General features: G+C 42.0%; 9 protein-coding genes and 2 long non-coding RNA genes across 14 annotated transcripts; 5 read left to right on the top strand and 6 right to left on the bottom strand.

The window, feature by feature from the left end:
• Window positions 1–2,637: 2,637 nt before the first annotated feature.
• LOC110148815 (transcription factor BTF3) lies at window positions 2,638–3,499 on the bottom strand. The gene is given in 3 exon segments (XM_020911024.2): window positions 2,638–3,130; window positions 3,133–3,274; window positions 3,276–3,499. Coding segments are annotated over 3 exon segments (516 nt in total). The 5' UTR covers window positions 3,399–3,499; the 3' UTR covers window positions 2,638–2,879.
• A 2,935-nt stretch (window positions 3,500–6,434) lies between these two features.
• On the top strand, window positions 6,435–7,379 carry LOC110148811 (olfactory receptor 9A4-like). The gene has a single exon (XM_020911019.2). The coding sequence runs from the start codon at window positions 6,435–6,437 to the stop codon at window positions 7,377–7,379; it is 945 nt and encodes a 314-aa protein (XP_020766678.2).
• Window positions 7,380–18,566: 11,187 nt separating this feature from the next.
• Window positions 18,567–19,511, top strand: LOC110148816 (olfactory receptor 9A4-like). Its single transcript, XM_020911025.2, has one exon. The coding sequence runs from the start codon at window positions 18,567–18,569 to the stop codon at window positions 19,509–19,511; it is 945 nt and encodes a 314-aa protein (XP_020766684.2).
• A 10,747-nt stretch (window positions 19,512–30,258) lies between these two features.
• LOC110148814 (olfactory receptor 9A1-like) lies at window positions 30,259–31,203 on the top strand. Its single transcript, XM_070467603.1, has one exon. It carries the CDS (start codon window positions 30,259–30,261, stop codon window positions 31,201–31,203), a length of 945 nt encoding a protein of 314 aa, XP_070323704.1.
• A 6,156-nt stretch (window positions 31,204–37,359) lies between these two features.
• Window positions 37,360–50,106, bottom strand: CLEC5A (C-type lectin domain containing 5A). Of its 2 annotated transcripts, XM_020911021.2 has the most exons (7): window positions 49,935–50,106; window positions 49,344–49,442; window positions 48,282–48,341; window positions 45,994–46,053; window positions 45,544–45,680; window positions 40,822–40,928; window positions 37,360–39,231 (listed from the first exon to the last, which is right to left on the bottom strand). In XM_020911021.2, the coding sequence occupies exons 2-7, from the start codon at window positions 49,420–49,422 to the stop codon at window positions 39,117–39,119; spliced, it is 558 nt and encodes a 185-aa protein (XP_020766680.2). In that variant the 5' UTR covers window positions 49,423–49,442; window positions 49,935–50,106; the 3' UTR covers window positions 37,360–39,116. The 2 variants fall into 2 exon arrangements, with proteins under 2 accessions (XP_020766680.2, XP_070320350.1); XM_070464249.1 differs by lacking the exon at window positions 48,282–48,341.
• Window positions 50,107–64,220: 14,114 nt separating this feature from the next.
• Window positions 64,221–65,228, bottom strand: TAS2R38 (taste 2 receptor member 38). Its single transcript, XM_020911020.2, has one exon. It carries the CDS (start codon window positions 65,226–65,228, stop codon window positions 64,221–64,223), a length of 1,008 nt encoding a protein of 335 aa, XP_020766679.2.
• A 9,390-nt stretch (window positions 65,229–74,618) lies between these two features.
• Window positions 74,619–168,377, top strand: MGAM (maltase-glucoamylase). 2 transcript variants are annotated; one of them, XM_020911014.2, is made up of 48 exons: window positions 74,619–74,887; window positions 86,829–86,955; window positions 89,182–89,300; window positions 100,253–100,373; window positions 101,455–101,564; window positions 102,437–102,588; window positions 103,451–103,622; window positions 106,865–106,964; window positions 111,277–111,389; window positions 111,695–111,820; window positions 112,721–112,852; window positions 113,003–113,119; window positions 114,170–114,283; window positions 115,779–115,863; window positions 117,205–117,322; window positions 118,448–118,619; window positions 119,913–120,029; window positions 121,704–121,858; window positions 124,187–124,271; window positions 125,028–125,084; window positions 125,608–125,732; window positions 128,822–128,910; window positions 130,090–130,139; window positions 130,578–130,745; window positions 133,423–133,575; window positions 134,753–134,953; window positions 137,718–137,872; window positions 138,939–139,107; window positions 139,390–139,486; window positions 141,059–141,171; window positions 142,947–143,072; window positions 144,532–144,660; window positions 144,920–145,030; window positions 145,560–145,622; window positions 150,554–150,688; window positions 151,153–151,240; window positions 152,075–152,213; window positions 153,356–153,489; window positions 153,605–153,639; window positions 153,965–154,081; window positions 155,702–155,850; window positions 156,420–156,504; window positions 157,410–157,466; window positions 161,346–161,470; window positions 162,960–163,048; window positions 164,331–164,380; window positions 165,359–165,529; window positions 167,368–168,377. In XM_020911014.2, the coding sequence occupies exons 2-48, from the start codon at window positions 86,829–86,831 to the stop codon at window positions 167,449–167,451; spliced, it is 5,499 nt and encodes a 1,832-aa protein (XP_020766673.2). In that variant the 5' UTR covers window positions 74,619–74,887; the 3' UTR covers window positions 167,452–168,377. The 2 variants fall into 2 exon arrangements, with proteins under 2 accessions (XP_020766673.2, XP_070320281.1); XM_070464180.1 differs by lacking the exon at window positions 74,619–74,887 and adding an exon at window positions 82,526–82,623.
• LOC139035147 (uncharacterized) lies at window positions 75,643–76,980 on the bottom strand. Of its 2 annotated transcripts, none has more exons than XR_011487712.1 (3): window positions 76,858–76,980; window positions 76,193–76,394; window positions 75,643–75,857 (listed from the first exon to the last, which is right to left on the bottom strand). It is a non-coding gene; the product is annotated as an uncharacterized lncRNA (long non-coding RNA). The 2 variants fall into 2 exon arrangements; XR_011487707.1 differs by having other exon boundaries at window positions 76,193–76,376; window positions 76,858–76,978.
• Window positions 168,378–174,545: 6,168 nt separating the features above from the next.
• Window positions 174,546–268,998, top strand: MGAM2 (maltase-glucoamylase 2 (putative)). Its single transcript, XM_070461295.1, has 49 exons — window positions 174,546–174,584; window positions 174,754–174,867; window positions 178,627–178,732; window positions 181,208–181,287; window positions 191,760–191,883; window positions 191,989–192,098; window positions 192,405–192,559; window positions 193,389–193,560; window positions 196,314–196,413; window positions 197,982–198,094; window positions 199,518–199,643; window positions 200,375–200,506; window positions 200,595–200,693; window positions 202,214–202,327; window positions 202,910–202,994; window positions 206,224–206,341; window positions 210,315–210,486; window positions 211,288–211,404; window positions 215,148–215,305; window positions 215,451–215,535; window positions 216,442–216,498; window positions 216,964–217,088; window positions 217,906–217,994; window positions 219,666–219,715; window positions 224,416–224,583; window positions 225,933–226,088; window positions 227,403–227,684; window positions 230,241–230,395; window positions 231,511–231,679; window positions 232,228–232,324; window positions 232,782–232,894; window positions 233,354–233,479; window positions 235,333–235,461; window positions 237,114–237,221; window positions 241,492–241,554; window positions 242,373–242,507; window positions 244,278–244,362; window positions 245,762–245,900; window positions 247,169–247,302; window positions 247,576–247,610; window positions 247,715–247,831; window positions 248,975–249,123; window positions 249,233–249,317; window positions 250,048–250,104; window positions 250,510–250,634; window positions 251,678–251,766; window positions 260,170–260,219; window positions 264,711–264,884; window positions 265,439–268,998. The coding sequence occupies exons 1-49, from the start codon at window positions 174,546–174,548 to the stop codon at window positions 267,683–267,685; spliced, it is 7,827 nt and encodes a 2,608-aa protein (XP_070317396.1). The 3' UTR covers window positions 267,686–268,998.
• Window positions 268,999–275,188: 6,190 nt separating this feature from the next.
• On the bottom strand, window positions 275,189–283,471 carry LOC110140366 (putative DBH-like monooxygenase protein 2). Its single transcript, XM_070467481.1, has 13 exons — window positions 283,184–283,471; window positions 282,158–282,304; window positions 280,569–280,730; window positions 280,242–280,325; window positions 279,242–279,409; window positions 278,943–279,045; window positions 278,597–278,763; window positions 278,178–278,269; window positions 277,831–277,927; window positions 277,637–277,696; window positions 277,263–277,393; window positions 276,236–276,350; window positions 275,189–275,945 (listed from the first exon to the last, which is right to left on the bottom strand). The coding sequence occupies exons 1-13, from the start codon at window positions 283,469–283,471 to the stop codon at window positions 275,703–275,705; spliced, it is 1,857 nt and encodes a 618-aa protein (XP_070323582.1). The 3' UTR covers window positions 275,189–275,702.
• Window positions 283,472–284,480: 1,009 nt separating this feature from the next.
• LOC110140358 (uncharacterized) lies at window positions 284,481–286,829 on the bottom strand. The gene is made up of 4 exons (XR_002314719.2): window positions 286,526–286,829; window positions 285,830–285,969; window positions 285,217–285,290; window positions 284,481–284,868 (listed from the first exon to the last, which is right to left on the bottom strand). It is a non-coding gene; the product is annotated as an uncharacterized lncRNA (long non-coding RNA).
• Window positions 286,830–288,358: the final 1,529 nt, after the last annotated feature.

Raw genomic sequence — 288,358 nt, 5'->3', positions numbered from 1 at the left:
GTATTCTCTCTCTCTTGCTATCCCACAGTTTAAGTTGCTATCTCACTCTGGCTCCCCCCAACTGCCCTCAGGGCATTCAGGCCCGTTCATTACCCTAAGCAATGCCGCCCGCTCCTCTCCATTCAGCCGCCACTTGCTGCTGGCGGATGCAAGCGTTGGGGTTACTTTTCTGCTGGGAGTTGTTTTAAGGCATGTAATCTGTGGGTTTTATTTATTTTCCCTCCCAGTTAGATTGCCCTCCGAGGTTCGAAAACTTCCCCAGACCCGCCAGTGAGAGGGTTTCCTGGTGTTTGGAAACTTCCTCTATTAAGACTCCCTCCCCGGAACGGATCTCCATCCCTAACTCTATTGTCTCTCTTGTTATCTTTTATATTTTGTCCTACCTCCTTTCAAAGACAATGGGCTGCTTTTCTGGGTGTCTGATGTCCTCTGCTAGCGATCAGAAGTTGTTTTGTGGAGTTTGCTCAGCGTTCAAGTGATTTTTCAATGAGTTTGTGGAGGGAGAAAGTGGTCTCCCCATCCTATTCCTCCGCCATCATAGTTCCCTCCTGCTGGTTACCTATTTTAAATATAACAGTGTGTACCTATCCATCCCCAACTCCCTTACTATCCCTTCCCACATCCTTCCCCCCCGCCCACAGAAATCATAAGTTCATTCTCTTAAGTCAGTGAGTCTCCTTCTGTTTTGTAAGTTAAGTTCATTCATATAATAATTTCTTTTTAGATTCCACATATAAGGGGTGTCATACAATATTTCTCCTTCTCTAACTTTCCTCACTTAGTATGACATTTCCAGGTCCGTACCTGTTGCTACAAATTTCATTCTTTTTAATGGCTGAGCAATATACTAATGTACTGTACCACATATACCATTGTATATACGTAGCACATTTTTTTTTGTAAGCATTCTTCTGTTGATGGGCATGTAGGTTACTTCCATGTCTTGGCTATTGTAAACAGTGCTGTAATGAACGCTGGGGTGCATGTATCCTATTGGATCATGTTTTTCTCTGGATATATGCCCAGAACTGGGATTGCAGGGTGATATGGTAGCTCTGTTTTTAACTTTTTAAGGCACATCCATACTGTTCTTCATAGTGGCTGTATCAATTTACATTCCTACCATAAGTGTAGGAGGATTCCTTTTCGCCACACCCTCACTAGCATTTATTTTTTGTGGATTTTTTGATGATGGCCTTTCTGACTGGTGTGAGGTGATATCTCACTGTAGTTTTAATTCACATTTCTCTGATAATTAATGATTTTAAACATCTTTTCATATGCCTCTTGGCCATCTAAATGTCTTTGGAGATATGTCTCTTTAGATCTTTTGCCCATTAGTTAGTTGGGTTGTTTTTTTTGATGGTACTAAGTACCATGAGCTGTTCTTAAATTTTGGAGACTAATCCCTTGTCAGTCACATAATTTGCAAATATTCTCTCCCAATCTGTGGATTGACTTTTCATTTTATTTATTGTTTCCTTTGCTGTGCAAAAGCCATTGAGTTTAAGTAGGGTCCATGCGTTTGTTTGTTTTCATTTCCATTATTCTGGGAGATTGACCTATATTTCTCTTTTTGTGCCCATATAATACTGTTTTGATCATAGCTGTGTAGCATAGGCTGAAGTCAGGGAACTTAGTTCCTCCAGCTCTTTTTTTGTCTCTCAAGATTGCTTTGGTTATTCAGTGTCTTTTGTGTCTTCATACAAATTTTAAGATTTTTTTTTTGTTCTAGTTCTGTGAAAAAATGCAATTGGTAATTTGATAGGAATTGGATTGACTCTGTGGATTGACTCTGTATATTGACTTGGGTAGTATAGTGATTTTGACAATATTGATTCTTCCAATCCACAAGCATGGTATATATTTCCACTTGTTTATGTCTCTTTGATTTCTTTCGTCAGCATCTTAAAGTTTTCAGAGTGCAAGTCTTTTGTCTCCTTAGTTAGAATTATTCCTTTTCTGCCGTAAATATTTTATTCTTTTCAATGTGATGGAAAATGTAATTGTCTTGAATTTCTCTTTCTGATCTTTCATTTGTAGTGTATAGAAATGCAACAAATTTCTGAGTATTAATTTTCTAACCTGCAACATTACCAAATTCATTGATGAGTCCTATTAGTTTTCTGGTAGAATCTTTAGGATCTGCTATGTGTAGTATCATGTCATCTGCAAACAGTGAAAGTTTAGCTTTTCTTTTCCAATTTATATTCCCTTTACTTCTTTTAACTTCTCTGATTGCTATAACTAGGACTTCCAAACTGTGTTGAATACAAGTTATCAGGAGTAGTTTTAAATGAAAGCTGTTGTTAAGAAGGTAAATATAAATATTTTAAATGTGATTTTGCTGTTTTATTTAGCATCCCAGACATCACCTTTACATACTATTTTTGGGGGGTCAGTTCTGTATGTTGCTTCTTCATCCTTTACCTCTCAGTTAAGACAGGTCAGGAAGGTGTCCTGGTAGCATTTCAGTTCAGTTCAGTTGCTCAGTCGTGTCTGGCTCTTTGCGACCCCGTGGACTGCAGCACACCAGGCCTGCCTTAGTACCTAGGGTAACATATAGCTGAACAGCATAGTTGGAATGCATGCAGGTTAGAGAGACTGGAACCAGCTGTGGCATTCACAGGTTATAGGTTTTGTTTTTTTTTTTTTTTACTAGGCAAAGAACTTCATTTATCTTTGTCTCAAACTTTATTCTTAGGCTTCTTCAGCTTCATTAGCTGCAAAGAATAAATTGTATATAAGCAAAAACTGAAAAGAGCTGCAGTGTCCAGGGGCTTAGGCTTAAAAATATTAGAGATCTAGATTTTATCAGATCCATAAACAAAATTTTAAAAAGCAGTCATAATATAAAATAGCAGCTCCCAGTAACTTCCTCAAGATTCATCTTCTTCGGAAGTTAACTCAGATCCGTGTGCTTCGTTCTTGGGAGCCTCGTCAACATTCTCCACGAGATCGGGAACTTCATCCTCCTCCTCTCCAGTGGCACGTGGGGCTTTTCCATCCACGGACTGTTTGGGCAGAGCTTCAGCCAGTCTCCTTAAACTGGTCAGGCTGTCGGCACCAAGCTGGTTTAAGATGCTGGGGAGCATTTCTGTCAGTTGCTTTGTCTCAGCGTGGCCGTACTGGTGAAAGTGTTTGCTGCCAGAGATGCCTGAACTTTAGGGTTGTTAAAGTGGATCACTGTTCCTTGATTTGTGAACATATTCACCTCTTCAATACCAGAGATATTGTTTACCCCTAACTTCTTTAAAGAGAACTGAAGTTTTTTTGTCATCTGCTGTGGCTGTTCTATGAACCACCTTCTTCTTTCTGCGAGCAGTTCCTTTCCCACCAATGCGCACTTGTGCCTGCAGTTTGGCGAGTTTCTCCTGGTTCATGATAGTTTCTTTCATCTTGTTGGAGCAGAAATGGGGCCGTGCGGGGGACTAGGGTTGGCGCTCAGGTGGTCTTGGGCAGACCAGCTGAGGTTAGGCGCACACACGCGGGGACGCAAGATGGCCCACAGGTTATAGGTTTGTGTGCCTGGAGGTTTCTCCCTTGTCTTTCTCTCTTCCCAGGTTCCCATAACTGTGGTCAGAGAATATGTGGTAGGTGGAGTGCAGAGATCATCTGGAAAAGAAGGGATTCCTGGGGATTGGGATGAAGGAAAACTTTTGACAGAGGCTCGTTGGTGGCTGTTGGGTTTTCATATGTTTTAGAGCCATATGAGGTGTCTTCTGTTTGTGGGTCTCTAGGCTCTGCAGGGCTGAATGGAATCAGGGAGACACAGTAGAGAGCAGGGTTTGGCTATTTTCTGACCGTTTTGATGACAACCAGGACTTGGGGTCTGAGGGAAGGCCAGCTGGGTGCTGAGAAACACCTTACCCCAGCAATTTCAAGTTTGCTCATTTAGAACTGTTCCATGTTCTAAACTTGATTAGCCTCGAGAGGAACAGGGAAAAGTTTCTTTGACTCTCCTTTCACTGCTTCTCTAGGGATTCTCTGAAATTGGGTGGTTTATTCCCTCGGTGAATAAGTCTCCTTGGGGACAGAGAGATGAAGGAAAGAAGAGGGGAGAGAGAGACAGAGACACATGTTGGGGCTCTCATAGCACCTTGATCATTGGACTTTTCTTTAAGCTGTTTGTGTGAGGTGTTCCTCTTTCACTGAGAGTGAAGACAGCAGTTGCTTTCTCTGGCTCACAGACCGTGCTCAGCACTCATCAGGTAGGGGGTACCCAGGGCGGATCCCGGAGCCATAGAACTTTGCAGTCCAGTTCCCTTCTCTGGAGGTGAGTAAATGCCATGGGTTCCCCTCTGGGAAAGAGTGAGTGAGAGAAGATGAGGATTAGAAGTTCTAGGCTTTGCTACCATGTAGAAGAAAGACATGTGGGATGCAAAGAGTAGACTCAGGGAGCTGCATGGTGAACCAACTCTACATGCACTGTTTCCTCTAGAGCAAGGAGCACATGCTGCTGTTCTCAGTGCTGGTGACAGACAGCTCTGCCATTACCAAAGACCCTGCTGTCTGACTTCTCTGCTCTCTCTCTCACTTCTCCCCACTTCTTCCTTTTCTATACTTGCCATTCTGCAGGGGATCACCAGGGAGAGACCCCACAGACTGACCAGAATAGTCCTCACTAAAGAGTGAAAGAGAGCCTTATGGTATATAGTAAGAGGGAAAGTAGGTCAGTATGGACATCCTTTTCTATTCATTGACCTGTTAGTGATTCATTCATTGATGTATTTACTACATAAAACTTAGAAGAGTACTTGTTCACTCTGTGTCAGACTGTGTTTTTAGCACTGGAGTTGTGGTGATGAACAAGAAAGACAGACTCCGTCGAGGTCTTTCCCAGCTAATGATGTGAGCTCATAAGAGAAAGATACAGTCTAAAGACAGGACAGAGTTTGAAGAAGCACATGTATTTCTTGAGAGATTCAGTAAGTGCCCCCAGGGTTAGACACATTTGAGAACTGAGCTGCATGTGATGAGGGAAGGAATCCAGTTATCTTAAGGAACTCAGGGTGATCCATTTTGGTGTTTTCTGACACATTTCCTTACTTGTAGGAATCAGGAGATAATGGAGGACATAGATGAGCCAATATTCTCCGGACTTTTCCACACTTCCTATGGTCCTCAGGCCATAGCTGGTTGGAAATAAGGACACACTACACATTTGGAAGTCTCTTCTTCCTAGAACTAGAAATTTGAGACACCAGAATGCCGATGGATGCTACCTTAAGTCACAATTCTAGTTCCTGGTTCCAGATTATGCAGGATAGATGGGAGTGATGAAGTTGGCAAGAAAAGTCCCAGTGTCTTCATTCTTCTTGTTCCCCTACACTCTTACGACAAGAGAAATCGGCATCTCAGAGCTGGAGATCACAAACTGGGAGCTGCTGAGGCTTTTCCTGCTTGCAGGAGACACATTCACTGAAATGAGAGGTAGAAATTGACTTCTCCCATAAGAATAAGGAAAAAGAAGTGGATGGCTCACTCCAGGGAGCCTGCTGCCCAGAAGTCAGGAAAAGACTCAATAGTTTGTCTCAAAATAGCTCTTATCTTAATGACATTGTCCTGAGTGGACACCAGCTCCGTGCCTGTCATCATCCCAAGAGGCAGAAATGATGATACAGATAACTGAATAAAAAACATTAAAGGGAAGATAAGACAAATGAATCTGTGTTCAAAGGAAAGAAGGAGAAGGAACCATGTCCAAGTGAGATTGACTAGGAATACTTTCTTGGAACTGTTGAGATGCAACAGTTATTTCAGGGCGTGGATGTAACAGGTCCAGAAGACAGATTAGGACACTCAGGATGGAAGGGGTCATGCTCTAAATGAGTATGTTGTGGCCATGGAAGTAGACAGGGTGGTCAGGAATGGTGGCAGAGTTGGAGGCAGATTGTCCAGTGAATTGAGAGACAAAGGTGATTCCTCTGGTTGGTGTGTTCTTATGCATAGAGTGATATTGGTGATGATTTCTTATCTTACTGGAGATACACACTTATACTGATATAGTACACATACTTGTTATTGTTATTTAGTCACTAAGTTGTGTCCGACTCTTCATGACCCCACGGACTGTAGCCCACCAGGCTCCTCTGTCTGTGGGAATTCCCAAACAAGAAGACTAGAGTGAGTTTCCATTTTCTTCTCCAGGACATCTTCCTGGATCCACTAACTAACCCATGTCTCCTACAATGGCAATCATATTCTTTACCACTGGACCACCAGGGAAGCCCACATATTGTTTATAAAACATTTAACATCAATTTTGTACAGAGAATAGTGAAATATGAACCAGCCTGGTCATTCTGTGCAGCCTGAAAGAGCAAGAGACGATATCTTGTCAACCTGTGAATGTCTTTAGTGCTTTGAAATTAGCAGCATGTTATCTCTCCTTTGCCCTCTAGATTTCAAAAAGAGCAGAAGCACTCAGCTAAATGTTGAAAAATTACTCTAGTGCCACGGAATTTTATTTCCTTGGCTTCCCTGGCTCTAAAGAACTACACAATATTCTCTTTGCCACCTTCTTTTTCTTCTACTCTGTGTCATTAATTGCAAACATGGTCATCATCTTTATGGTTTGTATTGATAATCGTCTTCAGTCCCCCATGTATTTCTTCCTGGGTCACCTCTCTGTCCTAGAGATGCTGACCACAACTGTGACTGTCCCCTTGATGCTCTGGGGTCTGCTACTTCCTGGGATGCTGGTAGTATCTTTGACTGCATGCTGTACACAACTGTATTTGTACCTGTCTTTGGGAACATCGGAGTTGTTATTATTCGCTGCCATGGCTGTGGACCGTTACGTGGCTGTTTGTAATCCTCTGCGGTACACCATCATTATGAACAGCCACACCTGTCTCTGGGTGGTAATTGCATCCTGGGTATTTGGCTTCCTGTTTCAAATTTGGCCAGTCTATGCCACGTTTCATCTTAGTTTCTGCAAATCAAATGTGCTAGACCATTTTTACTGTGACGGAGGACAGTTGTTCAAACTATCATGTGATAAAGGCCGTTTCACAGAGCTTATGCTGTTTTTAATGTCTATTTTTGTTCTTTTTGGTTCTTTGATGCCTACAATTATCTCCTACACCTACATCATCTCCACCATCCTCAAGATCCCTTCAGGATCTGGCCGGTGGAAAGCCTTCTCTACCTGTGCCTCCCATTTCACCTGTGTCGTGATCGGCTACAGCAGCTCTTTGTTTCTCTATGTGAAACTCAACCACACACAGGCAGCTGAGTACAACAGAGTGGCATCACTGATGGTTTTAGTGGTGAACCCTTTTCTGAACCCTTTTATCTTTACCCTCCGGAATGACAAATTCACAGAGGTGTTTCGAGACGTCATGAGAAGCTGCTACCAACTCCTCAAGGATTAGCTATGTCTTAAGGACCAGCATGGACTCATCATCTTGGGGCTGAATAAGCTGAGAGCTCTGATTAATCATTTTCATCATCAAGTAGTTTATGATCTACAATGTGACTTTTAGCTTTTAACAGTCACCTCCTTATTTTTCAGTGGATATATTCATTTATACACATTATTCTAGTTAAAATACATCTCACAAAATACATTTAATGCAACTTCCCTGGTATTCCAGTGGTAAAGAATCCACTTGCCAATGCAGGGAAATAGGTTTGATCACTTGTCCGGAAGATCCAACATGCCACAGGCAACTAAGCTTGTGTACCACAACTACTGAAGCCCATGTACCCTAGAGCCTGTGCTCTGCAAAAGAGAAGCCATCACAATAAGAAGCCTGAGCCCCAACGAGAGGGTAGCCCTGACTCATCCCAACAGGCAAAAGCCCTCATGCAGCAAAAAGACCCAGCATGGCCAAAAATATAATAATAAATAAAAATAAAACAAATATATAAAATTAAAAAAAAATTTAACAACGAAAAGTATAAAAGGTGTTCATGATTATTAAAAACAACACTGAGATATTTGAGTGGGAAATGTACAGAGAAGAATCATTCATTCTCTGACAACTGACCTAGATATTTGAATCTAGGTGCTGGGTCATCTTCACCTATCTTGTCCTGTGTTTCCCTGGTTTTCTCAAAGTCTCAGCTTCCCAAGTGATTTCCATGAGTGATGCCAAGTCCAACTCCAGGATTTAACATTTTCTTGAGGCTTCTGGTCCAAGGTGCAACAGTGATGATGCCTTTTTGGAGATTTTCTCAACCAGCAGTTGTAAGAGGAATTCACTCCTTAACAACATCAATGTTGAATGTGTTAATACAGACAAGTCTCTGTTTATTATGCTAGAAGTTTGTGATAATATTTAGTTCTAGGAAATGGATCAGAAGACTCAAGCAGATGGAGAGAGGCACATTGACGTTGCATCATTCCAGTTGATTTTTAACTATGACTTGTGCTCATTTTATGAAAAATGGCAATTGTTTTTGGAAATGTAATAATAAATATTTCAGATGTGATTTTGCAATTTTCCTCAGCATCTCAGCCATTCTCATTGATATGTAGCGCTTTTGGGATTAATTTTGAATATTTTTAAACTTTTACCCCTCAATCCAAGCAGCTGAGTGTGTGAGCAGGGCTATGAAACCCAATCGCATTTGAAGATCTAGAGGGAAATGTATGACTGAACAACCCCACTTGGAATGCACGAATGTTGGAGAGATGGCAATGGGCCATGACATTAACACATTGGTGGTAGAGTAGGTGGCAGATCCTCTCTGTGGATCTCTGACCAGGATCCATAACTATGATCAGAGGATGTGGGGTACAGAGAGGGCAGAGATCATCTGGGAAAGACGGGCTTCTCATAACCCTGGAGATGAAGAGAGGATTTGGACAGAAGTCCATTTGGCCACCAGGTTTTTGACAAGTCTTGAATCCACTTGTGGGGTCACAGCTTGGGGGTGGCTTCGGCTCTGTACGGGTCCATGTAATCAGGGAGAAGCATGTAGCAGCTGCATTGGCTGATTTTGACATCTGGGATTGTATGGTAGTGGGCAAGGAAGGTCCAGGGAGTAAGGCAGCCTGGGTTTTGAGAAGCTGCTGACTGGGAGCTTTCAATTTCGCCCACTGCACAGAACACCATGGTGTCCAACTTTATTAGCCTCAGGTGGGAAGAGTGGAAGTGTCTTCAGTCTTTCCTTGACTGGTGTGTCTCTGAACCTGTGCAAATTTTTCCTTCAGTGAATAACCATCCTTGAGGGTAGACAAGGGAGAGGAGGAAAGAGGCAGAGAGAATGAGAGAGAGAATGAGAGAGAGTGGGACAGCCAGATTCCTCTTAGCACCATTATTTCTGTACTTCTTTCAGTTTCTGCACTTGGCTAGTTATTCCTCGTTATGAGTGAAGACAACACAATCAGGCTGCCCCCCAAGCATTGCCTGGTATCAGCCATCTGGGGGTGGTGGTTGATGCCTGAAGGACAGGAGACCTTTTGATCCTTCCCCTTCTCTTGAGATGAATGTCTTCCAAGCGATTCTCCTCTGTGAAGGAGAGAAGAGAAAAGCATCTCTTTGGGAAGGCTGAGCTGGGCTGGCTTCTCAAAGAAGGAGTAAAGGGAGGCAGCTGCAGAGTAGATCAGCTGTCCTTCAGATCATCCCTCCATAGCAAAGAGCAGGGTGAGGATGCGCAGTGCTGGGTTAGGCACAGCCCTCTGCCTGAGAGACCCACCACCCTGCTCCCTCTTCATCTCTTCCTTTATCACTTCTCATTTTGTAAAGGATCTGCAGAGAGAGATTACAAGTTGACTGGAAAATGCTTTAGGAAAGAATGAGTGGAGGGAAAGCTAGTCAGGTTGGACATTCTTTCTCTATTGTTTTGTTCTTTAATCTACTAATTAGTTATTCACTGAATAATATTTATAGAGTACACACTTTGTCAGGCTCTCTTCTTATCACTGGTTGTGATCCTAGAATGCCAAAGAAAGTGCCTTCTAGGTGCTTAATTCCAATGTGGGATTTTGATGTTAAAATGATAAGTACAAATGTAATATGATTTGAGATGGTGATGGAAGCCAACAGAAAGAGAAATACAGCCTAAAGTGTTTAGAGAGTGATCTGTGTTTGTGTTGTTATACAGGCAATGAGTGTAAAAGAGGTCAGTTGTGCAAAGGTATGCATCTAGTGAGCGAGGAGCCTGGCAACTAAGGAACATAGTACCATCTGATTTGGTATCTTCTAACATTTTCCTTGCTCTTGGGCTCTTGACAAAACAGAAAATTCAGAGACAAGCAGATATGTTTGGGGGACTTTACAAGTTGCTCTATGAAGCTGAGATGATGGCAGTTTGGTCTGAGGGACAGACTGTCTATTTGAAGGTCTATCTCCTTGCTGCAGTTAGATCTCCGGAACTTCAGAATATAGAGGATGTTGCCTCTAAATTACAACTGCTTTTTTTGTGTCCTGGTCCTCAGATGGAGACTGTGTCAGACAGATGGGATATAGGGATGAAAGTCCCGAGCCTCTTCATTCCTTGGGACCTCTCCTCCCTCTTGGCATGTGATCATAAGAGGAAATATAATGTCAGAGCTTGAGGTCATCAGGTTGGAGCTGGACAGGTTCTTCCTGCTTAGAGGAGACACATTCATTGAAAGCACAGATGGAAGATATCTTTTTATAACAAGAAAAAAGTTGAAGAAGTGGATAATCCATACTAGGGAGCTGAAACTATTTACCTCAGATTGATTCTTGAACTCATGTGCTAGGACTCAAACCCAGTCAAAACCTTGGTACCTGGTTTCAGGACCTAATGGAGCTCAGGTTCTTGATGTCTCATCTCAGAAAGAATTCAGTGAGAGACAAAGTGATAACTAAGGAGTGGATTTCTTTAGAATAGAGAGAAGCACACTGCACAGACTGTGGGCCGTCTCAGAGGGCAAGTCTGGCTGCCTTGAAATGTGGCGTGGTTAGCATTTATGGGCTTTGTAATTTCATAGGCTAATGAGTGGGAGGATTATTCCAATGATTTTGAAGGAAGTGGTAGAGAGTTCTAGGATTTGTGCCACCACCCACTTTTTGGTCTTTTGATGGTGACTTGAAAGCATCACAGCACCTCTGGGTGTGTCATATAGCTTTCTGATTGAGGATCAGTTCAGTTCAGCCATTTGTCGTGCTCAACTCTTTATGTCCACATGGACTGCAGCACACCAGGCTTCCCTGTCCATCACCAACTCCTGGAGCTTCCTCAAACTCATGTCCATCAAGTCGGTGATGCCATCCAACCATCTCATTCTCTGTTGTCCCCTTCTCCTCCTGCCTTCAATCTTGCCCAGTGTCAGTGTCAATCTTCCAGTGAGTCAGTTCTTCACATCAGGTGGCGAAAGTATTGGAGCTTCAGGTTCAGCATCAGTCCTTCCAATGAGTATTCAGGACTGATTTCCTTTAGAATTGACTAATTTGATCTCCTTGTTGTCCAAGGGACTCTCAATAGTCTTCTCTAACACCACAGTTCAAAAGCATCGATTCTTCAGTGCTCAGCCTTTTTTATGGTCCAACTTTCACATCCGTACATGAGTACTGGAAAAACCATAGCGTGTTTTCAAGGTCTAGTCAAAGTCGACTTGTCTTCCACCTTGGACCCATTTGATTCTAATCTGTTTATATTATGTCCTTAAGCTATGTCATTGTATGTCGTTCGTTCTTTCAAAAGTTGTGCCCTATCCCTTTTCCTCCTGTTAACACTCTCAGCAGGGCAAACTCAGAGTCCTAACCCGTGGGCCACAGGGAATCACAGGGATACTTTCTTCAATCTCTTCACATAGAGCAGTTTTTTCAGGATGTGGACAAAACAGTCACAGAACACAATTTACACGTAAATCCATGGCTAATTCATTTCAATGTATGACAAAAACCACTGCAATGTTGTAAAGTAATTAGCCTCCAACTAATAAAAATAAATGGAAAAAAAAAAAAAAAAGAAGAACACAATTTACAATTGATTGTGGTTGTTTCCCTGATGGTTTCCATTGTTATTGTTTCCCTAATGGTTTAAGTAGTGATTTCTTTCCTCAGTCCTTCACCCCATGAAGTGGCAAAGTCATTGGAGCACTTTGCGATGGAATGAAATGATGTTGTCATCTCCATTCAGGGAGGTATTTGCAAGATAATGGTCTTTACTTCCTCAACTCCTCCCCCTCTCTGTCCTATAAAATAACCAGGCATGCACAACCCCCATAATATTGGTCTGAGATATTAGTCTGCCATCATCTTGGTCAATCGGCTTTCCAAATAAAGTATTCCTTGCCTCAACACGTTGTCTCTTGGTTTCTTGGTCTGTCCTGTGGTGAGCAGACTGATGTTGGACTCGATAACAAATTCTAGGTTTGACTCTTTGCCAGCTCACCAAATTTGTACTTACTGATTTAGTTTTCCTTTCATCAGCAAATCAGTATATAACCTCGTTTTATGTTTGGTTCTGCTGAACAACATGTTGCTTAATATGTATTACTGATTCACTAATATTGACACACAGCCCAGAGACTGTAACTCATGCCTGAAAGAAGTTTATCAAACAGGTATTTTAGATGATGATGCTTGTTTAATACTTACCTAGGCTTCCCTGGTAGCTCAGCTGGTAAAGAATCCACCTGCAGTCAGGAGACCCTGGTTCAATTTCTGGGTCAGCAAGATCCCCTGGAGAAGGCATAGGCTGCCCACTCCAGTATTCTTGGGCTTCCCTGGTGACTCAGATGGTAAAGAATCTGCCTGCAATGTGGGCCACCTGGGTTCAATCGCTGAGTTGGGAAGATCCCCTGGAGGAGGGAATGGCTACCCACTCCAGTATTCTCACCTGGAGAATCCTCACAGAGAGAGGAGCCTGGTGGGCTGCAATCCATGGGGTTGCAACGAGTCGGACACGACTGAGTGACTAAGCACAGCACAAGCTTATTTTCCCTACGAGGCACCTAACAGTGTTCTTGCACTTAGCACCGGGAGATCAGCATTTCAGCATTATGTTTGAGAGCCATCTTAAGCAGCAAAATCACCAACAAAATGCAAAGAAATGCCAAAAACATGTTGCTAAATAAATAGCACAAAATATATTTACTTATGGTATAGGAGCTGCAACAAGATGGCAGGGTTGTTGCCTTCTTTAACCTCCGTTGAGAACATGTGCTCCAGGTGACTCCAATTTTTTTACTATGAGTGTACATGCCCATGTTGATTAACGAACTTCAATGTGTTTGGAAATATTGATTTTGGAGCTACACATAAGTTTTTGTGAGTTGATGAATGTGTGAATAATGAGTGTGTGAATAATGAGGATTGACTGTACCATTCTCTTGGTGGGTCTATTTGTTTTGTGTCACTTGAGGTAATGAATTAAACTACTATGAACATTAAATCAGATCTTTGTGAGGATGTGTTTTCAGTTCTTAGGTAAATACCTGGGAGCAGAATTGCCGTGTCAAGGGGGTAGGTATATCCTTAGCTTGAAGAAACTGACACAAGTTTTCCTCTTGGGGTTTGCTAGCATACACTGCTTCCTACTTCTGAAGTGTCTGTTTGGCTCCTGTGGCCTTCACCAACAGTGGAGGGGCCTCTAGGGTCAATGAACCATGGCCTGAATTAGAGAAGCTGCCTGTGCAATAGAGGTTCTGAGAGAAAGTACCTACCTACCTCTGATTTCCTCATGTGCCAGCAGCCTCAGTTCACATTCAATGAACAGTCATGATAGGAACTGACGTTTGGAACTCAGAGGCTAACAAGCAGTACTGGGACAGTGGTGGACTGGGCAGCTGGTAGCACTGTTCCCATGGAGATGAACACCTCTGGGATGTGTCTTTCTTTCACGATGTAATTACTGACTCCTCATATGTTAGTATCATACTGGGAACTCACATGGTGAACACGGATATAAAAATTCCCTGCAACTTTCTGTGGAAATCTGTCAGGGTGGCCCCAACAGAATCTCATTTCAATAGATTATAGATAGATACCATTTTTTGGAAGCTGATTGTATATCAGTTAATATATGTAATATGATTTAGGAAGCTATTACTGTGCAAATGTACATGTTACAAGTGAAGGTATTTATTGCAGCATCATTATACTTGTGAAAAACTGGAAAAGATGTAATGTTTTTGAGCAAGGTACTCAATAATTAAATGGTGTTCATTTTCATAAGGTGAATATTTATTTAGTAAACACTACTCTTGAGAAACCTATATGCAGGTCAGGAAGCAACAGTTAGAACTGGACATGGAACAACAGACTGGTTCCAAATAGGGAAAGGATTAGGTCAAGGCTGTATATTGTCACTCTGCTTATTTAACTTATATGCAGAGTACATCATGAGAAACGCTGGGCTGGAAGAAGCACAAGCTGGAATCAAGATTGCCAGGAGAAATATCAATAACCTCAGATATGCAGATGACACCACCCTTATGGCAGAAAGTGAAGAAGAACTAAAAAGCCTCTTGATGAAAGTGAAAGAGGAGAGTGAAAAAGTTGGCTTAAAGCTCAACATTCAGAAAACTAAGATCATGGCATCTGGTCTCATCACTTCATTGGAAATAGATGGGGAAACAGTGGACACAGTTTCACACTTAATTTTTCTGGGTTCTAAAATCACTACAGATGGTGATGGCAGCTATGAAATTAAAAGACGCTTACTCCTTGGAGGGAAAGTTATGACCAACCTAGATAGTATATTAAAAAGCAGAGATATTACTTTACCAACAAAGGTCCATCTGGTCAAGGCTATGGTTTTTCCAGTGGTCATGTATGGATGTGAGAGTTGGACTGTGAAGAAAGCTGAGTGCCGAGAAATTGATGCTTTTGAACTGTGGTGTTGGAGAAGACTTTTGAGAGTCCCTTGGACTGCAAGGTGATCCAACCAGTCCATCCTAAAGGAGATCAGTCCTGGATGTTCATTGGAAAGACTGACGCTGAAGCTGAAACTCCAATACTCTAGCCACCTCATGTGGAGTTGACTCATTGGAAAAGACCCTGATGCTGGGAGGGATTGGGGGCAGGAGGAGAAGGGGATGACAGAGGATGAGATGGCTGGATGGCATCACTGACTTGATGGACATGAGTTTGAGTAAACACTGGGAGTTGATGATAGACAGGGAGGCCTGGTGTGCTGCGTGCGATTCATGGGGTCGCAAAGAGTCGGACATGACTGAGCAACTGAACTGAACTGAACTGAACGGAACTGAAATGTGAGAGAGTCCTAATATAGAATGATTTCATATGCAAACAAACACACACATAAATATATAAGAAAGGGAAAGTAGCAAGGCATTATGGTGACTAAACTAGCAAGTAAAGTCCATATAGAAATATGCATGTGTATTATAGAAAATTTTGTGTGGACATAATAGAGATTAATCATAGTATTTAGGTGTACAAGATGAATAGGAGACTCCTACATTAGTGAGGGAGAATTTGTTTTCTATTCCTCTATAAAATTTTATTTTCTTACCAGGAGTGGTTTTAAATTGAAATTGTTTTAAGAAGGTAAATATAAATACTTGAAATGTAATTTTACTATCTTATTCAGCATCCCAGCTGTCCTCACTTTTATGTACTGTTAATATTTGGGGGAGTCAGTCCTATACATTTCTTCTTCCACCTTTACCTCTCACTTCAGGCAGCTCAGGGAAGTACCCTGATTACATTTGGCACCTAAGGGACATGTTCCAGCACAGTTGGAATATATGCAGGATGGAGAGCCTGGAAGGGTCTGTGGCATTCACAGGCTGTGAGTTTAGGGTGCCTGGGAGGCCCTCCCTCTTCTTTCTCTCTTCCCAGGTTCCCATAACTGTGGTCAGAGAGTATCTGGTAGGTGGAGTGCAGAGGTCATCGGGAAAAGATGGGATTCCTGGGGATGGGGATGAAGGGAAACTTTTGACAGAGGCTCTTTGGTGGCTGTTGAGTTTTGATGTTTTAGAGGCAGTTGAGGTGTGTTCTGTTTGTGGGTCACTAGGCTCTGCAGGGCTGAATGGAATCAGGGAGACACAGTAGAGCAGGGTCTGGCTATTTTTTGGCTGTTTGGATAACATCCAGGACCTGGGGTCTGAGGGAAGGCCAGCTGCGTGTTGAGAAACTCCTTGCCTCAGGGATTTCAAGTTTGCCCATTTAGAACTTTTCCATGTTCTAAACTTGATTAGCCTCGAGAGGAACAGGGAAAAGTTTCTCTGACTCTCTTTTGACTACTTCTCTAGGGATTCTCTGAACTTAACAGATTTAGTTAATCAGTGAATCAGTCTCTCTGGGGACAGAGAGGTGAAGGAAAAATGGAGAGAGAGATACAGAGAACCATGGTCAGGTTCTCACAGCACTTTTATCACTATAATTTCCCCTAATATGCTGGTGTGAGGTGTTCCCTCTTTCACTGAGAGTGGAGAGAGCAGTAGTTTGCTGTGACCCACAGACCATGCCCAGCACTCCTCATCAAGCAGGGGGCACCCAGTGCTGATCCCAGAGCCATAGAACTTTGCAGGCCTGTCCCTTCTCTGGAGGTGAGTGTCTGCCAGTGGTTCCTCTCTGAAGGAGCTAGCAGGAGAGGATTAGGATAGGATGTTCTGGGCTTTGCTACCATGTAGAGGAAAGACACCTGGAATATGAAGAATGGATGAAGGGAGCTGCATGGTGAACCCGTGTTTCCTTCAGAGCAGAAAACACATTTTGCTGTTTTGAGTGCTGGTGACAGACACAGCTCTCTGTCATTACCTGAGACCCTGCTCTGTCATATCTCCCTATTTCTTTCTTTTGTATGCTTCCTATTCTGTAGGGGATCCCCATGAAGAGAAGGCACAGATTGACCAGACAAGTCCTCTGTAAAGAGTGAGAGTCCTATCCTGTCAGCAGAAGGAAAAGCAGGTCACGATGAGTACTCTTTGTTCATTCATTGACCTGTTTGTGATTCATTCACTGATTTATTTACTGAATAAATATTAAAATGGTACTTGTTCACACTCTGTCAGGCTCCGTTCTTGATACTGGAGGTGTAACGGTGAACAAGGAAGAAAAACTCCTTGAGGTACTTCAGTTTCAGCTTCTGATGAGAACTAATAAGAGGAAAATACAGCTTAAAAAGAGAACAAAGTGTGAAGAGGCACATATGTAGCTTTAGAAAGTCTGGAAGGGCCACAGGATTTGAGACATTTGAGACATCAGCTGCAGGTGGTGAGGGCCTTCGCTTATCCATTTATCCAGTGGAGCTCAGGGTGATCCTTTTTGATGTTTTCTGACAGTTTTCCTTATTTGTAGAACTCAGGGGACAATGGAGGACTTAGATGGGCAAATGTTTTCTGGGGATGTTTCCACACTTCCTATAGTACTCAGATAATAATGGGTTGAAATAGGGATGTACTGCACCGGGATGTTTCTTTTTCCTAGAGCTAGAAGACTGAAGCTCCAGAAGGCCAACAGATGCTACCATTAAATCATAGCCCCTTTCTAGTTTCTGCTCCTAGATTATGCAGTAGGGATGGGAGTGATGGAAGTTGGCAAAGACAGTCCCAGCCTCTTCACTCTTCCTGTTCCCCTACACTCTGCAGGCCCCTGGTCACAACAGGAATCATCAATCTGAGCTGGAAATCACTAACTAGGTTCTGCTGAGGCTCTTCCTGTTAGGAGGAGACATGCTGAGTGAAAGGAGAGGCAGAAAGGGCCTTTTTTCATAAGAATAAGGAGGAAGAAGTGGAGAGCTCCCTGCAGGGAGCCTGCTGCCCAGAAGTCAGGAAAAGACTCAATAGTTTGTCTCAAAACAGCTCTTATCTTAGGACATCAACCTGTCTCCCAGCCTGTCATCCTTCCCAAGAGGCAGAAATGATACAGATAACTGAATTGAAATCTTTAAAGGGAAGATAAGGTGAACGAATCTGTGTTCAAAGGAAGGAAGGAGAAGGAACCATGTCTCAGTGAGACTGACTAGGAATACTTTCTTTTAGCTGTTGAGATGCAGGGTTATTTCAGGGCGTGGATGTAAGAAGGCAGATTAGGACACTCAGGATGGCAGGGGTCGGGCTGTAAATGAGTATGTTGTGGCCTCGGAAATAGACAAGGTGATCAGGGATGGTGGCAGAGTTGGAGTCCAAATGTCCAGTGAAATGAGAGACAAAAGTGATTCCTTGGTTTGGTGTGTTCTTATGCATAGAGCGATATTGGTGACTATTTCTTATCTTACTGGAGATCCACACTTATCTTCACATATCATACACTTGTTCTTGTTGTTCAATCACTACGTCGTGTCCGACTCTTCGTGACCCCATGGACTGTTGCCCACCCTACTCCTCTGTCTGTGGGAATTCCCAGACAAGATACTGGAGTGAGTTGCCATTTTCTTCTCCAGGGCATCTTCCTGGATCCAGTATCTAACCCGTGTCTCACACAATGGCAGGCATATTCTTTACCACCGAACCACCAGGGAAGCCCACATATTGTTTATAAAACATTTAACATCAACTATGTACATAGAACAGTGAAATATGAACCCACCTGGTCATTCTGTGGAGCCTGAAAGAGTAAGAGATAATATCTTGTCAATCTGTGAATGTCTTTAGTGCTTTGAAATTAGCAGCATGTTGTCTCTCCTTTGCCCTCCAGATTTCAAAAAGAACAGAAGCACCCAGCTAAATGTTGAAAAATTACTCTAGTGCCATTGAATTTTATCTCCTTGGCTTCCCTGGCTCTAAAGAACTACACAATATTCTCTTTGCCACCTTCTTTTTCTTCTACTCTGTGTCATTAATTGCAAACATGGTCATCATCTTTATGGTCTGTGTTGATAAACGTCTGCAGACTCCCATGTATTTCTTCCTGGGTCACCTCTCTGTCCTAGAGATGCTGACCACAACTGTGATTGTCCCCTTGATGCTCTGGGGTCTGCTCCTTCCGGGGATGCAGGCAATATCCTTGACTGCCTGTTGTGTACAACTGTATTTGTACCTGTCTTTGGGAACGTCAGAGTTCATATTATTTGCTGCGATGGCTGTGGACCGTTATGTGGCTGTCTGTAACCCTCTGCGGTACAACATCGTTATGAACAGCCACACCTGTCTCTGGGTGGTAATTGTGTCCTGGGTATTTGGCTTCCTGTTTGAAATCTGGCCAGTCTATGCCACGTCTCATCTTACTTTCTGCAAATCAAATGTGCTAAACCATTTTTACTGTGACCGAGGACAGCTGTTCAAACTATCGTGTGATAATAGCCTTTTCACTGAATTTATTCTTTTTTTAATGGCTGCTTTTGTACTTTTTGGTTCTTTGAGCCCTACAATCGTCTCCTACCTCTACATCATCTCCACCATCCTCAAGATCCCTTCAGGATCTGGCCGGTGGAAAGCCTTCTCTACCTGTGCTTCCCACTTCACCTGTGTTGTGATCGGCTACAGCAGCTGTTTGTTCCTCTTTGTGAAACCCAAGCAAACGCAGGCCGCTGAGTACAACAGGGTAGCATCACTGATGGTTTTAGTGGTGACCCCATTTCTGAATCCTTTTATCTTCACCCTCCGGAATGACAAATTCATGGAGGTGTTTCGAGATGCCGCAAAAAGCTGCTATGGACTCCTCAAGGCTTAGCTGTTGTAAGGACCACCATGGACTCATCATCTTGGGCCTGAGTAATGAGAGCTCTGATTCAAATCAGAAATAATCATTTTCATCATCAACTAGTTTATGGTCCAATGTAACTTTTAGCTTTTAATAATCACTTTCTTTTTTTAAGTGGGTATATTTATATATATTATTGTAGTTACATGAATATATTCATTTATACACATTATTCTAGTTAAAATACATCTCACAAAAGAAATTTAATAGTACTTACCAGATGGTCCAGTGGTAAAGAATCCACCAGTCAATGCAGGAGACATGGTTTCAATACCTAGCCCAGAAGATCCAACGTGCCATGGGCAACTAAGCTTATGTACCACAAATACTGAAGCCTGTGTACCCTAAAGCCTGTGCTCTGCAAAAGAGAAGCCATCACAATAAGAAGCCTGAGCCTCAACTAGAGAATAGCTCTTCCTCACCCCAACTAGCATAAGTCTGCATGCAGCAAAAAGACCCAGTATGGTCAAAAAAGTAATAATAAATAAAAATAAAACAAATACATATAATTAAAAAAATAAGTTTAACAACAAAAAATGTACAAGATGTTCATGGTTATCAAAAACAATGCTGAGATATTTGAATGTGAAATGTGTAGAAAAGAATCATTCATTCTCTGACAACTGACCAAGATGTTTGAATCTAGGTGCTGGGTCATCTTCACCTATATTGTCCTGTGTTTCCCTGGTTTTCTCAAAGCCTCAGTTTCCCATATGATTTCCATGAGTGGTGCCAAGTCCAACTCCAGGATTTAACCTTTTCTTGAGGCTTCTGGTCCAAGGTGCAACAGTGATGGTGCCTTCTTGGAGATTTTCTCAACCAGCAGTTGTAAGAGGAATTCACTCCTTAATAACATCAAGATTGAATGTGTTAATACAGACAAGTCTCTATCTATTATGCTAGAAATTTGTGATAATATTTAGCTCTGGGAAATGGATCAGAAGACTCAAGCAGATGGGGAGAGGGACATTGATGTTCCATCATTCCATTTGATTTTTAACTATGACTTGTACTCATTTTATGTAAAATGGCAATTGTTTATGCCAATGTAATAATAAATATTTCAGATGTGATTTTGCAATTTTCCTCAGCATCTCAGCCATTCTCATTTTTATGTAGCACTTTTGGGATTAATTTTGAATATTTTTTAAACCTTTATCCCTCATCCAAGCAGCTGAGGTTTTTGAACAGGGCTATGAAACCCAATCGCATTTGAAGACCTAGAGGGAAATGTATGACTGAACAACCCCACTTGGAATGCACGCATGTTGGAGAGATGGGAATGGGCCATGACATTAACACATTGGCGGTAGAGTAGGTGGCAGATCCTCTCTGTGGATCTCTGACCAGGATCCATAACTATGATCAGAGGATGTGGGGTACAGAGAGGGCAGAGATCATCTGGGAAAGACGGGCTTCTCATAACCCTGGAGATGAAGAGAGGATTTGGATAGAAGTCCATTTGGCCACCAGGTTTGTGACAAGTCTTGAATCCACTTGTGGGGTCACAGCTTGGGGGTGGCTTAGGCTCTGGAGGAGTCCATGTAGTCAGGAAGAAGCATGTAGCAGCTGCGTTGGCAATTTTGACAGCTGGGAATGTGTGTTAGTGGGTAAGGAAGGGCCTGGGAAGGAGGCAGCCTGGGTTTTGAGAAGCTCCTGACTGGGATCTTTCAATTTTGCCCACTGCAGAAAACATCCATGGTCTCCAACTTGATTAGCCTCAGGTGGGAAGTGTCTTCAGCTTTTCCTTAACCACATTGCTGGTGTGTCTGAACCTGTGCCAATTTTTTCTTCAGTGAATAACCATCCTTGGGGGTAGACAAGGGAGAGGAGGAAAGAGGCAGAGAGAATGAGAGACAGGGGGACAGCCAGATTCCTCTTAGCACCATTATTTCTGTACTTTAAGTTTCTGTGCTTGGCTATTTATTCCTCATTATGAGTGAAGAGGACAGAATCAGGCTGCCTCCCAAGCATTTCCTGGTATCAGTCATGTGGGGGTGGTGGTTGATGCCTGAAGGACAGGAGACCTTTTGATCCTTCCCCTTCTCTTGAGATGAATGTCTTCCAAGCGATTCTCCTCTGTGAAGGAGAGAAGAGAAAAGCATCTCTTTGGGAAGGCTGAGCTGGGCTGGCTTCTCAAAGAAGGAGTAAAGGGAGGCAGCTGCAGAGCAGATCAGCTGTCCTTCAGATCATCCCTCCATAGCGAAGAGCAGGGTGAGGATGCGCAGTGCTGGGTTAGGCACGGCCCTCTGCCTGAGAGACCCACCACCCTGCTCCCTCTTCATCTCTTCCTTGTATCACTTCTCATTTTGTAAAGGATCTGCAGAGAGAGATTAGAAGTTGACTGGAAAATGCTTTAGGAAAGAATGAGTGGAGGGAAAGCTAGTCATGTTGGACATTCTTTCTCTATTGTTTTGTTCTTTAATCTACTAATTAGTATATTCACTGAATAATATTTATAGAGTACACACTTTGTTAGGCTCTCTTCTTATCACTGGTTGTGATACTAGAATGCCAAAGAAGGTGCCTTCTAGGTGCTTAATTCCAATGTGGGATTTTGATGTTAAAATGATAAGTACAAATGTAATATGATTTGAGATATTGATGAAAGCTTATAGAAAGATAAATGCAGCTTAGAGAGTTTAGAGGACGAGATTTTGTATAATGAAATTGTTATACAAGCAATGAGTGTGAACGGGGTGAATTGAGCAAAGGTATGCATCTAGTGCGTGAGGAGCCTGGCAACTAAGGAACATAGTACCATCTGGTTGGGCATTTTCTAGCATTTTTCTTAGCCTAGGCCTCTAGACAAAATAGAAAAGTCATAGACAAGCAGATATGTTTTTGGGGCCTTTACAAATTGCTCTATGAAGCTGAGATGATGGCAGTTTTGTCCGAGGGACAGAATGTTTATTTGAATGTCTGGCTCCTTGCTGCAAATAGGGATTTGGGACCTCGGAATACAGAGAATCTTGTCTCTAACTTTCAGCTGCTTTTTTTGTTTTGTGATACCCAGATGGAGACTGGGGATAGATGTGTAGGATAGATGGGACATAGGGATGAAAGTCTTGAGCCTCTATTTCTTGGGACCTCTCCTCTCTCATGGCATGGGATCACAAGTGGAAATATAATGTCAGGACTTAAGGTCATCAGCTTGGAGCTGGCCGGTTCCTTTGTGCTTAGAGGAGACATTCACTAAAACCACAGATAGAGGAAGACTTTTATCACAAGAATAAAGTTGAAGATAGTGAATAATCCACACTAGGAAGTCAGCTCCCCAGAAATAAGGGAATGATTCAATACTCTGTCAGATTGTTTTATGACAATGTCCTTTATAGGCACAAATTCTCAACAGCACACCTAAAGTGATACATAAAACAAACAACTTTAAAATGCATCTAATCCAAATGCAGCCTGTGTTCAGTGGATACAAAAAAAGAAGTAGCCATGTCTGGGTGGGATTGGCAACAAAAACTTTCTCTCATTTTGTATGCATCATGGGGCTTGCAGGATCTTAGTTCCCTAACTGGGGATTGACCTGGAAACCCTGGCAGCGAAAGCTTTGAGTCCTAACCAGTGGACCAACAGAGATTCCCAGAAATATTTTCTTAAAACAGTTAATATACAGCAGTTTTTTCAGAATGTGGAGGAAACTGGCACAGAACACAGTTGACATCCAATTACAATACGGTGGTTTCCCTGATGATTTCAGTAGTTATTTCTTTTCCCAATCCATCAACTTCTGAAGTGACAAAGTCATAGGAGCACATCAGGATGGAAGGAAACTATGTTGTAGATGTCCATTTCAGGAGATATTTGCAAGATAATGGTCTTTACTTCCTCATTTCTTCCTCCTCACTGTCCTATAAAAGAACCTGGCATCCACGCCCCTACAAAATGGCTGTTTTGAGACATTAGTCTGCCATCTTCTTGGTCAGCCGGCTTTCCAAATAAAATCGTGTTCCTTGCCTCAGTACCATGTTTCTTGGCTATGTTGACTAAAATGATACACAACATGAGAGTTGCCAGTGGGGGAACTCTGGGGGAGTTTTATTTGGGGGCAAAATGAGGACCGAAGCCTGGGAGTCAGCACTTCAGATAGGTCTGAGAAACTGTTCCGAAGAGGCAGTGGGGGAGGGTCATTATATAAGATTTTGGTGAAGGGGAAGTTTAATGCATCAAATGCTTACTTTACGAAAGGTTTTTTGCTAGTCACGAGGATCTGATATCACCATGAAGGGATTTAGTGCTTTCCTAAATATGAAGAGATGCAAGGATTGGGATCTTGAGATTAGTTCCTGAAAATATCTATCTAATGACTTGTTCCCTTGGCAAAATGCTGTTAGCCTTTGCCCTGCTTCATTTTGTAAAGGCCAAACTTGTCCTTTACTCCAGGTATATCTTGACCCATCAGTCATAAAGTAAATCAACCCTGAATATTCATTGGAAAGGCTGATGCTGAAGCTGAAGCTCCAATATTTTGGCCATCTGATGCGAAGAGCCAACTCATTGGAAAGGACCCTGATGCTGGGAAAGACTGAAGGCAGGAGGAGAAGGAGATGGCAGAGGATGAGATGGTTGGATGGTATAATTGATTCCATGGATGAGTTTCAGCAAACTGTGGGAGATAGTGAAGGACAGGGAAGCCTGGCAGGCTGCAGTCCATGGGGTCACAAAGAGTCAGACATGACTGAGCAACTGAACAACAACAGAAGACCTGTTCCACCAGATTCCTTGGAGCACAGAGTGCCTCACTCTCACGCCGAACTCCCTCAGGGAGTGTTGAAGGCCAACAACTTCAGCAGCACAGGGTTCAATCTTTGCAGAAGCAGATGGCAAATACCCTTGTAATTGACAGTTTACCAAATTTGTTTTTACTGATTAAATCTTCCTTTTGTCAACTAATCAGTATATAACTTTGTTTTCTCTTTGTTTCTATTCAATGCTGCTGCTGCTGCTAAGTCGCTTCAGTCTATTCAATGACACCTTGCTTAATATGTATTATTGATCCATGAAGATTGACACACAGTCAACAGCTTGTAACTCATGTCTGAAGAATTTTACCAAACACGTATTTTAAATAATGAAGCTGTATACTATTTGTCTAAACGTATTTTTCCCATAAGGTACATAACAGCCTTCTTGCACTTAGCACCAAGAGATAAGCATTTCAGCATTATGCTTCAGTTCATTTCAGTCACTCAGTTGTGTCCAACTCCGGGCGGCCCCATGAATTGCAGCACGCCAGGCCTCCCTGTCCATCACCAACTCCCAGAGTTTACTCAAACTCATGTCCATCGAGTCGGTGATGCCATCCAGCCATCTCATCCTCTGTCGTCCCCTTCTCCTCCTGCCTTCAATCTTTCCCAGCGTCAGGGTCCTTTCCAATGAGTCAGTTCTTTGCATTAGGTGGCCAAATTACTGGAGTTTCAGCTTCAGCCTTAGTCCTTCCAATGAATATTCAGGACTGATTTTCTTTAGGATGGACTGGTTTGATCTCTGAAGAGTCTCCTCCAACACTACAGTTCAAAAGCATCAGTTCTTTGGTGCTCAGCTTTCTTTATGGTTCAACTCTCACATCCATACATGCCTACTGGAACAACCATACCTTTGACTAGGCAGACCTTTGTTGACAAAGTAATGTCTCTGCTTTTTGATAGTCTGTCTAGTTTTGTTACAGCTTTTCTTCCAAGGAGCAAGTATATTTTAATTTCATGGCTGTAGTCACCATCTGCAGTGATTTTGGAGTTCGAGAAAATAAAGTCTGTCACTATTTCCATTCTTTACCCATATATTTGCTATGAAGTGATGGGACTGGATGCCATGATCTTCATCTTTTGAATGTTGAGTTTTAAGCCAACTTTTTCACTCTCCTATTTCACTTTCATCAAGAGACTTTTTAGTTCATCTTTGCTTTCTGCCATAAGGGTGGTGTCACTTACATATCTGAGGTTTATTGATATTTCTCCCTGCATCTTGCTTCCAGCTTGTGCTTCATCCAGTTCAGCATTTCGTATGATGTACTCTGCATATAAGTTAAATAAACAGAGCCACAATATACAACCTTGATGTACTTCTTTCCGGATTTGGAACCAGTCCATTGTTCCATGTCCAGTTCTCACTGTTACTTCTTGACTTACATACAGATTTCTCAGGAGGCAGATAAGGTGGTCTGGTATTCCCATATCTTTAAGAATTTTCCACAATTTTCAAAAACATTATGCTCAAGCATTATGCTTAAGAGTCATCAAACTGGACAATCTTAAAGGACATCAACCCTGAATACTCTTTGGAAGGACTGATGCTGAAACTGAAGCTCCAATACTTTGGCCACCTGATGCGAACAGCTGACTCACTGGAAAAACACATGATACTGGGAAAGATTGAAGAATGAAAGAGAAGAAGGTGACAGAGGATGATATGGTTGTATGGCATCACAGATTCAAGGGACATGAATTTGGCGAAACTTCAGGAGATGGTGAGGGACACGGACGTCTGGCATGCTGCAGCTCATGCTGTCGCAAAGGGTCAGACTCGTCTTGGCAACTGAAAAGCAACAATAGCTTAAGCAGCAAAATCACCAACAAAATGCAAACAGATGTCAAAAACATGTTACTAATTGGACAGCACGAAAGACATTTGTTTACAGTATAGAAGCTGCAACAAGAGGGAGGGTTGTGCCTTCAACCTCAGTTGAGAAGGTGTACTCCAGGTGACTCCAGTTTTCTGCTATGAGTATTCATGCCCATGTTGATTAATGATCTTGGACATTGCTTGTAAATACTGATTTTGAGACTACACATAAGTTTTTGTGAGTAGATGAATGCGCAGATACAGAATATGTGAATAATGAAGACTGATACTACCTTTCTTTTGTTGGGGCTATTTGTTTTGTGTCACTTGATGTAATGAATTAAACTGCTAGGAACATCAGAACAGACAACTTTGTCAAGATGTATCTTTTCATTTCTTAGGTAAATTTCTGGAAGCAGAATTGCTGTGTCCTAGTAGCTATATTCTTAGCTTTTAGAAACTGACAAAATTTTTCCGAATGGGTTTTGTTACTGTACATTCCTTCCTACCTTTGAGGTGTCTGTTGAGCTCCCATGGCCATAAACATCACTGTAGGGACATGTGGGGTCAATGAACCATGTTCTGAATTAGGGAAGCTGGCTTTGCAATAAGGGTTCTTAGAGGAAACGTCTACCTACCTTACATCCCTCAGATTTCCTCATGTGCCAGTAGCCTTGTTTCACAAACTACAAACTGTGTGGATAGAAGCTGACACATTCAGAGTTCAGAGGCTGAGAGGCAGTAGCTGAGATACCAGTGTCTTGGGCAGCTGTCATCACAGTTCCCGTGGGGATGAGGAACCCTGGGATGTTTCTCCCCTTCATAATGTAATTACTGTCTCCTTGTATGTTAGTATGATAACTGGGAAGGTCATATGGTGAACACGAGAATAAAAATTTCCTGCAACTTCCTGTAGAAGTCTGTCTGGATGACCCCAATATAATCTCATTTTAAGTTTATAAATTGATACAACTTTTTGGAGGGTGATTGGAAAGCAGCTAAGAAATGTAATATGATTTAGAAGCTGTTACTGTACAAATGTACATGTTACAGGTGAAGGTATTTATAGAGATATGCATGTGTGTGATAGAAAATTCCTGTATGGACATCATAGAAATGAATCATAGTATTTAGATGTATGAGATGATCAGGAGAATTGTACATTGGTGAGTGGGAATTTGTTTTCTATTCCTCTGTAAAACTTCATTTTCTTACCAGGAGTTGTTTTAATAAAGTAATTATAAATATTTTAAATGTTATTTTGCTATGTTATCCAGCAATCCAGCTGTCCTCACTTTTATATACTATTAATGTTTGGGGGAGTCAGTCCTGTTTATTGCTCCGTCTGCCTGTACCTCTCACTTCAGGCGGGTCAGGAAGGTGCCCTGGTATCATTTGGCACCTAGGGGAATGCGTGAATGAGCAGGACAGTTGGAATGTATACAGGGTGGAGAGCCTGGAAGGGTCTGTGGCATTCACAGGCTGTGAGTTTAGGGTGCCTGGCAGATCCCTCCATCCTCTTTCTCTCTTCCCAGGTTCCCATAACTGTGGTCAGAGAGTATCTGGTAGGTGGAGTGCAGAGGTCATCGGGAAAAGATGGGATTCCTGGGGATGGGGATGAAGGGAAACTTTTGACAGAGGCTCTTTGGTGGCTGTTGGGTTTTGATGTTTTAGAGCCAGTTGAGGTGTGTTCTGTTTGTGGGTCACTAGGCTCTGCAGGGCTGAATGGAATCAGGGAGACACAGTAGAGCAGGGTCTGGCTATTTTTTGACGGTTTGGATAACATCCAGGACCTGGGGTCTGAGGGAAGGCCAGCTGGGTGTTGAGAAACTCCTTGCCTCAGGGATTTCAAGTTTGCCCATTTAGAACTTTTCCATGTTCTAAACTTGATTAGCCTCGAGAGGAACAGGGAAAAGTTTCTCTGACTCTCTTTTCACTACTTCTCTAGGGATTCTCTGAACTTAACAGATTTAGTTAATCAGTGAATCAGTCTCTCTGGGGACAGAGAGGTGAAGGAAAATGGAGAGAGAGATACAGAGAACCATGGTCAGGCTCTCACAGCACTTTTATCACTATAATTTCCCCTAATATGCTGGTGTGAGGTGTTCCCTCTTTTACTGAGAGTGGAGAGAGCAGTAGTTTGCTGTGACCCACAGACCATGCCCAGCACTCCTCATCAAGCAGGGGGCACCCAGTGCTGATCCCAGAGCCATAGAACTTTGCAGGCCTGTCCCTTCTCTGGAGGTGAGTGTCTGCCAGTGGTTCCTCTCTGAAGGAGCTAGCAGGAGAGGATTGGTATAGGAAGTTCTGGGCTTTGCTACCTTGTAGAGGAAAGACACCTGGAATATGAAGAATGGATGAAGGGAGCTGCATGGTGAACCTGTGTTTCCTTCAGAGCAGAAAACTCGTTTTTGCTGTTCCGAGTGCTGGTGACAGACACAGCTCTCTGTCATTACCTGAGACCCTGCTCTCTCATCCCTCCCTATTTCTTTCCTTTGTTTGCTTCCTATTCTGTAGGGATCCCCAGGAAGAGAGGCCACAGATTGACCAGACAAGTCCTCTGTAAAGAGTGAGAGTCCTATCCTGTCAGTAGAAGGAAAAGCAGGTCAGGATGGGTACTCTTTGTTCATTCGTTGACCTGTTTGTGATTCATTCACTCATTTATTCACTTAGTAAGCATTAAAAGAGTCCATGCTGCCTCTGTGTCATACTTTGTTCTTGGCACCAGAGGTGTGATGACGAATGAAGAAGACAAGCTTCCTTGAGGTACGTCAATTTCAGTTCCTGATGAGAGCTAATAGGCAGAAAATATAGCCTAAGGAGGGTCCAGAGTGTGAAGAGGCACGTGTGCAGCTTTAGAGATTCTGGAAGCGCACCAGGGTTATAGACATTTGAGCAATGAGCTGCATGGGGTGAGGGAAGGAATCCAGTTAGTCTGACGAGCTCAGAGTGAGCCATTTTGATGTTTTCTGACACTTTTCCTTACTTGTCGGACTCAGGAGACTATTGAGGACATAGATAAGTAAATGTTCTCTGGGGACTTCCCATACTTCTCCATATTTCTAGGTCCATCGCTGGTTGAACACAGGGACACATTTCCCATTTGGAAGTCTCTTCTTCCTAGAGCTAGAACTTTGAAACCCTAGACAAGCAGAGCATGCTACCTTATATCATAGCTACTTCCTAATTCCTGGTTCCAGATTTTGCAGTAGGAATGGGAGTGATGGTAATTTGCAAGGAGAGTCCCAGCGTTTCACTTCTGTTCCCCAACACTCTGCAGTCCCCTGGTGACAAGTGGAATCATCATCTCTGAGCTAGAAGTCACAAACTCAGAGCTAGTGAGGCTTCTCCTATTGAGGGGGCACATTCACTGTAATGAGCAGAAGAAAGTGACTTCTACCATAAGAATAAGGAGGAAAAATTGGACAGTGAGCTCCAGGAAACCGGCTACCAGAAGTCAGGAAAAGACTCAATAGTTTGTCTCAAAATAGCTCATTATCTTAAGACATCATCCTGAGTGGAACCCACCCCCCTGCCTGTCATCCTTCCCAGGAAGAATGATGATACAGGTAACTGAATTGAAAACGTCAAAGTGAAGATGAGGCAAATGAATCTGTGTTCAAAGGAAACAAGGAGAAGGAACCATGCCTAAGTGAGATTGACTAGGAATACTTTCTTGGAACTGTTGAGATGCAGTAGTTATTTCAGGGCATGGATACACAGGTCCAGGAGACAGATTAGGACACTCAGGATGGAAGGGGCCATGCTCTAAATGGATATGTTGTGGCCAGGGAAGTCGATAAGATGGTCAAGGAAGGTGCAGGCTGAATGTCTAGTGAATTGAGAGACAAGGGTGATTCCTGGGGTGGGTGTGATCCAGCGCATAGAGTGGTATTGGTGATTATCTCTTACTTAACTGGACATGTCCACTTATCTTCATATATTATGCATGTTGTTCATAAAACACTTAACATCAACTTTTTACAGGGAACAGTGAAAGGTGGACCCTGCTGCTCATGCTATGGAGCCTGAGAGCAGGAGAGGTATTTGTCAAACTGTGAATGTCTTTAGTGATTTGAAATTAACGGCATGTTGTCTTTCCTTTGCCCTCTAGATTTCAAAAACAGCAAAAGCATACAGCCAAATGTTGGAAAATTACTCTAGTGTCACTGAATTTTATCTCCTTGGCTTCCCTGGCTCTAAAGAACTACACAATATTCTCTTTGCCACCTTCTTTTCCTTCTACTCTGTGACATTAATTGGAAACATGGTCATAATCTTGACAGTCTGTGTTGATAAACGTCTTCAGTCTCCCATGTATTTCTTCCTGGGTCACCTCTCTGTCCTAGAGATCCTGACCACATCTGTGGCCGTCCCTCTGATGCTCTGGGGTCTGCTTCTTCCTGGGATGCAGGCAGTATCTTTGAGTGCCTGTTGTATACAACTGTATTTGTACCTGTCTTTGGGAACGTCGGAGTTGTTATTAATAGGAGCGATGGCTGTGGACCGTTACGTGGCTGTCTGTAACCCTCTGCGGTACACCATCATTATGAACAGCCACACCTGTCTCTGGGTGGTAATTGTGTCCTGGGTATTTGGCTTCCTGTTTGAAATCTGGCCAGTCTATGCCACGTTTCATCTTACTTTCTGCAAATCAAATGTGCTAGACCATTTTTACTGTGACCGAGGGCAACTGCTCAAACTATCCTGTGATAACAGTCTTTTCACAGAGTTTATTCTGTTTTTAATGGCTGTTTTCATTATTGTTGGTTCGATGATCCCTACAATTGTCTCCTACACCTGCATCGTATCCACCGTCCTCAAGATCCCCTCCGGCTCTGGCCGCAGGAAAGCCTTCTCGACCTGTGCCTCCCACTTCACCTTTGTTGTCATCGGCTACGGCAGCTGCTTGTTCCTCTTTGTGAAACCCAAGCAAACGCAGGCTGCTGAGCACAACAGGGTAGCATCACTGATGGTTTTAGTGGTGAACCCTTTTCTGAACCCTTTTATCTTCACCCTCCGGAATGACAAATTCCTAGAGGCCTTTCGAAATGTCATGAAACGCTGCCGTCAACTCCTGAAGGGTTAGCTGTATCCTGAGGATGGACTCATTACCTTGGGCCTGAGTAAGCAGAAAGCACAGATTAAAATCTGAAATAATCATGTTCATCGGCACACTGTTTGTGATCTACAAGGTAACTTTTAAATACTGACTGCTTCAGTTGATAAGTGAGTCATTCCTCTATGGTAGGCTGTTGTTTTTAAGTGCTTATATTCATTAATACATATTACTGTAGTTAAAATGCTTCTCACAAAATAAATTTTAAAACTGTAAATATGCAAGCTATTAAAAAACACTGAGTTGTTTGAAAGGGAAAAGCATTCATAATGTTGTTCATTGTCTTACAACTGACCTAAATGTTTGATTCTAGGTGCTGGGTCATCCTCACCTATATTGTTTTGTGATTTTTCTGGTTTTCTCACTGCTGGAAGTTCCCTATATTACTTCCATGAACAATACCAAGTCCAGCTTCAGGGATCAACATTATTGAGGCTTCTGCTCCAAGGTTCAACAGTGACAGTGGCTTCCTGTAAATTTTCTCGACTGACAATTGTGTTCATCCTCTCCTGGCACTTTCTTTCCTCCTTCCTCTCTGTAGCTCTCTTTCTGTGGTTCCAGGTCTTTAATTCATTTCTGGGTTCTTTTCCTTTCCCCCTCACACACCCCAAGTTTACCACACTATTTTCCAGCTTTCCACAAATTTGTCCTTCTCCCGTCTCTCCAGCATTGCCATTCTCATCACTCCTCTAATCAGCACCCTAGTTCCTAACTGATCCCCTGTTTCTTATGTCATTAGCATTATGACATCAGCATCTTTTTTACAGCATCTTTGTAATAACAAAATATTGATAACTGATATCAATAGTGACTGGTTAAGTAAATTATGTTTCATTTGTATAAAGAAAAGATCAAAGAAGCTCTTTCTTAAGTGATTAGAAACAACCTTTGGTCTATATTGTTAAGTGAGAAAAGTAAAGTACATTGAATTTATTATTCATCCTTTTGTGTTAGGAAGGAATAGAAATGCATATAGATTCATATCTGCTTATATTTTCATATGGGCACCATCAGAAAAATCTAATAGGTGATTTCTGGTGGGATTATAGTAGTGAGAATTGGCAAATAGAATGAGGAGGGGATCAAGACTTTTCACTCTATACCCTTCAATATTCTTGTTATTATTTTTGTAACCCTACATATGTATGCCTATGAAAAAGTTAATAATTGCATTTCTCTTATGTCTTAAGACATGTACTAATTCAATTTCTCACCCTTTTATGGGTGCACATATTTGTGTAAGTATACCCCCCAATTGGAATTGTATATTTAAAATGTGTGAGCTTTATGGTATGTGAGTTAAATCTTTGTAAAGTTGGCAAAAAATTGTATGTTAGATGGTGGAAAAGTACTATGAAGAAAAGTAAAATAGGAATGAAAGGAACTGTTGGGAGAATGCGGAAATTTTAAATAAGGTTGTTAGGAAAAGTTTGAAAGAGGTGAAGTAGTGAGTCATGTAGACATTAGTTAAAGAACATTCCAGGTATGCAAACAATAAGCAGAGAGAACCCAGGGAAGGCATAAGCAACATGCTGAAATGGAATAAGCCAAGATGAGTAAGGGAAAATGAAATCAGAGAGGTAATTGAGATTTAGATCATGTAGAGCTGTGTAAGTCTTTTAAAGACATTTGCTTTTTTTAGGAGTGAGGGGAAAACTATTGCAGGGTATTGAAGAATAGTGACACAATCTGCCTATTATTTTAACAAGATTATTCTGACTCCTGGGCAGGCAATCGATTGAAGGACAGTAAGAAAGAAGGAGGGAGATCCATTAACTTTTGCTGTATAAGTCACGCACACAAATCTCCAGTGATTACAATGATGCTTTTGTTTTCATGCATTAGGGTTTCAGCTTATCAAGGCTCGGCTTAGCTTGTGGCTCTGCTAATCCAGAGGGCTTATCTATGAGTCTAAGAATTGGATGGTAGTCAGGTGGTTTATGGCTGGCTCTCCATTGATGTTGCAACTGGGGTATCTTTCCTCTTTCTGGGGCCAGCAGACTCACCTGGGCATGTTTTTCCTATAATGATGACAGAACACAAGAAAGCCCAGCTGAAAACACTGGCAGCCTCTTAGGACCTGGGCTCAGATCTGGCATATTGAATCTTCAGTCTCATTGTATTGTTCAAAGCTGGTTACATGGAAAAAATTCCAGAATCAAGGGGTGGATAATATACTGCTGGAGGACATGAGGCCAGGCAGAGGTTTACCAAGATGTCCTTAATGTTTCTCTTGGCTTGACTAAACTTAAGCTGGGCTTATTCCTGACTGTAGGCCCCTGGCATTTGCATTAGAACATTTGGAATTGTAAAACCTTTTTCTGTTCCTTTGAGATGTAAACTTTTTAAAAAAACCTGCTGCCAGTTTTATGTCCCAAGGAGGATTTTCTTGGGACTCGGGAGCCATATCTTTGAAACATAATCATCAAGGAAGAAAGTGCCCTTATTCCCAGTCTCTGTGGCAGGGGATGAGCCTGACTTTGATGGATACCAGAGAGCAAGCAGAGCTGGACTCATCACAGAAAAACACCTTTTACAGACTCAGGAAAACTCAGTGTGCTCACCATTTCCTATTGATTAACATCTCCCAGCTAAAGCCCCTCAGTACTTTTCCAGTAGTTCATTTCTATGGTTGAAAACTCTTCTACTCTTTGAGTGAAGAGAAGTGCAGGCATGGGTTCCCTTTCCTGGTGTGATAACCTCGAATAGTCTTCTTTGCCTGTTTAACATTGTCCAGGACAAGTTTTGCTTTGACAGGGATGAAGAGGCTGAATATTTTAAATGATTGTCTAATTAGCCATAGAGACCTTTACAATAACCTAGGCAACAGATGATAATCATTTGGATCAAGGTGATGGCAGTAAAGTCTGTTTCTAAAGAATATATTTTACACATAACTAACCTAATATAGTATCATCTTATTTGCATCAATCTATAGACAACAGCATTTGTTTGGATTTGATATGAAAAAAGAGATGAGTTAGTGACTCTACATTTTTTGGGGGGGTGTCTGAAAAACTAGAAGGATAAAATTGTATTAACTGAGGTGAAATTCTGTTGACTGAGATGGTACCATGGAATGAGTCAGTTTGGGGGGAATATCAAGAGCTCAGTTACAAACAAATCAAGTGTGAGATGTCTAATATTAAATGTCTAAGAGAACATGCTGAGGAGAAAAACGTAAAACCCTGGAGTTCAGGGAACTTCAGGCTGGATACATAAATTTGAGAGTGAATGTTCAGTTCAGTTCAGTTCAGTTGCTTAGTCATGTCTGACTCTTTGCTACCCCATGGACTGCAGCATACCAGGCTTCCCTGTCCATCACCAATTCCGGGAGTTTGCTCAAACTCATGTCCATTGAGTCAGTGATGCCATCCAACCATTTCATTCTCTGTCGTCCCCTTCTCCTGCCTTCAGTGTTGCCCAGTCTTTTCCAATGAATCAGTTCTTCACATCACGTGGCCAAAGTAATGGAATTTCAGTTTCAACATCAGTCCTTCCAATAAATATTCAGGACTGATTTCCTTTAGGATGGACTGGTTTGATCTCCTTGTTGTCCAACGGCCTCTCAAGAGTCTTCTCCAGCACCACAGTTCAAAAGCATCAATTCTTCAGTGAACCCAGGGATTGAACCCAGGTCTCTGCATTGCAGGTGAATTCTTTAAAAGCTGAGCCTCAAGGGAAGTCCAAGAATTCTATAGTGGGTAGCCTGTCCCTTCTCTGGTGGATCTTCCTGATCCAGGAATTGAAGTGGGGTCTCCTGCATTGCAGGTGGATTCTTTACTAACTGAGCTATCAGGGAAGCCCAAGAGTGAGTGTAGGTGGTATTTAAAACTATGAGAATAGCTGATTGACCAAGGGATGAAGCACAGATAAAGAGAATAACAATGCATATGACTGGGCCCTGAGTTTTCAATATTTAAGGACCAACTAATGAATAGGAGTCAGTGAGGGAGACTGGGTAGTGGCCAGCACAATGGGAGGTAAACCAGAAGAGTGATGTCTTGATATACTATGTCATATGGTCGTGAGAGGTCAAGTAAGATGGCCGCTGGATTTCACTATGTGTAGGTTATTATGACTTTGATGACCTCACAACAGAAGTTCTTATAATACTTTCTTGATAGTTCTAAAACTCAGGGAACATCATAAAAATCTTCTGTATCTTCAGCTTCTTCTGTGCTGTACTTGAGATGTACTTCCTCTGAGGACCCTGTGCACCCAGGGGTCCCCTGAAGTCATGTGTACCTAGAAAAAGGCCTTGCATGTGTCAAGGGTGGGAATGCCTTGTAAATGAAGCATTGTGATTGATTCAGTTCTCTGTGCCTGCAGTTGAGAGACATTGACCATGAACTGTAGCTTTAGAGATATTCAAATACCTCTGCAGCCTCAGACTCATGGCTGGTAGTGAAGATGATCTGAAGGAAGCTTGAGGGCCCACTGCAGGAGACTTTGGTGAGTCCTAAATCACCACGTCAGTCAGAGGTGAGGGGAAGGTAGAGGCCAGCTGAGACTTCTACTGCATTGTTACTTGGTCTGTGCTGCGAGAAACTCAGCGGAAGTAGGACTAACCGGAAGACAAAGGCTTCTGGGAGTGGAAGTTGGCAACAGGGACAATGGGCAAAGGCTGCCTATACCTGATGCCTTCAGTCATCCAGCTATCCATGTTGATTTGTCAACATTGAGGATAAGAGGGTCAATGGCTTTAGTCACGGGACCCGTAGGTCACACAGAGAGGAAGAGGAATTTGTGTGTAAGCCAGAGACAAGGAAAGCATGGCACTGATGTCCAGGGGGCCACAGGAATTTTGAGCCACCTCTCCCTGACTTGGGCAGGTTTTTATTTCCATGTTGTAAAGGAGTAAACAGGTTCTGAGAAATGGTGTCTTGCCTACATTCAGCTTCTTGCAAATTAAAGAGCCACTTCTCAGATGAAGATCTCAATTTCAAATCTTCTACAATGTGTATCCCTCATTGTGTATTGCTGTTGAAATACACACACAGTGTGGATATTTTTTCGTATATATCTAAAAGAGTTTTTTGAGCCAGGTATTACTGCTCCATGTTATAGGTAAGGGGACCAAGGCACAGAAAGAGCTCAGTTACGAACAGAAAGAGTAAGAAATCTGTATGGATTCACACATCTTATTGGATGCACAATCAAAACTCTAATCCAATAGTTTATTAAATTTCCATTGCTTAAAAACAAACAAACAAACAATACCACTGCTTCCCAATAGGCTGCAGTTACTTACCCTTCTATGGATTCAGCAACCCTCCCCCCATTCTTCAGTGAAAGTGAAAGTCACTCAATCATGTCTGACTCTTTGGGACCCCATGGACTGTAGCCTGCCAGGCTCCTCTGTCCATGGAATTCTTCAGGCGAGAATACTGGAGTGGGTTGCCATTTCCTTCTTCAGGGAATCTTCCTGACCCAGGGACCGAACCTGGGTCTTATACGTTGCAGGTGGATTCTTTACTGTCTGAGCTGCCAGGGAAGCCCATTCTCTAGTAATGAACTTAAACCAAAGTCCACATATTTGCTCCCAGCTCCCCTCACCAAGAGCCCCACCCCAGCTCCTTGTGGTTAGAACTTGTGCGGAAGTACCGCCTCATCTTGGGGAAAAATTGAGCTGGCCATCAGTGTCTACATTTCCTGACTATAAAAGCCTGCAACTTATTCTGTCATAAAACAGGAAGTGTGGCAACCTTAGTTCTCACTTTGCCAAACAGAAGGGTTGTGGTTTTCCTTTTGCTGTCTGAATCCTGGGCTTACTTTAGCTCAGAATTCTGTTCATTCTTTCCTTCACCACACTTTCAACCTCCCCCTTCCTTCCCTGTAGCACTTGCTTGTCACTGACACCATCAGAGAGCTTGTATCTCCATTGAGTTCTAATATTCCAACATCCACTCCCATCAAGATGCAAATTGTTGGGCTGGCCAAACATTCATTTGGGATAAACCCTGAATGAAAACTTTTTGGCCAGCCCAATGCTTCTAATAACCTCCTTCAAGCAAGTTCTAACACATAATGTGTTAATCTCATTTTTAAACATTGTAAGTGGCCATGCTAATTAACCCCAAATAGGGAAGCCTAGGAATATAGAAACAGAGCTTAGTGTTGTAATAAAATATAAAACTGTCATCAATTTAATTTGACATACAAAAAGTGATGTTCACAATCATTGTAGTACATTTTTATTAGACATAAATGGTGATCTCTTTACTTGGGTGACTATAATTTCTAGTAGTTTTATGCAGACTTCCCTTATCCTTCAGTCAGTCAGTTCAGTCACTCAGTCGTGTCTGACTGTTTGTGACCCTAAGGACTGCAGCATGCCAGGCTCCCCTGTCCATCACCAACTCCCAGAGCTTGCTCAAACTCATGTCTACTGAGTCAGTGATGCGATCTAACCATTTCATCCTCTGTCGTCCCCTTCTCCTCCTGCCTTCAGTCTCCCAGCATCAGGGTCTTTTCCAATGAGTCTGTTCTTATGGCTTAATTCTTGTTAAATTAAAACACAAACAGATTTCTTTTCTCTTTTATACGTACTGAGGAGGGTCTGTAGCTGATGTCTTCCTGCAAGTACAGAGGACAGACTGGATGCCCACAAGACTTATCTACCTTTTCCTGGCCTTTCTTTCAGTATGGCCAAATGAACTCTTTTTCCTCCTGCATATGGTTTTCCTGTGTCCCTGCTGTTCCCTTTCTACCAAATGCCCACAACTTGCCTCCACCCAATGTCTCCTTGAGCGGTCCTCCTCTTTTTCTACTCTGTGGTCAGCTGGACCAGTCCTGGGTCAGGGTGGTACCAACCAGTGCTGGCGTCTTTGGGGTCAGTATATTATTGTACCTGGCAGCATGATCTCTCTAGAACTGCAGGCAGGAATATATTATGACTACTGGGACCCAAGGAACTATACCAAATTCTTAATATATAGTCAACAAACACAGTCAGGTCATCAAAACCCATTAAAATGGAGATTCAGGCCAAGACCAAGGAAATATTTAGCTTATTTCTTTAGGACTTTGCTGAAGAACAGAGATTCAGTTCTCTGAAGTGTGGTCATCTTGGGTGTTAGGTAGTCTTCAGAGAGGTTTCCTAGCAGATTCCGCCCTGCCCAGCCCCCTCTCCATTCCCATGAACAGTGCTGTCTCTGGTCCTAGCTTAGCTCAGAAGCCCATTCCTAGGCCTGGCCTCAAAGCAGACTGAAGAAGGCCTCTGCTGTCCCTCCCCAGGCAGGCTGGAGGGCATGAGAACAGGGGTCTCTTGGGAACAAAAGTGAGCTCCGGAAGCTGAGTTTATCCCTCTTCCACCCTTGCTGCCCTTTAAATAATGTTCACACCTGCTCAGTCTGCAGTTTCTCCCTGGTAGTATGGTCATGTGCTCTGAGGACAGAAAAAGCCTGTTGATCAGTCAGAAATTCTTGGTTCTATCTTTGTACCAACCCAGTTGTCTCCATCAAACAGTCTGTCTCCTGGTGATATTAATAGTATCCAGTCCCCCAAAGTGGAGTGCAGAAGCTGATTTCCTCCAATAGCCTAGGACCTCTACTGGTAGACAGATGGATAAAGAGATCATTTGATCAGTTGACCCGTGTAGATCGAAAGCCACGGGTCTGACTTTCTCAGGAAATAGGGTCTCGGGGAGTTGCTGACTCAGAATGAGGAGTTTGCCTCAGCTGTGTGTCTGCAAGTATGTTTGTGGAGGGCCTGGTGCTTTAGCACTGAGGAGCTATTAGGGGGTTCTCCAGTGACCTGTGGAAGACAGACGTAGGAATCTAATGTTCTGTATCTCCCGGATCAGTCCAAATTGCCAACATGCTCTTTTGCTGTCTCTGTAGTATATTTTTTGTTCTTTTCAGAGGCCACAGAGAGCTGCATCATTGGGCTTTCTTCTCACAGATCCAGCGGTAGGTGATGTTACATGAAACAGCATCATATGTCTTTGTTAGACCTATGGTCACACAGTGGAAATTCTGACCCTGATTGGTAATGCTAGTTGGGAAAAGAAAGCATGGTTAAAGCCTGTCATTTCAGCCCTGCCTTTTCCTGGTTCTGATACCCCCTCAGCATCCCCATGGAGAAGGAAATGGCAACCCACTCCAGTATTCTTGCCTAGAGAATCCCGTGGACAGAGGAGCCTGGTGGGCTGCTGTCCATAGCATTGCACAGAGTCGGATATGACTGAAGTGCCTTAACATGCATGCATGCATTGGAGAAGGAAATGGCAACCCGCTCCAGTGTTCTTGCCTAGAGAATCCCAGGGACCGAGGAGCCTGGTGGGCTGCTGTCCATAGCATTGCACAGAGTCGGATATGACTGAAGTGCCTTAACATGCATGCATGCATTGGAGAAGGAAATGGCAACCCGCTCCAGTGTTCTTGTCTGGAGAATCCCAGGGACCGAGGAGCCTGGTGGGCTGCCGTCTATGGGTTGCACAGAGTTGGACACGACTGAAGCAACTTAGCAGCAGCAGCAGCATCCCCAAATCCAGCTCAAAGACTGATGGTTTCCTGTCAGCTCTCCTGTGAGTTTTTATGGACTTGTTATCTTGGATTAATTCACTCTGTTTGGTTAGAAACACCTCATGGGTTGTTTGTCCCCTTTTCTCCCAGACATAGTGTTTTAGTGCTGGAGGTCCTATGTTTTCAACAGGAGGCCCAAGAGGAGAAGGAGGAAGGAGATTTCTCTTCCTTTCCTGGACACCAGCTGGCTTTGTGAAAAACTTGGTTGGTCTTTTCATACCTCTTTTAACTGTCTTTCAGTCTGACTGGAAAGAGTCTGGCTTCATGGGAAGGACATAAGTTTTGGAGCCAAGTGGATGCAGGGTCAAATTGTAGCTCTACCACACCCTGGCTTTGTGATGTTCAACACATTTCTAAGCCTCAGTTCAGCTGTCTGTTAAATGGGAATCAATAAAGGCTTTTCCTAGTAGCATCATTGTGAATACTACCAGGAATGACGTGTAAAGTGCTTAGCAAGGGCCTTGCATTTAGTAGACATTGAATGAATGTTCACTTACTCCTTTCTGTGAGCAGCTGGTTACAGTCTGGGGAACTGACTTGCTTTCTATCTGACTCACCATTTTCATAGGTCTGCTGGGAATGTCATGTTCCTCACCATGGCTATGGCCATGGAATGATACATAGGACATAGCTCTTGGGAGTTAAAGTTTAATAGCTTTAAGGCATAGACAAATTGTTTATAATAACATTTCTTTAGATAGAGAAACCATCTCTGGGGAACTTGTAAGAACTTAGTTAAAAAAATGTGATCTCTGGGTTAAAAGATACTTATGAGATATATCAAACATAATATGTATGGGGATTTGGTTGGATCTTGATTAAAATAAAATAATTTGTTGAATGAACAGTCCTCTCTACTCAGAAATATTTTATATTTTCCATAATAAAAAATTTACCCCAAAAATGTGTCTCTGGGGATAAGTGGGTTGGAATAAAGGAGAGGGAGAGAACATGCAGCTAAGTCTAAGCCTTTGTGCTGTTCCAGGGCAAACCCACTGAGTCTCTGGTCTAGTCTCTAGAAGCAGCTAAGATCCCAGAAAAATGTGAGATGTTCACATACTTGCCATTAAACGCAGCATTGTTGATCCAGCGCCACATTTTCTCTACAGGCTGGTATAATAAGCCAATAAAATACTTCTCAGCACCAGTTATGTCCTGGAGAAATTTCTAGAAATTAAAGAGATAAAACAATCAGAAAAAAGTTCTTTTCTTCTGCTTCCTTTGTGCCAATGGACTCATGATTATATCTGTCTGGGAACAAGTAAAGGACTCCAAGGCTGGCTATCCCTGGCACTGCCCATCAGCCCTAGAGACGTAATTCTCATTTTACTCAGAGCATCAAAATCATGCGGAAGTCTTGTTAACACATAGACTGCTGAGCTCTGGTTTAGTAAGTCTGGTGGAAGGGACCAAGAATTTGCATTCCTAATAAATTCCCAGGTGATGCTGATGCTTTGAAAATGAAGGAGGAGGGTACTATACCGTCTAAAAAAGGGTAATTTCAAATAAACCTTTCTTTGATCTACTCAGCATAGGATTATTTTCATTGCCAGAAGTTTTACATTCCAAGTAAGACTGGATCATCTTGGAGAAGGAAATGACAACCCACTCCAGTGTTCTTGCCTGGAGAATCCCAGGGATGGAGAAGCCTGGTGGGCTGCCGTCTATGGGGTCGCACAGAGTTGGACACGACTGAAGTGACTTAGCAGCAGCAGCAGCAAGACTGGATCAAGTAAATTCCTTGAACACTCGGCAAGGGAAAACAGGGGGATTTGAAAGTGTGTTGCCAAAGCAGATAATGCCACAAAAAATAATCAGTTGCCAACAAAGGTCTGTTTAGTCAAGGCTATGGTTTTTCCAGTAGTCATGTATGGATGTGAGAGTTGGACTATAAAGAAAGCTGAGCACTGAAGAATTGATGCTTTTGAACTGTAGTGTTGGAGAAGACTTTTGAGAGTCCCTTGGACTGCAAGGAGATCCAACCAGTCCATCCTAAAGAAGATCAGTCCTGAGTGTTCATTGGAAGGACTGATGTTGAAGCTGAAACTCCAATACTTTGGCTACCTGATGCAACTCATTGGAAAAGACCCTGACGTTGGGAAAGATTGAAGGCAGGAAGAGAAGGGGACGACAGAGGATGAGATGGTTGGATGGCATCACTGACTCAATCAATGGACATGAGTTTGGGTAAACTCTGGGAGTTGGTGATGGACAGGGAGGCCTGGCGTGCTTCGGTCCACGAGGTTACAAAGAGTCAGACGTGAATGAACGACTGAACTGAACTGAACTGATTGAGTGCCTGCTAAAATGACACTGACCTTAGACATCTTACTTTCTGCATTAAATTAATGGGTCACAAATCACTCTGGCCAGAAACCTGGGAGTCCCCTGGACTCTCCTGTATTCTTCACGTTCCTCCCATTATCAGTGGCTATTCAAGTCCACTTAAATATTCTCTCCATCCCCATGGTTACTGCCTTTATTCCTCCTTTCCTAATATTTTTCTTCCCTGAAATACTTCATTATTTTTAAAATTTGATTACCAGATTTACTCATTAGTAAACTTTTTTTATTTTTGAGTATGTGTTGTGTGCCAGGCATTGTATTAGGTTGGAGATACAGAAATACATTTGATTCTTTTTTTAAAAGAAATTATGATTTAAAATGGGTTGGCAAAATATGGGCAGTGGGTCAAATTCAGACTGGAGCAAAATTTTATAAACAAGGTTTTAATGGAACAAGCCATGGCAATTTGTTACATATTGTGTATAGCTGCTTTTGAACTATGATAGCACTATTAAGTAGTTGTGACAGCGAACATATGACCTGAAAAGTGTAAAATATATACCATCTATGTTTTTAAAAAATGTCTGCTGACCCATGGTCTGAAACAAGGGTTCTTAACCCTTCTGTCTCTTGCTGGAAGCAGGGATGGTTTCTACAGGGATCTATAAAACCACTGGAATTTTATTCAAAATATTGTGCTTATGTAATGTTTCTGGAAAGAGATGAATAGATTTCACCACCATTTCTAAAACATCAGTTATCCCAACATGTTGAAAATCCACAGATCTAATAAGAGAAGATAGATGAGTTGACCAGCATAGAAGGGTAGCCCAGGTGTAGTGCTTTTAGGAAATATATATTAGATATGGATCAGGAGGGCTTCCGCTGTGGCTCAGAGGTAAAGAATCCACCTGCAATGCAGGAGCCACAGGAGATGGGGGTTGGATACGTGGGTCAGGAAGATCCCCTGGAGGAGGGCATAGCAACCCACTCCAGTATTCTTGCCTAGAGAATCCCATGGACAGAGGAGCCTGTGGGCTACAGTCCATGGGGTTTCATAGAGTCAGATGTGACTGAAGCAACTTAGCACGCATGCATGCCCAGGGAGAAAGGAGGAAGTGAATAATTATGGGATTTCGGAGTCTATATAAAGACTGTATATGAGGCAATATGTGAGATGGATTTGGGGAGATAGCTATGGTAAGGCAAGTGCTAGGAGCAGGGTGTGTGTGTGGCGGGGGGTGGGGGGGGGGGGTGGGGGTAGTGGTCAGGATTGGACTTCCTGGAAAAGGAAGTAATTAGATCACAGGCAGACTGCAGAGTGTGCGTGCATGCTCGGTCACTTCAGTTGTGTCCGACTTTTTGTGACCCCCATGGACCGTAGCCCGTCAGGATCCTCTGTCCATTGGATTCTCCAGGCAAGAATACTGGAGTAGGTTTCCATTTCCTCCTTCAGGGGATCTTACCGACCCAGGGACGAAGCCCGCTCCTCTTAGTTTCCTGCACTGGCAGGCAGGCTCTTTACCACTAGCGCCACAGGCTGGAGCATCTGTGGAACTACAAGATGCTGAATTCGGTTGGTGCAGACACAGGATTGGAGAGAAGGCAGAGGCTGGACCATACAAGGCTTACATGTCATGCTAGGGAAACCGAACTATAACTCACTTCATTTTGGAAAATGACACAGATAGTTTAGAGCCTTAGACCAGTTAGTAGGTCAGATCTGTGGAGAATAGGTAAGAAGTGGCAAAACTAGGGGCAAGGAGAGAAATTAGAAGAATCCCAAAGAAATCCAGGGGAGAGCTGAATGATTTGCTGTGGAGATAGCAGGGAAGGAACTTGGTTAGCAGATAATTTAGGGGGGAAACGAAAAGGCGAAGTTCAAGAAAACTGTCGGTGTTCCATTTCGGTTGACATGATGACTCACCAGTATTTGGGATACAAGAGGAGGAGCAGTTGGGGTAAAACTTGATTTAAGTTTTAAGCATGGTATGTTTGTGGTGGTTTTGAGACATCAAAGTATAATGTGATTCACTGTCTGGTCTAGGAAAGGGAACTGAAGATACGGATATGAGAGTCATCGGCAAGCCATTGGCATGATGACCTTTTTCTGGGGTTAGCATGAGTGTAAGTGGCAGAGAATGCCAAGGATGGCTTTTGAAATATATCAACTCATAAGGGGTTAGTAGAGGAAAAGAGGTTATGGACGTCCTTTCCCATTGCCCTGTTCTTTCCTTTTTCTCTTTTCTGCCCTCTGTCTTGCTCTTGGTTTTCTATCTTCTTCAAGGCATTTTCCCTTCCCACTTGGGTCCATAGACCTAGAAGAGCTGTATCATCATGATCCCTGCTCACTGTTGGGCACCTACTACTGAGATTCACAGAGATGCTCTCATAAACTCTTCACCACCACAGGGCTTTTTAGAAGAAGGGTGAAGGGAAGAGCAGAAAGAAGCTAGAATACTGTGTGCAGCACAATGTCTAGTGCTCAGCAAATCTGTAGGGTTTGAAGGAGAGGCAACTGTAAACTAAAATTATGGCCTAAAATTCAGTTGCTCGATCGTATCCGACTCTTTGCAACTCCCTGGACTGTAGCCCACCAGGCTCCTCTGTCCCTGGGGCTTCTCCAGGCAAGAATACTGGAGTGGGTTGCTATTTCCTCCTCCAGGAGATCTTCTCAACCCAGGGATTGAACCTGCATCTCTTGCGTCTGTCTCCTGCACCAGTAGGCAGACTCTTTACCACTAGCACCACCTGGGAAGCCCTAAAATTGATTAGAGTGTGGGTTTTGGACTTAGAGAGATCTCAATTCAATTCCATGTGCTGTCATTTACTAGGTATATGACCTTGATCAAATTATTTTCCTGTGCCCTAGTTTTTTATATTTTAATTTTATTCTATTTATTTAAGCATGAAAATTCTCTTCTTAAAATCTAATTTTTATTGGAGTATAGGTGCTTTCCTAGTGTTCCCATATATAAAATATAAAGAACTATAACTCCTCAGAATTATTATTATGATAAAAAGAGATAATTAAGCTTTTTACATAGTGTGAGCTATTTTTACTCTCATAATTGCACACTGCAATCCCAATACTATGATCTGATTCTTTGCTTTGCATGTTACTAATTTTGTTATTTAAAAACTTCCTTACTTATTAGGCTGATTGGGATCAAATATTAACAGCTCATGTCTGTGAAGAATTCCGTAGTTTTAAAAGCTTTATACACATTGGCTCATTTAATCATTCCCTGTATTTTAAATGTTCTGGCCCCTCCCCAACACACTGATCATGGGAGAGACCATAGAGTGTGGATTTCATTAGCTCAAATGGGCCTGAGGAACACACCCCACTGCTATTGAGAAGAGCCTCCCACCCCGTCTCCATCCCACCTCCACCCATTCCCTGCTCCACAAATCAAATTGCCCCACCAACTCAACTCCACCCAGTGAGGCTGGTGAAGGGATGCTGCTTTTCTGTACCATTCCATGGGCTCACCAGTTTCTCTGGTGTGTTGACGATGGCCAACGTGGATCCTTTTTCTTTGCAAAAGTTCATGCTCTTGTTCCAAGGCAATTCCGATTTGGACAAGAAAAAACATCTTCCTTGATGAAAATCCCACCCCTTGGGGCAGACTACAGAAATCCAAGAAAAGAGAGGATGAGATTAGTGGGGTTTTGGGTATGCATCTTGGGAGCGAATCATAAGACAGTAGGAAGTGGGTTTCTTTAGAATTATTATATCAATACAATTCTCTTCAATCCAGGAAGAAATTTCATCCACTTTGACCCCAGTTTCCCTGTCTGTAACATGAAGGGAATGATGATAAGGTCACTATGGCCCCATTGGGTCAAACGGTTTCATAAGAAAGGAGACAATGGGAAAAGTCTCTAAGAATTCACTACCTAAGAACCTGGAGGTGGAGAGGGTTATAAGCATGCGCTGTACCTGTTCCATAGCTCTCTGTTGGAGTGAAGCTGACAGTGCCATTCCCCAAAATCTGTGGAACTGAAATGAAAAGAAAACCTGAAGATAGCCGGATGATGGATGCGATACACAAATGTCACAGCAGATGTCCAGAATGGACAGTGGAATTAATAAGGGACTCTTTGCTACTCTGTGTTGGAATTTTTCAGATTTTTTTCTTTGGAACGTGAACTACATCCAACTACTACTATTATTTGACCTGCCTCAGGTCCTATTTTGTGTCTTCTTTTTGGGGTCTCATATGTGCCTTTGATGGGTTTCCCAGGTGGCTCTAGTGGTAAAGAACCCGCCGGATAACGCAGGAGATATAGAGATGCGAGTTCGATCCCTGGATTTGGGAGATGCCCTGGAGGAGGGCACGGCAACCCACTCCAGTATAATTGCCTAGAGAATCCCCATGGACAGAGGAGCCTGGTGGGCTATAATCCAAAGGGTCGGACACGACTGAAGTGACTTAGCACACACACATATACTTTTGACCGTGTGAGATGCCAAGAAAAAGAGCAGGAGAAAGGAAGAGGAATAGATGCATTTAGTACCAGAAAGGAAACCTCCCTGTTCTTTCTCATCTGTACCCTTTACAGTGTTTTCCCCAAAGAGCTGTCTGGAGTGCTGCCTCTCCAGGCTCCACATAGCACCTTTGCTTCTCTCCCCACTGCTGGGGTGTGCCTTAAACCCTATGTGAAAACCCATGGTCCCGATGGGCAGCTCTTGACTCTCTCATCAGCAATTATCAGCTCTAAGGACTGTGCTAACTGGAACAAGATTCAGAACTAGAGGATGTTGCCAGACAAGGAGGCAGATGGACATTCCAGAGGTTTCTCTTTTGATTTTTGGCTATGCCACATGGCATGTAGGATCTTATTTCCTTGACCAGGGGTTGAATCCATGCCCCCCACAGTGGAAGCACAGACTGGACTGCCAGGGGAGTCCCCAGAGATTTCCTGTGGGCAGAGAAGAGCCCATTCATCTCTTTAAACATAAAAGGAGAATCAGTAGGCCTCCAAGAGGCCTCATTATTTTGGGGGAACACTGGCTGTTGGAGTGGGTGGTTATAGTGGCTCCAGAGGTTGATCAGACTTTTCCTGGACCAGTTGTTTGTCCATGGTGGTTGAAGACCAGTTTAGTTTACCCAGGTGCCAATTAGCTACTTAAAATCATATATAAAATGTGCAAGCTAGCATTCACTTTTTATTTTAGTCCCCTATTCAAAGGCTCTTTGTAATATAGCATAACCTGGATTTCATTAGAAACAACTTGGGGATTATAACTGAACAGAACTGTATACATATTTCATGAGCGTTTCCTCCTTTTGGCTCACTGTACTTACTGGGTGCCTCAGTTGCGACAAAGATGAAGAAGAAATTATCTTTCTGATAAAGATGTGGCTAGTAATAAGTTTGTATTAAGAGCAAGTGAGAAGGAAATCCTTGGAAAAGCTTCAAAAGGAGGTGGGGTTCATAAGGAGAGCTGTGCCTGACATGTTTTTATCCGCATAGCTTCTGGCATTGGACTTTGTGCTTTATAGAATGATAGTTGACTAGTTTCTCCTGTTTTCAGTCTCCTTCTGTGTTTGGTCTAGCATACTGCTTAGCACCAAAAAAAGGTACTGAATATAATTTTTGATGATTTTTGTGGAGCATGGGTTTCGTTAAACAATTCTTTAAATGACAGGGTTTATAAAGTACTTTCATATCACATTACACTAGTTATACACAAATCATCCTCATTCCCAAAAGGAAAAGAGGATCTGAAATGTCATCAAGTCTAGTCTTGGTTTCTCATCTCTAAAAGTAAGAAAATTAATTAGAAGATCTTTGTTTTTCTGGGTGTGCTGCATTTATTTTACTTTTCCAGCTTTATTGAGATATCACTGACACATAACATTGTATAAGTTTGAATATACAACATGATGATCTAATACATGTATTATTGCAAAATTATCAACATAGTAAGGTCAGTAACTCCTCCATCACCTAGCAAAATCATCTTTTTTGTATGTGTCGTGAGAACATTGAGCATCTACTCTTCTAGCAACTTCCTTGCATACAATACACTGTTATTACTTACAGTCACTATGTTGTACATAGGAGTTTTGGAACTCATCCATCTTTTTAACAATTAGCAGCTCTTGACAAACTCATTCTACAGAAGAATGTCTAGGGGAAGGAGGCTTTGAGAAAGGTCTTTAAGACTTAAGCACAGAAGAACCTGGAGGGGGGAGAGGAGGTTATTTTCATGTACATTACCTGTTCCAGAGCTCTCTGTGGGAATGAAGATGACATTATGTTCGCCAAAAATCTGTGGGACTGCAAAGAAAATCAGCGGTTGACTCAGCCCCAAAGGTGGCTGTGCAGTGAGTGTTATAGACAGACGTTACTCTGGGGCTGGTGGGACATAACACCTGTCAGTGGGACAGGTTGAGCTCTCTGACTCGGGTCAGCCAAGGTGGGCATGTGTTTCCTGTGGATATATTCACTCATTCTCATCCTCCTCTCTTATGTGGTGGAAACTGCACCTCGAGATTGGGCCATATGGTTGATACCTCTTACCCAACTGTTGCCTCCAAATCACATTTCCTTCCTCATTTATCTTCCCCACAGGCTTCTGAGGCTGGAGAAGATTTTACTTGCTGCAACTGTGGTAAAATCTTTTGATATGAGGCCTCTTTTTCTGAACATTTGGATGAATTAGTCTCTGTGTACATAAAGGAGACTATCTTGCCCGGTAAAACCCCATTAACCTTTAAGTAGCTCCAGGTGGCACTAGTGGCAAAGGACATACCTGCTAATGCAAGAGACTTAAAAGACCTGGGTTCGATTCCTGGGTTGGGAAGATCCCCTGGAGAAGGGCACTGGAGAGGCAACCCACTCCAATATTCTTGCCTGGAGAATCCCCACGGAGAGAGGAGCTTGGCGAGTTACAGTCCATGGGGTCGCAAAGAGTCAGACACAACTGAAGCGACTTAGCACGCCCCACAGCTTATCACTGGGTTGGACTGGAGCTGTATTTTCAAATTAGAAACTATAACACGCACTGCAGAGTATTTCAGTTCAGATTACCCAACGAATACTCTAGTAGCAAAAATTTTGTGTGAGAGTCTAATCATCAGACACTGCTCTGTTTTGTGTCTCCAAGGTAGACCAAGGGACTCTGCCTATTGTGTGTGTGTCTGGGAATGAGAAGGGCAGTCAATTGCCCTCAGCTGGAAAGTCTTGAGCATTTAACCTTTATATTCAACCCTGCATCCTAGGGAAAGGGTCAAGAACAGTACAATCTGAGTTGTGGTAAGAGGTTAATCAGATACTCACAATAAAGCAGAAATAAGGTCATTCCAACAATTTTAAGCACCACTACGATAAGCCCAGAGATTATCATGTGCCAGTTCATGATGCAGGAGATGAGGAGGCCTGTGGGCATGAGAGCACAATATCACCATCGGAATCTAGGACAAGGCTTCTTTCCAGCAGGGAATGTGCCTGACTCTCAGAGCAACCCTTAGGGGTTGGGAAGCCCGGCTTGACATTGATAGACACAAGGAGAAGACCCAGCACATACCCAGAAGACAGGGAGGAGCTTGTGCTCCTGGGGAAGCTTTGAACCTGATGTGCTGCCTCTCCTCTGCCACCCCTAGCTCTCAGCCTCAATCCTGTTCCCATCTGCAGCTCTTAAACTCTGTCTGATGAATAAACCCTCTCCTGGACTTTGAGAACCCTTAACCTTGAAATGATCCTTGCTCCCTGAGCCTTTCACTTGTAGTCTTGGTCATACGGTCTAAGCTCTCAGAAGTTGTCACCTTCAAAAAACTATGCCAGGAGTCCGACAGACAGGACGTGTCCCTGAGGTCCTTTGCATGGGAGCAGAGCCAACAATCTGTATAGAGAGGACAGACAGAGACTCACCTGATGTCTCCCTGGAAGGCTGGGCTGGTCTGCAGGTGGGGATCTTTCCAGTGGCCTTGTGCCTGGTATGGTGGGTGGAGGCCCCTCCAGTGAGAACAGGCTCCTTGTGTGTGAGCAGTGTCCTTCCTTCCTTACATCATCTCTGTCTCACCAGCATCCCTGAGCAAACACTTCTTCCTGTTCAGTGTTCTTGGCAAAGGGAGCGGGAGGGGCTAGGAGGGGAAGGGAGTAACTTCTGAAAGAGGAAGGTCCCCGCCAAAGGGGTTCTCACAGAGGGGAATGATGGTAGGATTATTTAGGAAATGGAACATCTTAACACCGACTTGTTCTCTGTGTCTGAATCTCCTTGAAGTAGAATGGAAAGAAAATGTAGTAAAATGTGGTAGTAAAAACAGATACAAGTCTGGGTGAAGAGTGTGAATTATTTATTTGGACTTTCCTTACAACATGTCTGCAAATCTGAAATTGTCAAAATAAAAAATTTTAAGAAAAGAAATTCATCTGAAGTCACTGCTTTTAATAAGGAGGTCTTCATATGTCCCATTGTTTCCATAACTGCAACCTGGTTCTCTGCTCAGTCCCCTTTATCATGGACTCCTCCTCCCTGGCCTCATGCCTTGAGAAGCTGATGACTATTCAGTATTTACAAGCATGCTCTGCTGGATACATGGGGTCTGGTGAGGGTGAATAATACTGAAGTCTTACTATCAAGGATATATTACATTTGAAGTTTTCCTTTTATTATACTTTTCCTACTGTAAAGGCTATGTGTACTCATTGGGGCTTCCCTGATGGTTCAGATGGTAAGGAATCTGCCTGCAGTGCAGGAGGCCCGGGCTCGATCCCTGGGTTTAGGAATATCCCCTGGAGAAGGGAATGGCAACCCACTCCAGTATTCTTACCTGGAGAATGCCATGGACAGAGGGGCCTAGTGGGCTACAGTCCATGGGATCATAAAGAGTCGGACACGACTGAGTGACAAACACACACTAATTATAAAAAATGGTTAAAGGAACTTTCCTGGTGGCCCAGTGGCTAAGACCCTGTGCTCCCAATGCACAGGGCCCGGGTTCGATCCCTGGTCAGGGAGCTGGATTCTGCATGTTACAACTAAAGAACTCACCTGCCCCAGTGAAGGTCAAAGAACCTGCTTGCCCCAACTAAGACCCGGTGCAGCCAAATAAATAAATAAATATTTTTTAAAAGTGGTTAGAAAATACTGGCAAGGAAACATTGAGAAAATAATGTTCATAAAATTTTACATTTAGCGATAGTTGCTGTTAACATTTCTGGGTGTGTATACTTTATAGATGATCAGGTAGATAAGAAGATAGGTAAGTAGATAGGTAGATAGATACTGGGTCATTTAGAAAACTGGGATCATATTGTATACATTATTTGTAGTCTAGGCACTATAGGTTAAACTCACACTGTATTACAGGTATCCCTTCAAGTCAAAATATAGATTTTTGATGATATATCATTATTATTGCATATACACTTACCTGATTTATTCAACGATTGGACCACTGTAATTCTTCTAGTAAAGTGTATCTTCTGACTAGTTTCACTTTTTGCTGAGATGGTCCACAGATAACCCAGTGTGGACATACCCTTGAGTGTATTATTTACCATCCTCTGCTAAAACAGGGCTTCCCTTGTGGCTCAGCAGTAAAGAATCCACCCACAATGCAGAAGACCTGGGTTCAAGCCCTGGGCTGGGAAGATCCCCTGGAGAGGGAAAAGGCTACCCACTCCAGCAGTCTGGCCTGAAGAATTCCCTGGACTGTATAGTCCACGGGGTCGCAAATAGTTGGACACGACTGAGCGACTTTCACTCACTGCTAAAACATGTTCATTCTCGTAAGTTCCTTATCTCTGGATGGGAAGACCATCCACTCAGTTGCCCATAGCTTTAAATTAGGGTATTATCCTTGGCTTCTCTCTCTCCCCTCCTTCCCATCCAATCAAACACTAAGTCACGATGATTCTCTTGGAGCTTCTCAACCTGTCTTCTCCTCCACTTCCTCAATGCTACCTTGTCCCCGGTCTCCACCTGCTCTCTCCTCGATCTTCTCAGCAATGTCTAAAGAAACCTATGTGCAACATCTTGCTTTAACAATTCTCCACTCTTCAGCAAGAATGATCTTTCTAAAATGCAGACTTGACCCTATCATTCCAGTGATGAAATTTTTTTAATTACTTTCCATTGTTCTTAGGATAATCTGAAGAGTTGGAGCCTGGAGGTGAGGGGTGCCTCTTGAACCAGGAGAGGGGAGGATTTGGAGCCTGTGGAGAGATGGTCAGGTTCCAGAACAGAGATCCCAGGGAGATGCTCACACTTGGCTTTCATGTTATGCAGTGGCTCATTGAATAAATTAGAAGTTCTGCTGCTGAGGACAGTTATCCAATTGGGTAGGGAGGACATGACTTCATTTCTATCAAGCTGTCACAGCATCAGGCAGAAGAAACAGTGTTCAGTCATCAGACTTTCTGCTCAGGTTGTCTGTAGCCTGGCGAAACAGAACCAGAGAAAATAAAATACTTCCCCTATCTTCCTTCATTAGATCTTAAAATATTTAACACTTTCAATATCTATCTAGTTCCATCACACATTTGAATGTTGGGGAAAGCTCCCTAACTTCCTACTTCAAAGTTTAATATGTAGCAAAAAAGTCAATGGATGTGTGAGAATATAATAACTCAAAATAAGGTGAGCATTATGAAAAAAAGATCCAATGACTGTCTGCGAAATAAAGTCGTTACTGTTGCTGTTGTTCAGTCACTAAGTTGTGTCTAGCTCTTCAGACCCCATGGACTAAAGCGCGCCAGGTTTCCCTATCCTCCACTATCTCCCACAGTTCACTCAAGTTTATGTCTATTGAATTGGTGATAGACATAGGAAATGTTGGAAAACATCTCACTTATGTTTTCATTCAGAGTTTAGAGAACACTGAAAAGAAAATCACTTACTATAATGAAATTAATAAACAAGTGCCAAAAGCAGTAAACGTGATTAGAGAAGAAAGAAAGAGAGGTGTGATGTCAGATCTAGCAGATCGGGTACATATGTTGTGGTCTGCAAAGGAGAAAACATGAAAACCGAATAAACAGCAGCAATAATCAAAGAAATTGTGGGAGAAAATATAATCAGAAAAGCTGACAGTTAGGCAAAATCAGTGAATATAGATTCAGACCTGCATAATTCTGGTGATTTCTTTAAATTAAAAAAATAGGTAAAATGTATTCTAGAGGCTTCTAGGTAGGAAAACCTAAGAATGAAGTAAAATACTATTTTTCATATTTTTGTTCAAGAATTCTAGGTTCCAGAAGACCTTAAATCAATATTTAAGGTTCTGAACATTGTGGTTTAGGAACTAATAATTTGTCAAGTGCAATAAAGAATTTAACTTATAGTTACTCATGGGTTCCACCCACCCCCCACTCTCTCCATACCAGGAGCTCTTGGAGCCTCTCTGTGGTCCCCAGACAGAGGCACAACCAATAGGAAGCTTAGTAGCATGGAAGTGTCTACCTGTCTCTATAGTGTGGAAATTCAGCAGCTTTCAGAACTCTGCAGTACTATACTGCGGTGTATACTAGTCCATCATTGCATTCATTTTTTGAAAAAGTTAATTTTTACTGGACTAGTTTTACGATGCTGTGTGTTAATTTCTACAGCAAATTTCTACAGTAATTTCTACAGCAAAGTGAATCAGCGATACATACATGTATATCCCCTACTCAACATTACAACAAAATTCTGAGTTATTCAACCTAAATAGCACCTTCTTAGGAGTTTATCTCAGGGTTCTTTCTCTCAGTTCCTCATTTCTTTTCTGCTCAAACAGAAAAATGCTCTCTCATATCCCATTAAGGAGAGGCTGCAAATTGGTAGCAGAGATTTCAAACGGGGGGCCCACAGATTGCAGCGATATTCTGTTTGATAAGCAGAACGCAATTTGAATGAACATTTTGAAGTTTTAGAGATCTCTATAGCCGCCTAAGCATTGAGAAGATCTGACACTGCTGAGATTATGTTCCCTCGGGGCAGCGCTTGGCTCGGTCGAGGGTGAGGGCTCACTCCGCTGCACTTGGTCTTCATCTCATTGGAAAGAGTCCAGTTACCAGCTGATGTCACGCTCACGTAGCTGTTTGTTTCCCCCCGGAGTAGAGCAGGTGTTGTTTAAAGTCATGCCTCTATTGAAAGAGGGAAAACAAAAGGAAGAATGAAGAGTCTGCATGCTTTCAGAAAAATGGGAGAGAATATGTTTCCTTTTTGTGAAAAGTAAACAATACTTTATGTGTCTTTGCCAAAGAATAAAACTGGAGACAGTTATGAAACCAATTAAGGAACAACTGCTCTATAGAAAAGACATATGATGAAAACTCAATTAACAGGAAGAACTAGAATTTCCACAGTTGATTTCTAAATGCAAACAAAATAGGTTTCCCAAATGGTTTTGTGACAAAGTGGCCATAAAATCCTTTACAGATGACAGATTTCTGAAAGATTGTCTATGGAGTGAAGGCGACATTATGTGGCTTAAACAGAATCAAACATTCATGAATATATTATAGTCAGGAATACTGTCACTTAGAATATTGTCTGAGAATTCACTGGAAAGTGAAAGTCGCTCAGTCGTGCTATACAGTTTATGGAATTCTCCAGGCCAGAATACTGGAGTGGGTAGCCTTTTCCTTCTCCAGGGGATCTTCCCAACCCAGGGATCGAACCCAGGTCTCCCACATTGCAGGTGGATTCTTTACCAGCTGAGCCACAAGGGAAGCCCAAGAATACTAGAGTGGGTAACCTATCCCTTCTCCAGGGGATCTTCCTAACCCAGGAATCAAACTGGGGTCTCCAGAATTGCAGGAGGATCCTTTACCAACTAAGCTAGAACTTCCTGGAAAGGAATTAAATAATCTGTGGTGTGTTATAATTGCCGTGGATGAAGCAAAGGTATAAATAATAATTCCAAGTAGCTAGATATATTTACTTGTGGTATTGATTGAAAACTTCATGCAGCCAATGAATTTATTAAAATGGCACCATTGATGTCTACAACATCAAGAAACGATCTGTGTACTAAGAAAAACTTTGACGTTTTTCTGTAGAAAGGTCCAATTAGTAAGCATGACTAGGGGTATATTCTGTGATGGTATGTGTTAAAGTCAGACTTATTACTTAATTCAAACCACTGTGGCAACATTTCACAATGGCACGGAACTGAAGCCTACTCACCACATCATTTGTCAGGAAACACACTGTGCTAAAATATTCATGGATGTGGTCATTAAAGCTGTGTGCCAGACACTCTAGAAAGGTCTAGAACTACACAAAACCAGGGTTTTGCATGAGTTCAAGCTATTCATAACACAATAGTCCAATGTACTCCATGCATCTACTAAGCACATTGAAAATTAAACAAAGAAACACATACACTGAGATTTAAAAAATACCATATTTCATTGACTCGGAGAAGCATGTTGCTTTCCACAAGACATTTCTGGATTTAAGATGTATTGTGGTCAATGATAAGAAAACATTGCTTAACTGGTAGCTTTGAATTTTTCTTCCTTAATGGTGTGTAAAATAAGGAAGTATCCTAAAACTGATGCCATTTTACACTCTGTGAAATATGATAAGAAAATACCACAAATTTAAGCCATTAAAGTTTTTAACTTTGATAAAATAGATAAATCATGATACAATACATTGAAATTGACTCAAGAGAAGAAAACCTGAAGTGTCTATGCTAACAGATGGTCTTAAGATTTTGGAAAATTGTAAAGCATAAACTGCAAGAAAATGTTTTTTAAATGTGACAATTTCTGTGTTTAGATTGAAATTGAAATCATTTTTGAGAAACACAATTCCTTCACTTTAAAAAGGTTTTGAATTGACCAGGTACACAGTTGTAAAGGTAAGACCTACACATTTTGTGGTTTTAGCTGGTGCAAACAGCGAATTAACTAAATTAGAGGTATACATTAAGCCACAAATTTAATCATTTTGTTGGGTGGTGGATATTGTATGTACTTCTGCTAAAGTCTCAGAGATCTTTCTCCCTCCTTTTGAGTGGAGAAGCGCATCTTTCCTTTACCTATTTTTATAGTGTTGTGGTTTATAAGCAAGCAGTTTACAAACTCAAAAACCTTTAGGTTCTTGACAATGAATATAATGTGTGAAGTTAATCAGGCATGACAAACACTTGCCAGAACTATATGAAACTTTTAATTTTTACTCAGCTGAATACATAACACAAATACATGATACTGGCGATGATATTTTAAATTCATTGAAAAAATACAAATTGAACATTAAAATATTTAATTGCTATATCTTTGGAACTAAAAACATAATACTTTTTCTTTTGTGGATTACGTTTTCAAGTTAACATTGTGCATTGAGATGTAAGGTACAGAATTTATCCTTGAATCCTTTTAACTAGGAGTCATATTTAACTGCATTCTGCTTCATACATGGAAAATAGTTCTTTCGAAGTATAGATTTTTCTAAATATGAATAGAACATTTGTCCAATAATTTTGAAATTGGAGAACATATAATGAAAATTAATTTTTTATAGCCTTAGAAATTTATTTCATGTCATTTGTTTCATTTCTGCTAACTACTTTTGGCAGAGAAAGTGAAACTAGATTATTTAGTGCTAAATGAGTTTTCCCAAATCAGACTTTTTGTAGGACAGAGTAAATCCAATTACAGCGGTGTGTCTCCATGTGAATGCCCCAGCAAATTATTCAGAGTACTTAGATGACATGTAATGTCAAGTCTTTGATGCATTCTTTTAAAAACTATTGTGTTGGCCAAAAAGTTCATTCAGATTTTTGCATAACCTCTTGCAGGAAAACCCAAATGAAATTTTTGACCAACCCAATATATCATGTCATATTTCAGATGCACAAAAAAAAGATAATGAATAATGTATTAAACAGCTATCTCCTAATCCAGGAAATGAAACATTACATTGAATGTTTGAACTCACCAATCACATCCTCCTCTTCCATTGATGGGTTATGTACTACTCATTGTATCATAGGCCTTTTAGTGGCAAGTGAAAGAACTTCAAACTAGTTTAGGCAAAAGGGGTATGTATTGGCTCATGACATATGTCAAAGGATCACACAGTGAAACCAAAGCAAAACAAGGAGATATCTGAACTTCTGGAACATCAAGAATCAGATAAAACTAGGTCTTGCCACATCCATCTCTTGTCTCTACTCACCTTCTCTTGTGATAGGAAATATAGCAGGAATCATAGCCATGAGAAGCTGCTGATTTCATGTCTTACAAATTTTTATTGGATCAAGTTAGAAAAATCCCAAAGGTAGACATTGATGGGCCTGTCAGATGGTGAAGACCCATCAAATAAGGTCAGGGGCAGGATCATGGTAAACAGTCTAACTGGAGCGTGAGGAGCAGTTATCCCAAGATGGAAGTGGTTGTTCTTAGAAGAAGGAAGGTGCTGGGAAGGCACATGCACACACACACATACATGCGCACGTGCACACTGCACACACACACACACACACACACACACACACACACCTGGCCTATTCCAACCATCCTCATTACCTCTTGCCCACTTGCTGCTTCCAGAACTTTATGACTCCCAACCTTGCCAACACTTTCCATCTACATTTATAACCCCATTTAAAATTTATGTTTTTCCAAACTGGCTTCTCCTTGGATGACCATGTGTCTATTTCTAGTTCTGTCCCCTAAGCTGAATTTTAGTTCTTCATTTCCAAGACTCTGCTAGTGTTTCCAAGTAGGTGACATGATGTCAATTCAGTTGCAATAAGTTCCAAACCATATTTACCATTTTCCACAAACTAAATCCAACTTCCTTTATTAACTTCTTTATTTTTGTTAGTCACTATGTCATATTACAACATACTCAGACACTGAAAGCCTCCTTGACGTTTCCTTCTTGGTCAAACACCATATGAAGACCTTAGTTGATGATGTTTTTCAAAAGCTCTGTTACATCTATTTCACCTCTCCATTCCTACCACCCCGATCCTAGTCTAAATCTTCACTGCAGTTGGAGTGCAAAGGGTCTGAAACCTTCACTTTTCTAATCTTCACCCTTCACCCTTCTAATCAATACTAGAAAGTGCTATCAGACAAAACTTTATAAAATCATCATTATGATCATGTCACTTCCCTATTTAAGTTTCCATTATAATCATTAACTGGAGAAGGAAAGGGCAACCCACTCGCGTGTTCTTGCTTGGAGAATTCCATGGATGGAGGAGCCTGGTGGGCTGCAGTCCATGGGGGTCACAAAAAGTCAGATACGAACCAGCAACTAACACATAACCATTAACACTAACAAACCTTAGCTCTTGAGCTTAGCTCTACAACCTGACCTTGACCTACTTGTACACTAATCATTAGGGAAATGCAAGTCAAAACCAAAAGAGATATCACCTCACACATATTAGAATGGCTGTGATTAAAACAATAAGTGATAACAATATCTAATGAAGATGTGAAGGAAAAGATCCTTTGTGCTCTCTTGATGGGAATGCAAATTAGCATAGCCGCTATGGAAAACTGGGAACATTCCTTGAAAAGTTAAAAATAGGACTCTTTCATTGTTGTTGTCATCTAGTCACTTAGTCATGTCCCACTCTTTTGTGACCCCATTGACTATAGCCCACCAGGCTCTATCCATGGGACTTTCCAGGCAAGAATCCTGGAGTGGGTTGCTATTTCCTTTTCCAGAGGATCCTCCTGATCCATGGATAGAGCCTGCCTCTCCTGCATTGACTGGTGGATTCTTCACCACTGAGCTACCTGGGAAGCCCCACAGGACTCTCATATGATCCAGTGATCCTACTTCTGGGTGTATACTGTGAAAGAAGTGAAATTAGTATCTTAGACAGATGTGGGCACTCCTATGCTCATTGCAGCATTATTCATCACAGCCAAAATGTGAAAACAGCCTAAGTGTTCATTGACAAATGAATGCATAAGGAAGATAGGTGTGTGTGTATACACATACATGTGAGTGTGTGTGTGTATGTGTGTGTATATATATATAATATTCAGCGGTGAGAAAGAAGAAAATCTTGCCATCTTGCCATTTGCCATTCATAACAGCATAGATGGACCTGAGGGACATTCAGTTCTGTTTCAGTTCAGTTGCTCAGTCATGTCTGACTCTTTGCGATCCCATGGACCACAGCACGCCAGGACTCCCTGTCCATCACCAACACCCTGAGTTTACTTAAACTTACGTCCATTGTGTTGGTAATGCCATCCAACCATCTCATCCCCTGTCATCCGCTTCTCCTCCTGCCTTCAATCTTTCCCAGCATTAGGGTCTTTTCAAAAGAGTCAGTTCTTCGCATCAGGTGGCCAAAATATTGGAGTTTCAGCTTCAACATCAGTCCTTCCAATGAATATTCAGGACTGATTTCCTTTAGGATGGACTGGTTGGATTTCCTTGCAGTCGAAGGGACTCTCAAGAGTCTTCTCCAACACCACAGTTCAAAAGCATCAATTCATCGGTGCTCAGCTTTCTTTATAGTCTAACTCTCACATCCATACACAACTACTGGAAAAATCACAGCTTTGACCAGACAGACCTTTGTTGGCAAAGTAATGTCTCTGCTTTTTAATAAGCTGTCTAGATTGGTCATAACTTTTCTTCCAAGGAGCAAACGTCCTTTAATTTCATGGCTGCAGTCACCATCTAGAGTGATTTTGGAGCTCCCAAAAATAAAGTCTGCCACTGTTTCCACTGTTTCCCCACCTATTTGCCATGAAATGATGGGACTGGATGCCATGATCTTAGTTTTCTGAATGTTGAGTTTTAAGCCAACTTTTTTGCACTCCTCTTTCACTTTCATCAAGAGGCTCTTTAGTTCTGCTTCACTTTCTGCCATAGGATGGTGTCATCTGCATATCTGAGGTTACTGATATTTCTCCTGGCAATCTTGATTCCAGCTTGTGCTTCATCCAGTCCAGCATTTCTCATGATGTATTCTGCCTATAAGTTAAATAAGCAGGGTGACAATATACAGCCTTGATGTACTCCTTTCCTGATCTGGAACCAGTCTGTTGTTCCACACCGGGTTCTAACTGTTGTTTCTTGACCTGCATACAGATTTCTCAAGAGGCAGGTCAGGTGGTCTGGTATTCCCATCTCTTTAAGAACTTCCCACAGTTTGTTGTGATCCACACAGTCAAAGGCTTTGGCATAGTCAATAATGCAGATGTTTTTCTGGAACTCTCTTGCTTTTTTGATGATACAGCGGATGTTGGCAATTTGATCTCTGGTTCCCCTGCCTTTTCTAAATCCAGCTTGAACATCTGGAAGTTCACAGTTCACGTACTGTTGAAGCCTGGCTTGGAGAATTTTGAGCATTACTTTGCTAATGTGTGATATGAGTGCAATTGTGTGGTAGTTTGAGCATTCTTCAGTATTGCCTTTCTTTGGGATTGGAATGAAAACTGACCCTTTCCAGTCCTGTGGCCACTGCTGAGTTTTCCAAATTTGCTTGCATATTGAGTGTAGCACTTTCAGAACATTACCTTTTAGGATTTGAAATAGCTCAACTGGAATTCTATCACCTCCACTAGCTTTGCTGGTAGTGATGCTTCCTAAGGCCCACTTGACTTCGCATTCCAGGATGTCTGTCTCTAGGTGAGTGATCACACCATCGTGACCATCTTTCTTGAGGATCTTTTTTGTATAGTTCCTCTGTGTATTTTTGCCACCTCTTCTTAATATCTTTTGCTTCTGTTAGGTACACACCATATCTGTCCTTTATTGTACCCATCTTTGGTGTCTCTAATTTTCTTGAAGAGATCTCTAGTCTTTCCCATTCTATTGTTTTCCTCTATTTCTTTGCATTGATTGCTGAGGAAGGCTTTCTTATCTCTCCTTGCTGTTCTTTGGAACTCTGCATTCAAATGGGTATATCTTTCCTTTTCTCCTTTGCCTTTAGCTTCTCTTCTTTTCTCAGCTATTTGTAAGGCCTCCTCAGACAACCATTTTGCCTTTTTGCATTTGTGAAATAAGCCAGAGAAAAGCAAATACTAGTTGTCAGGGAAATGCAAATTAAAACCACAATGAAATACCATTTACCTCCACTAGAATGGCCCAAATTAAAAAAGACCGACAATACCAAATGTTGGTGGAAATGTAGAACAAGTCTCCTGCACCGTTGATGGGAACCTGAAATGCCAGATTCACTCTGGAAAACTCTTTAGCAGTGTCTTGTAAAGATAAATGCACATCAACTTTATGACACAGTAATTCCACTCCTAGGAATTTATCTAAGAGAAATGAAAACTGCGGTCACCAAAAGGTGGATTCAAGAATGTTTATTCATAGTAGTTCCACAGTGTAAACAATGCAAGTGATCATCAGAAGTAGATAAACAATTTATGACTCACGTACTATTAAGGATGAATCTCAAAGGTATTATATGGAGTGAAAGTAGCAAGACAAGAGTCCAAACCACATGATTCCATATAAGAACAGACAAAACTCATCCATGGGAAGAAATAAACTGTGAAGAAATTAGTACAGTGGTTGCCCATGGTGGGTGGAGATTTATTGGGAGAGGAATACTGGAACTTTCTGTTATGATAGAAATATTAGATATTATGTTTGAGGTATTGGTTACATGAATGTATATACACATAGGTACGTACGTATTTATCAAGCCTCACCAAGTTTTACATTTAAAACCTGTGCATATTGCTGTGTATAAATTTTGCCTAAAAATGAAAAAAATTCTGCAAATAGTTACTGAACTCTTGTTATTTTGCTTCTGCAGTGTTATAGGGTAGAAATTCTGAAACCACTTTTTATGTATTCTATATGTACGCAAATGGGCAAATATACTGAACATAAATGGAGGGCATTTCTTATGGCTAAAGGCGTTATGAGTATATAAAAGAGGAAGACTACAGTGAACCCTATATTTTTGGATTGGAATGGTGGGGAGGAGAGGAGAGAGAAATGGGCAAATGAAAGAAATGAGTACATTTGGATAAAGGGTATATGGAAATTCTTGCAACTTTAAGATTATGTCAAAATATAATGCTAAAAAAGCTGTGGAGAGCAGTAAGATGTAATGGAGACCTGTCCAGAGAGAGTTTAGGCAAAACAAGAGGAAGAAAAATAAGAAAGGATGTCCTTTATCGTTCTCTTTCATAGTCCTCCAAGTCCTCCAGGGGAAGGTGGAATTAAAAGGTCCCAGTACAGTTCAGTTGAAGGATCACATCGGACTGCTCAATAATCAGAGCAACTGGAACAGGGGTCTCAACATTGGTTGTACCCTGGTCACCCGGGATCCTTAAAAAAAAGGTTGCCTGGGTTCTACCTCCGGAGATTTGATTTAATCAGCCTAGTGTGTGACCTAGTCATTGAGATTTTGAAAGCTCCCCTAATGTGCAGCCAAGAGTGGGGACCTCTGTCTTTGAGGGAAACCTAGGGCTTCCCTTGTGGCTCAGCTGGTAAAGAATCCGCCTGCAATGCAGGAGACCTGGGTTCGATCTCTGGGTTGGGAAAATCCCCTGGAGAAGGGAAAGGCTACCCACTCCAGTATTCTGGGCTGGAGAATACCATGGACTGTATAGTCCCTGGGGTCATAAAGAGTCGGACACGACTGAGCGACTTTCACACACAGGATAACTTTGGTTATCTATTTTACACACGGTAGTGTATATCAGTCAGTCCTGCTCTCCCTCCCCCACTGTGCCCACACGTTTGTTCTCTACATCTGTGTCTCTATTCCTGCCCTGGAAATAGGTGCATCTGTATCATTTTCTAGAGTCCACACATATACATTATTATTTGGGATTTGTTTTTCTCTTTCTGACTTACTTTACTCTGTACGACAGACTGTAGGTCCACCCACATCTCTGTGAATGACCCAATCTCATTCCTTTTCATGGATGAGTAATAGCCCATGGGACACCTGTGCCACGTCTTCTTCATCTGTTTATCTGTTGTTGGACATTTAGGTTGTCTCCATGCCTTGGTTATTGCGAAAAGCGCTGCAATGAACACTGGGGTACATGTGTCTTTTGAATTGTGATTTTCTCAGGGTATGTGCCAGTAGTGGGATAGTCCAAGACCAAATGGCTTCACAGGCAGATTCTATCAAACCTTTGGAGAAGGGCTGGACTATGCTTTGAAGCCTGTGAAGATCTATACTGGTATACCTGTCTCTCTACTGAGCCATTTAGGATCTGATTCGAGGAAAGACTTCCTGGCTAGGCTTCTGTGCAGGCAGACAGAGAATGCTGGTCTCTGCAAACATGCTTTTCAGGGAGGCTATTTTGGCAGATTCCCCAACTAGACTGACCAGTGCTTGGTACTGACCTCAAGTGGAATAGAGTCAGAAGGCAGAGACAGGCTTTGCATCCAGGGCACCCCACTGAGCAAGTATCTTCCTTTTTGTCTCCCATTATAGAGCAGGTTGAATATACATTTCTGAATCAGTGCACTTTCAGACAAAATGACCCATCCTCTGGTTCCTGTAGGAGCTTTGATGTAGTACCTCTTGAAACTGAAGTGATGACATCACTGTTCTTCCACGGTGTTTGTCTTTTCATATTTTATGTTTCCATGAAAATTGTGGAGTTTGAGGAGGATAATATCATTGCCAAGGTAGTGAAAATGTTCAAATATCATACTTGCATCTATTTGAAGAAATAGCCATTGTGTGAAAAGCCAACCATGCTCCCTTGGAATTTAGATATCATTTCATAAGAGGTGATTTCTCATGGTGTGGGTCATACCAAGCACTAGTAAGCTATAGTGTGCAGAACATTTACGCTGAGTGCTTTGCTTCTCTATTTTGTTCATTTTTAAAGGGTTCCCTGGTGGTTCAGAATGTAAAGAACCTGCCTGCAATGCAGAAGACCTGGGTTTGATCCCTGGGTCAGGAAGATCCCCTGGAGAAGGGAATGGCTACCCGCTCTAGTATTCTTGCCTGGAGAGCTCCATGGACCGAGGAACCTGGCGGGCTACAGTCCATGGGATTGCAAATAGTTGGTCATGACTGAGCGACTAGCACCACTTTCTGTCAAGAGAAACCTAGGCAATCAATGCCATCCTACTTGCCTATGCCATGTGTAGAGCTTTCATTGTTTTATTCTACTGTAGATGGGCCCAATGGATGTAGACAGACTTGGAGTTATATTTTACAGAAGAAATTGGAGTGGGTTTCTGAAGGCTTTGTGAACAATCAGAGGCATGGCCACACAGGGCCAATTTCATGTCTGCTCTCAACATAGACCTGGCATCCTGGGATCTGTCTTGTGGTCCACTCTTACCCTGAGGCTGCTCTGAGCCCAAAGCAGAATGGTGTCCACAGCCCTCCTCAGCTTGGCATTCCCTGAGATCAGGATGACTGCATGTCCCGAGGGACAGGCTGCCATTATCCCTACGCAGACCATCACCCCGGCCTTGCTGCGCCACAGCATCAGCAACGGTATCGAGAATAAGGCGGCGCAGAGTGACAGCACATACAGGCAGAAGAAAGAGACAAGAGACCTGAGCGCCCGGGTATGAGCCTCCAGGCTGGGGTCCCGAGAGCCTCTGGTTTTGGCCCTCATCATCCTCACGTGCCTCCCCAGGGAGAACACCAACACCCCAGAGGAAACCAGGAAGAGCAAGAAAGAAGGGACGGACGCCAGGCAGCAGAAGAGGAAGGAATGAAAGACACTGAGCTTTGCAATGTTCAAATTGAGTTCAGTACTGTTATTCGTGAGCAGCCTAGTTACAGCTGAGAAATGAGATCCACTAAAAAAGTCCCATAAGCAGAGAAGAGTGCAGACACAGGAGAGAACCACAGCACTCAGAAGCATCTGGGGGATCTTTCTGGAGATCCAGCTTGCCGCACGGAGCAGGAAGGCGTGAGAGAAACGGACAATCTTGGAGCAGTAGAGGAGACTAAGGCACGTGGCGAACCAGAGGCTGGCTTGGTTGACAATCATCCAGAATACGATGATGGTCTGGTAGCTGAAGCTCAGCGGATCTCTTAGCCGCTGGAAATGAGTAAGCTGGATGGCCTTCAGAAGGAGCAGCCCGTGCAGGACAAGCTGGGTGAGGCTGAGACTCAACAGGACGAGATCACAGTGGCTCAGGGACTGCCTCCTCACCAGGTCCCGGAAATTCACCAAGAAAATGAAGGCATTGACCAGGATCCCTACTGCAAACTCCAGGACTGAAAAGAACAGAAATGCATTCCTGACTTCAGATGGCACAGATCCGATGTGAGTCAGAGTCACCATGATGCCGCTTCTGACTTGGCTAATCTAAGACTCATGTACCGTCCAGGAGAGAAAGTACATTTGTGTGCTAAGTCAGGACCTTCCTTTACAAGGCATCAGCTCTTGGTCCAGATTTATCCCAAGGTGAGTGCATCAAAAGTTCAGACAGTCAATTTAGAGGGACAGTACTTCTTTAGAATATCCCTTGGATACACACAAATGCTCATGATGAGAGCAGAAGAATGATGGTTTTATCTCTTGGGTGATGCAGAAGCTTTGAATAAACCCAGGTATTCTGTAATAACAGCCTTCCCAGAGAGCCACGGCGTGACCTCAGGGATGCAAACAAGATAGGATCTTGACTTCCCAAACCCAGTTTTGCATGTCCACCTGGGCGCCCATGAGTGGAGAAAAGAGTAGAATTTGTTTATAGGTTTTCAGTAAACTGACAGCAGGCAAAGCATATATTCTCTGTGAACTGAGGTTTGAAACAGTGCCTCTTTCCATTTGCATGCCTTCCATCACCCTTGAGGGTGACTACGTTTTTAATATGGACAAGTGCATGCACGGTTCCTCTGCCATTTGACTAGTATGACTGCTGTCGCCAAAGACTTCATTCAGCCATCATCATTATGCCAGGTACCATGCTTGGCAAGAGGACGGTTAACATGAACAAGGAGGCATCTCACTATGAAGAGAGGGGAAGGGGGCAATATCTGGCCTGGATCATTGCAGTCTTGCAACTGCTCTCTCTGCTTCCCACCCCTACTCCCACACCACACTTTCTACAAAGCGCCAATTGTGATCCTGTTAGCATGTAACTAAGATCACGTCATTGCTCTGTTCAAACCTTTAGGGCCCCCATCTTCCTCATCATATCAGCTGAGTTTTCACAGTGACCTAGCGGTCCTGGGTAGATAATCAGGACCTCCTTCCCTTCTCTGTTGTCCTCATCTGAAGGGTGTTGGGGTTGACAGTGTGGGCTCTGGAACCAAGCTCTTTCAGGTTAAGGCCTGGCTCTGCTTCGTCCTCTCTGTGCAAATGTGGCAAATGACCGAACCCTCTTCATTCATCTCATATGAAACGGAGATGACAATCAAAATAGCACCTATCTCAGAGGGCTTACCTGAACCGATGCATGGAACATGACTGAGATTGTGGTTAATAGCAACCCACTCCAGTGTTCTTGCCTGGAGAATCCCATGGACAGAGGAGCCTGGTGGGCTACAGTCCATGGGGTCGCAAAGAGTCAGACACGACTGAGTGACTAACACTTGGCCCATGAAGTCCAGTCGATCAGTGCTAGTTATAGAACCATCATAGGATCCAGCAATTCCTCTTCTGAGTATATAGCCAAAGGAAATGAGAGAGGATATCAAAAATATATCCATGCTCCCGTGTTCATTGTGGCATTATCCATAAGAGCCAAGATATGGCAGCAACCCAAGTGTCCGTTAATGGATGAATGGATGCAATGGCATCTTACTCAGGTATGAGAAAAGGAAATCCCGTGAGGTGGGACAACATGGATGGACCTTGAGGATGCTGTGCTAAGTGAAATATGCCAGGCGGAGAAGGACAAATAGTGCATGGTATCACTTAGACTGTATATGAGAAAAAGAGTTAAACTAATACAAACAGAAAAAAAGTGATTTCCAGTGGTTGGAGAAATAAGAAGTTGGTGAAAAGGTACAAACTTAAAGCTAATGCAGGCCTGTGTGTGTGTGCGCTATGTCACTTCAGTTGTGCCTGACTCTTCACAACCCCATGGACCATAGCCCACCATGTTCCTCCTGGGATTCTCCAGGCAAAAATACTGGAGTGGGTATTAGGAGGTCCTGTGCCCTCCTCCAGGGGATCTTCTAGACCCAGGGATCCAACCCCCCCACGTCCCTTACATCTCGTGCTTTGGCAGGCAGGTTCTTTACCACTAGTGTCACCTGGGGAGCCCCCCAACTTAAAGCTAGTAGATGAATAAAGTCTGAGAATCTGATGTATGACATATCATATGTAATGCTGAATTGCATAAATAAAATCTGCTTAGAGAGTAAAACTTATATGTTCTCATCAAATACATATTTCACATGTAAGTGAAAACATGTAGCATTTGTCTTTCTCTGACTTGTTTTTGCTAAGTGGAATACCCTCCAGGTCCATCTATACTGTTGCATATGACAAAATTTTCATTCTTTTTTATGGCTGAGTAGTATTTATATATATACCACATCATCTTTATCCACTTATGTGTGATGTGCACTTAAGTTGCTTCTATATCTTGGCTATTGTAAGAAAGTATGTACATTTTTGAGAACAAAGTGAGCTTCCTGTTTGAACATCACTGAGCTGAGGTTTCTCAGTCACTGCAAGCTTCTTCTCCCTCATGTAATTGGTTATCTAGATGCAAAGCAAAGGGGTGAAGGGGGAGACGTGACAGAGAACTAAGTACCATGAGATGCGGGGAAAGTGAGCCGAGGGCAACAGGGACTGTGAGGAAATGGCTGTTTACATGAGCATATCCCTCTGGGAGAAAGAGGATTTTAATTTAGAGAGGAAGCACAGCTAAATGACTTGCATAACAGGGTTAACTGAGAGAAGCAATGTAATGTTAGTGGGACAGACCACTGACAGGAAACAGATGGCTGGGGTGGTGGTGTTCTCAAGCAGGGTCATGGTGATGAAGGAGGACACGGCCACCAGAAAGTGCCCTGGTAGGAAGGAGGCCTGTGCTCTGATGGGTGGGAGGAGGCCAGCGGATGTCCTGTAGCAGGAGGTGAGACTGGAGGGGCTGGGCTCCTCACCAAGACCGGCTTCCTTCTCTTTTGTGTAAATTATAATATAAAGTGATCCATGGATGGCTTCTCATCTGGCACCTGCCCCCATTCCTACCTGGGGACTGGCGAGTTTCTTACCCTGCGGGTAGGCAGTTCCGGAGCGTTGTTTGAGACCAGTGGGGAAGACCAGGTAACTGGCTCTCAGGAAGCATGGTACCTGAGGATGAGTCGATAATTGAACCAGATGACTGTCGTTTTTCCAAGTTCAAGCCAGCTTGGTATCCAGAACCTTCCTGTCATTACTCAACAGCTGCCACTAGGTGGCACTAGACGACTGTGAGGTCTGGAATTCCTGGCCTTGTGATAGCTCAGTTGGTAAAGAACCCCTTTGCGTATATGTACCACAGCTTCCCTATCCATTCGTCTGCTGATGGGCATCTAGGTTGCTTCCATGTCCTGGCTATTATAAACAGTGCTGCGATGAACATTGGGGTACACGTGTCTCTTTCAGTTCTGGTTTCCTCGGTGTGTATGCCCAGGAGTGGGATTGCTGGGTCATATGGCAGTTCTATTTCCAGTTTTTTAAGAAATCTCCACACTGTTCTCCATAGTGGCTGTACTAGTTTGCATTCCCACCAACAGTGTAAGAGGGTTCCCTTTTCTCCACACCCTCTCCAGCATTTATTGTTTGTAGACTTTTGGATAGCAGCCATCCTGACTGGCGTGTAATGGAACCTCATTGTGGTTTTGATTTGCATTTCTCTGATAATGAGTGATGTTGAGCATCTTTTCATGTGTTTGTTAGCCATCTGTATGTCTTCTTTGGAGAAATGTGTGTTTAGATCTTTGGCCAATTTTTTGATTGGGTCATTTATTTTTCTGGAATTGAGCTGCAGGAGTTGCTTGTATATTTTTGAGACTAATCCTTTGTCTGTTGCTTCGTTTGCTATTATTTTCTCCCATTTCTTCTGAAGGCTGTCTTTTCACCTTGCTTATAGTTTCCTTTGTTGTGTAAAAGCTTTTAAGTTTCATTAGGTCCCATTTGTTTATTTTTGCTTTTATTTCCAATATTCTGGGAGCTGGGTCATAGAGGATCCTGCTGTGATTTATGTCGGAGAGTGTTTTGCCTATGTTCTCCTCTAGGAGTTTTATAGTTTCTGGTCTTACATTTAGATCTTTAATCCATTTTGAGTTTATTTTTGTTATGGTGTTAGAAAGTGTTCTAGTTTCATTCTTTTACAAATGGTTGACCAGTTAAGAAAGCTGTGGTACATATACACAATGGAATATTACTCAGCCATTAAAAAGAATTCATTTGAATCAGTTCTAATGAGATGGATGAAACTGGAGCCCATTATACAGAGCGAGGTAAGCCAGAAAGATAAAGACCATTACAGTATACTAACACATATATATGGAATTTAGAAAGATGGTAATGATAACCCTATATGCAAGACAGAAAAAGAGACACAGATGTACAGAACAGACTTTTGGACTCTGTGGGAGAAGGTGAGGGTGGGATGATCTGAGAGAACAGCATCGAAACATGTATATTATCAAGTGTGAAACAGATTGCCAGTCCAGGTTGGATGCATGAGACAAGTGCTCGGGGCTGGTGCACTGGGATGACCCAGAGGAATGGGATGGGGAGAGAGGTGGGAGGGGGTTCAGAATGGGGAACACATGTAAATCCATGGCTGATTCATGTCAATGTGTGGCAAAAACCACAACAATATTGTAAAGTAATTAGCCTCCAACTAATGAAAATAAATGAACAACAACAACAAAAAAGAACCCGTTTGCAATGCTGGAGAACCTGGTTCGATTCCTGGATCAGGAAGATCCACTGGAGAAGGGATAGGCTACCCACTCCAGTAATCTTGGGCCTCCCTTGTGGCTTAGCTGGTAAAGAATCCACCAGCAATTCAGGAGACCTGGGTTTGGAAGATCCCCTGGAGAAGGGCAAGTCTTACCCACTCCAGTATCCTGGCCTGGAGAATTCCATGGACTATACAGTCCATGGGGTCACAAAGAGTCAGACAGAACTGAGCAACTTTCACTTCACTTCCCTTCCCATTGTGCAAGCTCACCCCAGCCATTGATTTAACCTTGCAACCCTGTGACCTCGTATGTTACAGAATTGAAATCTTAAGGCTTCATCATGTATCACTCTGTAGTAGGTTGAATTGTGAAGAGTGTGGTGATACTTCCATTTTATTGATGACAAAGTGGAGTTTCAGAAAGGTTAGTTAAGTAGCTGGGCCAAGGTAACTAAATTACTGAGGAGTTGGGATGCTGATGCTTTAGATGGGATTTATCCAAGAATCCTGGGAATTCCCTATGTCCAGCTCTGGCAATCACTCCAGGACAATTGGGTGTAAGGTGCATTACTTTATTAAAAGCTAGAACTGTGTCTAAGAGCTCCCAAGAAAGAGCTCTGATACTAGTTGGTTTGGAGCATGCAATAGACCTAGGCAGAGTCCGTGAATCTAACTTGCCATTCTGTTCAATAGTGGTTGTTGTTCAGTTGCTAAGTCCTGTCCGACTCTGCAACCCCACAGACTGCAGCACACCAGCCTCCCCTGTCCATCACTATCTCCCAGAGTTTGCTCAAATTCATGCCCGTTGAGTCAATAGTGGTAGTTGTTGCTAACTGCCTGCACACTATTAGTTCTTTCCTTTTCATTGCCGATGTATAATCAAGCATATCAATATTAACTAAAAATAAACTGCGTTTACCATCTTTCTTTCAGGTTAGAGTGTCCAGTGAAACACAGGAAGAAGACATTGGGTGGGGAAATCCCCTAGAAAGCCCTTGTTTCCTTTTCTTCTGTCTGGGCCTGAACTTGGGTGTTATGGTTGGAGCGCCAGCAGGAGGGAAAAGCCAAGAGAATCTCAACCCTGCAGTTTTACAAGTTCTTGAAACCCACCAGCAACTACTCTGCTCCAGAGGGAGCAGAGAAAGTGAGAAAGGTCATTGCTTTCTGTCTTTAAGTCACGATGCTTGGGCCTTTCTGACCGGAAGCCGAATGCAGTGGCTCACCGATGACTTGCCTGTGAGAAGGGCTCTGAGCCCATTTGCCCATCTGAGCACGCAAAGCCAGGAAGTGGACTGCGGGAAGGGCGGCTTGTCTAGCTAGCCTCTAGGTTCACTTATGAAGAGGCAGAAAACAGGAAGCAAGAGAGGAAACGAAACGGAGCCTCTGCTCCCTGCATATAAAGCAGCGGTTCCTAGTATTTTTGGCACCAGGGACTAGTTTCGTGGAAGATGGTTTTTCCATGGATGGGGTGGAGGGACAGTTTCCGGATGATTCAAGTGCATTACATTCACTGTGTTCTTTCATTGTGCTTCTTTCTCAAAGAAGCATTGTCAATCAATGCTGTCATTGATCTGACGGGAGCCAGAGCTCAGGCGGTAATGAGAAGAATGGAGAGCAGCTGGACGTAAAGATGAAGCCTTGCCCGTCCACCTGCCGCTCACCTCCTGCTGGGCAGCCCAGTTCCTAGCGGGCCACTGATCCATGGCCTGGGGGTTAGGGACCCCTGATTCAAAGCATGTTCTGTCCACTTTGAACTGAAAGAGGGAGGAGGGCAGAGAGGTAGCCAGGGAGACGAATTTAAAGATGGTCTCACTCAGCTCTTATTTCTGTTTCTCGATCTTTCAACTTTGCTCCTGCTACTGACTGATCCTGCTATAGATCCTCTGGGTGTTCCATTCAGAACAAGAACGTGCATGGTCTGGTGCTCGCATAGCAGGCGGAGTCTGGAGGTGCCAGTCAGCTGGAGGGCTGGCTCTCCTGGGCTCGTGCCCAGCCCAGGTTCAGGCATCACAGGGACCAGCACAGAACCTGGGGTTATACTTAGGTCACTTTCCCCGGCAGGGACCTCAGGGTAGGGTTCCTCTAGAAGGTGCTCGGACCCCTCCTTGAGCTTTGCCTTGTCCACTAATATGAACGATGCAAAGGAGGTTTTAAGTAAACGCTGGTAGAACTGTGAGACCTTGGCTGGCCATCCGTCCTGTTCTGTTTCGCTCTAGTGGAAATAGGAAGAGAACATGGAGCAGGAGTGTTCGAACAGACATTGTGAGGGTTCACGGTCCAGCACGGACGGGGGGAGATGGTGTGAGCTGGTGATTTCCAGAGAGGGGAACAGAGAGGGAGTTTGTGGGAGAGAGGAGGAGCCAGGGAAGAGGGTACCAGGGACAGGCAGAGCCTGAGCGTGGCTGAGAGACATTGTCGGTGCCTTGAAGACATTCCCTCCGCCATTCTCTTCACAGTTTCTCCTGGGTGGGGACATGGGGGAAGAAGATTTACCAGGGGTTTATCACAGGAAAATTTCTGTAGGCTTAGTATTCAGGGTCGAAAAAAATTCATGCATGTCATTACTTTATATGGCCATATTTTTCATAATTCCCAAATATTGATTCAAATTGCTGATTCTTCTCCAAGGACCTTTTAAAAACTTTTATTCATTTTATTTTTGGCTGTGCTGGGTCTTTGTTGATGGGTGCAGGCTTTCTCTAGTTGCGACATGCAGGGGCTACTTCCTAGTTGTGGCCTGTAGACATCTCATTGTGGTGGCTTCTGTTATGCAGAGCACAGGTTCTAGAGCTCAGAGGCTTCAGTGCTTGCAGCACGTGGGCTCGGTAGTTGCAGCTTGGGGGCTCTAGAGAGCAGGCTCAGTAGTTGGGCACATGGGCTTTGTTGCCCTGAGGCATGTGGAAACTTCCCCAAACAGGAATTAAGCCCATGGCCCCTGCATTGGCAGATGGATTCTTAACTACTGGACCAGCAGGGAAACTCTCCAAGGACTTTTGACTGAAGTCAGTTTTCCGAGGTGTGTACCTCTCAGTGGATCACCACATAGCCCTAGGTTATATGTATCCTGAACTAAAAAAGACACTTCTATGGGGAGGCCAAACAATTCAGAGGCATCTTGTGAGGATTTGAAGGGGACACAATTGCGAGTGGTTGTAGAAGCCAACAAAGTACTGACAATATTCTACTGGTAGATTGAACTGGTGTGGTTAGAGATTTTTGGTGAAGGTGTTTACACTGGACAAAGGGAGACCAGTCTGTAAGAGCAGGGCCAGCAGAACTTGTTGGATTGCTGGGTATAGAAACTCATAGATTGTGGCTTCAGGAAAGGATGATGACGGTGATGGTGGTGGTGATGACGGTGTTGCTGATGATGATGGTGATGATGGTGTTGATGGTGATAATGGTGATGGTGGTGATGACGGTGATGGTGGTGGTAGTGATGGTGTTGATGGTGATGGTGATGGTAGTGATGGTGGTGATGTTGTTAATGGTGATAATGGTGATGGTGATGGTGGTGATGATGGTGTTAATGGTGATGGTGGTGATGATGGTGTTGATGGTGATGATGGTGATGGTGATGATGGTGATGGTGGTGATGATGGTGATGGTGGTGTTGGTGGGGGTATGATGATGGTGGTGGTGATGGCAGTGGTGGTGATGGTGATGATGTTGATGGTGATAATGGTGATGGTGATGGTGGTGATGATGGTGATGGCGGTGGTGATGATGGTGTTGGTGGGGGTATGATGATGGTGGTGGTGGTGATGGAGGTGAGGGGTTAGTAATAGAAGCAGTAGTAATATAGAAGTAGTATTTTGGTGAAGAAGCAGGAGAATCACATGAAATTCTGTTTTGCATTTTTCTTCACAGAATAGGGAAAATACTGGCAGCTTGTCTCTACTTTTTCTTCTTTGGGGTTGAATAATCTCTTACTTCTGCAACTTTCTATGTGTCTATTTTAGTCTCTTTTGGGCAAAACAGGTATTTTCAATAAAACTTTAATTTCTGCCTCTCAGTAACATGTGAGTATGATTCAGACTCTAGGTCTCAAATCCTAATTTCTGGGAGAGAGTGCCCCATCGGAACAGGTTGGATCATCTGTCCAGTGCTGGTCCAGTCAGCCGGGACCAGTGAGTCAGGGCTGTGTTGGGGTCCCTTATAGGAGCTTGTCAGTGTACCTTACGTGTGGGGGAGGAGGGACATGGAGGAAATGGTAGAAATCTCTAGGATAAGATTTGAACTGAAGAGACGTAGCTGTCTATGATGGGAGGATGATAGAATTTGATAACAGAAGGGATCTGAGGTTTCCTCTTTGGGACACGTGGTGGAGAGTGAACTTTGAATTTGTTGAATGAATGAACAAATATTTAATCTGAAAAAGCAATTTCTGGATTTACTGCCTTCAGACTCTGTGAACATTGGATTACTAGATTAAAAGTAAGTTAGCACAGGTTCAACTTGGGCTACTCTTTGAATGACCTTTAGCAAGTCATATTCCTTAATTTGTTTCCTCATTATACATGGGGTTTAAAAATAATCCTGCCTTATCTCTTTGTGGTGATCAGAAAGATAATACAGATTAAAGTGCTCTGAAAGCTGCAAGATGTTATACAAATATAAAGTTTTATTATGAACATGTGAATACTAAGTAATATCCCTAATAACTCTCTCCTTGGACTTATGCTGGTATTTGCACATGTTCCTGTCCATGGAGGTGAGAGGTAGAAAAGGATGAAAGGCCGTGTAAAACTGCTGAATAATAGGTATTTCACAAGAGGAGGAAATGCTGTAATGCCCTTTGCTTTATTCTCACCTTCCTTAGAACATTTCTGGGTGGGCAAATTACTTTTACTCTAAGCAACTTCTTCATTGCCAAATAGCCTCTGATGTGAAGAGCTTATTTTGGGAGCGAAAGAAGGATAACCAAATTGGTTGCAATAAAAAGAGGCATGCAAGAATACTGGAGTGGGTAGCCATTCCCTTCTGCAGGGGATCTTCCCAATCCAGGGATCAAACCCATGTCTCCTGCATTGCAGGTGGATTTTTTTTTTTTTTACCATCTGTGCCACGAGGGAAGCCCTAAAAAGAGGTATGATTTATACAATTTTGCAGGCTATGGAGACTGTGAGAGATGCTTTGTGACATGAAGGTGTGGAGATGGCATGTGCTTGTGTAGGGGGGTGGGGGAGAGATGGGGGGAGAGGGAGCGTTAAGGAGCCACGGAGAACACAGTCATGGGCTCACCGGGTGTCTCTCCCTTAGCCTGTGGTTCAGTGTGGGGGGCACTGATGCTCTGTACTTGTCTGTCAGTGGTCCATGGAGGGAAGAGACCACTTCCTCCAGCCCACACTAGTGAGCTGTTTCTGGGGGTGGATGAACTGAAGGGAGAGTTGTTAACAGAATTTAAGCTAATGGTTCCACTTGCTGGGTTTTCTTTGACTTTAAGAAAAGACAGTTTGGGAGGGACTGGGGAAACCGCGACGCTGGATATCAGGTTACCTACTATCTCAGCTTAGGCTCAAAGTAATATATGTCGTGCCTATTATTACCTCCAATTCACAGAGAGGGCAATTGACCTTCAGAACGTTGGAATGATTGCCCAAGGTCTGTGGCACATAGAAGAGAATCCAATAGTCAAACTGTGGCTTGTTTGATTCCAAACTGCGTGCTCTCTCTATGACACCAGCTGAAGACTTAACATGGAAACAGTGTCCAGAGATGGTTTAACTTGATTTCAGTGTTACATCCGTCTGTTTCAAGTTAATTGGCTTATTTATGGATACTTTCAGGATCATCTAACCCACCCACAGTCCACTGCAGGTAAAATCCAGACAGATGAGTATCTTAGTTTTTATCAGGATTTTATTCTGAGAAGGAAGACTCCTTGTCATGTTCAATGCTTGGAACACACACTGGGTGGTCATCTGTCCCTTCTCTGCTCAGAGGTCAGTCCAGGTTCCTCGCTTGGGTCGGGCTTTGATGGAGACTCTGAGGGACCTCAGCCAGCAGGGACTTGATGGGAGGCCAGCTGGTCTCTGAGCATTTTGGGGTATGCTCACCTATAAAACAGAACACCCGTGTTGAATGTACTGTGACTTTAGCTGTTCAGAAATGGGGAACCACCAATGTTAAACTGAGCATTTAGAGAAAATTTCAGACCAAGTGGATTTTAAGCTTAGCTTTGCAAGAGGAGAGGGGTTTTCGCAGAAGACAGAGGACAAAAGGGTGTAGATCCAGCCCTGGAGGAGGGCTGCCCTCAGGCAATGATGCAGAAGCAGCCATGAGGTAAGTTTAATGGCGCCGAGTGAAAAAATACTGGATTAGTGGAGTCAAAGTGACAAAGAGGGCCTTAAAGAGAGAGAGAAGAGTTTGGGATTCATCCTGAAGAACAGACCATGCCTATTTTGTTTGGACTATGAAGTTTGGAGAAGGTTGCACGGTCTTCCGGCTCAAGATTGACTGTGATCCACCAGCTCTTTGGTCTTCTGGGAATGCCCACGGAGGATCTCACGGTAGCAAAGTTGCATACTTTTGGGCCACTCCAATGGACATGTAGCTTACACAGGTCCCAGCGTTCCCTGTGAACGTGACTTGTTCTGTTTGGAGGTGTGGGAAGAAGCAATATTCTCGGTAAAGACTCACAGAGACAGCTAACCCTGCACATTGAATCCTAGGCAGAGAAATCCTCGGCTCAGAAATCTATTTCATGTTAATGACAGCCTGGGCGGTGTCTTGTCTGCAGGGGGTCCCTGTTGCTGGTGGGAGTCTCCCTGCTAACAGAATCTCCGTGATGCCGTGGCTCTAGTGTACTTTTACAATATCGTCCCTGACTTTCCCACAACTGTCTTCCCCTGTCTTTTTGCTGAAGTTTCTAAAGCAGGTCTCATCCTTGTTGATTCCTTAGCCCCCAGTCTCCTTCCATCTCTCCTTCCCTTCCCACTCCCATCTATCCTGGCCTTTGGTTTCTTTCCTGTCCCTCCCGATTGGGGTTGTTCTTTTCCCAGTGGCATTTTCTCAGTGCCCTCTTGTCTTTTGTAACAGAGCCATTTAACTTCTTACCTGCTCCTGGCTGTGAGGTTATGGAGGCATCGCTCACATTCGTATGCCAGTGCAGGCTTGACGAGACGGCCTTCGTCTGCACGCTGGTTTGACTTCCTGTTGGTTACACAACCTGTGGGCAGCTGCTCTTTGTGCCTCAGGTTTCCCCACTTTAAAACTGGGTAATAGGCCCTTCCTAGGTGGTTCAGTGGTTAAGAGTCTGCGCTTCCACTGCAGGGGGCGTGGGCTTGATTCCTGGTTGGGGAACTAAGATCCTATATACTGTGTGGCTTGGCCAAAAGGAAAAAAAAAGATAAAATAAAACTGGGGTGATGACAGCCACTGCCTCATAGTGAAGTTATGAGGAGAAATTGAAATCTTGCCTGTGAATCATTTAGTGTAATGTATGGGTCATAATAAATGTTCCCAAAATGTTGTTGTCATTACTATTCTGATAGAGCCTCAGTTAAAACACACATATAATAACTATGTGATTGCAGTCATGAAATTAAAAGATGCTTGCTCCTTGGAAGGAAAGCTATGACAAACGTAAACAGTGTATTAAAAGGCAGAGACATCACTGTGTGGACAAAGGTCCATGTAGTCAAACCGTGATTTTTCCAGTAGTCATGTATGGATGTGAGAGTTGGACCATAAAGAAGGCTGAACACTGAAGAATTGATGCCTTCAAATAGAGGTGCTGAAGACTCTTGAGAGTTCCTTAAACAGCAAAGAGATCAAACCAGTCAATCCTAAAGAAAATCAACCCTGAATATTCATTGGAAGGACTGAAGCTGAAGCTCCAATATTTCAGCCACCTGATGCCTAGGTCTGACTCATTGGAAAAGACCTATGCTGGGAAAGATTGAGGGCAGGAGAAGCGGGCAACAGAGGATGAGATGGTTGGATAGAATTACCAACTCAATGAGTATGAGTTTGCACAAATTCTGAGAGACAGTGAAGGATAGGGAAGCCTGGTGTGCTGTAGTCCATGGGGTCACAAAGAGTTGGCCACGACTTAGCAACTGAACAAAAACTTCAGTCAAAATCCTGAAACTGGAGCCTATTATACAGAGTGAAGTAAGTCAGGAAGAAAAACACCAATACAGTATATTAACACATATATATAGAATTTAGAAAGATGGTAACGATGATCCTATATTCGAGGCAGCAAAAGAGACACAGATGTAAAGAACAGACTTTTGGACTCTGTGGGAGAAGGCGAGGGTGGGATGATTTGAGAGACTAGCACTGAAACATGTACATTAGCATATATGAAAGAGATCACCAGTCCAGGTTGATGAATGAGACAGGATGCTCAGGGCCAGTGCACTGGGATGACCCTGCGGGATAGGATGGGGAGGGAGGTGGGAGGGGGGTTCAGGATGGGGGACACATGTACATCCATGGCTGATTCATGTCAATGTATGGCAAAAACCACTACAATATTGTAAAGTAATTAGCCTCCAATTACAATAAATAAAAATAAATAAGAATCCTGATTGAGGAGAGAAGGAGATATTGGCATATTTGAAGGCACATGCAGTTGGGAGTCCAGGTTCTGGGCTCTGGTCACAGCTGTGACAGATGCATAGTAATCATAATAATTGTACCTGACACTGTTGATTGCATAACACCAAGTCTTTTACTTGTGTTATAAGGTTTAATCTTTATAATTTGATTGGGTGTGGGTGTGTGCATGCTCCATGTGTCTGATTCTTTGTGACCCCATGGGCTGTAGCCTGCCAAGCTCCTCTGTCCATGGAATTTTCCAGGCAAGAATGACCAGAGTGGGTTGCCATTTCCTCCTCCAGGGGATCTTCCTGACCCCAGGATCGAACCCTCATCTCTTATGTCTCCTGCATTGGCAGGCGGATTCTTTACCGCTAGTGCCACTTTTATCTTCATTTAGGTTAAGGAAACTGAGGTTTACTTGGCTGTACTTTCCCAGCCAGTAAACAGACCTGGGCTCTGAATTCAGATCAGTCTCCTCACTTGTAAAATGAGGGAGCTCTGTGTGATGACCTCTAACGTTCTTTAGGGTTAATACTAAACAGACCACGTGGGCTCTGATGCAGAGTTGACAAGCATCCAGCTGGCAGTTCAGACCCTTGCTGCTCTTGGGCCTTTGTCAATACTGATGAGATAATGTCAGCAAAAGACCGCAGTACCCAGCAGGCCTCCATGCACCTTAGTTTTACTTTCCTTCCTCTTCTAGTTCTAATTTTTTTAACTGTGTGGTTCCAAACAAACACAGTAGATGGGGGATTTCCAGTATCTGGTCTGCAGGTTTTACTGGTTCCCATCATTTCCACTGGTTGATGAAATGAGAAAAATGACAAGAGAGTAAACTTTTCAAAATAATAAATTCATTCTGTTTTTAATAGTCTGTGTCCACAGTGAAATAATGATAATAGATATTGACTTTTGTCTAGTTTTTCTAGGTGATACACAGTTTATAAATTTAGGTCCCTTGGCCTGAATTTTTCCTGAATTTTCTCTTATCCAGAAAAGCAAATGACCAGGCATTAATCATAGATGAGCTGAGTTTTTAAAATGATCTGTCATTAAAAAAAAAAAAAAGGTTAAAAAATTTTTCCATTAGGTCACAGATTGAGACTTTTATAAATTTGAAATAAAAATAAATGGCTAGGAGAATTAAATTAAAAACCATATATATATATATATATATATACAAACACAAGCTCCATTTTTTATTATTAGGTTTAGGAGACAGAAATTTCTCTGACAAGTGGTAATAAAAGTTCGTAAATACCTATCCTTAGTTTTAACACTTATCTCCCTGGGACTGGCAACAACGGGTTCATGGATCACTGGCATCACTGGGGCTTCTCTGGACACTCAGACAGTAAAGAATCCACCTGAGATACAGGAGATCCGAGGTTGATCCCTGCGCCAAGAAGATCCCCTTTGGCTACCCACTCCAGTATTCTTGCCTGGAAAATTACATGGGCAAAGGAGCCTAGCAGGCTACAGTCCATGGGGTCGCAAAGAGTTGGACACGACTGAGTGACTGATACTTTCACTTCACTTTATTGGAGTAAAGTTGATTTACACGGTTGTGTTCATTTCTGCTGTACAACAAAGTGAGTCAGTTATACACATATCCACTCCTTTTTAGATTCTATTTCCATATAAGTCATTATAAGCTATTGACTAGAGTTCCCTCTGCTATACGGTAAGTTCTTATTAGTTACCAGTTTCACATACGATAGTGTGTATACGTCAACCCCAACCTGCCTATTGATGAGCCTGGTAACAGAGCAAGACTGACTCAAAATGTAGATGACAAAATAATGTAGCTTATCTGTCCTGCTTTGAGGGAGGGTCTGCCTAGCAATAGAGTTCTTAACTTGGGATTCATGCATTTAGTTCAGAAAGTAGGTGAATTGGAAGGGGAAAATACTTTTTTCTTTGCTTGAATGCTGACATTTAATCTGTCAAAGTATAAAGTCAGGCCATGAATCACCGTCGTGTGAGCAGTATCCAAGACTTTGGTTCCAAGAGAGGTCACGGTTACTTTTATATCATATATCGAAGATAATTGCAAAATACTGTCTACACTGTTTTTAAACTGTAGTAGCTGCTAGGTTTGTTAGTTAATATATCCTTAAAGAAGCACTTTGACTGTGTGAATCACAGCAAACTGTGGAAAATTCTTAAAGAGATGGGAATACCAGACCACCCGACCTGTCTCCTGAGAAATCTGTATGCAGGTCAAGAAGCAACAGTTAGAACTGGACATGAAACAACAGACTGGTTACAAATAGGAAAAGGAGTACGTCAAGGCTGTATATTGTCACCCTGCTTATTTAACTTCTATGCAGAGTGCATCACGCGAAATGCCAGGCTGGATGAAGAATCAAGATTGCCGGGAGAAATATCAATAACCTCAGATATGCAGATGACACCACCTTTATGGCAGATAGTGAAGAGGAACTAAAAAGCCTCTTGATGAAAGTGAAAGAGGAGAGTGAAAAAGTTGGCTTAAAACTCAACATTCAGAAAACTAAGATCATGGCATCCAGTCCCATCACTTCATGGCAAATAGATGGGGAAACAATGGAAATAGTGGCAGACTTTATTTTTTTAGGCTACAAAATCACTGCAAATGGTGACTGCAGCCATGAAATTAAAAGACGCTTGCTTCTTGGAAGAAAAGCTATGACCAATCTAGACAGCATATTAAAAAGCAGAGACATTACCAACAAAAGTCTGTCTGGTCAAAGCTATGGTTTTTCTAGCAGTCATGTATGGATGTGAGAGTTGGACTTTAAAGAAAGCTGAGCGCTGAAGAATTGATACTCTTGAACTCTGGTGTTGGAGAAGACACTTGAGAGTCCCTTCGACTGCAAGGAGATCCAACCAGTCCATCCTAAAGGAAATCAGCCCTGAATATTCATTGGAAAGACTGATGTTGAAGCTGAAACTCCAATAATTTGGCCACCTGATGCTGAGAACCAACTCATTGGAAAAGACCCTGATGTTGGGAAAGATTGAAGGCAGGAGAAGGGGACAACAGAGGATGAGATGGTTGAATGGCATCACTGATTCAATGGACATGAATTTGAGCAAGCTCCAGAAGTTGGTGATGGACAGGGAAGCCTGGCATGCTGCAGTCTATGGGGTGGCAAAGAGTCGGACATGACTGAGTGACTGAACTAAAAAAGAACATACATTATTATATTGCAATTTAAGAAGTACTTTAGTAACTGTAACTCAGTGAAGTTGGTTTCTTTTGTATCCTTGTTTTGTACTTCTCTATATTGTCTCATGCATTTAAAAAAATGTAATCCTTGGAGATGGAAATGGCAACCCACTCCAGTATTCCTGCCTGGGAAATCCTATGGACAGAGGAGCCTGGTGGGCTACAGTCCTTGGGGTTGCAAAGAGTCAGACACGACTGAGGGACTAAACAACAACCACCTCAGCCCCTGCATCTGTACAATGAGGACAGCAGTCCTCTCCATCTCGTAAAGATACTGTGTGGATAGTGTGTGAAGAAAAAAACTTGTTACAGAGAACCTACTCTATAGCTTAGGCAACTCCACTCCATGCTCTGTGGTGACCCAGATGGGAAGGAAATCCAAAAAAGAGGGGATATGTGTGTATGTATAGCTGATTCATTTTGCTGTATTACAGAGATCAATACATTGTAAAACAACAACTATACTCCAATCAAAACTGATCAAAAACAAAAAAATAAAAAATGTAATCCTAAGAGCAGTCCAGAGGAAGCATCAGGTGGCCAAAGGGTCTCTTTAGCCCATGTACACATGCGCACACACATACAGCTTTAAAAAGAGGCAGGAAAAGAGAACTATTTTGTAAACATTTTCAGAACCATTTCCTTCGAACACTGATCAGCGAATGAGATTGGGGTCCCTGGGAGCGACGGAGCTCTTCTGGGCTACCCGGGTCGTTTTATTGTTGTTGTTCTTTGCCATCTGCGCTTTGAGTCAGTCTTGCTCTGCTACCAGGCTCGTGGAGCGTCACGGCTGCAGAGACATTCTGTGTCCCTGGGTTCAGGGTGGTCGCTTCTTGCCCCAAGGTCTTAAAGGATGTTCGCCTCAGAGGAAGACCTTGATTACTAATTAACCAGCAAATCTGAGCCTGAGAAAGAGCTGGGCGGTGATTTGCATTTGAACTCCATTAACATCAGCACAGTAAGCGGTTGCCAGGGCTGTGGCTGCTTTCTCTGGACTGTGCTCTGCGTGGATTACCAGCCCATCGTTCAGGGAGAGGACGCAACCTCGGGGTGATGAGGTATGTTCCTAAACCGTGTGCTCACCGATAGCTACAGATGCGCGTGTACAAGTGTGTGTGGGTTTGTGCTCATCTCCTTCAATCAGATGCTCTTGTTAACTGGATAAACACAAAGATAAGCGTCAATAACAAAGCACAAAATTATACAAACACATATTTAACAAAATTCAACTGTTTTTCCTTGAGACGTGTGTGTGTGTCCGTGGTGATGATTGATTTAATATTCGAGGTGAATTCTGATTCTTGAGACGAGATGGGGGAAGTGAGGGGAAGGAGTTAGAATTTGGGAGTTAGATGAGGGCAATTTGGGATGTTCCTTCTAGAAGGGCATGGAGCTGGGATTGAGAAGTGGTGTTTCGAGAATCCGTCACAGTCAGCAACTTGAGAAATCTGTTTCTCTCCCTGTGAGTTTGGTGCCTTTGCTGATCAAATAGATTGTTATGGGGAAGAGTCTAAAGGGGTGTATGTGTGTGAAGTATTGGGGTGTGTACCTGCTTTGGTATGTCATGGGGAGTGTGAGAGATTTCCTGTGGGGTCTGGAAGAAAGAAATGAAGGGAAAGACTCTACGTCTGGACTGACAGTCCCATGTCAAAATGAAACGCATGCCTAGGGGAGTGGAAAGGTGATGGACCGTTGCTCGCCCCTCTCTGACAGAACGAAGTAAGAGAGAGTCCTGTCTTCACTGGTTGTTGAGAGCCTAGCTGGACACAGTGGGCATTTCTTTTCTGATGAGCCATGGAGGTGAGAAGGCAGAGGTGCAACAGGGGAAACGGAAGGGAGACCACGATCAATCCCGTGGGTCTCACTAGAAATGGCTTCCATGGGTTCCCAACAGAGGGTCTGAATGGTGGCTTTCCTCCATGGAAGGGGTGATCCAAACCTCTAAACTGTCTACGGCTCTTTATCACGGTGTGGAGCCACGTGTATGCATGGCGGGCGGGCGGGAGGAAGAGAGAGGGGTCTTTGTTTTGCTGTGCTGGGAAGGACCAAATGATGGGGGGGCCCTTCTGCTCTGTACCCCCAACTGAGCACAGCACGTCACTGTTTCACTCACACTTCCACAGATGCCAATGATTTTCAGCATCAGGCAACCCTTACAAATGAATTTTGATGGGCTAATACCATTACTTTATATGTAAACTGCGCCCTGAGCATGGGACACTAAGGGCCAGATGGCCCTAGAAGAAGAGATTTTCCATCTGAAAATTTCCTAAACTGCCAAATGTGATGGAGAAAATAGGCCTTTGCACGCCCTGCTGCTGGGTGACAGGAGGGTCATAGCTGTCTTCTAGAGATGATCCATTTGGGGTTTGGATGAGGAAAATGCGACCCAGGGGGGTTCAGCAGTTTTTCCAACGTCACACAGCTAAGTTAGGTCAAGCTTTTAGATCTTTGCACTTTGGATGTGACAAGACTTGGGAGAAAAAGACGGTTAGCTCCCTTTTTCCTTCCCATTCTCTAAATATCCAGATGACAATGTATCAAGCCAATGAATTTTGCCCAGGAGTTTCGAGGAATGGCTTTGACTCACTGGGGTCCTCTTTGCAAGTTATCCTCAATCTCTGTAAAACGAATCCTCTCTTTTCCACAAGAGCTCTTGCCTTCTGTTGTCAAAGAATTTTTAAAAGACTTAAATTGCCATATGCCAATAAGCTACCAGCTATACATAAAAAAATGAAGATTAATTACCTAGTTTTTCGAGTGAATTTAGATAGCCATCTCAAGTTTGGGTCCCACCTGACTTATCTATCTACTTTGCCTAAATGATTAGAGCAGTACCAGGAGAATGAGCTGTAGCAATTATTCATATAACCGTCTTAATTCAAGAGGGAAAAAATGACCATGGAGTCCATATGATTTATGTACAGCAATAACTTTCAGCTCTCCCATGAGACTCGCCCTAATTAAAATAGCACCCATCACCCCCATTCTCCCCAGTTCCTCATCCTCCCCTACCCAAGCTTTATTTTTTCTCCAGAGCACTTATCAAAGTCTAACCTACCATACAGTCTCAGCTTAGAGGATAGTTGTGAGGACAAGATGAAATAATGCATACTATGCACTTCACCCCGTGCCACACATGTTCTAAGCACTTGGTTAATGACCCAGATACTATCTGATGAAAGCACAATCTCACCAAAAGCTTTCTCTGGAGCACACCATGGACATTATGGCATGGAATAAGAGAGTAGTGGTTACAGGTTCTGGCTGTGAGGTACAAAGGGCTGGTATTCAAACTGTGACTTTGCCCCTTATCATCTGTGTGAAGTCAGGCAGGCTATACGACCATGCTGAAGCTCTATTTCCTCATCTGAAAGTGAAGATGGTGGCAATAACTCACTGAGGGTTGTTAGGAAGATCACGTGCAACAAATTATGTAATCTTCTTAGCACTTCTTAGCAACATTATGTCAATTGTTGGTAGTGATTTTTATCATTGTAATTGCACAGTTTTTGCTTGTCACATGAAATAGAATATCCAAAGATTGACGACAGTCTGCTAAGTAAGTTTTTTCTTTTAACAATTTTTCTGTTCAAAGCAGTTAAATCTATTTAAATTGCTTCCTTATTCTATTTGCCTCCTGTCATTTTTCTTTTTTAAACTTTTTTAAAAATTTATTTTTAGTTGGAGGATAATTGCTTTACAACTGAGTTGGTTTCTGCTGAACAGCTACGTGGATCAGCCATAAGTATACATGTTCGTCATTTTTCTTGATCTTAATTTTTTCTGAATCGTATTTCCAATTTAGGACATGGTAAGGTTTCACCACTGAGATCCTTATAATTTGGGAAGTAAGGTCAACCAGATGATGCTGATGATAGATTTTTTTTTTCCTTTAAGGCTTAAGGAAATATGTCTCTCCTATAGCTAGAAACTTATTAATCTTTGTTCCATAGAGCAGGTAACCATATTTAAATATATAATGCAAAAGGACTTTTTGATGAGAGGCAAACAGATTTTTTTAAAACATAAATGATATTTTTTCAAAAGTCATATTTACTCATGTATATTAGTTATCTATTGTTGCATAACAAACTGCCCAAAATTTAACAGCTTGAAGCAATAAATATTTATTATCTCACAATTCCTGTGGGTTTGGAATACTGCATCTCCATGCAGCCCAACATGTCTCTCCATCCTTGTATTTCCCGTAAATTATTAGACCTGAAGTTTTGACAGATACAGATTTGTTTTCTGTAGCATGAATGGTGCTTAGATGGGAACAGCATCTTCCAGCAGGACACACATAAAATCTAGCAGATTCTTTTTTTTGCTTTAACTGTTCACAGTCATTGGGGAGCATTTCTTCACTCCGCTATTTCATTAGGAGTTGTGATGCAGTGACACTGTGATTTTATCATTCTTTGCTTACTTAGTAAATGAAATATTCCTATAGAAAGAAATTTCCCCTCATCCATCATTTGGTTTATAAAGGAACAGTTTGTAGAGGAAAGGTAGGATAAACATTTGACTTTTTATATACTGGTTTTCAAACTAAGGAGTTTTTCTCCTAGAATCCTCCAAAGGTGATCAATGAGATTTTTTAGTCCAAAATCTTTATGAACTCATAGATTTAAATACATTTCATCCATATTAGTCCATTGATGGCATTATTATTATTAATGTTCATATTGTCCCACTTTACCCAGTGAGAGTCTCTCCTGGTACTTTTTGGTAGCTCCCTGCTTCCTGGTTTAACATGATAACCTAAGCTCCTTTTGTACATTTCCTGCCCCAGGCTCAAATTAAACATCTCTAAGGAGTCCTTAGAGATGATTCCTTTACATGGGAAATAGCATTCAGAATAGTATTGGACTTCCCCGGTGGCTCAGTGGTAAAGAATCTGCCTGCCAATGCAAGAGACTCGGGTTTGATCCCTGGGTCAGGAAGGTTTCCCTGAAGAATGAAATGGCAACCCACTCCAGTATTCTTGCCTGAAAAATCCCATGGACAGAAGAGCCTGGCAGGCTACAGTCCATGGGGTCGCAAAGAGTCAGACATGACTGGGTGACTAACACTTACTTTAGAGTGAGATTAGCCAATTGATACTTTTTTAATCTATTAATAGTTGATGGGTACCTGGGCCTTTGTTATTTTACTCGTTCCTCTTGTTATATACATTTGAGCTTTTCCATTAAAAAAACTTCACTGCCTATATGTGAAAGAAAACTCAAATCTAAAATTATTTTCTCTTTCTTTGTAGATGGCAAGGAAGAAGCTGAAAAAGTTCACTACTTTGGAGCTTATGCTCAGTGTTCTTCTGCTTGTGGTGTTTATCATCACTATTCCTATCTTCGTGCTTTCAGCCAGAGATTCCCTGGAATCACAAGGTAACAAGGAAGTCTGGAGTTATCCCTCCATATGTTGCTCTTTTCAAAGCAGAAACCTCATAAATGGCAGGGAAATGATGCTTTCATGTTCACTGGTGTGAGCCTGGATTTGTAGTGTATATGTGTGTTGGGGACCATCTGACTCAAACTGTGACAGTGCAGTTCCATTCAGTTCGGTTCAGTCGCTCAGTTGTGTCTGACTCCCTGGGACCCCATGGACTGCAGCATGCCAGGCCTCCCTGTCCATCACCAACTCCCAGAGCCTGCTCAAACTCATGTCCATTGAGTTGGTGATACCATCCAACCATCTCATCCTCTGTTGTCCCCTTTCTTCCTGCCTTCAATCTTTCCCAGCATCAGGGTCTTTTCCAGAGTCAGCTCTTCACATGAGGCGGCCAAATTATTGGAGTTTCAGCTTCAGCATCAGTCCTTCCAATGAACACCCACGACTGATCTCCTTTAGGATGGACTGGTTGGATCTCCTTGCAGTCCAAGGGACTCTCAAGGGTCTTTTCCAACTCCATAGTTCAAAAGCATCAATTCTTCAGCATTCACCTTTCTTTATGGTCCAGCTCTCACATCCATACATGACTATGACTACTGGAAAAACCATAGCCTTGACTAGATGGACCTTTGTTGGCAAAATGATGTGACAGCACAACAGGTATACACTGTAGGCCTAACTCTGACACTTTTATTCCCCAGTTTAGCATAGTACAGGATTCCACAACTGGCACTTGAAATATATTGGCCAAATTTCATTGAATAATTGTATTTTTTCACAATAATAATTAATAATACCCTTATATGAAACTCCAATACTTTGGCCACCTGATGCAAAGAACTGACTCATTGGAAAAGACCCTGAAGCTGGGAAAGATTGAAGGTAGGAGTAGAAGGGGACAACAGAAGATAAGATGGTTGGATGGCATCACCGACTCGATGGAGTTTGAGCAAGCTCCAGGAGCTGGTGATGGACAGGGAAGCCCGGTGTGCTGAAGTCCATGGGGTTGCAAAGAGTCAGACATGACTGAGTGACTGAACTGATGTAAAACATAGTCAAATAAGTATACAATCAAGTAAAGCATATTAGGCCCAAGTTTGTTCTTTAAAAAAATAACAACTAATAGAGTTGTTTTTTAAAAGTTTATTGAACTGTATTATTTTCAAAGCAGGGCTAGATTGTGCTGAGTTATCCGTGATTTTGTATCTGGGCTTCATCTAAGAGCAGCTTCCTAGTTGGGGCAGGCAACGAGGGCCAGTATGTAGCCAGAGGAAAAACTATTCCCTCCTTCCCTTATTCTTAGCCATGCCATTTCTACTTTTGTGGGAAGCTAGATTAAATAATCTCAAAAGCTGTTCAATTCTTAAAATTCTCTGATCCTGAAGATGAAACTAAAGCCTGCAAGCAGAAACTGGCACAAATAAGAAGTTCTTGTAATCCACCAATTTTGGGGTATTTTGTTTGCTTATTTTTTTGAAAGATTTTTGTTTGCTTGTTTGCTTTTGATGTGGGTCATTTTTAGTCTTTATTGAATTTGTTACAATATTGCTTCTGTTTTATGTTTGGTTTTTTACCTTGAGGCATGTGGGTGGGATCTTATCTTAGCTCCTCAATTAGGGATCAAGCCTGTACTCCCTGCATTGGAAAATGAAATCTTTAAACCACTGAACCACCAGGGAAATCCCAATCTACCACTTTGAATTGGAAACCTTAGTGAAAAGAAACATTATTAAATGCCTCATTGTTTTGTCCTAATATTGTTATGAGCTTATTGTAGAGAGCCCTAAAGAAATCTTTGATGAGCTTCCAATCTAATGGTGGAATCCAACTCCTTGCTCTTGTATGCACTCGGGGAAGGCCTTGCTGGTAGAAGATGGTGCAGGTATGCGTACATGCTAAGTTGCTTCAGTTGTGTCCGACTCTTTGCGACCTGCCAGACTTCTGCCTGCCAGGCTTCTCTGTCCATAGGATTTCCCAGGCAAGAATACTGGAGTGGGTTGTCATGCTCTTCTCCAGGTATGGGTATATATAGAGTTAAATGCAGTCAGCAAGAACAAAATGAAGCTTTATAAAGTGAATATGTACATTTCAAAGTCACAGAGTGAAGCCCAGTCAGTAGTGACATCCATATAATTGGAGGTGTTGAGAGCTATGGGGGTATCAAATGCCTGTGATGTTAATTCTGTCTGATGGTCTTATGTTTGTTTTTGGGATAATCCTAGATGCTGGGACGACAGTTAGCCCAGATCCTGGGACAAGTACCAGCCCTGGTTCTGCCGAGTGCCCAGTGGTAAATGACTTGGAACGGATAAACTGCATCCCTGACCAATCACCAACAAAGGTTTGAGTTATGGATCTGGTTTGCATTTAAGTGTTTATGCAATTGGATAAAGTGTTTTTTGTTTGTTTGTAGCCCCTAGAATTGTTTGCATTGCAATTATTGCTGACTCAGAAAAAGTAATCCTGTATTCAGGTTTAAATGACAGTGCAGCTTTAGGAAAAGAACTAGAAAATTCCCTTGGGTTGTTGGATTCAGCACATAAAAGTATAGGCTGCCCAGTCAAGTTTAACTTTAGATAAACAATGAATTTTGTTTTAGTATATGTTTCGAGTAAGACTTGGGACTTACTCATACTAAAAATGTATTTGTCTTTTATCTGGTAACACTGCTTGGTTACTAGTTCTCTCTGACTCTTTCTTCTCTCCTCTGTCTGTCTCTCTTTTTTCCTTACACATTTCCAATAGGTTTTCTAGGATACAATAAAAAGTCAGCCACAGGCACAAAATAGTATTTCAAATAAGGACAAAGTTTCCAGAGCCTTCCTTTGTGGCTCAGCTGGTAAAGAATCCACCTGTGATGTGGGACACCTGGGTTCGATCCCTGGATTGGGAAGATCCCCTGGAGAAGGGAATGGCTACCCACTCCGGTATCCTGGCCTGGAGAATTCCAAGGTCTGTATAGTCCATGAGGTTGCAAAGAGTCGGACACAACTGAGCGACTTTCACTTTCCAGAGCCAAGTTTTGAAGGAAGAGGTAATAAATACCAGATTAAAGATAGTACAGACATCTGGACATTTACTGTAGGGCAATGTTTCTTGATCATCAGCTGAAATCCAGCAGGATATTAGGAGTATAAAGTGCATTGGACACACCATATCAGTCACATTTCACGTTGGGAGTGAATAAACACAAAATGCAGGCTTCTGAGTGAAGTCCACTGACGTGTAATGGCAGGTTTGTACCAGGCACAGAGAGGATGCTTGCTGCCTGTGAGTCTTGGGCATGTGGCACCCTCACATTTACCTCTGTGCTGTCCTACTGTTTGTGGGCTGGAAAAATCTGTGATGTTCTTGAGAGATACTATTTTAGTTTGTCTAAAGGTCCTAATACCAAAGGGCATTGTATTTCTATGTTTTTCTCTCATATGTCTGGAGGCTAGAAGTCCAAAATCAAGATGTTGTTAGGGTTGGTTCCTTTAAAAAAAAGAAATATTTATTTATTTTGGCTGTTCTGGGTCTTTGTTGCCATGCTCGGGCTTTCTCTAGTTGTGGCAGTGGGTGGGGCTACTCTAGTTGCTGCGTGTGGGCTTTTCATTGTGGTGGCTTCTCTTGTGGCAGAGCATGAGCTCTAGGGTGTGGGCTTCACTAGTTGTGGCACACAGGCTTAGTTGCCCTGTGGCATGTGGGCCCTTCCTGGACCTGGGATCGAACCTGTGTCTCCTGCATTGGTAGGCAGATTCTTAACTACTGGACTATCAGGGACGTCTAGGGTTGGTTCCTTTTGAGAGCTCTGAAGAAGAATCTGTTCCATGCATTTGTCCTAACTTCTGGTGATGCCACAATGCTTGGTGTTTGTTGGCTTGAAGCTACCTCACTCCATTCTCTGCCTCTATCTTCACATGACATTCTCCATGTGTCTACGTGTGTCTCTGTTCAAATTACTGTAGTTAGGAGAAGAGTGATTTGACAGAACTAGTCAGGAAGCTCAGAGGCTACGTTGAAGGCAAGAGAGAGCTCCAACATGGTTGTTTTTGTTGTTGAGTTGCTGTCCAACTCTTTGCGATCCCATGGAGTGCAGCACACCAGCCTCCCCCGTCCTTTCCTTCACTATCTCCCGGAGTTTGCTCAAGTTCACGTGCGTTGAGTCAGTGATACCATCCAGCCATCTGGTCCTCTGTTGGCCCTTCTCCTCCTGCCTGCCAAACTCAGAAGAAATCCCAATTAGATCAGTTCATCTCAGCAAGACTCTTGCACCCTTCATCTGTCATCTTATCCTGAGCAACATGAATGTAACTCACTCATGAATTAGTGAAGAGAGATGCCTGCTTGGAGTAGGAAGAAATGAATCTGAGCAAAAAAGGTGGATTCAGATTTTGGAAGACCTTGGATTTGGAGTAGAGAAGTTTGTTTTTTTATGTGGCACATAGCATCTAGGAGAAGCCGCTGAGGGCTGAACGAAATCATCTAATCAGAAGCTAAGAAAAGAGAGAATAAAAGACATAGAAATAAAGGAAAAAGAAGATAGAAGAGAGAAAGAAAAAAAAAAGTCACTTTAGTCTGGGGCCAAATGTCAAAAAGTTTAGTGTTTTAGATGATAGATTCAATAGGTAGAGGAGATAACCGAAGTAAAGAGATAACAAGACTATAAGGCAAAAATTTATAAGTTGTAAATAAAATACTGTGTGGATCACAAATCAGAAGAGATTATTACCAAGGAGAAGGTGGCGGTCTGGAATTAGCAATAAGTAGGATTTTTGACAGAGATGAGAGAAACGGAAAGTGAATTCAGAGAAGAGGAGACAGTGCACACAAGTGATATAAGAGGACGTGTGGGGCCCACATGGGGCATATCAAGTGGTCCCGTACGGCCAAATACAGGATGGGCGCCAGAGAGCAGGCTGTGTTCGGAACTATAAGGCAGATCGGAGCTTGCTGTGGAGGACCGTCCCTGTGCTCCTGTGTCAACAGGAATGGGAAGTTGTGGTCTAGGCAGGTTGTGCTGAAGCAGGATGTTTCCGGAAAGCAGATCCACACCCATTTACCTGCCCCTGTGATAGCGTGCTAGGAAACTACTTGCTCAGAAGCCTGCCTGGAAGACGAATGCATCTTCGGCCTGTTCACCCTCCTGCAACACCCCATCTTGTTGCTGGCCACGTGAACTTCACATGTCAATGCTGCCTCAGGAATCGGTCTTTAGTTTTATTATAAGGCCTTTTAATAAACGCTGTGGTATCAAGATCGTAGTTCAGTAAACAACCTTTGCCTTTCTTCTATGTGTTATACCCAAGCGAGTTAATCTATGACCTTGGCATTCAGTCACTAGCCTGCTCCTCTTCAGCTCAACCAGAGGGAGAGACTCTGGAAAGCACTTTCAGGGATTGGGTTTTTCATAGAAGATATTTCTTAGGTATTTTGTTGTGTGTTTTAAATATCCTGGGTGCTATATGCTGATCCAGGCTGTTGTCGAGAGGCTCTGATTCTGTGGGTAATGATGTGTACATGTGTCTATAGATACAGATATAGATAAATATCTATATAGATGCTTAATGTTAAAGTATCTATAGACATATAGATAAGTGTATTTGTTGAAGGAAAGTATTATGGCTATATGGGGGAGGGAAGTGGGAAGAAATTATGAACATGATGCCAGGCTGGGCACAATGTTTTACTGCTGAGGCCATTGCTGTAAAGTTTTATTATTCCTCTCACCTTCTCTTCTCTGGGGTTGAAGAATTAGCAGTATAAATCTCCCTTCAGATGATTCTTTGTTGTAAACCCCATTTTTTTCTTATCCCAGTAAAGGGAGGGAATCCTGTGTCCAGGACATAATAAAGTCATCTGTCAACCACTCCCCCAGTGCTCTTGGGAGCCTTTTTAGAGAGAATGGGCTCAAAGAGCCCCTTCCATAGGTCTCAGAAAGAAAGATGGCTCAGTTATTAGTAGCTAAACCTCTAGTCCTGATCTATAGTTCTGGATTAGCAGCTGGTTACAGGGCATCTTCACCTGGATGTCTCACAATCATGTCACTGGAACTCACCACCTTCTCATCAAATCTGCTTTCCTGTCTCAACTGCAGATTTGTCTGGGCAGTTCTGTTATGCTTCTAGTCTCTGAGGCTGGAACAGCATAACTTTTGCTTGACTCTTCCCCTCAGTGCTTTTGGTCAGTATTTCATGTATTTTAAAACATTTTTCTTAACAATATTTTCTAGAAAAAGCACTTCGTTCCCATTCTCACTGCTGTCATGCTCAGGTACTGAGTAAGACAGTAACCCAGGCATGAAGTAACACTTACTTCATGCCTGGGTTACTCAGTCGCCTGCGAGTGTTTCTTCTGAATTTCAATTCTGCCCCTCCTGCCTGCTTCATTACATGCATGGTAGAAGCTGCTCTCCTGAACATCCTACTTGCATTCTATTTCTACCTAACTAGAGTACCTATAGCATATATTACGATGCATTAGGTAACATTCAAACACTTCCTTCTGTCATCTAAGACTCTAATTACCCTTTTCTGTGCCTCCGTAGTGTAGTGTAGTGTCACTTAGACCGTCCCACCCATGCAGATTTTAGGGACAGCTGGAGGGCATGGCAACCCACTCCAATATTCTTGCTTGGAGAATCCCATGGACAGAGGAGCCGGGCAGGTTACAGTCCATAGGGTAGCAAAGAGTCGGACAGGACTGAAGCAATTTAGCTCACAGCCTATACTTACCCTGAACCTCTCCATTCTGAAAGAGCGTATCACTTTCCACTTCCCTGATGAAGCCTTTTATCCACCATTCCAGAATTTAGTTGCATGATCCCACGGATGGCAGGGAGCAGAAATATTTAGCATAAATTCCAGATATCCAGCTCGGGAGAGAGATGGTAGGCAATAAATTTCAACTCATTGATTTTCAGGATTGGAATGTATTGTACAAAAAGAGATTTACGTGGTTAAACTAAACCTACAATCCCTGAGTAACCGTGTAGTTAAGCTGAGAACAATTTACAATTATGTGTTTCCTGTGGATAAGATTAATAATAATACTAATGGTAATCTTTCTGATGACATTTGAGTGGTCACCCTATTTCTTATTCAGAAATTTTGTCATATTTGATAACAAACATACCTGGTAATTACTTATTACTTATGTCTTTTTCCAAATTCTAATTTCTTATCAATAAGTGTTTAATGGAGTGGGTTTTACAGCATGTTAGCAAGTAATATCAGATCATTATTAGTCTCCAACCTCAGAATTACTCTGTGTTCACACAACATTAATTAAGAGCCATTGTATTATACTGGGAAGGGCAGTGAGCTGCAAAGGCCTGAATATAGACTTAAGTCGTCTTCTGATAGTGTAGCCGTTGGGCAGCAGCCTGGTAGGGGAGCCAGGGTGTTAACTTCTGGTCTTGGCTGTACTTCTGAAAAACTCTGCCAGTCGGTCACTAAGGCACATGTCCCTTGCACACTGTCAAGTCCTTATCAGTGACATGAGACAATGCAGACACTGAAATTTATTCATTAACAAATGACTACTGAACAAGTGCCAGGAATGCTACTAAACGCTGTAGTTAACAAGATTTTAAAATAGTGCCTCTGAGATCCTGACAGATGTTCTGTGAACTTCACTGTGGTATAATCTGAGGGACTCGAGATTCTAGATCATAAGAATGGCAGACATGGCATGTTCTTTGCTGTCAGACTTCACTATGGGATAGAAAGAAGTGGCCAGGTTAACTTTATAAACCAAACTTAAAGTGCATATTATGAAATTATCTATAAGTAAGGCACTTTAATGAATTGAGATTAATTTCACTCACTTGTCAAACTTACTGAACATAAAAGTGTCCAGGTAATGTTTGACTAAGTAGAAGGTGATTTGGGGAAGTGTTTTGTTAAGTATTTTTCAACTTCTAAAATTGTTGCCAGTATTTGAGAATGGGATACCTTTCCTCACTCTTCTTATTGCCTTTGTATAAAAACTTTCTGCTTCTACATTTATTCACAACGTCAAGTTTTCCTGGCATTTTAGAAAAGTCTTTAGTATCCATAACAACAGAGGGCAGAAGAGATACAGAAACTGGATAGTTAAAAATTTATTTATATTTGGATTTGGGATCAAGTTCATTTGAATGAATGCATCCAGTGTTTTCGGATTCCCTGCAGGTCAGTGATAAAGCCGTTCTGAGAAGAGCTAAGCAGTTCTGCTGCTTCTTACCTGCTCCACATTCCCTCCATGTTGGACCAGAAAAACCAGCCTTAAATTGCTTAGGTACCCTATTTTCTGACAGCATGGTCTCTGTATTTATTCACTCCTGCCAAATGAACTATTCCAAATGTATAACAGCAATCATTTTGCAACATCTCCCGATTTTATGGGTCAGGGATTTGGGGAGGGTTTGGCTGGGTGGTTCTTCTGTTCTATGTGGACTGGGATGGCCACACCAGTGCACTTGCAGGCTGATGGGCTCTGCCTCCAGAGATGGCTTCACTCACATGACTGGCACCTTGGTGAAGATGGTTCTGAGGGTCACCTCACCTGGGCCCCACCCCCTTTCCATGTGATCTCAGAGTCTTTCTTGTGCTCTCAGTAATCTCTCTTGCAGGGTAGTTCAACCTCTTACACAGCAGCTTGGGGCTGCAGGAGATGGAGATGAAGCTGCCAAGCCTCTAAAGGCAAGATGAGACCTGATGCCTATGTAGCATCACTTTTCTTATGCTCTGTTGCTCGAATCAGTCAGAGGCCAGCCCAGATTCAGTGGGAAAGGTGGTAGACCCCATTTCCTGACGGTACATGTGTCAGAGACATGCAGCCATTTTATACATTCTAATTTTGATCAGAATAGGTATTGGTAAACATAAAGCATGTGGAGAGCCACTGGATTGTATAGTAAGAACAGGATGGAGGGATGGAGGGTTAGAGGAACCAGCACCTGATACAGGACGGTTGGCAGGGCTAAATGAACAAGGTCCACTGTGGACCCTTTTCCTCCAGCGGCAGGAGATGGCTAATTCTGACTCACTCAGGCTGACTCTCGTTGCACCTGGGATGCTTCCTTCTCGCCTGTTTGCATTTGTCCTTGCAATCTTGCTTTCCATCTTTTATAAATGCTACAGTTGCTGAGGTCCTGATATTTCAATTTAATCTTAGATCTGCTGCTTCCTAATGACCTAATGATGAACACATTCCAAGGCATATGTAGTCTTATCAGTAAATTATTTGCAACTCATTCTGATTTGTACACATTTCTTCCTTGTCTTATTCTAGATTTTCCTCCTTGTTTTTATTATACATGTTGCAAATGTCTTCTGCTGTTATGAGGTGGTGCTAACCTATTTTATGCTGTCTTAATGAACAGATATTTTATATTTTAGTGTAATCAAGCTCAATCTAAAGGAACAACTGCAGGAACACTAAAAGCGAAAAAAAAAAATTATAACTTTAAAAGAAAACAGAAGATCTAATATAATAATTAACTTATTTAGTATAAATTTATTTCTATAAATGTTCTTGGATTTTAATTATACAATATCATGTCAGAAAATAATGACATCTTAGCTTCATCCTTTTTGTTTTATAATTTTTAAAAAATTAATTAATTTATATTTCTTTTTAAAACATATTTAGTTTTAATTGAAGGATAATTGCTTTACAATATTGTGTTGGTTCCTGCCATACATCAACATGAATCAACCATAGATATAGATATGTCCTCTCCCTTTTGAATCTCCCTCCCACCTCCCACCCCATTCCACCCGTCCCTGTTGTCACAAAGCCCAAGTTTGAGTTCCCTGAGTCATATAGCAAATTTTCTTTATTTTCTTATTAGTTTTGTAGTGTTAGGACCTCCTATACATATTTAATTATAATAAGTCATAGATATGGGTCATCTACCTTTTTTTTCTGATTTTAAAGGGAATGTTTCTAACATTTCACATTTGGTGAGATGCTTATTATAGGTTTTAGGTAGATACCCATTATCCAACTAAGAAACTTACTTTTATTCTCAGTTTGCCAAGAATTTTATCTTGAATAGCTGATCAACTTAAAGGGTTGTACTGTGTACTACTTTTAATAAGTTATGACAAATTATACAGTGGGTTTCCTAGTATTAAACAATTCTTGTGTTTCTGGGAGAAACACCACTCGCTCTTTATTTAATATGCTGCTGGTTTAAAGCTGTGTGCTCTTTTAGGTTTTTACATTCATGGATAAGACTGGATTCTAGATTTCCTTTTTCTTTCAAGTTTGATTATGATACTAAATGCTTGCTTTTTTGTTTCTTTTTCTCTCTCTCTAAACGTTAAGAAGGATTGAGGGTTGGAGGAGAAAGACTCAGGGGGAGCAGAGCTTGACTAGGTCATAAACAGTGTCTTCAGCATCTGGTTTCTCACCATTTCTGAGTTCAAACCAGTGTTTCTCTTTGTGTTAGTGTAGGAGCCTGTATATATCTATTAAGCAAAAAGCAAAGTAGCTTTACTTTTTTGTGTACTTTATCCATCAATTACTGAGGGAGTTCTTTAAAACTATTCCATGATATAATTAATATCTTTTTCAGGTTTATGTTTTGACTCCTTAATTTTTTTTTCTGTAAATACTTTTTTATTATGTTTAATAAAATTTTTAAAAATTATCTTTATTATCTTTATTATCAGGTGTATATCAGGTTTGAGATGTCATATCTTCCTGGTGAGATTTCATCTTCATATAGTGACTCTGTGTCTCCCTAATAATGAATATTTACTTAAAGTCTATTTGTCAGCTATTACTATAGTTGTTCTAGTCTTTGGTTAATATTCTTCTCACATAGCTGTTTCCCCCATTTTCTGTGCTTTTGTAAGCTTAAATTTTGGGTGTGCTGTCTATAAGCAACTTCAACTGAATGTGTTTCTGTAAATGTAATCATATCATCTTTGTTTTCTAAATTAATTAGTTAAGCCATGTAGTAATTGACCTGAAAAACTACAGTCTCATTTCGTGTTTTCCATTTGTTCTTTTTTTCGTGTACTGCTCCCCACTCACCTTCACTACCACATACATGTTTTCTTTTCTTATTTTTTGCATTGAGAAATTTTTCTTCTCTGTACTGTATTGGAAATGATACACCCTATATTATTTTGGCAGTTTATCTTAAATTTTAATTCTCAGGTTTAACTTAAAGGGGTGTTTTGTGTCTTGGGTTTAGGTCTGATTCTTTTTGTGTGCCTTCAATCTTGTTCATGTTGTCTTTTTCATAGCTTTTCTCTGCAACTCATTTCCGACATTTCGCATACTCTTTACTCTCTCGTCTGTGTGCCTGGGCTCTGCTTCATCCCATATTGCTTCTCATCACTGTTTAGCTCAGCTGCAGGGCCTGGGGTTTCCAGGCAGCCAACACTTCTGCTGCCTGGGCCACTCTTTGATCTTTGCCCTTTCCAGTTCAATGAAGAGATTATTAAGCTCCAGGGAGCATCCTGAAACCATTCTACTTAACACTCTTTTCAACACCTTTCTCTTTTCCTGTTATACTGAAGTTTCATCTGAATGGGTTTTGAAAAGAAAAAACAAAACCCGTGGACTAGTTGAGTTCACAATGAAGCCTGATTCCATAGCAATAGAAACCATAGATGGACACCATTTTTTGGTCCTTAATATCAGTTATTAGCATAAAAATTAGCATTTGACAAAATCTAATTGTTCAGGTATCTAAGCAGTTTTTGTGTCTTACTTTTCGTAAAGCATTTCCATATCCCCTGAAAGTATGTTCAGCAGATGCTCAACCCAGACTATAGAAACAAAGAAACAGAGAGCAAGAGAACTAAATTTTGATCCTTGCCTTCTCGATAGCTAACTAAGTGAGCTTTGGCAAATCACGTCACCCCTGTGAACTTTGAATTCTGTGGCCTGAGGTTCTTCATCTGTAAAATAATGTAGCAGGGTGTGTTCTTTATCCGTTGCTGTGGAAGAAATTATCTCCAAAACAGCAGACATTATTTCCTCACAGTTCCTATGGTCAGAAATCTGGCCCTGGTGTATCTGGGTGCTCTTGGCTTACACACTATGGTCGAGGTGTCTGCTGGGATGGAGGGATGATCCTTTTCAAGGGAGTGTGTTGTGATCACTGTAATTATTAGCAGAATCCAGCTGCTCAAGGATGGTTGGGCTGAGGGCCTCAGTTCCTTGCTGGGTGTTGGCCAGAGGCCTCCATCAGGTCCTCACCATGTGGGTCACTCTGCAGTCCAGCACCTCACTTCTCCAGAGTGAGGGCTCCAGCAGAACAAGGGAAAGACAGGGAGTGAGACAGGAGACGTTCTCTCGTCTGATCTTGGGAGCTACAACCTATTATTTTTGCTATAATATTTTATTATCACTCTTCAAGAGGAGCACATCCTTTGCTTTTTGTTGTATTTAATTTGACTGCTTCTTCCAGATTAGTCGATATGAGAAAGAGATTGTATTCATTTTAGTTATCCATGTGCGTGCAGGCTAAGTCACTTCAGTCATGTCCTACTCTTTGTGACTCTATGGACTGTAGTCTGCCAGGCTCCTCTGTTCATGGGATTTTCCAGGCAACAATACTGGAGAGGGTTGCCATTTCCTTCTCCAGGGGATCTTCCCAACTCAGGGATCAAAGTCACATCTCTCATGTTTCTTCCGTTGGCAGGAGGGCTCTTTACCACTAGTGCCACCTGGATAGCCTGTAGTATACATGTGATTGAGTCATTAATTATAGTTAAAGGCAGGTAACTTTTAAAAATAAGAATTAGAATCTATTTGGGTTTCATGGAATAGATGCTTTCAGCCTTGGGATGAATTGAGAGACTATATATAAAAATGTATATATATATTTATGAATATACATAATATATATGCTTATATGTCACATATACTAAATACACAGATATATAATATACACATTTAAAAGTCAAAGCAAATTTACTTTGATTTCAAAACTTCTGAATAAAGTCAATTGCAAGGTCTTTTTTTAAAAAGCCAAAACCAAAATTAATGAAGCTGCATTTGTCATTTTGGCTTACTGGTGATATAACTATATGGTAGTTTAGAATCTTTAAATAAATTTATCCAGTTTTATTTTGATGAGAGGTATAGAATGCACTGCCAGCATATATTGTTATATGATAACAATAACAATGAAGGATGTTAGCCAGAAAAATGAGTTTTGAGGGCAAACATTGCATTGACTGGGCCCCAGCACGATTCCTCTGACTATCAGGTTGTTTATTTGTAAAACAAAGTTTATAAGACCACAAGCTCCAATGATATTTATCAATGAATGGGGTTACTCTGACTGATCTCTTATTTCAGGCTACCTGTGACCAGCGTGGCTGCTGCTGGAGGCCTCAGGGAACCATGAGTATACCCTGGTGCTACTATTCTAAGGGTCATGGCTATCAAGTAGGGGGCGACCTCGTGAACACAAATGCAGGTAAGCCGGGCTGTGTCCTGAAGAAGGAACTCCAGGTCCTCTGGAGTGGCTCTGTATGCAGCAGTAGACAGCTGTAGCAGCAGGCAGGGTGCTGCTCTGTACGGCCACGGTGCCTGTGATAGGATGATGGGCACTGCCCTCAAGCACTGCCTGGAATCTCTTTGGCATCAAGGGAAAAGATCACTCTGTCTTAAGAGTTGGGAGACATGTCCTGTTCCTGGCTTTGTCCTTATGTGTGTGTGAGTATGCTCATTTGGGTCCGACTCTTTGTGACCCCTTGGACTGTAGCCCACCAGGCTCCTCTGTGCATGGGATTTTTCAGGCAAGAATACTGGAGTGGATTTCCATTTCCTCATGTAATGTTGTCATACATCGTGATCTCTTCATTCCCCAACTTTCTAACTTTTAAAGAGAGAGTTTTGGACTTAGTCACTTCTGAGACTACCAACAACTCTAATACAATGCAATCAACATTTTATTAAAGTTAGCTAGTCAGTGTCACTGTTCATGGACTAAACATTCCCCCTTCTTTTCTCCCATCTTAAAATGCAGACATAATAATGAGCATTCTAGGGATAACAGAAGTTGAGCACTTTGGGGAGGCTCTTAGCATAAAGGAAGAGGCATGCTCTCCTCAGGGCCTCTTGGCCCAATGGACTTTTCTAATAAGGCCTGGACTCTCATCTGGTGTGTCGCCTAACTAAGGAGATGGCATTGGTACCTACTATCACCTGTGATGTAGCATAAAGACAACAGAGAGGGAATAATGGATATGAACGCATCGAGGACTGAGAGTGTAAAGGGTATAGGAGTGACTGATGGGGTGATAGAAGGAGAGGGATGTTTCTATTCAGATTTTGGAGAAGAGAGGCATAGCTTTTGAATAAGGTAATAGCTTCCTAGCTTCAGAATCTGGCCCAACATGGTATGTATGTATGATGAGGTCCACATCTGTGTCTCCTCTTCTGATGGGAAGTAAAGGCTTTTTGCCAGCCCCTTTGAACTAAAGCTTACTTGTGTGTGGCTGTTATTTGTGAATCTACACAGCTGGCTCTGAAAACTCTCTTTCTTTTCACATTAGGATTCACAGTCCAGCTGGAAAGGTTGTCTCCTCCATCTCTGTTTGGCAATGATGTCAACAGTGTCCTTCTCACAGCAGAATACCAGACATCTAACCGCTTCCACTTTAAGGTTGTAGTTTGTTTATTTATATTTTTCATATTATTTTCTATTACAGTTTATTACAAGATATTGAATATAGTTCTTTGTGCTCTACAGTAGGACCTTGTTCTTAAATATTTAAGCTATATATTATAGTTTTGTTATGTATTATATATATGTTAATATATTATATTATATTATGTTAATATATTATATTATAGACTTCATTTGCTAATCCCAAATTACTAGTTTATCCCTCCTCAACCCCCTTTCCTGTTTGGTAACCATTAGTTTACTTTCTATGTCTTTGTGTCTTTTTCTTTTGTAAATACATTTGTTTGTGTCATACTTTTAGGTTCCACATATAAGTGGTATCAGATGATACCTGCTTATTTAGAAAAATGTTTAAGAGGTTCTTGTTCCCTTCTTGAAGACTGCAGTTACTACAAAAGAGAAAAATTTGCTAGTACAGTATTTTTCTCTACTATCATTTTCTTACATAGCACCTGTATGTTGAAGGTACCTATTGCCTTCCTTCAGTGTGATAACTTCCCAGACATATATTATAGGGTTCACGGTGAGTTTTGGCTTTCATGCATTTTCCCCTGATGCCATGTGAAATGTGGTAGGGAGGGGAAGAAAAGAATGATCACAGCTTTAAAAATTCTAGAGAAAAGTCATGTCTGCAGACTTACTGTGTCTACCTAAAGACTAACTTATGTCCAAGTGTTAAACATCCGAATTGGGTGATATAATTTCAGATTAGAATGTCATCTGCTGCCCAGATTCCAGTGCCACGAGCATAGGTGTTGAAAAGCATGGTATTGGTAGGCATGCTTCTGTTTTAGAAACAGTAGAGATGTTTTCATTTTGACTTTATTTTTGCTAACCTCTCTGGACAGTTAACTGACCAAAACCAGAACAGATATGAAGTGCCCCATGAACACGTGCAACCCTTCACAGGAAATGCTGCCTCTTCCTTGACGTATAAAGTTGAGGTCTCCAAACAGCCGTTTGGCATCAAAGTGATCAGAACGAGCAACAATCGTGTTCTGTAAGTTTTGGAAACTTACCCAGAGAGCTGAGTCTGAAGGTTATGGAGGAGGGAGGTTTGCAAACCTGAGAAAGAATGCCTTTCTATAATATTCCAGAAGGTTGTAAGCCCACTGATGGTGATCAGACTCTCCGCCTTCAAATGCAGACTTTTCTCTGCCTTTCTGCCCCTTTCTTCCTGCTCCACTCTTTCTCTTTCTCCCCCTCCTTTCTCCTCCTCATCTTTATCCTCCTCCTCCTCTGTTATTAGTAAGCATTTATTATAGGCCAGGCACTGGGCTGTGTCCTTTTTCTTTTTCTTCCTTCCATTAGGTCATTTTTCCTCTTTATTGTCCCTTTTTTTCCTTCCATCTTTCTAACACCTCTGCACCAGTAGCTCTCTGTGGAGCATCTACTATAATGTAAGAATAATCTGGTCACATAATAGAGTGTTAGGGGGACAAATCTAAGAAATGTGCCAAATGGTACCTGATCTCTTTCTTGTTATCCACTGGAAAATATCATAGGAGGGCAAATGGAACTGATTAAACAGGGAGCATTGAGTCTTTGAGGGCTTCCCAGGTGGTGTTAGTGGTAAATAATCCAATGCAGGAGATCCAATACAGTCTCCAATGCAGGAGATCCCTGGGTCCCGTCCCTGGGTTGGGAAGATCTCCTAGAGAAGGAAATGGCAACCCACTCCAGTATTCTTGCCTGGAAAATCCCATGGACAGAGGAGCCCGGTAGATTACAGTCCATGGGGTCACAAAGAGGTGGACTCGGTAGAGCAACTGAACACAGCACAGCACCGTACACCATTCTAAGCAGCTGCATTCTCTCCGCACCACTTGCCTACCTGTCCCATGTTTTCTACCTGTGTCCAGGTTTGACTCCAGCGTCGGGCCCCTGCTGTTTGCTGACCAGTTCCTGCAGCTCTCCATCCAACTGCCTAGTGCTAATGTGTATGGGCTGGGCGAACACGTGCACCAGCAGTACCGGCTTGACATGAACTGGAAGACCTGGCCCATATTTGCCAGGGACACAACCCCCAATGAGGTAAGCTTTCAGATGGGCCCCCCTTCACTGAAGATATAGCCTCTTCATGAGGGTATCTCCTAGCAGTACAGTTCAGTTCAGTCACTCACTTGTGTCCTTCTCTTTGTGACCCCATGGACTGCAGCACACCAGGCTTCCCTGTCCATCACCAACTTCCAGAGCTTGCTCAAACTCATGTTCATTGAGTTCGGTGATGCCATCCAACCATCTCATCCTGTGCTGTCCCCTTCTCTTCCTGCCTTCAATCTTTTCCAGCATCAGGGTCTTTTCAAATGAGTCAGTTCTTCACTTCAGGTTCAGCATTAGTCCTTTCAATGAATATTCAGGTTTGATTTCCTTTAGGGTGGACTGGTTTGATCTTTCAGTCCAAGGGACTCTCAAGAGTCTTCTCCAACACCACAGTTCAAAAGCATCCATTCTTCAGTGCTCAACTTTCTTTATTGTCCAACTCTCACATCCATATGTGACTACTGGAAAAACCATAGCTTTGACTAGATGGACCTTTGTTAGCAAATAATGTCTCTGCTTTTTAATATGCTGTCTAGATTAGTCATGGCTTTTCTCCCAAGAAGCAAGTGTCTTTTAATCTCATGGCTGCAGTCACGATCTGCAGTGATTTTGGAGCCCCCCAAATAAAGTCTGTCACTGTTTCCATTGTTTCCCCATCTACTTGTCATGAAGTGATGTACATGCAGTACAGTATAATGGTTAGGAATAAGCTTCTAGGGTGAGGCTACCAGGTCTGAATTCTGGCACTGCTACTCACCAGTAGCAGAAGAGGGCAACAGAGGATGAGATGGCTGCATGGCATAACTGATTCAATGGACATGAACTTGGGCAAACTCCAGGAGATGGTGAGGGACAGGAGGCCTGATGTGCTGCAGTCCATGGGGTCACAAAGAGTTAGACATGATTTGGTGGCTGGACAATAACAACAGCACTCACCAGTCATGTGGTTCTGGGCAGGTTTCCCCTCTGTGTCTTTAGCCCCCCATTCATAAAATGGGGGTAGTATACTTACTTCATAGGGTCGTGATGGTGATTAAATGAACAGATACATATAGAGTCTCTAGAAGAGTGTCTGCCACACAGAAAGTGCTCAGTAAATACCAACTACTTTTATTTTATTTTCCTTTTGAACTAACTAGTTGTGGAGAAAACTAATATTGATTCTGCACAATATGTTGGTTCTAATCACCACATTTTAGGTTGATCTTTACAAATCACCAACTTACCAGGTTTGTCAGCAAAATAGGATAAAATATCAACTAAAATTCTTTTTTTTATCAATTAAAATTCCGTATTAATCATTCTTTCCTTGAAGAATGTTTGGGGCAGTGAGAGAATAGAAGGAATAAAGTTTCATTGTTGTTATTATTTTATTTTTTTCTCTGTTTTATTTTTATTGCTAAAATTCAAAGTAGAAATATTTTCTAGACTCAGCAATGCTACATTCAGGTTTTGTTCAGCAACTTTCCTGATTAAGCAGAACTAGTGACTGGATGAAAGGAAATTATAGGAATAATTTATTAAATGACTTTAAAAAATATGTTATCTCTATTTACCAAAAGAACTCCGAAAAAATGAGTTTAATTTACTCCATCTAACAGACAAAGAAACAGGTTTAGAAAAGCCAGATAAATAGCACAATGTAAAAAAAGCAAACAAAACCCAAAGAAGAGCTTGCCTAGTAGCTCAGTGGTAAAGAATCTGCCTGCCAATGCAGGAGGTGTGGGTTTGATCCCTGGATCAGGAAGATCCCCTGGAGAAAGAAATGGCTACCCACTCCAGTATTCTTGCCTGGGAAATCCCATGGATAAAGGAACTTGGTGGGCTACAGCCCATGGGGTCGCAAAAGAGTCAGACATGACTTAGCTACTAAACAATAAACACAACAACAAAAAATAGTTTGTAAGGAACAGAGAGAAGATCTAACCCCTGGCCCATGCTCCTTACCATACCACATCCTATCAGAAAAACAGGACAGGTGTTGACTCAGAGCAGGTCATCTGGGATATGGCTGCTGATGCTTGTTTAATAAGGATCCTTAGATCCTTGCTGCTTGAAGTGTGCAGTATAGGAAACACCACATGAGACATTTGGGCACTCAGCTCTCTCTTCTAACTGCTAAATTAGAACCTACACTTAAATTAAGTTCCTTTGTAATTTTTATGCACGCCAAATTTTGAGACATACTGTCCCAGAGCAGTGATTCTCAAACATGATTACACTTTGGAAACACCCTGGGAAATTCAACAAACTATCGCTTCCTGCTTCTGTCTCCAGAGATTCTGTTTTAATTGAGGTGGAATGTGGCTCAGGTTGAGAACTACCGTTCTCAAGTCTAGAAGCCCAGCTCAAGTTCTAATGTTTACTCTTGTAAAGACTAGAAAACCAGATATCTTAAATAGAGCTCCATCTAGTTGCAAATTAAATGGTGCCTGAATTATATACGACAGAGGGTGAGATGGTTGGATGGCATCACTGACTCAATGGACATGAGTTTGGGTAAACTCCAGGAGTTGGTGATGGACAGGAAGGCCTGGCATGCTGCAGTCCATGGGGTCACAAAGAGTTGGACACGACTGAGTGACTGAACTGAATTGATTTATATTAGGACTTGATGGAGTTTTTGCAGGTGGGGTTAGGTCAAACCTCTTTGAGTCAAGGTCAAGCCTGTTTGAGGAGAGAGCTGTTTTTTTTAAAAAAAATTATTGGTGTACAGTTGATTTGCAATGTTGTGTTAGTATCAGGTGTATAGAAAAGTGATTCAATTATGCATATACATATATTCATTCTTTTTTCATATAGATTATCACAAAATATTGAGTAGATTCCCTGTAGATTCTTTTTGGTTATCTATCTTATAGATAGTAATGTGTGTATGTTCATCCCAAGCTCCTGATTTATCCCTCTCCACCCCACCAAGTTTCCCCTTCGGTAACCATAAGCTTGTTTTTGATACCTATAATAGAGAAGAGCTTTTACGAACTACAGTTTCAAAACTCCTGTTCTCCTACATCTTAACACATCATAAGCTCTCACAGCCGACTCACTGTATAAGAAAATAAATTCATTTGATTAACATCAACCAAATATAGACCTTGTATTAGAGATCTGTGTCTTCTTTGACCACAAGTTCTTTGGCCCATTTCTAGAATGATTAATACTGATTTCCTAAGCTATTTCTGGCCACGTGGGGCTTATTTGTAAATTTTTGACTTTAAATTGTCTTTCTGCAGGATGGAACTAACTTGTATGGTGCACAGACGTTCTTCCTATGCCTTGAAGATGCTAGTGGATTGTCCTTTGGAGTGTTTCTACTGAACAGCAATGCCATGGGTAAAAGACTAAAGGAATAGTCATGAAAAAAGTACTCAAGAATGACTTTCAGTCCCTTTCTGACAGCATCATGATACAGAAGTGGTGCCCTTTAGGGTTTCATATGTTCTCTGATTGTATCATCCCTGTTTCATTACTTGTTGACCCATGGTGGGCATGCGTTGAGTGTCCTCTCCTGAGTGGCTCATGATTTTCTTCAGTCTGTTTGCCTCTGTTGGAAAATTTTCTATTTTTGAGCTAAAACAGCTAACCGTTCCTATAATCTATTCTGAGGCAGTTTCTACCAATTTATTTTTCTCCTTCCTCAGACATCCATCCAGTACAGGGGTTAATATCAGCTTTGGTAAAAAACAGGTAATTCTTCTAGTGTGTGCATGCTCTTTGTGTCCGACTCTTTGTGACCCCATAAACTGTAGCCCGCCAGGCTTATTCCTCCATGGGATTTTCCAGGCAAGAATATTGGAGTGGGTTGCCATTACCTACTCCAGGGTATCTTCCCACCTCATGGATCAAACCTGCATGTCTTGCATGTCCTGCATTGGCAGGTGAATTCTTTAACATTGACCCACCTGGGAAGCCCAATTGAGATACAACTGAGCAGTGAATATTGCTTTGAGACACCAAGGGTAGCAAGATAAAGTGGGGTGAGTGTTGAAGGCCATGCGGAATATTTTCAGATTGTTTAAGATCTCATGGTAATATCATAGGATTCCAGAAAGTAGCTCACTCCCTTATCTTTGAAGGTTTTAGACCAGATCAATGATTCTTAACTATTTTTCTGCTTGCACCAGTCAGATAAAATCCCAGGGCAATGATTCAATCACTGTAGGGGAAGAGGAGTTGTGTCAGAATCCCAGAGCTGATAGTCAGCATATGATATTGATCCCAACTGTCTTCTCGACTGAGACTCAGGGGACTAGATCAGAGCCACTCAAAGTGTGGTTCGTGGAAGGTTCACAGACTGTTTCAGGTCTACAGTAAGATAAATACAGAAACTGAAAGTAAACATTGTTGTAGCATCCAAGTGCATGCACGAACCTTTCTTCTAGTGTTTCATTTTTGTGTTATTTTACAAAAATACCAGTTTGCAAAGAACTGGAAATTTGAAAAATTAGGCTCTGATTTTTTTTTTTTACCAGATTGTTTGAGCATAACTCGAGTGATACAAGATGATTCTAAGATACCTAATCGAATCTTAGATGATTCTAAGCTACCTGATAGTCAAAGAATAGAGTGAGGTAATGCAAGTGCAGTTTCAGGTGGCTGGAAGGAACCAGAAAACAAGTTGAGTAGCTTAGAGTATCTAGGATCCTGTGACCTTTCCCTCTAAGCCTGACCAGATTGATTTTTAAAAATTTATTCCTTTTTAATTGGAGGATAATTGATTTACAATGTTGTGTTGGTTTCTCCCATATATCAACAAGAATCAGCCATAGGCGTACATGTCCCCACCTCCTTGAACCTCTTTCCCACCGCCCACTCCATCCCTCTGCTCTAAGCAGTCACAGAGCACCAGGCTGAGCTCCCTGCATCATACAGTAAATTCCCACTAGCTAGCTATTTCACCTGTGGTAACGTATATATTTCAGTGATACTCTATTCCTCCACCTCTCCTCCCACTGGGTCCATGAGTCTGTTCTCTCTGTCTGCATCTCCATTGCTCCGTTGCACACAGGTTCATCAGTACCATCTTTCTAGATTCCATGTATGTGCATTAATATATGATATTTGCTTTTCCTCTTTATGACTTACTTCACTCTGTATAATAGGCTCTAGGTTCACCCCGCTCGTTAGGACTGACTCAAATACATTCCTTTTTATGGCTGGTATTATTCCAGTGGAATATTACTGAGATGGTTGGATGGGACCACTGATTCAATGGACATGAACTTGGGCAAACTCCAGGAGACAGTGAGAGACAGGGAAGCCTGGTATGCTGCCGTCCATGGGGTCATGAAGAGTCAGACATGACTTGGCGACCAAACAACAACAGCAGCAACAACAATATGTACCACAACTTCTTTATCCATTCATCTGTCAATCGACATCCAGGTTGCGTCCATGTTCTAGCTATTGCAAATAGTGCTGCAATGAGCATTGGGGTACACGTGTCTTTTTCAGTTATGGTTTCCTCAGGGCATATGCCCAGTAGTGGGATTGCTGGCTCATATGGTAGTTTTATTCCTAGATTTTTAAGGAACCTCCATACTATTCTCCATAGTGGCTGATGAATTTATATTCCCACCAACAGTGTAGGAGGGTTCCCTTTTCTCTACATCCTCTCCAGCATTTATTGTTTATAGATTTTTTGATGATGGCCATTTTGACCAGTGTGAGGTGACTCCTTATTGTAGTTTTGATTTGCATTTCTCTGATAATGAGTGACATTGAACATCTTTTCTTGTGTTTACTAGCCATCTGTATGTCTTCTTTGCAGGAATGTCTTTTTAGGTCTTCTGCCCACTTCTGCCCAAAAATCCACTGGGATTTTTGTTTTCCTGTTATTGAGCTGCATGAGCTGCTTGTGTGTTTTGGAAATTAATCTTTTGTCAGTTGTTTCATTTGCTATTATTTTCTCCCATTCTGAGGGTTGTCTTTTTACCTTGTTTATAGTTTCCTTTGCTGTGCAAAACTTTAAGTTTAAGTAGGTCTCATTTATTTATTTTTGTGTTTATTTCCACTACCCTAGGACATGGGTCATAGAGGATCTTGTTGTGATTTATGCAAGGGAGTGTACTGCCTATATTTTCTTCTAAGAGCTTTATGGTTTCTGGCCTTACATTTAAGCCTTTAATCCATTTTGAATTTGTTTTTGTGTATGGTGTTATGAGGTATTCTAGTTTCATTATCCCTAATGCAAATCAAGGTGATAGGGAGACTTCATCTTTGACAGTTGCAATGGGGGCTTAGAGAGATTTTGAATTTATAATATCATCTCTGACATTGTTTTAGTTTGGCTCTTGCTTGATATGAGATCTGCTGAGGCTATGACCTCTGTGAGTGTAGCTGGGTTATATTCCTGTAGTTATAATGGGTAATGGGATTGGAAGAGCATATTCTGTAGTTGTGAATGCCTGAGGAGAAAATTTTTTTCTCTGTCCTCTTAAGTTAGGTATTTGGGGGCCTGTGAATCAATCTGACAAAAGACAGGTTAGCAACAGAAAGACCAAGTTTATTTACATATATGGCATACATATGCACAAGAGTGCTCAATAAGTAGCTCAAAGGGGTGGTTAGAATTTGAGTTAGAATTTGGATACCATCCTAATGGGTTTCCCTGTTGGCTCAGATGGTAAAGAATCTGTCTGCAATGCAGGAGACCTGGGTTTGGTCCCTGGGTTGGGAAGATCCCTGGAAAAGGGAATGGCTACCCACTCTAGCATTCTTGCCTGAAGAATTCCATGGACACAGGAGCCTAGCAGCCTACAGTCCATGGGGTCATAATGAGTCAGACATGACTGAGCAACTAACACTACGATCCTAATAAGGTAGAGGAAGACAGTTACTTTGGATGAAACAAATAGCTCCCTGAAAGAGTGAGAGGGCATTTAATGGGACAACAAATGACTTTTTGGAAAGATTAGCATCCTTAGGAGAATAGTGGGAGTCGGATATTCTTGTGGCCATGTCTGTTTGGGTGTGCTGCCAATTTATTGTCTCAGAGAACATTAGTTTTGCTCTAGGGTAGGGGGTTTATGACAACTAAGTTCTTTTCTTGAAAGTTTTTAATTTTAAAGATTTTGCTGATGTGGATGCTTTTTAAAGTCTTTATTGGATTTATCACAAACTGTTTCTGTTTTATGTTTTGGTTTTTTGGCTGTGAGGCACACGGGATCATAGCGTCCTGATCAGGGATCAAACTTACACCCTGTGCAATGGAAGCCAAAGTCTTTTAACTACTGGACCACTATGGAAGTCTGAGAGCAGATATGTGCTTATAAGAGGCTTTGTGTTTAGGTTGATGAGGGATTTCAGAAACTCAAACATCTTCAACTTATAATCATTCTTATGCCACGGTGGCTTACTCTGAACCCCTTCACATAACTGGTTGCTTTTTCATGAAATCCTGATGCAACACTGAAAATACTCCAGTCGCCAGTATGAAAATCTGTTACAGAACAAATGCTTTGACCTCTCTTGTGCTGTGAGAGTGGACTTTGACCATCAGAGTTTGTCCCTTTTTATACAAAAACGAGGTATTAGGATCACTTCACTAGTGTTCAGATGACTGGGGATCTTCTGGTCTAAAACTTTGTAATTATTACTCTAGAACAAATTCTAATGTTTATTTGCTTCATTTTTAATCTTCAAGAGGTTTTCCTCCAGCCCACCCCAGCTGTCACTTACCGCACCATCGGGGGCATTCTAGACTTCTACGTGTTCTTGGGGAATACTCCAGAGCAAGTTGTTCAAGAATATCTAGAGGTAAACTTATGATATCGTGATTATGATTAAGGAAATCCTAAGTAGAACAAAGAAAATGAAATTTAATATGTGTGACTTATAAACATATGCTGTTAATATTATAAGTAGCTGCTACAAATGTGCTACTACAATTTGACCCTACTGTCCATGATTTATAAAGGGGCTGGAAAAATAGACTAGCATCTAACATTAAGGAAATAGAGTGTTGGGAAGTGAGTATATTTTGTGCCCCCAAACTAATGCTCAGAATAAATTTTTTTAAAAGCAGAGTATTTCCTAACATTCATTTTACATCATTGTTTCAGCTCGTTGGACGGCCAGCCCTACCCTCATACTGGGCACTTGGATTTCATCTCAGTCGTTATGACTATGGAACTCTAGATAACATGAAAGAAGTCGTGGAGAGAAACCGCGCCGCACAGCTGCCTTACGTAAGTAAGATTTCAAAAAATGCTCCAAAAAGAAAAGAATTGGGGAATAAAAACATCCGTTTATACTTTCTCCTCCTGAGTTTTTTTTTTTTTTAATATATAGCAAAAATATTTTTACATATTCAGAATGCCAGACTTTTTGTCAGGCCAACCATTCCTTTAAAGCAACTGGTTCTTTATAGCAGGAAACAATACTGAGAGACCACAAATACGGGGTTGGGAGACAGTCTGCTTCTTTCTCTATTTTTCTTGCCACATGTTTTAATAGTAAAATTTTCTTATGCTTACTGTATTGATTACATTTCACATAATGCATTTTTTATTTGACTTCTCAAGACATTTATTTTCCTAGTTTACGTGAGCAAAAGGATATAGTACATGAATGTAATAACATATTTTTATGTTTTAAATGACTGCACTTGAATGTGTCTATTATATAATGAGTAGTGAGGTTTTGCAAGAGATGCAAAGGGAAAAGCCCAAAGTTCTCTGGAATAATCCTCATCTCTCCACTACCCCATGCCCTTGGAGGCAGACATTTAGGTCCTAGAGCAAGAGTCAATTTCATCCTGGGCTCCGCTGTTTTTGTAAGAGCAAGAGTAGGAAAGAATAAATGTCAAAGAAGGCTCAGTAGAAGAGAAGCAACAAGACAAAATGTGGGACAGTCAAATGAGGGAGAGGAGGTGGGAGACACAGCCCCTTCCCTTCTTTATTGTGGATGACATAGCATTTAGGTAATGGATGTGTTTCGACAGCCTTAGTGATTTTTTTTGTGATTGTCGTGGTTTGTTTGTTAGATTGTCTTTTAATGCCAGAGGGCCAGGCAACAAGGTAGAGTGATGCAGCTAATCTGATTCCAGGGATGGGCCCATAAATTGTGGACCTTGTGTATTCTTTCAGGATGTTCAGCATGCTGATATTGATTACATGGACGCAAGAAAGGACTTCACTTATGATCCAGTAGCTTTCAAGGGCTTCCCTGAGTTTGTTAAAGAATTACACAATAACGGACAGAAACTGGTCATCATTGTGGTATGGGCAGTCCTCTTATACCCACACATCAGGTCCTCGCTCTTCTTTGTCATTGAAGCCTCCTCTCCCCACCTCTTCCTCAATTTCCAATTTCTTTTCAGTGCCTCTGGCTTAAAGCTAGGTTCCTCATTGTATTTTTCTCCTTCTTAGGATCCTGCCATCTCCAACAACTCTTCCCTGAGTAATCCCTACGGCCCGTATGACAGGGGTTCAGATATGAAGATATGGGTGAATACTTCAGATGGAGTGACTCCACTCATTGGGGAGGTAACTTAATGGGGAAGCTAGGAGCTGGTAGAGGGGCTGTGGCTGTGTTATATGTGTGTGAGTGTGTGTGTATATAATTGTTTTGTTTTACATTTTCAGTTATCATATTTGCTGGGGTGCTTTCATCTCCAAATACCTACCAGCCATCTGAGCTCTTACATTCCCTTCATAGCAAAGTCCCTTTGAACAATAGACATAGATACTGAATATTTCCCTCCTCACACCCCATTTGCTTTTTAGCTGACCGCAGTATGCTTTTTTCCCCCATCCCTCCAACGACAAATGGCACCAGTTATTTTCAAATTGGTAAACCCAGTGGAAATATTTAATTCCTTTTCTTACTCAATTTTTCTGTTATCTGACAAGTTTGACTAGTTCTTTCTCAAATTTCTATTTGTCCTTGTCTTCCATCAAAGTATTATCTGCTGCTTCACTTCTAATATCTCTGCCGACCTGAGTGCATAGTGTCTGACAGGAAGTGGACAGGAAGACAATAGAAAGAATGATTGATGGTTGGAACATACAACTTGTGATGCATCAGTTGAAATTACACAGTACTCTTCCTCATTTGCTTCCCCTGTGCTCAGTCAGTAAAGAATCCACCTGCAATGTAGGAGGCCAAGATTTGATCCCTGGGTCAGGAAGACCCCCTGGAGAAGGAACTGGCAATCCGTTCCAGTATTCTTGTCTGGTAAATCCCATGCAGAGAGGAGCCTGGTGGGCTACAGTCGATGGGATCGCAAGGGTCGGACCAGACTTAGTGACTAAACCACAACCATTCCCTCATTTATCATTCCCGGGATTGGGAGTTGAACATTAACAATGATTTAATCATTTTAAAAAAATAACTTCTTTTCTTTAAGTGTTAGTTGACAACTGCTATTTATTCTAAGTACTTGAAGTGCTTCACATCCTTAATTGAAAACGACCTATGTCTGGGCAGCTCTGTTGCCATAATCATATTATGAATTCTTTGTAGAGTACTCTACTCTATTTTACTCTGTATTCATTTAACTTTCTCTGATTAATTATTTTCTTTTCCTCCTGCAGGTCTGGCCTGGAAAAACTGTGTTTCCTGATTACACCAACCCTAAGTGCATTGCTTGGTGGACAAATGAATTTGAGCTTTTCCACAGTCAAGTAGAGTTTGATGGAATCTGGATTGTGAGTTCTTAACATTTTTTTTCTTTTTCCCTAAAATTAATTTTTATTGTAGTCGCTTCACAGTGCTATGTTAGTTGCTATTGTACAGCAAAGTGAATCAGCTCTACGTACACATACATCCCTTCATTTCTGTATTTCCTCCCCATTTGGGTCATCATAGAGCACTGAGTAAACTGCCCTGAGCTATACAGTAGGTTCTCAATTATTATCTAGAGTTCTTAACATTCTGTTGAGTAGGCGGCTAACATTCAGACTGTGTATCTCCATGTCACTGAATCCTGGAGCGCAGGGTCAAGAGGAGGAGAGGAAAGCAAGAGTGGCAGTAATTCTAAGTATTCCCTCTCGTCCTATTCAAACAGTCTTACCAAGACATGTAGCTCAGACTCAAAAGCAGATTGTTAGAGCTGGACGTAAACTCAGAAATCAGTTCTATCCAAGTCTGTGCGTGCTCAGGGGCTCCGTCGTGTCCGACTCTGTGCAACGCTATAGACTGTAGTCCACCAGGATTTTCTGTCTATGGGATTCTCCAGGCAAGCATATTGGAGTGGATCACCATGCCCTCCTCCGGGGGATCTTCCTGACCCAGGGCCTGAACCCGGGTCTCCTGCATTGCAAGCAGATGTTTTACCATCTGAGCCACCAGGGGAGACATTGTCATTGTCACAAAGTACCTGACCGGTTCAGTGGCCAGTTCAGGGCTCCTTCGCTCGGACAAGTTGGATACACCAACCAGAGCCGGAGTCCTCAGGTGGGGACAGAACTGTGGCCACAGAAAGGACAAATGTCTCATTGACTAATAGCAAATGAAAACCAATGCAAAGCAGGAGGTGTTCAACACAGTTTAGGGAGCGCTAGCCTTGAAATTCTTTCTATTTATAAGGGAAAGGTAGAAAATGCACACAGAAGAGCTAAACAGATGAGAAGAGCGAAAACGGTATTAACCAAGGGCAGCTACTGTCAGTATTTCCGTGTACATCTTTACAGACCTCTCACTTGCACAGCTGTGGGTACCTGCTTACTCACTCACTCTCTCTGCATATGTTTATATATGCAAATGCATTTATAATGTGTGTATTCATAGCTATATTTGCATATTTTGAGAATGTATCAATATAAGTTGATTTATATGGGATCATATAAATTGAAATATGATTCACCTAATATTGGGTTGGCCAAAAATTTCATTCAGATTTTTCCGTAGATGTTATGGAAAAACCCAAATGAACCTTTGGCCAACCCAATATTTTGAGAAATATTTCAGTTTAAATGATTGAAGACATGTCATTTTGAAGGGATTTTAACAACCTCCTCCACAAAGCCTTCAGTGGGTAGGGAAGACAGGGCGGCAACATCTGTGTCTCTCTTTAACCTAAGGACCTCTTAGAAAAGAAACATATAGAATTATTTCTCTGAGTCCTTAAAAAAAAGACATCATCTGTACAACATATGAGGAAATGTTACTCTTTCTTAATAGTTTTTGCTCTTTGTCTTGTAGGATATGAATGAAGTCGCCAACTTTGTGGATGGCTCAGTTTCAGGGTGTTCCACGAGCAATCTAAATTATCCCCCATTCACACCCAGTAAGCATTGATTAGTTTGATTAAAGTGGCAACACATATCTCATATTTTATATTCATAAGGATAGATATGAACAACTTGCGGAGGCATTTAGTACATAAATTGCATAGAGGAAGGAAAATGTGGGTACTATATAAAGAAAACTAGAGAAGAAAATCAAAACACTCTGCTTTCCTAGATAAGGCATAAATTCCAAAAGGGGCAACCTAGTCCTTCTGCTTACATCTGAGCTATTTCTAGGGGAGAGTCTAGAGAAGATATGGTACAGAAACCAGAGGCTAGTGGTTAGTTCATTTTGCTCTCAAGTATGGACCCAGACAGGTCAGGGCTTACCAGAGAGAGACCAGATAACTAGGTTTGGTCTTCAGATGAAGTCAAATCTGGTCAAGTCAAGAGAGTAAAGAAGAGATTTGGATGACAGAATGAGAGGAAGCCAGAACCCATGGCTTGGGAGGACAAAGTCCGTGTCAGTGAATAGAATGCTAGGGAGATCTGATTGAACTTTGACCAATAGAATCTCCTAGGGTGTGGCCCTAGGATCACAGCATTCATTGTATTTTGAAGAAAGCTAGAGACTCACAGAGAAATAGTATCTTGATTAAGAAAGGAATAAGCTGCTAGAATTATAGCACCTTTTGAAGACTTCCAATCTGATGAGAAAATAGGAAATTGGAACAAATGAGTCAAGATCAAACAGTGGGGACTTTGATGGGCGGCTTAATTCTTTTGGTGATAGAAATTACTGACATTTTAGTAATGGAAATATGGGAGTCAAATGGTTTTGGAAATATTGATCTGGTATTATGTGTGCTTCTAATATGAATTAGAAAGTTGATAGATCAGAGGTAAATAAACCATTAAGGAAATGATTGCAATAGTTAAGATCCAAAGTAATTTGGATCTGAACCAGAGTGGTGTGAAGGGAGCAGAGAAGATTGGATGAATAAAAGATGGGTTGGTTGATCATCCTTTACAGTATCTGGTCAACGGAGAGAAGGGAGAGAAATTTATTTTTAATAAGTATTTTTGTTCTCGAACCACTCAGCTAAAGTCTGTAGACTTCAGATTTAAATTCAAATCTAACTGGACCCAGTTACTTCTAAGTGCTTGCTTCTGGTCACATGAGCACCCAGGTGTGTGGGTGTCAAGTCAGCACAATTGTTTTGTATAACAGAGAAAGTACTGCGGGTGTATATAGCTCTCTGATTGTGCAGGATGATGTGTGGCCACTTCCGGGATGGACACAAAATTGCCTGCTCAGGGAGCCGCCATGTCTGGTGATAGTCAAGAAATGGAGTATGTGTAGCTCAGGCTCTCATTGACCGAGCCCTCTTTCGTCGCAGAAATCCTGGATGGGTACCTGTTCAGCAAGAGCATCTGCATGGACGCAGTGCAGCACTGGGGACGGCAGTACGACATCCACAATCTGTACGGCTACTCCATGGCGATCGCCACAGCAGAGTAAGGCCGTCTTCGCTGGGGGCTCAATACACCATCAGATTCTGAGTCCGGTTAGAGTCAGGTGCTACTGTGTTACTTTATATAACTTGGCAAGATGAGTAAGGCTGTTATTATTGAATGAATGAAGAAAATCCTGGGCATGTAGGGAAGAAAGTGAAAGTGCAAGTCATTCAGTCATGTCCGACTCTTTGCAACCCCATGGACTATACAGTCCATGAAATTCTCCAGGCCAGAATACTGGAGTGGGTAGCCTTTCCCTTCTCCAGGGGATCTTCCCAACCCAGGGATCAAACCCAGGTCTCCTGCATTGCAGGTGGATTCTTTACCAGTTGAACCATAAGGGAAACCCAAGAATACTGGAGTGGGTAGCCTATCCCTTCTTCAGCAGATCTTCCCGACCCAGGAATTGAACTGGGGTCTCCTGCATTACAGGCAGATTCTTTACCAACTGAGCTATCAAGGAAACCCATAGGGAAGAAGGAAGCTAAAAAATATTTATGGAATGTATATAATGAAAGAAAGAATGAATACATGCATGAATGGAAAGTTGAGAGAAAGAAAGAGAAGTAACCTGACCAAGGTCAAACAGCTAATAAATTGTAAAAGCAAAATTTGGACTCATTTCTGCATGAGTCCAAGGTTTCATGTATTTTCTTCTCTGCCATGCTCGGTAGTCTGGTGTACGGAGGGTTAAGTAACTGACAGACTTCATATGCTTTGGGATTTTAGGTACCAGCTCAGTATCCTTCTACTGAAATTTGATTTTATGGAGTTAATGAAGTACTGCTGCTGCTGCTGTTAAGTCGCTTCAGTCGTGTCTGACTCTGTGCGACCCCATAGACAGCAGCCCACCAGGCTCCCCCGTCCCTGGGATTCTCCAGGCAAGAACACTGGAGTGGGCTGCCATTTCCTTCTCCAATTAATGAAGTACATAAAATGCCCAAAACAAAACAAAATATAAGCATACCCAATGGGGCAGTCTGCTCTCAATAGCAAGTCTAGCCCTATAGGACAGAACTAGAAGAAAAGAGTAGGGTATTAACTTGAGAGCTTCATTATCATCACACTAACCTCTGGGCTAAGACTCACTAAGGTCACACATTGACTCCCTCTCTCCCTTTCTAGAACTGTCAAGACTGTGTTCCCCAACAAGAGAAGCCTCATTTTAACCCGTTCTACATTTGCGGGTTCTGGCAAGTTTGCAGCCCACTGGTTAGGAGACAATGCAGCTACCTGGAATGATCTTCGATGGTCCATCCCTGGCATGCTTGAGTTCAACCTTTTTGGTATCCCAATGGTGAGTCCACATGCCAGTCCCCAGAATGCCTCATTTTAGACGGTTTCCAAATGGTAAATCTCCCCTCCCCTGCCCTCCATGGCCCAGGATTAAGTGTCTGGTGAGCATGGCTTCATCTACATTAGCATGACACTGATACCATGACATTCTTTCCTGTACTGCCTTCTAAAAATAGAACCTTGATACCACCTTGAAGTGGCATCGTTGGAAAATTTTTATTAAAGTACAACCTACATGTGAAAAAGTGCACATATCCATAAGGTTACAGCTGATGAATTTCACAAATGGAACACATCTGTGTATTTTTCACCCAAATGAGGAAGCACAATACTATCAGCATCCTAGAGATGGCTTTGGGATCTCTTAGTTAAATTCGACATATCTATTTATTGAGCTCTTACTCTGAGTAAAGTATTGAGCTAGGTGTACCTGGAGAGAAACATAAATATAGTAATGGAAAAACTTTCCTTCCCTCCCCGCCAAGTGTATACACAAGCACACACACATAATTATGGCAAGCTAGGGTAAAAGTGCCAACAGGAACATATAATTTAAATGTTAAAAGAAATCCTGAGAAAGGGAATTTTCAACTCTAATAAGATAACAAGGAACAAGGGGAGTCATGGGAAGGAGTCAATGTCACTTCATATAGAAGATGGCACTTGAGTTTAACCTTAAAAGTGGGTATGTTTATCAGACTGATGGTTAGGGGAGATCATTTTAAGACTGAGAATCAAACTTGAACAAGACCAGCAAGAGGGAGCATTTGATGTATCTGTCAGGATGGGCACACAGGACTTGAATGAGAAATGATGCTGGAAAGGTGGGTTGGAGCCAGTTACCATGAGTTACCAGGGGGGCGAGCAGCAGGAGACCCTGGAAATTTTTGAATACTTGAATGACCTGATCAGATTTAGCCATTGGAAAATTAATTGTGCCAGTGCTGTGGTCAAAGTGATAATATCAACAGTATTTCTAGTTATTATTCACCAAAAACTATTGTGCGTCACATGTTTTACTTACCTTACATCATCTCATTTACTAAAACCCTAGAGTGCCCACTTTAATAAAATGAGGAAACTGAGGCACAGAGGGTTGAGTAACTCATTTGGAGTCACCTGAGTAAGGAGTGGATGCGGGACACGGTCCAGTTCCATCACACTGCGTTCGCCTTCTCAGGAAGAGGTCAGCCAAGTTCGGTTGGCAGGTCTCCGGTAGAAAGCAAAGCCCAGGAGCAGGGGGCAGCAATGGAAGTGAGGTCCACATGATGTCACTGTCTGTGTGTCCTTCCAGGTGGGTGCTGACATATGTGGCTTTATACTGGATACTTCTGAAGAGCTCTGCAGACGGTGGATGCAGCTGGGAGCATTCTATCCATTTTCCAGGAATCACAATGGCCAAGGCTACAAGGCAAGTCAGTCTCTCAAGAGATATGATCAAAATAGACTTGGCCTTCAGTAGGACTGGATCTACCTGCATCCTTACCTGGAAATCTGTTGAGCCAGCTTCCTCCCTGGTGCTTCACTTAGGCTAACTGGGACCATTGTTTGCAATTGACCAGAACTCCTGATGTGCCATTAAAATGCTCTGTTGTTGTGGCCTCAGCTATTTCTGCTGCAGCAGTCAAAGAGATGGCGAGTCTGTGAAGGTTTTCAATCAAACCTCTAGACACGTTATCTATGTTACTCATTTTGAATTAAAATAAGAAAATACTTCAAAGTTATTTAAATGGGAGTCTACCCAGACTGCAGAGCTTCCCCAGTGACTCAGCAGAAAAGAATCCGCCTGCCAATGCAGGAGACATGACTTGGTCAGATCCCTGGGCCGGGAAGATCCCCTGGAGCAGGAAATGGCAACCCACTTTAGTATTCTTGCCTGGAAAAAATCCCATGGACAGAGGAGCCATGGGGTTGCAGAGTCAGACATGACTGAGCAACTAAGCAAGCATGCACTGCCGAGAGAGCACCCCTAGAATGAATGAGGGGGAGGCACTGCAGGGTGAAGAGTGGCCACTTACTGGGTGAGATGAATTCCCTTTTCTCAACCCTATTGCTCAGAAGCAAAGTTGCAAGGTAGCTCCAGGTCTGGCAGGAATAAAGTTCTTAGTTGTGATGAATGGAATCTGATTTCTGCAGATCCTTCTGAGATAGGAGGTAGATGGGCTCCAGGCTGGGCATTTATAACTAGCCTCCTGTTTACATTTTCTGAGGAAGGAGACAAGTGGACTCCAGGCTAGGTATTTACAACCTAGGCTCGGTATTTACAGGCAAGGTATTTGCAGCCTCCCATTTGCACTTTGAGATAGGAAAAAAAAACAAAAAACAAAAAACAACCAACAAGAACAGGGTAAATAGTCAGACTTGGGGCACTTTAAGGTAACTGTCATGGCAGGAACAGCGAGGAGTCAAACCCTGCATGAGTAAAAGATCAAGGTCCTTTCCCCTCCTTGGGGCAAGGGAAACACTGCACATGTGCAGGAAGGCTCCTTGGGGATCAAAAAGGAAGGGGTACCACCCCAGAATAGGTGATGCTAAGGCCCTCTATAGGACTGGACTTTTTCCCCATCTTGGGAAAAAGTTGCATATGCATGTTGGGGAGGGTCCTAGGGCAGGTCAGAGGTGGAAAAAGAAACTAGATAGTTGGCCAAAGGTAAGCAAAGACCCAGAAGAACTGCCCCATATAAATGACTTAACCACCTCTTCACTCAGCCCCTCCTCAGTCCGGGGAGTGGCGGGGTGGTAGGGGATCCCACACCCTTTGTATCCAGGTATGCCTCTCTGCCCTGCTTCTGTCTTAACTAAACAGACTGTTTCTCTGTGTGTGCTCACACTTGTGCTGTCTCTAATAATAAGCTTTGCACCTGCTTTTACAGTTTGCCTCCTTGAAACATTCTTGCTTTCAAACAGAGGCAAGAGCTTGGGAAAATTTGCTTCTCGCCTCTAACCCTTGCTGTTCTAGTGGCTAGGATTCCTGGTTTTCATTCAGGTCACCCAGTTTGAATTCCTGAGCAGGGAACTCACTGCTTACTGCCGCTTCTCCAAGATCAAAACCAGATGACAACTACCACCTTTTGTTTCTTCCCAGGCCCAGGATCCAGCCTCCTTCGGCACTGACTCGCTGCTGTTGAATTCCTCCAGGCACTACCTGACCATCCGCTACACCCTACTGCCCTATCTTTACACCCTCTTCTACCGTGCTCACAGCCGTGGGGACACCGTGGCCAGGCCCCTTCTGCATGAGTAAGTTCATCTAATCCACAGGAATTTTATGTATACAACTGGGTGAAACTGACTGTATCATCAAATGGAAGTGGGGAAATTAAAACAATCCAGTTAATCAGATATATTTTTTCAACTTGACTAATCATTTGGCATTTGCAAGTCTATTACTACCTATATATCAATGCTATTTTAGGTATATTTAAGTGTTATAGCCTTATCCCTTTGGGAGTGAGAAGTGTTCTAAAAGTCATAGGAGTTGGGGTCTTTGTTTTCACAACTAACTCCATACCTTAGACAAACCATTTAAGTTCTTTCATCCTTAGCTTCTTCATAAGTGAAAGTCTCTTAGTCGTGTCCCAGTCTTTGTGACCCCATGGACCATACAGTCCATGGAATTCTCCATGCCAGAATACTGGAGTGGGTAGCTTTTCCCTTCTCCAGGGGATCTTCCCAGCCCGGGGATGGAACCCAGGTCTCCCACATCGCAGGCAGATTCTTTACCAGCTGAGCCACAAGGGAAGCAAGTGTCCCCTACCTCTGGTATCTAACACCTGATGATCTGAAGTGGAGCTGATGTAATAATGATGAAAATAAAGTGCACAATAAATGTAACGTGTTTGAATCATCCTGAAACCAGCACCCCTTCCTCCTAAGTCCATGGAAAAACTGTCTTCCATAAAACTGGTCCCTGGTGCCAAAAAGGTTGGGGACCATTGATTTAAAGGCTTTGATATCTTGGAGCTGATGGTCGCTTTTGTAATGCACCCTCTTTGGGCTCAAGGAATGAGCCTGTCATTTACACACCGATAAGAATACTACTATTCTTACTACTACAGAATATCAGAATTTAATACTACAGAAATCAGAATTTTTATCTTCACCCGATGAGTATCTAATTTGACTCTAACAAAGAGCACTTTTAAGAGACTCTTCTTAAAACTGGTCACTTAGTATGAACTGATGCCTCAGCAGATTAGCCAGCAGGTATCTCTGGGGTCTTCAGGCAATCCTGTTTTTGGGCTGGAAGCAGCTGTGAGGAAACACATGCGGGATAGAGGTTTGTACCAGGAGAGGGTGTGTCCTTGCTTCCGAGATGATGCTGTGGGGCCCTCTAGTGGCTGCAGAATGCGTAGCTCTGTGGTGGGGTTGGCATTCCTGTGAGCAGCCCCAGCAGAATCAAGAGAAGGAAGCCGTGTTTAGAAACTCAGGATTGAGATGATGCTGGGAAGCTTATGTGGAGCTAGTCAGCTTGAGACAGAGGCTGGGGTTTAGGTGGGGACCCTGCCTCAACTGGCCTTCGCAGGTAGCTCAGTGGGTAAAGAATCTGCCTGCAGCGCAGGAGATGTGGGAGATTCGGGTTCATTCCCTGGTTCAGGAAGATCCCCCGGAGGAGGGCATGGCAACCCACTCCAGTGTTTTTGCCTGGAGAATTGCATGGGCAGAGGAGCCTGGCGGGCTACAGTCCATAGGGTGGCAAAGAGTCGGACACGACTGAAGCCACCCACAAAAATAGAGATATTAGGTTGAGCTAGTGTTTGCTATTAATTACATCAAAGCTTCAGTTTGCACATAGAATTCAACCAGTTTTATTGATTGACTTGTAAGTGATTCATTCTAACAGTTTTGGGCACAGATGTTCTGAAAGCCAAATACCTGGATATTGGAGGATATCCTTGCTGGTAATCAATGGGGACATCTTTGAGGTCTATATTGGTCACATCACATAAAAAGAAAAATAGAATCTAGGTCTCAATTATTAAAATTAACAGAATAATTTTACACTCTACAAATAAAGAGACTTTTTTCTTGTCAAAATCAAAACACAGTTAATTCCCTTATGTTTCTGACATTTTAGGCCCTCAGGCATTATATTATTAAAATATATATTATGATATATATTTATTCTTGTGGGTAAGGTTTTGCTATCTCCTGGAGTTCTCTATTAAAACGCAGGTATCCTAAAAGAGAAAAGAGTAAAGTTTTTAATTGATTTTTTTTTTTTGGAGGGAGCGTGATCAGATCCAATGCTTTTTGGATAGTCAGCTGAAGTTTTCAAATATCTAGCTTATTTTATTTTTGAAGGGAGATATGGCAAATAGAATGATATCCTGGAATGTGCCCAGCACAAGTACTGAAATAGTAATTTCTTTCCAAATTGGGGGAAGCATAGAAGGGTACAGAGGCTGAAAAATTGGGTCTGCCTGCAGGAGTTGGGGCAGGGTTAAGGATTGAATAGGGGTCAGAAAATGACTGGGAGAATTTGCCTCAGGCAGGGAGCCAGCAGGCTTTAGACAGGCTTGAGGGAGAGCCTGGCGCAAATCTCAGGGAAGATTTCTCTGTGTCTAGGTTCTACCAGGACAGCAACACCTGGGATGTATACCAACAGTTTTTATGGGGGCCCGGGCTCCTCATCACTCCAGTCCTGGATGAGGCAAGTGTTCCCACAGAGTAACCATGGCCTTCTCTGCTTTTGTTCCTACTAACTCCAAACTCCTCTCTTCTTGCAGCCATGTATCTTCTTCTTATTCCCAAACCATTTCCAACATCCGAGGCTGGGGCAGGCTTAAAGGCAGTGTGCTGGAGTTTGGGGAAGATGGGTACACATTTTTGTCTCTAGGAGTCTTTTGTCCTTGACCAAGTTTCCAATCAGTGTAGAAGCATCTACGGGTGACTCTGGGATCAAGAATGGTCCTGTGCATTGTCAGATTCACCTGGCAGATCATAACTTACTCCATGCTGGAGAGACAGGATGGAGCAGTGCCCTAGCACTCATTCTAAGGTCAGGCTGACCTGGATGTTGGTTGTCACTTCTGCCACTTGGCACCAGTGACATCCGGGGGAAATGACATGCTAGTTCCTCAGCTGTGAGGTGAGATAATAGCCCGTATCATTGGGGACTATTGGGAAGGTTAAATGCAGTATACAGTGTAAACCTGGAACTGTTTTCTTATCACAGCATGTGTTTCAGTATTCTTCTTCCTAATGTGGTTCCACTTGGGATTTTCCTTTGAGTTGCCAAGTTATCACCTCTATTAGAAGAAAATCGCGAGTTGATAACAGAGAAAAGAAAGGCCATGTATGCATTCTCAGTACATGTTTAAGAAGTTCCCTAGGGAATGCTAAGAAATCCATTTTTTTCTCCTTCAGAGGAGGGGCCATGAACGACAAGATTTTGTTTTAATTTCAGGGTGCAGAGAAAGTGACCGCATACATGCCTGACGCTGTCTGGTATGACTATGAGACTGTAAGTAGCTTTGACTTTTCTCCACTCTTCAAGCTGCATAGACAGGACACCTCTCGGTGGAGAGTATCCATATACTGAGGAATGTTCCTGCCGTGCTTCCAGTAGTAATTTCACAGCAGAGTCAATAAAGTGAGCCTAGGTCACTTGACATCAGTCCTGATGAAATCTGAAAAAGATACTTTCATGTACTTTATTCAGCAATAAAATATAGGTGGAAGTAGAATGTCTCATGGGCAAACAATGGGGCCAGTAGACAATTTGAGCCTGGATTTGAGTCAGATTCTTATTTAGCATGGTCAGTTCCCACCATGTACGTCAAATAGCCTCAGCAAGACATTGTATTCCCCCAAGCCCTCAACTGATTCCAGAAACTCTTGCTCTTAAATTCTTTCCCTTTTCTTGTTTGATTGCCTGGCTAGACAGCAATTCAGCTAGGTGGGAGGAGACAGATGTAGGTAAGTCAGCATGGGGTTAAGAGGTGACCTGTGCATGCCAACGTGTTTGAGTTGTCTGCGTGCCTCAGGGGGGCCAAGTGAGATGGAGGAAGCAAAAAGTGGAGATGGAACTTCCTGGAGACAAAATTGGACTTCACCTGCGAGGAGGCTACATCTTCCCCACACAGCAGCCAGCCACGACCACGGTGGCCAGGTACAGTGCGGCCAAGGGTTTCCTTATAAGAGGGGGAGGCTGACAAACCTGGTCATTTCTGTTCCCATCTGTTGTCCATGTAGAAGAGGCTGATGCATTGCATGGACTGTGGGGAGAAAGGGCATTTGTGTGCTCGTGTGTGTGTGTGTGTGTGTGTGTGTGTGTGTGTGTGAGGCCATCAAATTCTGTCCCTAGATTTCCCTTGGCCTCTTCTGGAGAAGCTGTGATTTTGAGCTGCATCCAGATGGATTTTGAAAGACCCGAATCCCTGTCCTTTCTTAACCCCTCTGACTTTCTCCTCGAAACATACTGACATCTGCGGTGGTGAACCTTTCTAGTTTTCCTAGGACCATTTCAGTTTTAGCCCTGAAAGTCTCATGTTTTGGGGAACATCTCAATTCCAGGAAAGGAGGTCTGTTGATCACCCCACCTGCCTTAATTGGACCATCATTCCACTGTGCTATGCTCCTGACACCCCATTTCTAGGAATTTGGGTCCATTTCCACTCCCCTATAATTTCAGTTTCCTGTTCATTTCTTCCCATGAGCCATTTCTTGTGATGCAAAACAGCATTCAAAAATTACTTCCTGTGCAGTTCAAATCTCCTTCATGTCACTACTTTCTCCTTGATGATTTTGATTCTCAAATTATAAATTCCATCTGATACTAAGGAGGCGCATATTCATATTCATGTCTCTAAATTATTAGCTTATTAGCTTTTAATAGACAGGGAATGTTTTGGAGGTTAGGAATCCATTTCTTTTGAACCTTCCTTCCTACCATAAGTTTTCAAATTTTGACTTTGTAATACTGATGGAAAATATTTTTACACCCAGTACCACCTGCTTTCTTTTTCTTTATTCAACTTTATGCTGTTCTGCATACTGATACCAAAACTATCTTTCCAAAATGAGGATCTTAACTTATTGCTTCCCAGGTTAAATTCCAAAATCTGTCATTAGCAGAGCGTTGAAGGCCACATAATCTGGTTTCAAGTTAATAAACGTGTCTCCTGACTCATCTCGCTACACACTTTTAGACTAGCAATGCCAAAAATCTTGTTATTCTCCAAACATAATCATCTCTTTCCCAGCCTTTGGGCTTCTCTATTTATTGTCCTTCTCAACATTCTTTGCCTGATACATTCTTAATGATATTTCAAATTAAACTCAGATTTCTTCTGTGAGAAATCCTCCCCCTAAACTCCAGCAGAGGGAGTGCTGCTTCTTGCAGCTTTCTGCTTATTATTTATACTTTCTTACTGCTTAGCTAATTTTTTCCCCTTCTTAACATTGTTAAGTATTTCACTCATAGTTACTTTATAATTTGCAACTGAGATTTCTACTCTCTAAAATTCATAGTAGACTCTGCTAATAAATCTCTTGTTAGTTGCTTTTGCCATCTATCTTTCATGCTGGCTAGTTACCTTATGTGTTTAGTAATTTTTTTGTTTTTCAAATGCAGTGACTGCAAGGATCCAATTATAGATCTCATTCCTTCAGAGATGATTAGCCTTCCTTTTGGTTGCAAACCACGATTGCTGTCACTTTGGGTTTCACATTAGCACCCTTCAAGGATCAGGTGTTTAATTTATCTAGAGCCAAGTAGAGTTTTAGTGGATGCGTCCTTCAGGCTATTGGCTTCCCAGGTGGCCCAGTGGTAAAGAATCTGCCTGCCAATGCTGGAGATTGCAGGAGATGTGAGTTCAATCTCTGGATCAGGAAGATCCCCTGGAGTAGGAAATGGCAACCCACTCCAGTATTCTAGCCAGGGAAATCCCATGGACAGAGGACCCTGGCAGGCTATAGTCCATGGGGTCAAAAAGAGTTGGACATGACTGAACAACTCAGCATGCACATATGCCTTCAGAGTATACGGCATCCTCCAGGATATCTAGGCCACCATGCTGCTTGAAGTATCAGTATGGACTCCTGTAAGGATTTTAACTTTTGTGCCACTCAACTTTCTGCTTTGATTATTTGGTAAATATGTTTAATCTTTCTTATAATATTTAAGGTCATTAGTTGAGCTGTGGTCTGTTTGGTCTTGTATCTCTTAGACTTCCTAGCATTGAAAGCTACTCAGTACGTGTGTGTTAAATGAAAGCAGGTGACTTTGTTGATAATGGAATCTGGCTTGCACAGGGCACTGTGGAAGGCTGAACTGTGAAAGAATACAGTAGGGGATGTAAGGGGTGCAACAGGAGCCAGAAATTGGGAGGTGGTTTAGGGGAGGATGAAATAGGGAGAGATTTCAAATGCAGTTTCTCTTCCTTTCTCTGTCTCTATGTCCATATATTTCAGCATCTTTTGAGTGGTTTCTTGTATTTCACTTTCTAAGTCAACCTCCATGATCTAATGCCTGATGATCTGAGGTGGAGCTGATGTAGTAACAATAAAAATAAAGTACACAGTAAATATAATTATTGTGCTTGAATCATCCCAAAACCACCTGTCTCACTCCTGGTCCATGGAAACGTTGTCTTCCATGAAACGTCCCTGGTGCCAAAATGGTTGAGGACTGCTGTTCTAAGTTATGTAGCAAATAATTAGAATGTTTCCTTTTTCTGTCTCAAAATGAACTGAAAATAAATAATCAAATTAGGAAAATTGCCCTCATACAGATGGATTCTATTGTATTTTCTTGGCTTCCGAGTCAACGTGGTTCTTAGGCAGGGAAAAAATATGTCCTTCTGACTTCAGTGAATACTTCCCCTGCATGTTTCAGCTATAAAATGATTAGACTGAACCAGTTATCATCTAGGATTTCTCTTCTAATAGTCTGTATTCAAAATAATAACAGCATTAACAGCTTTTATTGTAGCTACTGTAGCAATTCCGGTGATTAAATTCTTGCCTCCTACATAGATGTTTGTCGCTAATGTTCGGGGTATTTCTGTCTCCTGTGACACTTGTGATTCTGGAAAATGACGCCCCTGTAGATTTTGCCTTTGTGCCTGAAGATGAGCAGAGCCATCTGCTGCTAGGAACCTTTCCCACTTGAAATCTGATGGAATCCTTCACAGCTCATTTAGCAAAATTCTTTGAGCCCCAAGTCTTTGCCTCTCACATAAATCTTGTTTCCTGCAGTCGACGGAACCCTCTCGGTCTAATCATTGCCCTGGATGAGAACAAAGAAGCAAAAGGCGAACTTTTCTGGGATGATGGGGAAACGAAAGGTGAGCTTCACATTGGGGTTTCCAGACATGCATCTTTGAGTTTCTCCTGCAGCTCATTCAGTGGTGGGAGACATCTCACCAGGCACTATAGTATTAATCACTCGAGAGAAGAATTCTGGATTTGGTTGTGCAGTTTAGGAATAGCAGTAGATGAAAGAATGGTAGATGTTTTCCTTGGATGGAAGGAAAACTCCCCTCCACCTCTTAGAATTCTCCCACTGGCCAGCTATATTGTATATATAGGCTCTTATTTGATTGTCAGTTGGCCCCTGAAATATGTTTCCAAGGCTGTTTCTGCCCTTCAGTGCATTTTCCTTCACCCCAAAGGCTTATGAAAAGCATGGATGACATGTAAAACATGCCCATGCTAGTGAAGTGGTGAGGAGACACTTTTCTAGCGCACCTGCATCTAGCCCTACTTCTCAGCTCATTTGCCTGTCTCTAGTGTACTAAGAATTCTTGTGGCTCAAGCTTAGGAAGCAGATTCACTGGAGGCATATGCTTTGGAAGCACTTGGGAGGGAACCTTTCCAAGGTTAAGGTAGGAAGGAAAAGAGAAAACAGTGGCTCAGCCTTGGAAACTCTATCTATAATCTGTCATCCTCAACGTGAAGCTCTGTTATTGAGCCCAAGCTTGCTCTGCTCGCCACATGACAGGCCATTAAATTGGAGACGAGGTGTTGAGGCAAAGAATAAGGACTTTATTCAGAAAATTGGCACAGGGAGAAGACTGCAGACTAATGTCTCAAAATAACCACATATCAAGGTCTGGATGTCAGGTTCTTTTATAGATTAGAGGATGAGGAGGTGAAGAAGTCAAAAGGTCATAAATCTTGCACTTATCTCCTGGAACAGCCAGTCTCCGAGAGGGGGTATGTTAATTTCTTCCTTCCTGCAGCTGTTCACAGGCAGATAGGGTAAGGATGTCTTCCTGAACAAAGGCACTTAGGTTTAACATTCAGGGGTAGGGGCAGGGTTCCCCGAGGCAGGCCATCATGTATAGACAGCATCTTTTTAGTGAACAAAAGCAATGGGAAACAGAGGCTAAAGTGAAAGAAACAGATTCAACACGTAGTCAGGTTTTCTTCTTCCCTGTAACAGCTTCAAGGAGCACTAGGATGAAATCCGTTTTTCTGTATTGGGCAAGCCCAAGTCTGACTTGCCCGTCTCTCTCTTTCAGATACTGTGGCCAACAATGTTTATCTCTTATGTGAGTTCTCCGTCACCCAAGTGAGTAGTATATTTTTATGAATCTTAAGTGTGAGCTTTGGTCTGATGATTAGCTCCTATTAGCTCCTATCTGTTTGTGTATATGTGTAATTGTAATTGTAGTATTGTAATGACAATAGGGGGACACATTTCTGTTTATGACTTAATGTCCAATAATTGGATTATCTATGTTAGTAAAAAGAGGCAATGATATGGATAAATCAAAGCAGTCAGTCTTTTTAAATGAATTTTCAAAAAATTCCTTCGTGTGTGTATGTGTTTCTTTCACTCTCCTTCTCCCAGCCTCAGGGGGAAAATAAGTTTGTATTTGAGCACATATTAGTAGAGACAAGTAAGAAGCGTTTAGGGCCATTTGGGTAGCTGGTCTAGGATAGACTATTTGAGTGACTTGAGAATCTGTGTATTCAAGGTAGATATTTGTGTTTAATTGTTTTGCAGAACCGCCTGGAGATTAAGATTTTGCAATCAACCTACACAGACCCTAATAATTTAGCATTTAAAGAAATTAAAATCCTTGGAACCCAGAAGCCTAACAACGTTGCAGTGAAACAGAATGGTGTTCCAATTCAAGTTTCTCCGAATGTCACTTACGATTCTAACCTACAGGTAAATAGCTTAGATGCTCCTTGCCGAGGTTGCACTGGTTTCTAAAGGACCAGGGCGCACTGAAGGCAGAAGTGGGGAAGTCAGAGGGTTAGGATAGAAAAAATAAAAGAGGGAGCCAGAGCTGGGATGAACAAGGAGGCTGCTGAGATCCTGGGGGGGGGGGGGGAGTAAACTGGTCCTTTCCTCTTTTTTCCCTTATCTGCCCCTCAGTCTTCTGTCCTCTCTGCCTGGAACAGAAGAAGAACAAAGACAAGAGTCTGGGGAACAGGATTAGAGGAAAACTGGGTCTGAAAACTGCTGATTGATTGATGCTAGATGGGTTGAGGTGGGATTCCCATTAATTTAAAATTTCAGGTGCTTTTCTTTTTTTTTTTTTTTTAACTCTATAGAGCTAGATTCTCACTCCAACACATTCTTAGGAAATAATTTGAGTCAATGAATTTGATAAGCTTAGCTAATGCTACTTACTTGGTTAGGTGATAATAATAAAAGAATTTTTCATCACTTTTAATGAGATGATGTTCTTGAATAGGTTATTATCAATTCCTCTGAAATTTTATCATTATGAGGGAGGGATCCTTTTCCCCAACACTGTTTGCTAGAGGTGTTCCAGATAATCTGGGATAGGGAGCAGCAGGGTCATCATGGTTTGTGAGGAACCTTCCAAATTTGGAGAAAAATAAGTAAATTTTGTCTTCTACTAAAATGATATATTGGTATCATTGGACATTTTGTCCTAACAACATACACTGAGGATGCATACATTATAAAGTTAGAAATAAAGTATTATATGACTGGTTATGTGTGCAGCAAAGTGCAAGTCCTTTGTAAGATGCTCATATGAAAATAAACTAATTACCAATTTGATAACTAGATTAATACATATACAACCAAAAGAATTTTTTACTATTTGAATTTAAGTGGTGGACAGGCAACCCAATCCTGCCTTTAGGAAATGTTAGCTTATATTCTGCCTGGTTTCATGTTCAAAGCTTAATGGATTCATTGAGCAGAAGCTTTGGCGGCGTTGGGTCTAGAGTTGGACCTTAAAGACGATACATCTGTGGAGAGATTTGCTCAGCTGCAAGTAACAGGAAACTCAGCAAACTGGTAGTTTAAACAAACCGGGATTTTTTTCCCTAATGGTATTGAGAGTTTAGGAAGTGCTCAGTTTCCGGCATTGGTTCAGTGCCTCAGGTTGTCAGTGTTGAGGTCTTTTCTTCTCTTGTGATTGGAAGTGGTGGCTTAATTCCAGTCACTCTAGCCTTGTTAGAGGAAAAAAAAAAAATAAAAATAAAGGAGAAGGAGCTGGGAGGAAAAGGGAAAGGTGACAATAAAAGAAAGGGCAGGGTAGGCCCTTAAATCAAGAGAGAAACCCTTGGCCAGCCACTTCCGGTGGACTTGCACTCAGGTATGAATGGCTGCAGCTGTGTTGCATGGATTAAAAAAAAAAATAGTTCTTATCTGGGAAGTTCGGTGTTCCAAACTGAAGCAGTAGGAAGGGAATTTTCCACTGGGCAGGTGGCTAGAAGTCTGTTTCACAAATGGGCACCATTATCCTAGGAAGGGCATTGGCATAGGTAAAGCAGTCAAGGTTGGGGTATTAGAATAAGCCAGTCCTGGGACTGAGAAAAGCCTTTTGTTAGCCTGTGAGTCTGTATAACTGGAATAGGCAGGACCCACGTCTGGAAGAGGGCCTCGTTTGGACAGATTAACCTGTGGTCAGCTTTTGGAGGGTCTTAGGTGCCAAACTAAGAAGGATGTGATCTAATTCTCAAAGGGTCTCCTATTGATCCTTGAATCAATATGCACCATTGTGAGAGTGTTGTTTTTGAGGTACAGGGAAATGCGAGATGAACATAGACTGGGGAGAGACTGGAAGGAAGATAATCCTTAGCATGAGATTATATGACCCTTGACAACTGAGAACTTTCACTGTGGAAGTTACTATTTTACAAGGAGACAACCAGAAAAAAAAAAAAACATAGAAAAAATTAAATATTTGAATTAGTGAGTGGAACTCAAAGAAAGTTTCAAGTTTTGAGGCTCTGGGCTTGGACCAGTGAAGAGACTAGGATATTAAAAATGAAAGGAGATATGATTTTGTCTACTTATCAGTTTTGCAACTGGTAAACTGAGACCCAAGGAATTTGAAAGAATCTGTCCAAGTTTCCTCAGTGGGATGGAGGGGAGAACCCAGGCCATATGATTCTTATTTCTCTGTTCTTGCCCCCACTCCAGACCTGTGGGGAATACTGGTTTGGGGGACGGAGGGCAAGAATATGGGCTCAACTAATATGAGGATGACACCATGTGCTTGTGTGTGCTGTGCTCCAAGGGGACTGCAGAAGAGAGTCTTCCTGACAAAAGAAGGGAGAGGAAGAGGAGTCAAAGAGGAGAGGAAAGGGCGATAACAGGAGGTTGCAGTTGACCTGATTCTTTTCAAAATGTTACATACAAGATTCTGATAGAATTGCACCATTTTCCCTGTGGTTATTGGCCAACTCCCTGCCCTCCCTGTCTCTCTCTTCATGAAGCTTGGATTGTTGACTTGGATATGTTACTTGGATTGTTGACAGACTGCTCTGATTTTTATTTTCTTTCCTGAAAAAATCTCACACCTTGCCAGGTCTTTGTCCTGAGGATACATTTGCTTGATATTTCCCCACTCCCACAGGTGGCCCTTATCACAGAAATTGATCTTGTTCTGGGAGGAACATACACGGTGGAGTGGGATGTGAAGATAAGGGATGAAGAAAAAATAGACTGTTATCCTGACGAGTCTGGTGTTTCTGCAGAAAACTGCGCTTCCCGTGGTTGTGCCTGGGAGGTAACCATGCTGACGGTGTTAATATACATGAAAATCCTCTATACTTTGCTTTAAATTGAATCATAGTGGATTTACCATATTGTATTAATTTCTACTATACAGTAAAATGATTATGTTATACATATATTAATATATAGCAATCTTTTAAATATCCTTTTCCATTATGGTTTATCACAAGGTATTGAATATAGTTCCCTTTGCTATAAGTAGGACCTGGTCATTTATCCATTTCCTATATAATAGTTTGCATCTGCTAACCCCAAATTCCCACCCCTCCCCCACCTCTCCTTGGCAACCGTGAGTCTGATCTCTACATCGGTGAGTCTGTTTCTATTTTGTAGATAGGTTCATTTGTGTCATGTTTTAGGTTCCATGTATAAGTGATATCTGTCTTTGTGGTATTTGTCTTTGTATGATAATCTGTAGTTCCTGCAAATCCTGATAATCTCATGTTGCTGCAAATGGCATTATTTCATTCTTTTTTAGGGCTGAGTAGTATTCCACTGTGTCTATATATCACATCTTCTTCTTCCATTTATCTTTCTGTGGACCTTTAAATTGTTACCATATCTTGGCTATTGCCAATAGTGCAGCTATAAACTTTGGGGTACATGTATATTTTGAATTTTAGTTTTATCTGGATGTATGACCAGGAGTGGGATTGCTGGATCCTATGGCAGCTCTATGTTTAGTTTTTTGAGAAACCTTCATACTATTTTCCACAGTGGCAGGACTAACTTGTATCCCCACCAGCAGTGTAGGAGGGCCCCCTTTTCTCCACACTCTCTTCAGCATTTGAGACTTTTTACTGATGGCCATTCTGACCCATGTAACATAGTACCTCATAGTAATTTTGTAAAATCCTTTACACTCCATCTACAATTTCATGAGCATGGAACCAGTGCCTAAGTCACTACTTAAAATCTATAGAAAGGGCTGACTTCCAAAGTAACCTGAGTTTTTATCTGGATGTTTGAAGAATAGATGGGACAGGAATGGGTCTTTTTTTAACAAAATTTTACATGGAGACTTGGAGTGAAAACTTATGTCACTACCAAAGAGTGTATAAGGAAATGACTGAGTTTATCTTTATCTCCCTAAAAATTGCGTTTCCTAGCCCTTTTATATTTGATCATCCTAGAGCTCACACTGAACTGAATTTGCCTTTACTTTTCAGGAGTCCAGTTCTCCCGGAGTCCCTTTTTGCTATTTCGTCAATGATCTCTACTCCGTCAGTGACGTTCAGTATGACTCACATGGGGCCTCAGCTGTCATTTCCTTAAAGACGACTCTGTATGCCTCCTCCTTCCCCTCAGTACCTGTGAACCCCCTCCGCCTGACTGTGACCTACCACAAGGATAACATGCTGCAGTTTAAGGTATGTGTTGACAGTGTATGTATCAAGTTCCTACTTTGCACTTCTTAGTTTCATTATTTTTCGCTTGTCAGGATCACAGAACTATGCGATCAGTTCGCTCTTCTAAGTTAGCCATTGAAAACTGTCGAGTCCTTGGCACACACTTTCACAGTTTTGTTCTCCATCCATTTGGGGTGGTTATCAAGCAAGGCAAATGTATCTTGATATTTCATATGGGCTTTTGAGGCACTGTTGACAATGGAGGCTTTTTTTCTGATTTTTTTGACAAGTGAATTTTTGCCCACATTAAATTAGTGACTTTCAGCAACTGAAAACACATTGAAAATTAGCTGGTGTACATATTTTATCCTAAATGGGCTTCCCAGGTGGCACTAAAATCTGCCTGCCAATACAGGAGATGCAGGAGACACAGATCCAATCCCTGGGTTGGGAAGATCCCCTAGAGTAGGAAATGGCAACTCACTCCAGTATTCTTGCCTGGAAAATTCCAGGGATAGGGGAGCCTGGTGAGCTACAGTCCATGGGGTTACAAAGAGCTGGACATGACTGAGTGAGCACACACACTATATACTAGATCATTATCTTGAGAGTAATTTGGGACCATTGATGGGACAGTGAGACCTGGTCTAAACTGCACTTTGAAATGATTACTGTTTCTACTGTAAGAAAAATGGTCGGGAGGACAAGGGTGAAAAAGGAGACAAGTTAGGACACTATCAGTTAGGTAATCCAGATGGGGTATTGAGCTTAGACCAGGGACAGAGAGGAGAGGGAGAAGTGGACAATATCAAGAGAATAAGAAGTAGCGTCGTGGGATCTGGTGATTGATTACAAATAGGCAATGAGGGAGGGAGAAATATCAAGACAATCACCAAGTTTCTAGCTTGTGTCTCTACATGGATGGTGCTATCATCCATGAAGGGGAACCAGAAGGGGAACACTGGAAAGATTTGGGTTTAGGTAAAATACAATGATGAATTCAGTTTTGGACAGTGAATTTGGGATATATGAAACACCTACAAGAGTGTGAAAGTGAAAGTCGCTCAGTCGTGTCCGACTCTTTGCGATCCCATGGACTATACAGTCCATGGACTTCTCTCGGCCAGAATACTGGAGTTGGGTAGCCTTTCCCTTCTCCAGGGGATCTTCCCAACCCAGGGATCCAACCCAGGTCTCCCACACTGCAGGCAGATTCTTTACCAGCTGAGCCATGAGGGAACTGATCTCTTTTTCTTTCATGATTTAATTACATCTCAGGACAAGTGATGGTCTGTTTTTCATTTTTTCTTTATGTATTTTTTTAAAAAATTGAGTTATAGTTACTTTACAGTGTCATGCTAGTCTCTGCTGTGCAACGAAGTGAATCAGTGGTGTGTATCCATATATCCCGAACCTCTTTCCCATTCATCACACCCCTCTAGGTCACCACAGAGCACGGAGATGAGCTCCCTGCGCTATCCATCAGCTTCCCACTAGCTATCTATTTTACACAAGGTAGCGTATATATGTCCTTCCCTTTCTCCCAATTCATCCCCTCATCGCCATGTCCACACATCCATTCTCTAAGCCTGTGCCTCTGTTTCTTCCCTGCAAATATGTTCATGTACCATTAATGATGGGCTATTTTTACGGTCTTTTTCACTATAGAATTATAAGTTTCTCAAGGACAAGAATTTGTCCTTTAGTCTTTGTACTTCTGAGATGTAACACAAAGCCTAGTAGATAGTAAGTTCTCAATGTGTATTGAGAGAGTAAAGATTCAGGTCAGTGTGCATTGTCTGAAAGCTTCTTCACAATCTGATATCAACCCGGACTATGAGTTCTTAGACATCTTGTAATGCAGGGATGATGCTACTGTATCTTTCCATCTTCACCTTTGTACTGGCATGTGGTAGGTGCCTAATGAGTTTGAAATAAATGAACTCACTCAACTCTTCAGGTTTAACTCTTCCCTGCTCTACCTCCTGGATTATACAATAGCTCTCTCCAAAATAATTGCCTCTTTCTTTTAATTCTCTGTGCCTTTGCATTTATTTCTCTGCCAGGAGTGACTTGGTTTTCTTTCTGTGCTTGATTAGTGTCTGCAAAGCTTTTAAGATTCAGCCCTTTTCCCCATGAAACCATCTCAGTCTTCTGGAAGCATTGATAGGCATTTCCTTCCCTACAATCTCACAACACTTCTGTATAGCTGTACATAATATGTATCACTCAGGTGTTTTGGGCACTCTCTTTCGCCTTTCATTAGCATGTGAATTTCTTAAAAGCAATAACCGTGTCTTACTCAGTTCAGTAAACCTTGCATCTAGTACAGTATCAGGCAGGAATATAGTAGGTACACAGTTAACCAATTTAGACCCCAGTTTTTAGCAAGAATATCTATGATTATTTTAATCAAGAAGAGTTCATGTTTTTTAAGGGAGAAATTTTTTTCAATTCAGAAAAGTTTTCAGGTAGTCATGTACACTGATAACACCCACAAACAAAATAATAAAGAATATCCATAAATTTGACTGATTTTCCAAGGTAGAACCAATGTGAAAATAATGTGTTGCTGTAAGAGGATTTAAAAATGAGTTATGGCAGACTCAGATCAAAATGATAAATCTGACATTGCTCTTCAATTTGTTAATTAAGTTCCCAGTATCATGAGCTTAAAGAAGACAAATATAGTGTTCAGACTCTTTGTCAAAGACATCAGGTTTCTGCTAAGGGTATAGGTTTCAAGACTACTATATTGACCTAAAATCTGTCTCCTCTGGTCTAGATTTATGATCCCAACAACAACCGGTATGAAGTTCCAGTCCCTCTCAACATACCCAGCGTTCCATCTGGCACCTCTGAGAGTCAACTCTATGCTGTCCTCATTAAGGAGAATCCATTTGGGATTGAGATTCGCCGCAAGAGTACAGGCACTGTTATGTTAGTGGCTCTTAGTCTGATTTGGAATTGATGATCCCCCGTGTCATTGCCAGGCCAGTGTCCTTGGAGATAGCCTGCTCAAAGCAATGCACCAGGCATTTCCAGATTCTTGAATAAGTCATTTCCTTCCACAGTCGTTCTTATGAGAAATCTTTAGTGTCCTGGGAATAATTCCTGAGTCAGTTGCCTGTACCCAGGGATTCATTCAACCAATGTTTATGGAGTACCTTCTCCATATTTGGTGGTTATAGAAGATGAGGTCTCTCTTTCTATGACAAAAATAATAAGGAAATAACAAAAATAATGTAAGTTAAAATATGCAGAGATTTAGATAGTGACAATGCTATGCAGGAGAAATCACAGTGTAATTGATAATTATAGGGAGGTGACTGCTTTTGATACTGTGGTCAGAGTTGATGTCTCCAAGGAAGTGAACTTAAAATAGGACCTTGGGGGAGGGGAAGGAGCCTCCCATGTGGAGATGGGAGACGTGGGCAATGTTTCGGACAGATTGAGTAGTCAGTGCACAGGCCATGAAATAGGAGTAAACTTGCCTTTTGAAGGGGAAAAGGTCCAGTGTGGGTGGAGTAGTTTCACAAATAAGGAGGTAAGTGGCAGGAGATGAGGCTGGGGTTTAGGTAGCTTCAGATCAGGAATGGCTTCACAAGATGCTTCAGTGAAAATCACTGAAGAATTGTAAACAGGGGTTGACATGATGTGAGATACTTAAAAAAAAAAAAACTCTGGATGCTGCATAGAAAGTGGACTCTGGTGGGGCAATAGTAGAAACTAGGGCTGCTGTGAAGTGGGGGCAACTGGGATGATGAAAATGATTGGATCTGGCATTCTGGAGGGACCACTGAAGGGAGGCAGTGATAAAGGAAAATAGAAGATGCTGGCTCCTGGACTTGCAGCCCTGGCTGCTGTGATTATCTTAATCGTACAGACTTTATGTTGTGTGTGGGAGTCCACAGCAAATCAAGAGTTCAATTTCCCTGAGACTCTGGCTGCTTGAAGCCATTAGAACAGCCCATTTCTTTTCCAAACATACCCTCTTATGTTGCAGCTGGGACTCTCAGCTCCTCGGCTTCACCTTCAATGACATGTTCATCCGCATCTCCACGCGCCTCCCCTCCCAGTACCTCTATGGCTTTGGGGAAACTGAGCACACAGCCTTCCGAAGAGACTTGAAATGGAACACGTGGGGGATGTTCTCCCGAGACCAACCCCCGGGGGTAAGGGCAGAGCGCTTGGGATCTGGGTCTCTGCCTCTGTCCACCCACTCTGTGTACACGTCACACACAGCGGGTATTTCCTCTGCCCACTCCCCACTCGGATGCTCACAGTCTGCTTTGAGACAAGCAGGTCGACTCTCAGGCTTCTTGGTTTCTTACGTGTTTATTTCACAGAGAAGACTGGACACACCTTATCGATCAATGTGTTGAGTTTTTTTTCTCAATCTCTCTTTTCAATCTTTGTCCTTTAACCCCCTGCCGTTCTTCCCACGATGCTCTCAGTACAAGCTGAACTCCTATGGTGTCCACCCCTACTACATGGCCCTGGAGGAGGATGGCAGTGCCCACGGAGTGCTCCTACTGAACAGCAATGCCATGGGTAAGGCGACGCTGGCATCACCTCTGTTTTTGTGAATCAGTCCTTCTCGAGGAACTTCAGAATGTGTTTGATCATGTTGCTCCTGAAGTCAAAATTATTATCTTGTGGACAGTATTTTCTTTTTTTTCTTCATTCTGCTTAGCCTTTCTGTTTATTTCAGTTCAGTAACATGTAGTAATGGGCTTCCCTGGTGGTTCATCGGTAAAAACCTGCCTACAACGCAGGAGACACAGGTTTGGTCCCTGGGTCAGGAAGATGCCCTGGAGAAAGAAATGACAACCCATGCCAGTAGTCTTGCCTGGAAAATCCTACAGATGGAGGAGCCTGGTGGGCTATAGTCCATGGGGTTGCACAAGAGTCAGTTACAATTTAGCAACTAAACAATAACAAAATGTAGTAATAAGAATTAACTCATTTGGCATAAACCCACTCCAGTGTTCTTGCCTGGAGAATCCCAGGGACAGGGGAGCCTTGGTGAGCTGCCGTCTATGGGGTCGCACAGACTCGGACACGACTGAAGCGACTTAGCAGCAGCAGCAGCATTTGGCATAAATGATGTAGGATGGGATAGCAAAATCAAGGGAGTCCCAAGCATCCTAGAGGTTAGTCAGTGCGAGCCATTTATATAATTTGTCTTAGTGATGAAGCTGTGGGTCGTAGCACTCACTCTGGGGGTTCAGTTCAGTTCAGTCGCTCAGTCGTGTCCGACTCCTTGCAACCCCATGGACTGCAGTACACCAGACTTCCCTGTCCATCACCAACTCCCACAGTTTACCCAAACCCATATCCATTGAGTAGGTGATGCCATCCAACCATCTTATCCTCTGTCGTCCCCTTCTCCTCCTGCCTTCAATCTTTCCCAGCATCAGGGTCTTTTCAAATGAGTCAGCTCTTTGCATCAGGTGGCCAAAGTATTGGAGTTTCGGCTTCAACATCAGTCCTTTCAATGAACATTCAGGACTGATTTCCTTTAGGACTGAAGTGTTGGATCTCCTTATAGTCCAAGGGACCCTCAAGAGTCTTCTCCAACACCACAGTTCAAGAGCATCAGGGTGTAAAGAAAATTTGAGTAGTATATTGGAAAGGGGGTGGGGTATCAGGAAGTGGAGTTAAAGAGTGTGCTTGTGAAAACTGGAGAAATCTGAATAAGACCTGAATCTGAGTTAATACTATTATATCAACATTGGTTTCCTGGTTTTGATGGCATACAATGGTTATGTAAGAGTCATCACTGGGGGACACTGGGGGAAGTGTAAAAGAAAAGTTTTAGTACTATTTTTGCAGTTTCTTGTAAGTCTTAAACTGTCCTGAAATAAAATCAATAATAGCAGTTTTAAAAGAGGAGAAGGACAAAACATATAATAAGGTAATAGGTGCATCAAAGGGAAAAAAATCCAGGCACATGCCCTGAAGACTTTCACTTAACTTTTAAAATTCTGTGTAGGTATAGTACAAATTGGCTTCTCTCAATACTCTACAATAGAGGCATAGGAAGAAGGAGAATGTATGAATTTCAGGGGTAATTTCTCACTTGAAGGTTTCCATATTGATTGGTATTTTCTGCATTTCCAGACGTGACCTTCCAGCCCTTGCCTGCCTTGACATACCGTACCACAGGAGGGATTCTGGACTTTTATGTGGTTTTGGGGCCAACTCCAGAGCTTGTCACTCAGCAGTACACAGAGGTAGGAGGGAATTCGGTTGGCTACCCAGTATTTATACAGCACTTTCTGTAGTTCTTAGATGATAACTGAAACTGTTGGTCTTTCTGGGTGACAGGTAGGTTATAGAATAATGAACAATAAATACATCCCAATAGCTGTTAAATTCATAGCTTCTAAGAGCATTGCAGGGAGAAGGAAATGGCAACCCACTCCAGTGTTCTTGCCTGGGGAATCCCAGGGGCGGGGGAGCCTGGTGGGCTGCCGTCTGTGGGGTCGCACGGAGTTGGACACGACTGAAGCGACTTAGCAGCAGCAGCGGTAAGAGCACCGCGGAGTAGTGAAAGTACCGCTGGTTACAGCTGGCAGTGGCAATGGTAATAGCGGTGATGGTGGTGATAGGGGTGGTGGTGGAGGTGGTGATGATGGTGGTGGTGGAGGTGGTGTGGTGAGGGTGCTGGTCATGGTGGTGAAGGTGGTGTGGCGGTGATGGTGGTGATGATGGTGGAGATGGTGGAGGTAGTGTGGTGGGTGATGGTAGTGGTGGTGAAGGTGGTGTGGTGGTGATGGTGGTGGTGATGGTGGAGATGGTGGAGGTAGTGTGGTGGGTGATGGTAGTGGTGGTGAAGGTGGTGTGGTGGTGATGGTGGTGGTGATGGTGGAGATGGTGGAGGTAGTGTGGTGGGTGATGGTAGTGGTGGTGAAGGTGGTGTGGTGGTGATGGTGGTGGTGATGGTGGTGATGGTGGAGGTAGTGTGGTGGGTGATGGTAGTGGTGGTGAAGGTGGTGTGGCGGTGATGGTGGTAATAAGGGTGGTGGTGATGGTGGTGATGATGGTGGTGATGGTGGAGGCAGTGTGGTGAGGGTGATGGCAGTGGTGGTGAAGGTGGTGTGGCGGTGATGGTGGTGGTGATGGTGGAGGTAGTGTGGTGGGTGATGGTAGTGGTGGTGAAGGTGGTGTGGTGGTGATGGTGGTAATAGGGGTGGTGGTGATGGTGGTGATGATGGTGGAGATGGTGGAGGTGGTGTGGTGAGGGTGATGGCAGTGGTGGTGAAGGTGGTGTGGCGGTGATGGTGGTAATAGGGGTGGTGGTGATGGTGGTGATGATGGTGGTGATGGTGGAGGTAGTGTGGTGAGGGTGATGGTCGTGGTGGTGAAGGTGGTGTGGTGGTGATGGTGGTGGTGATGGTGGAGGTAGTGTGGTGGGTGATGGTAGTGGTGGTGATGGTGGTGGTGGTCATTGTGGTGAGGGCGGGGATAGTGGACATGATAATTGTGGTTGCAGAGGTCATCACGGTTGCTTTGGCATCAGCCGCAAACAGTGTTATAAAACTTACAGTATGTCGCTGATATATCACTTCTTGCATGTCAGATCACTTTCTACATATCAATTCACTCAGTCTTCACAAAACACTATGAAACAAATATGTTATTACCCTCTATTTACAAGTGAATGAACATGTATAAGAGGTTATTTCGCTTTTGTCCAGAGTCACATAGCCAGCAGAGATTGGATCCTAAAGGGTAACCCAGGCATTTTGTTTCTGAATTTAATGTTCTTAACCAGCAAGCTAGAAATCACTGGAAATAGCAGTAAAATCAGATTTTTCAAGAGAGGTCAAGTCTGGCAGGACGATTTCTCCAAGTTATCCTAGTGGCTTTGCATCCTCTTCATTTCTCTCTGAATTTGAGTTTGCCAATTATCTAACTGGGGACACTGGAAAAATATTATTACTTTCTGTTCAACTTTAATCCAAATTCTTCTTTTTAAGGACTAAACTTTCTGTTTATTTTCTAGTTGATTGGTCGGCCGGTGATGGTTCCTTACTGGTCCCTGGGGTTTCAGCTGTGTCGCTATGGATACCAGAACGACTCTGAGATTGCCAGCTTGTACGACGCAATGGTGGCTGCACAGATTCCCTATGTACGTCGTCAGCCTGTGGGGTTCTGGCTCTGGCACCTTGTGGTCAACCCTTGTCTCTATGCCTGCATTTTTCTGATTTTTGTCAGTCTCTACAAAATTACAAAGCACTTTCTTATACAGGATCACCCTCAGTCTCACCCCTTCCCAGTGGTTATAATAAAAGCGGAGGGGGGGCAGTGTCATTGTCCCCAGCTGGAAGAGTCACAATGATTTGCCAAAGGAAGAGGGCATTGGGTCAGCTCTAGGGTTCTTTCTACTAGATCATGCTTCCATTTCTTTCACATGACTTCATGACACTAGTCAAAAACATCCTTGCTACCATACAAAAGGTGGCCCAAAGAGTAGTTTTGCTTCATTAAAAGAAAATGACCCAAATTCAGTCAGACCATTGTGTCTATAGATATAACCTCAGTTCCGACACTTTGCCAGCACTAAAGCTCAGCGTGCCCCCAGCTTGATCTAATTCTTGGTTGAATGTAGATCTTGGGACTGGTTTCCAGAAGAAATACGTGTGGAGACAAACTTCACCTTTACTTGAAGATGAGTTGTTTTTAGTCGCTAAGTTATATCTGACTCTTTTGTGACACCATGAACCACAGCCCTCTAGGCTCCTCCATTGCCACGGGGTTTCCCAGGCAAGAATCCTGAAGTGGATTGCCATTTCCTTCTCCAGGGGATTTCCCTGACAAAGGGATTCAACCCACATCTCCTGCTTTGGCAGACTGAGCCATTGATTTTTTCTATTAATCAATATTATTCTCTGAATTTTCTCTTGTTTCCTATTAATGGAAAGTCTAGCATGCAATATTTTATTCTTGATAAGAAAGCTGTGTCTGATTACCCCCAGGATTGCTGTTCCAAAGCAATTACAGATGCTTTTGTTTGTTTTATTTTTAGTGGATTTGCTGTCCATGTTGTGTTAGTACTGTGCTAGTACTGTGTTAGTAGGTTATTTTGTCTGAATCTGAACCCCTGATACCTGAGTTGGCTTCCTGGAGGAGATAACCATGTTTGCTTTTTCAGTTCAGTTGAGTTGCTCAGTCATGTCTGAGTCTTTGTGACCCCATGGACTGCAGCAGGCCAGGCTTCCCTGTCCATCACCAACTCCTAGAGCTTGCTCAAACTCATGTCCATCCAACCATCTCATCCTCTGTTCGCTCCTTATTCTGGTCCTTTACAAAGCACTCTCATCAATTTTCTTCATGTATCTACACAGACAAAATTGTGGAGGTCGACATTATCATTCTACTTTTTACTTATTTATTTGTTTGTTTATTTTCTATTTTGACTACTAAAAGTTTGAGAATTAGGTGACTTTTCCAGAACCTAATACCTAGCAAATAACAGAGGTGGGATTTGAAAGAATCAAGAAGAAGCCGTCTGAACCTTGCCCCTGGTTACTGGACCATAGTTTTCACGTGGACCTGAGCTTGTGTAAGCTTCCTCTGTCCTCTTCCAGGACGTGCAGTACTCGGACATTGACTACATGGAGCGGCAGCTGGACTTCACCCTTGACGCCGAGTTTGAGGGGTTTCCAGCTCTGATTACTCGCATGAAGGCCGACGGGATGCGGGTCATCATCATTCTGGTTAGTTGCTATGTGACTGGGTGGAGCCTGTTTTGAAGACTGAATGGACTTTGGTGGAGAAAGCTTCATCCTTGTGTTTTCTTCCATGCTATGAGTAGAGAAATTGAGGTTCAATACAGAAAGTGTAATTCCCTGGGTTCACAGAAGCTCTATAGCATGGGTGGAAGCCATGCCTCCTCTTTGGAGGAATTCTCCTTTTCCCTACCCTGAGTCATTCTCTGGCTTTGGTTTCATCATCTGACCTGTGCTTTGATTTTAGGACCCAGCCATTTCTGGCAACGAGACCAAGCCCTATCTGCCATTCACACGGGGTGTAGAGGACGATGTCTTCATCAAAGACCCGAGTGATGGGAGCATTGTCTGGGGAAAGGTATGCCCTGAGCAGTGATTCACTAATCCCCACACTGTCAGTGTGTTTGTACGTTTCTTTCTTTTTTCCATTTGGACTTGGAGGTCAGAAGTTCTCATATTCTCCACTGGTATTTGTCACCACTATTAAGGAATCTTAAAGGAATGTGTGTGTACATTGTGTGATCTACTTTTCTCTAGATCAATCCTACAGGAAAATCAAAGTACTATCGCCCATAGAACAAGGTTTATAGTTTCTTGTGTGTGTAAGCCCTCAGCCCAGTCCAACTCTTTGTGACCCCATGGACTGTAGCCCACCAGGCTCCTCCACCCTTGGGATTTTTCAGGCAAGAATACTGGAGTGGGTTGCCATTTTCTTCCTCCAGGGGATCTTCCCAATCCAAGGATTGAACCTGTGTCTTCTGTGTCTCTTGCATTGCTGGTGGATTCTTTACCACTTGCACCACCTGGAAAGCCCTATAGTTTCTTAGGAAATGCTATATAAGAGAAATTATTTAGTGCATTGCTTTGAAACATGTTTTTCTTCACAGGTCTGGCCTGATTTTCCTGATGTGGTAATAAACAGTTCTCTAGACTGGGACAGTCAGGTGGAGGTAAGGGGCTTCTGTGGATGTGGGGGATCAGGGATGCCAGGAAGGTGCCACCATGCTTAGGATACTGGACATCCCTGTGTCATGAGCATGGGTGAGATGAGGAAACTCACATAGCGAACGTGTCCTGTGCATCTGTCTTATGCCAATGGCTTTGCATGCAATATTTTACCCCAGTTGGGGGGTAGTTATTTTTATGCTTTGCATAACTAAGACTCAGAGATCTTAAATTACTTGTGTCCATGGTTTCAAGTGACTCCACTCCATGACTTTCAGATTGCAAATATCCAGGAAATTTCTACTGAATGAAACCTCTAAGAAACACTGTCTTTTGCCTGAATTAGTATATTTATTGTTGCTTTTGCAGTTTTTGCTTTGAGTATCCTTTTCAAGCAGTCTCTCACCCCTGTCTTTACTGATTGGGTATTTTTCTCTGCACATCTTTTTGTGGGTAGGCTTCGCCATCTTCACTCTTAAAATCCCCCCATCTTTCCTTGGGTTTCTCAGCTTTGATCTTTTTTCCTTTCTTTTGCTGCGCTGGATCTTTGTTGCCGCACGTAGGCTTTCTCTAGTTGTGAGCGGGGGCTACTCTAGCTGTGGCACACAAGCTTCTCACTAGTGGCTGCTCTTGTTGCAAAGCATGGGCTCTAGGCATGTGGCCGTCAGTAGTTGTGGCACGCAGGTTTAGCTGCTCTGCGGCATGTGGGATCTTCCAGGACCAGGGATCAAACCTGTGTCCCCTGCATTGGCAAGCAGATTCTCAACCACTGGACCACCAGGGAAGTCCCTCAACTTTGATCTTATCTCCAAGTTTCTAAAGAAAGTGAAAGTGAAAGCGAAGTCGCTCAGTCGTGTCTGACTCTTTGCGACTCCATGGACTAATGTAGCCCACCAGGCTCCTCCGTCCATGGGATTCTCCAGGCAAGAATACTGGAGTGGGTTGCCATTTCCTTCTCCAGGGGCTCTTCCCCACCCAGGGATCGAACCCAGGTCTCCCGCATTGCAGGCAGACACTTTAACCTCTGAGCCACCAGGGAAGCCCCAGTTTCTAGCCATATGTTAAAACTTGCTCTCTCCCAGGAACAGGTTCTCACTTACCATGGATCTCAGATGAGGATCCAAGGGAGAGAATCGAGCTTCCTGCAATCTCTGTTGTTTCTCACAGAAGACCACTTGAAGATTGGTGGTCCGGGCAGGCCACATGGATATAGGAGTCTGCCAGAGAAGTTCAGGGTCATGGGATCCTTGATTTTTACATATTTATTTTAGTTTTTTGTTCTTCCCTCCAGCTTAACTGAGGTATAATTGATAAATAAAATTGTATATATGTAAAGTATACAATGTGATCATCTGATATACATGTATATCATGAAATGATTACCAGAATCAGGTTAATTAACACATCCACCATTTCAGATAGTTGCCATTTGTGTATGTATGTGGGGAGAATCTACTCTCTTAGCATCTTTTAAGTATACAATACAGTATTATTAGCTATAATCACCACATTGGCTATCAGGTCCAGGAACTCATTCATCTAATAAATGAAGGCTTGCAAACTTTGATCAGCAGCTCCTCATTTCCCCACCTCCTGGCAGCTGGTAATCACTATTCTACTCTCTGTTTCTATGAGTTCAACTTATTTTTCTCAGATTCCACATACGTGAGATCATAACAGTGTTTGTTTTTCTGTATCTGGCTTATTTCACTTAGAATAATGCCTTCTAGGTTTATCCATAATAATGCCTTCTAGGTTATTGCAAATGGCAAGTCTTCTTTCTTTATCATAGCTGAATAATATTCCAGTGTAAACACACACACACACACACACACACACACACACACACACATATTCCACGTATTCTTTATCCACTCATCTGTGGGCAGACACTTAAGTTTTTTCAACATCTTGGCTATTGTGAATAATGCTTCAGTGAACATGGGACATATCTCTTCAAGATACTAATTTTGCTTCCTTTAGGATACATACCCAGAAGTAGGATTGCTGGATCACTTGGTAGTTCTATTTTTAATTTTTTGAGGGAACTCCATAGTATTTTCGTAATGGCGATACCAGTTTATATTCTTACTGACAGTGCACAAGGAGTCCCTTTTCTTCACATGCTTGCCAACACTTGTTGTCTGTCATCTTTTTCATAAAAGCTTTAGAAACAGCTTATCATTGTGGTTTTGATTTGCATTTCCTTAATGATTAGTGATATTAAGAACTTTGTCATGTATCTGTTGGCCATTTGTAGGCCTTCTCTGCAAATATGTCTGTTTAGGTCCTTTGTCCATTTTTAAATCAATTTATTTGTGGGTTATTTTCCTTGCTATTGAGTTTTATAACTTCCATATATTTTTAAAATATTAGCTCATTGGGTATTTGCCTTTTAAATATTTTCTCCTATTCTGTAGGCTGCCTTTTCATTTTGTTGATTGTTTTTTGTGGAGAAGCTTTTTAGTATGATGTATTCTCACTTAATTTTCTTTTGTTGCTAGTGCTTTAGGTATCATCAAATCCAAAATCTCACTGCCAGCACCAGTGTTGAGGAACTTTTTCCTGTGTTTTCTTCTGGAAGTTTTATGGTTTCAGGTCATACTTTTGAATCTTTAATTCATTTTGAATTAAGTTTTATAAGCAGTATAAGATAGGAGTCCAGTTTTTTTTTTTTTTTTTTTTTGGCTGTGCTGGGTCTTTGTTGCTGCACAGACTTTTCTCTAGTTTGGACAAGTGGGGTCACTCTCTGATTGTGATGCTCGGGTTTCTCATTGTGGTGACTTCCCTTGTTGTGGAGCATGGGCTCTAGGCACGCGGACTTCAGTAATTGCGTTTCCTGATCTCTAGAGTATAGCCTCTAAAGTTGTGACACACGGTCTTAGTTGCTTCTAGGCAAGTGGGATCCTCCTGGATCAGGGATCAAACCCCTGTCTTGTACATTGGCAGGCGGATTCTTTATCACTGAGCCACACGGGAAGCCCCAGTTCCATTTTTTTCATGTGGATATCCACGTTTTTCTTTTCTCCCTCTTATTTTGCCCACTCCACCCAGCTTGTAGGATCTTAGTTCCCTAACCAGGGATTGAATCCAGGCTCCCAGCAGTGGACGCATGGAGTCTTAACCACTGGACCACCAGAGAATCCCCTTCATGTTTTTCTAACACTGTTAATAGAAGACTGTTCTTTCCCCATTTATGTTCCTTGCATTCTTGTCGAAGATTAATTGACTGCATATGCATGGGTTTATTTCTGGGCTTTCTTTTCCATTCCACTGATCAGTGTGTCTATTTTTTTATACCAGTTGTTGTTATTGTTTACCTGCTAAGAAATGGGGCCAGGTGGGTACATCATGGATTGAGGATGAGGGGAAATAGCATTGCAGAAGCAATGAAGCAAGAGTGGAACACAGACAGGAGTGAGGTGGAACCAGGACCTTGGAGAACAGCAGAATTTTCTTCATCTCATGGGCAAGGGTCAGAGCACCTTTTAGTGGGATTCATAAACCAAAGTGGTCAAATTGCTCACTTGTGTCTCACCTGGGATTCAGCTGTCCCTCGGATGTGACTGGCATTGACTCTGTCTAGTGTAATCCTCTGCTCCCTCCTCTGCCCCATGTTTCTAACCCTGCCTCAGCTGCAGCTCTCTGTTTCTGGTGAGCTTCTGTTTTGTTGTTTCTATAATTCTACCTCCGTTTTCTAACAAAAAAGGCCTTCTTGACATGCTTCCCCTTCATGAGATGCTCAGTGATGTGACTCAACACCTTGATGTTCTCTGTGAGCTGGATCCCTGTGTGCCGATCCATTTTTTTTTCTTCCTGTTCCTTGTGGTCTTTTTCTAGACATTGATTTTTGACTTGCCTATTATCTGTTGTGTACCAGAACTGGAGGTTCCCTAGTCCAAGTCCTCTTTCTGTTGTTCCCACACCACCCACACCCTTGTCACTGGCATTATTTAGCTTTTAACTCTTGAAAGGCACTGATGAACACAGAAGAACTGGTTTACTAAGACATACAAAGGGCCAAAAACTAACAAGCATCATAGTTCTGTAGAAATTTATGAAGACTTCCTATTGTTAAGTGGAATGAATTCACAATTATGCAGTTTCTAAGCTCAGCATGGTGGGGGAATACAAGGGTCAACAAGGGCCTTCCTCTCCAAAGGGTTATAGTTCTAGAGTTACACCTTGGGTCCATTTTCCAGGTTAAAATGAAGACATTGTTTTTATCATTTGAAAAAGATAAGAGAAAGGGCAGTTGAAACTTTCTCTTTAAGTTCTTCTAATTTAGTTGACACACAATTAATTCTTCTTCATAGAATTAGGATAAGAATTACATGAAATAATGTAGATATTTAAAGTCTAGGTCACGCAATAAGTGTTTGACACTGCACTTTTCAAGTGACTCTGAAACCATAGAAAACCCAGATACATATCAGTTAGATAGTTTAATGTAATAAAATACAACCTTACCTCTTACCCCCTTTTCCTCCCGAGAATGAAATAGGGGAGAACCACCTGGTTGTTTCTTTCTGACCTGTTGACAATGGATCTGCTCTCTGCCCTCTTCAAGCTGCAGTTTCCCTGGCTCATGCTTTGTCTTTGAGGAGAGCTTAGGAAACTGCAGGACAAAGGTTGAGGAGTGGGTATCTAACAGATGAAATAGTGAGTCCAGGGTGTTGGTAGCTACCATTTGTGTTGATACAAAGAGGAAAACAGTCCATGAGTGCTTTCCAGGTGATAAGAAGGGGTTTTATTTGTGCTCATTTCTATTCTTGGCATTCACTGTATTTCAAATAAGCCAAGAACATTCCTTAAGCTCTGTTTGGATTAACTATCACCACACAGAACAGGTTTTGTAAGTTAAACTTCCAGGAAATGCCAATTTTATGTCTAATATATTTATTTGGGACAAATAAATTGTATTTCCTCCTTACAGAAATACCGGGCATTTGTGGCCTTTCCAGACTTTTTCCGTAATTCAACCATCGCGTGGTGGAAGAGGGAGTTGACAGAACTGTACACCAATCCACGGGAACCAGAGAAGAGCTTGAAGTTCGATGGGTTATGGATTGTAAGTGTGCACGTTTGTGTCTGTGTACACGCGGACAGTTGTGTTTCTATCCCTGCGTGCCTCAGCATATGTATCCCTGACCTTTAATCTGAAGGGGTAATAGTCACCCCGGAAAGACTTTGAACGTATCAGACTGCAGCTTTTCCAGTCAGGGCTGGCCCACTCTGATACTCCTTTTACCTTGTACCTTGTCTGAAGTTCTGGCTATAAAAGTCCAAGGTGATAACCAGGGATTCCTTGGAACCGAGCCTACCTCACACCCTCAGAGTTTTTTCAAGTCCTCTAGCCAGTCATTCTGTAGGGCTTCCCTGATCTTTCTCAAGCTGGATTTGAGTAATCTTCCCTGGGCTGGTGCCTATGAAACTACTGGGTGGTGAACACTGTACTGTCTGCTTCCTTGCCTCTGGGTTGACAGGATGTAGCTCTTTTTGAAAGTAAAGTATTTCCGGGTTTGATATTTCTAGGATATGAATGAACCAGCGAGCTTCGTGAATGGAGCAGTCCCTCCAGGCTGCAAGGATGCCACTCTGAACCACCCTCCCTATATGCCACGTGAGGACCCTTGGCCTTCTCCACTGGCAGCTTCACGGGAACAGGGAGTGAGCCCTGCAAGAGCCCAGCAAGCTGGCATTTACCCTGATGCGCGGGGACATCCTGACTGATGCTCTGTTTTGCAGGGGAGTGAGGGGGGGGTGGCAAAGTAACAAGTCCATTCCTGAGAACTTTACCCAGTTGGGTGTGGGCAAGTTATTGGCCCCTTTGAGTGAATTTCTCAGTTTTTTTCAGAAAACACTTAACAGTGGTCGTGTCTTCAACAGACTCTATAGCTCAGGGTCTTACTTCCGCAGGCTCATGTGAGTCCCTCCCCAGGAATTTGTTGTGTCATTAGTGGGTGGACAGTAACAGCTTCCCCTTACCATGGAGTCAGTGACTTTGGCACTGTACTTGTGTTCATGTCTTGGATCCAATTATCATTTTCTCTATGAGTCGTATGACCTTTACCAGATGACTTGCCCTTTCCAAATCTCAGGTTTTTAAACTGTAAAAGGAGGATCATGATATCTTATTCAAAGAATCATGATAAGAATTATATGAAATAATGTACATGCTAGAAGCTTAGTTGAAGCCTGTCCATGTCTGACAACTGTGTTCTCCGCACGCCGCTGCTTTCTCCTCTGGGGTCCTGGGTGCTGAAAACACTGGCAGGTGCCACTGTAACTAAGAACCAGGCACATTTCCAGAATGCTGGGGAGAAGAGGGACCCATGCAGAGGTCAGCTTAGCCTTAAGAGCCAGACGCTGCCTTGTTTCAATCCCATGAAGCAAGGTCAAGGATAAACAGGATCAGGCAGGGGTCAATGTCACATCACTAGATCTTTCTCCTCAGATCTGGAGTCCAGGGACCAGGGCCTGAGCAGCAAGACCATGTGCATGGAGAGCCAGCAGGTCCTGCCTGATGGTTCACCGGTGCGCCACTACGACGTGCACAGCCTCTATGGGTGGGCCCAGACCAGACCCACATATGAGTGAGTCATCATCGCCCTTCTCCAGCTGGGACAGCCTGGGACTGGGGAAGCTACCCTGCTCCTCCTTTCATTCCCTCTTTCGAGAGTTCAGTCAGTCAGTTAAGTTGCTCAGTCGTGTCCAACTCTTTGCTACCCCATGGACTGCAGCACACGGGGCTTCCCTGTCCATCACCAGCTCCTAGAGTCTACTCAAACTCATGTACATTGCATCAGTGATGCCATCCAACCATCTCATCCTCTGTCATCCCCTTCTCCTCCTGCCTTCAATCTTTTCAGAATCAGGGTCTTTACCAATGAGTTGGTTCTTCGCATCAAGAGTTGGGTAGCTTTTAATTATAGCTCTATAGCAATTCTCACTTACTGGGTTGGCCATAAAGTTTGGGGTTTTCTGTAATATCATATAGAGAAACCCCAATGGACACTTTCACCAACCCAGCATTAAACACTCATGAGCATGGAGCCACATCCTGTGATCCTAGTGAGGAGGACAGATTTAAATAAGAGCTGGTCATGCTGGTGAAAGGCCAATAGTCCTCATGGAGGAAGCATACACGGAGACACAGGCAATCATCATAGGGTGCAGATGATGATGCTATAGTAACTTTAGCTATTAGAAGGGAACACAGAGGACTGGGTATCTCTTTCCTTGACTTCAGAAGTGACTCATCTCTATTGGGATTTATTTATTTATTTATTTATTTATTTTGTCATTCCTGTTGGCTAGCCAACTGGTGTCCTGGATTATCCCTGCCTCATTTTGTGTGCTCAAGTCCATGCTTAATAAGATTTATCCTAAGGAAAGCCTTATACAGGAATTCACCTTCTTCTTTCCCCACTATATTAAACTGAGTATTGAGTAAATAGATAGCAAGATTCAGTGACTAGCTATTATTTTTAGGTGATCCAGTGAGTCTATTACATTCTATAGTTTTTATAAAACTTTGTAAAATGCCATACAAAGACACAGGTTTTAATATTATCTTTATCACCAGGAATCAGTCAATTGGGACCTCGTGACCCCGTTTTCCATATTCCTTTCTGGGACACATGAAACGCTTTGTCCTTGAGCCGTAGGCTCAGGAGCTCTGGGGCTTTCCTCCCCTGCTCTGCCCTAAGTCCCCCCCTTGTCCCCCTCCGAGCAGAGCCGTGCAGGAGGTGACAGGACAGCGAGGGATCGTCATCACCCGCTCCACTTTCCCCTCTTCTGGCCGCTGGGGAGGACACTGGCTGGGCGACAACACGGCCGCGTGGGACCAGCTGAAGAAGTCGATCATTGGTGTGTGGGCTGCTGGTGGGAGAGGAGTCAGGATCTTGGATCAAGGATTCTCTGGGGAGGGAGGAGGAGGCAGGTCATGAGTGTCTTGTCTGACCCAGCCATGGTTCTCTTGCAGGCATGATGGAGTTTAGTCTTTTTGGTATATCCTACGTAAGTGTCCTTTTTTGTTCTTTTTAGAAAAAAAGTGTTTATTTATCTATCTGGCTGCCTTGGATCTTAGTTGTGGCATGTGGTATCTCTCACTGCAGCACTCTGACGCAGTAGTTGCGGCATGTGGGCTTAGTTATTCCGTAGCTTGTGGGATCTTAGTTCCCCGAGCAGGGGTTGAACTCTTATCACCTGCATTGCAGGACTGTAACCACTGGACCACCAGGGAAGTCCCTGTGGTGTCCTCTGGGTCACTCCTGATCATGATGCAGGTGGCAACATCTTTCAGAAATCATTAACTGGCCCATTTTCTTCTATCTTGTTTCAGACAGGAGCAGATATTTGTGGATTCTTTCAAGATGCTGAATATGAAATGTGTGCTCGCTGGATGCAGCTAGGGGCCTTCTACCCCTTCGCAAGAAATCACAACACCATTGGGACCAGGGTAGGACATTGAGCTCAGGGCTCAAAAGTTTTGTGTTGCCAGGAACACAGATTCCCATTTGAACTACAAGTAATGTGTAGGCTTCCCAGGTGATGCAGTGGTAAAGACTCTGCCTGCCAATGCATGAGATGCAAGAGACGGAAGTTCGATTCCTGGGTTGGGAAGATCCCCTGGATAAAGGAAATGGCAACCCACTCCAGTATCTTGCCTGGAAAATTCCATGGACAGAGGAGCTTGGCAAGCTACAGTCCATAGGGTCACAAAGAGTCAGACATGACTGAGCACATAGCACACGAAGTTGTTTATATTCCCCAAGGACATCTTTTTTTTTTTTTTTCCATTTATTTTTATTAGTTGGAGGCTAATCACTTCACATCATTACAGTAGTTTTTGTCATACATTGAAATGAATTAGCCATGGATTTACATGTATTCCCCATCCCGGTCCCCCTTCCCACCTCCCTCTCCACCCGATCCCTCTGGGTCTTCCCAGTGCACCAGGCCCGAGCACTTGTCTCATGCACCCAACCTGGGCTGCCCAAGGACATCTTATAAACCATTAAACCCTTATGTTCCTTTTTAAAAAAGCTTGAAATATATTATGGAATTATTACCCCAGTAGGATCCGTTAACACCTCAATCACCTCACATAATTACCATTCCTTTTTTGTGGTGAGAACATTTAACATCTATACTCTTAGCAACTTTCAAGTTTATAATACAGTGTTGTTGTTTAGTCACTAAGTAATGTCTAACTGTGTGACCGCATGGACTGTAGCCTGCCAGGCTCCTCTGTCCATGGGATTTACCAGGCAAGAATCCTGGAGTGGGTTGCCACTTCCTCCTTCAGGGGATCTTCCTGACCCAGGGACTGACCCCATGTCTCCTGCAATGGCAGGCTAATTCTTTGACCACTAAGTTATCAGGGAAGCCCTTATTATATAGTATTGTTAACTATGTATAAAACTAAGTATTGAGCAAACTCTGGGAGATAGTGAAGGACAGGGTAGAGGACAGGGAAATCTGGCGTGTGGCAGTCCTTGGGGTCTCAAAGAATTGGACACAACTTAGCAATTGAACAACAACAACAGTCATTAGCTATAGGCACCATGCTGCACATTTAATCACCAGAAATATTTAACTTCTTCTTTTTAATTTTTATTTATTTATTTTTTTCAGAAATATTTAACTTCTAACAAGAAGTTTTTATACTTTGACTGACAGTCCCTCTCTGTCCATCCTGCAATCTGAATTAAAAATGGGCAGAGGAACCGAATAGACAGTTTTCCAAAAAAAGATATACAAATAGCCAACAGATATGTAAAAGAATCTTCACATTTCAATGAATCATATTCCTCAATGTTCTTCAGATTATTCTTTTGATTTGGGCATTGTACCAGATATGTACCCCCGCCCCCAGCCCAATTTCTTATAAGAAAGTTTTTCAACTGTCCTGGGAAGGCTTCAGGGATTTCTTTCAGTCTATTAAACATATTCTCTGAGCCTCATCTATAGTCATCGTTGGTTTAGCTGTGTGTGATCTTCATTTGGACTAACCGCTCAGTGACCTCTTAAGTCCCCTACATCCCTTCAGCACTGAGCACTCCTTTTTTCTCCTTAGAGGCAAGACCCTGTGTCCTGGAATTCTACCTTCGTGACAATCTCCAAGAGTGTCCTGGAGACCAGATACACCCTGTTGCCGTATTTCTACACCCTGATGCACAAAGCCAGCACAGAGGGCAGCACTGTCGTACGACCTCTTCTCCATGAGTGAGTCTCCAGCCAGGGTCCCAGGGACTCAATAATTTCCTTCTCTATAGTAGCTGTTGGAGAATTCTTCCAAATTAAAGACGTGACTGTCTTTGCCCAGAGCTCTCTAGGCACAGACCATACATTATGAGTCTTTTAAGCATGGTGTCTGTCACACCTTCACTGTTAGATAAAAGGCTACTGAATATTTTTTAAAAGTCAACATGATAGACAATACAACATAGAATAATTTCTTTCTAATTTGGGCATTTGTAGTAACTCACATCATAAAAGAAGGTATGCCAGGAGGATATCTGAGGAATGAAGTCCATTCTTGCACTGAAGGTTAAGAAGTTGGAGATGTTGATAGGGGAGAACATGTCTAAGCCCAAACTATTTCCGGGTTTGAAGAACATGGCATGTAGAAAGTGAATATGTACCTGATTAAGGTAGATCTAGGGAAAGAATAAAGATGGCATAGAAGGCAGCTGGATTTCCAACTTAGGTCTGAATTTGAGGAGTTTCTTCAAGGCCTTGACCTGGAACCCTGTAGGGGGCCCTAACTGTGATACCTTGGTTTTCCTCCCCAGGTTTGTGTCAGACCGGGTGACCTGGGGTGTAGACAGTCAGTTCCTGCTGGGCCCAGCCTTCCTGGTCAGCCCTGTCCTGGAGGCTGTGAGTATGGAGGCCTCTGATGATCCCACCTGTGAGGCCAGAGACTAGTTAAAGAGAAGAGGCCTCATCAGATTGGGGTCCTGAGATGTGCTTTCTTATTCTTTGCCTACCTTTGTCTCTTCTCCTCCCTCTGAACTGAAGTCCTTCACTTAGATGTTCCAGGCTTCAGCTCCCTCATCTTTAAAATCAGCATATCAAGTTCTGATTCATTGAACTGTTGCAAAGGAAAAAACCCTCTGTTATACTTGAAGATATAATAGTTTCTTCTTTAATTGCAATGAGTAGGAGTCAGGTGGGGGCAGTACTATTAATACAGAGAAATCCTTCCTATCTTCTGTCACTGTTAGAGAGGAACTTTTCAGAAGAATTTTTGCAGCCACTGTGTATAAGGTCATCACTGGCCAGCCCTCCCCGTCCTCCAAAAGAGGTCCTCAGGCAGCCATTTCTTTGCTTCTTTTATCGATGATTAGGCTTCTGATTAAAATGTCAGTTAACTGGATTTTCTCCAAAACTTATTGCACTAATCATAATTTCTAAAGTATTAATGCCCATAAACCTGCAACTTTTCTTTTTTTCTTTTTTTCTGCTCTAGACCTAACCTCAGTTTGTCTCTTTGAAGAGGGTATGGGATAAGCCTATAGGCAAATGATGATTTTTTTTTCCCTCTGTAAGTTCCGGATCCCAGAGGGTTTTACAGAAGCCACCACTTTTGGTTAGGCAAATCTCCCAGTTTGAGAAGAGGGCAGGGAAGGAAGCTGTTCCCAACACTGGTGACCTCCAGAGAGGACAGGTCTGTGGGTCCAAGGCCATTGCTATAGTTTTGGCTCCTCTGCTATGCAAATGGGTTATTCTGCCCTCTATAGCTGAGCCTACTGCACTCACACCTTATTTTTGTTTAATTTTAGAATGCCAGAGATGTCACTGCATATTTCCCTAGAGCCCGCTGGTATGATTACTACACGGTAAGTTTTTCTGATTGCCTCTGTACAACCTGGGAAAACGACAGCACTCACAGTCTTCAGTTTCTGACAGACCTCAGGTCAAATTCTGTCTCTGTAGCCCACCTGTTGTGTGGTCTTGAATGAGTCACTTGTAACGTTATGGCCTCAGTTTTCTCACTTCCACATGGGGAAAGACCACTTTCCTCACAGAGTTGTTGTGAAATGCATAAAGTACTCCTGTAGTACCTGGATTTTTGTGGGTGTTCTTTATTTGTTAGTTTGTCTCTTTCCTTATACCACCACTTTTCACAGTGCTGTATAATGGCAGACACTAGAAAAATGTTTGAAGTCGTGCTGGAAACTATGGTTTTTATTTATATCCTCCCTGTTAGACTGGAAGTTCATAAGTATTAGGAGCCTTTTCCTCTCTGTCTTTTTACATGCCTCCTTTTATAATGGAGATGCCCAAAGAGTTGTTGAATGTACTTTCTAAGGTAAGCAAGGTCCTTGGCAGTGTGTGAAAGGTACATAGAAGTATGAGGCCTGACTCCTGTGAGCTGGTTTAACGTAACTGCATTTAGAAATGGGGAAGGAACACAGCCTTCTCCATCATACAACTTTTCCAGGCTAATCTGAACCCCAGAGACTCAGCTGGGGAAACAGAGTCTTCCACAGAAGCTTCCACGGGGACCTTTTGCTGGGATACAGAGAAGTCAGAATTTGATTCTTTTCTTCTTTTTGGTAGATTTTTTTAGGGTTTTGTAAATAGGTATAATATGACAGATCAATATGTCATCATCCTTTTTCAGAAATGTTTTTGATTGTTATTTTTTTATATTCTCCCAGATTACATTAAAATAATATTGTCAATTCAGAAAATAAAAGCAAACCTGAACTAACATATATTAGATAACATATCACTATCTATTATATGCTAACTGTATAATACCTTCTTCATTATATAATTATATATTAGTAACCATATATAATTATATGTTATTTAATTATATAGTTAATATGTCATGTATATCACTATTTATCATGTGAATTATATAATATATACCAATTAATTGTATAACTATGTATATATTAATATATATCTCGGAAGAAATGAAAATGTTACAGATTTATTCCTAGAGTGTATATATTTTACCAAAAAAGTTCAAGAATGTTTCATAGCAGCATTATTTGTAAAAGAGCAAAAAACTGGAAATAAGCCAAATGTCCATCAACAGTAAAATGGATAAGTAGATTGTATTCTATTTTTAAAACTAAAAACTAATAAAGTGTTGCTACACAAATAAAGAAAATAAATATCACAAACATAACCTTGAGCACAAATAGCCAGATACAAAAGAGTAAAGAATGTATGATTCCATTTATTAAATACAAGCTAAAAATCCAGGCAAAAGTGATAAAAACCAGAAAAGTTACTGCCTTTGGTGTGGTGATTATTATGAAAGGGAGGAGAGAGTCATCTAGGATCCTGGTAATAGTCACTTCTTGATCTAGGTGGTGGTTTCATGGGTGTGTTCACTTGGTAAAACTTTATTGAGCTGTGTACTTGTTATTTGTATAATTTTCTGTACCTATGTTATTAAGAAGTTAACTAGAAAATTTGTTTCCTCAGAAAGATAAGAAGATATACTTAAAATAAGAAAGCATGTTTTAAACACAACATACTCACAAAGCAATCCTTGCAAATTAAAGGCATGATGCAGGAATTTTGCTTAAGAGGAAATTATAAGATACAACCTAGGAAATTACCCAGAACAGACAGGCAAAGAGATGGAAAGCAGCAAAGGGAAAAATAAGAAAGCCCTACTTGTTTTGAGAGCTCCCATTTTCGCTCAGTTTCTCTGCTGCTTGTCCAGTGAAACTGGGAATGAGCAATTGCTTGAGTGAAGGGTGGGCGAAGAATGAAACTCCTAGCTCTCTATCTTGGTGGCTCCCACTTCCCGGGGATCATGACTCCTCCTATCACTGCTGCCTTGGTAGTTGTGGACTCTCATCCCCCACTGTCCCTTCTGGGCTTGTCTGACTGCAAGAGCAACATGGCATGCTTACTCTTAATCTTCAGGCCCCGCCTGTTTGATGAAGGGGCAGGTATCTTGAGGCAGGACAGGCTAATACACTTCTGCCAAAGCTGGACCTTCGTCTACTCAGACTCTCGGATTCTCTAAATGAGCTGCAGAATCAGCAGTTGATAGTTCTTTGCAGAGTTTTTGCCTGTCTTGGTCCTGTCTATGTGACTGGACGTGCCATGATGTTGGCTTCTATCCACCCTTCTTTCCTTTCTATCTTATTGGGCATATTGGGCATTACTGTTTGTAGACTATTGAGAGAGGGAGAAGCATGGAACTATTCTGACTTATCTTATTGATTACCTATTTTAGTGAAGACTAAGAGCACACAGTGTGTGTGAATCAGTTTTTATATACTTCACTTGTGGCCATTTTGTTTGTTTACAGTGTAGACTATATATTGGATTTTTAAAGTAGTGCTTTTCAGCCATATTCAGTGACTACATGGTTGGTGAGAATTCTCCTGTACAAAGTCATGTTAAGTTGTCTATTCTTATTTTAATAGTGCTGCTTTAAGATTTGACCTTAGAGTCATGTCTTTATGGATATTTTAACAGGCATTTTTTAGGCGAGCCCAGTCAGAAACGATTTAAAGGAAAGTAAACAAGCTTGTGACTCATCAGGTACTAGAAAGGAAATCATGAGAAGGTATCATATCCTATGTAGCCACAATGTGTGGTAGAATGAAAAAAAAAATGAAAGAATTAAAGAATTTGGTAAGAAGATGACTTTGACAGTTTTACATGTATCAAGTTTCACTTGAAGGTAGAACCTTCAGTCCAGTATTCATAAGATATTGGAATAAATTCTCATTAGAGAGCATATAATTCACTTTCCTCATGATATCAGTGAGGAAACTGAAGAAGCCCAGAGATATGGGCTGGAATTTGTATTAAGTTCTGTAGACTCTGGAGTCCTGAGGCCACCCATGAAGCAGAGTCTACTCAGGGAATGTGATACAGATAAAATCTGTATAGAATGAACATCAGGGACCAAAAGTGAAGAAATGGTAGCTTTGCTCCTTGCCTCTAAAGTGGTGATTCTCAGATGGGAGGACTTGTGTACCAGGGGACACTGGCCAAGTCTGGGGATACTTTTGGTTGTCCCAATGTGGTGGAAGGTGGGGGAGAGGCTGCTTGGCCTCTAGGGGATGGACATTTGTCAGTATCGAGAAAGTGCAGAACAGCCCCCACAACGGAGTTAGCTGGCCCAGGATGTCCCTAGTGCTGAATGTGAGAAGCTGGGCTCCAGGTTGAGAACATGTTAGGAAGGAACTGAGATTCGTGCCTTGGGGTGAGCGCCACTTCTCCCTGTCACATATGGGGCAAGATCAAGACGTGAGACATAAAGGACGACACGGTGACGTAAAGATAAGGATTTGTGAAGCGGGTCCATTCACTTTAATGATTTCTGTCAAGTAGGAGTCAAAGGTGTTAGTGAAGTCGGTGGGAGCAGGGCATGGGGCAGTGGAAGGAGATGGAAGCAGAGAGGGGACCAAGCAAAGGGAAGGTGGACATGCCTTTGTGGGGAGGGAGTCAGGAGCCGAATAAAAAAAAGGATTGGTCAGCCTCCTCTGGCAGTGCTGCCGGGTGCAGAGACAGAATGTGGAGTGAGGCTAGGGTGAGAGGCAGCTATGGCTGGGATCCTGACCTGATGTCCTGGCAGCCTGGAGCCCACACAGCAGGTGGTGAGTGTGGAAAAGCGTGATAACCGATGCCAGACGGCCGCAGGTCCCGAGCGTGGACAAGATGGCTTGTAGATCGTCGTCTAGGCAGAGGCGTTCCCTTATCGTCCCTGACCTTCTTCTCGCCCACAGGGTGTGGACATTCAAGCCCGGGGTGAGTGGAAGTCCTTGCCGGCGCCTCTTGACCACATTAATCTTCATGTCCGTGGGGGCTACATCCTGCCCTGGCAAGAGCCTGCACAGAACACCCACTTGAGGTGAACAAGGGCCCCAGAACCACGCTTGTTAACTCAGATCCTGGTGAAGCCCACCAGTCTATAAACTGTACCCTCAGGCCCAAAAGCACTTTTACGGGGCTGGCCAAAAATTTCATTTGGATTTTTCCTTAAGGTGGTATGGAAAAATTTGAATGAACTTTTTGGCTAACCCAATAGTAAACATTTTTGCTTGCTTGCTTGCTTGTGTGGATTTTAACCTTTTTTAGATTCTGTACTCTTTGAACAATTCTTAATTAATAGCTATTTGAGATCTAAGTGGGTGAGGTGTTAAGTTTAAATAGTGACATTTGAAATGGAAGTCAAATAGGAGCAACCATGGATCATGCTAGTTTTAAAAGACTACCTAGGAGCCTGGCAGGCTACAGTCCACGGGATTGTGAAAGTCTAGGTGGTTTAGCGACTAAACTGCCACCACCACCAGCGATTTCCTTGGTGGTCCAGTGATTTGACTTAACCTTCCAGTGCAAGGGGTTTGGGTTTGATCCCTGACTAAGCAGCTAAGATCCCACATGCCTCATGGTCAAAAACCAAAATGTGAAACAGAAAGAATACTGTTACAAATTCAATAAAGACTTTTTAAGTGGCCCACATCAAAAAGACCATAAAGACTATCTGGATCATAATTGCCTCTTTGCTAAGAAAATTATTGCTAAAAACTTGTTTAAGCCAGGTGGAAACTGAGGCTGAGATTCCTTATATACAAGGTTTAAAAATTCTAGGCCTAATGTATAACCTATATATTCTAGACCTATATAATAATTGATAATAACTGACATCAGGTGAATGCTTGCTCTGTGCCTAGAACTGTACTAATATGGAGACTTCTATTTAGAGATTTTCTATTTTCCCTAACAAAAGGAAAAATAAGCCCTTGGTATAAGTACTGTTATCATCCCCATCTTGCAGATGAGCAAAGAGAAGCTTCAAGAGGTTAAATGTTTAACTTAGAGTCGCATAGTTAATAAGTAGTTGAACAGAGACTAAACTCCATGTCTATCTAAAATCTAAACATCCGTGTCTATCTAAAATGTCTAACTGATGTCAAATTAAAATCCCTGAAGCCCTATTTATTTGATTGCAAAAATTCAGTTAAAACTGAGGACATCTGTAAGCAGAACTCACTGTACATGTGGAGACTAGTTCGTGAAGGAAGAAAAATTGAAACATTAGTCTTTCCTCACAGTGGGGAAAGAAAGGAAACCAATGCATTTGCTTCTAGTTCTTTGTAGACATTGTAGAACTGCTGTGAGCTTATAGAGCCTTAAAGTTCCCCTTGATTCATTCATTCATTCCTGACATGAAATTGTCGAGCTTATGGAGTCAGAACTAGAACTAGATCCCAAGTCTCCAGAATCCTAGTACCCAGTCTTTATATCTTAAAGCACTTCCTTTTTGTTTTTATGAAAATGCTATGGTTTGTGGCGACGGCTTTGTTTTTACCCAATGTCTTTTTCCTACCTCACTGCAGCCGTCAGAAATTCTTAGGTTTCAAGGTCGCCTTGGATGATGAGGGGACTGCTGAAGGCTGGCTCTTCTGGGATGATGGGCAAAGCATTGGTGAGTAAGGGCTGCCTCCAATTCCTTCATATCAATACCAGGTTCCTGGATATCTTATAGGGCTGCTGTTTCCTTTTATGTGTTAAGACAATTGTGCATTTTAAAATATAGCCATTTATTACTCTAAGTGTATAATACATGATCTTTGTGCCTCACCTATATGAAGCTTAGTTCTGAATCTCTCACCATTATCTAGTTGTCCTAATCCATTGTGAGAAAAAGCAGTATAAGGAGCTGTAGGGAAAGTTTCTTTGCAGCCAACTGAGCTATACTTCCATATATGGTTTATGTGTCCCACTAAGAAAAGTAATGCTTCTATCAGCTGTGCTACTATTCGGAGGAGGGGGTTTCTATTAAGAGTTTACAGGAATCAGTAAACTCTCGGAAGGATGTCTCAAGTACTATCGTTATTTCTGTGCCCAGGGATGTCCAATAGAACTTTCTGCAGCAATGGAAATGATCTATATCTGTGTTGTCCAACATGGTAGCAATTAGGCATATGTGACTGTTGAGCACTTAGAATGTGACAGGAGTATCTGAGCAACTGAAGCTTCAATTTTATTTGATTGTAATTAACTTAAATTTAAATAGCTACGTTTATCTAGTGGCTACTATCTCACACAGCACAGTTCTAGAGGATAGGCAACGCTTTCTGATTGAGTGATAAGGGCTCGAAAGAGGCGAGTGTCTGGAGAAGAGGGAGGAAGCCTCAGAGTTAGGGTGTGTGTGTGGGAGTACCCTTAATAGTAAGGCTTTGGCTAGTCCACCCTTAAAAATATTCTCCCTGGACCTGCAGCATAAATTAAGAATAAGAAAAAGAAGTCTCTTTTCTGGAGATTGCATTTTAAAAATTGCCTAATACCACTCAAGGTTAACCAACCAATTGTACACCAGTCTTGGTGTTTGTGATGTGGGTGGGCATGCACGTGTGTGCATATATGTGTCTCTAGCAGAAAAAAATTGGGAATTCTGAGGTGACTCCCAAGAGGTTGGGAATCCTAAGAAAGAGAAGAGGATTAAGAGTGATGTTAGAAAACTCTATTTTATGAGGGGACTCTGTTAGACCGAGGCATCTGTATACACTTATTTCAGACATTCTGTGTAAACTGAGGTTGGGGGTGGATTCTGACTCATTTCTCAAAATGAAAGTCTGTAAAGAAGAAAAATAAAATTTAAAAAGATCACAAACAAAAAACATCTCTACTTTCCCAACCAAAATAGGTAAGCCATTAGAATTCTAGGATGTAGTTCCAGGTCATGCTTACTTTGTGTTTGTTTGCAGATACCTATGAAAGAGGACTCTATTACCTGGCCCACTTTTTGGTCAGCCAGGTGAGTGTGGCTGGGACTATGAAGGGTGAACGTAGAGTTCTGCCAGCTTACTAGGGTGCTGGATGTCATAGGATATACATCATCACTTAGAATTCCTTCACTGTTAATGCTACTAATTTGCATCTTCAGTTCAGTTCAGTTCAGTTCAGTCGCTCAGTCATATCCGACTCTTTGCAGCCCCATGAACCGCAGCACACCAGGCCTCCCTGTCCATCACCAACTCCCGGAGTCCACCCAAACCCATGTCCATTGAGTCAGTGGTGCCATCCAACCATCTCATCCTCTGTCGTCCCCTTTTCCTCCTGCTCTCGATCTTTCCCAGCATCAGGGTCTTTTCAAATGGGTCAGCTCTTCGCATCAGGTGGTCCAAGTATTGGAGTTTCAGCTTCAACATCAGTCCTTCTGATGATTATTCAGGACTGATTTCCGTTAGGATGGACTGGTTGGATCTCCTTGCAGTCCAAGGGACTCTCAAGAGTCCTAACCCTAATTTGCATCTTACCCTTTCTCTAGACTTCAGATAGAGATGTCAAGTGCTTCCAGGAAGTTTTCTGTGATTAAACGCGCTCATATTTCATCAGTAACTTAGTCCAATTCACCAAGCAAGATGGGCAGACCATTTCAATGTTTTCTCGCCCTTGTTCCTATGCTGCCTTGAAACGATTGGCATGTTTTGTTACTTCTTCACATGTGGAATGTAGAGGTTCCTGCTAGCTGAGATTCTTTGTCTCCTTAGAGTTGGAGTGACTCTAGAGACCCTACTGGTGTTTAACCAGTGCAAAGTTGGGTGGTGGTTGGTGATAGGAGACAGAATGTTAAAAGCATAGTCTCACTATCCAAGGTCACAAGTTGGGGACTCATAAATTGTCTTATTTCATGCTCTACATTTGTGCCTAAAAAGAGGTTGTAAGAAATTTGAACAAATTTTGCTGTTTTTTTTTCCCCCCTCCTCTGGTTTCTTTTGTCTCCAATTGACAGAATACGATGCAGAGTCATATAATTTTCAACGAACACATCAATGATACAAACCCTTTGAGACTGGGCTACTTTGAGGTCTGGGGAGTGGGCAGTGACTCCATTTACAATGTCAGCATCTCTGTGAGTGGCGTGGTTACAACACCCCCCTTCTCCTACAACTCTACAACACAGGTTTGTGACCAGTTCAAAGTCCAAATGGTATTTCCCAACCCTGAGCTATTGAGTGCAATTCCTGCCTGCTCCCATTCCCAACAACCCCTCTCCTGCAAAGCCTTTCTGGAAACCTCTGTGTTCAGGGTGTCTGAGTGGACAGCATAGAGATGAAGGGAAAATTCAGAGCTTGTCATCATTTGGAATTGATGGTCTGGGTCCTTACCTGTCATGTATGTCCTCCTGCCTGCAAACTTAAGGAAAACTTTGTCTTTGCCTCAGAGATCTACTTCTCAAATAGCTTTAACCACCATCTTTCATCAATTATAAGACACCCATCAGTTAAAGGTTGCTACATTTTTTCATGTGCCACAAAGAAAGAAAACAAGATTACAAAAATATGATACAATGCTTTCCTCTCACTTAAAACTTCTATTTTAAAAGTACAGAAGCTTTACAAAACTCCTTTAAACAGAGATTTTTATCATTTTAATATAATACTACAGAGGAAAATGTTGGATAGAGACACATGGACACTGAGAAATCTGCATCAAAGTATTAATAATTTAAAAGAGCTAAACTCTGAATGTGAGGAGATATTAGACATATCTTAACCAATTTGTATCACACATTTTCTTTGATTTAAATTTCTACGTAAAATTTTAATTTAGTTTAAATTACAATTTAAATTAAATATTTGATTTAATATTTAACAATTAAGTAAATCAAATACTTAATTTCATAATTAAATAACTTACATTAAATATTTAATTTAAATTTCTATGTTAATATCTAAATTACTTTATTTTTTTAAAAGGAAACTATGTGGCATGGGATTGGTTAAGGTACTTCCTCTCTATTATCAGAGGTATTGGTGATACATCATTTCATGAAAATTCTTTCACTGCTGTCTACGAAATTTTCTCCAAAGACACATATGCTTTATACAAGTTTTCATCATAGCATTTTCTTGATTTTACTGTCAGTCAAGATTTATATTCATTTCTGAAATAATCTTTAAGTAGTTTGCAGTCCATCCATTCGTAATACCAGTAATAACAATGAAGTTCACACACGCACGGACGAACAGTCGTCAGGAGAGCTACTTGTTCACAGTAACTCCTAGGCTGTTGATTATAGAACAGATCTTGATTTCATGAATATTAAATATGTGAAATATCTGCACCTTGGAATCACTGCAGTATAGTGGTCCTAATTCCTAGCCTCACGGTAAATGGGCTCTTTCCTTATGTGCTTGCTACTTGCTTTGCCCAGAACTATTTTTCTCTCATAATCCTTCCTGATTACAAGGCCTGAAACAAAAGTTTTCCTTCAACTTTGTAGTTTTGTTTCCTCATGTTTGTGGTTTTCTTGTCAACCAACTTCCCCAACTCTACCAAGAGCTTATAAAGGACTTTGCCCAAGTTTGTGGCTGACACACAAGCTGACTGATGCACGTGTGGTGAAACTGTGGGAAGTATTTGCCTAGAAAAAAATGCTGAAATATCGACTCTTACTGGACAAGCATCAAGGCACTATGCGGGAATAGGAGAAGTGGGAAACAGGAGAGCTCCGAGTAATGGCAATGAGAACATTTTCTCCATTTTGTGCAACTACTTCTTTGCAGTGGTTGTGTGTTTCATTATTTAGGGTCTTGTCATCTTTTCCCTATCACTGAATGTTTTTTGTGCCCTAAGGGATTAAGAAACACCCTTCTCACCTGAAAATCTGGGGGTGGTCTGGAAGCTAGGCAATGACTTGTGAAAGTGTCTGTGGACCACTGACTTCTATCTGTTTTGTTCAACTGCAGGAAACTTTCATCGCCAGATGTCCAATACTTTTTCTTTGATTCCCAACAGGTGTTAAATATTGATGTGACCAGCAGAAACATCAGCCTACATAATTTCACTTCATTGACATGGAGAAGCACGCTGACTTTTTAGAGCAAGATCCTAACCTTAAATGGCTTTGAAACTACTTGTATATTCGGTTGGCCAAAAAACTTCATTCGGATTTTTCCTCAAGATGTTACAGGAAAACCTGAACCTGCTTTTTTGGCCAACCCAATGCTTCATGCTTATAAAATTATTGTGTGTTGCTAATCAGTTTATACCCAGTATGGCTAAAATATTTTCTTAGTTTTGTTTTGTTTGGTCTGTGGTTTAGCCATAGGAGATGTGGAAAGCTGTGGGTTATCTTGATGTCTCTGGGTAATTAGTATGGTACTGCTGGCTCATCATATATTGACTGAAGATGCACTGGGTCCATGATGAAGCATGTGTGCATGTGTATGTGTGTATAATGAGGTGATAGGCCCACTCTTGCTAAATATACAAGCTACAGCTTTCCAGGACAGGTCAGGTCCTGGAGTTAACTAACACCACACACACACACAAAATATCCAGAAAGAACATCTGCCTGGTGGTTATAAGGAGATGGGATAGTATGCTAAGAGCATGATCCAAAGGGAAGAAAAGGCAAATGCAGGGAAGATAAGTAGGAAAGATGGGAGACAACAGGTGATAAGGACAAAAGTGATCATGACAAGTAAGAAGATAACACAAAATTATTAAGAATAGTAGCCTCATTAGAAGGAGGAAGGAAGAGCCAATTCATTTGAAAGCAAGAGGAAGGGTTAGGAGGAAATTCTTAGCACAAGGGAATAGGGCTGGGGTGAGATTTGAGCAGACAGAGTTGAAGGAAGGAGTTTGAATGTAAAAAGTAACTTTTTTTTTTTTGTTACTGTGGTGTGCTTTGAAATGTGTAAATCTTATTTCTCTATTCTGTGCCTAATGTACATAACCACAATTCACACAAATGCATGCAATTTATATGCCAAAGGAAAATAAATGAGCAGATTTGCAAGAGATTTTGAACTCTGTGGTAATTTGACCATGGGTAATCTCACTTTGGTATTAAGACTTCTTCTTATTTAGCCAACCCTTGTGAACTGGTCTTGTTCTCTTTGGCATCAGAGTGCCTGAAGGCTAATTCACCAATGGAATGAACAGATCTGTGATTATCCACCCTTTTCCTTATGTCTCTGGCATGGGTTTCTCTTAAGGCTTAGGTTTATGAGAGAGTGTACTTGGATAATTGTTGTTTTAATCATCATAAAAATTACTATATTTGGTAACATATCAACCCTGGAAAAAACAGAATTTGGAATGGTATTGGTTAAAACACTAGATGGTTAGAATTTGGGAATAAAGGAATTACATACTAATGTTTAACAAAGATATTTAAGTATTACTTGAAAATGAGTATATTGGAGATAGTGTTTACTTTTCTATGTCTTTTTAATTTCTTTTCTTTTTAAAATTGATGTATAGTTGATTTACAATATTGTGTTAGTTTCAGTTGTACATCAAAGTAATTCAGCTATATGTATGTATATGTTAATACATGCATATATATATTTTTTTCAGATTATTTTCCATTATAGGTTATTATAAGATGCTGAATACTGTTTCCAGTCAGAGAACATGTCTATAGTAAATCCTTGCTGCTTATCTATTTTATATACAGTAGTATGTATCTGTTAATGCCCCTACTCCTAATTTATCACTCCCACCTTTCCCTTTTCTTTCTTTCTTTTTTTTTTGATGCCAGGAAGCCAGATTATACTTGTATACTCATGTGTCAGTGCCTCCATAAGGCTACAGAAAGATAACATTATTAAACTGAGTTAGTGTTCTAATTATCAAAATAAAAAGCTTTTGGATGAGGGCTTGCACGAATTTAGGTAACTAGTGAAACATGGAAATATGGCCACAGGTACCCCTTGATCAAAAAGGTGGGAAACTTGTCAGCTATCCTATGATAGACCCAGGGAGGCCACCAGGAGGAAACAATTATTTACTTGATATTTGAGAAATATTTCATGTTATCATCAAGGACATATTGGTAGAAATTGGGTCTGGCTGCTACAAAATGCTCAAGAACATTTCTGACTAGAGAATCCTGGTTGCCAAGTTTCTGAGTGAGGCATGGAAGGGTTGACAACATTTTTAGAGTCAAGGACCCTCTTGGCAATCTAGTGGCACCTGTGGAACCCCTCCTAAGAGTGATGTTCTTAAATGCATAGAGTTTAATGCACACTGTTGGAGAAGAATCCTATTATATTAAAATGTGTGACTCATTCGTGTCCAACTCTTTGCGACCCATGGACTGTAGCCTGCCAGGCTCCTCTGTCCATGGGATTCTCCAGGCAAGAATCCTGGAGTAGGTTGCCATTCCCTTCTCTGGAGGATCTTCCCAACCCAGGGATCAAACCTGTGTCTCCTGCACTGTGGGTGGATTCTTTACCAGTGAGCCACTGGGGAAGCCCTCATTATAATAAAATACACTTCTGCAAAATGTTTTAAAAGTTTAATATAGTAATACATGAGGTGTTTAAAATTATAGCATTAAATAACAAGATTTAACTGTGTGTCTAATAATATCAGAGCTTCAATGTGATGAGCAGTTTGAACAACATTTTGAGATGTCTACTACAGTTTCTTAATGTGACGTGAAAATATTGTTGATTCTCTTTTTGAAAAACTCCTGTGCACTAGTAAAAATTACCGTGCCCTGCTGCCTCCATTCATAATCTAAGGAATTTCAGTTAGAAATTAGTGAAAAAAGATATATTTCCCCTATCTATGTTTATAGATTCCTAAGTTATACCTTTCAGAGTTCTGGGGACAAAAACCTTTTGAACTTAAGACATGTCAGCTTCCCAGACTTCAGTTCAGCAACTCAGACCCTGTGTAATTGTGATGGTTGCAAGAGTTCCCAAGCCTTATTCTGTCACCTTTTCTTGGATTCATTCATCCTTTTGGATTTTAAGCAGACATATGGACATGAAGACATTTAGTCTAGAATTAGAAAGATTCTGAACAGCTCTGGAAAAGATCAGTGCGGTATTTGTATCTCCCTTAGTTTCTCTCTCTGGAACAGAGGTATTCTTTTCTGAGTTTAAGGTTGATCCCACCTTGCTCCATCACAGGGGTTAGGTCTGCTGATCAGGGCATTTTGTATGGCTTTTGTCTGAGTGAGAAAATCTCAGAAGCAAGCTTTAGGGTCAGAGACTTGTCAGGTCATGTTGTCTCTCTGGGATGCTGTTTGCTCCCTTATCTGCAAAATACTGGTGTCAGACTAAAGCAATGACTTCCAGATGATAGGCTGTGCAGAGCTTTGGGCTCTTCCTTACCCTCCGAGAGTGGGGAGAAGGCAGAGTGGCAGGGTTCTGAGTGCCTAACCCTGGCTTCGGTCATTCACTAGCTTATGTACTGGAACTCTAGTTGAACAAAGGATTTTAAACGTATATTTAAATATATTAAGTATTATATATATATATATTTACATACTTAGTATATATTATATATGTTTAAAATTCTTTAAGTGGAGTATACATGCATGCATCCTTATGTATAGCACACATATCATATATATGTAAAAAACTTGAAAATCAGTGTACCAGATCAGCAGTCCTCAAATATTTTGGCCCCAGCATGTCTTTACATTCTTAAAAATGATTGCAGATTCCCAGAGCTTTTGTTCATGGGGTTGTAGCTATTGATAGCTATCATATTGAAAATTAAAGTAACTATATTTAAAAAAAAATTTAGTTGGAAAAGTTGCATAATTTTGCATTTTTACAAATTTCCTTAAAATCTGGCTCAATGGAGAAAAAAAGAATTCTCACAGCTGCTTCTACATTCAGTCTTTTGTGATCGCACATAATGTAGCCTCTGGAAAACTCCACCATATGCTTATGACAGTAAGACAGGCAAATAGCTTCTCAGTGTTTTTATGGAAATAGTTTTACCTTAAAAAAACTCCTGAAAAGGTCACTAAGACCTCCCAGAGGTTGATCCCCGGCCCACACTTTGAGGACCACTACACATGGAGCCATACACTGTGGCTACCCCAGAGCAGCTCCCAAAACATGGACCTATGCTTGTGACTCCTGGTCAGCTGTGAGGGAAAAGTCTGGGGTTCTTTTGACATATTCTGTCTTCTACAGGTCATATCATTTCACTTTATCTTTTCATGTATGCCAAAATGAAAAATAACAATCCCAAATATTTTCACTTAAAGAGGAAGAAAGTCTTTCTTTTCTATTAAGAGCATCCTTGTTATAACATTAGTGACTATAGGTACCTACAAAGACAATCTTGTGTTGACTTTGGCAGGTATGGTCTGGGTCTCACCAACATCCATCCCCTCCTTGTCATGGCAGCAATGTCATTGAGAGTTTGGCATCGGGCCTTGGAGGATGGGGTCATACATATTGTTGGTTTCTTTTTTTTTTTTTTAATTTTTATTAGTTGGAGGCTAATTACTTTACATCATTACAGTAGTTTTTGTTATACATTGAAATGAATTAGCCATGGATTTACATGTATTGGGTTTCTGATCTGAAGATTCCAACCATCTGTTTGCTTTTGTCTCTTACTGAGAGAAAAGAGTTCTGCCAGTAGTTCACTTTCCCATGCCTTCTTATCAATAAGCAATGGGAAGATGTTGGCTCACAAACTTGTCTCTTCCCTTCAAAATGTTTCTGTTACTTTTCCACAGCACAAGCGTGTGACCCAGTATCTTGCAGTCGCTAGTTAGCAAGACGGGATGGCAAAGCTTGCTATTTTCTGCCCTTTAGGAACAGATGATAGCTAGGATCATCAGTTAACATTTAGTATGAAAGATGTCACCAGTGGGCATGGGATGTGGGGAGTGAAGTGTAAACAACCACACAAAGAATAGAAAGATCTTGCGTAACAATAAATCTCTTGGCTTGATCTTTTGCCAGGATATTGTCCCAATTTGAAATGGGATACAGGTGCTATTTCCTCTAACAAAGGCTCTCCTATTTTGAAGCAAAAGATAAGGTGTATACGTCATTTCAGGAGTTTATAGAGGCAGAAACCAACTAAGTTTCTGTGTGTTTGTGTGTGGGTGTGTACTGGTCATACACTGAACTCTTGAAGCAAATAAACTCCTGTGGATACTATATTACTTGTGTGTTGTGTGTGTTCACTCTTTGTCACCCCAGGAACTGTAGTCCACCAAGCTCCTCTCTCCATGAGATTTTCCAGGCAGGAACACTGGAGTGGGTTGCCATTTCCTTCTCCAGGGGAATCTTCCTGACCCAGGGATCAAACTCATGTCTCTTGTGCCTCCTGCATTATAAGGCAGATTCTTTACCTGTAGTTCCACCTGGGAAGCCCTTAGTTATATTACTCTGATGCCCTCAAAAGATCGTATGCCCCTATGTATTGCTATATATAGAATATGCAATAGTGTCATATGTTGTTGGTGTGAAGGTGAAATGTTTCCACTACTTTGAAAAACTTCTAGAGTTCTTCAAAAAGTTAAAGCTGGAGTTGCCATAGGACTCAGAAGTTCCACTCTTAAGTATAGCCCCAAGAGAATTGAAAATACACATCTACACAAAACTTGTACATGTATATTCATAGTAGCATTGCTCATAATAGCTAAAAAGTATAATCAACCCAAATGTACATCAACTGATGAGTGAATAAACAGAATGTGACTACAATCTGTATCATCCAGCCATAAGAAGGAGTGAAGGGGACCTCCTTGGTGGTTCAGTGGTTACGACTCCATGCTCCCAAACCTGGGGGCATGGGTCCCATCCCTGGTCAGGGAGTAATATCATGTATGCTACATGGTGTAGCCAAAAGATTAAAAAAAAAAAAAAAGAAATAAAGGACTGATACCTGCAAGTACCAATACCTGCAACAAGATGAATAAACGTTGCAAAAGTTATACTAAGTGAAAGAAGTCACTTAGTGACTTAGTCACTTAGTGAAATCATGTATAATTCCACTTACATGAACTATTGAAATCATGTATAATTCCACTTACATGAACTATTCAAAATAGGCAGATCCATCAAAACAGGGAGCAGATTAGCAGTTGCCGGAACACAGGAGAGGGAAGGATATGGTTGCTTTTTGGTATGAGCAAATGTTCTGGAATTACATAGTTGTGATGATTGCACAACTTTGTGAATACACTAAAAAACCACTGAACTGTACACTTCAAAAGGATGAATGTCATGGTATGCAAATTACATTTCAAATTAAAAAAAAAAAAACTAGTTAGTGTAAGAACAAACAAATTTTTAAAAAGATATTAGTGATTCACTGAAGCTCCAGGAGGGCTAGAGCATCAGGCCTGTAAGCTCTGTGGTCAGAAAAGAGCCAAGATTATCTAGTGGGATATTCTATTGGCATTTCTCTTACCACATGTCTGGAAGTTTGTACCCCAGATGTGGGCATAGGATGCTACTAGGTCTCTGTTCCTGCTGCCTCTGGAATGTGTCTCTCCACCATCCTGGATTCCACATGACATTTCCTTCTTCCCTCTACTTTCTTCTGGATCACAGGCATAGACCACTGGCCACCCCCAGGCTCCTTGCCTCTACCTTGGCTAGAAGGAAGACTGTGAAATAGATTATCCAGCATCTTCCTTGGGGAGGCAGAATTCCCAAGATGGGAAGCTCCTTAAGTGATACAGAAGCTTTTTAAAAAATTATCATTATTATTTTATTTTTTACCATGCTGCATGGCTTGTGGGATCTTTGTTCCCTGACCAGGGATTGAACCTGTGTCCCTGCAGTATAAGTGATGAGTCTTAACCACTGGACCACCAGGGCAAGGTCCCTTGACAAGGCTTATAAAGATGCTGAGCAGTCAGAGAGCATGACAAATATATAGTAACGGTGCCTTCCTGCTTTAAGATAATATAATTTCCATTACAACGGTGTTTCTCTTATTAGGATAATTGGTGGGGAGGCTTATTTGAATTAATGAAAAGCTGAGTTATACCAGGAGAAGCTGGGGAGATAAAAAATGGAGAGAGAAACAGTGTGACGAACCAAGCATTATTCATTCTTTCACTTACTTATTCAACAAAGATCTGTATGTTTAAAAATATCAGTGGACAGTGGGTCGAATGCTAAGTACAGGAGATACAGGGCTGAAGAAGATGATTGAGACCCCAGTTCTTGAGTTCTTTAGGCTACATGGACAGACAAGCGAGTATAATAGAAGGTGACAAGCAAGTAATCGGATATGAACAGGAACACAGAAAAGACAAACTATTAGAAGAAACCCCGCCTTCCCCCTTTTATTTGCAAAGGGAGCTTTCCTCCTGTCACAAGGAAAATGAGGGACTTTTTATGGTCTTTTGGCAACTGCACTCGTCTCCTCCAATTGCCACTCACTTTATAGGGCAATAAATCGATCTTGGCAGAAGCTGACTTCATCAGCCCGATCACCTTTGCTCAGTGCTCCTCAAGAACCACTGAAGGACAGACACAGCACATAAAAAGATACGGCTATGAGGTGAGTGCTTTTCCCTCTGCACATAGTTCTTTGAACCAGCAGTGTGCCTTCCTTCTTGTATTGGCTGGAGAGGAGAGCCGTGTGTGTGTGTGTGTGTGTGTGTGTGTGTGTGTGTTTGGGGGAGGGTCTTGTGTGAGATGGACCTCTCTCCTGGGAAGAAATCAAGGAAAGAATAAACAGATGGACTCCTTCTGGTCACTCGCTGAATGTCGTGTGGATTGGGAGAAAGGTGAACTTGTCTCTTTGGGCAGAGAGGGAGATGGTTATCCAATCCTTAAGGGTTTTGGAAGAATAACCAGGATTTTTATTATTCTAAAATGCTGTTTGATACAGAAAAGAAGCTTTGGGCTGGGAGGGTATGTAGGCAGGGAAGAATTACTACCTTCAGGAATCCCCACTCCTACCCTCCGCGTGGATCACAATGGTTCCAATAGCTAGAAAATTCCTGGGGTTGTCCCAAGAGTGTCCTGAACCTCTGGGAATTACAGGTGCTGAAACTGCTTCTCCAAAAGGATTAAGGAACTGTGGAAGAGGTGCTTGCTTTTGGTTTGAGGAGACTGGACAGAAAAATCTCCCCATGGAGAGAAGTAGGATTTGGAGGAAGAGGCTAACTGATGAATAGTGTGTTCACTGTGATAGTGAGTCCTGGGCTTAATGGATGAGGAACTAGTCAGGTTATTGTCAACATATGGGCTGAGTCATTCAAATTTCTCTTACTGCCTGAAATTCCACCATCAGAGAGTTAGCTTCTAGAACTCTAAGCTCTTCAGTCTAGGAGATATTGTGGAGAGAGTAAGAATGGGCATGTGCACTCTCAGTTGTGTCTGACTCTTTGCAACCCCATGGACTGCAGCCTGGCAGGCTCCTCTGTCCCTGGAGTTTTCAGTCCAGATTACTGGAGTGGGTTGCCCTTTTCTTCTCGGGGGGATCTTCCCGACCCAGGGATCTAACCCGAGTCTCCTCTGTCTTCTGCATTGGTGGATGGATTCTTTACCACTGAGCTACCTGGGAGGTCTGAGAGTAAAAATATTCAAATTCTAATTTAGGAAGCAGGGCATCTCAGTTTTTACATCAGTTCCACAGCTAATTGTGATTAGACCAAGTTCCTTAACTTTCCCTTATAAATAGGAATCGTGACGCCTGCCTGATCAACCTTGACACAAGAATTTTATGGAAACATAGTCATATGAGATATATCTTACTGGACTGAGAGTAAATTTTTGAATAATTTAGGCCAGTGGAAGACACCTGACAGATTTAGGCAACTAGGAAAGAATGGAGAATAAAGAATCATTAATAAACTCCAACTTCAATCCCAAACCCCAATCCTCAACTCCACATTGGCAAATTGGCTGTAGATCTTTGCTCCTTACCCCCATTTCACAATTAAGGTGCTTCTTTTCTTGGCTTATTAAATATTAACCTAAAGGCAGACTCAGATGAAAAGTGAAGCTATACGCTTAAGAAAGTGCTTGTAGAAATGGTCATGGCATTGGGCTGGGGTTGAGAAGAGCAGGGGTGTGAGGGAATGGAAAGTTAAAGGATAGACAAAGTGAAAAAAGAGAGAATTCTTTATCTATATCAATTTATAGATTGTCACTGCACAAATGTTGGTTTGGTACAGCTGAAACCCAGGAGAAGAGGCTGAGGGACTGGGCATGGGAGGTGTCGTGAAGACCTTTGGTTACACAGCTGACAAATTTTTATTGTTTTCTGGAGAATTCCTGAAGACTTGAATACAAGAGAATAAAATGATTTTGTTCATGCTCTAGAAAGATCAATCCAGCTGCAGTGTGTTCAACAGATTTCAGGAGCAGGGAGGGTGGAAGCAGGGGCTATGGGAAAGCCGTGGTGACAGTTCAGGCCAGAAGTGATGGTCTGAATAAAGTGTTTCCAGTAGGAATGGAAAGAAAGGAACATCTTTGAAAGATATCGGTAAAGTATTTGACTGAACTTGTAGCTGGTTGTGAGAACTAACAGGAGAGGAGTCAGAAAAGGTTTCCAGGTTTTTGAAGAAATGTGATTCTGTTCCTTAAGGTATGAACTGTTTGAGAAGGAGTGAATTTGGCAGAATTGGTGAAGCTAGGACTGGACTGTGGGGAGAGATGATTTCATGTGTAAAGAAATTGAATTTAAGCTTGTGGGAAATCCAAATGAGACATCTAACAAACAGCTGAATATATGAAACCAAATCTCTGAGCTAGAAATATAGGTTGGATTGTCCTCAGATATTATTATACAAAGTCACAGGAGCAATGAAAATCACTAAAGGAGAGTGAGCAGTGGCCCCACGATGAAATACAGGTAATGTTACATTTCACAAAATAGGAGATTACAAAGAAAACTGAAGAGAAGCCAGAAGAGTAGTTAGGAAATTAAGACTGAATGATACCAAATGATCCAAAGCTGAAGAATTTTACAGAGAAGGAAGTGGTTGGTAGGGCTAGGGGATTAAGACAGTGCTCATTGTATTCAGCAGCTAAACCCTAGTGATCTTGGCAGGAGCAGTTTTAGTGGAATGCGGGAAACAGAATTCAAACCAGTAATATGAGAGGAAGGTAATGCAGAATGCATGGAATTATCATTTTGGAAAGTTCCCAAGAAAGGAAAAAGAAAGCTATAATGGTCTCAAGATGAATACAAAGTCATCAACAGAGTTTCAGGTGAAATTTTTGACCAGCCTAATATTTATGAGGGGAAAAGAGCAAATTCATAAGCAGAGGTGGATAATATAAGACAGAAGACACATACTTGGCAGAATAAGAAGTTTGAAAAATTCAAAGGCTCTGAGATCTAGGGAATAGATACTAGGATTATACTAAGACAAGAAGAGGAAAACTCTTCCATTGCAAAGAGAGAGAAAAGGACCAGAACTTACCCAAATATGGATAATTTTTATAGAAAAGCTCGAGTTGAGAAGCAGGGAGATAAAATAGCTGCTGCAAAATAGTTATCCTGTCTGGAATGTTGGAGATAATGTTGGAAATACACATCCAAATAGTTGAAATAGCCATTAGTCAGTATGAAAACTAAGATAAGAATTGAAGTTCTTTGATTCCTAGTTCAGTTCATACCCTCTAAAATACCAAATATTTTAAAAGTTGTATCTATGCCTGATGTTTAGAGCTTGGGTCTAGGCTCAATATTTAGAGCTACTGTGAGCCACCAAATTTACATGGATTTGTGTGCCATGACCATACAAGTAAGCATTGTATTGAAGATCAGGTCTAAGTTCATTTTTGTTACCCTATTCTTAAAAGGCTTAGTGAGCTCTAAACAATTAAACACCTCAGCATCACCAGCATAGGAATTGCAATAAGAAGACTAGGATTCAGGTTTTGCTACCTTCCCCCTCCTTGAGTGGAACTTCCTTCCTCTTCCCAGGGAGGGTGTGAAGATCAAAGTGACATCTAGAAGGGCTTTTGGAGCCATCTCAACCCTTTCTCTCTCTCCCATGCTCTGTTCCACTTCTCCTTCCCTCCTTTCAATTCTTTATGTCTGATATGTTTTTCCTTAGACAGTAATCAATCCCTTTGCAGACAAAAAGGACAAGAGTCCTACATGTGTTGGATGCACTGATAAGAGTTACTTGGAGACACTGTGATGGCCTGGAACAGATACTCCCTGGATTACATAAAGAAGAATGCTGATAATCATGTCAACTGGCAAGGAGTTGGCAGTCTAATCAGGAGCCTGCCTATTCTTTTGGAATGATGGGTTTTGCAGTTTACTTTAATCCTGTTTCCTGTGTCCATCTAGATGGCGAGGAAGCTTAGTGCATTGGAAATCCTTCTGATCATCTTCATCATAATTGTACTTGCTGTAGATATCCTCTTGCTGATGCTTCTGTTGGAGAACCCTCCAGGTAAGGGAGATGCCTGTGGCTGTTGGATTGGAAGGATTGAGACAGAAGTTCCTCAGGATGTCAAAGACATCTTTTTATTTCTTCATTCCTCAGCATGCTACCACATTGCATTATTCACAGTCTATAGCCACAATTAATTTAGATAAATTTCCAAATGCTGTGTTCTTGTTCTGCAACTATACCTAAAATTAAATGCTAGTAATATTCAAGGTCTCCCAAGTCCCATTTGATGTAATTTTAGAAAAATGCAAAATGAGACTCACCAGAAGCCTGTCCTTCAACCTAGAGCCATGAATGAAATAAGATATCAATGTATGGCAAAAACCACTACAATATTGTAAAGTAATTAGCCTCCAACTAAAATAAATAAATTTAAAAACAATAGTCTTCAAGAAGAATAGTTAACAGTGTGTAGTCCATTTACATTATGGAAAAAGAAATTGGGCTACAGTGGAGTTAGGGACTGATTAACTTGGCCTAAATATGTCAGTTACAATTCACCTCCAGCCCATATTCTGATTAAATGCCTAGGATTTCTTCACGGATACCTTTGAAATTCTTCTCTCATAGAAACATCCCACAGAATGCCTTCTTTCCGCCATATGAGCCACCAGGAAGCCTTCCCCGCCCACATTATACTCTAATTAATAATATACACAATACAAAAATAATTTCTTAAAATGAATTTGAGGTTTACTATGCTTGATAAAGCTCACTGTATCAATATAGATTTAGCATGTGGTGGAAAGAACCTGTACCCATAGCATAATCCTACTTACTCATTCTCTTCACCACTCTTCATAGTAAACATTGAGGTATTTTATAGGAACAATTATGATTTTGTGAGACGATATGAAAAAATATACGGGCCTTCTTTCCATAGTGTAGTAGTTATCACATTCACCTTACACGCTAAAGTTCCCCAGATCGAAACTGGGTGGAAACAGACTTTCTTTAGGTTCCCCAGGTGGCACCAATGGTAAAGAATCTGCCTGCCCATGTAGGAGACGTACGAGATGAGGATTCGATCCCGGGGTCGGGAAGATCCTGTGGAGAAGGAAACGGCAAGCACTCCAGTGTTCTTGTCTGAAAAATCCCATGGACAGAGGAGCCTGGCAGCCTATAGTGTGTGGGCTCGCAAAGAGTCGGACATGATTGTAGCAACTTAGCACATGAAAACTATAACTCAAAATGGATCAAAGTTCAAAATGTAACAGCCAAAACTATTAAATTCTAAGAAAAACATAGGCATAAATATCAATATTTGTGACCTTGGATTAGGCAATAGTTTCTTAGATATGATACTCAAAAAAAAAGCATAGTAGCCTAAAGAAAAAAAAAAAGAGCAAATTGGACTTCAAAATCAAAAAATTTTGTGCTTCAAAGAACACTACCAAGGAAGTGAAATGACAATCCACTAACGGAGGAACGTGTTTGCAAATGATGTGCTTGAAAATGGTCTAGCATTCAAAATATGTAAATCTTATGATTCAAAATTAGAAGAAAAATAATCAAATTTCTAAAATGAGTGCAGGATTTAACAGACATTTCTTCATGGAAGGTCTATAAATGGCCAATAAGCCATGAAAATAACAGTCAATATCATCAGTTGTTTGGGAAATTCAAGTCAAATGAAATATCCTTTACACCCACTGAAGTGAAAGTGTCTGACTATTTGTGACCCCATGGACTATACAGTCCATGGAATTCTCCAGGCCAGAATACGGGAGTGGGTTGCCATTCCCTTCTCCAGGGGATCTTCCCAACCCTGGGATTGAACCAGGTCTCCTGCATTGCAGGCAGATTCTTTACTAGCTGAGCCACAAGGGAAACCCTTTCCCTTGTGGAAGGAAATAGTCAATAAGTTAAAACCCAAATGTACATTAACTGATCAATAGATTTTAAGAAGTGTTATATTCATATCATGGAATATGATTCAGCTACGAAAATGAATAAAGTACTGTTACAAGCTGCAACATGAATTAACTTTGAAAACATTATACCAGGTAGGAGCTAGATGTAAAAGGCCACATATTTTATGATTCTGTTTAAATAAAATGTTCAGAATAGGCAAATCCATAGAGACAGAAAGTAGATTCACATTTACCAGGAACTGGGAGAAGAGAGAAATGGGAAGTGACTACTAATGAGTATGTGGTTTCTTTTGGGGTGATGAAAATGTTCTGGAATTAGATGGTCATGGTGGGACAACATTGTACAATATTATAAGCCACTGAATTGCATATTTAAACACATGAATTTTATGGTATGTGAATTATATCTCAAAAAACTCCCAGCAAAACAAAAAGTAAACATGTTGAACCCTTGGAGAAGTGTTAAACATTCTATGCAAATGTAGATCCCAGTTACTAGCGACTACTGACTGGAGAATTGACTGAAAGTCTAGGACTGCTTCTTCCCTGGGACTGTGAGTACACTCCACATTTTCAATATCATCCTGTAATTTCCCTGCAGGTGCTTCATTTGTTCCAGAGTGCCCAGAAATCCCCGAATCAGAAAGGATAGAGTGTGCCCCTGGCCAGGAGGTGACAGAGGTCAGAGAAATATGCTTCCTGCTGTGGGCCTGCTGGGTTTTATTGAAAAGAGGAGAATGTGCAGTGGGGAGATGGTGATGATAGGTGGATTATGGGCCTCTTGACTTGTTTGGAGAACTTTCTTTCTTGCCTGATGAAATAAACAGCAACACCGAGGAAATCAGGGAAGCAGCCACGGGTAGAAGGAAGAGGAGGAGGAACTAACCAAAGGGTTGGCCCATGGGGTCTGGAGTCCAGAGCAGAGGGAGAGCTCTGAATGTGTCCTACTGTGATTCCAAAGAGAGACACGGAGAGGTTAATGTTTGAAATCCACATTCCTTGAGAACAGCGGCCATCAAGCATATATAAATGCCTGAGTTGTTGTAGAGCCCAAATGACTTGTTATAACAAAAACCTTCTGAAATCATGTTACTGGCAAGTCATCCCAATGAACATATGTTAAAAAACATAGGTTTTCTACCTGAGTAGTTTCCATAAGAATATCAACTATTGGAAGCCTTCTTAGTTGCAGCTTAATGACTTTATCATAAAGGTATGCATATTTAGATTGTATTTCTTTATCTCATATTCTATATTCTACATCCCATTATTAGGACTGCATTAAATTTTAGGTTTAATTTAGGTAACAGTGATATGATTTTAAATCTTCTCATTTTAAAAACATGTTCAATATGACCTCTTTTCAACTCTTTTATGCATATATACATATTTCTCAACTGTCCTCATGTATATTTTCTTGCAGATGTATTATGAAATATTTTTCCTAGATGTTCCATAGATAGTTTCTGCTCTAAATATAGTTTATTATCTTTGCTAACTGGTGCTTCTTTTATTCAGTTCAGTTCAGTTCAGTTGCTCAGTCGTGTCCGACTCTTTACAATCCCATGAACCACAGCACGCCAGGTCTCCCTGTCCATCACCAACTCCCGGAGTCCACCCAAACCCATGTCCATCGAGTCGGTGATGCCATCCAGTCATCTCATCCTCTGTCGTCCCCTTCTCCTCCTGCCCTCAATCTTTCCCAGCATCAGGGTCTTTTCAAATGAGTCAGCTCTTCGCATCAGGTGGCCAAATTATCGGAGTTTCAGCTTCAGCATCAGTCCTTCCAATGAACACCCAGGACTGATCTCCTTTAGGATGGACTGGTTGGATCTCCTTGCAGCCTAAGGGGCTCTCAAGAGTCTTCTCCAACACCACAGTTCAAAAGCATCAATTCTTTGGTGCTCAGCCTTCTTTATAGTCCAACTCTCACATCCATACATGACCACTGGAAAAACCATAGCCTTGACGAGATGAACCTTTGTTGGCAAAGTAAAGTCTCTGCTTTTTAATATGCTGTCTAGGTTGGTCATAGCTTTCCTTCCAAGGAGTAAGTGTCTTTTAATTTCACGGCTGCAATCACCATCTGCAGTGATTTTAGAGCCCAGAAAAATGAAGTCTGACACTGTTTCCACTGTTTCCCCATCTTTTTGCCATGAAGTGATGGGACCAGATGCCATGATCTTAGTTTTCTGAATGTTGAGCTTTAAGCCAACTTTTTCACTCTCCTCTTTCACTTTCATCAACAGGCTCTTTAGTTCTTCTTTACTTTCTTCCATAAGGGTGGTGTCATCTGAATATCTGAGGTTATCGATGTTTCTCCCGGCAATCTTGATTCCAGCTTGTGCTTCTTCCAGCCCAGCGTTTCTCATGATGTACTCTGCATATAAGTTAAATAAACAGGGTGGCAATATATAGCCTCGATGTACTCCTTTCCCAATTTGGAACCAATCTGTTGTTCCATGTCCAGTTCTAACTGTTGCTTCCTGACCTGCATACAGGTCTCTCAAGAGGTAGGTCAGGCGGTCTGGTATTCCCATCTCTTTCAGAATTTTCCACAGTTTATTGTGATCCACACAGTCAAAGGCTTTGGCATAGTCAATAAAGCAGAAATAGATGTTTTTCTGGAACTCTCTTGCTTTTTCGATGATCCAGAGGATGTTGGCAACTTGATCTCTGGTTCCTTTGCCTTTTCTAAAACCAGCTTGAACATCTGAAAGTTCACGGTTCACGTATTGCTGAAGCCTGGCTTGGAGAAATTTAAGCGTTACTTTACTAGCATGTGAGAAAAGACTATTTTATATTTACTGAATATTATATGTGTGTTAAATATTATATTTTAAATTTTTATTATATATTATATTGATAAAATATATATTATGCTATAACATATTATATTAATTATACAATTTGACCAATTTAAATTTCTCATTGTTTCTAAAGTGGTTTATATAGCTCATTTTATTGTTATTGAGTATATACTTATAAGGCCTTTCCTGGTGACTTAGATGTAAAGAATCTGCCTGCCAGTGCTGGAGACCTGGATTCAATCCCTGAGTAGGGGAGATACCCTGGAGAAGATATGGCTACCCACTCCAGTATTCTTTCCTGGATAATCCCATGGATAGAGGAGCCTGGTAGGTTACAGTCCATGGGGTCACGAAGAGTCAGACACAACTGAGAGACTAACACAGCAACCCATATAGTTATACTCTAGGCAAATAATTATACATAATGAAAAAAAATCCAGTTCATAGGATTTTTATCTTTATTATCTTCCATGATATCACAAAAATGTTTTCTCAAAGTATTTGTACCAGTTTACATTCCCTCATGAGTTCATTTGCTCTATATCCTAACCTACTCTTCGTATGTTTTTCTTTTTCAATATAACTATTCTGTGGCTTTAATTTGTGTTCCTCATGGCAACCCACTCCAGTACTCTTGCCTGTAAAATTCCATAGATTATCTGGGGGAGCCTGGTAGGGTGCCATCCATGGTGTCACAAAGGGTCAGACTCGACGGAGTGACTTCACTTTCTTTCTTTCTATAGTTCCTTTTGGAGAAGGAAATGGCAACCCACTCCAGCATTCTTGCCTGGAGAATCCCATGGACAGAGGGGCTTGGTGGGCTACAGTCTATGGGGTTGCAAAGAGTCAGACACGACTAAGCAACTAACACACACATACATGACTAATGAAGTTAGACACTTTCACACCCTGATTGGCTAGATGGATAATCATATTTGTGAAGGGTCTTTTCCGTTTCCTTTTTTGTCTAGTTTTTTCTATTGGCTATTCATATTTTTCTTATCGCTTTGCAGTATTTACATATTCTGGATGCAAATCTTTTGTCATATAAATTTTAAGTATTTCCTCACACTGTGGTTTGACTTTTAACACTCTTCATGGTGACTTTTGATGAAAAAGTTTTTAATTTTAACAAACCTACTTTATCAGTTTTATACAGTTAGTGTATTTTGTATTCTATTTAAAAATTCTTGCTTACTCCAAGGTTAAAAAAACTGTATTTCTATTATTTTTCCTCTAAGGGCATTGTTGTTTTTATCTTCCACACTGAGATCTTAAAATAAGTCTAGAGTTGACTTTTGTGTATGGTGTCAGGTAGGAGTTCAGAATATTTTTTTCTTGAATTTCTAATAGACCCATCACTGCTTACTGAAATTACCATTTTTCACCCTCTGCATTGTAGTGCCACCTTTACTATAAATCATATATGCTTGTTTATGTTGATCTATTTCTAGAGTCTCTATTTTGTTCCATTGTTAGTTCGTCTGCTCTTTTGCTAATTTCATATTACCTTCATTTTTGTTAGTCAGTTGTGTCCAGTTCTTTGTGACTCCATGGACTGTAGCCCTCCAAACTCCTTGTCCATGGGATTCTCCAGGCAAGAATACTGGAGTGGGTTGCCATTCCCTTCTCCAGGTGATCTTCCCGACCCAGGGATCAAACCCAGGTCTCCTGCATTGCAGGCAGATTCGTTACCTTCCAAGACACCAGGGAAGCTCTTTATTATAGCTTTATAGTATATCTTGGGGCTTCCCTGCTGGCTCAAATGGTAAAGAATTTGTCTGCAATGTGGGATCCGCAGAGATGCAGCTCTATCTTGGGTCAGGAAGATCCCCTGGAGAAGGAAATGGCTACCCACTCCAGTTTTCTTGCCTGCCTGAAAAACCCCATGGACAGAGGAGCTTGGTGAGCTATAGTCCATGGAGTCACAAAAGAGTCAGACCAGACTAAGCGACTAAACAACAACAACATAGTAATTCTTGACAAGTAGTTGAGAAAGTTCTCCAAATTATTCTTATTTTTCTTCAAGATTGCCCAGCTTATTTTTGACCCTTTAGATTTCTGAATAAATTTTAGAATCAGTCTGTCAGCTTCTTCTCAAAACCCACCAGAAATTTGATTCTGATCACATAAAATTCACAGATTAATTTTGGGAGAATTTACATCTTTATAAGAGTGAATATTCTAATCCATGAATGTGATATATTCCTCTACTTATTAAGATTTTAGTTTTGAGATTTTTGGTACAGAGGACTTGAAAGTTTTCTCCAAAATTTTTCTAAGTACTTTATGTTTGATTTTATTTAAATATTATTTTTAATTTTCTATTTAGCTGTTGTTAGCATATAGATTTAAGTTGATTTTTTAAATATTTGCTGATCTTGAAATGGAAATCACACTAAATTAACTTATTGATTCTCCTAGTTTGTCTATGGACTCTTGCATTTTCCTTTTACAACAGTGTTACCTGCAAATAATGACCATTTAAGATTTTCTCAAATGTACATTTTTCTCCTTGTAACACTAAGGATACTTTTTCATTCTAATTTTTCTATATACTTTGGGATATGCAGCTATAGTAAGTTTTAGAAAATGGAGACTGATTTCAAAGAATATAAGTAATAACATTTCAGTAAACATTAAAAGTTAAATTTCAGTAAACATTAAAAATAAAGTATAAAATGGTAAAAGTAAAAGTAAAATGTTAAATCTAAAGAGGAAGCTCTGCTTTTGAAGGAAGTTGGCTACATTCAGAGAATTAAAGCATCTATCAGAGACTCTACTGAAAAAAAATCCTTGCCTCAAATGGAAGTTGAATAAGATAATTTCCAAGCCAATTTCCAGTTCTCAAGTTCTATTAGTCAGTAATTTCTGAGGGCAAAATGACATAAAAATCTATGTGAAAGACAACTGGAGCATACTCTTTAGAAAAGTTTGGTGTTAAGGAAAGCATAGAGATAGATTTGTTATGAGTCAATTGCCATAATCCAGGTGTGAGTTTATGAGGATCTGTGTTATTGTGTAACTACGGAAACCAGAAAGGCCGTATGTATATCTCAAAGGTTTCACTTCTGGTGTCTGGGATTCAGGAAGTGCCTTAAAACTGAGACAGGAATGTTAGGGCAGACTTCATGCGAAAGTGTTGTGTTTATCTGACTGTATTGGATTTCTAGTCTTAACTTTTTTCTTTTTTAATAGAGGTTGGTAGACTTTGGAACAATTTATGGCAATGTAACTGACCTTTTGTACTTTAAAGATCTCAGCCTCAGAGGTAGCAGGGCTATTTAAATATCTGTCTCAGATTTAGGAAACTCAACAGCCTAGAAGTTATTCCAAATCCCCAAACTTCTCCACTGATCCCTTCCAATCTATTTTGTATTTAAAGAGGATGAAGCAGGAATATCAGTTATATATTTGGAGAATTAGTAAGTACTTTTAAGGCGATTGTATGGCTATAATGTAATTTTTGTTCTGTCTAAGTTGTGTCTGACTCTTTGTGAGCCCATGGACTGCAGCATGCCAGGCTTCCTTTTCCTTCCCTGTAATTGCTTCGTTTATAATAAGCATGAAAGGTTGATCTGTTATATTTACTTAGTTATTTTAATTTAATTTATTTGTTTTTAACTGGAGGATACTTGCTTACAACATTGCATTGGTTTCTGCCATACATCAACATGAATCAGTCAGAGGCATACACATTTATACTGTGGTTTTTCAGAGCAATTACAATAGATGTTAGCATCTAAAATATTTTCTAAATGAGTAGTATTGTGACATATTCTTTGGTTTTTTAAATCACAAAATCTGTACTTGGATATATTCCTTTAATAAGAAAGATTCAGACATTATAGTTATGTACAAAATAAAAATAGGGAAGTCCTTATTTGTAATGCCTTCTCTTTATTTCTAAATCACCTACTCAGAATCAGATAAAGAGCTTTGTATGTATCCTTCTCTTGATCTTGCTAAGCTTTTGCCTATGTTAACATAGGTATTTATATATTTTGTACATATATTTATATATTTTTGGCTTTGTTTTCACATGAATTTAGTTGTACTATTTATCTTATTTAATAACTTGCTTTTAAAATTTGGAGCATTTTTATATATTAAAAAGTGCTTGAGATGATCATCTAATATTTTTTTTTGGTCAATGTTGTGAATTATACTAAAAAGATTTCTTAATTTTGAACCACTGTAGCATTCTCTTGAGAATCCTCTCTTGACTATTATGAGTTAATTCTTTTAATACCCTAATGAATTCAGATTGCTAACATTTTATTAAAATTTTACATATTTATCTTTTTTAAGTGAAATTGGCTTATACATTTTTATATGATTGTTTGCTTGGATTCTCCTTATCTAGTTTGTTGCTAGGATTATTCTAGTCTAATAAAATTAATCAGAAAACTTCTTACCTTGTTCTGAAAATATATATGTTACATGAGAATATTCTATTCCCTAAATCATATGGGCAAAATATCATTTTTCTAGGGAAAGGCCTTTGACTACTTTTTATAATTTTCATGGTTAATGATCATTTGATTTTTTATCTCTTCCTATCTAATCTTGATTATCTAATGTTTCACGATTTGAAGATTCAAATTACAGTTTCCCATTCATTGGTAAATATTTAATCCTAGTATCTGTTGTCATTCTGCGTTTTTTGTTCCTAATGTTGTTTGTCACCCCACCTTTGTCAAAATAGGACTTGATAATGTTTTCATATTTCTTAGATCTTTTCAAAGAGTCTCCTTTAGGTTTATTGATCTGCAAACTAATACCAAAACATGTCTTCACACTATAATAATTATCAGGGTGGAATGACAGCAGGAATTGATATGTACATCATTAGAATATGATAAGAAGTTCCCAAACACATATTCATATTCTCATACTTGTACACTTAAATTTAGTTCATAATAAAAATAGAATTTCAAATCAATAGTAGAAGCTAGGTCTATTTCATGGAGATGTCTGGCTTACTTTACTATGCTTGCTGACAGCACAACGGCACATATTCTTAGATTATTACCTGGGAAACAAACTGCATGTTTTTAATTGATTGTAGGTACTTGCTTCTTTTCTCTTCCATTAGTTACTGCTTTTACTTATTAGCTTTCCATGTAGCTTTTATGGCTTTATTTTGTTCTTTTCCAGTTTCCTGTGTTGTATATTGAGTTGCTTGTGATATATAACATTACTTTCTCTCTTTCCGTGGTTCCCCCTTCCCTCCTCCATTTCTCTTTTTACTCCTTTTGGAATCTTCTAGCTGAGTGCTGCTCTGTGAGTCCACTGGTCACTTGACTTATCCTTTCTTCATCCATTTCTTTATCTTTGTGTATTATGTTCTTGGATAATCTTAAAATGAATTAAAACTATTTTCTTGCCTTGATACTTCTTTCTGTTATTGTTTCCTTTTTGTTATTCAGTACAAATATTGAGTTTGAAACCTTGCTGTTAGATACTTTCACTTTCAGTGCTCTTTATTGCTTTTCTTAATGGAAGCAACTGCTGTGTGCCCGTGTCTGAAGGTAGAAATTATGTTTATTTTGAAGGCTAATAATGTTTTTTCTATTAACTGCTTCCTCCAATTTGCTTATTAAATTTGGTCCCTTCCTATCATGATGTTCATTTCAGTCACTCAGTTTTGTCTGACTCTTTGCGACCCCATGGACTGCAGCACGCCAGGCTTCCCTGTCCATCACCAATCCCCAGAGCTTACTCAAACTTATGTCCATGGAGTCAGTGATGTCATCCAACCATCTCATCCTCTGTTGTCCCTTCTCCTCCTGCCTTCAATCTTTCGCAGCACCAGGGTCTTCTCAAATGAGTCAGTTCTTTGCCTTAGGTGGCCAGAGTATTGGAGTTTCAGCTTCAGCATCAGTCCTTCCAATGAATATTCAGGACTCATTTCCCTTAGGATAGACTGGTTGGATCTCCTTGCAGTCCAAGAGACTCTCAAGAGTCTTTTCCAACACCACAGTTCAAAAGCATTCATTCTTTGGTGCTCTTTTTTGGGCTCCAAAATCACTGCAGCTGGTGACTGCAGCCATGAAATTAAAAGATGCTTGCTCCTTGGAAGAAAAGTTATGACCAACCTGGACAGTATATTAAAAAGCAGAGACATTACTTTGCCAACAAAGGTCCATCTAGTCAAAGATATGGTTTTTCCAGTAGTCATGTATGGATCATGATATTAGTTTCTCTCAAATTTTGGGTGGCTTGACTGTCATCTTTGTATTTCATTGTCTATGACTGCCTGTCCTATTTACCTTAGCTCATGCTGAGAATTGAGGAGGAGAGGGCTGCTGGAGAGAAAAATGGATACTTATCTGGGAGTGGTGCTGGTGGCTGGGGGGGGCGGGGTGGTGGGGTTGGGGCGGGGCAGTTTATTAGCTGCTGCGTTGCCATACCTTCTGGCTCCCAGCATGTCTCCTCACTCCCTTACTCACTTGCTCAGTTGTGTCTACCCTTTGTGATCTGGTGGACTATAGCCCACCAGGCTCCTCTGTCTATGGAATTTTCCAGGCAAGAATACTGCAGTGGTTGTCATTTCCTCCTCCAGGGAGATCTTCCCGACCCAAGGATCAAACCTATGTCTCCAGCATCTCGTGCGTTGGCAGGAGGATTCTTTACCACTGAGCCGCCTGGGAAGCTCCCTCGGTCCCTCAACCTATCAATAAACACTTTTGGATGCCCACCCATTAGCAGGAGCTAACCAGTATCTGTGAGAGCTTCCCAATTAATCATCTGCGGCTACATCCCAGGTTTCTCTTGCACTTCTCCACACCTACTTGACTTGGAGCTGTTCTTTTTCTTCTCTTGTGTTTTAAGCTATGAATATGTGTTTTCCCTAGAGCTGATAAAGTTGATTTTCTGTGTTTCAGGAACTTCACAACTTTTCTGGTCTGCTGTACTGAACTATATTTTGCTGTTTTACAATGGATTTGTAATTTCTTTCTTAATGATACTTCTGTCAATTCACTTAGAATCAGTTGGGTGGAGAGGTGCCAACCTGTGCTTATTTCAACATTTCGGTTCAATTTGCCATCTATTTAATTTATTATAACAAAACAAATTTTTAAGTAAATTAATCTATCATTGAAACATGTATATTATCATATGTGAAACAGATCGCCAGTCCAGGTTCAATGCATGAGACAGGGTGCTCAGGGCTGGTGCACTGGGATGGCCCTGAGGGATGGGATGGAGAGGGAGGTGGGAGGGGGGTTCAGGATGGGGAACACATGAAAAAACAATCTGTAGGAACTTTAGAAAATACACCTCACCAAATGATAGTAATTTTTAAAAAATCTATAATCGAGCCACTGTGAGAAACCACGTGTGGTTTATTTTTAACTTGTGGACACTGTAAATTTGTTTGACATCACTGTCTATCCTAGTTTGATCTTAACTTTCTCAGTGTTCCTTTGATTTCCTTTTCTTATTTCTTAGAAATGCATTTCTTCATGCTATGTGCAGGCTAAGTCACTTCAACTGTGTCCGACTCTTTGTAATCTCATGGACTGTAGCCCGCCAGTCTCCTCTGTCCATGGGATTCTCCAGCCAAGAATATTGGTGTGGGTTGCCGTACCCTCCTCCAGGGGATTTTCCAAACCCCGGGGATCCAACCCAAATTTCTTATGTCTCACCTGCATTGGCAGGTGGGTTCTTTACCACTAGTGCCACTTGGGAATCCACATATTGTTAGCTATTTCCATGGCTCTTCCTTGTGAGAAAGTCCACAGTGTTTGGTCCAGCATTCATCTCACTGTTGGCATGGATACTGTGAGCCTCCAGTCTCACTTCTCTCCCGTGGTATTCTTGGCACAACGAACTGACGGATCTATTGAGTGTCTTGTGCATTGCTGCTTTCTCTGCTTGGAGTCCTGCTCTGCTGGTCATGTGTCTAACCCCTCCTATTGCATTAGGGCTGGACTTACCTTTCACTTGCCTAGATGCCCACCCTACCCCCACCCTTACCCCAGTCTTCTAGGCTGGACATGTTGGCTGGTATGTGTGTCCCCTCAGCCCCAGGGCACACCATTGCAGCACTCATCATATTGTGAGTACCTGGATTTACAAATTGATTGTAAGTTTGCTGAAGGCAAGAACTGGGTCTTATTTATCTGTATTATTATTAATAGTCCCATGTTGAGTAGGTAATACATGCATGTTGGATGGCTGGATAAATGTATGAATAAAAGAAGAATGAATACATGACTGAATGGAATTGTGCCCCATCAGAAATTCTTCTTGCAGTAAAATTGGTTACAAATAAATAGATGACTAGTATTTTCCTTCATTTCATGTAATGCTCATTCTGTGCTGTTTTTATAGGATGTCTGCAGACAGAAATATAAGTGCTGCTGGAAACCTGTGCCAGATACTGCCATCCCCTGGTGCTTCTTCCCCAGGAACTGGGGCTATGAAATCAGCAATTGGGTTAATAATACAAGCACAGGTGAGCACTGCTCTAACATTGCCCCCGGGGATCACTTTATATGGACCAGATAAGTTGACTGCAAAATAAAGACCAAATACTTCTCTCTCCTCCCCTGACCTCCAGTGTATACAGCCCAGTTGAGAAAGTTGCCATCACCATCTCTGTTTGGATATGACATAATCGATGCCGTCTTCACAGCTGAACATCAGACATCCAATCGTTTCCATTTTAAGGTTAGCTTGATAGTTATCACTGAAGACATCTCTGCAGAGAGCAGAGCCTCCATGCTGGGTTCAGATCATTCTCCTTTATAAGCTCTGGAGGCAGGAGGTGCCTTTGATTCTCTCTGCAGGAATCTCCTGATAGGATGGGTAGACTGATGTTTATTTGATGGGGGAAGCGTGAGTTTTTTATTTCCTTTTCAAATCAGGAAACCCAGGGTCAAGAATTAGAAGCTGTCATTACTGGGGGTTATTTGAGAGTGAAAATTTTTGTAGAAGCTCTAAAAGGAAGTGTCCTTTCTGTTTTCCATCTGACAGATCACTGATTTCAATAACGTGCGCTATGAAGTCCCCCATGAAAATGTTAAGCTCTTTGATGTGAATGCTCGTGCTTCCAATTTGAACTATCATCTAGAAGTCATTCAAAAACCCTTCAGCATCAAAATAATGAGGACCAGCAACAAGAGAGTCTTGTGAGCTTTTCAACCTTCTTTGTATACATTTGAATATATGTCCCAGTGAGTGGCATTCATTCTGACTTAATTGCAGGTAGTTGAAGAGATGAGTATGACTTGGGAAAATGTTTGAACCTCAAAAATGTCAAAGCTTTTACTGTAAATCATTAACACTGGTAATCTGTCATGATCACAGGGAACAAAGAATACTGAAATGTAATGTGCTCAATTGCTCAGTTATGTAAATACTCTTGTGATTCATGTATATTTTAAAAGTGGCAGCGTTTCTCTTTTAGATAACCATTTACACTGGAACTCAACTTCACTACTTATCATTCCATAGTGTTATCTCCTGAGAAACTTACCAATAAGCACCTAACAGCAGCTTAAACTTAAACCAGAAATTGTACTGGAGAAAATATAAGGATAATAATGTCAGTGAAATCTATGCAATCCTGTCACACATGAACTACCACTCAGCTGTGTGATCCTAGGCAAATTATCTCACCTCCTCGTCTCTGTTTCCTTGGAATCAAAACAGCCACTGTTGCTGTGTGTGTTGAGGTGCTATTTATAAAGCACCCAGAGTGGTGCCTGGCAGGATGCTGATGGAAGTAGATGGATGGGGTTGCATTGAATAGCTGGCCTCATATCTCCAGGGCTGTGCTCCTTGCAGAATCAAAGAATCGGAGGCACTCTAGAAGGGCCTTCAAAGGTAGCAAACAAGCAGGTGATGGTAACATCTGAAACAGCTGTTCCCCGAGTGGACAGGCAGGGAAGCAGAGAGACTGCTGACACAGAGAGCTATTGGTTGACTCCCGCCCTTACTCCAAGGCCCTTTCTCCAGGTTGGACACCAGCATCGGGCCCCTCCAGTTTGCCCAGCAGTACCTGCAGCTCTCCATGCGACTGCCCAGTGCCAACGTGTACGGGCTGGGCGAACACGTGCACCAGCAGTTCCGTCACAACATGACCTGGAAGACCTGGCCCATCTTTACCCGGGATGCCACCCCCACCGAGGTGAGGTTCCCAGCCTCCTGCCGATGGCTCACAGCAAGCAATGCCTGCTTTTCTTGCCAGAAAGCAACCTACAGAGTAAAGTAGACAGTCAAGTAATGTAACCTCCGAAGTTACATTAATATTTTGCCCAGTTTATATAGATCTGTTTGTGTTGAAGAATATTTGTTTATAAGGTTTATAAACTCACAATCAGTAATAGTGATTTTGGAAAGCATCTCACTTTTAAAGGAAAATATACATTTTTATGAGAAACTTTTCTTATTTATTTATGGCTGCGCTGCATGGCATGTGGGATCTTAGATTCCCCACCAGGGGTCAAACCTGGTACCCCTGCAATGGAAGCTTGAACTCTTAATCACTGGACTGCCAGGGAAGTCCCAAAGGAAAATATAATTTAATGATTTTATTATAGCCTAATAGAAAAAACATCTGCAAAATACTTTTGTTTGTCTTCAGTAACTGAGTAGTGTCTAGGGAAAAGCTTCAGCAGGGGCCATTCTCAGTAGAACTTTGTAGACTAAAAGAAAATGCCTCTTTTGGCTGCTTTGTTCTGCCAATTGATATATATTCCAGAGACAGTGATGTTGGCATCACCTGGGAGCTTGTTAGAAATGCAGAACCTCAGGCCATAGCCCAGACCTGCAAATCAGAACCTACATTTCAATAAGATCCACAAGTGAATCACATGCATATTAAAATGGGAGAAAAGCTGGTTTGGAGCAGTAACTTATTTGTAGTCCAGGAGTCCTTCCTCCATCCCTCTTTTCCTTCCTTTCTCTTCCCTCTCTCGCCTTCCCTTTCTTTTCTCTTTCTTATCTTCCCTAATCCCCTCCACCTCTCCTCCTTTCTTTTTAATATTTTTAAACACATAACCTGTTTTCATTCCATGTGAAGCTTCCCTGATGGCTCAGTTGGTAAAGAGTCTGCCTGCAATGTGGGAGCCCCAGGTTCGATCCCTGGGTGGGGAAGATCCCCTGGAGAAGGAAATGGCAACCCACTCCCATTCTCGCCTGGAGAATTCCATGGACAGAGGAGCCTGGTGGGCTGCAGTCCACGGGGTCACAAAGAGTTGGACACGACTGAGTGACTAACACTTTCACTTTCTTTCTATCCAAGTGCTGATGTTGTGAGTCTTCCTGGCTATAATTTCAAAACCAGCCAATTTTGCACAGTCCTGCTGGCCTTCCATCCTTTGCATATCATGCTCACTCTCTTTCTCCTCATCACTGGAAATTTACTGTGATCAGTTCTGCACCAGGGGCTAAGTTTGCAACATCATACCGGGAGCTTTCATAAAGCTTTCTGTATGTTGTAATCTCAATATCTTTTATTCTTATAGCACTTACATTTATACACAGTCTCTCTTTTTATATCAGTGCTCATCACAGCCTTGTGAGTGATTCAGTATCCTTTTTAAAATTTTAAACTTTTGTATGTTATTTATAGAAAAATTGGAAAACAGTTAGGCATAAAGAAGAAATTCAAGATTGCTCATCATATTCTCTCCTTCTGCCAGCATTTTATTGTGTGTCTTTACCAATATTTTCAAAATAAAAAATAATTTGATGGTTGTTGTTGTTTAGTCACTCAGTCATGTTCTGCTCTTTGAGACCCCATGGACTGCAGCACAGCAGGCTTCCCCGTCCTTCACCAGGCTTCCCCGTCCTTCACCAGGCTTCCCTGTCCTTCACCAGGCTTCCCCATCCTTCACCAGGCTTCCCTGTCCTTCACCATCTCCTGGAGTTTGCTCAATCTCATGCCCATTGAGTCAGTGATGCCGTCCAACCATCTCATCCTCTGCTGTCCCCTTCTTCTCCTGCCTTCTATCTTTCCCAGCAACAGGGTCTTTTCTAGTGAATCAACTCTTTGCATCAGGTGGCCAAAGTATTGGAGCTTTAGCTTTAGCATCAGCCCTTCCAATGAATATTCAGGTTGATTTGCTGGAGATATAATTTATACCATGATATTTATCTGTTTAGTGTACAGTTTAATAATTTTACAATTTAATAATTTTTGTTTCAGTGTACAGTTTAATAATTTACTGAGTTGTGCAACCATCATCATATTCCAGTTTCAGAACATTTTCATTACCCCAGTAGGATCCCTCCTTCTCTTTTAGATTTAATCCCATCCCTACTACAGTTGCCTACTCCAGCCCCAGTCACTAATCTGCTTTCTGTCTGGATATATTTGACTTTTTTGGATATTTTTCATGAATAGAATTGCATAATATATGGTCTTTTGTGTCTGTTCTTTTCACTTACCATAGTGTTTATGAGGTTGATGAGACTTCCCAGGTGGTCCAGTGGTTAAGACTCTGCACTTCCACTGCAAGGGGCACAAGTTCAATCCTTGGTTGGGGAACTAAGATCACATATGCTGCACAGTGTGGTCAAATAAATAAAATTAAATTAAAAAAATTCTTTCAGAAAATAAGTTTGACCTGACTCAGCCAAAAAGAAAACAACCCCCCAAAAAAATCATTTATGAGGTTGACACTTGTATCATGGAGTATCACGAATCAGTATCTCAGTTCTTATTTATTACTAATAGCATTCCTTTGGATGGATATACCATATTTTGCCTATCCATTTGCCTGTTGATGTTACCATTTCAAAACCTTTTTCGTACAGTACTGAACCACATCAAATGTTAACAGCGTATCTATTGTGCATGGCTTTTGATTTTATTTTAAGTTGAATAAAAGTATTTTCAACAGGCACTACCATTATTTTCTTTATTTTTGTTGTCAGGGCATGATCAATCTCTACGGAGCTCACACATTCTTCTTGTGCCTGGAAGACACCAGCGGCTTCTCTTTCGGGGTTTTTCTGATGAACAGTAACGCCATGGGTAGGAAAGATCTCTTTCTCTTGGCAGCAATATGTGTTGGAATGCTGCTTTTATAAAAATGCTTTTCATAGTGAGATCATTGTTTAAAGTTGAAGGTATTAATATATTGGACCTACAATATATTTCTATAGAAACTGAAACTCAAACATAGATTAACCTGTTTACAAATCCTGTTCAAGCTGGAAGCTATTTTCATGGAAGACTGCTTCAGTGTTCTCTATTGATGCAATGTTACCCATAATATTTTATAGATAATAGACTCCATTGATAGACACATTCCAAAGATACCTGTAGATTTCACCATTAAACCATGCTGTCTGTCTGTAGACAACAAGGCTTTGTTTTGTAGGGTTTCTCATAGCCCACCTCACCTCCCTCCAGTTTCTGGACTAATGGTGCTAGAATAAGAGTTCATTTTTATTTTTTAACTGTAAGCTCATCTAATAAGTTTTAAAAATTTTTTCCTTCAAGCTAAATCACTCACAGATCCCATGAATTTGTATTTTTATATGGTCAGATTAAAACAGATTTTGTCCTTCTTTCTCTTAAAAAATAAATTCATTAGTATTTTACTCATTTAATATTTTGATATTTTGATGAGCTGAATATTTTGATGAACTGATGAATGATATTTTGATGAACTGAAGAGCCTCTTGATGAAAGTGAAAGTGGAGAGTGAAAAAGCTGGCTTAAAACTCAACATTCAAAAAATGAAGATTGAAAAAAAAACACAAAGATTGTGGCATCCAGTCTCATCACTTCATGGCAAATAGATGGGGAAACAATGGAAACAGTGACAAACTTTATTTTCTTGAATTTCAAAATCATTGCAGATGGTGACTGCAGCCATGAAATTAAAAGACACTTGCTCCTTGGAAGAAAAGCTATGACAAACCTAGATAGCATATTAAACAATAAAGATATTTATTTTGCCAACAAAGGTCCATCTAGTCAAAGCTATGGTTTTTCCAGTTGTCATGTATGGATGTGAGAGCTGGACTATAAAGAAAGCTTAGCACTGAAGAATTGATGCTTTTGAACTGTGGTGTTGGAGAAGACTCTTGAGAGTCCCTTGGACTGCAAGGAGATTCAATCAGTCCATCCTAAAGGAAATCATTCCTGAATATTCATTGGAAGGACTGATGCTGAAGCTGAAAGTCCAGTACTTTGGCCACATAATGTGAAGAACTGACTCCTTGGAAAAGACCCTGATGCTGGGTAAGACTGAAGGCAGGAGGAGAAGGGGAAAACAGAGGATGAGATGACTGGATGGTATCACCGACTCAATGGACATGAGTTTGAGTAAGCTCCGGGAGTTGGTGATGGACAGGGAGGCCTAGCGTGCAGCAGTCCATGGGGCCCCAAAGAATTGTTAGACTGAGTGACTGAACTGAACTGAACTGAATATTTTGATAAACTTCAGCCATCACCCAAAGAAAAGAACATGTGTGATTTTCAACTCTTAAAATGAGACTGAGCCTGTTTTGGATAATTCAGACATTGATATTCCAGAAATGGGTATATTTCCAACTATAACATTCTAAGAACTCTTGTCTTACTGCTTTCAGAAGTCACCCTTCAGCCTGCTCCTGCCGTCACTTACCGCACGATCGGGGGTATTCTTGACTTCTATGTTTTCCTGGGAAATACTCCAGAACAAGTGGTTCAGGAATACCTGGAGGTACGGGCTTAGTGTTTAGACAATTAGAAGGTCACATGGAGTTGGACACGACTGCAGCAACATAGCATGCCCACATGCACACACAATCATTATTTATTGCTGTTATCTCATGCACTCATTATAAATTAACAGGAGAAAAATTAAAATTGTAAGTGAATTATGGATTCCAAATGCTGGGACTGCGAGTCTTTCATTAGCTGGAAGCATGTTTGTTTGTTTGACTGTACCAGATCTTAGTTGTGTAATGTGGGATCTAGTTCCCTGACCAGGGGTTGAACATGGGTCTTCTGCATTGGGAGCTCAATGTCTTAGTCATGGGATCACTAGGAAAGTCTCAGCTGTTCATCTATTTTGATGCACATTTATTGAGTGCCTTCTACATGCTGAAGAGGCACTGTGCAAGGCTTGAGAAATGCAAAACTAAGTTAGATGCCATTCCTGTTTTCAGGGAGCTCATAGTCCATCTGTGTATGATGAATCATTCCAAAGATAAGATCTAAGGCCACAGATCAGCAAAATCTATTCATTGATTCAACAAATAAAAAAAAATACTGAAAAGAAGCTATGTAAAAAGAACTGTGCTACTTATTTTTGGTTCAAACTTAGGGCAGGAAGGAACTTTAGATACCATTTAGTTTAAACTTTCTACACTACAGACGAAAAGCATCAGGTACAGAAAAATGGAGCAATTTGTTCAAGATGGCACAATTTATAATAACATAGGAGAAATATAACAAAGCCTGAAATAATAGTAATAGGAAGCACCTTATAATTAGTGCTACTAATAAGATGCAAATACACTGCATGGGGACTCAGAGCCACGAGAGAGTCCCCCTCCTGAGGCGACTCTCCTAAGGAAGGACAAGACAGTGGCTCTCAAGGAACATTTAAGACAGGGCTGTATGTGAGATCTTCTCAGAGTGTTGGCTTGGGTAACTTATAGAGTTGTATTTTAAATATAGTCCATTATTTCTTCATCCATCCCATTCAATATTAGTCCTGATTCTTTATGCTTAGCACTTCTCACTGTCTGAAATTAGACACTGATATGACAGCAGAAATCACTTCTGCTGTGTGCCGCTATATCCCAAGTGCCTTGTCAATCCTTTGCCACAATACCAACTTAGAAAAGATTCACTGAGTGAATGAATGTTGCTTCTTTCTTTCCCCCAATATTATATTGTGATTCAAGCATTACCTGCAAGTCCCACTGTTTTCTGATGTTGCTGTTGTCAGGAATACATTTAGGTAGTTAGGTGAGCTGTAGAATTTTGCAAATTGCCCAGGAGGTTACTCTCAGCTTCAACATTTTTAGATCTGAGGACTTAAGAGAAAATGAAGTGAAGGCAGTATTTTCTGTGTCAGAAGTGGTGCTACAGTGTGTATTCTAAATGCTTAGACACTTCTTTATTTATCTTTTCAGCTTGTTGGACGACCATTCTTGCCTCCCTACTGGAGTCTTGGGTTCCAGCTTAGTCGCAGGAATTATGGTGGCATTGATGGATTGAAAAATGTTGTAAACCGAACTCGTGAAGCTGAGATCCCATATGTAAGTTGGAACTTCTCTTATCAGCTTAGAAGAACTTCATATGCTTTGGAGTATGTAGTAGGTTGGAGAAAAATAGCATCTGGAATCCAAGAGCCTATCAACAAAACCCCAGTCAACCCCCATAGACTCATGTACCCATGATTTCGGGAAACGTCACTTAACCCCTTCTCATTTCATTCTTCTCATTAAGAATAACACCTACTTCTCACAGGATGGTATGCAAACACAAACATACACACGCATGAGAGTTTGGTTAATTAAAGCTCTTTGCTTTTGTTATTTATCTTTGTTAATTATTACTCTGGCAGTTTTAGGGCAAGAAGACCAATTTCTCCTCTTATCATCTATTCTAGTTCAAAGTTTAGGCTCCAAGTTAGAACACGGTTATAACATTACAAATATACTAATTCAAACACACTTTAAAGAGAACTTGTTTTATGTCAAGCATCCAAGTTCTCAAGTTACAAGGTGAACAAGATCCAGTCCTACTTCAAGTTCTTCTCAATTCCTTATGGCATGCTTCTATTGGTATGAAAGGTAAACCTGCAATCTAAGAGTGCCGGTATCTTTCAGAAAGGGTTTCTTTACTCCTAGAGTATAGCCAAGTCTGGACAGTTCCAGGATCGTTAAGAACTATGGCTTCAGTTTTAATCATCAAGAACCAGAGCTATAATATCTTCCATCAGCGTGATCTTATTTCTCAGTTCTAATTGACCAGCACTGTCTTTCAGGATGTCCAGTACTCTGACATTGACTACATGGATGAAAAGAAGGATTTCACTATTGATGGAGTGGCTTTCCACGGTCTCTCAGACTTTGCCAATGAGTTACATGAAAATGGACTGAAATATGTAATTATTATGGTATGGTCAAACAGTTATTCTGTTGCCTAATTTTTCCTTTCAAAGTGGGAAAATTTACTAAACAGTACTTATTATATTCACTTAATAGAATCCGGGCATCTTAAATAACTCTGACTACCAGCCTTATGTGAATGGAAGCAGAAAGAGAGTGTGGATCTTGGGGGACAAAGGCTTTGCTGTTGGGCAGGTAATTTCTCAAGAAAACTGGAGTGATTACAATCATTTTGTGAAGTTTGTACTTTTGGTATGAAGATGAGTAGGTAGAAAGCAAGTTACAGTATCATTACTGTTTTCGTAACTTTAGTGTTTTCTTTTATTATTACTTTTAGACCAGTAGATGGAATAATAGAAAGATTAAAATTCTGAAGGAGTTTTTAGTTGAAATATATTATATATATTAATAACATTGTTTAAGTTTAAAGTATATAACACGTTGATTTGATCCATGTGCGATGTGACTGCTATTGTAATAATAATTAGTGCTTCTATCACTTCATATATTATGATTTCTTTATTGTGGTGGGAAAAACAGCTAGTTAATTAAAAATCTATACCATGACTCTCCAATACTACAGATAATGAGAAGAAATTTTTTTAAAGATTTATTTGTTTATTCTATTTTTTGGCCTTGGTGAGTCTTCGTAGCTTTGCATGGACTTCAGTTGCAGTGAGTTGGGGCTACTCTTTGTTATGGTGTGACTTCCCCTGACCAACAAATAACACGAATCATTTGATCTACGATGTTGGCAGAGGTAGTCATAGTGGGGGTGGTTGGGGTTCATTATAAAAGCATTCAGTTAGAACAAAGCTTGCTGGCCCTGCTCTAGGTGGAATGTTGCTGCAAGTGACTTCTTTGCCACATGTCTGTCCCCTGAGGTCCAAAATTTTCTCTAATTATGATCTGCTGTCATGACCTAAAACGAAGGACCAGGAGTTCAGTCCACTTACAGGAAGAACTTTAAGCTCTTGTCTTGAGTTTTAAGAAGCCTCTGAATTATAAATACATATAAATTGTATACATTGTATTACTTGAGCATAAAATTGTCCCTAAATGACAATCTATACATTTGCTGGGGGATGAGCAAGAAAGTATGCACAAAAACTTATATCCTATAAATTCATAATTTACAATAATTTGGCTATGGCTGTATCTTTATGCTATTTGTAGAAAACGTTAAAAGCTACACTTTGATAGGAATAGATAGGAAGAGAAGATAGCGTGAGAAATAATTGGGCCTCAGTAAGAAGCATGAAATTAATTTAACCACTTAAAAAAGATTGCTTATATGCTGAAACCAATGTATTATTTAGAAATATCATTATTCAAAGTAGATTTTAGATTACCTTTAATTGACAACACATTAAAGAAATTTAATCATTCTCTTCTAAAATATTGTCCAGCTATATTTCCAGTATTTTAAACAGTTTTTCTCCCAATTGGCCTGACATATTTTACCTTTTTTTTTTTTAATAGGAAAAAGACATTTGATGGCTTCTTATCTATTTAATGACTTCTTTTTCCTTTTCTTCTTTGTTTCCTTGGCTCCTTGCTCCTATTTTACTATTAAATTTTAGGAAGAGAGTCACAGATTTTGATTCTTAAGTGATAAGATGCATGGGGCTTCTTGTAGAAGAAATGGTAGCCAGCAATAAATCCAAAGTGAACCATTGAACAGACTAATTGCCACAGCCTTCTTTCTTCTCTAGGCATACCCTGGTTGGACAGTTTTTCCTGATTTTACTAAGTCAGATGGTACTGAGTGGTGGCAAGAGCAGTTCAGTGAATTTCATAAAACTCTGGAGTTTGATGGAGTGTGGATTGTAAGTTGTTGTTTCAGGATCAAACCTATTTTGGGAACAGATATTCCAAATCGTGAGATAAACTTTGACTCTGATCTGTAATAAAATAGTTTGCTTGACGTAGTGATATTTAAAATCCTTCTACTTAATGTTGAATTTATATGCAGTAAGTTAGACTCCTCAAAACTCTGGGAAGTTTAACTCTGGATCTGCCACTAACTGATTATTTCTTTTTGAGAAAGTACTTTGTTTTCTCATGGCTTCAGCTTTTACCTCCATTAACTGTATTTTAACTTAAAAATACTGTTTTATGAGAAGCTATTAATATAATTATTATTGTCACACTGATTCATTAAAATTTAAAATTAATTATTAGAGAATTACTTCATGAGCATCTTTTATTTTTTAGGTGGGGATAACTGGTGGGGATATTTCTTTGAAATTTAAAAAATTAACTGTTTAGTAAAATCAAGCATCACCTACTTTTAGTTCATATTTAAAGAAGTGGATAGAAAATTTGGGGCTTCGAATTCAGTAAGCATTACTCAACAGCTAACTGTGCATCAGTAACATTTCCATTTTGTGTATTTTGTGTCTTTGTAGGAAATGGATGAAGTATCTAGCTTTCTACAAGGTTCTGACCAAGAGTGTGAAGTAAACAACTTCAACTTTCCTCCTTTCAAACCTCGTAAGTTTCGACTTGTTTCCTAGTGATGGAGGGATGAGATGTGTTTAAAACAACCTTGATAGGACTTGGTGTGGCCAGGAGCAATCTACTTCCCAGTTCAAGGGACTCCCCATCCAAACACCCTGACCACCCTGACCACTCTCCTGCTGGGGACCTTGCTTCATTTTTCAGTCTCTGAATACCTTTTCGTTGCCATAATCCAAGGGCAAGCACGTGGTGGAAGCCATACCTCCTTTAGTTGTAGAGTTTTACATACTTCCACCCTATTCACTGTCTCCAAACCCTTCATACAAATGGTTCAATGTTAAACTTTATAATCAGAATATCAGAATACATTAAGGTACAGACTACCTGCCATTAAAGTAAATCTTTGTTTTGTTAACTTTTCTTTTTTAAAAAAAATTTATTTATTTTTGGCTGTGCCGGGTCTTCATAGCTGCGTGCGGGTTTTAGTTGTGGAGAGCAGAGGCTATGCTCTGGTTTTGGTGTGCGGTCTTTTCATTGCTGTGGTTGCTCTTCTTGCAGAATACAGGCTCTATGAGTTCAGGCTCAGTAGTTGTGGTGTGCTGGGCTTCGTTGCCCCATTGCATGTGGGATCTTCTTGGACTAGGGACTGAATCCTCGTCTCCTACACTGGCAGACAGATTCTTTACCATAGAGCTACCAGGGGAAAAAAAAAAAGCTCATTAGCAAGAGTTTAAAGTATGATTCCTTTTAGGTCCTTCCTGTTTTTAAGGCCTTTTCCTGATGAGTTTTCCAATCCCTGATTTTGAAAGAGTATGTCTGTGTGAAAGAGAGAGAGAAAGAGAGAGGAAGAGGGAGAAACAGTGTATAATAGTTTATGCTGGAATCTGGAAACAAATGAACATCTCAGTGGATAAACACAAGGTTACTCACATAATACTGTAGTGTGGGACGTGTGACTCTCATCCAGCAATGATTCAGGGACATAGTTACTTTCACAGTCTGTTTTCCCATCCCAGGGTCCTTTACTTCCAGCTTACTGGGTGAAAGAGAGGGTAGAGGGATTCTTATGGACACTCCTGGAATTGGGGTGTATTTAATATGCTCACATTCCTTTGGCCAGACTCCAATAACATAGTCTCAGCTTAATGTCAAGTGAAAGTGTGAAATATTCTTCCAGGAAGAGAACACAGGCTTGCTGAGCCTCTGGCCAATTTCTGACACTTTATTCTAGTTTGTCTGCTTCATGTGCACCCTTGGACCAAGGTTTAACTGTTTCTTTGGTCCCTTATGGTCACTGCAGGAGTGGAGAATTTTTCAGGCAGAGTCTTGACTTTCAACTATTTAAATTTTTGTAAAATCTACTGTTTGCTTCCTCACTTATTCTTTTTTCTTAATTAAAACTTTTTTCCAGCTATGCTGGGTCTGCATTGCTGCTCTCGGGCTTTCTCTAGGCGCAGTGAGTGGGGTCTACTCTTGATTGCCTTTCACGGGTTTCTCATCGTGATGCTTCTCTTGTCGCAGAGCAGCGGCTCCAGGCAGGCGGGCATCAGTAGTTGCAGGGTGTGGGCGCAGTAGCTGTGGCATACAGGCTTGGTTGCCATGCTGAGTAAGGGAGGTCTCCCCAGACCAGGGATCAAACCTCTGTCCTCTGCGTTGGCAGGCAGATTCTTAACCACTGGACCACCTGGGAAGTCTCACTTTTCCCTCTTTATCTTCATCCTACTCTGCTCAGTCTGTGTGCCCTCAAATTTTTTTCCCCACTCTGAATCAGCTTGTCATGTTTCCCTTATAATCTCTTGATTTTTTTCTTGGCAAAAACTGAGTGTTTTCCCCTCCAGAAAATGGCAGTCCTAACACCTTCTACTTGCTTCTGTTGAGCACCCCATTCTCTACTTCCTGGTGCTTAGTCTCTCTTTGTATATAACCAGCTGCTTTGCCTTGTAGCTGGTTTGCTTTTTGCATTTTCAGGACTGGACAGTCTACCTTAGTGTGATAAAGATTTAGATAAATTAACTTTGACCCTGGGAAAATTTTAGTGTCGTTTCTTATAATCAAAGTCGTTGCGAATCTCATTCCACAATCTGAATTGTGCCAGAAACAGAATTTTCTTTATTTCTGAAAAAAATTTTCTGAAACTGTGTCTCATACTGAGGTCCTATGTGCAGACAAGGCTTCAGGAAGGAGGGTCCCCAGTCATCAGTCTTCAAGGAGAAGGGAAAAGAAGCAGGTGCAGAAATTAGGAGTTTGGGATTAGCAGATACAAATTACTATGTATAAAATAGGTAGCCAACGAAGTCCTACTGAACAGCACAGGGAGTTAGATTCAATATCTTGTAATAAATCATAATGGAAAGGAATAAATAAACATATATATATATATACACACACACACATATATACACACACACACATATACATATATATCTGAATCACTTTGCAGTATACCAGAAATGAATACAACATCATAAATCAACTATATTCAATAAAAGCTAATAAAGAAAATGAAAAAAAAGGCAATTGCAGATAAGGCAGAAAATACTGAGCATCTTAGGCATGAGAAAAGGAAAATACAGAAATAGTAGTGGTTTCTAGAGGCAAGATCTGAATTCTTATTAATGAAAACACTCAAATATCTTATCTCATTTTTTAAAAAAAACTCTAACTGGGGTGTGAATGTCTACAATATAAAAGTGAAAATGTTCACTGCCTTGTTCTCTATTCTTCTTGACAAAGTACATGTTGATAAATGCAAGTGCTTTGTTTATATTTAAACGCAGATGAACCATTGCTCTGAACATGTTTTCTCACTTGCCTAAGTAGCATTCTTTGTGAGCTCATGAAAGTGCAAATTAATTTTAATGATCCAGCTCAGCGTAGGCCCCAGGTGCGTGTGTGCTCAGTCGTGTCTGACTCTATGACCCCAGGACTGTAGCCCGCCAGGCTCCTCTGTCCATGGGATTCTCTAGGCAAGAGTACCGGAGTGGGTTGCCATTTCCTTCTCCAGGGGATCTTCCTGGCCCAGGGATCGAACCCACATCTCTGGTGTCTCCGGCATTGGCAGGCAGGTTCTTTAGCACCAAGCCACCTGGGAAGCCCAGGCCAAAGGTAGGAAGTGGCATTTAGGGTATTTAAAATCTGGAAAGGATTTTGTCAGGTGGAGACTGTCAGGGAAGGTCAGTAACCAAGACACAAGTGATTGGGTGGTGCTTTTGTTCCAGTTGGTGGACAGGGATGTGCCTCACAGATGGGTGTTTTCCCACAGGAGTTTTGGACGGCTTGCTTTTCTCAAGAACCCTCTGCATGGACACGGAGTTTTCTGGGGGCCTTCACTACGATGTCCACAGCTTGTATGGCTACAACATGGCAAGAGCCACGGACTCGTAAGCATGGGTTTTCCTCCTAATTCCAGATCTGGGGAGGTGGGAGATGAAGGGTTTCTCTTGTCTTTCATCACTGTATATTTCAAATATTTCAGTGGTTATAGGCATATAGAAACTCAGATCTGACAGGATAATTAAGAGATTTTCCTTATAATCCCAGGTTTTTATGCAGGATTATTTTTGATTGGCTTCATTATTTCAAAGATTGGCTTCATTATTTTAGGAACTTCATTATTTTGAAGATACTCAAAGGTATTAACATACAAGGTATTTAGAAGTCCCAGTTGGACATTAGTACTTGCTTGGGTCCTATTACTGAATGTACTAAGATCACCACACTAGGGTTGCCTGATTCAGTCAATAAAAATACAGGCTACCCAGATAAATCTGCACTTGCTGCTGTTATTGTCCAGTTGTTCAGTCTTTTCTGACTCTTTGTGACCCCGTGGACTACAGCACAGCCAGGCTTCCCTGTCCTTCACCATCTTCCGGAGTTTGCTCAAATTCATGTTTGTTGACTCTCTGATGCCGTCCAACCATCTCATCCTCTCCTGCCCCTTTCTCCTCCTGACCTCAATCTTTCCCAACATCAAGGTCTCTTCCAGTGAGTCGACTCTTCACTTCAGGTGACCAAGGTATTAGAGCTTCGCTTTAGCCTTGGTCTTTTCAGTGAATATTCAAGGTTGATTTCCTTTAGAATTGACTGCAAGGGACTCTCGAGAGTCTTCTCCAGCACCAGAGTTCAAAAGCATCAATTCTTTGGCGCTCAGCCTTCTTTACGGTCCAGCTCTTACTTCCAAACATGACTACTAGAAAAACCATAGGTTTACAATATGCTTAATGTGCCAAAATCTTATTATTTTTTAATATTCTTTTTTATTGCTAGACTGTCAGTTTTTATGCAGGTCAAAGTTGCCCATGTGTCCTTAGTGTGTGAACTGAAGACATGCTTGTTGAATGAATAAATACTGGGCCTGAGGAAGAGAAGGTCAGGATGGGCCCCTCAGGAACCTAATTCTAGAGGCAGAGTCTGTGTTGATTTTTTCTTCCAGCACCATTTTGCCATCATGATTTTTTATTAATGCTGAATCATCCAGATCAGAGTAGACCCTTGCCTAGTAAATGAAAAAGTGTTTATTTCAATGAGAGACAAGCTTCAAAAAGGACACACATTTCTGATTTTCTGTCTTGTCTTTTCTGGCTTCTTTTTCTCTTTCTCTACCTTTCATGAGAAATAAACTAGATGAATAAGACTCAATTTCCCCATCTTTGAAATGAGAGACTTGGATCAATGTTTTCTATAGCAGCAGTAGTGTTAGTCACTCAGTCCTATCTGACTCTTTGTGACCCCATGGACTATAGCCCATCAGGCTTCTCTGTCCAAAGGATTCTCCAGGCAAGAATACTGGAGTGGGTTGCCATTTCCTCCTCCAGGGGATCTTCTAGACCCAGGGATTGAACCTGAGTCTTCAGCATTTCAGGCAGATTCTTTATTTACTATCTGAGCCACCAGGGAAGACCATGTTTCCTATAGTCCCTTCCTATTTTATCCGTACACTTAGATGCACCAATCTAAGGATGGAAGGTAAGAGGGAGAGGGGATAAATGGTCAGGGCAAAAAAGAAGAGTAAGGAAGGGTAGTAGGAAGGAAATAGACTTTAAATTGCATTATTGTTAGTGTCTCCATGTGACAAAATGCTTTAACATCATGATGGGGTTGATTAAAACATTCTACTAGCTATGGTTGAGAGTTAAAAGGTAACTATGATTGAGTAAGGAGTAAGCACCCTTCTAACTTCCCTTGGTCAGGCAGAATGACCTAAATTTCCAGAGAACTGTGGAAATAACCATAACTTAGCCTTCAGGTGGCAGGCAGAGATGGCTGAAAAACAAATGGGATCTGGGTATCAGGAGAACTTAAGTCTTGTGGCTTCCCAGGTGGTTCAGATGGTAAAGAATCTGCCTGCAGTGCAGGAGACCCGGGTTTGATCCTTGAATTGGGAAAATCCCCTGGAAAATGGAATGACAACTCACTCCAGTATTCTTGCCTAGAGAATTCCATGGACAGAGGAGCCTGGTGGACTACAGTCCATGGGGTCACAAAGAGTTTGACCCAACTAAGTGACTAACACTTTGACTTTCACACTAAGTCTTAGATCTAATGAGTATTTGGCTCCATTTTAGCTGGCAGTCCAGTCTGGGGAAAGTGGTTACTGATATACCCAAAGGAGGAAATTCACTTCCATCTAGGCTGAAAGCAGAAGACCAGATTCTCTCAGAGATCAGAACCTGACCATAAATAGGTCAAACCTGAATGGTGGGAAAGAGGAATGAAAGGATCTCTGAACAAGACTTTATCTCTGAGCTGGGAAAAAAACAGTTATCTCCTCCGTGTTACCTTAACGGCCCAGCTCTAAGTAAACTGTGACTGCAGATAATGTCATCCCTGTTTGAGTTTCACTCTATAAAGCTGACGGTGTTTCTTTCATGACTGATGACTGCAGAAGCCAATAATCCCTCTGACCAACATCAGTAAGGGCAAAGTGTCTGCCAATCTAGATCAAAAGAGAGACAAGGACGAGAGTTGGAGTACGTCCCCTCCTCCAACCTACTCCCATCTTTTGGTCATTGAACTGTCAGAATAGAGCATGTCTTTTTCATGAACCAGCCTCCTAACTCAGAATTTCCCCCCTTTTGTCATTATAAGTCCTTCTACATGTATAGACTCTCCATAAAATCCTTAGGCATGTGAAGGAAGGAAGCATTGGTGGTTGTGTTGGTGTCTATGAGAAATTGCCTGATGCCTGGTGGCAACTTTTTCTCAGACCATGTGTTGAAAGGAAAGATAAAAGAACTGGCCTGCAAAGAGCTAGCAGCAATTGTGTTATTGTCTTGTAGTTGTATTATTGTTCAATTTTGGAGTCTAAAGGAAGGCATGAACTATTTAGTGTGAATGAAGAAAGATGGCAGAGGCCTTTTAGTAAAATACCTATGTAAGAAAGGGTGCAGAATAGAAGCTAAGAAAATAGCCTACATCTAACAAAAAATATAAATATTTTCCTTGTATTACATATAAAACATGTAATAAAATATTACATATCAAATAAAACTATATAGATAAGACAGCAAAGGAATTAAAAACAGAATTTAGAGATAATAGCTTCAGGATTCAGGGTGGGATAAAATATATAGTTAATAATATTATTAATAATTTTAACTATATGCAATTATCTCTCTGAATTCTGTTTTTAATTCCTTTGCTCTCTTATCTATATAGTTTTATTTGATATGTAATATTTTATGTGTAATACAAGGAAAATATATTTTAGTTGTTTTTAACTTTATAAAGAGTGCCATATATCATCTTTGACATTTCACTCATCAGTTCATTTGTTTTTCTCATTTCAATCATTATTTTGCATAGATTACAAATTTCATATTGGACATTGCTAATAATAAGTTGTGAAGCTTCAGAGGAACCAGGTGCTTGGAGCCCAACCGGTGTACACACTCTCTTCTTGGGCCAGCTGTGGGTACTGGGTTCCAGCCTGAGCTGGTGTTGTGCTGAACAGGATTACTGATGGGCAGCAAGGCATGGAGCCAGGAACACTGAAGAAACCATGTCTAGAGGGAGAAGATAGGGCCAAGAACCCAAAACATGGTTCCAGAGTAGTTTTGACCCAAAAGGCAGAGCACAACGAGTTCTAACAAGATAGAGAAAACATAATCAAGAGGATAGAAGCTTAGAGAAATTCCTTGTTGCAGGGCTGGCCTGTAGAAGTTTGTATTGTCATGTGAGATCTGAAACTTTATCCAGAAGAGAGAAAGAAGCTCTTAAACATGCCAAACTAGTTTGCTTTCCTGATTCCTGACACTTTGGTGTTTTTTCTGAGTTTGATTGGGAAGCCCATTATCGCCCTAGGGGTAGGTGAGTCCTAGTCATTCCAGCTCAGTTGACTGTATTCCTTTTCAGGGCCATGGGGACTATCTTCTCCAATAAGAGACACTTCATCTTATCACGTTCTACTTTTGCGGGATCTGGCAAATTTGCTGCTCATTGGTTGGGGGACAATGCAGCCAGATGGGACGATCTCCGATGGTCCATCCCTGGTATCCTGGAGTTCAACCTATTCGGCATCCCCATGGTGAGTTTCATTCTGAAACAAGGAATTTTCACCCTTTGTTCTTTGACATTGTTCTCATCACCAGACTTTGAGGGTGTCTGAAAACCAAGGAGCATGTATTTCACTGTGATGTGTATTGGGAAAATCAGTTTTTTTTGGCGGTGCTGCCTCTTCATTGCTGTGTATGGGCTTTCTCTAGTTGCCGTGAGTAGAGGTTACTCTCTAGTTGCGGTGCTCAGGCTTTTCATTGCAGTGGTTTCTTGTTGCAGAGCACGGATTCTAGGCCCGCAGGCTTCAGTAGTTGTGGCTCTCAGGCTCTAGAGTGCTGGCTCAATATTTGTGGGGCACAGGCTTAATTGCTCCACGGCATGTGGGATCTTCCTGGACCAGGGAGCAAACCCATGTCCCCTGCATTGGCAGGGAGATTCTTAACCACTAGACCACCAGGGAAGCCTGGGGAAACCAATTTTTATGTGCCTTGTGAGCTGTCTTCTGAAGGTAGGATGGTAAACGTTAACACATATTAGTATCACAGAAAATCCCATCCGCAGAGCATCCATAAATGCCAGGCCTTGAAAGTGAAACCTGATGTTGAGGAAGAGCCCTTAATATGACAGTCAGTTTTCTTCTTGTCAGGAGATTTGCCATGCATACTTGTTTCTTTCTCCCATTTGGCTGGAGGCTTTCCTGGAAAGCCTGGGACTTCCTTACACATGGAAGGATGGAAATAAGAGATGCTATTTTTCCTTATCATATAGGTACACAGTCAATGCTGTCTCCTCTCTCACTGACCCTGTGCTTGTGTGTGTGCTAATTCTCCAGGTAGGTGCCAACATCTGTGGTTATACAGGGAATGTCACAGAGGAGCTCTGCAGACGGTGGATGCAGCTGGGAGCATTTTATCCACTGTCAAGGAATCACAATGGGCCTGGGTTCAGGGTAAGGTTCCAAGAGAAATGATGGAGACTTCTTGAATTTTATGATCTATTTATACTCAAGGAGAGATCTTGAAAAAAATCCTACAGGGTGGCCCTAAGTGCAGAGACAGAATAGATAAACCTTGGGTGATAGGTTTCCAAAGCAGGGTTTGGGGACTAGAGTAAGTGGGGAATAGAATGTATGTAACTAAATGGTTCCATTGCTGGAAACTCACCAGTCAGGTGAGAAGCATTGTGAAAGTGTCCATGGTGCTGCTATTGATTCTGTTGTTTGTTGTTGTTTTGTCTCTAAGTCTCGTCTGACTCTCTTGTGACCCCATAAGCTGCAGCCCTCCAGGTTCCTCTGTCCGTGGGATTTCCTAGGCAAGAATACTGGAGTGGGTTGCCATTTCCTTCTCCAGGGGATTTTCCAGACCCAGGGATCAAACCCATGTAGGATCTCCTACATTAGCCTGCAGATTCTTTACCGCTGAGCCACCAGCAAAGCCCCATTGCTTCTGTTACTACCTTATATAAGTTGAGACAGAGTCCACTGGGTTTTTCTTCAGTTAATACAAGGGAAACTCCTCCAAGATAAGGGAGACTGGGGAGGAAGGATTTAGGCAGGGACAGGCCAGGGACTTGAACTTTGTTTTCACCCCGTTACACATTCTGTCTTTCTAGGAATGGTTCATGAGACCACCCCCACTGCTTCTCATGACTCATCATACTTTTAGCCTCTTCTATATAAGGTCCTGTTTTTTATGGGCAAGTATAGCTGTAGGTTCAAAGTCCCCTCTTCTGAAGTATATTAAATTTTATTATATGTTCCTAGATTGCTTTCCGGAATGACTGTAAAATTGACATTTCGCCTAGTAGCGTGTCTCCTTTCCCCCTATATTCCATTTTTTTTAAAAGGTGGAGTACGTTTGATTTGCAATGTGGTATTAGTTTCAGATGCACAGCAAAGTGGACCTATTATACATATTCGCATATCCACTCTTTCTAGATTCTTTTCCCATATAGTTCATTACAGAGTATTGGGTAGAGTTTCCCGTGCTACATAGGAGGTCTTAGTAGTTGTCTGTTTTATATACAGTGATGTGTATGTGTCAGTTCCAATCTCCCAGCTTATCCCTGCCCCCACCCCTCCCCCTCTCATAATCACAAGTTTGTTTTCTACGTCTGTGACTCTATGTCTCTTTTGTAAATACATTCTCTGGTACCATTTGCTTGGAATCTACATATGAGTGATACCCTCTATTTGTCTTTCTCTTTCTGATGCCCTTCACTCCCTGTGACAATCCCTAGGTCCATCCATGTTGCGGCAGATGGCATTATTTCATTTTGCTCTATTTTATAGCTGAGTAATATTCCACTGTGTATATGCATCATATCTTTATCCACTCCTCTGTCGACAGACACTTACTCCAAGTCCCCCCTAAGGAGATGTCTTTGGTGATGCTAGGGATGAGTAAGGTGGGATGCTCTTTCTTTTAATGACCTCATCCACAGCTGAAATGTTTCATTTGAATGGTTTAGCTCTTAATAGACTAATTAGAGTAACTTATTAATGGTCATTTTAGTTTCAGTTCTCAATTTTATCCAATGACATGTCTCTAACCTGGGAAAGACCCACAGCCAAGTATTTTATCCCTGGGCTTTCCTAGCTATTGGTGATCTAGAGAGAGAGAAACTATTGCTGGACTTCTAAGCAAGGGGCTGGAAGCAGGTAGCGTGGGCTCACTTCCTGAAGAGATGGCCTGGAAACACTTAATACAGACAAGTGCACTCAGATCACTTAGGTTTTTGGGTTCCAGGGCCTTTTTCCTTTCCTCTCAACTAGTGCCATTCAGTAGAATAATAATGAGAGCCATATATCTAAGTTTAAGTGTAAATTTTTTAAAAATGAGAAGAAATGGGGTCAATTATTCTTAATATATTTTATATAACTCAATATATCCCTAAAATTATCATTTCAATCTGGGTTTGACACATAATGTTAATGAGCTATTTTATATTCTTTTTGTTTTCTACTAAGCCTTCAAATTTAAATGTGCATTCTACACTTGACAATGCATATCAATTAGGATGCTAACTTTTTAATTGTTGGAGTAAAGTGAAATCCTACCAAAATAATAATGTTTAATGGAAAAAATATTTTATGTTGATTCCATTTTTAGGTTTAAATTTAAATGGATTAAAATAAAATAAAATGGAAAGTTCTATTCCTTGGTCTTACTAACCACATCTCAAATGTGGAGTAGCCTCATGTACCATGTAACCACCATAATGGATGGTGCAACTCTGGACTTTCTCTGCTGGAGACCAAACTGATGGAGGCTATGGAGTGTTATTTTCTTTGGTGTTTGGCCTCAGGATTTTCATGAGTCTCACACTGGGGAGATTGAGTGGTCTCATGGAACAGTTCTATGTGGAAGGGGTGAAATGGGCATCTTAGGGATAAAAGAAAAAATTTAAGCAATTTTCTCTAAAGTTATTCCAGAAATAGAATACAAGATGACTGATCTAAATATGGCACACATATCTTTCACATCTTTCTAATTATAGTGAAAATGAACATAACAACTGCTCATCATTTATGGAAAATTTCTGTTTCTGGGAAGCAAATTAGGTTTTCCATCTAAAAGGGTTTTTTTGGTCTGTTCTTGGAGAAAATCTACTAGGGGCTTCTCAGGTGGCTCAATGAGCTCACCTGCTCAACAGGAGATGTGGATTCGATCCCTGGGTCTGGAAGTTCCCTAGAGAAGGAAATGGCAACCTACTCCATTGCTCTTGCTCGAGAAATCCCATGGACAGGAGCCTGGCAGGCTACAGTCCATGGGATCACGAAGAGTTGGACTTGACTCAGTGACTAAAAGACAACACTATCTACTAAAAGCTATACTCATGATTTTTTTTTTTTTTTTTTTTTTGCACATTGTACATTGAAGAACAAATAGAAGTCACTGTCTTTGGAATAGAGAAAATAAAACATATTTTGATGATGAAAACATTACAGACAAAACCAGACATAAATTTTAAAATTACAAATTTCCAAAACTGTAAGGAAAGAGAGAGAAGGATTGCACATCATGGTGGTAGGCAGTGTGGCTTAAGGCCATTGGTTTCAAATAGTAGGAGTGGCTCAGATGGTAAAGAATCTACCTGCAATGTAGGGGACCTGGGTTCGATCCCTGGGCTGGGAAGATCTCCTGGAAAAGAGAATGGCAATCCACTCCAGCATTCTTGCCTGGAGAATTCCATGGACTGAGCAGCCTGGCAGGCTATAGTCCATGGGGTCACAAAGAGTCAGACAAGACCGAGCAACAGCACTTTCAGTTTTCACAACTTTATTGCATTATATGCCAAGTGAAGTATTATCAGAAACCTTAATAAATAACATACTTTGGAGCAACAGCTCTAGGGGAGCAGGGCCCACTATAGCCCCTTTATCTCCATGGCCACTTCTGGAGGCCTCTTGATCACCCTGAGGCTGCAGATGCATCATAGACTGGCAGATGTATCAAATTTAAACTCTGCCACTCGCTTAAAATTTGACACTGGGGAAGTCATGTAATCTTTGATACTATTTTTCCATCTATAGAATGAATAAGGAGAACCAAGATCCTTGCAGTTCTAGAAATCCTTTAACATCCTCTGAATTGGGAAACATGACTGCTTTCACTTGAGAAAGCTTCTTATCCCAAGAGAGCTTCAGAGATTTGATGGAAATATTTAGTAATTGCTTACTTTTCCTTCTAGGACCAGGATCCTGCTGCCTTCAGTGAAAACAATGCTATGCTGTTGGAATCCTCCAGATACTATCTGAACATCCGCTACACCCTGCTGCCCTATCTCTACACCCTTTTCTACCGAGCTCATACCCTGGGGGAGACCGTAGCAAGGCCCCTCGTCCACGAGTAAGCTTCCTGACCTGCAAAGACTCCCTTTCAGATCATAACGTCACTTACCTTGCTAGTAGCAACAAGGTTAGTTAGGACCCTGCTGCCAAACCATGTTCGGCTGTTCTGTACTCAGGCTTTACCTGCCTTCTCTGTTTTCCAGGTTCTACCAGGACCCAGCTACCTGGGAGGTGCATGAGCAGTTCCTCTGGGGACCTGGACTCCTCATCACTCCTGTTTTATATGAAGTGTGTTTATAATCTGAACAATGGGGTGGACTCTCCCACTTGTTCTCGTGGATCTACAGCGGAATAAGCTGGGTCTCGAGTGTCTGTGTTTAAAGATAAATCTGACTACAAATAGGAGGGAGAGAGCATGACAATTTGGAAATTATAAAAAGTAGTAACTATTGATCTCACTCTCAATTTGCCAAGCAAAGCAATCTCCATTTTGCAAAATTGCCTTAAAGCTTGTTTCCTTAAGCATGTGGCCTTGGTACTGATGGGGGATTTGTATACCTGGGAGTTCAGGCTGATCATCTGTCTGTGCTTGCCATTGACCAGAGGGGATGTGTTTCCTAAAGTCGGGGTGGGGGAAGAGAAGAGGTGGGGAGAAGAGTGTGGAGGGAGAGAGGGGTGCTGGGGAAGGGGAGGGTGTTACTCTGGAGTCCCTGTAGGAAGGACCAAGTAGAATCAAGGGCAGGGCTGAGTAGGGAAGAGTAGGAGAGGGGTCAGGATTATGCTGATCTGTTTATAAACATGAGAGATGGCCCATGGACTCAAGTCAAAGGCCCTTGGAGCTGATATTTTAGCCCCAGCGTTTCATGGTAGGTCCTGCTAGCTCACAAGTAGTCCTCCTACAAAGCTCTCCGGAGGGCCTAGCTGCTTCATGCTCCTTCTATCAGATTACACAAGGGACCCAGGGAATACGCTTTCTCTGCTTTTCTCAGCAGTCTCCAAGCAAAACAGTCTTCACTTCTAGGAACAGCTCTGTTTTGGTTAATCTGCCCAGTTTTTCTGAGGATTTTACGTGTAGGATGTGTGATCCCAACTTTCTCTCAGGAGTGTTGCAGTGAGCACACACCACCTCGGGTGAGGGTGTCGTGTAAACTGTAAAGGGTTGTGACAGTGTTGCTCACCGTTATGTTTCCCCAGGGTCTGAACTATGCAAGAGCATACATACCTGACGCCATCTGGTACGACTATGAAACGGTGAGTGAGGCAGTAGTCTTGGGCGCTTGGGGTAGGCTAATAAAACAAGGCTTTACACTTAGTTGCTTATGGGTGCGTTCCTGGGAAGAAGGCCTTTCCTGGGGTACAATGAAATAATTTGAATAACTAGAGTAGGCTTATGGAAATTTTCAGGAGATTTGACTGGCTATTCTGCAGCTATGTGGACTAGTAGTGGGCCTTAGGTTGTGATGATCGACAGAATTAAAACCCAAGTGTGGAATCACACACAGCATGGTGTAATATAAGGAAATAGGATAGGCTGGAGTCTTGGCTCTGCTATTTCCTATGTGCCTTGGGCAAGTCACTTCACTTTGGGAGGTGTGGTGGTGGTTGGGGTCCTCTGTTTTTCTCTTCTTTAGAATGAAGCAACTGAACTAGATAATTCCAATGTCACTTGTAGCCCAAACAATGTATTATCTGGTCTTTTCCCCTTTTATTGGTTAGCAAGTAGCCATAGAATGGAGGAAACAGTTTGTGGAGATGCTTCTGCCAGGTGATAAGATAGGACTTCACCTCCGAGGGGGCTACATCTTTCCCACCCAGAAGCCAAACACGACCACAGAGGCCAGGTAAGCTCCTTACTCTTATAAGGGGGCAGAGTGTTATGGGAAAGAAAAATTGGAACTGAAAGTGGATCAACTAAGGGAAAATAGCTACAGTAACTCATCTTACTCACTTCCTCTCAAGCCCAGAATTGGCATCTTCATTTAGCAGGGGATAAATGTAGCCTCGGTTCCTTTACATTCCCATTGTCTTTCACTTGTAAATTGCATCAAATTGTAAGGATGGTCAAAATAATCACTCATGAGGATTCCCCAAGTTAGAAAGTGTCTTCAAGTAGATTTCCTTAGGCATGAGACAATGCAAGTTAATAGGAGGTAAGAGATGAAAGTCAACATAGGTTTAAGGTCAAGAGTCAGAAAATTTGGGTTCGAGCCTCAGCTCTGCTACATACAAGAAGTGTCACCACGGGCAACTTACTGTATGTGTCTCTGCTCATCATTAGTAAACTGGAGATGGTGGTATTTCAACTTTTTAGAGTTATTAAGAGGCTCAGATGAAATAATAGAAATGGTTTAAGGCATATGGGATGCTTAGAAGAGTGCCTGCCACGTGGAAAGCATCCAGTAAGTACTAATTGTTAGTATTATCATAAGTGCGGTTCTCAGCAGGAACTGCCTCCATCTACTGTTCTTTTTAAGCTCATTCACTACTTGTCTCTGCTGTCTACCCACACCCAGCTTCCGTGTTTTCAGACAGCATCAGCATCTACTTAATACCTGAGATTGTCTCCAAGATAGTCTGTTCCTGGGGCATGAAGGGGGCTGGCTTAAGACTATTCTATCTCTTCTTCATTCTCTGAAACTGAGAATTGCTCTTTTACAGCCGGAAGAACTCTCTGGGACTCATCATTGCCTTGGACTATAAGCGAGAAGCAAAGGGAGAACTGTACTGGGATGACGGTGTCTCTAAAGGTAGACTTCTTTATGGTCCCATCTCTGCGCTTCTTAATGGCAGTTCATCTTGGCAGACTGCCCAGTATGCACGAGCTTTGTTATCACTGATGCTTATTTCTAAAGCTTAGAATCAATGCATTCTTTAAGTTCCACTAGTCAAACACATACATTAAAATAGACTTCAAATGAGCAACTTTTGTGTTATCGACTCTATCAAAGCAAAAGATATTATTGGATTTAGTTTATCCTGTTCTCTGGATGTCATTATTAATGCCAGAATAATACATTATGTTAATGTGTATATGTGCTCAGTTGCGTCTGACTCTTTGTGACCCCATGGCCTGTAGCCTGCCAGGCTCACCTGTCCATAGAATTTCCCAGGCAAGAATACTGGCACACGTTGCCATTTCCTACTTCAGGGGATCTTCCTGACCCAGGGATCAAACCTGAAGCTCTGATGTCTCCTGCATTGGCAGGCAGATTTTTTTTTTACCACTAGCACCACCTGCTGCTGCTGCTGCTAAGTCGCTTCAGTCGCGTCCGACTCTGTGCAACCCCATAGACAGCAGCCCACCAAGCTCCCCCATCGCTGGGATTCTCCAGGCGAGAACACAGGAGTGGGTTGCCATTGCCTTCTCCAATGGAAGCTATAATTTATTAATACAATGTAAAATATTGCCTTGGTTGCTATTGAGAGGCAAGTATCTAATTTGTGCAGTGTTTTTTTCACATATAAGTACCTCACATAAACTTCAGGTCTCATTATATAAAAATCTGTCCTACATAGAATTAGCATTTATTAATAGTTCTTGGCTATTTATTATTGGGCTATGTGCAGGGCCTAAACTTGCCCGGTGGCTCAGTGGGTTAAGATCCTATCTGCAAAGTCAGGAGATATAAGTGATGCAGGTGAGATCCCTGGGTCTAGAAGATCCCCTGGAGGAGGGCATGGCACCCCACTCCAGTATTCTTGCCCAGAGTATTCCCATGGACAGAGGAGCCTGGCGGGCTATAATAATGGGGTCACAAAGAGTCAGACCCGACTGAAATGACTTAGCACACAGGACAGCCGTTGCCCTTGAGGAAGTCTTGGTCCAGAGAGAGGAAGGGCGTGTAGATAACTGCAAATGCAAGTCAAAATGGTTTTTTAATTATTTGTTTATTTACTGTATTATTTATTTTCGGCCGTGCTGGGTCATCATGGCTGTGTGGGCTTTTTCTCTTGTGACGGACACGGGCTGCACATGGTGGTGGTTTCTCTTGTGGTGGAGCGCAGGCTCTGGGGTATGTGGGCTTCCGTAGTTGTGGCTCCCAAGCTCTAAAGCACAGGCTCAGCAGCTGTGGTGCACAGGCTTAGTTGCCCCATGGCATGTGGGATCATCCGGGACCAAGGATCGAACCCGGATCTCCTGCACTGGCAAGCAGATTCTTTACCACTGAGCCACCAGGGAAGCCCCCCAAAACGCTTTAAATGCCAACAAAATGGTTCCATCTATGCCATGGAGTTCAGAGGAGGGAGTAGTTACCGGTGGTTGGAGTTGTCCGGGAGACCTCTGTGGAGTCTGCAAAAAACAGGTAGAACTTGGGTGAGCAGAGCTAGTTGGCAGAGGCGTTCCCAGTGGAGAGAAGAGGATGCCCAACTGTTCTGCTTCTGGTAGTAACTGTCCCTCCTCCATCTTTCTCTTTCAGATGCTGTAACTGGAAATAATTATATTCTGTATAGTTTCTCCGTCACCTCTGTAAGTACTGTTTTGGGGGAACCCCCAGTGCCTGCTCTTTTCTGTGACTGCTGTTTTAAGTTTTGGGTTTTCTGGAGTTGCTTGCCTTTGTGGGCAGTGCCTCAGTGCCACAGTCCCAGAAAGGATTAGCATTAAAATGAAAAATTTTAATCTGTGTTAGAAACATAAACCAATAGAAAATCAGCATGAGTTTGGTGAAGAAGTTGTCTGTTTTTCTGAAAAAAAAAAAAAAAAAAAAAGATTGCTTTCGAGTTTTATATGATGAGTCTGGGCTTCCAAGATGTGTCCTTATTTGAGAGGATACAAGTGGGTGGGGTGTGGATGGGGGGTGATGAGGTATGTAGAGCCTTTTTGAAGTTGTTCCATCAAGGAACTTCCTTTCTAGCCACTAAAGCTTGGCCTTGGACACAGGTATTAAGTGGTGGCTTTGAGAGATTAGGAGATGCAGTGCATTACTTGCCTGGAGTCTGCTTCTCAGGGGAACTAAGAGGAAGAATGGCAGTAAGGCTGGAAGGGGATGGGAGAAGGCTGAATTGGTTTTCTTAGATGTCTGTTTGTGCATGGGCAGAGCTTTCTTGTGTGGGACTCTCTCTCCCTTATTTCTTCTTTCTTTTAAATTCATATTGCCTTTTATTTTTTAAATATTTATTTATTTGGCTGAATTTGGCTCTAGTTGCCATGCATGGGCTAGTTGCTCCATGACATGTGGGATCTTAGTTCCCTGGCCAGGAATCAAGCCCACATCCCTTGCATTGCAGATTCTTAATCACTGTACCACCAGGGAAGTCCCATATGCTGAGTTGCTCAGTGCTGTCTGACTCTTTGCGACCCCATGGACTGCAGCCCACCAGACTCCTCTGTCCATGGGGATTCTTCAGGCGAGAATACTGGAATGGGTTGCCATGCCCTCCTCCAGGGGATCGTCCCAACTCAGGGATCGAACCCAGGTCTCCTGCAATGCAGGTGGATTCTTTACTGTCTGGGCCACCAGGGAAGTCTGGGAAGTCCCATATTGCTTTTTAAATGATACTTTTTATGTTGACATAATTATAGAGCCCCATGTTATAAGAAATAATACAGAGTTCCCTTGTACTCTTTACCCAGTTTCACCTAATTGGAACATCTTATAAGACTATAGTACAACTTTACAACAAGAATATTGACATCTATGCTATTGAAAGGCTGTTGCTGAGCCATGAAAGACATCGGGATTCTTGGCCTCCAGAGGAGAGGAATTCAATCTGGGGCCAGTGATGAGGCTTGATCGCTCAGAGCTTTTGTGTATTAAAGTTTTATTAAAGTATAAAAGAGATAGAGGAAGCTTCTGACATAGATATCAGAAGGGGGCAGAAAGAGTGCCCACTCCCCCTACCCCCCCCTACACCATGCTAGTCTTTAGAAGGGAGTTATATAGTTACTAGCAGTCTGCTAATTAGAGAAAGGAAATGTCTCAAAACTCGGAGAGTAGCACCAGGCCCCTCACCCACAACATGTATTTTAAGATAACGTTGACACAAGGTGAGTCATCCCGGGCCATAAAATGATTGACATGAATCTTGAAGAAAGTCAGGTTTTCAAGCAAATACATAGTCTCATTAACATAGCTTAAGAGAACATTTGCATGAGTAAAACACACTGGTGTGTCAAGTTGGTTCTGAGTCTTAGGTGGAACCAACTTGAAGAAAGACAGAGTCTAGGGTAAATACATAGCTCATTAGCATAGCTTAAGAAAAACATTTCCATAAGAAAAACACATTGGTTGGCTCAAGGTTTGAAAAAAGTCAAGTTCAGGTGGAACCAGGTGTTGCCATGGCAATACAGAATTTTAAGAGAAATCTCCTTTTAATTTTATATATATAGAGAGACAAAAAAAAATCTGACACTTACAACCTATTTCCTCCATTTGGAGACCCCTAGCCTTCATGCCTGTTACCCTCTCACTATCAAGATGCAGAATATTTCCATGGTCAGAAGGATCTCTCCTGTTGTCCAATCTACTTGCCTCCACCTGCCCCAAGCCTCAACCTCATCCTTAGTTCTTGGAAACCACAAATTTTCTCTCTATTTCTATAATTTTGTCCTTTCAAAAATGTTATGTAAATGTAATCATACAGCATGAAGCCTTGGCAAGTGGCTTTTTTAATGCAACATAATTTCCTCAAAATTCATCCAAGCTTTTCCATGTCAAAAGTCAGTTTGTTTTTATTGCTGAGCAGCATTCCAAGATATGTTTAACTATGCACTTAAGTAAGGGAATCTGGGACTAATAATCCAGTCATGGGATATTGCAGGTAAAGCTGCTAGGAACAGATTTTTATGTGAACACAAATTTTCAATTGTCTGGGATAAATGCTCAAGAGTGCAGTTGCTGGGTATTATGTAACTATATGCTTAGTTTTATAAGAAACTGCTGAATTCTTTTTCAGAATGGCTGTACTATTTTACATTTCCACCACCAATGTATGTCACCCAGTTTCTCTGCATTGTAACCAGCATTTGATGTTATCACACTAAAAAAAAAAAAAAATTAGCCATTTTGATAAAGGCGTAGTGATAGCTCTAGAGAAGGCAATGGCAACCCACTCCAGTCCTCTTGCCTGGAAAATCCCAAGGATGGAGGAGCCTGGTAGGCTGCAGTCCACGGGGTCGCTAAGAGTCAGACACAACTGAGCAACTTCACTTTCACTTTTTAAAAAAAAAATTTTTATTTTTTTATTTTTTCCATTTATTTTTATTAGTTGGAGGCTAATTACTTTACATCATTGCAGTGGTTTTTGTCATACATTGAAATGAATTAGCCATGGATTTACATGTATTCCCCATCCCGGTCCCCCCTCCCACCTCCCTCTCCACCCGATCCCTCTGGGTCTTCCCAGTGCACCAGGCCCGAGCACTTGTCTCATGCACCCAACCTGGGCTGGTGATCTGTTTCACCCTAGATATGTTACGATGCTGTTCTCTTGAAACATCCCACCCTCTCCTTCTCCCAGAGTCCACAAGTCTGTTCTACACATCTGAGTCTCTTTTTCTGTTTTGCATATAGGGTTATCGTTACCATCTTTCTAAATTCCATATATATGTGTTAGTATACTGTAATGGTCTTTATCTTTCTGGCTTACTTCGCTCTGTATAATGGGCTCCAGTTTCATCCAACTGGAGCCCATTCACTTTCACTTTTCACTTTCATGCATTGGAGAAGGAAATGGAAACCCACTCCAGTGTTCTTACCTGGAGAATCCCAGGGACAGGGAGCCTGGTGGGCTGCCGCCTCTGAGGTTGCACAGTCGGACATGACTGAAGCGACTTAGCAGCAGCAGCAGTGATAGCTCATTGTGGTTTCAATTTGTATTTATCTGACATTTAATGATGTTGACCATCTTTTCATGTGTCTTTTCATTAGCCAGCTGTATACTCTCTTAGATAAAATGTTCCAGTTCTGCCTATTTTCTAATTGGCTTGTTTAACTTAGTTTTCTGTTCAGCTTTGAGAGTTCCCTTCTTGGATACATAGTTTGTAAATTTTTTTTTCTTTCAGTCTGTAGGTTGCTCTTTTCATCTTCTTAACAGTCTTTCTCAGAGGAAAATTTTTTAATTTTCAAAGGTCTAATTTATCATTTTTTCCATTTATGGATCATGTTTTTGGTGTCTAGTATAAGAACTCTTCATAGTTCTTCAGTACTTCCTCCCATTTTTCCTAAAATGTTTATAGTTCTACCCTTTATATTTAAGTTTATTACCTATTTTGAGTTAATTTTTTTAGATTAAATTTAAAAGAAAAATTTGAGCCACACTGCAGGTCTTGTGGGACTTTAGTTCCCCAATTAGGGACTGAATCCAGGCCATGACAGTGAAAGCGCCAAGTCCTAACCACTAGACCACCAGGGAACTCCCAATTTTGAGTTAATTTTTATATAAGACATGAGGTTTAGGTTGAATTTCGCGTTTTGCCTATGGATGTCCAATGGCTCCAGCATCATCTGTTGAAAAGGCTGTTCTTTCTCCATTACACTGCTTTTGTAAAAAATCATTTGGACATGTATCTGTGGGATGCTTAATTTTTTTAAACATAAAAGTTTCCCTTTTTATCTTCAGTCATCGGTTCTACCTTTTTGTCATCACTCAACTTTGTCACTTTTGAACTGTGGTTCCCTGGATAGGTTTTCTACATTATCTTGGCTTTAGGCTCTTCATCTGAAGAACGGGGATTATTAGAGCCTCAGTCTCAGAGTTTGCTGTGAGAATTGAATGAGATGATACATGTAAAATACTTAGCACAAGGTCTGGCACACAGTGAACATTCATAAATTTTAGCTATCATCATTATCATTAAAAGAAAAAATAATAATTTGGGCATTATTTTGTATGTGTATGAATGTGTATATCTTCACATGCCTATGTGTCTCTTTTTGTACATATGTCATTTTGTCTGTTTGAGAATTCCATGGTGTCAGCAACATATTTTCTGAGTAATAGAATCAACAAAGAACCAGTAAACTAAAACAAGTACATAATATTACTAAAAGATTACTTAAAGACTGTTACAAGTCTCACTTGAAAAATTCCCTGGGGATGATCACCCGGCACCATTTAGAACCTCACAGGTAAAGGATCTCTTGGGATCTCAGAAAGATATGGAAAGGCATTTGGACACAATCAGAATGAGATATACCTGGTCTCTAAACTGACTTCTTTTCCCCACAGAATCGTCTCCTGGCAACGATTATACATGCTAATTATACGGACCCCGACAAACTCACATTTACAGATATCACAATCTTGGGAATGGACAAGAAACCTACTAATTTTACTGTCTCCCTAAATGATGCTACCACCCCCATTTCAAACGTTGCCTACACAGAATCAACAAAGGTGGGATATTGTTCCTTGCTGCGGTGCCCCTGCCAACAGCCCTTGCCTGAGCTTCGGACAGTCAGTTCGTTCTTGCTCTGTTGAATCTGGGTGGGCACAGAGACAGCCCCCTTGCTGGGGAACCACAGGGAGAATGTAGAAGGAGAAATCTGTGCATGCTCGATACGGACCCTGGAGCTTTGCTTGCGTCGGGACACTGAAGCAGGCAGTAGGAGTTAATACCCTTGAAGAAGGCAGTTCTTCTCTGGGCTATTTAAAAGTATATGTGCTAATGTCAGATGTGATAGAGAAAATATGATTCAATACATTGGCCTAGTTCTGGAGAACAATGACACCTGTGTTCTCTCATTTACATTAAGGACTTATCTTTGAGACACAGTTGCTATTTTTCCTTCCTGTTCTAAACTATTTTTATACCACTGCCGAAAATGAGAATTTAATCAAACACAAAGAGTAATTTGCTTTTATTCTATGGAATGTTTCCCTTACGTGATAATCATTCAAAAAGAAAAGTCCCAGTCGCTAGTTAATATTTCAAGCACTGGGAAATTCACTGTTCCTTAGGGCAGCCCTCTTTTTAATTTTATTTTTATTTTTTAAATCTTCTTTTGGCCGCATGGTGTAGCATGCACAATCTTAGTTCCCTGATCGGGGATCGAACCCTTGCCCTTGCATTGGGAGTGCAGAATCTAACCACTGGACCACCAGGGAAGTCCCTGCCCCCTTCCACCTTGACAACACACATAGAAAAGGACAAGAGCTTACTTTTTAGGGTTAGGCAGAATAGGGTTCTAATACTAGCTCTGCTGAGCCCCAGCTGTGAGATCTTGAGCAAAACAGTAAACCTCTCTGAACCTCAGTGTTGTGATTTGTAAAACTGAGATAGTCATATTATTCATAGCATAGGATTACTTTACAGGACTCATAGAGATAATGCATATGAAGTGATTATCACAGTGCTTGACAGACTCAGTAAAGTTTAGCTCTGGTCATTACTGCCATTGTTAGTAAAATGTCTGAGCCCCGTGCCCAGGGGACAATGAATCTGAAATGACCTCCCTGCCTGTGATCTGTGTTCCTTAACAAGATTGAAACTCTTTCCATTCAATATCCCACATTGGCTCCGTGAGCTCAGAAAGGTCTGGAGGAAGTCAGATTCATTTTCCTGACAGAGAGGTTGAAAGACCCAGAGGAGAAGAAAAAAGAGAATTACGAATTTCCTACTTCAAAGCGGTGTTGGTCAAATGGCTGGTTTCCCTGGTCCTGACTACATGACCATCAGAGAAGGACATTATCCAGGCAGCTGCACCTCGTCTCATGTGTCATCACGCCCCTTTCTCTTTCCTCAGGTGGTGAACATCACTGACCTCAAGGGACTGGTACTGGGACAAACATTCTCCATTCAGTGGGATCTTCCGGTCAGTGACCTGCAGAAGTTCGACTGCTTTCCTGAGCAGCCCGCTGTCTCCGAGGAGAGTTGCAGGGAGCGGGGGTGCCTCTGGGAGGTAAGGAGCAGGAGCAGACTGCCCCAGTGAGCAGGAAGCTGTAAAAAGTGTCCCATGGGTAACTGGGTACCCAGGAAACACTTTCCAAATGTTGATAGATTAAACTGTAATCATCTTCAGGAAGCAAATGATGCTATGGCAACTGATGAGGTGTTTCTATCAGTCGCATGTGATAGGCGATCAGTTTCATTCAGAGACCTGAATAAGGACCAGCTCACTGACTCTCTCTTTCCTACAACCACAGCATTTCAAATCCCACTTTGTCCCGAACATGGCTATACTGCAGTGGGAATGCACTGAGTATTTTAAGTGATTTTTCCCTCCCATCTGTTGGTGAGTCCAAGCAGAAAGATAAGGTAATGCTGTTTCTCTCCCTTTGAGAAATAGAGAGAACGAAGGCCAGAGAAAATCAGTGATGCCCTCGGGATCACAATAATGGACAGTAAGAACATGGGGAGCAGAGCCCTGCTTTAGAACTCAGTCTCCAGATAGGTCTCCTGCAGGCCCTTCACCGTTAGATGAGGCCAGTGTGTGTGTGTGTGTGTGTGTGTGTGTGTGTGTGTGTGTTATTTTCTTTATTTTTATTTGTTTATTTGGTTGTGCTGGGTCTTAGTTGTGGCATGTGGGACCTTTAGCTGAGGCATGTGGGATCCGTTTCTCTGACCGGGGATCCAACCCAGGCCCCCAGCATTGGGCATTCGGAGTCTTAGCTACTCAACCTCCAAGGAAATCCCTGTGTATGTTTAAATGGATGTATTCATTTGCTAGGGCTGCCATAGCCAAGTACCACAAACTGGGTGACTTAGAACAACAGACATTTATTATCTCAGCATCTGGGAGCTGGAAGTCTGAGAGCAAACTGTCCACAGAGTTGATGCTTTCTAGGGGCCAAGAGGGAAAATCTGTTTTGTGTCCCTTTCCTGGGTTCTGGTGGTTTGCTGGCAATCTGCAGGCTTCCTTGGTTTATACAAACATCACCCTGACCTCTTCATCTTCACGTGATGTTCTCCCCAGGTGCATGTCTGTGCCTCAGTTTCCCCTTTTACTAAGGACACTAGTTATATTGGCTAGCTCTGTCCCAATGACCTCATTCAACTTGATCAGCTGCAAAGATTGTATTTCCAAACAAGGCACCAGGTAGCTTATTTACAGGTACCAGGGTCTAGGACTTACCATCTCTTTGGGGAATATAGCTCAACTCATAGCAATGGGCATAGAGTAAGAGGCTGAGTCTGGTTTAACCACCTTCTTCTGTAATTAGAGTCTCAAAGCATGGTGTCAGAGGCTGACCTTGAGGTCCTCCTCTTGTTCCAGCCCACGACTGTTCCTGGGGTGCCCACCTGTTTCTACGACACCATCCCTAATTATACTGCCAGCAACATTCAGTACCTGCCCACGGGCATCACCGTAGACCTCACCCACCTGACAGCCTCGGAAGCTGCACAAGCTACGGTGCCACCACCATCATCACGGGACAAGCTACCCCCACCTGCAGCCGCAGCGAAGGCCGCCTCTGCCTCCGACACTCTCTCTGCAGCCATCGGCTTTCTCCGCCTGAGTGTCATCTACCACACAGAGAACATGCTACAGTTCAAGGTAGTCCTGTGTCTCCATGGTTGGAATTCTTAGCTGACAGCTCCATGCAGCTGGAAGACATTGAAACAGCTTTAATCCAACTCCCTCATTTTACAAGTGGGGCTGCTGAGGCCCCAGGAGGTGAAGATCAGAAAGTTGGGAGAGAGTTGGGGTGGGATGTAACCTTAGATCACTGGGGGTGGTAATTTCTTATAACAGTGAGTACTCTAAGTCGTGAATATCCTCAAACAGTCCTTCTTTAGCCCTCAGAAAAGTGTGTCTGCTATGTGGTAAGTCATTTAAGTGGCAACAACCCACTTCTGACATCAGGGTTACTTCTCTAGCTGTGGTTCTCAAGCTTTAGCACCCGCACCTGTATCAGAATCACCTGCCGATCTTGTTAAAAGATGGCTGGCCTGATCCCCCAGAGTTTCCAACCCGAGGATCTGCACTGCTAGCAAGTTTCCAGGTGGTGCTGATACTGTAACTTCAGGGACCACTCTTGGAGACCCACTCAGTTCAGTCACTTAGTCATGTCCAACTCTTTGCAACTCCATGGGCTGCAGCACGCCAGGCTCCCCTGTCCATCCCAACTCCCGGAGCTTGCTCAAACTCATGTCCATTGTGTTGGTGATGCCATCCAACCATCTCATCCTCTGTCGTCCCCTTCTCCTCCCACCTTCAGTCTTTCCCAGCATCAGGCTCTTTTTCAATGAGTCAGCTCTCCGCATCAGGTGGCCAAAGTATTGGAGCTTCAGCTTCAGCTTCAGCATCAGTCCTTCCAGTGAACACTCAGGCCTGATCTCCTTTAGGATGGACTGGTTGGATCTCCTTGTAGTCCAAGGGACTCTTACGCATCTTCTCTCTGCTCTAATAGAAATGCAGTCTGATCCACGGTCTTCAGTGCCTCATGTGGGGTCTTTTGTTGCAGTACATGGACTCTCTAGTTGTGGTGCAGGGGCTTAGTTCCATGACTGAAGAAGGAACCCACATCCCCTGCATTACAAGGCAGATTCTTAACCCCTGGACCACCAGGGAAGTCCCCACGTGTTTTCTAATAACTATAGTTTTAAAAATGTATTTGGAAAAAAATTAATGAAATTAATTTTAGTAACATTTTATTTAACCAATATGCTAAAATATTATCATATTACCATGTAATCCAAACACAATTTAACCATACTAGGTCTTCAAAATTGGCTGTGTATTTTGTACTTATAGTGAGTCTCAATTCAGACAGCACATTCAAGTGCTTCATGGCCACATGTGGTGGGTACCTCCTTGGACATGTCAGCTCTAGATGTTGCTTTTCACACTTTAGTGTTTGATGAGTCACCTCAGAGATCTTACGAAAATGAAGAGCCAGATTCAGAAAGTCTGGGGTGAGGCTGAGATTCTGTGGTCTTAACAAGTTCCCTGGTGATCCTGCTTAACATTGTGAAACACTGTGAAAGCTACTTTTGGCCTGACAAACACAATATTGAGAAGCCAAGCTTTAGAGAAAACTTGTCTGAAACAGGAGGGAAGGGGACAGGGCACAAGAAAATAATAAAACCTGAGGACAGGACATAAACTGATTAGATCCAAATGGGTCCAAAATGGCAGACAAGTCAATTTCCACTAGACTTTGAGCCTCTTGATCCTCAATATAGGATCATTGTAACACATCAGCAAGCCAAATGACGCACCCACAGGCACCATGACAATTCTGAGGCTGACTATAAAGGGCTGGAAAGTGGGCGGTGGCTCAATTCATGGAAATCCCTGCCCATTTCCTGAAATAGTTGGAATAATTCCTCCTACTCTTTAGCCTATGAAATTACCCAGCCCATAAAAACTAACCATGCCATATTTTGAGGTGGTTCTTGCCTTCTGAGGTGGCCCACACTCTGTCTGTGAAGTGTGTTTCTCTCTAAATAAATCCACTTCTTACCTATCAAGAAAAGAGACTTGTCCGAAGTGTAAAAAGTTGGCTAATAGTACGATAAGGAAGAGGATGCTTGCTCATCCTGGCACTACTCCAGGGCCTCCAGCAACATTCTTCCCTTCTCTCATTTTTCCCACACATCATACCTGTCAGGTAAATAGGGACAAGCAGTGGGTACAAGAGGGCCATCTTAGGGATGGAAAAACTGTACAACATCTGGAAATTCCACCAGTAAGAAGACCTCAGTGTCCATAAATAAATTCTTTAATTTCTAACATATATTCACATGCTCACACATAAGGTACTGTATACACATGCATGTTCCCATACCACACCCTCATAAACACACACACACACCCACACACCCACATTCTATCCATGAGATTCTATACCCTTATATCACAAATTTTTTAGAAGTGCCCTTGCTGGCTTTGCATAGGTCATATTGAGGCATTTTTGGAGTTCAGGCTCCATATTGGGCACAGTAGGTGGGTAGGCCTCACACGTGTTTGTTTCAGGATAGTTGATGCCTCCTGATATGTTCAGACCAGCCAGAAAATATGGAAACTGAATTGTATTTGATATAAGCTGGCACAAGGAATTGTAGGCCTGAGATTCCATGAAGAATCTTCCTTCTCTCTTCTTGGCAGATCTATGATCCCACTAATAAAAGGTACGAGGTCCCAGTGCCTCTGAACACCCCTTCGTCTCCAGTGGGCTCCCCTGAAAACCGTCTGTATGATGTCAACATTCAGAACAATCCTTTTGGGATCCAGATTCGAAGAAAAAGCTCCAGAACTGTGATGTAAGCACTCTTTGTTTGGTTCTGTGGGGTCGCACAGAGTCGGACACGATTGAAGTGACTTAGCAGCAGCAGCAGCAGCAGAATGATTCTAGATCTAATTATAGTGGCTCTCATGAATGCAAGTGAAATATTAATTTTAGAGACTCTATGTCAATATGTTCAATGAAGAATGTGTCTATTTCCCCTACTTCAATAAGGATTTAATTTTCCATTAGGCCTTAACAAGAAAAATGAATCAACCAAAGGTTTACACAAGCTAATTAAGCGGTGCTTGTTTTTAGAGAAAGGAAAATACATGTTCCATTCTTTGTTCCTGTTAAGTAGGACAGGAAACTCTATTTAATAAGTATGACATAACCCATGATAGAAATCAGTTCTGTATCCTCTCGTTAAGAACTAATAACAGAAGAGTCAGGAGAGAAGGACAAAGGTTACTGAGGAGGGCAAAGTGGCTTCTTACAGTCTTTGCTTCTATCGACATTCGAACCTCAAAGCCTCTTCACAGTGGTAAGCATGAAAGGAGCTGTCATCTCTCATCCCTTGTCCTGCTGCTGAGCGGACTGGAGTGAAGGTCTGGATTTTGCCTGGGGCTGAGGTTCCCCATCCATGTATAAATCATGACCTGGGTGCACACGTGTGCTGTCAGCTCTCTCTGACTGTATGTCTGACTTTCTGTCTGTTCCCTTCTTTGGTTAGAAGTTCTTGGCCAATCCAGAAAACCATTGTAAGAGTATCACATTTTCCACAGAAAAATGTGCTTCCATCTTATCCATTCATTCATGCATTTATTCAAGCTGATATGTTGGGCAAGGAGACGTAGAAATACAGAGATGAGGGTGATGTGGTCCTTGTGGTCCAGGAACCCAGGACCCAGTAAAGGAATTCTCAGCCTTGCAAAAGACAGATGACAAATACAGACGCCAACACGGGACCTTGGCAGTGAGTTACGGCCATTGTTATGACCGGGGTCGTCTCACAGCCTTTGAGCATGGATCCAGATATTCCGCCACTCAGGAGGCTTCGGAATCGATCCCCGTGGAGCCCGTGATTGCGCTGGCCTGTACCCGCGCTGGCCTGTGCCCAGCTCTGAACCAAGGTCTGCTCTCGTCTTGCAGTTGGGACTCTCAGCTCCCCGGCTTCACCTTCAGGGACATGTTCCTTTCCATCTCCACACGCCTCCCCTCTGAGTACCTCTATGGCTTTGGGGAAACTGAGCATACAACTTTCAGAAGAAACATCAGCTGGCACACGTGGGGGATGTTTGCCCGAGATGAGCCACCAGCGGTAAGCACAGACCAAAATCATCAATATTTTTACTCTATGTAAACTTAGTTTAATCCCTGTATATTCTGCTCTCAGATGAAATACACCATATTTAAGGTTCTCCTTCCTTTCTGTCCCTAAACTACCTATTTATATATATATTTCCTGTGGACTATGGATTTTATTTATTTCATAAACTCTTATTTAATATGTTCTACATGTCGGGCACACAGAATGAGACAGTGTCTTATTAAGACACTGCCTTTTTCTCCAGATGCTTATAAACTAGTAAAAGAGAAAGAGAGAGAGAGGCAGAAATTATGGTAATGTGGTGTAACCAGTGCTGCAATAGATTTGTATAGTAATAAACAAGGAAGGCCTGGGGGAGAGGGCACTTAGGTTTTCACTTGGGATGGAAGGAAGGGTCAAGGAAGTCTTCACAAGAGACATGACATTGTACTGAATCTGCAATACTGCGCAGGAGTTTGCTGTTTGGGTTATGATGTGAAAATGATTTCTTGGATTTTCTCTTCTTGATTACCCTCCTGCTCTTCCCACAACCCTCCTAGTACAAGAAGAACTCCTATGGCGTCCACCCCTACTACATGGCCCTGGAGGAGGATGGCAATGCCCACGGAGTGCTCCTACTGAACAGCAATGCCATGGGTAAGACAGACACAGAATCTCTGTGTACCACCAGAAACATCTGGGACCGCTTTCGGCGATTTGGGATATCAACAGAAATAAGGAAAGTCAAGGGCAAGGGAAATGAAACAGATAAACTCACCTACCATTCATTCATTTATTCAAGTTTTACTAAGAGCACTAGGCCAGGTAAAGGGGTACAATTTTCACTAAACACAGTGCCTATCTTGTGTGACCTTATTTTACTGTACCTTTTAGCTCTTTCTTACAAAGTGATATTAAGATGTTGAGACTGAGATTATGTTTGAGGTACCTGAATATCCCTCTCTGATTCTACTTTATGGGAAATGGCTTATTAGAGGAGGTGGGCATTAAAATAAGAACCTAAGAAAGTGAAAATAGCAAAATTTAGGGCAGATTCCCTGACTGGGTGATTTATAGTTCCAAGGATACTCCTCACCTTCTTTTTTTTTAACAGATGTGACATTCCAGCCTACTCCTGCCCTGACATACCGCACCACAGGAGGCATTTTGGACTTTTATATGGTTTTGGGGCCAACTCCTGAGCTTGTAACTCAGCAATACACTGAGGTTGGAGGTTATTCTACCCATCAATATATCATCCAATGTTTTCTGGGTATTGCCTTGTTCTTAGCACTGAGAAAGGCCATTTCCCCCCGCTTAAGGCCCTTGGATGTCCCTACTACATTATTGCTGTCTTTTCTGAAAGTCAGGAGTTAGTGTTTAGGGGATTTACAGGCATATTGATATACCATACTTCTCTTAACTATTTGCCTCCCTGAGAATTTCAAATCAGTGATAATCACTGAGTTCTTAGGTTTCCTAGAGTGGATACTGTTTATAGACAGACTTTCTACCATTCTGCATCTCTATGGTTAATCCATATTTATTTGACTTTCTTATTTTTCTTGAGTGAAGCCTCTTAGATGAGACAGCTTCACAGAAGAGCTCAAGTTGCTTCAAGTATAAGTCAATCATCTTTTCTTCCCAAAGAAATTTACTTGAATCTATTTTTCTTTTTTATTTTAGTTGATTGGTCGCCCAACAATGATTCCCTACTGGGCCTTGGGATTCCAGCTGAGTCGCTATGGATACCAGGATGATTATGAAATCTCCAGTTTGTATGATGCAATGATGGCTGCTCAGATTCCCTACGTATGATACCCTCATTCAGTCTGTGGTTTAATTAGTGATGGGAATTTGTGGCTAAGTATAGATTGGAATATCTTCATAGAAATTCATTCAAGTAGTGAGGACTACTTCAGCATGAACAAAATGTAGCTGTGGATCTAGAAAACATTACCTTTTAAGTTTATTTCAGGCAACCCTTTAAAATCAAGCATTGCAAACTGAGAGTTGCATAAATCCTTCAGCAGTTTGAGGGGGGATACTGTTCCTGCCTCTTGCTAGGAATATCCTGCAGTAGCCGTGGCTGGACTTTGAGACATGACTTTTGGAACCTGAAAATAAACTCAAGATTATAACCATTTTAGGAAATTGAACCATAGCTATTCTTGGGGAGGGTGGATATAAAAGGACAATATGAATGAAACCAGTTAATAGTAAGCCTTCACTTTTTGTTAAACACACACCTACGCATAAGCATATCCTACAACAACCTATCCCCTAGATAAAGCCCTAGAAGTGCAGTCATTTGCTGTCAACAGGGAGAATTCCATAAATAGCATGTTCCTTATCCTCCTGTAATGATCAGTTTCTCATCATGCAGTTGTTTTGCTCTCAATTCACCTCCTGAGGTTTTGGAGGACAATTAATGATTGGCAGCTGAGAATAAAAAAAACATTATGATATTCTCATCAAAGATAATTTAAAACATTCATCCAGGCTTAATTTTTCTTTTTATAGATTGCTATTCTAGATACTTATTAAACATAAATTAGAAAAGATAGGAAAATTAAAAGATTAAAAAAATCCATGGGTTTACCTCACAGAGACAATTAATGTTAATAATGTGTTGATTCATTCTTTCCGAGTTTTGGCTTATGAACAAATCTCTCCTCCCTCGAACAACTTTTACTTAAAGTCTTAAGGCAATTCAGGTGATTATCACTTTCAGGCTAAAAAGAATCATCATCTCCCCATCAGGAACTGAATATTAACCACTTGATGTCATTATTCAACAATCAAGTATTAAGTGAATTTCATGTGCAGAAACCTGAGTTTGTGCTTTATAGAGAAGAGGGAAGACAAGGTTCTCACTCCAAGGCTCATCCAGTCAAATGAGAGTGGCAGGAATAAATACATTCTAGAAAACTATAAAATAATGTAGTTCTAAATGTGAATAGGAGAAGGCAATGGCAACCCACTCCAGTACTCTTGCCTGGAAAATCCCATAGACGGAGGAGCCTGGTAGGCTGCAGTCCATGGGGTTTCAAAGAGTTGGACATGACTGAGCGACTTCACTTTCACTTTTCACTTTTAGGCATTGGAGAAGGAAATGGCAACCCACTCCAGTGTTCTTGCCTGGAGAATCCCAGGGACGGGGGAGCCTGGTGGGCTGCTGTCTATGGGGTCGCACAGAGTCGGACACAACTAAAGTGACTTAGCAGCAGTAGCAGCAAATGTGAATAAATTCAGTCAGGTTTATTGGAGGGGTGGAAAAAAGACACAGATATACAATCTTTTGTTTCTCAGGCAAGTATGGCTTTCTACCCTTGAACATTCAACCAGCATTTTGTTTAATAGGCTCATTGGGTTTCAGATCTGAAGAATGGATAAGACATAAATTGAGGGAAGGAAAGGGAGGAAATACAGTTGGAGGAGCAGAAAGAGAAAGAATGGGAACCAGTGAGCTGGATGTAGGGATCAAAAAGCAATTTCAATCAGCAGAGTTGAAAAGTCAGTCTAGGAGAATAACAGATAAGAAGTTCAGGGAGGCCTGGTCTGGAGTCTACAGGCAGTAGGACCGGAGCCTGGCTGAGCAATTCATGTGCCCCGAGGAGCTCCTGCTGCAGGGACCTGAGTATCCTGCTTGCTTCCTTCCACAGGATGTCCAGCATGTAGACATCGACTACATGGACCGGAAGCTGGACTTCACCCTCAGCCCCAGCTTTCAAAATCTTGGTCTCCTGATAGAGCAAATGAAGAAAAATGGCACCAGATTTGTTCTTGTTCTGGTAGGTATTTAGAAAGATTAGATCCTGTTTTCTGCTTCTATAGTTCAAAACTAGTACCATTGAGGGAAACTGGATGAAAAATACAGAAGACCTCCCTGAACATTTTTTGTAACTTCTTATGAATCTATAATTTTTTTAAAAAAGTATTAAAAAGCAAATAAACAAAAGAAGAATGAATGAAAATGGCTTTTAAAAGATGATGGATTGCAATATTTATTTTTCATAGCTGCGTTATTGGGAGGTAATTTATTATTACATTCTTTCAGTAGGTTTTTAGAAAACTGAAATACTAGATAATAGCCAAAAATACAATAGAGCATGTAACACTAGATATAGCCTCCCCCTGCCCCCCCAAAAAAACAGTAAAGAAGAGAGAGTGTCTCACTGTTTCAGGCTATGCCTTGGAGAAAATAGCTGTATCTTAATCTCATTTTTCCCTTTGGGGCTCAAAAACCTCTTAAGTTACCATCACCAGTACTCAACAATGGTGAGGTTTAAGGGATTTATTTTTTCTAAATTAAATTCACAAACAACTGATTTAAGATCCAGAATATCAGTTTATTATTTCACATTGGGGGCTTACCAGGTGCTACAGTGATAAAGAATCTGCCTGCCAATGCAGGAGACAAGAGGCAATGATTTGATCCCTGGATCACGAAGATCCCCTGGAAGAGGAAATGGCAACTCACTCCAGTATTTTTGCCTGGGAAATTCCATGGGCAGAAGGAGCCTGGAAGGCTATAGTCCATGGGGTCACAAAGAGTTGGACTTGACTGAGCGACTGAGCAGACATTTTACATTTGAAGCTTATCAAACACAGAAGTAGTTACCTACTAATGATCCTTCCTTCTAGCCTCCAGAAATTACAGCAATTTTTTTTTGACTTTTGTTCATTCATTCATTCAAGTATTGACTAAACACTGGGTCTTTGAAAATCCCTCTTCTAAAAAATGTATTTATAATCTATGAGAATAAGATATCCTTTTTCTTACAGGGATTTTATTCTATTAGAGGGAGACCCCCAATAAATAAACATTTAAAAAAAGATAGTTTCAGATAGGTAGTGACAATTTCTATGACAGTTGTGAAGTATGATGCTATTTAGAGAGCAGTTGAGTCAGGTATGGGATAGATTGAACAGGGAAGGGAACTTGAGATAGACAAGTTGGGTCACAGAATAGAAGAAAAGGAATTTCATGTTCTTAAGGACTATTGATTGGCATTACATTGTGGAAACATAATCAGTTAGACTTCTCCACTTGAGAGTAATGTTTTATTAACCTGGTTTATCTCTAGGAATTGTTTTCAAACATAAGCATACTTTTTTCCTCAAGAATGTTATAGAGAGGGACTTCCCTGGTGGTCCAGTGGTTAAGACTCCATACTTCAACGCAGTGGGTGTGGGTTTGATTTCTGGTTGGGGAACTAAGATCCCACATGCCACATGTTGCAGCCAAAAAATAAATAAAATAATGTTATAGAGAAACATCAATATAGTTTTTAGCTCTCAATTATTCATGGGGAGTATGTGTGTGGTATGTTGTATTATTTCTCACCATTTCTTTCTGCACTATGAATTGTTAAAAATTTAGAGAAGAGATTTCTTGGTGATGTTTTTCTCATGTCTGCTGTTTTAAACCCTTTCACTGCAGGACCCAGCCATTTCTGGCAATGAGACCCAGTATCTCACATTCACCAGAGGGAAGGAAAGTGATGTGTTCATCAAATGGCCAGACAACAGTGATATTGTCTGGGGAAAGGTAAGATTTTGGATAAGGTGCCTGTAGTTAATCAGTACCACAATTGATTAAAAGAAATGCAATAACTCTTGGCAAAATATATTGGGTAATTTATAAATTATGAACGAGTAGAAATCTGTCTGATACTGATTAGCTCAATAAACATTAATAAGGCTAAGGTTTCAGGTCTAATCCTCTAAAATATCAGTGAGCCTTGTTTTACTGTCTGGAAGTATTCCAATGACCCACCCCTTATATATGCCAACTGATCATTTAACAAAGATAAAGAATCCCTTTGAAAAGGACTTTGAAATCTGTCTCTCAGTCACCTGCTCTCATCTTTGACCCAGGATGCTTAATCAGTATCTAAATAAATCACTGAATGCTATGAATTAATCTCCTCTTATCTCCTTTCATTCCCTTTTGTGGCCTCAATCCTCATACTCATTGTTTGATTCTTAGCAACAAGATTTTAAGTGGACTTCCTGGCTCTGGATGACAGTAGCTCTTAGCCAGGGTTGCTCTGTAAATATCCCATGCTGTTTCATCTTGTTGCCAAAGTCTTGGCTCCCTGTCTACCGATGCCAAATAGAAATACAGAGATAGCATTTGGAGGAAATAGAAAAGAGTAGCTTTATTATTTTTACCAGGCAAAAGGGAAAAACAGTGGACCAGTGACTCAAAATTGTGCCTTGCTCTCTTAGGAATAGGGAGAGGTTTTATATCCTCTTGAATGTCTTGCATCATTTTTTCTGCTGCAAAGTTTCAAAATGGCCACAGCTGGCTTCAGGCAACTCAGCAGCCAAGTCTGGTGTTCCTGAAGTTATCAACCCAGGACCTTCTTTCTGAAATGGAGAATGCTACAGGGAGTGTAGGAGAAGAATGCCAAGTGTAGAATGTAATCTATATGGAGTCAGAGAGTAATTAGCTTTGTGAAGGACAAGTCCAGCTACAAGTGTCTGTTAGTTTGGTTCAGTTCAGTTCAGTCACTCAGTAGTATCCAACTCTTTGCAACCCCATGGGCTGCAGCACGCCAGGCCTCTCTGTCCATCACAAACTCCCAGAGTTTACTCAACGCATGTCCATTGAGTCAGTGATGCCATCCAACCATCTCATCCTCTGTCGTCCCCTTCTCCTCCTGCTTTCAATATTTCCCAGCATCAGGGTCTTTTCCAGTGAGTCAGCCCTTCGCATCAGGTGACCAAAGTATTGGAGTTTCAGCTTCAGCATCAGTCCTTCCAATGAATATTCAGGACTGATTTCCTTTAGGATGGACTGGTTGGATCTCCTTGTTGTCCAAGAAATTCTCAAGAGTCTTCTCCAACACCACAGTTCAAAAGCATCAATTCTTCAATGCTCAGCTTTCTTTATAGTCCAACTCTCACATCCATACATGACTACTGGAAAAACCATCACTTTGACTAGATGGACCTTTGTTGGCAAAATAATGTCTCTGCTTTTTAACATGCTGTCGAGGTTGGTCATAACTTTCCTTCCAAGGAGTAAATGTCTTTTAGTTTCATGGCTGCAATCATCATATGCAGTGATTTTGGAGCCCCCCAAAATAAAGTGAGCCACTATTTCCACTGTTTCCCCATCTATTTGCCATGAAGTGATGGGACCACATGCCATGATCTTAGTTTTCTGAATGTTGAGCTTTAAGCCAACTTTTTCACTCTCCTCTTTCACTTTCATCAAGAGGCTCTTTAGTTCTTCTTCACTTTCTGCCATAAGTGTGGTGTCATCTGAATATCTGAGGTTACTGATATTTCTCCCAGCAATCTTGATTCCAGCTTGTGCTGCTTCCATCACAGCGCTTCTCATGATGCACCCTGCATGTAAGTTAAATAAGCAGGGTGACAATATACAGCCTTGATGTACTCCTTTCCCTATTTGGAACCAGTCTGTCGTTCCATGTCCAGTTCTAACTGCTGCTTCCTGACCTGTATACAGGTTTCTCAAGAGTCTGTTAGCAGTAACAGCTAAAGAATAACCAAAACGACTGTAGGCCTGTTTGGCTGGTATGTGTCAAAGGCTCCTCACTCGTTTATGTTTTGCTGCAACACTCTTGCTCTGGATTAATGCCCTGTTCAAGCTGGTTTTAGAAAAGGCAGAGGAACAAGAAATTAAATTGCCAACATCCCCTGGATCATCAAAAAAGCAAGAGAGTTCCAGAAAAACATCTATTTCTACTTTATTGACTATGCCAAAGCCTTTGACTGTGTGGATCACAATAAACTGTGGAAAATTCTGAAAGAGATGGGAATACCAGACCACCTGACCTGCCTCTTGAGAGACCTGTGTACAAGTCAGGAAGCAACAGTTAGAACTGGACATGGAGCAACAGACTGGTTCCAAATAGGAAAAGGAGTACATCAAGGCTGTATATTGTCACCCTGCTTATTTAACTTATATGCAGAGTACATCATGAGAAACACTGAGCTGAAAGAAGCACAAGCTGGAATCAAGATTGCTGGGAGATATATCAGTAACCTCAGATATTCAGACGACACCACACTTATGGCAGAAAGTGAAGAAGAACTAAAGAGCCTCTTGATGAAAGTGAAAGAGGAGAGTGAAAAAGTTGGCTTAAAGCTCAACATTCAGAAAACTAAGATCATGGCATGTGGTCCCATCACTTCATGGCAAATAGATGGGGAAACAGTGGAAATAGTGGCTCACTTTATTTTGGGGGGCTCCAAAATCACTGCAGATGGTGATTGCAGCCATGAAGCTAAAAGACACTTACTCCTTGGAAGGAAAGTTATGACCAACCTCGACAGCATGTTAAAAAGCAGAGACATTACTTTGTCCACAAAGGTCCGCCTAGTCAAGACTATGGTTTTTCCAGTGGTCATGTATGGATGTGAGAGTTGGACTATAAAGAAAGCTGAGCATTGAAGAATTGATGCTTTTGAACTGTGGTGTTGGAGAAGACTCTTGAGAGTCCCTTGGACTGCAAGGAGAATCAACCAGTCCATCCTAAAGGAGATCAGTCCTGGGTGTTCATTTGAAGGATTGATGTTGAAGCTGAAACTCCAATACTTTGGCCACCTAATGCGAAGAGCTGTCTCATTTGAAAAGACCCTAATACTGGAAAGGTTTAGGGGCAGGAGGAGAGGGGGATGACAGAGGGTGAGATGGTTGGATGTTATCATCGACTCAGTGAGCATGGTTTTGGGTAAACTCCGGGAGTTGGTGATGGACAGGGGAGCCTGGTGTACTGCAGTTCATGGGTTCACAAAGAGTCAGACACGACTGAATGAATGAACTGAACTGAATGCCCTGTTCAAGTGCCGTTGAATGTTTCCTTCCCAACTTACCCAAATAATACCTGGACTTCAAGGCCAACTTAAATATTCACTCTTAGGAAGCATCCAAAGACCAGCTTTGTTCTCCCTTTTGTATATTGCAACTCACTTATGTTCCATCTGTGAACTTGGAGAAAACGAGGACTGTTTCTTACTTAAGGCTCAGCAGATACAGATTATAGAAGTGAGCCTGGCATATAGTAAATGTTCAGTATTTGTTGAATGAATGAATCAATGTACATAGTTGAAAAGTGAAAGTGAAGTCACTCAGTTGTGTCTGACTCTTTGTGACCCCATGAACTATAACCTATCAGGTTCCTCTGTCCATGGGATTTTTCAGGCAAGAATACTGGAGTGAGTTGCCATTTCCTTCTCCAGGAGATCTTCCCAACCCAGGGACTGAACCCGGGTCTCCCGCATTGTAGGCAGACGCTTTACCGTCTGAACCACCAAGGAAGTCCAAAATGTATACAGTTAATGTCCTTCTAATTATAGATGAAATTGGTTGATACTATGAATTTTTTAATGCTGTGTATACTTGGGGTTCTTAGTAAGTTGTGATACTGCTTGAAAGCATTGAGACTAAGTGTATGGGTTGTGAACAGAAATCAATCTTATTCCTTTAGAGTCACACTTAATATGTGTTTTTTATAAGGGGAAATTTGTTACAAGTCTGTGATAGGCAGGTCAGCAAAAAAAATCATCATTTGCCAAGTGATTGTACAGAGGATGTGCCTAGAAGGGATTTGGTTAATAACATTCAAAAGTAAAATTCTGAAAACTGATGGAATGAATCAAGAGATCCCAACCTATTTTCACCTAACAAAATTCCATATATTCAGACTTTGCAATTTAATTAATGGCAAATATCCCCTGGAATTATATGGAGATGCATGTCATTAGAATCTAACATGTGAAACATCTCATGGTTTGCGTGCAATGCCTTTTAAAGGTTTTAATTTTTATTTTTCTTTTTCTAGGTTTGGCCAGATCTGCCCAATGTGAATGTGGATGGGTCCCTTGATCACGAAACTCAGGTTAAGGTACAGTAACACACACAATTTTGTCAACATGGTTCTAAACATCTGGATACTTAAGAGTTTTACCCTGATGTTTGGTTAAGTAGCTCTGAGTTGAGTGTACTTGTCAACAAGTAATTTTCTGGAAGCAAAATTTTCTGCAAATAGAAAACCCAACAGGCAGCTAAACTGGAATTGTATAGAAGGAAATTATATATGAAATACCTTTACCTGTGCACCTTCAATGGGTTGCATTTTGTTTGAATTTAATGTTGCTTAAAAATAGTGAAGGAAAGTGTGGAATCTTTTCACTGGTGGGGTTATGAACAGATTGGGTTTTAATTTGAATCATCTACATATAGAAGAAAGTGCTGGCCAGTTGAAAGGAGCAGTGGCCTTGACTCAGCACTTGATGCCACATCAGGCCCGGACATCCAGCATCCCATCCACACTGCAGCTCACATTTCCCTGCATGACTGATCTCCTTGATTTGACCAATGGGGAAAAGCACTTGTGCTCTGAAGTTTGACTGTTTAGACACTGATGGTTAATTTTCCTGTTTATATGATGACATGCCTAATCGTAAAGTGAATCCCATGTTTAAAATGGGACTTAAAGACTACCTAACCTTCTAGGAAAAGAGCGTATGGAGTCACCTTCCCTGGTGTGTGTGTGTCCGCAGTAAACTGCAGCTGCAGCCACTGATATGAGGTTAGGGCACACACCGAGTGGGCAGAGCCTTGCACAAATACCTGCTTGTCTCCCCTTCCCGGTCCTCGTGCACCCCCGTCCCCCCACAGAAGAGCTGAGACCCCACATAAGAGCATGTGTCATCTTTACAGCTGTACAAAGCCCACGTCGCTTTTCCTGACTTCTTGCGGAATAGCACGGCTGCTTGGTGGAAGAGGGAAATAGAAGAGCTCTACAGAAACCCTCGAGAGCCAGAGAAGAGCTTGAAGTTTGATGGATTGTGGATTGTAAGTCATCTTTCATGCCTTTTTTTGAAAACATTAGCAGTCGAAACACAGGGAGATAACTCGGAACCTACCAAAGCAGCAAGCTAGGGCTGGGGGAGTGGACGAGAGGGATGCTGTTATAGAGCTAAGGTGCTGGGAACACCGGGAAGAGCAGAGAGAATCGTATGTCTGCCCAGGGACATACTGCCTAGTGGAAGTTGGGGTCCCTGAAGGTGATGAGCCGCCACTCAAGTTGCTGCTTGGAGGAGAAAGAGGGACACATGTCTGACTTCTCTTAGCTCCACACCCTCTAACCTCTCGCCAGTACCTCCCATTGGCCAGACCTACACAGAGGCCAGTGCTAAAAGAGCCCAAGAGTCCATCCCGTGATACAGGACAGGGTCGGGGGTGGGCAAGGCATGGATCAGAGGCAACTGGCATCATCACAGGGCTGGGAAAACTCCAGCTTCAAAGGTCCATTCCGATGCTTGCTGTGCTTGTTGGCTGGGCTTAAGAGCAGGGCTTCCTGAGATGTCTCTGGGACACACATTCAAAGGTTCCTCTAATGGTGTTTCTCTACGAGTGGGAAGCATGTCGGTGCCCCAGTTTCCTCCTCCACTGGGCAGTGGTCTGAGCTCCCGAGCATATTCCAGGTCAGCTCTGAAGAGCTTCTCCAGTCTGGGCCAGGCTGAAAGAAGCTTGCCATTGACCCAGAGACAAACCTCTCAGCCCACTGGCGGCCCTGGGGCTGCCACCATCAGGATAGGCAGACCCAGGGCACGAAAGGACACAGAGTAACCCAAACTGTGAAGAGATGGGGGAAGCCCTGAGCAACACAGATCTCAACAGCTCTGTGGTGTTTGTTCCACTGCGAGAAAGCTGTAGCTGAATAACTCCAGTAGCCAAGAGTCCTCCCAAACAGCCTGGCTTTGCATTTTAGTATGTCCTACTTAAGATCACCAGGGCCTTCCCTGGTGGCTCAGAAAATAAAAATGTCTGCCTGCAATGTGGAGACCTGGGTTCAATCCCCAGGTCAGGAAGATCCCCTGGAGAAGGAAATGGCAACCCACTCCAGTACTCTTGCCTGGAAAATTCCATGGATGGAGGAGCCTGGTGGGCTACAGTCCTTAGGGTCTCAAAGAGTCGGACACGACTGAGCAACTTCACTTTCACTTTCACTTAAGATCACTTAATATACAACATTTTAAGTTTTCCACTGATAATGTAGGCTGTGAATATTCACCTCAAGAACTGCTGTTTCTTGCATTTAAGTAACAGATCCCTGCAAGTATTATTTGATTTCTAGATTTGTTTCTGAGTTACCTACAACTTTTTAGGACCGTATCTACTGAAAGTTAGAAAGTTAGAGATTTCTCCTGGTTTTGGGTCTATGCTGGTGTCAGAATCAATAGTCTAAACTATTGATAATGAGGAGATTATAATAACCATTAGCCATGGATAAAAAGTGAGTCATCCATGCATAGAAAAGATGGGCTTGTGTGGGGAGATTTACTTAGGTCATGATTCCAGCCTAATTTCAGTATTTTGTCACTATAAGCCAATCCTCACAGGTCCAAAAATGCCAAGTAAACTAGAGGTTTAACACTCTTCTTAAACCAAAATGATTCCTTAGAGTCCTTTTGGGTTGGTGCCTGAGATTACAGAGAGTCAGTGATGCAACCAGCTGGTGTGAGTTTGACCTCGTTGCTGAGGGGTCGGTGTCATCTCCAGGAAGGGCCATGCTGCCTCTGACCCACGGAATTTTTTTTTTTTTTTGCTATCTCATTGCAGAACATGAATGAACCATCAAACTTTGTGAATGGATCTGTCAGGGGCTGCAACGATGAAATTCTTAATAATCCACCCTATGTGCCAAGTATGTAAAATGATGTCTTCACCAAATTACTTCTCTGCTCAAAGGCCTTGCAACTTTTCCTGTTATTGTCAAAGTGAAGCCTAATTTTGGCAAGAAAATGCTTTTAAACCTGACATAAAATCTCAAATAGAATAATTGAACAAGTGCAAATAAACAATTAATCAGGCACAGAAATAATAGCATGATGTGGCTTGAAAGAAACCAAGCAATGATGTGCATCTGACTATAGTGATGAATATGAACTGATAACTGACACTCCAAATCACCCCCTGCACACCACACATACCACGCACACCACATATACACACCACACGCTACACTGCACACACACCACACATGCACACACACAGACATGTCACATGCCATGCACACCACACATACACATCACATACTACACTGCACACACACCACACATGCACACAGACATGTCACACACCACACACACCACACATACACACCACATAATACACTGCACACACACCACACTGCACACACACCACACATGCACACACACAGACATGTCACACACCACACACATTGCAACATACTACACATACACCACAAAGACACACATATGCACATACCACACATACACACACACGCGCACTCTACATACACATTTCACTCTTTTGATTAGATAATGGAAATCTAGTTCAGTCACTCCTTCTGCCCATGTTCACAGAACCTATATGAAAGATATTCCCTGTTTGTCCCATGGTAAAAACAAACAGAATATCAATGGACCTTGGGTTTAAAGATGTCTTAGGAGTTGAACACCTTACAAGTTGAACTCTTCCCTTACCTTGAACTCGTACCTTACTTGAACTCTTGCCTAGGGAAGGAAGTGACTCACTTCAATAAGAGTACTGTCCCAGTAATTCGTGGACTCCACATTTCCTGAATTGTGGTTCACTGCTAGGCTTCCTATTGCTCACTAGCTCCTTCCTCCCTTCCTTTCTCCTTCCTTCCTTTCTGCCCTTTTCTCCTTCTTTCCTTAATTTAGTATCTGTGTATCAGATAAGTGATGACAAATCAGAAAGCTTCAGCCGTATTAGTGCGGTGATGAAATAGGACCTGTTCCCTTGAGAACATTGCCATCTAGTGGAAGAGACGATCATAACCATAAAGAGGTTTATTGAGTCCTAACTGGGCTATGGCAGCCCCCTGTAACTATTAGAGTTGGAGCGGAACAGGAGGGTCCCCTTCCTGGCTCCATACTCTGTTCTTACCTTTCATTAATTAAGCAGCCACAGGACCCTGATGACAAAAACTGCTTGAAACTGGAGCTGTTACTGGTAATGAGGTTGTTGGCTGAAGTCGAGAAATGCGAAGGTGATGGGCATTTCTGGTGAATGTGCAAATCAGGTTTTGTAAGAATTAACTCTGCACTTCGTCCCAGACTTGGTGTCCCGGGGCCAGGGCCTGAGCAGCCAGACCCTGTGCATGGAGAGCCAGCAGGTGCTGCCAGACGGCTCGTCCGTGCGCCACTACGACGTGCACAACCTTTACGGCTGGGCCCAGACCAGACCCACGTACGAGTGAGTGTGCTTTTGTCACTGGCCAGCAAGACGATTTTCATCTCTTCCTATGACTGTAAATGTCTAGAGTTCTGACATGGTCAGGGACAAAGTTCTTTGCATCACGGGCATCCACCCTTACTCTATGTGTGTGTGCTAAGTCACCCCTGTCGTGTCTGACTCTGTGCAACCCTACGGACTGCAGCCCGCCAGGCTCCTCTGTCCATGGGGCTTCTCCAGGCAAGAAGACTGGGTTGGATTGCCAAGTCCCCCTTCAGGAGATCTTCCTGACCCAGGGATTGGACCTGCATCTTCTGTGACTCCTGCATTGCAGGATTCTTTACTGCTGAGCCACTGGGGACACCCCTGCCTTATTTCTTGCCTTCATTCCCTCTCACTGGGGGGTGTGTGTGTGTGCACATGTGCATGCATGCCCACACATCCCTGCCCATTTTTGGACTTATTTTAGTGTGAAATATTGGCAGTAATCTAAATGGATTAGTTTCCACTATAGCTAGCTACTTTTCCTGACATCATTTACTGAATACTTTATCTTTGCCTATCGATGTGATGCTTTCTTTAGCAAATATTTGGATTACATCATACACCAGCATCTGTCAATAGATTTTCTCTTTTGATCCACTGATTTTTCTCTCATATCTTGTTTTTATTTTTGGGCTAAAGCATCTTACAGAAGACTGACCTTCCACTGAGAAATATTTAAACATCTTTTATGTATATTTGTCCCTCTGTGCAAAATTTTTCCTGCGTTTTGAGGATTAGCCTAGTAGAGAGCATATTATCAAAGGGAGCTGTAGTCATGTATACTTTTATTTGGGTACCAAATCTACCTCTTTGCTCTTTAAATGACTGACAAATTATCTCTCTTCTTTGAGCCTCAGTTTCCTGACAGTAAAAGTAGGCCAGGGTTGTGAGACAGTACATGAACATGACTGGTACAATGCCTGGGATAGAGTAATTGTTCTGTGAATCTCTCTCTTACACCTCATCCCAGCCCTCCTCATACCTAGAAGTAGACAGCTAATTAATTTTTTTAAGAAATCCACATATTGTTAATCAACCATATTCCAAAATAAGATAAATTTTTTTTAATGAAAAATTTTTTTAAAAGAAAAAGAAATCCATACTTTAGGTGATGCTGTATCTGCAAGTTGTTCTGCTGGGAAGCTGACTGGGACTCTCAGCATCACTTAACTAGCAGATAAAGCTCCTCAGCTGTCCAGCCTCAAATTCACCCTCAGCTCACCCCCTTGTCCCCCTCCGAGCAGAGCCGTGCAGGAGGTGACAGGACAGCGAGGGATCGTCATCACCCGCTCCACTTTCCCCTCTTCTGGCCGCTGGGGAGGACACTGGCTGGGCGACAACACGGCCGCGTGGGACCAGCTGAAGAAGTCCATCATTGGTGTGTGGGCTTATCCTGGGGCCTCTCCAGGTGGGGAGGGGTCTGGAGTGCTCTTCAGCGGGGTTGGTCATGTCTAATCGTCATCCATGCAGTCAGTGAATGCCACGGGAGCTGAGTGCTCTGTGTGTATGAGTTTTAATGCACACCCGTCTTTTGACACTTTCATCATGAGTGACTCAGAGCTTTCAAATGTGGAACAGAAGAGACAGGTCAAACCTCCCCTTCCACAGTCTGCTCTCCTGTGTCCAACGCAGCTGTGTCTTCTCCTTGCAGGCATGATGGAGTTCAGTCTCTTTGGAATCTCCTATGTAAGTCCTACTGGGGCCATGATGAATCCCCCAGTTCAGAGTTCAGTGTGTCTGAAACCCACAAAGTCCCACCTAAAATATGCTCTGATTTTGCATCTTCTCAGACAGGAGCAGATATCTGTGGATTCTTTGGAGATGCTGAGTATGAGATGTGTGTTCGCTGGATGCAGCTGGGGGCGTTTTATCCATTTTCCAGGAACCACAACACATTTGGGACCAGGGTGAGGGAAGCCAGTTACATTCTGGGTGTTTCGTGTCCTTACATCATAACTTCCTCTTATAATTTTATTTATGTATTTGTTTATTTTTGGCTGTACTGGGCCCTCACTGCTGCGTGGGCTTTTTCTCTAGTTGCGGCGAGGAGGGTCTAGTCTCTAGTTGCAGTGTGCAGGCTTCTCACTGTGGTGGCTTCTGTTGTTGTGGAGCACGGGCTCTAGGGCTCTGGGCTTTAGTAGTTGTGGTCCCCCGGGCTCTAGAGCACAGACTCAATAGCTGTGGTGCATGGGCATAGTTGCTCCGCAGCATATCAGATCTTCCCAGATCAGGGATTGAACTTGTGTCTCCTGAACTGGCAGGTAGATTCTTTACCACCGAGCCATCAGGGAAACCCCACCACTTCTTCTTAACTTCTTCTTAGCTCAAGAGCATCATACTTATTTGTATGATGAAAAAAATATAAAATCACCAGCAACTCCATTGCTTGGAAAATCCACAGAGTTCAAGAGCCCAGACTACCAACCATTTTCAAGAATATACTTTTCCCCATCTCTTGGGTTATTAATGCCTATGAGGAGAAATGTTTATGGCTCCCTATGGAGCTGAAATAAAAAGAGGCTCCCTTTGCTTTTAGAAATGATGGATTTGTATTTTACTTAAATCTTACTGAGTTATGTCAGTGCTGCATGGAGACCCATCTCTCTCTACACACGCGCAGGGCCAAGGCTAGACCCCATCCTGAAGGGTTCATGGAAAGAAAAGGAAGTAAGAAGCTCCAGTTTATAAAGATGGCAGATGGAGGGAAAGAGGAAGCTAGAAGTTAAAGGAAAAAGGATGTGTAACCTACATATGGGATATGTGCCTGTGCGTGAGTGCTTAGTCGCTAAATCTGACTCTTTACGACCCCATAGACTGTAGCCTGCCAGGCTCCTCTGTCCGTGGGATTTCCCAGGCAAGAACACTGGAGTGAGTTGCCATTTCCTTCTCCAGGGGTTACTCCCAGATTAGCGATCAAACTCATGTCTCCTGTGTTGGCAGGGGATTCTTTACCGCTGAGCCACCAGGAAAGCCCATATGTGATGCTGGTCCTTTTCTCATACTGCTAGCAAGGAGGAGGTGACCTTCTGCTTGCTACTTTACCCTTTTAGAGACAAGATCCTGTGGCCTGGGACTCAGCCTTTGAGACGTTCTCAAGAAAAGTCCTCCAGACCAGATACACTCTGCTTCCTTACCTCTACACTCTAATGCATAAAGCTCATGCCGAGGGCAGCACTGTGGTCCGACCCCTTCTCCATGAGTGAGTACAGCTGGGTTCCCCAAGTGACAAGTCTGGGATGTCTTGGGAATAACCCTCTGCAGCTGTCATAACAATATGGGTGTATTTTTCACTTTTTTTTTTCTTTAAGGTTTACAGAGGAACGCACAACATGGGATATAGACCATCAGTTCATGCTGGGCCCTGCCATCTTAATTAGCCCAGTGCTGGAAAATGTGAGTTTTCCATCGTAGTTCAGATACCCTCCAATCATATAATCTAAAGAACAGGAAGGGCATTTTATAGATCATCTATTTTTTTTTTTTTTGGCTGTGCTGGGTCGCTTGTGTGGGCTTTTCTCTAGCTGTGGTGAGCGGGGCCTACTCGCTAGTGCGCTGTGAGGGTTTCTAATTGTGATGGCTTTTCTTGTTGTGGAGCACGGGCTTTAGGGCACATGGGCTTAGGAGTTGCAGCTTCTGGGCCCTAGAGCATGGACTCAGTAGTTGTGGCACACAGACTTAGGTGCTCTATGCTTGGTGGCATGTGGGATCTTCCCGGCCCAGGCATGGAACCTGTGTCTCCTGCATTGTCAGCTGGATTGGATTCCTTACCACTGCCCTCCAAGTTGTCTTATCCAACTCCTTGTTTTCAAGCAAATGCATTTCTAGAACTTCTAAGGGAGAGCTTGACTATTTTTCAAGATCTCCATGAACGGAAACTTTACCCCCACAAAGGATTCTCATTTTGGTATCTTATATTGCATCCTTGCAAAATCTACCTTTCCAAAAATGTTATGTTTCTTTGTGTTTAAAGAAGAATTTCCAAGATCTTTCCCAATAAAACCTTTCCAACTCTTAAAGTCATTAATCAAGTTCCCTTTTTAATCTTATTTCTACAGAGATAATTTTAAAAATTAAAAGTAAATCATTGGCATATTCATAATGACAGGTTGACTTTGTTTTTCAGAACACTTTTCAGGTCCAGGCTTACTTTCCCAGAGCCCGATGGTATGACTACCACACGGTAAGAACTAACACTATTTCTGGGCCCCGGCTGGTCCCTGCAGGCAGAGAGGGGCCTGGACCTTTCTCCTGACTTCCAAGCACATATTCTCTAAGGCAGCAATTTTCAGCCTTTTGGCCATGCAAAGTTTGCTTAAATAAAAGTATCCACAAAACCACAAATACTGGAAAATCTGATGCCTATGTTACATCGGCTCCTCCGCAACCCCCTACCTTTTCTGAACAATACAGAGAAAAGACTAGAATTTTTTTTTAGAGGTTTTAGCAAAGCTGAAAACCAGAGATTTTCTGCTTCGATTTGCAGTATTTTGTTGATTTTCTTGGAAAGGAAGGACTTGTAATAAAGCAGGCACTGATTTCATCTATTTTTCTGGTCATCATTCCTTGCCTACTTTCTCCCTTCTAGGGATCTGGCAATGAATCAATAGGTGAGTGGAAAGTACTGGAGGCTCCCCTTGACCATATCAACCTTCATATCAGAGGAGGCTACATCCTGCCTTGGCAAGAACCTGCGATGAACACTCACTCCAGGTAAGGGAGAAAGGTGGTGTTTGTTGACCTCACTTTCCCACAACGAGGCAGCCTTTTAGGAAGTGGCCCACCTTGACGGAGGGTAAACTAAATATGGACAGTTTCATTGATCTGATTCTGAGAGTACTTTCCAAGAGGGATCTGGGGGAGAATGAGTTTATGAAGTCAGTCTTGGGGAGAACTTTTATCTGTAGCTCCTGTGTCAAAAGTTCAGGGTATGTTTTCCCGAGGGTAGCATCATGTACCTCTTTCCATGGTATTTAAAAATTCGGGAATAGGAGTGAGCTCTTTGATTTGTGATGTCTACCCAGGGTTTTAGTACTTATCCTGAGGTCTACTTTGGTGAACTCAAGAGAAATTATACACACCACATCACACACACATATTACATAAAAGAGAACATGTTATATCAAGAGAGATGTACATAACAAGAGCAGTAACCACTCAACGAGGGAAGTTAGCTTTCACTCTTGTGCTATAAAAATCATGGTTTCAGCTCTGGGCTGAGTCTTGAATAATAGAATTTGAATGTGTGAAGACAAGAGAAAGGGATATTCTGGGAGGATTAAAGAACTAAAGGTGAAAATTGAGCTTATTTTGGAGGACAGTAAACCATTCAATTTAACTGGAGCACTGACAAAGGAGAGAGATAAAGTAAATAAAAATCAAGCCGGTTAGTATCAGGCCATGGAAGGTTGTGAATGCAGGAGAAGTACACTGCATTGTATTCTGTAGCAATCTGAAAGCTGCTAAACAATTTTTTTTGGTGGTGGGGGAGAAGCTTCTTATATTACTTATATATATAAGTAAAGTGTATGTATTTGATTTTTGGAGATTAAAGTTGTATTGGATGTTTCATTAAAGCATAAACATTTTATTCTGTTAGCTTTTAGATGCCTTTGATTTTATCTCATCTGTTTTTAGAATTTTAGGTGTATTTTTAATGTATTTACTTTTTTCTGGATGACTATATATTTTCAGAAGAAGCTGTCCTTCATCCTTACAACCTATAGTCTATAGAAAAATAACTTTTCTTTTAATAGCCGACAGAAATATCTGGGACTGATTGTTGCTTTGGATGACAGTGGTGGAGCTGAAGGTCAGCTGTTCTGGGATGATGGACAAAGCATTGGTGAGTAGGAACTTTCCCGAGTCCCCATACAGCATTCAGGAAAGCCATACATGGAGGCTCAGGATATAACTGGCATGAACTGAAAGCCTATTTCTATTACTACTATTAATAAGGCAGTGGTGTGGGGAGAATTTTTGAAACTTTTGTTTCTCCTATATATTATGCTATAATTGTAATAGAAGGGTATAGGGTCCCCAGCTTTGTAAGATCGTCCATCTGATATTATAGATTCTGCTGGGGGACTTAATCTCCCTATAACTTTCTATTAAGCTGACCATCCACTCTCAGTGGTTCATAGTTCTGCCTCTATTTGGACCAACCATCTAGAACCAGGCACCCTTTGCCTCCAAAGTGGTGGCTCAAACAGTAAAGAATCTACCTGCAATGCACGAGACTTGGTTCAATCCCTGGGTTGGGAAGAACCCCTGGAGAAGGAAATGGCAACCCACTGGAGTATCCTTGCCTGGGAAATCCCATAGACAGAGGACCCTGGCAGGCTATAGCCCACGGGGTCTCAAAAAGTCAGACATGACTGAGCAACTAACACTTTTATAATGCAGGCCCTCAGGAAACAAATTAGAGCTTAGAAAATTTCTTAGTGTCTCAGGATTTGGGAATTTAAATTGTCAAAAGAATACTTATGCCAATGAAATGTTGCTTTGTATACTTTCACTTCCCAGTTTTGGAACACGATAGTTCTATCTTAGATCATTGGTGCTTCTCACTATAACTGGAACACCCTCTTCCTCAGGCATTGCTGTAGATTTACAATCTCTCACCAACTGATGTTCGTTTTCCAATACTTTATTAATGTGGACCAGAACATTCTAATCTTGTAACAGGTAGCAGTTACTGAATTTATAGTTTTTTTTTTCAATAAAATAAAACATTATTTTCTTTATTTACAAAAGTAAAATATTTCTAAAATTTCCTCCTTTTGGTTTTATTCATTACAAGGGTAAACATATTCTCATTAAGGAAAACATTTTAAGAGATAAATAATTAGAAAAAAATTAAAACCAGTTAATGTTTTTGCTGTAGCACCTTTTGTTTTCATTTTACTTAAAATAATGCTCAACTTTCAATAATGCTGAAATTATGCATGCTCAGTCACTTCAGTCGTGTCCAACTCTTTGTGACTCTATGGACCAGAACTCCGCTGTCCATGAGATTCTCCAGGCATTAATTCTGGGGTGGGTTATTATTTCCTCCTCTGGTTGAAAACATGAAGTAAAGTGAAGTGAAGTGAAGTGATGTCGCTCAGTCATGTCCGACTCTTTGCGACCCTGTGGACTGTGGCCTATCAGGATCCTCCATCCATGGGATTTTCCAGGCAAGAGTACTGGAGTGGGTTGCCATATTTAATTTGTGAATCCTGTTTCTTTGCACTTAACATAGTGACACAAATATGTCTAGATATTATTTTATATACTTTATCAATATACTTATGATTATCACATTCCATTCAGAGGATATTCCATAATTTACCTTTCTATAGTTATTCCCTGTGCAGGATGTTTTCAGTTTTTATTGTTATAAAATAACAACACTGACTATTAATCTTTGTTTGTAGTTCAGATTATTTCCATAGGGTAGATTCCTAAAAATAAAACTATTGGTTTCTAATTAACTTGATATGCCTACATAAGGTGTATCCATTTTAAATTTATAGCTGTATTAATATATGTTTTGACAAATGTATACAGTTGTTGGTTTTCTGCTGCTGCTGCTGCTGAGTCACTTCAGTCGACTCTGTGTGACCCAACAGATGGCAGCCCACCAGGCTCCCTTGCCCCTGGGATTCTCCAGGCAAGAACACTGGAGTGGGTTGCCATGTCCTTCTCCAATGCATGAAAGTGAAAAGTGAAAGTGAAGTTGCTAAGTTGTATCCGACTCTTAGCGACCCCATGGACTGCAGCCTACTAGGCTCCTCCGTCCCTGGGATTTTCCAGGCAAGAGTACTGGAGTAGGATGCCATTGCCTTCTCCTATTGGTTTACTACTATCACAATAAATATGTAGAATATTTTTGTAGACACAAAGCCCTTCTACTTCTTTCCAACAAACTGCCCCCCACTCCCAGTTCATATTTCCAGTCTCTGACAACCACTGATCTGCTTTCTGACATTATGAATTAGATTTGTCTTTTCTAGGTTTTATGTAAATAGAATCCTACAGTATGTCCTCTTTGTGTTTAACCTCTTGCACTTAGCAAAATATTTTTAAGAATTCATCCATTTTATTGCATATAAGAGTTCATTACTTTTGACTCCTGAATAGTCATCTTGTGTGAGTACCCACAATTTATCCACTTACTTACTGACAAACATTTTAGTTGTTTCATATTTTTTACTATTACTTATAACCTGCCATGGTTATTTGAGTATAAGTCATTTGGTAACCATATGTTTTCACTTCTCTTGGGTAAAATCCTGGAAATGGAATTGCTGGGCCTGGTCATATGACAAGTGTATGTTTACTGGTTGAAGAAGATACCAAATTGTTTTCTAAAGTGTACTATTTTCTATCACTAACATTACTAATTAAGAGTTCCAGTTTTCTACATCCTCACCACCACTAAGAATTAATTTAAAAAATTTAACCTAACTGTTCTAATAAGTGTATTGTGCATTTCATTATGGATGTGATTTGCACTTCCTTGATGTTGAGCATCTTATCATGTGTTTATTGGTTATTTATATTCATTCTTAGGCCTTCCCTGATAGCTCAGTTGGTAAAAAAATCTGCCTGCAATGCAAGAGACCCTGGTCTGATTGCTGAGTCAGGAAGATCCACTGGAGAAGGGATAGGCTACCTACTCCAGTATTCTTGGCTTCCCTTGTGGCTCAGCTGGTAAAGAATCCGCCTGCAATGCAGGAGACCTGGGTTCGATCCCTGGGTTGGGAAGATCTCTTTGAGAAGGGAAAGGCTCCCCACTCCAGTATTCTGGCCTGGAGAATTCCATGGACTGTGTATTCTGTGGGGTCACAAAGAGTCGGATATGACTGAGTGACTTTCAGTTCACTTCACTTCATATACCTTCTTATGTGAGGTTCAAGTCCTTCACCTATTTTTTTTATTGTCATTTGTCTTTATTATTGAGTTCTATGAGTTATATATTTTACCGTCTTTTATCAAATATATGGTTTGTTCTCCCTGTCTGTGACTTGCCCTTTCAATTCCATGATGGTGTCTGGGAAAGAGTAACTTTAATTTTGATTAAACATCAATTTATTCATGCTTTTCTTATATGATTTGTGCTTCTTGTGTCTTAGCCTAAAAAGGTTCTGGTACCAATTCCAACATATGTGTATGTGAGTGTTTTTCCACATCAACAAGCAATTCTGGGACACCAGCTGGGTGCACTACAATTAAGTTCAATTCTGACACTGCCTACTGGAGATCATGTCAGATCTCAAGGTTAAGGGGTCAGTTTCACAAGACTTCCTCCTGCCTTCCCCTCCCTCTTCTGATGCCAGCTGCAAGTCCAGGTTGTCATCTGTGCTTATGAATGACCAACTATAAATTGGAGGGTCCCATGACCCCCTCCTCAGGTTGGATTAATTTGCTAGAGTGGTAACAGACCTCAGAGAAACATTTTGCATAATAGTTTATGGGTTTATTATTCAAGGATACAACTCAGAAGTAGCCAGAGAGAAGCAATGCTTAGGGAAAGTATGAGGGAAGCCTTGTAGAGCTCCCTTGCCCATTCCAGGCGTGTTACTCTCCCCACATTTCCGTGTGTGTGCCAACCCCTAAGCTCTCTGGACCTCATTCTTTGGGGTTTTTGTGGTTGTTTATTTTTTTGAAAGCTTCATCACATTGGCATGGTGTTTAAATCGTTGGCCATTGGCTACTGATGCAATCTCCAGCCCCTCCCTTCCAGAGGTCTCAGAGTAAGACTGATAGTTGGCTATTCTGGCAACTAGTGGGAGACCTGGGTTCGATCCCTGGGTTGGGATGATCCCCTGGAGAAGGGCATGGCAACCCACTCTAGTGTTCTTGCCTGGAGAATCCCCGTGGACAGAGGAGCTAGGCAGGCTACAGTTCATGTGGGTCGCTAAGAGTCAGACAGGACTGAGTGACTAAGAGCAACACAGAGCACACAGCTGCCATCCTGAGATGCTTTCCAAAAGCCACCTCATTAACATAACAAAAGACACTTCGATTGCTCGCTTCACTTGAAATTCCGGGAGTTCTAGACTTCAATAGCAGCTTCTCTGTCCAGGGACTTTCTGAACAAGAATACTGGAGTGGGTTGCCATTTCTTACTCCAAGGGATCTTCTTGCATCTTCTGCTGTGGCAGGAGAATGCTTTACCACTTGCTCTGCCAGGGAAGCCCCCTGATAAAGACCAAATATATATTATTTATCATAAATCACATCACATGGCCTAACTGAAGGTTACCAGTTTTACAGTCTTAGCTTTTATATATTAGGAACTCCACCTCATTACTATTATATTTTGTATGTATGTAATAGTCCAGGTTCCTTTCCCCCCATGTTTGTTCAGCTGATCAAGCACCACTTTCTTGAACGTATAATCTTTTTTCCTTGTTTTATTTTCCTGACATTTCTGTTAGCTATCAATAGGTTATATGTGGCTGAGAGTTTATTTTGGGTTAGTTTTTCTATCAATCTAAATGTTTAATCCTTATGCCACTATCATATTGTCTTGACTAAAGTAGTTTCAGATTTGTTTATTGTAGCTCCTTTGGATTTCATAAAAGTTTTTAAATCAACTTGTCAATACCTAACAAAAAGTTTATTAGAACTTTAACAGAAATGCATTGATACTAAAGGTAAATTTAGGGTTATCTATCTCCCTCTCTATCTCATCTTTGATTAAGTAAGTAAGTGAAAGTATCCTTTAATTACTTCAACAACATTTATAATTTTCAGTGCATGAGTCGTGCACATATTTTGTTAAGTTTCCTAAGTATTTCTAAGTTTTTGATAATGTTACAAGTGGCATTTTGAATTACTCTTCTTCATGTATGGATAATACTTTAGAAGCCTATATTCCTTTAATGCAGTATATAAGAGAGATGCTTTTCAAATTATTTTTGTGTGTGTGTGTGTGCTCATTTATAGGTGGAACTGGCAAAAATTGTAGAGATATAAAGGAATTAGATTACTTTCAAAGTTCCATTTGGTCTCTGGATTTGTTTTTTTAAGTTAACTCTATGGAGAGTCATGTGATATATTGGAATTCAATAGGTCTGGCTTCAAATACCATTTCAGTCATTTATTAATTATATATCTTTTGGGAAGCTTTATAGCTTTATATCTCTCTATCTGTATTTCCTCAGTTTTCAAAATCTGCAAGATATTACTTATCATGTAGATTTTATGTAGATTTAGTTGATTTAATATATATATAGAATTCCTGAAACATAGTTGCTGAATAAAATGTATCATTAATATGCAAGATAAATAATAAATTTCCATTACAAGCTTTTAATATCAGTTTACATTTAAATCAGAGTGGCTATCATAACAACAAAAAGCCCAAAAATCAGAGAAAAGAGATTAACCAGCTACCCAAGCCAACTTTTAAGGGAGTGGGACTTGTACCTTACAAGAAAATAATATGCCACAATGTCAGTTTTTAAATTTAAGAACTGTGTTTATTAATGGGCTAAGATGTTCCCATCTATTAGGAAGTACGTATTTTTCCTTAAGTGAAGTATATGTGAAAGATAAAACTTCAGTCAAGAATTTGTTTGGTGAGCAGAAAATTATAGCAACAGGAGTTAACAGCCAGTAACACACTGTCTTGATTATAATTGCTTTGAAGTAGCTTTTTTTAAAAGATTTTTTTAATATGGACCACTTTTAAAGTCTTTATTTAATTTGTTACAATACTGCTTCTGTTTTATGTTTTGGGTTTTTGGCCCTGAGGCCTGTGGGATCTTAGCTCTCCCACCAGAGACTGAACTCACAAACCCTGCACTGGAAGGCAAAGTCTCAACCCCTGGACCTCCAGGGGAGTCCCTAAAGTAACTTTTGAAATTAGGGAGCAAGAATTCTCTTCTTTTTTAAGAAAGTACCTTTATTTGTGCAGGTTTTCTCCACCTTGATAACACTGACATTTGAGGCTAGATAATTCTTTGTTATTGGTGGTGGTTGAACCATTAATTATATGATGTTTATACACCTCCACCCTTTACCCACTAGATGCTAAAACACTCTCTCCAGCTCCAAAATGTAACAACCAATGTGTCTCTAGATAACTGCTACATGTTTCACTAGCAGAATTGCTGCTGGTTGAGAACCAATATTTTAAGGGCGTCTAGAATCCTTTCCGGCTTCCCTGACGGCTCAGTGGTAAATAATCCTCCTGCCAATGCAGGAGACACAGGTTAGATTCCTGGATAGGGAAGGACACGGCAACCAACTCCAGAATTCTTGCCTGGAAAATCCCGTGGACAGAAGAGCCTGGTAGACTACCATCCATGAGGTTGAAAAGAGTCGGACACAACTTAGCAACTAAACAACACTAACAAGAATCCTTTTATACAGCTTGAGCTGATTAGGACTAGATGATTAATATCATGTTGGGTTTATAGCACCAAAGTTAGTGTGTAAAATCAGCTTGCTATGAGCAATATATTTCAAAAATAGGAAGGAAAAACCAATTTTCTATAAAACTTTGTTGTTGTTTAGTCACTAAGTCATGTCTGACTCTTTTTGTGACCCTGTGGACTGTAGCCCGCCAGGCTTCTCTGTCCGTGGGATTTCCCAGGCAAGAAAACTGGAGTGGGTTGCCATGTCCTTCTCCAATAAGACTTTAAGTTCCTACAACAAATATATTCTAGACTTAAAGTTAAAAATTAATAGTTCCAACAAGTTTTAAACTTTTTACACTGTTTAAGGTCTATGCAGAAGCACTTTTCCCTTTTTCACCAACCCTAGAAATTAAAATTTAAAATATGAAGATACAAGTATAGATTTAATTTTTCTCTTAACTGTTTGTAATTATTTTTGAAAATTTACTTAGATTTAAGGAGATTGAATAATTAGCTCAAGGTTAATCTTAAATAGCTTATATGAACAGAATCTCATTCTTTAAAAAATTTAAATTAAAACTGCTAAAATAGGCTATGGTGCTTTCTTATGTTATACTTTCTAGCTAAAGCTCAGTATAAAAATATGGGTTTACAAGTGTTCATTTCCACAAGAGTGGAGTTAATTTAAAAAACAAATACTATTATTGGGTTCAGGGAGAGACAACGTTGACATATTGATTAGAGATGAAATGTTGACTAGGGCCCAGAATAAAACATGAAATGAAACTTACTTTTATGAAACAGGCATTTAGCCACATAAGAAGAATGAGTAAAGCAGATATCAACTAAGGAGTATTTCAAAGAGGAGATGTGTGGGCAAAGAGGCTAAAAATCTTGAACATCATGGTGAGATATTGAAATTTAATATACTATATCACTGGTGATTTTGAAAGGACCAGATTCAGTGGGGAAAAACAAAATAAACACAGGAGCTGAAGAGTGGTGGATATAGGACTGAATTATGGGTTGAACACACAGATGTAACAAGCAAAGGCCGGAGGCCTTAGGATCTGGAACACTGTGGAAGGATGAGCTAAGAGTAGGGAGAGAGGAACTAGGAAGGTAGAGATGATGATGACTTTGATGATGATTGAGAACAACAAATTTTGAGCACTTATCTACACAGGTGGCATGTTGTAGACCTCATTGCCTTGAGCTGGGTATTATTAGCATCTCCAGTCTACTGATGATGAAATGTTAATTTTACAGAGTTTTCACAACAATACAAAAGTGGAAATTTGAATCTATGTCAATTTCACTTGAGAGCACAAATTCCTAACCACTCTCCCCAACTCTAAGCCTTTATCATCATAGCTGTGTGAATTCTCATGGCTGTGCACTTGCTGTTTGTTAGTTGCTCAGTCGTGTCCCACTCTTTGCGATTGCATGGACTGTAGCCTGCCAAGCTGCTCTGTCCGCAGAATTCTCCAGGCAAGAATTCTGGGGAGTGGATAGCCATTCCCTTCCCCAGGGGATCTTCCTTACCCAGGGATCAAAGCCAGGTCTCCTCTCCTGCAGGCAGATTCTTTGCTGTTGCCCTCAGTAGCCTCCATGCTTTTTCACCTATGGTGTCTACTAGTTCAATCCAGGTTCTCTTGTATTTGCAATCTCCCAATGCTCACCTCAAAAATACGCTCTTCCATAGGTACATCCCCACACTAACCTGGGGTGAAATATTCCCTCAGCCACTATCTTTAGTGCTACTCTACAGAGGTCATGATTTGTCTTGATCAGTACTTGTGATCCCAATGAAATATTTTCTGATTGCATGAAAGATTATCTGCTATTGTTGAAACAATGAGTAGTTGCTTATTCTTTTTTCTTCCTTGCAGATACCTTTGAAAATGGAAACTATTTCTTGGTAAACTTTACAGCAGCTCAGGTAAGACTCTTTTATTGAATTTTATAAATCCTTTCCCAGTTAGCTACAGATTAAGTGTAATCAATGAACTGTAAAAATATCATATCCCACATCTTCCTGCCTTTACACTTATAAATCAGATCTACTGACATTAAAATAAGGAAGAAACAGTTCTTATTTTGACAATTGCTCAGTATACCATCACTGTATAAAAAAAATTGTAATTCATATAATGCTGGGGAAAAAAATGAGTATATGACATGTTTTTAGGAGATGAGACATTTTCTGGCTGATAAAAATTTGAAGGATAAATGCTAGATTGGCTATCTGTTGCACAAAAATGGTGCATAAAAAACAACCTCATAACTCCAGCAGTGTGTAGTAATTAATGCTTATTTAGCTTATAACTTTGCAGTGCTTAGATGATCTAAGCTGGGCTTGGCTGATCTTGGCCTGCTCACTTTCATCTGCAATCAGTCATGGGAATGTCAGTTTGCTCTGGTGATCATATATCTGGAGAGGGAGGTCACATGTTGGAGGTCTGCTGCTCTTGGATGATCTAAGATGGCCTTACGGGCAGGTCTGGGCATGCCATTTCCATGATTATGAAAGAGGGCAAAAATAGAGGTGGAAAAGCCTGAGTGAGCGCTTTCTGAAATCTCCATTTGTATTAAGTTGGCAATAGGCAAAGCCATATGGCTAACCCCGACAGAGGTGGGATAGAATGCCCCATCCAGAGAGGGAGGTCATCGCACAATTGCATGGAAAAGGGTATAGATAAGGAGGGACAAATCACTGGAGGTCATAATACAATCAATCTACTAGGCAGGTTAAATGATTCCATGGATAATCCATACAGTTTTAATTAGAGTAGGAGGATCATTCTCTATCAAACCTATAATCTGCTTTTCTCTAATTTTTACTTGTGGATTTAACTAAGGAATAGTATAACATAAATCTATTGTGTTTTTTCTATGTAACAATGCTTCAAGTGTTTGAAGGTATCTGTCACATATTCCTTCTGTCTTCTTGGAATTATATATCTCCAGGCTAACTTCATACTTCCTCTGTTTTGTGCCTACACTGGTTTCCAGATTAGTTTATTCTGTTTGGACTACAGTTAGTCTAGATTCTCTTAAAGCATGGTCCCAGGATTGAGAGATTATCTTAGAGATGCACTATGGTATGCAGTGATAGTCACTAGCCTCATGTGGCAATCAAGCATTTAAAATATGACTAGCTTAATTTTAAACATTTAAAAAGATCATAAAATATCACATTAATATTTTATGTTAAACGTATGTTAAAATAATAATACTTTGGATGTGTGTTAGTTTGCTCAGTCATGTCTGAATCTTTGTGACCCCATGGACTGTAGCTTGCCAGGCTCCCCGGTCCATGGGATTTCCCAGGCAAGAATAGTGGAATGGGTAACCATTCCCTCCTGCAGGGAATCTTCCTGACCCAGGGATCATACCTGGATCTCCCTCATTACAGGCATATTCTTTACCATCTGAGCTACGAGAGAAGCCCAGTATTTTGGATATATTGGGTTAAAGAAAACATCATCAAAGCAATTTTTCCTTTTTCTCTTGTTAAATTACATATGTGGTTTGCATTATAGTCTATAAGACAGTGTGGATTTTCTATTGAAAAAAAAAACAACAAAAAAACCCCCCAAACTGAAAACCTCAGTGGCATGCAACAATAAATACTTATTTAGTTCATTACCTAACTCTTAGCTCCTTTTAGCTAAACAGTTTTCTTACTGTTATTGCATCACACTATGTACTTCTTTTAAACACATGTATCAGATTATCTTCCTAGACATTATTATTGGGTCATGGTGTTGCCATCCTGCATTTGCCTTTCTGAAAAAAAATGCAAGACTTTGTATACTAATTAAGCATGTAACTTCTTCTTAGTTTAAGAAAAGAATTGAAGAGTATATCATTTTCCTCTGAAAATATTGTTTTTTAATGAAGCTGTTCATCTAGAAGTCCTGGATTTTAGTTCTCTTCCTACTGCTAAATAGTTATTCAAGCTAGGAAAGATAGTTCTCCTGTTCTGTTCCTTGGTTATAATACATTTGGTTTCTCATAAATATTAATATCTTCTAATGCTAAAATTCCATTCTTCTGTTATTCCAAAGTAGTGATAAGTGAATTCTTACTTCTATGTGATGTTTGATGGAGTTTTTCCTAAGGATCAGTGCTTTGAAATGAAAGAGAGCTTCCCCTGGGAGTAATTTTTATCAGTGGTGTTTTGGCTGGTATGAGGTTATGGGGGTTGGTGGCTGATTTGTAGCATTTGCTAATTTCTGTGTGTAAAATCTCCCATCATGTTAGTCAATTTCAAGCTATCAACTGCCTTGCAAAATTCCATACAATTTAAAAATAGGCTCTCCCAAATCAAAAGAGTTAGCTCCAAAACATCCATTTACTTCATGCTATATTCCTTTTTCTTAATTTTCTCTTGATTCTCATTGCTCAATCAGTCACAAAATTCTGGTTAATTCTCCATAATGCCAACTGAACATCATTTTCTTTCTACTGTTGCTAACAGAGTCTAGGAGTTTATAGTTTCACTCTACTACAGCTGTCTCCTTAATTGATTGCATCAAATCATCATCTTATTTATGCACTTAACCAGTAATTTCTCTGCTTAGTTCCAGCTACAGGAGCCTATGAACTCAGCACCTTTGTTCTCTGCCTATGTCAGATGTGTCTGTGCCTCCCTCCACCCCATTCCCTTTCCTATTCATTTTGTCTTCATCAGCTCTATCCATCCTCCCAGGACTTCTCACATTCCACATCTTTCCTAAGTCCTTTCTTGACAACCCTATTCCCATGGTGATTCTTTATTTTTTTTCTTTTAACACCCATAACAAATATTCATGATGATTTTCATTTAGGCCTTAATCTTCTAACATCTCATGACTTCACTCACATTATTGTAACCTTTGTGTTGATACTTAAAGTAGTTCATAATTTAGATCTGTTGCAAACTATCCTTAGTCTATGCTAAAGCCTTTGACTTTGTGGATCATGAAAAACTATGGGAAAATTCTTTAAGACTTGGGAATACCAGACCACCTGGCCTGCTTGTTGAGAAATTTGTTTGCAGGTCAAGAAGCAACAGTTAGAACCGGGCATGGAACAACAGACTGGTTCCAAATTGGGAAAGGAGTATGTCAGGGCTGTATATTGTCACCCTGCTTAATTTAACTTATGTGGAGTACATCATGCTAAATGCTGGGCTGGATGAAGCTCAAACTTGAATCAAGATTGTTGGGGGAAATATCAATAACCTCAGATATGCAGATGACACCACCCTTATGGCAGAAAGTAAAGAAGAACTAAAGAGCCTATTGATGAAATAGGAGAGGGAAACAGGTGGCTTAAAACTCAACATTCAAAAAACTAAGATCATGGCATCCGGTCCCATTACTTCATGGCAAATGGATGGGGAAACAGTGGAAACAGTGACAGACTTTATATTTTTGGACTCCAAAATCACTGCAGATGATGACTGCAGCCACGAAATTAAAAGATGCTTGCTCCTTGGAAGAAAAGCTATAACAAACCTAGACAATGTACTAAAAAGCAGAGACATCACTTTGCCAACAAAGGTCCATCTAGTCGAAGCGATGGTTTTTCCAGTAGTCATGTATGGATGTGAGAATTGGACTATAAAGAAAGCTGAGCACCAAAGAATTGATGCTTTTGAACTGTGGTGTTGGAAAAGACTCTTGAGAGTCCCTTGGACAACAAGGAGATCCAACCAGTCCATCCTAAAGGAAATCAGTACTGAATATTCATTGGAAGGACTTATGCTGAAGTTGAAGCTCCAATGCTTTGGCCACCTGATGCCAAGAGCCAACTCACTGGAAAAGACCCTGATGCTGGGAAAGATTGAGGGCAGGAGGAGAAGGGGATGACAGAGGATGAGATGGTTGGATGGCATCACCAACTCAAAGGACATGAGTTTTAACAAGCTCTGGGAGTTGGTAATGGACAGGCAAGCCTGGCATGCTGCAGTCTATGGGGTCGCAAAAAGCCAGACACAACTGAGTGATTGAACTGAATGATTGATCCTCAGCCTAGGGACAAGTTGCCATAATCGTTTATTCACACTGTGCTAAGTCATACAGTGCTATGCACATAAATTCATCATGATTCCAACCATATAAATGCCTTTAAGCTATATGACCTTAACCTTCTCATTTTTTCTCCCAGAGCCTCAGTTTTCTCATCTGTGAAACAGATATAAGAATTCTTTCTTTTCAAAATCATTGTAAGAATTAGTAATAATGTAGGTGAAAAAACATTCGTAATTTTGACACACAAACCTGTTTTGAGCACCTCAAATTTATTGTCTTAAGTTCTGAGGAAGTATGTCTTCATGAAGTATTTAAGAATAAAACCATAATTTTTGTTAACATTGTAATATAGAATTTAGTCTGTTAACAGATGTATTATGTATCTTTTCCTCTTTATGTATTCTTTGCAGAGTGTACTGCAAATCCAAATGATACATAATAATTATTTGAGTGACTCAAATTCACTGAAAGTTGGATATATTAGAATCTGGGGCATAAGCTCTACTGATATAACACAAGTGACTGTCTCCTATGACAATCAACAATTCATGGTGATGAATTTCAAGAGTGACCCTTACAATCAGGTATGTCTTAAAGGAATGTTATCATATCGTACATTAATTTTATTTTTCTGTAAAGTTATTAGCACTATTGTTATATTTACTTATACTTGAAAGGTTATATATATTTGCAAATGTTGACTCATATTGTACAGTGCACGTTAGTGATCCTCTCAGGATAGTCCCCGGTAGCTCAGATGGCAAAGCATCTGCCTACAATGCAGGAGACCTGGGTTCGATCACTGGGTGGGGAGGATCCTCTGGAGAAGGAAATGGCAACCCACTCCAGTACTCTTGCCTGGAAAATCCCATGGGAGAAGGCTGGTAGGCTACAGTCCATGGGGTTGCAAAGAGTTGGACATGACTGAGCGATCTTACTTACTCAGGATAGTCCAGGGATCAATGATCAATGACCTGATGGAATCCTTTCCATGTGTTTCCCAAACATATTGTGCTGTATGTTAGATTGGTCTTAATAAGTTGCATTGCACAGTTGTTACACTGTAATGTGAGGTTTAACTTAAATGTGATATTTAACAAATTCTAAAATACCAACTTCATCTCTTCTTTTCCTGCAGACACTAAATATTCAATTGACTGACAAGAATATCAGCCTGGAAAAGTTAACTGAGGTTACTTGGATTCAAGGTGGTCCTATAGTTTCTACTACAACTATGACAAGTACCTTCCCAATGAATTCTTTATATCCTTCTACAACTCCTACTACCACTGCTACTTCTGTTACCACTAGTTCTTCTACTCCAAGTAGCATGAGTACTACTGAGAGCAATAGTGCTACTCTTCCTACGACAACCACTTCTTTTCCAACAAGTGCTACTGAGGTTTCAACAGGTCCTACTGTTCCTAATGCCAGTACATCTTTCCCTACAAATACTGCTGCTGATAGCACTAGTGTTACTTTTACTGTCACAACCATGCTTTACCCAACAAGTACTACTGAAGTTTCAACAGGTCTTACTGTTCCTAATGCCAGTACATCTTTCCCTACAAATACTGCTGCTGATAGCACTAATGTTACTTTTACTGTCACAACCATGCTTTACCCAACAAGTACTACTGAAGTTTCAACAGGTCTTACTGTTCCTAATGCCAGTACATCTTTCCCTACAAATACTGCTGCTGATAGCACTAATGTTACTTTTACTGTCACAACCATGCTTTACCCAACAAGTACTACTGAAGTTTCAACAGGTATTACTGTCCCTACTACCACTATGTCTTCCCCTGTAAATACTACTACTGATAGCACTGATGGTACTCTTCCTATCACGGACACGCCATACACAACAAGTGCTACTCAAGTTTCAACTAGTACTACTTTCCCTAGTGCCACTATATCTTCCCCTATGAATACTACTACTGATAGCACTAATGTTACTTTTACTGTCACAACCATGCCTTACTCAACAAGTGCTACTGAATTTTCAACTAGTACTTCTGTCCCTAATACCACTATATCTTCCCCTATAAATACTACCACTGATAGCACTAATGTTACTTTTACTGTCACAACCATGCCTTACTCAACAAGTGCTACTGAATTTTCAACTAGTACTTCTGTCCCCAATACCACTATACATTTCCCTGTTAATACTACTACTGATGGCACTGTTGTTACTCTTCCTGTCACAACCATGCCTTATCCAACAAGTGCTACTGAATTTTCAACTAGTACTTCTGTCCCTAATACCACTATATATTTCCCTTTAAATACTACTACTGATAGCACTAATGTTACTTTTACTGTCACAACCATGCCTTACTCAACAAGTGCTACTGAATTTTCAACTAGTACTTCTGTCCCTAATACCACTATATCTTCCCCTATAAATACTACTACTGATAGCACTAATGTTACTTTTACTGTCACATCCACGCCTTACTCAACAAGTGCTACTGAATTTTCAACTAGCACTTCTGTCCCTAATACCACTATATATTTCCCTATAAATACTACTACTGATAGCACTAATGTTACTTTTACTGTCACAACCATGCCTTACTCAACAAATGCTACTGAATTTTCAACTAGTACTACCATCCCTAATACCACTATATCTTCCCCTGTGAATACTACTACTGATAGCACTGATATTACTCTTCCTATCACAGACATGCCATACACAACAAGTGCTACTCAAGTTTCAACTAGTATTACTTTCCCTAATGCCACTATATCTTCCCCTATAAATACTACTACAGAAAGTACTGATATTACTCTTCCAATCACAGACATGCCATACACGACAAGTGCTACTCAAGTTTCAGCTAGTACTACTGCCTCTAATAATACCACTATATCTTCCCCTACAAATACTACTATTGATAGCACTGATGTTACTCTTCCTATCACGGACATTCCATATACAACAAGTGCTACTGAAGTTTCAACTGGTACTTCTATCCCTAATACCACTATATATTTTCCTATTAATACTACTACTCATAGCACTATTGTTACTCTTCCAGTCACAACCATGCCTTACCCAACAAGTACTACTGAAGTTACAGCTAGTACTACTGTCCCTAATGCCACTGTATCTTCCCCTGTAAATACCAGTACTGATAGCACTGATATTACTCTTCCTGTCACAGCCATGCCTTACACAACAAGTACTACTGACGTTTCAACTAGTACTACTGTCCCTAATACCACTATTTCTTCCCCAATAGATACTAGTACTGATAGCACTAATGTTCCTCTTCCAGTCACAACCATGCCTTTCCCAACAAATAGTACTGAAGTTTCAACTACTGTCTCTAATACTACTATATCTTCCCCTACAAACACTACTGTCGTCTAGCACTAATGGTATTCTTCCTGTCACAGTCATGCCTTTCCCAGCAAGTGCTATTGAAGTTACTAATGCTAATGTTCCTAATTCTACTGTGCCTTTCCCTACAAATACCAATACTGCTACTCTTCCTATCACGGCTACTTCTTTCCCAACAAGTACTACTGATACTAGTACTGGTACTACTGTTCTTATTACCACTACTCATTCTTCAACAAATACTGTTGCTACTAGCACTAATACGACTCACCCATTACCACTGTTTTCCTACAGATACTGCTGCTGCTACTACTAGCAATAGTTTTCTATTGACTAGTTTCTCTGAAAGTATTTATAAGAACATTACTTCTGCTACACTAACCTCTCCTCCTAGAGTAACCACTTCTCCAACTGCTAGCCTTGGTAATGATGCTCTGATTACAAATTATCCTTCCCCGACAATGTCTGGGAACAATAGTGCTAGTAATGCTTTTTCTACAGTGACTACTTACCCTTCATAAACTCATGTCATTTGCACTAATACTCCTTCTCCTGTGACTACTTTTTTTCTGTGTGTATGGGGGCTGCCAGCAATGGTAATATTGTTCCTTGTGAGTACTCTTTCTTCTCCAAGTACTGATGCTATTAGTACTTATTTATGAGATAATACTAGATTGTTGCTGTTTCCTCTAATGACTGAATTAACTTACAAAGTGCTAACTCTTCTACAGACCAGAAATCACCCAGACAGAGATGAGTATGTAAAGATAAAACATAGGGGAGACAATCTCTACCTTGGGATCAGAGTTCATAGTTTTGTTTGCTTTGTCTTTTACTCACCAGCTTTTCCCTTCTTGTTTTACTATCTAGACTCTCCTTTAGTATGTTAAGACTTTCAGTATGTTCTTGGACTTTCATACCCACAATCACCATTTATTCCTGATCTATTATTTTCTAAAATCACCCCTGTGAATAGGCTCATGGTCATAACCAAATATTGCCATTTAGGTGCTATTGAAGGCTTAACCCTAGGACAGTATTTTGAAAATGTAGTTTGGGGAACCAGGGGAGACCCTAGAACTCTTTCTGGGGTCTACAAGGTCAAGCCTCTTTTCATATACATACTCTGTTGTTTTTGCCATTTTCACTCATCCTCTCATTGATATACAGTGCCACTTTCCAGAGACTGTGCTCTGTGGTGTCACAATAGATGAATATGGAAACTGATACAAGAATCCAGCTGTCTTCTATTAAACCAGACATTAAACAAATTTACAAATTATACAACAATGTCATTTTTCTCACTAACTGTTTTTGCTTTGGAAAATATAGTGGTCTTTCATTAAAAATATATTATTTATGTCAACATGTATTTGATATATTGTTATTTTTAATGAACGAAGAAATAAATATTTTGCAAAACATTTTACAAATGACTCCATTTTACCTACGGCAGCAAATGTTCGGAGATATAATCCACCCAAACAAAGCATGGGGTCTTCACCAAATTTGCAAGTAAAGAGATCCTGAGACCAAAAAGTTTGAGAATAACTTCCCTAGGACAATAATGTCCTAGTTTCACGGTCAGGTCCTGGTCAAATACAGTGTGAAAACAAGAGAAAGCAAAACTCATCATTCTAAACTGTATCAACGGACTTGCTCCCAGGCTTCCTCACGTGTATGTTTATTGAGGGAGCTCCAAGGCACTTCTCTTGTTGGCTCATAAAACCTGGTCCTGGACGAAGAGTTCTGTGTCTCATGCCACATGGGACCCTGTGGCCAGGCTGCCACACTGGGGCAGATTCACTGGCCAAAGGCTTCACATTTTTTTTTAAAGCCCTTGGGACTTGAAACACTGAAGAGGAATTTGTTCAACCAACCATAGTTCTCTAGCTACTGAACTTCAATCCCTTTGTGTGTATAAATGGATTGTAATTACAAGTATGGAATTTTGAAAAGGTAAGTGCTCCTGAAAAAAGAACAATAGCCAAAAACAACAAATACAGAGCTATATTTAGAACAGATAACCAACAAGTACTACAGTACAGCACAGGGAACTCTGCTCAATATTCTTTAATAACCTAAATGGGAAAAGAACTTTAAAAAGAATAGATACATGCATATGTATAATTGAATCACTTTGCAGTATAACAAAATTAACATACTATTGTTAATCAACTAGATTCCAATATAAAATAAATATTTTTAATAAAATAAAAATCATGATCACATAAACAACAACAGCAAAAACAGAAAAAAAAAAAAAAAAAGACAATCTGGCCTTACTTCAGACATTTGAAGAAACGTGAGAATTGAAACTCCAGTCCATGCACAAGATGTGGTCCTGGAAGCAGGTTCGGAAAACTGGGAGAGGCAGGGGGTGAAAGGAAGCATTAGCTTGATGCTTCTGAGTCTTAAGCCTTGCAGACACCTATGATTACCATCTAAAACACATGGTCGCCTTCACTGGGCCAGTTCTAGGAGCACCACCTGTATAGACTGGTGCAGGGACAACTGCTTCAGGTGGACACCCTTGTCTTTCACTTGCCTCAGTTTCCTCATCTGGAAGTCAACATTGGAAATGCATTTTCATTCTGTAAAAGACTATACAAAGTTTTATTATTATGATTATATAATCCCTTGAGTGTTCTTATGTCTATTTAAACTTTTTCTCACAGTAGTCAAAATCTCTTGCTTGGAAAAGCTGACATTTTCCTAAATTGAATTTTTTTCTAGGTAACTAGGTGTCTTTAAAATTTCTTTTTTTTTTTGCTCCATTTTCATACTTTCTTTGTTTAGATCTCATGCTTATTTCCTTTTTAAAAATTAACATTTTTGTTTTGAAATAAGCTTGGAGAAAAGTTGCAAAAATAGCTAAAGACCTTCACTATCCTCTTGACCCAATTTTCCCAAATATCATCCACAAATTATAAATTATGTACCATATTTACTCTCTCTCACACACACATACTTACACACACACACACGTGTATAATTTGAGAGTTGTAGACACAATGTCTCAACATCACAAAATGCTTTAGTATGAATTTCCTAAAACACAAGGACATATTCTCACATAATCACAATATAATCAGTCAAGTCAGGAAGTTGATATTCATACAGTGCCACCATATAATGCAGAGACATTAGTCAAATTTTACCAATCGTCCCGATAACGTTCTTTATAAAGAACACTAAACACGGACTTCCCTGGCAGTCCAGTGGGCATCCACTGCCCTGGACATGGGTTCAATCCCTGGTTGGGAAACTAAGATCCTGCATGTCTTGTGGCACAGCCAAACACATTTTGAAAAAGATAAAAGAAACCTAAACAACAGTAATGACAAGGAGCACGTGTTGCATTTGCTTAATAGAATTTTTGTTTGTTTTTCAGTCTTCTCTACCGAAGAGCTATTCCTCAGCCCCTCTTTTTCTTCTTTGATTTTGATGATTACAAGTCAGATCTTTGTAGAATATTCCTCATTAGGGGTTTGTCTAATACTTTCTCATGATTGTATTGAGGTTGTATATTTCTTGGACAGATATAACATAGAATTGATGTTATGTCCTTCCTGGTACTCCTGTTAGGAGGTAAGTGATGTTTGTCCATGATTGGTGATGCCAATTGACTGACCTGGTTGAAGTGGTGCCTCTCAGTTCTCTCCATGGGAAAGTTACAGTTTTTTCTCGTCATAATGAATAGCTATATTATGTGGAGATACTTTGAGGCTATGTAGCTATCTGGTTCCTCTTAGTTTTTGTCATCTATTGATGATTCTTATCTGATTCAATTATTACTATGAATTTATTAAATGGTGATTTTCTAACTTCACATTTTTTTGTGTATTTGCTACTTGGCATTATAAGGGCTCTTCTTTCTTTGCTTTTTTTAAAAAATTAATTAATTAATTTTAATTGGAGGCTAATTCTTCACAATATTGTAGTGGTTTTTGCCATACATTGACATGAATCAGCCATGGGTGTACATGTGTTCCCCATCCTGAACACCCCTCCCACCACCCTCCCCATCCCTTCCCTCAGGGTCATCCCAGTGCACTGGCCCTGAGAACCCTGTCTCATGCATCGAACCTGGACTGGCGATCTGTTTCACATATGATAATATACATGTTTCAGTGCTATTTATTTTTTGAGTGATGTTTGGTAAGTAGCCACTTCCCTGAGTCCCCCACATGCACCCCTTCTCTGAGATCCCCACACGTCCTCACAACCTAGCAACTAAAAGTCTAGCTCTTGGAATTCAGGGAGCTGGTCAGTCCTTGTGCTGTCGCTCCAACGTGTGAAGCCAGAGTGCCCATTTAGGAAGCTGACTGAAAGTGAAGTCGCTCAGTCGTGTCCGACTCTTTGTGACCCCAAGGACTGCAGCCTACCAGGCGCCTCCGTCCATGGGATTTTCCAGGCGAGAGTACTGGAGTGGGTTGCCATTGCCTTCTCCCAGGGATCTTCCCGATCCAGGGATCGAACTCGGGCATCCCACATTGTACGCAGACGCTTTACCGTCTGAGCCGCCAGGGAACTGAATTTCTGGTTCAGTGGTCCTCAAGCTCAGGTGCATATTGGAAACACCTGGAAAGTGTAATGATTTGCTAATGCCTGGATGCTGCCCCCCTCAGCTGGGTGACTCTAACATGCCGTCAAGGTTGGGAGCCACTGGGACGGTGGAACAGTGGAGATGAGACGCTTTCTTGGTCAGTCTCAGCTAAATACAGCAAGAATTATGAGACATGCTGAGAACTCTAGCAAACAGGAGTAACAAACTAAGCCATCGACTTCGTGAAGGAGAGCAAGGGGAAGGAGGAAGAAGTGGGTGGGGTGGGGGGTCGAGGAGAGGAGAAAAAGAGAAGAGATGGGAAGAGAGGAGGGAGAAGGCGAGAGAAACAGGGCAAAATGTAAATGGATAAGGCTCATTTAAAGGGCTTATGGGAATTCTTGTGACCATAAATTTGAAATTGTATCAAAATATTCTTACTCCACAGGAGAGACCAGAATCCTTGTAAACATTATGGGTCCGCTTGTCTTCTAGGGCTTCCCAGTGGGGTAAATTAAAAAACTGACCTGCCCATGCAGGAGACACAAGAGATGCGGGTTTGATCCCTGGGTCAGAAGGGTCCCCCTGGGGGGGGAGGGCATGGCAACCCACTCTGGGATACTTGCCTGGAGAATCCCATGGACAGAGGAGCCTGGTGGGCTACAGTCCATAGGGTCACACAGTCCATAGCACCTGACTGAAGCGACTTAGCATGCATGCACCTCTGTCTTCACAAAAAAACAAAAATGAGGTAATACATAATTTATTTACCCTCCACATTTAAGATGGAGTTTCGAGTAGAGGAAGCAAGATGGGAAAAAAGTTACAGTCTCAGAATCACTCTAAGTTCACCTGAACTTAGAAACCAACTGAGGGGTGAGGGGTGATGTGTGACAGACACCCAAATGCCAAGATGTTCTAGGAGGAAGTGGGGGTCATCCTTTTCTACCTCATCTCTGAGCCCAGCTTTTTGGAGTATATCATTAGGCTTTCCAGAAACTGTAGTCACAAAAAACATAAATTGGAAAATTTTTTAATTTTTTTCATATAATTCATATAACAATTATGTAATTATTATATATCATTCATTTTCCCAGCAGTATTGTCTAATGTTGTTCAGTCACCCAGTCGTGTCCGACTCTTTGCGACCTCATGGACTATACAGTCCCTGGAATTCTCCAGGCCAGAATACTGGAGTGGGCAGCCTTTCCCTTCTCCAGGGGATCTTCTGAACCCAGGGATTGAACCCAGGTCTCCCACATTGCAGGTGGCTTCTTTACCAGCTAAGCCACAAAGACCCCGGTCTAATACATATGCATAAGATAAATGCATCTCTTTTAAATATAGAAGCATTTCATTATCCATAAGTTGATATAAATAATGGTTTCTCTCTGGAGGCAGTCAGTGGGGAGAAATGGTCTGTGCACTAGGAAAGGCTCAGAGGAGCGGGCCCTGAACCCAAGGAGAAAATGGCCAGCCAAGGGCTCCTAGAAGCTTTGTCACAGCTCCACAAGGGTGGGTCAGAGGGGTGGGGAAGGTGTTGCTGGTCCATTTCCTGTTCATTTCAGTAGCTCCTATTCTGACCTAAAGTCAAGCTCACAGGTGGTGCTCAGTGAATATGTACATGATGATTAATGCTGAGATCAGGAGATGGAGAGGAAAGTAAAATGAAAGATGGGAATCTGAAGTGGGTACAGAGGAGAGCAATAGTGCGTGAGACGTGTACCAGTCTCTGGGCTGGACAAATGGAGCGCTGGAAGATTCTGACTACAGAACTCTGGGGAGGCTGCTGAGCTGACTTGAACTTATCAGGACAGACCTGAGAATAAGGCTACAACACAGACTGAGATTTGACATCAGAAATCCATCCAGGAGGTTCTTCTATTTTCTTTTTGTTTTTACCGTAAAGATCGAAGGTGGAAGAATTTGCTTGCGGGGGTGGGAGCTGGGGGCGCTTGGAGTAACACAGCTTTGAATAGAAAGGTCAGACTTTTTTGTGAATTGGGCAAACCAGAGAGAAAAGGTCTGTTTTGTCTTTAATATTTGTTTGCTCCAGGTTTTAGTTGTGGTACTAGGGATCTTCAGTTGCATCATGTGGGATGGAATCTGGTTCCCTGAGGAGGGATTGAACCCAGGCCCCTTGCACTGACAGTGCAAAGTCTTAGCCACTGGCCCACCAGGGAGATGCCCGAAAGGTCTGTTTTAAGTTTCAGTCTAGATTAGTTTTGATTTGTGTGCTTCTTCATGCTGTAGAAAGTAATTTGTGGACCTTAAACTACTGCCAAAATGCCTTAACCATGTTTTAAGATTATTACTTAAAGAAAAGCCTCCATTTCCCTTGAATGGTGACCACAGCGAAGCCCAGTAGTGAACTTTGGCAATCCCTCTGGCTTCGGGTAAGCCATGTTTTCTGCGCTGCTTGGCAACCCACTCCAGTATTCTTGCCTGGAGAACCCCATGGACAGAGGAGTGTGGCTGGCTATGGTTTGTAGGGTTGCACAGAATTTGTCACGATTGAAGTGACTTGGCATACACACACATGAACTCAAGCAGTGCAAGAAATTTAGAGGCCAGATCTCTAATCTTCGGGGAATTAAGATACTCTAAACACCCTGAAATATTCAGGGCAGGGGTCCCTTCTAGAAGACAGGAGAACCTGTCTTGCCATGGGCAGGGCAATTCACAGACTGGCATGTCCTCAACCTGTTTTCAGAGCCCAGGTCAGCCTCCCTGGCCAGGCAGGCTCTTGCCACCTGGTGATCTGAGTGTTGAGAATGTGATAGATATTGAGAAAATAAAGACCACTGGCAGTCAAGGCACAGTTGAGGCAAGCGAGCGATGCATTAGAAGCTGCATTTGGGTCAACCAGATCCTCAAATGCCCTCTGGATGCCTCAGCCTGAGCCTTTAAGAGACCACCTTAGTGGCAGTTGTCTCACCTGGACCACAGGCTCAAAGGAAAGAGATGGCACTGGGAAGCGAGTTCAATTCTGTTTAATTTGGTGCCTTGAACTTTGTCCCTTATAAACAGAGCCCTTCCCTTCACCACAAGCACACATGTGGCTGCCTCTACGGGGAGGGTTGGGCAAAGATGTCAGCAGAAAAGAGAAACAGGAGCCCCTCCAGGGCCAGCATGAGCTGAGGAGGGCTTACAGGGCTCCCTCTCTGCATTCATGCACCCTCCTCCCCACACAGCATCTCCTTGAGCGAGCCTGGGTACCAGACTGCTCAGAGACCCCGTCCCTCCCAGCCTTGAATCCAGATTTTGTTGGAGGATGTGTGGTCCTACCAGTGCTTCTCGGATGCTGTAAAGGATGGATGGTCGAGCTTGTCCTGGGCCAGGTTCTGTGGGCTCTGTGCCACGCCCAGGCCTGCAGTCATGACTGAGGTCATGGGAAGGGGCACAGATGGGGGCCTTTTGGGGCCAAGAGGGGAGTTTGTGTGACCATAAGGGGAGGTCTGAGCAGGGAAGGGGCCTGAGTATGTGACTGAGGAGACGGTATCAGATTCCAGCTTGCACGGTGGCAAGGAGCCAAGACAGGGCCCCCTGCCCAAACAAGAGGGTGGCCAGGGGGAGGCACCTCAGGGGGGTACTGCTGGACCCCGAGAGGACCACGGGGGCCGCCCTAAAGCCTGCAGGGGTTTTGTCCTGGGGCTCCACTTTGCCTCCAGAGGACTCCAAACAAGGACCCCGGGGAGTAGGGTTGATGTCCCGAATCCAGCCTGTTGTGTTTTCCACTAGCTCCTGCAGGAGAAGGAGGAAAATGGGTGGGAGCACCCCCCACCTCCTTTCATCTTCTAAGACCTTCCTTGGTTATCCCCAGTCCCTGCAGGCTCACAGGCTAACCGGGAGATGCCCACCCACACTCAGAGCAGCATCAGCCCTCCTCTGCTTGCTCAGCTTCTTCTTCTCTGATCCAGCGTTCCTGCCATTGTCACTCACACCCCCTTTCTCCTCTTTTCTGGCCTCGTCCAAACCATCCCTCACTCCTTTAGCCCTTACCCTGAGAGCGCAGTGTCTCTCAGGACACTTACATCAATAGTCTTTATTATCACTGTCTGCTGGGCCTCCTTGCAGGCCTTCTCAGCCTTCTTAATGCTCTCCGGGGTCCACTCCACATTGCTCAGGGCCATCATGCCCTCCATGGAGCTGCAGTGGGCAGAAAGAGCAGACACTAGTTCAGGGGTGACTTAAAGCTTTGGCAAAATGTGTAAAAAGTAGCCTCACTTTTGTTAGCATCAGTTCCATGTCAGTGTAAGCCATAAGGAATGTCTTACAATTCAGTAAAACAACCGTGAGCATGGCAGACGGAGAAATCATCAGAATTAGAGATGAGAATTTTTTAAAAGTGAAAAAGAGGAAGTGTTGACTTTTTATAAAGAAGTGTTTCTTGATCTGGGGACCATGAAATCTAAGAAGGTTGATGGGATGACTTCTGGGAACCTATACATGTCCTGAAATTGTCTGTGAAATGGGATGTGTTTGCAAAGATGTGCATTTTTCTTGGAAAGGAGCTTCAGCATTTTCATCAGAGCCTCAGGGAGGACCTTAGTCCCAAGTAATTAAAAGGTCACTGCATGCGTGCTCAGTCAGTTCCAACTCTTTGCGACCCCATGAACTTGATAGGTCTTGATAAGTATCATGGTGAAGGTATTACATTAGTCAATGATTATCCATTAAAATTATTAAAATGTGAAAAGTGAAAGTTCTTCAGTTGTGTCTGACTGTTTTCGACCCTGTGAACCGTAGCCTGCCAGGTTCCTCTGTCCATGGGATTGTCCAGAATCTAGACAATTCTAGAATACTAGAATGGGTTGCCATTTCCTACTCCAGTGGATCTTCCCAGTCCAGGAATTGAAGCTGCATCTCTTGTGTTTCTTGCTTGGCAGGCAGAATCTTTACCACTGCACCACCCAGAAAGCCCCAATTAAAGGTCACTCCTTGAAAGCAAACAGTGTTCGAATCAGGTAAGTGCATGAGAAAAAGGCAGACAAATACTTTGCACACAAGTGACCTAACTTCTAGAGGTCAGTCTTGGTCTTATCTTCCAGGATGACTCACTCTGATACCTCCTCCCCCAGCTCGTGGGCCACGTAGATGATGTCAGGGTACCCCTGGCAGCTGGAGATGTTGTTTCGGGGATAGTAGAATAAAAAGATGAGGCACATCTCATTAATGGTGCTGGGACCCCCCTGGAGAAGAAGAGAGAGCTAGCGACAATCTTAGTGAGTCATTGACTGAGAAGATGGGAATCCTGGTACCCATCTCATGGTCATGGGGATGTGAGAGCGTGAAGCCCCACGTGAATGGGTAATACCATTGGAGAAACAAAGGGGCTTCAGCTGAAATCTTCTGGGTGATGGAGTAGCCAAGACCAGGGGTAAGGCTCTTCTAAGGCTATTGTCATTAACCATGGTGGGGAGATGCGCACTTACAAAAGTCAAGGAGTCACGGTCCAGCGTCTGGTAGCGACACTCTATCAGCAATTCATCCCCCTGTGCAGAGAAACAAAGGCTGAAAGTAAGAGGCAGAGGGACCGGTCCAGCCTTAGAACTCTTGGCTAATAATAACAAGTGCTGATCCTGCCTTCCCCAAATGCCAGCCATGCCTCCCTCGGCCATGCTCGCACCGGCTTGATCACCGCTCGATAAGGTAAATCTCGAGTCTCCTGCAGATTGAAGTCATAGGCATCATCTTTACAGATTACGTGGAGTTGAGTTCCATTTCTGGAGGGAAACAACATGGGGAGAGGAGTGAGGAGAGGCTGACGAGGGGAGGGGGCGGTCTATGAACAAAGCAGCAGCAGTGGGCTCGTTGTAAAACAAAACTCTCCACCCTCCGTCATCTCTACTCCAGGAACAGTTCTAGCTTCTCCTGCTCCAACCCAGCATAACCTCGAGTTGCAGAATAAACAACTGTTCCTAAAACTTATTTCCAAATACAGAAGGGAGCGCTTCTGATCTGTGTCTTCCTTACCTGTACTGCACCGCCTGCAGAGCGCGGCCGGCCAGGTGGGTGTGCAGCAGATAGCCAAAGACTTGGATGTCGGGCACCGGAGCCCCGTTCATCTGAGGCAGAAGGAGACCACCTGGTTCTCATTAGGAACTCTGCTCTGTTCCTGGTTCCCTCCTTTACTATTGGACACCTTCCTCCGAAGACTGGAACACACCCCAGTAGTCCCTGCTGGGCCTCCTGGCCCCTCTTCCTGCCCCACAGCCCTGACTCCCGCCTCCCCTGCACCAGCCAGGTCAGGTCAACTTCCCAAACCACCAGGCGGTGGTCCTTCTCTGCCTTGGGCACTTGGGCTGCGCACTGGTGTGTCACACCGGATCTATACCTGGGAACGGGGAATCTCAGGGGAAGTAGGGGGTCGGGGGGACACCTTCCAGCTTCACCTCTTCAAACTTCTCCGTCTTACACAGTCCGTAGGACATGAAGGACTTGGCGCCAGGGGGGATGAAGTGGATAGGGAAAGTGAAGACGCCCAGCTGCAGGACTCCCATGTCATACTTGCGCAGGTGCGCGGTGTAGTATACTCGGATCCCCGTGGAGTCATACAGACCTGGAGCAGGCAGGACCGATCAGAGGAGGCAGGGGAACGGGTCACAGGCTGCGGAGAAAGAGGCCTGGGAAGGCAAGGGTGGGGCTGCGAGCAGAAGTCAGTGGGCCTCCTGCATCAATGCCTAGAGGACTCAGCCAGCCCCATCCACAGGCGCTTCCATAAACGCTCTAGACACTTACCAGGCAGATTGTGAAAATTGCTGTAATGAATCTCCAGGCGGATCCACTGGGGGTCCAAGGGTGTCCCAATAGAGATGCCCACGTCGTCTGGAAACTGGTAACTCTGGTGGAAGGAGGAAGGTTTGGCAGCAAGAATGGCTGGGAAGTAGATGCAGGGGACCCCCCCCCCCGGGCTCACCCGTGTCTTCTCGCCTCCATCCCAGACCTCCCTTGTCTCCATCTTCCACCCATTCACCATCCCCATTGCCTGACCACACGTGTCCCCTTAGCCGCCGATTTCCCTCATCACACGGACTCACTGTGCCCCCAACAGCCCAGCCCACGATGACCTGTGAGCAGAGGGAGAAGGCGGGGTCGGCCCCGTAGCAGTCGCTGATGCCCGTGGGCAGAGTGCTGGCATTGCCGCAGGCATACACCAGGATGTGGTGCACAATTGTCTCGTTGTGCTGGACCAACTTGGGCTCGAACTGGGCAGGGGGTGCAGGACACAGCACGGTCAAGATCTTCTGGGTCAAGTCCTTATCCCTCAAGCCCCCACCCCCACCTCGCTTTCTCTTCCCCAGTTTTAGTAAAACTGTGCCCAGGTCTCCACTTCCCTCTTCCTCTTCCATTTCCTCTGTCTCCTCCTTCCCCAAATGTCCCCGGCACTCCACCTGACTCCTCTCTCAGCCCTCAGTCTTTTTAAAACCCCTTCTTGAGAACACAGCACAGCTCTAGCCAGGAATATCCCAAGACTTCTGACTTTCCCTAATGACCTCATCAGTTCCCTATATCTGAGCAAGTGACCACACCTTGTTGGAGTCACTCTTTAAAGAAAACCATGGCTCGCATACTTTGTCCATTCACGGTAAAGTCACACTTTCATTTATTCGATCAAAATTGTAATCACTCAAATGTGAAATCAGGCCTACCTGAGTCTCCTCTGGCCAGACTGCCAACCTGACAGCCTTTGGCCACGTGCCCCCACCTCCCCCACCAGCCTGCACTTCCTCCAGGGCTGAAAGAACACATTTTTGGGCCCAGGGTAGGGCTCATCCTTTGCTCTTTGCAGGCACTTAGTAACAAATGACCATCATCAAAATCACTGCTGCACCGTGGGGCATGAGTAAAACAGTGCTGGGAGCTGTAGTTCTGGGCTCAGGAAATCCTGGAACTGCCACCTCCACCAGACCTGGCCTGGCTTCCAGGTCCTCCTGGACACCTCCATCCTACACCTCTTCAAGAGTCAACCATGCCCACTGCCTGTCTTGACAGCCCACTGCCCACCTTGATGATGTCCCGTCGTCTGGTTCACGGTACCTTGTAGATGTGGTGCTTCTTGCTAACGATGGGGAGAGGGAGGAAGGTGCAGGCATACGTGGTGTCATCCTCTGGAATGAGGAACTAGAGGGGGACACACGGAGGCTGAGTGGGGGGGAGGGAGGCTGCCGGAGAAGCAGGTAAAGGGACAGGTCAGAGAAGGGCGGCCACGTGAGGGCCAGTTTGACCCTCCTCGGGGGACCAAGGGGAGTCAGAGGAACCTGGGTTCTAGGAATGTACTGAATACTGAGTGCAAGAGGAAGGTCTGGATTGAGTGGAAGGTGGGAGGGGGCTGGAGGTTACTGGGCAGGAAGGAGAGGGTCTTACATCAGTGATCTCCAAGTCATGGATGATGGTGTCCTCGGGGGCATCGAGATCATCAGGGTGGATGATTTGGAGCAGGAAGATGGGCTTCACAAATGTACGCTCCCGATCCATCTTCGGGGTGTCATCCAGGCCGTAGGCGGCCAGCACCCTCACAGTGTCGCTCTGTGGGTGTCAAGGGCATCCAGGTGCTGCCACGCACAAGTAGTACTTTGCCCACACGCACACCCAACCACTGACACAAGTCACTGGCTCACAGAACAATGGATAGGGACAGAAAGAGTGAAGGGACGAAGTGGGCGATTAAATAGTTAATCCCACTAAGGACTAAGAGTATGAGAGACCCCTGTGAGTTAAACAGTACTCAAGAAAACAGGTTTGGGCATGCTAAGTCGCTTCATCCACGTCCAGCTCTTTGCAAGCCTATGGACCAGAGACCGCCAGGCTTCTCTGTCCATGGGATTCTCCAGGCAAGAACACTGGAGTGGGTTGCTAGTCCTCTCTCCAGGGGATCTTCCAGACCCAGGGATGGAACCTGGGCCTCTTGCATTGCAGGCAGATTCTTTACCATCTGAACCACCAGGGAAGCCCCTATAGGCCACCAGGGAACTCTGGCCAAAGCAGGTTTACTTAGCAACAAAACCATGCAGCAGAAGCAGGAGACATGCCCCCAAACAATAAAACAGTGGTGGTGTGAAACACACAGCCTGCCGATGAGCTCAGTTAGTTAACGACCACCTAGAACATACTCTCTACACACATAGAAAACAATAGTTTGTGGAAAGGTGACATGTGAAAGTGAAAGACCCTCGTACTGAGATCTGAAACAATTTTTTCCGTAGCACCATGACAGTCCCGATTTGACCATGTAGGGACAAGCAAACTTCCCCACCTGATGCAGAGGAGGAACTGAGGATGGAAGGTGATGCCTACTCAAGAATGAGGCAGAAGGTGGTCTTCCCCCCACCTTCCCACTTTTCCTTTGTTATAAACCTTTAATGTACTAGGTTCTCAGGGGCAGCACCCTCTCGCCCACCTGACGAGGACCCCACAAGTATCCTCTTCTGGTAAATCCTTTCTCATTTATCACTTTGCCTTTTGCTGAATTTTGTTCTGTGCTAAGACATAAAGAACCGGAGTTCCTCGAGCCCCCCCAGAATGCCACGAAGTGGTTTCAGAATGGAGAGGGCTTGAGATTGGGGATCAGAACTAGTTGGGGTCTGGCTCTGCCTGGAGGCTGACCCGCTGGAGATGCTGGGCAAGCCACACCCCCTCTCCCAGCCCCTCTCTGAGTCCACGTCCACAGGTGGTTCACGACACCCTGCAGTTCAAGATCAGGCAAGGTTCTTTAAGAGGGGACGCCAGGGAAGGAGGCATGGGCTGTCAGGGAGAGGCCACCCTTAGAGGGCTGGTGGAGTCCCAGGCAGCAGGATGGGGGGGTGGAGGCATGCTGGGGAAGGCTGAGAGAGATGGTGGCCCTGGGAACCGAGACTGGCTGCCCGATGGGCACAGCCAGTCCAGGTTGGGGTGACGTCACCACCCAGGGGAAAGGCTGCTTGCTACCAAATGCTCCTCTCCCCTCTCTCTTTTACCGTGATGTCTCGGTCGTGAGGGTCGCAGGAGCGGAAGGGCCTGGAGAAGCGCATGGTAGTGTAGACGGCATCTTCTGTCAGCCCCTGCAGCTCTGCGTCCTGGCTCCCATCCTCCTCCAGGGTGTCTTCGTCCACCAGGTGCTGGTCCTGGGGCCCAGGGAAGGTCACGGGGTGAGCATCGGGAGCCCTAAGTGCTCACAGCTTTGGAGTAGTCTGGGTCTCTTTAGCTCCGCTAAGGTACCAACTTAGTGGAACCCGGGTCTATACAATATAGTTCACTGCTGGGACAGAGCTTGGCGTCAAGGAGGGGTTCATGGGGAAGAGGGATGGCTGGTATCTGATCCTGCTTCACTTCTCCCATTTCAAATCTCATCTCCATGAATCCTAATATTCCTATATCCTCAAGTCTTAAAAACCCACTTATTCTCTGAAAGCTCTATGCTCTTCATCTTTACAGGGGTCTCTTAACATTGACCCTTCACCATATAAATGCAGTTCAGAATGAGACTGGGAGACAGGTGAGCTGCTTCTTCATCCATAAAGTGGGATAATAATCATCTACTTCCTGGTGATGCTGGGAGGTTTAATGTGCAAAGATTTGAACCAACCCCTGCTTAACCAAAAGTGCATAAAAATTTTAAGCTATTATTATTGTGGGTACTGATGTCACTACTAGATTATTTTATGTGTGGTCTCTTTCACTGAGCCTAAAGGTAACAGAAGATGATGACTGTATCCTAAACAGCTTGGATTCTCCCCCAGTGACCTGCACAGAGATTGTGGCCCAGGACACTCTCTCTTTCAGTCCAATGCCTCCATTCCCTTGGCACTTTACGGACATTCAGTCTGGAAGACCTAGATTCAGCCTCTCCAATGGACCATTCTGTAGGGAGAGGTCAGCCATCAGCTGGTGTTCCGGGCCTGTGCCAGATTGCGTTTGGAAAATATGGATCCTTCCTGGATTCAGAGTCATCCTCCACCCAGCAAGAGACCCAACATGCTTGGGAGAGCCACCCTCAGACTCACCGAGAAATAGACATTGCCGTCAGGCAAGACGCCTCCGACAACCAGGTCACTTCCCGCTCTGCTGTAGCGATTTGTGACACCCAAGCCCACCCAGCCAGCTGTCCGGACCTGGAGCTCAAAAGTGATGACCTCAGCCTCAAAATCAAAGTCCCAGCGCAGGAAAACAGCGTTAGAAGGGTCTAGAAACCTGGAATAACGCAGACGCGGCGTGGGGCCAAGGCGTTTGCCTTGGGAGGGAGTTGCAAGGGCCGTAAACAGGAGAAGCCAGAAGAGAAGGGCACAGGCCATGGCCTCCGGGGTCTGGAGCATCTCTCCTTAGATGGACACTCGAGAAGTACGGACTTATATGCTCCTGTATCTGCGCCAGGCGCTGTGCCACGGGGGTGGGGCAGACTGGGGCTCCTCTGATCTGATTATCTCTGGGCTCAGAGTGGAGCCACTTACATAACTCAGGAGGTGTGAGGTGCTCAGAGAGAAGGTGCTCTTGCCCTGGGGTAGGCACCTGGCATGAAATGCTCAGGAATGAATCACCCTGGCTCTCCCCTGTCAACCCGAGGCAAGTGTCCTGCCCATGGGGACTCCGTGGAATCAAGGAGGTTTTGTTTCTCCCTTCCTCACTTTCTCTCCCTCCTTTTTAAATTTTTTGCAGTGCTTTTCTTCCTCTATTTCTCTCTCTGCCTCCCTCCATTCTTTCGCTTCGTGCGCTGCCCCCATCCCTGTATCCCTGGATGTTCTTACTGAGCCCTCCCTCTGCCCTCTGGCACATGTTCCCCACCCCAGTTTTCATGAGTGATTTCTATTTTGTCTCTACCCAGAAGTGATGCACAGACCGGGAGTGGGGGTGGGACTCCACGTAGCCCTTCCTTCCAGCCTTCCTACAGTGCAGGAAGGAGAAGGGGTGCTGGGAGGGGGCGAGGGGAAGGCTTTGATTTCCATCTCCTGGAGGAGTCTTGACTACTAATCCCTGGAAGGACATGTAGAGGTGAGGGAGACATAATCAGCTTTCCAGATGGGCAAGTCTGGGGCAGCTTCGAGTTTCTGCACATCGCTGGGGAGGAGCAAGGAGGAGGAGGAGAGGGAGAAAATGGGGAATAAACATGAATTTGCCTTTGGGGTGCTTTGCACTTTCCCTTCCTTCCCATGAATTGCCTTTCAGAGAAATCACATTCAGGGACCTTCCACCAGAGGCTTGGCCAGCTTCCCCGCTGGCAAGCTGTTCAGTGCGATGCAAATGATAGAAGCACAGAAGGAATAATATAGCATCGGAACACCGGGTAAAAAGGAGCTTCAGATCCACTTGATTTTCCAAGAATCCCAGTCCATTTAATTTTTGGGTGAGGAAATGGAATCATCAAGGAGTGACCTGAGCAGTGTCTGAGCCCCGATCTGGTCAGTGGCAGAGCAAACATGAGACCACAGGGGCCCGGGAGAGTGAACACAAGACAACAGGACCTGGCCTTCTCTTTCCATTGTTCCCTTAGGTCACCGACACCCACAAGGCACTCCTTCCCCTGCAGGCATTTTCACCATGGCCTGTCCTCTTGAGGGAGCTGGTGTTATTCACTGGCTGCTCCTTAGGAGAGGGACAAAAGTCTCTCACCCTCGAGTTCTTTCTTCCATTGTCTGATAGAGACCATCCTCACCTGACCCTCAGTGTTCTTCTTCCATCAGACAATGGAGAGGATCTGAAAGACAAACAAAACAAAACAAGGCTAGCCTGGAGGGCCTCCTCCATCACAGAGTCTGGGCCACACATTTCTACACAGGAATTCAGCTTAAACAAGGGTGGGTAGACACTGGAGCTTCTGTCTGAGCCTCCATAGAGGGCAGATGATTCTTCTCATCACCTGCTGAGCTCATCAAGACTGGTAAGAACCTGGCTGAGGATGTTTGCAGCTGCTGGGAGCACCTGAGCAGTAGCTGGGGTGCAGCTGGGAGAAAGCACCTTTTCAAGAAGACAACCGTACCACCCACCCCTAAGCAGGGCAGGGAAGGTAAGGAGCTAGGCAGCCATCTGGAAGGAAGAGGCTTACCTTGGCCCTGGATAGGAACTGGGCCAAGAGCAGAGCAGGAGCTTGGGGAGGCACCAACCTTGAAGAGTGGGAGCCTGGGAGGAGATAACAGGGGCGTCAGAGACAAGCTGATCCCAATCGCGTTTGGGGATTAAGGCGAAGGGAGAAGGGGCTGAGAGACAGGACAGTCAGCCCTGTAACCTGAGACGGGCCCAGGATCCCTTTTCCTGCAATCAGCTCACTGGCCAGAGCGCTGGCCCGGGGAGACCCAGTGACCACTGCAACGCAGGGGATCTCTGCTCCTTGGTCCCCCTGTCTGTTCACGGGGCTTTTCTCTACTCTTTCTCCCCTTTACCCCCAGTTACTGTTTTCTCCCCTCTCCCAGCCCACTTTCCTCTCATCATCTAAACCCCAGAGTGACTCTCATAGGAGCAAACATCAGGATTAAGTGCTTGAGTCTTGTGAGGGTGAGCACACATCTTGGCATGCCCGTTGGTCTGATATTCAAGAGGTGTGATTTGGGCAGTGCTTCCCTAAGCTCATTTCTCTCCTTCTCTGGAGTCCTAATGCTGGGAATAGGTAAGGGCGCTGAAGGCAAGAGTGTCTCAGCACAGGAGATCAGAGGAGTGGTTACCTGAGGGAAAGGACATCAACAGCACAGTGATGGATGCTGACCAGACTTGTGATCACTTTGCAGAGTGTTCAGGTGTTGAATTATAACGCTGTACCTCTGAAATAGATCTTCCCAGATGGCTCAGATGCTAAAGAATTTGCCTGCAACGCAGGAGATCCGGGTTCGATCCCTGTGTCAGGAAAATCCCCTTGAGAAGGGATGGCAACCCATTTCAGTATTCTTGCCCAGAGAACTCCATGGTCAGAGGATACTGGCGGGCTACAGTCCATGGAGTCTCAAAGAGTTGGAAACGACAGAGTGACATTTTCAGGCCTGAAACTTCTGAGAAATGGAATATTTCCTGCATGGTGGTAAACAAAGGATATCACGGTCATCAGAAATTGCAGCCACCACCAGATGGTGAGCTGGTGAGGCCCAGGCAATTCAGGAAGGAGAATACCTTCCATCTAGCAGCCTTCAGACTATAGCCACTCCCTACAGTGAGCCCTGAGGAAACTCAGGAAGTGAAAACACAGGATACTGGCCCCAGATTGCTGAGGTGTATATCAAAAGAATGATTTCAGTGAGCCCAGACTCTTGCCTTTTCCAATACAAAGAAAAGTGCTCAATTCCTTAACTCTAGATAGCTGGTTTTCTTTAATTAACAATTACCGACTGATGCTCAGACTACCTGATCTTTGTTGCAAAACTAAATACCTTGGTTGTCTCCCTTGCTTTCCCCGCAGCAGTTCTCAGGGTTTTTTGAGATGCACACTTCCTGGCTTGAAGTCCTAAAAATTCCCATCAAATGAAACAGAACTCTCAGCTTTTAGGTTGTGAATAATTTTGTAGTCAACACTTAAATATAAAAAAAAGTAGATCTTCCCCCAACAACAAAAAAAGTGGTGGGGGTGGGGGGAGGGGCGGAATCAGCACATGTTACTTAGAATATAGTGCAATTCACATTTTGTGCACATTTAGATTATGCAAACTTGAAAGTGTGATATAGAAAATATTAAGGAAGTTACTTTATACATGTTGTTGGTGTTCAGTAAGTTGTATCTGACCCTTTGTGACTGCATAGACTGCAGCATGCCAAGAGATTAAAGGCCAATATGAGTGTGTGCTTAGTCACTCCGTGATGTCCAACTCTTTGTGACCTCATGGACTGTAGCCCACCAGGCTCCTCTGTCCATGGGGATTCTCCAGGCAAGAATACTGGAGCGGGTTGCCATGCCCTTCTGGGAAGGGACTGAACCCATGTTTCCCACGTTCCAGGCAGATTCTTTACTTTCTGAACCACCAGGGAAGCCCACGAAGACCAGTAAAAGTGACTCTAATTGTCACATTTTTATTGAATTGGAAGTTTACAATTGCAACATTAGAGGTCAACTCCTACTAAGTGAGTCTTTGTAGGAGCTCTATTCTAAGAAATTTTCGTGTATTAATCTACTTACTCCTATGAACTAGCTTCCAATATTATCTCCATCTTACAGAGAAATGAACTGAGATCCAAGGTCACACTGCCAGGAAGTGGCAGCACTGTGAGTTGTTGGGAAAATACAATTAAAAATAAAAGTGAAAGTCGCGCAGTCATGTCCAGCTCTTCCCGACCCCATGGGCTATACAGTCCACAGAATTCTCCAGGCCAGAATACTGGAGTGGGTAGCCTTTCCCTTCTCCAGGGGATCTTCCCAACCCAGGGATTGAACCCAGGCCAGGTTTCCCACACTGCAGGTGGATTCTTTACCAGCTGAGCCACAAGGGAAGCCCAAGAGAAGCATAACTTGTCCTCAAATGAGAGGACTTGGCAGTCCGTTTCAGTAATCTGCAGTCCATGCTGAAGTCCCTTGGGAATTGGGGTGTCTATCTGTGTTTGCTAATTGGCTTTACTAAAGGAAAAATAAATGTCATAGTATTTTTCTTTCTTTTTTTTTTTTTTTTTTGGTCACTCCCTGTAGCATGCGGGATCTTGGTTCCCCGACCAGGGATCAAACCTGGGTCCCCTGAATGAAAGTGCAGTGTCTTAACACTTAACAAGTGTTCACCACTGAACAGCCAGGGAAGTCCCTATATCATATCTTTATGATGAAATCATTTTGCAACGTGGTGCCAGGCATCTTCTCTAGACCAAGTTAGGCTCATCTTCTTTGATGATTTTATTCCAAAGAAATGGTTGCAGATCCTTGAGAAAGAGATGCTTCGGTCTTAATACTGGCAAGAGGTGATTTAGCTTTTAAGGAGAGTATGGTATGTACATTTCAAAAAGACAGAGAAAGAACCTATAAGTTTTCTAAATAAATGCTCTAAGAAAACGGAGGAGAGGGAAGTCTCTTTTATTTTCTTCTGTTTTGTTTGTATTTGCTTTTACAGAGGAAAACACAGGTCATCAGAAATGAGTGTTCCTCACCCACCACCAGAGTTACCCTGCAGGAGCCTCTATGCATATAGGAAAATGTCTGTTCAATCTACAAGTCTGACTTGGTGATTGTTGTTCAGTTGCTCAGTTATGTCCGACTCTTTTGTAAACCCCATGGACTATAGACCTTC

Source organism: Odocoileus virginianus, chromosome 1 (genome assembly GCF_023699985.2).
Source record: "Odocoileus virginianus isolate 20LAN1187 ecotype Illinois chromosome 1, Ovbor_1.2, whole genome shotgun sequence".
In the NCBI taxonomy this organism is placed as follows: domain Eukaryota; kingdom Metazoa; phylum Chordata; class Mammalia; order Artiodactyla; family Cervidae; genus Odocoileus; species Odocoileus virginianus.
This window is presented reverse-complemented; position numbering and strand designations above follow the sequence as displayed.

What these genes read in the sequence shown, in the direction of transcription:
- CLEC5A (XM_020911021.2), bottom strand. Translation starts at nt 49,422, where the DNA reads ATGAACTGGCACATGATAATCTCTGGGCTTATCGTAGTGGTGCTTAAA. An exon ending in CACAGAGAGCTCTGGAACAG is followed by an intron (nt 46,054 to 48,281) that starts GTAATGTACATG and finishes TTTTCATTTCAG; the next exon opens with TTCCACAGATTTTGGGGAAT. An exon ending in AATGCTGCGTTTAATGGCAA is followed by an intron (nt 39,232 to 40,821) that starts GTATGTGAACAT and finishes TTTCCCAACTAG; the next exon opens with CATTACCAATCAGGGTCAGA.
- MGAM2 (XM_070461295.1), top strand. Translation starts at nt 174,546, where the DNA reads ATGGACAGACAAGCGAGTATAATAGAAGGTGACAAGCAA. An exon ending in CTGGCCAGGAGGTGACAGAG is followed by an intron (nt 181,288 to 191,759) that starts GTCAGAGAAATA and finishes CTGTTTTTATAG; the next exon opens with GATGTCTGCAGACAGAAATA. An exon ending in TCACTCCTGTTTTATATGAA is followed by an intron (nt 215,536 to 216,441) that starts GTGTGTTTATAA and finishes ATGTTTCCCCAG; the next exon opens with GGTCTGAACTATGCAAGAGC.
- LOC110140366 (XM_070467481.1), bottom strand. Translation starts at nt 283,471, where the DNA reads ATGGCCTGTGCCCTTCTCTTCTGGCTTCTCCTGTTTACGGCCCTTGCA. An exon ending in GCTGGGCTGTTGGGGGCACA is followed by an intron (nt 279,046 to 279,241) that starts GTGAGTCCGTGT and finishes TCCTTCCACCAG; the next exon opens with AGTTACCAGTTTCCAGACGA. An exon ending in CAATTTTCACAATCTGCCTG is followed by an intron (nt 278,764 to 278,942) that starts GTAAGTGTCTAG and finishes TGCCTGCTCCAG; the next exon opens with GTCTGTATGACTCCACGGGG.
- MGAM (XM_020911014.2), top strand. Translation starts at nt 86,829, where the DNA reads ATGGCAAGGAAGAAGCTGAAAAAGTTCACTACTTTGGAGCTTATGCTC. An exon ending in CCCACTTTTTGGTCAGCCAG is followed by an intron (nt 164,381 to 165,358) that starts GTGAGTGTGGCT and finishes TCCAATTGACAG; the next exon opens with AATACGATGCAGAGTCATAT. An exon ending in CCTACAACTCTACAACACAG is followed by an intron (nt 165,530 to 167,367) that starts GTTTGTGACCAG and finishes GATTCCCAACAG; the next exon opens with GTGTTAAATATTGATGTGAC.
- TAS2R38 (XM_020911020.2), bottom strand. Translation starts at nt 65,228, where the DNA reads ATGGTGACTCTGACTCACATCGGATCTGTGCCATCTGAAGTCAGGAAT.
- LOC110148814 (XM_070467603.1), top strand. Translation starts at nt 30,259, where the DNA reads ATGTTGGAAAATTACTCTAGTGTCACTGAATTTTATCTCCTTGGCTTC.
- LOC110148811 (XM_020911019.2), top strand. Translation starts at nt 6,435, where the DNA reads ATGTTGAAAAATTACTCTAGTGCCACGGAATTTTATTTCCTTGGCTTC.
- LOC110148816 (XM_020911025.2), top strand. Translation starts at nt 18,567, where the DNA reads ATGTTGAAAAATTACTCTAGTGCCATTGAATTTTATCTCCTTGGCTTC.